Source organism: Paramisgurnus dabryanus, chromosome 2, assembly GCF_030506205.2.
Source record: "Paramisgurnus dabryanus chromosome 2, PD_genome_1.1, whole genome shotgun sequence".
NCBI classification, from domain to species: domain Eukaryota; kingdom Metazoa; phylum Chordata; class Actinopteri; order Cypriniformes; family Cobitidae; genus Paramisgurnus; species Paramisgurnus dabryanus.
Window position 1 is genome coordinate 24,139,149 of NC_133338.1, and position 236,090 is coordinate 24,375,238.

At 38.5% G+C, this 236,090-nt stretch overlaps 11 protein-coding genes across 28 annotated transcripts in view; 5 read left to right on the top strand and 6 right to left on the bottom strand.

Annotated features, from left to right (window-relative positions):
* The window catches only part of calb2b (calbindin 2b), a 13,954-nt gene extending 3,427 nt beyond the window's left edge, over nucleotides 1-10,527 (bottom strand). Inside the window, exons 1-8 of the mRNA XM_065248552.1 lie at nucleotides 10,276-10,527; nucleotides 8,764-8,840; nucleotides 8,429-8,518; nucleotides 1,788-1,868; nucleotides 538-594; nucleotides 379-456; nucleotides 231-286; nucleotides 73-112 (exon numbers count right to left, since the gene is read on the bottom strand). Of these exons, the coding sequence (XP_065104624.1) occupies nucleotides 73-112; nucleotides 231-286; nucleotides 379-456; nucleotides 538-594; nucleotides 1,788-1,868; nucleotides 8,429-8,518; nucleotides 8,764-8,840; nucleotides 10,276-10,369 (573 nt within the window). The 5' untranslated portion in view covers nucleotides 10,370-10,527. The remainder of the gene's footprint in view (nucleotides 1-72; nucleotides 113-230; nucleotides 287-378; nucleotides 457-537; nucleotides 595-1,787; nucleotides 1,869-8,428; nucleotides 8,519-8,763; nucleotides 8,841-10,275) is intronic.
* Nucleotides 10,528-14,699: 4,172 nt separating this feature from the next.
* Nucleotides 14,700-20,494, bottom strand: cmtr2 (cap methyltransferase 2). 2 transcript variants are annotated; one of them, XM_065248726.1, is made up of 2 exons: nucleotides 20,378-20,494; nucleotides 14,700-17,349 (listed from the first exon to the last, which is right to left on the bottom strand). In XM_065248726.1, the coding sequence occupies exon 2, from the start codon at nucleotides 17,311-17,313 to the stop codon at nucleotides 15,082-15,084; it is 2,232 nt and encodes a 743-aa protein (XP_065104798.1). In that variant the 5' UTR covers nucleotides 17,314-17,349; nucleotides 20,378-20,494; the 3' UTR covers nucleotides 14,700-15,081. The 2 variants fall into 2 exon arrangements, with proteins under 2 accessions (XP_065104798.1, XP_065104799.1); XM_065248727.1 differs by having other exon boundaries at nucleotides 20,374-20,484.
* A 4,916-nt stretch (nucleotides 20,495-25,410) lies between these two features.
* shroom4 (shroom family member 4) lies at nucleotides 25,411-81,485 on the top strand. Of its 7 annotated transcripts, none has more exons than XM_065248729.2 (10): nucleotides 25,411-25,756; nucleotides 53,388-53,539; nucleotides 67,385-67,543; nucleotides 69,625-72,283; nucleotides 73,222-73,283; nucleotides 73,453-74,082; nucleotides 74,188-74,814; nucleotides 78,399-78,534; nucleotides 79,493-79,765; nucleotides 79,882-81,485. In XM_065248729.2, the coding sequence occupies exons 1-10, from the start codon at nucleotides 25,604-25,606 to the stop codon at nucleotides 80,143-80,145; spliced, it is 5,115 nt and encodes a 1,704-aa protein (XP_065104801.1). In that variant the 5' UTR covers nucleotides 25,411-25,603; the 3' UTR covers nucleotides 80,146-81,485. The 7 variants fall into 7 exon arrangements, with proteins under 7 accessions (XP_065104801.1, XP_065104800.1, XP_065104802.1 ...); XM_065248728.2 differs by having other exon boundaries at nucleotides 25,466-25,756; nucleotides 79,876-81,485; XM_065248730.2 differs by having other exon boundaries at nucleotides 25,469-25,756; nucleotides 74,188-74,796; nucleotides 79,876-81,485.
* Nucleotides 81,486-84,295: 2,810 nt separating this feature from the next.
* Nucleotides 84,296-85,162, top strand: LOC141280927 (uncharacterized). Its single transcript, XM_073812280.1, has 3 exons — nucleotides 84,296-84,372; nucleotides 84,585-84,720; nucleotides 84,800-85,162. The coding sequence occupies exons 2-3, from the start codon at nucleotides 84,610-84,612 to the stop codon at nucleotides 84,896-84,898; spliced, it is 210 nt and encodes a 69-aa protein (XP_073668381.1). The 5' UTR covers nucleotides 84,296-84,372; nucleotides 84,585-84,609; the 3' UTR covers nucleotides 84,899-85,162.
* A 61-nt stretch (nucleotides 85,163-85,223) lies between these two features.
* otub1b (OTU deubiquitinase, ubiquitin aldehyde binding 1b) lies at nucleotides 85,224-91,904 on the bottom strand. The gene is made up of 7 exons (XM_065248738.2): nucleotides 91,792-91,904; nucleotides 91,174-91,235; nucleotides 89,367-89,465; nucleotides 89,076-89,194; nucleotides 88,811-88,895; nucleotides 88,472-88,666; nucleotides 85,224-85,740 (listed from the first exon to the last, which is right to left on the bottom strand). The coding sequence occupies exons 1-7, from the start codon at nucleotides 91,832-91,834 to the stop codon at nucleotides 85,543-85,545; spliced, it is 801 nt and encodes a 266-aa protein (XP_065104810.1). The 5' UTR covers nucleotides 91,835-91,904; the 3' UTR covers nucleotides 85,224-85,542.
* On the top strand, nucleotides 91,888-93,265 carry cskmt (citrate synthase lysine methyltransferase). The gene is made up of 2 exons (XM_065248739.1): nucleotides 91,888-92,015; nucleotides 92,471-93,265. Exons 1-2 carry the CDS (start codon nucleotides 91,892-91,894, stop codon nucleotides 93,139-93,141), a joined length of 795 nt encoding a protein of 264 aa, XP_065104811.1. The 5' UTR covers nucleotides 91,888-91,891; the 3' UTR covers nucleotides 93,142-93,265.
* Nucleotides 93,266-93,311: 46 nt separating this feature from the next.
* Nucleotides 93,312-102,448, bottom strand: fam113 (family with sequence similarity 113). 3 transcript variants are annotated; one of them, XM_065248735.2, is made up of 10 exons: nucleotides 101,397-102,448; nucleotides 101,160-101,244; nucleotides 100,988-101,067; nucleotides 99,033-99,265; nucleotides 98,785-98,935; nucleotides 98,447-98,681; nucleotides 97,224-97,304; nucleotides 96,290-96,352; nucleotides 93,862-94,017; nucleotides 93,312-93,755 (listed from the first exon to the last, which is right to left on the bottom strand). In XM_065248735.2, the coding sequence occupies exons 2-10, from the start codon at nucleotides 101,233-101,235 to the stop codon at nucleotides 93,643-93,645; spliced, it is 1,188 nt and encodes a 395-aa protein (XP_065104807.1). In that variant the 5' UTR covers nucleotides 101,236-101,244; nucleotides 101,397-102,448; the 3' UTR covers nucleotides 93,312-93,642. The 3 variants fall into 3 exon arrangements, with proteins under 3 accessions (XP_065104807.1, XP_065104808.1, XP_065104809.1); XM_065248736.2 differs by having other exon boundaries at nucleotides 101,160-101,248; XM_065248737.2 differs by having other exon boundaries at nucleotides 93,313-93,755; nucleotides 93,898-94,017.
* A 1,070-nt stretch (nucleotides 102,449-103,518) lies between these two features.
* LOC135730809 (uncharacterized) lies at nucleotides 103,519-142,103 on the bottom strand. 2 transcript variants are annotated; one of them, XM_065248740.1, is made up of 21 exons: nucleotides 141,897-142,103; nucleotides 130,807-131,189; nucleotides 126,596-128,261; nucleotides 126,246-126,512; nucleotides 125,762-126,148; nucleotides 125,249-125,674; nucleotides 124,898-125,164; nucleotides 120,539-120,796; nucleotides 118,505-118,750; nucleotides 118,153-118,410; nucleotides 117,747-118,031; nucleotides 109,086-109,355; nucleotides 108,877-108,960; nucleotides 108,629-108,791; nucleotides 108,103-108,167; nucleotides 107,771-107,982; nucleotides 106,073-106,326; nucleotides 105,878-105,991; nucleotides 105,402-105,573; nucleotides 105,278-105,322; nucleotides 103,519-105,180 (listed from the first exon to the last, which is right to left on the bottom strand). In XM_065248740.1, the coding sequence occupies exons 2-21, from the start codon at nucleotides 131,150-131,152 to the stop codon at nucleotides 104,867-104,869; spliced, it is 6,099 nt and encodes a 2,032-aa protein (XP_065104812.1). In that variant the 5' UTR covers nucleotides 131,153-131,189; nucleotides 141,897-142,103; the 3' UTR covers nucleotides 103,519-104,866. The 2 variants fall into 2 exon arrangements, with proteins under 2 accessions (XP_065104812.1, XP_065104813.1); XM_065248741.1 differs by having other exon boundaries at nucleotides 141,892-142,103.
* Nucleotides 142,104-144,510: 2,407 nt separating this feature from the next.
* Nucleotides 144,511-154,844, bottom strand: adad2 (adenosine deaminase domain containing 2). Its single transcript, XM_065248553.1, has 9 exons — nucleotides 154,709-154,844; nucleotides 154,012-154,448; nucleotides 153,771-153,887; nucleotides 153,540-153,690; nucleotides 146,692-146,859; nucleotides 146,337-146,551; nucleotides 145,968-146,202; nucleotides 145,564-145,696; nucleotides 144,511-144,863 (listed from the first exon to the last, which is right to left on the bottom strand). The coding sequence occupies exons 2-9, from the start codon at nucleotides 154,409-154,411 to the stop codon at nucleotides 144,753-144,755; spliced, it is 1,530 nt and encodes a 509-aa protein (XP_065104625.1). The 5' UTR covers nucleotides 154,412-154,448; nucleotides 154,709-154,844; the 3' UTR covers nucleotides 144,511-144,752.
* A 709-nt stretch (nucleotides 154,845-155,553) lies between these two features.
* krcp (kelch repeat-containing protein) lies at nucleotides 155,554-168,722 on the top strand. The gene is made up of 13 exons (XM_065248751.2): nucleotides 155,554-155,785; nucleotides 156,129-156,290; nucleotides 156,589-156,661; nucleotides 156,862-156,921; nucleotides 157,008-157,278; nucleotides 158,576-158,707; nucleotides 158,785-158,972; nucleotides 159,838-160,034; nucleotides 160,177-160,268; nucleotides 160,501-160,555; nucleotides 160,664-160,761; nucleotides 167,959-168,053; nucleotides 168,144-168,722. Exons 1-13 carry the CDS (start codon nucleotides 155,724-155,726, stop codon nucleotides 168,276-168,278), a joined length of 1,620 nt encoding a protein of 539 aa, XP_065104823.1. The 5' UTR covers nucleotides 155,554-155,723; the 3' UTR covers nucleotides 168,279-168,722.
* A 2,823-nt stretch (nucleotides 168,723-171,545) lies between these two features.
* mark2b (MAP/microtubule affinity-regulating kinase 2b) lies at nucleotides 171,546-234,990 on the top strand. Of its 8 annotated transcripts, none has more exons than XM_065248742.1 (19): nucleotides 171,546-172,393; nucleotides 199,131-199,304; nucleotides 199,508-199,561; nucleotides 203,059-203,107; nucleotides 204,419-204,484; nucleotides 204,715-204,785; nucleotides 205,414-205,470; nucleotides 209,342-209,578; nucleotides 209,711-209,830; nucleotides 211,290-211,392; nucleotides 211,780-211,892; nucleotides 211,978-212,116; nucleotides 212,215-212,354; nucleotides 214,849-214,937; nucleotides 218,792-218,938; nucleotides 224,664-224,927; nucleotides 228,525-228,551; nucleotides 230,248-230,283; nucleotides 232,855-234,990. In XM_065248742.1, exons 1-19 carry the CDS (start codon nucleotides 172,343-172,345, stop codon nucleotides 233,288-233,290), a joined length of 2,373 nt encoding a protein of 790 aa, XP_065104814.1. In that variant the 5' UTR covers nucleotides 171,546-172,342; the 3' UTR covers nucleotides 233,291-234,990. The 8 variants fall into 8 exon arrangements, with proteins under 8 accessions (XP_065104814.1, XP_065104815.1, XP_065104818.1 ...); XM_065248743.1 differs by having other exon boundaries at nucleotides 211,293-211,392; XM_065248749.2 differs by lacking the exon at nucleotides 171,546-172,393 and adding an exon at nucleotides 191,534-192,149.
* Nucleotides 234,991-236,090: the final 1,100 nt, after the last annotated feature.

Here is a 236,090-nt window from a genome sequence, read left to right on the forward strand (position 1 = left end):
CATTTGTACCTCATTTACTAAAGTTGAATCAAATCTAATCTCAAATAACATACGAAGGCTTATTGATCGTACCTGAAACTTAAGCAGAAAGTTCTCCTTCACAGGCAGGAGCCTGGCGACACAAAAAGTAACATTTAATACAATATTGCATTTATACTCTTCTCTCTCTCTCTCTCTCTTTCTCTCTCTCTCTCTCTCTCTCTCTCTCTCTCTCTCTCTCTCTCTCTCACCTTGCCATCTCAGACAGTCCCAACTTCCCATCACCATTCAAGTCAAACATTTTAAGCTGCAAAAAAACACACAGATGAATGGATTACAGCTATGATTATCTGTACTTGTATGTGAAAGAATAAAAGTTGCGTGTGTACATTTACTCACTATGGTCTGGGTATACTCGCTCAGTTTCTTGTCATCGTAATGTCTGTTGGCTTTCTTCAGCAGATCAGAAAGAAATCCCTGATGGAAAGAAATGTTTCAATTCTATTTGCTTATGAATGTATCACTGCTTTTATAAGGTTTAAATCTATCCAGTTATACCTTCAGTTCGTTCGATTCAATGTATCCACTGCGATCAGTATCATATTTTCTCCATGCCTGAAAAAAACATCAGCATTAGCACAGACACATTCACAGTTAATGTTTATTAGGCCACTTCTCATGTCCCTACGATATAGGTGATTTCCATGTATAGACATTTGTGTTCCCACGGTGGTACACAGCACAAAAAAATGGTAAAATGGACAGGGTTTAATCTTTAATGTTCACATTTGTATGTGATTGTTATGGTCTTCTTGTGTTTTGTCCAGCAGATTTAATATTTCGGATTTAAACTGGGATTAATGGCAAGCTGATCTAATGTGGAAGAATTCCAGCCTGCCCTCTTTTACTTCTGTGCATGCGTGCTATGAGCATTATTGTAAGTGTGGTGTATTATCTGCTTTATTTCATGGCTATCTATAATACTCGATTCTGATTGGTCATGACATACTGAGGTCTGTTTTTAGTGATACTGCCAGTCCTCTTTACCAGCTCTACTTATCACTCAGCTATCTCTTCTCATGCCAACATAAACACAGTGCTTCAAATATTCAAAAAATATTTCATATCAATATTTTGTGTCTAGTTGTGTCCTGATCACCCTGTCTGGTTTATTTTGCCATAGCTAAACTAGCTGGAAGTGCACAGTTCCCTACTTGTAAAACAAAACATTAGTCATGTCCACACACCCTCAAAAGTCTTTTATCTTCTACTACTCAGAACGGACATGTTTTGTATTATTTACAAAATCACCATGTTGTACAAATGATCTCCATTAACCCAGTTACTCACACATACACATTTTGTGGTCCTCTATGTGCTGCAGGCTATTCATAATAGATAACCTACAGTACTCCAAATAGAACTTTCATGCTTTCTCTTTCTCTCTCGTTCACTCCTTTTAAATACATCACGCAAAACACCTCAGCTACTAAACGTGTTTCATGTTCAGAAAAGATATTGATTAAATGACTGGACTAATGGAGACATTAACACACTCTCAGAAAAAAAGGTACAAAAGTTTTACCTTTTGTCATTTGGACAGTAAGGTCCTAATATGTATCTTTTAGGTACAAAAGTGTACTTTTTGAAGAAAAAAAAATTACAGCCCCTTTTGTACCTTCATCTTCCTTTTTTTCTGAAAGTGCAGTCATGTCTTTCAGGGCACTGGAGACCATTTCTATTCTACATATATGAAATCCATAACATATGACAACAGAACCATCAATGTGTTTTAATGCTTTACATACTGCCATAAACTCTGCACTGGAGCCCACAAACTGTCTGAAGAACAGCAGAAAGTTCTCTTCTGTTGGCAGGATCTGAGCAAGCTGGAAAAGAAACAGAGAGATAAACAGTTTACAATCATTATCATGTGTTTAAAGTAATAAAATCACATTACTTTCAAAGCGTAATAATCTCCAAATATTAGAAATAATTCAGAATAATTTATATTGGAATGAAACTGAGAAACCGTGAGTTTTGTGTTATTTTTATTAATATTTGTAGTTTTTAATCTTCATGTAAAAGTTTAATTTTGGTAATTTTGCTAGGAACATTTGTCATTTTATGAGGTTTTGTCACATTAATGACTGGAGATGGATGAGGAGTGAATCAAAATGAGAATAAACTTTAATTATATACAAACAATAAAAGGGCATGAAAAATACACATAACATTAACAAGAACCGACCAAGAACTGAGCAAAGGCAGGGGTATAAATACACAAAACTACTGATGAATTACTAAACAAGACACAGGTGATGATGATTAAAACAGATGTGGAACTAACTAGATAATGAACTACAGCAAACTTACAGACAAAACAAGCAAACAGAGGCATCACTATGACAGGTTTTCTATTTTTAGGGTTAAACTATCGGGGTGGTTTCCCGGACAGAGCTTAAGCCAGGGGCGGTTCAAGTTCAAAACAGTTCGCAACGTTTTGCTACGGTTTCCGGGTTGAACGACATGTCTCCTGGAAACGATGTGCAACAGGGTTAGAGATACGTTTTCTCTTGTTTGGTGGGTGTGTCAGAACTGCAGTCCAATCAGCAGCAACATGTAAATAAAGACTTAGTCTAGGACTCGTCTAGTCCCTGGAAACCGCCCCACTTTGTATCTTTGTTTAAGAATGTTGCATTTTCTCTGAATATTTGATTACTGTACTGTATTTTTCTATTAAATTTACATGTGCACAATAAATCGTCTTATAGCTACAGACATGGTTGGTCTCTGACTAAAGGCTGATGATAGTAGTGATAGCAATAGCGAAATTTATAGGTCTTCGTTATTAAATTAAAGACAAAGATTTTAGGTAGCTAGGTTGGCTTGTATTTGTGTTTAAGGTAAAAAATTCCGTTTTATTTTTTGGTTAATTTACAGGAGGTGCCTCAGTATTATCTTTTTTCAGTTTATTGCTAAGGAAACAATTCTAATTTTCGATTACTTCAATTTTTTCTACTAAATACATACGCGATAAAGGTCATCTGACCGAAACGTTGTAGTGACTACACTGAAAAAAATTATATGCTGGATTTACTTTTATATTTTAAATTAATATATGCCTAGTGCATCATTTTTGCATCCACTTTTTTAAGTAAGTTTTACATGAAAATTTAAGCTGTTTAAGCTTATTTTTTTAACAATTGCTTAAAATTCAATGTAAATCGAGATAATTGTTTAAATAATAAACTTTTTTATATTCTTTTACAAGATTTATATTGTGCGGGATCTTTTTGTCGTTTTATTTTTATTTTAACCACAATTGACTTTACTTGCTTGCAAGTGTGCGAGGGTTATTGCTGATTGTTTCACGAAATACATATAAACATAGCCAAAGTGGAGGTCTGTGTCAGGATCCTGCCGGAACTTTGTCTTGTTTTATTATTTAGTCCAGTATGGCAGGGTTCTGACAGTACAATGTTTTGTGTGGGGAATGCATGGTCTGTATATTGTGGAAGCTAACCACGTATTTCCCGTGTCTCGTCACTTTTTACACGCTCCCTTACCTGTTATGATTTTCACCTGTTTCCCTCATTAGTTCTCCTTATTTATAGTCTTTGCTGCATCCGAAACCGCCTACTTCATACTATATAGTACGCAAAAAGCAGTAGGCAAGGCGAGTAGTATGTCTAAATACATAGTATTCGAAAAACAGTATGCGAAAAGTACCCGGATGACCTACTACTTCCAGTTAGATTTTGCAGTGTGCATACGATGGACACTTCACTATCCCATGATGCCCGGGAAAGGAGTTATCCAACGAAGAAGAAGAGGCATGTGGCTTTTTTCGCGCTGAAATGACATGACGTGATGATGACGTATGTCACGTGATGTAGCAACGTGGCGGATGTAGTATGTCCGAATCTCATTCATACTACCAGGATTCATACTATACAGTACCTACTGTTTTAACGGCAAGTAAGTAGGTACTTCATCTAATTCAGTACCTACTATACAGTATGCGGTTTCAGACGCAGCCCTTGTGTTTGGTGTCCTGTACTGGTTTGTTTGTGTTGCTATGTGTGACTGTGCCACATATTTATCAAGTCTGACTTAGACTTGATAAATATGTGGCACAGTCACACATAGCAAGTTTGCGTTGTTTAGTGTTAAAGGGGACAGAGAATGAAAAAACATTTTTAGCTTGTCTTTGTTGAATAATGGTAGTCTACCCACATTCACAAACATACAAAAAGTGCTAGACATGCTAAACATCTCAGTCTTATAGAAATTCCTCTTTTAGAAAAGTCAGCCAGGAAACGGCCCAAGGCATCTAACTGCATCTCACTGCCCCTCCACTTTAAAATAATTGGCTACATTTTTTGAGTGGCAGCAAAGTCCGCCAATCAGTAATGAGATTGCAAGTTAAGCCAGTAGGGGGAGCCAAATAGGCGCAAAACCACTTGTTTAAAATCCCCCACCCTAATAGAGCTATCTGAGAGAGGTTTTTAGGAAGCTTCTAAGGCATTACAGACCCAAACAAAAAATTTTTTGTCTACATGTCACATCACAGAACAAGCCTAATTACTCCGTTTGCCCCATCGTGGGTTTTTGTTTCCCTGTTTTTGTCAATAAATGTCTCATTGATCACATCCACGTCTGCGCATGGGTTCATCTGCTAATTCATGACAGTCTGTAAGTGCCCAAAACTTGTAATTTTTGTTCATATCTTTGTAGTTTTTCATATAATTTCTTCTGCTAAGAAGTTGTTTAAATAATCGTGGCTTGAAAATCGTGACTTGAACCGCCATGTTTTGCCTCTCTTTGGAGAGTCCAATGTAAACTGACACTTTCTTGCCCGCTAACCCTTCTGCTGGTTCACGTGACTAAAGACTATCACTAGTACTGTTAGGGGATTTCAGCACCATGGACAGCCACACACTGAAGCAGAAAACTCTACCAAACAACAGCCTTTTCCTTCATGATCAACCAAGTGCTGCTGTTTGAGCTGTATTTAAAGCTATCTCTCTGGCTTAAAAAGAGAGTGCCTGCAAGAACTGGACAGGGATAAGAGACCATTTAATACCCTCGGTTATCTCTTCTGGCCTAAACAATGAAGCTCATCACTGGTGAACTGCTGAAGGGATGCTGAACCATATCAAACCCAAGAGCACAGAGCCAGCATAGTCTAAATGCTTTGAGAAACAGACATGGTCCTAGAGAGGCAGCCTTTATTTTTGTGTTGTTTCTATAAAGTACTTTTTGTATTCTTACAATCAGAATGAGTTCCAGCTAATATAATAATTGCTGTAGCATTTCCACATAGACTGAAAGTAAGATCAACTTAAAAATTACTTTAATTGGTAACACATAAAAATGTAATTTTTTTGAGTTTAAAATTTTACTTTAGTTTCACTTAAGGTGAACATTTTCAGTTGAGAATTTTTTTTAGGTGTTACCAGCTTATATGCTCCTACATTGCTGTAAGATTAAAGGGACACTCAACTTTTTTTTAAATGGGATCATTTTTCAGCTCCCCTAGACGTTTGATTTTTGTACCAAAATTTTTTTTGCTCAAAAATAACCAAAGAGTTTTGATATTTTTCCTATTTTAAAACTTGACTCTTTGGCGATGCAACGACACCATGCAACTACAGAAGAGTCAAATTTTAAATAGGAAAAATATCGAACCTCTATGCTAATGGTCTAATCAGATTCAATGGATTATGCTAAGCTATGCTAAAAGTGGTACCGCCAGACCCAGAGATCAGCTGAATGGATTCCAAAATGGTAAAAATTAAATGTTTAACTCTAGTAGAGCTGGAAAATGAGCATATTTTCAAAAAAGGTGGAGTGTCCCTTTAAATCCCGCTTTAGTGTATGCATGGGATGTCTTGTAAAGTCCCAATCTGAAACGTAAAATATTTGGATTTAATCCTTGGTGAGTTTGACCTTCATAGTTGGGGGCTGTCCATGTACAGTATGTACACCAATGAAAATTATTCTGGGTCACTAGTGGAACTGATTTGCTGCCTGTAGAAAGTAAAGAAACCTGTTCTCATTGTTGAAAGACGAAACATTATAATTAATCCTTATTGTTCTGTTTATGCTTTCAACTTTAAAAAGGGTAAAAGACAAAGATAACCACCAAACTAGTAAGTCAATCAGAAAAACTCAGTAGCGCCTCACTGCAGAACGCGACATCCAGGGGGCAGGGTTGGATTTAGATCCAGGGGTGTAGCTGGATCCCGATCCAGAGATCCCATTCGGCAGTTTTACCACAAGACACGTCATACACGTGTTGAGGCGTTACCAGTTCCGCATTAAGTCGTAACTAAATTAAGTTATTATTTTGACATAAAAACTAACTTTACTTATGACTACAATAAAAGTAGTGCCTTTAGGGTGAAATTTAAGTTTTTTGCTATAATGTTTTGGAGTAAAACATTTCGGGTAAGCCTACTATGAGTAATCTTACCACATGCAGTTTAAGACATATTAATGGATACAGTATAAATATTAATAATTATTAAAATATATAGGCTATGGCATGTTATTTAGAAATTAATAAATTTAATGTTTATCTTGTATGGACTTTGAACTTGTTTTAACACGTCTTTGCTTACAGCCATTAGGAAACAGGTTTCCCTCGTAGATGGTTTACTTTTTGTATTTGCTAATAAAAGATATCAAATAAATTTATTTTTATATTTACTCTTATAGGAATAGCTGTGTAATAAGTGGGATAATGTACAAATAAATCCCTTCAGTGATATCAAACTGTCGGGAACGTGTCCGTACCTCTCCTTACACCTAACTGTGATACTTTCTAAATTATGAATCTTTCTCAACTATATTATTAATCAAATGTACACTTAAATTGATAAGAGCAAACGTTGGCCACCACAGGTTGCAACTAATTGCGGGCTCCAACAACGCAAATATACTGGTTCATTTGGCGGAACAAAGTATATAAAGTGGGAGGAGCTGGATCTAGATCCAACCCCGCCCCCTGGATGTTGTGTTCCGCAGTGAGGACCATCTCGAAAAACTGGGGAAGCAGTTGCTGGCTGATACACAGATACCAACATGGCTAATCTGAGTTTTTAGCTTAGTTTCAAATACTGCACACTGAAGAAGAGATCAGTGACTCATACAAGCCTTGAGACCGAGTCTGAATGAGCTGTCCAGCTGCTGCCAGCTGTGAGGATTTGTACCAGACTGAAACTGTCCAGGGAAAGTGTAAAAATTAAGGGACGTCAAAACTCTGGAGAGTTATGCTGTAATTCATGGACAAGAAACTAGAAGCGATATTGGTCATAGTTACTTACAATTTGTAATACAGGGGGATCATCTGTCAACTGAACACCGTCAGAAAAATGGGTCAAGAAATGGTCCCAAGCTGACAGTAGGGCGGTACCCTTAGTGTTCCAATGTACCGTGGGAAGAACACTGAATTATTTAAAAGAAACTTCATGACATAAAACAACTCAGAAACAAAAAGCTAAACATTTCATATATCTTTGAAAAGCTGAGATTTTGGCGATTCAAATTATGTAAGATAGAAACAACACAGCAGGTACAGTAAATGTCATTTTTAGGCATTTTTTGTGTGCCTTTTTTCAGGAATGCTAAAGGGTTTTAAAAGGTCCTAATATGTACCGTTTAGTCCAATATGTCCCTATGATGTACTAATATGCCTTCTTTTGTACCAATATGTAGACCTGATCTACTAATATGAACTCTTTATAGGCGCAAAGGTGTACTTTTTGCCCCAGTGACAGATATGGACCATTTTATAGCATTTTTTCAGACAGTGTACAGAACCACTACCCATTGGTTTCATTTATAATTTAACCTACACTTATCTGATATATTAGACTAACAAATAAGGCAAGGGAAAGAAACAATGCTGCCATTTTCAACCAAGCACTGAGTCAAAACAACCCAGCATTTTGGGTTAATACAACTCTGCATAGGTTTAATTACAACCCAGGGGTTGGCTGTGTCTCTTTTTGACCCAACACTGGGTTGAAAAGAACTATTAAGCATTTTTTAGGGTGTATATACTGAAAAGCTTCATTCCTAAATCATTACTTGTAGAAACGCAAGAGAGGGGTTCTTTAGTATTATTTAATATGAGGTCTTTCTTTCTGGATCATTCAGGTTTCTTATCTAAAATAAATCATTTTTATCCACTCAGTCATGCTATCATTCTGTGAACGTCGTCCCCATCCTCCCCCTCACCTCATTCTTTCCCTCATCCATCTCTCTCTCCTTTCATCCCGCTCATTCTGTCATCCCTTTGACTGATGTCACCCAAGCCCCTAATCTCCCCTCACTGCCCTCTCTGTATGTCTTCCCTGTGCTCCATTAATCTCAGATGGTGGCTCTCAAGAACGGTCTGCCTCCACTGTGACCACACTGAACTCCAGCGCTACCTTACCTCTGACATCTCGATCTTTCCATCACCGTTCTCATCGAATTTCAGCATAAACTCCTTCATTCTATCTCTGAAGGAAGCATTTGAAGTTTCCTGAAACCAAATGTATGTTTAAAAAAAAAAAAAAAATTACAATATGCCATCCAGAAACTGCACGGGGATCAGAAAATGTCAGACAGATGGTATCTGCTCAGATGGCAAGAGCATTAGACAAGATTAATCTGGGGATGTCATTCTGTAGTTCCTAATAACTGTATGTGACATTCAGATCATCACTTATCAAGTCAAACTGCTCTGCCGCTGTTGTTTTCTAACAGAATTAATCATGAGTGACTCACCGCACTTGCACCTTTCCGTGCTACCTCAAGCTCAAGAATGAAATGTTCCAGTTCCTTTCCTTCAATGCAGCCATTCCCTAAAAAAGAACAACGTATTTATTTAATCATGCGATTTATGGTCAAACATCCATGACACAGACACATTTTAAGATGTAAGTTGACGATAAGTCTGTCTTATAAGTCCAATACTTAGCATTTGTCTCATTATGCAGGTATATAGATCATACATTCCTTTGAATTTATAGCATTAGGACTTATGGACATATTCATTCTCTCTATAGATTAGGTTTGTTCTTTAACTCATTCCATGCTGTACACTTTAAAAAGTCATAAATTAATAAGTCATAAATAAATAATTTAAACTTTAACTTTTTATCTTGACTAGTGATCACTGTAACTTATAAAATAAAGTTGAATTACCTTCAGTTATACAATTATATTATACAAATAAAAATAATTTTTACACTGTAGGGTACAGAGATCCTTCGTGTATACTTTTAGTAAAAACCTGAACTTTAAATATTGTGCACGAAAATACCAGAGGCTAATGAAAAGCTATTAAACCGAGTTTTAGTATCTAAATCATAGCAATTTCCTGTCCTGATGTAAAAAGTCTTAATGAATCTTCCACCCAACAATTTATGACCCTACTGTAAAAGCCATAGGCTAAAGTCTCATAATCTAATTATGAGGGACTTCAAAGTTTAATTTCACTCATTGATTTCACTTTGCCTTATATAGTCAGTATTAAATATATAAAGGTTATATTTTCACAGAATGGTCTTTACATTATGTAGCATAACTTTATGTAGAATCACAATAAATTTAAGATTTTATGGTTTGTGCAGGCATGGTCACATTTGTGTGAAGGGCAGGTACTTTAACACTTCACAGTCGCAGTCTCGTGATAATACAATGCGTTAATTTAACACTTTTCATCATCATAGGGCCGACGGAGACTACCAGTCAATGATTTCATTCAACGCAAAATCAATAATGCCAACAATGCCTGTGGGACATCATTTACTGAGCTGTGAATAAACGCATGAATAGCGCTGAAAAGACGTTAACGGGACGTCAGGCAATCATACGAGGAGGCTTTTTTAATTTCCCCTGAATTACTTAAGAAATGAGAAAATGCTGATTTACAGCCTCGATCACCACATACTTGCATATTTCCCCAACTTATTCTCAATAGCTTTTCTTGGCAAACAACATATAAACTAAAATTGCTTGTGGTATTTTTCACCACTTTGAAGTGCATAAGTGCAGCATCTTTCTCTGAAAAGTATATTTTTAATTTTTATACAAACTAGTGCTATCATATTTTATATTGTTGTAATTATTTTATCACAGTTTTGTGCTATAATTTACATCAATATAAACAATATAGTAGCCTATGATGAATATAAATCACATAAAATGTACATGAATCAATATTATAAAATATACGACTTCTCACATCTGTCGTTTTTGTTTTCAGTGGGGTCTGCCCCGGGACCTTACACTTACCGTCAGCGTCAAATTTATTCCAGATGTCGAGAAACTGGGTCGCAGTGAGTTCCGCCAAGTGCAGGGGAAGCAACTCTTGTGCCTTATTCGCCATCTCCGTCGTTTCTCTCTTTCTGATTTTTGAAGAAAATAAAAGTCCTGCACTGTTTCTTTGCAGCACTCCTGCACACCTCTGCAAATGACTGTAAGTAGCGGGACATAGACAGCGGTTTTAACCCCACCACTGGTAATAAGATCTGCCGTTCATGTTCCCATCGATAGGCGGCAGCATTGCGCGATGAATTACACTGCATCTGTAATTGACCCTCAAATGCAAATGCTTGGCAAATCCTATGTGCTCGCGCGCTTCAATGAGCAGAAAATAGATTCCTAAAGCACACACTGACTGACAAAAACTGGCAGGAGTCGCTCTAAGTATGTATGGAAATGGATGCAAAAGCTTAATTTAATCAGTTTTCATGTGAAGTGTAATATTTATGCTTCCATACACGTTTTTACCCTTTAGCATAACATATTCTCCCCTCATAGAACAAAGTTAATTTATTAAATGTTCACACACTTGCTTACAACCTATATTGTTTGGACACAAGAATGATTACTAACCACTGCTAGTCCAGATGTGATAAATGGTCTCCTGCACCTTTACTTTAAAAATGCCTTTTGTAATCCTGTACTGCAGGATTCAGGAACACCTGAAGGACAAACTAGTGAGACACAATCATACTCCTCCCAAAGAGGAAGAATGAGAAAAGATAAACATAATGAGATTAAAAAGTAGACAGTAAAGAATGTGGGACAAAGAGTTTATTAAACAATAGTTATCACGCTGTCCGCTTTGTATGTCTAGATTTGATTTATAGTAGTTAAGCTCAAGAACATTTTAAAGGGGATAGAGAATGAAAAACCATTTGAATAATGGTAGTCTACCCGCATTCACAAACATACAAAAAGTGCTAAACATGCTAAACATCTCAGTCTCATAGAAATTCCTCTTTTAGAAATGTCGGCCAAAAACGGCCCAATCTGAAAAACTGATGCTTATGACATCACAGGCATCTCACTGCCCCTCCACTTTAAAATAATTGGCTACATTTTTTGAGTGGCAGCAAAATCAGCCAATCAGTAATGAGATTGCAAGTTAAGCCAGTAGGGGGGAGCCAAATAGGTGCAAAACCACTTGTTTAAAATCATCCACCCTAATAGAGCTATCTGAGAGAGGTTTTTAGGAAGCTTCTAAGGCATTACAGACCCAAACAAAAAATTTTTTGTCTACATGTCACATCACAGAACAAGGATAAATACCCCGTTCAATCATTCTATGTCACCTTTAAAGGTATTGCCTACTGGACTACATGGTTCAGTACACTATGTTTGAAATTGTTTTTACAATAAAATGACTTGCAAGTCTCACATTAAAATATCTGTGTGCCATTGAATCAAATACAATATACTGTATCAAATGTGTCATTTGCAAACAATCTATTCTAGACCTTTATTTTTCGAAGAACTTTAGTTTTCTTTAGCCTTCAATTACCGGTATAATTTGAAACATTGGTGCATCTCCTCCTGCTAAATGTATGACCTTAAAATATTTAGATAAGTGCTACCTTTCATCAAAATCATCTTATTAAATTTGATGCAACTTTGTACTTCTCATATAGCACAGACAGGGCTTATAGTCTCAGACTAAAATTCATGTTTGAGCTACATACATTTTTTAAAACATATTGCCCTGACATATCTTAACATAAACCCCATATATGCCATTTGTTTTGTCTCAAGATGCACACCAGTATTGTATTTTGTAAGGTATGTTTGTAAAAACCACTTAAATGACCTAAACCCTGTCTGGGAAACCGCTCTAGTCTCTTTAAATAAAAGTGCTCAGCTCAATGCCGTGACTAAATGTAAATGATACAGATTAAATCTTACTATTGCTAGACATGTTCTGTGCATGTTGGTTTACAGAAGTAGATAAGCTGATGAATGCCTATATAGGAGGGCAAAAGAGAAACGTTTATGGGAATCCCTACAACAGTGAATCTGTCCATGGTCCTGACAGATTGGAAACCACTGAAGGTCTGTGTGGCAGATGGTTGCATGCAGCTCTGTGCAGTTTGCACAACAACCAAAACATGTTTGCGTTCATCATTCACATTTATTTTACTGTATGTACAGTATTCAAACGCATAGTTTTAGTTTGCATAGCTCATGCTACACATTTTATTGAGAGTTTTAATAGTCCCCACAAAACATCATTTAGCAGGCCTGCTGTTAATAGAAAATTAATGAGAAAATAGTTTTACATCGTTTTGCGGATTTCAGACTAGTTTAGCTGCCAGTCAAAGTATTGGCTTTTTAAAACATATTAACTTCATAATAGTTCATTTATTAGAAAATCCCATCACCGTGCAATATTTCCACAGATTAATAATGGATGATCACATGCATATTTTAGAGCAGTGGCATTGAGTTAGCTTGCAGAGATTAATGATCAAAATTAGTTGATATACATTAAGCCTGTCATTTGTAAAATTACTCCATGAAAAATATCCTTTCTTACCTGACATTATAATGGAGCACTGTGGCTTTGTTTAGTGCTCAATGATGTAATATGGCCTTAACACGGAGCTGCAGTCTCATGGTAGCCTAGTAATTTCCCTTTGAATAAATGTCACAACATTTGCGTTCAGTTCTAATTGAATTTAGAAATCCAAATGTACCTATACAAAGGATGTGTATTTTACAGCCAGTTTACAACTTATTAAAAAGTATTAAACATTAAGGGGCGGTTTCCCAGACAGGGCTTATCCTAGTGCTAGACTAAAATGCATGTTTGAGCTGCTTTAATTTAAAAACACCTTCTGACTTGTTTTAACATTTATCAGTGACATTGTTTTGTCTCATCTGTAGTGTTTTTTTGTAAGGAATGTTTGTAAAAACTACTTAAATGACCTTATATAAATAAGGCCTAGTCCTGGTTTAACCTAAACCCTGTCCAGGAAACCGCCCCTATGTGATTTGATGGGTATTAGAATAAAAAGTGCAACATTTTGACTTTTCATAGTTTTTGTCAGTCACTTTGGAGCATTTATCAGATCACAAATTACATTTTCGAAACATCTTGTTCAACCTCCACACAACATAAAAGCAAATTCTCATGCAGTTGATTATAAACAATTATACCACGGGTCTGTTGATTGCTGTATTCTGATTGGCTCAGAAATGTTCTGTGTGTATGCATTCATTATCTGATAACCGCACACCTAACTTGCCAAATGTCTTAAAAATAGGCAGCAACGTTTGTGGTAACCATGCTATAAGAGGAATAATTTACTCCGTCGTGCCGCATTGCACCTTGGGTGTGCATTATTTTCTTATAATTCAATGACCTGTTGTCAATTATTCCTTACTTGTCTGCTGTTTCCAACATTTTAAATTGCTTGTCATTTTTATCAAAATACATTGTGCTGGGCTTCTGTTGAATAATCTTATACCTCAAAACATCTAGGAACTATAGTTAATTGCATAAGGCATTAAATGCAAAATAGTTGACATTTTTTGTTAATCTGTTGAGCATGTTTTCTATAGATTTCTTTTTGACATTTGTAAACGTGAACTGAATTGATAAGTTGCTCTCCAGTAAATCTTGTTTTTCTCTAATGAAGATGAATGTGTAAAGTTCAAATCAAAAGCACCATTTTCAACCATTATAAAGCCTTTGTTTATCTGAAACAAGCTAATAATAAACATCAAGGACGGCTTGAGGGCAAATAAATCAAGGGGTAATTTTCACTTCTGAACTATCCCAACTGGAAGACTGCAGAGACATCTGAATGAGGTCCAGATTTTTAATGTGATCCCAGATTTTTAGAAACCACTGTACTTAAACATGATGTGCATTTCGTTATTAAAAGATCAACCGTTTTTATATAATGTATTTCACCACATGAGCCCTGATGGCTCTCCTGATTTTGCCAAGTGGTTGATGTCCTCAGGGCAAGGGCACATTTCAATTAATCATATTTCATAAGTTTACAGTTTGTTTTATGTTTTAACCAGAATTGTCACATCATATCCCTCTGATTTTAGGATTCAGTTATGGTTATAGGGTGGGTTTAGGTTTCTATTTACATTTCATTTAAAATGTTTCCTTTAGGTCCACAAAATATGTTGCCCTGAGGACATCTCTCACTGTACAAAAAAAGGTTGAGCTAAACCTGACAATATCTGCATGCACACTATATGGCTAAAACACACCCCTTAAGACATTTTCTCACAAAAATAATTAGCCAAATCAACAAATTTTTGTTATGTAGTGTAGTCCAAAATGTTCTGAAGACCTCTGTAAAAAGTTGCTATTTAAGGCATTAACAAACTGCATATTAACTGGGAAAAAAAGTTTCACGAAAACACTCCAAAAGTTCATTAAAGAAAATGTTTTAATGATTCAGAAAGGACTAAAAGATGTTTAAAGCACTTCTAAGTGTTAAGAAAATATTTACAGAAACATAAATATTAAAAGAAATATTTCAGACACAACTGCACAAGCTGTGTTTCAAATAAATATAAGCAATATAATCTCTATAATCATGTTCGGCATATTCAAAGTCTAAGTAACCTCATCTCCCCAGTATGATTTACAAAAACAATATATCTTAAAGTAAGTCTGTTACAAACGTAAATATCCATTGTACCACTTGGACATTATTTTCAATCTGAGTAAATTAAGGCTTGACGATAACTTTATATGTCTAACTGAAAAAAATCCTCCATATATGCCACTGGAGGGAATAACTATGCGCACTAGTCAACCTGCATGAGCACATGCAGATGCTGCCGAATTATAGCGGTGTTAAAAGAGGACAGGAAGCGAGGTAATGAGCCTTTGAGAAGCTCCTCCAAAGGTACAAACTGCAGAACCTGTCTGCCCTCTTCAGGTTTAATATTCTTCATCTTCTCCATCAGATCCCCAAGAAAATCCAGAAGCTGGGGTACGGCCAATGGTGGACAAAATCCCACACACACAAGTGCAGCTGGAGGACAACCGGATGAGCAGTGGAATGTGATGTGACGGAAGCACAGGTGGAGTGTGAATATCAGACCAGCTGTGAATCGTGTTAAGGCCGTACATAATGGAATCACCAGGGCTGACCCCTGATGTTGCCCCTGGAGTGCAGAAAGCATGCCGTCCAGGAGTTTAAGTTGAAAGTCTGGTTGTCCATCGTGCAAAGTGGACTCTGTTGCTTCACAGCAGAAGGGTCCTTGCAAAAACTTTGGCTGAAACTTAACGCCCTCCAGTCTTCTGTCACACCACGACTGGCTTCCCAGCACCAAACAAGATGTGACATCAGGAAGGCTGCAAATCTCAGATAAGATGTCTACAGGGGAGTGAACGCTGCAGGAGCTGCATGTCGTCATTGCTTTGTCAACAGAATTTAATGCTTTTACCCTCAGGTTCTCCTCTAGGGCTTCATTCAGGAAGTCTAGCAATTCTTGATCACAGAAGGTGGAACTGCACACTTTTGGTAGAGCAGCTCCCTCAAGGACAAACCAGTCCCTCAAATCACATTCATCCAGTGGGCCATTTAACACAATCTCACATCCTTTTGTCCCCATGTCATGATCCATTATGAATGCCCCAAGATTTCCTTGAGCAAGGCGTAACTTCCATCCCTGGAGTTGCATCTCCTTGCGGTGATTGAAAGAGCCCATTTGCTTCTTCTCACTGGGCTTTACCCATTTGGCCACCCCACCACGGCAAACCCAGTTTTTCCTTGGGAGGTACAGAACATTAAAGCGCTTTGTATAAAAATCTGCCGCACATTCCCTGAGCCGGTCCAAACGCCTGCGCTGTTCTACACTCATGTGTGCAAAAAGCCGAATGTTTTCCTGAATTGTATTAACTTGCAATCCATGGAAAAAAGTGCAAATCTCCTCATGTTGACTGAGGAATGAATTTGGAATGCAGTGCTGGGGAAAGATTGCTGCTGTGGTGGCCAAATCAGGACCATAATTACGGATTAACTTTGACAGCAATGGCCTTATCGATTCTTTGGCCTGATAGTCCAAACATACTACATAAAGTTCGGAATTTCCAGATTTGCTGGTGCCCGGCTTGAAGACGTTCACGGAACGGAAGCAGCATGCCAGAAGGTAAAGCAGACAGACAGATGAGTGTTCAAACAGCGTGAACATCTTCAACACGAATGAGCCTCCAGTATCTAACAGCAGCAGAGCACAAACTGCTTCACAATATTGTAGAGGAGCAACTGAGCTCTCCTGCTCCCCTGGGTCCTCCTGACAGTCAAAGCTTCCATCTGCTGTAACCAAATCTACACTGCGCATGTTACTAACGAATTTTGACAGTTCTAGCAGATGCTTCTGAAGCATGATGTCCCCGGTGTTGTCAGAACCAAAGAACCACCAAGGCAGAGTGTGTGCAATAAGTCTGTCATCTGTGATAGTGCAACCACGTCCATTGGATTCGTAGTATGGATTTAGTGTATTGGCAACCCAGTTCCAATCGCAGTGCAGACGGTTTGTCTTTAGGAAGTGATTCAGAGCTGATATAAAGGCACCAGGAGCTTCACACAGGTGTATAGAGTTCAACTCCCCACTCTTTAATGCATTTTCAGGTAGAAGTTTAAAAGAGCCCAAGATCTCATAAAACTTGGCCCAAGCCTGGGTGCATAGCTCTGCATTGGCAGTGGATCGCAGGTGGGCTGTAATTGTGCCTGCTCGGTTGGTGGAACATGTATGCTGGTGCCATACCGAGAGGTCTTTATCACTGAGTTGATTCTTTACATTGTTTAGCGACCGTTTAAGGGCTTGCAAACGCGGGTGACTCCCATGGGGCTCACAGAGCACCACGTTTGGGTCAGGCAGGGCCCATTCTCCTCCAGCAGGGGGAATATATGTCCTGACCTTGCTGAAAAGTTGGTGCACCTCTGCAAGTATCTCCTCATTATAAGTTTCAGGGGCATCTGTCTTCTCTGATGCCGTTCTTTTTCTCACTCCCCCCCGGCCCCTGTTCATTCTGCAATTCTACGTCGAGGGACATAAATCACAAAACTGTAAAAGACAATAAAGAAGAATATTTATTTCAGGTGCTAATTTGGTAAATCGTACAACTTATATGTTTCAACTAAAATGTTTCTAGTGAATGTCTTCTATCAATTCGGTGACAATTTTGAAACTTCCCTGGTTACGGTAATAATTAAAAATTTTAAGCAAAAAAAATTTTCCATGGATGCTTTTTATACTGATTAATCGAACCCAGTCTCACGAAGTTGCGTATAAATATCGTGCAAAATCGTGCAATACATACGCCAAATTCCAATGCATATGATACACCAGTCTTTCCATTCACTTAAACGGTGCATCTTTTTTTGTTTTTTTATTTATTGGTTTCTCAATTTTTTGCTTTTTTACCATTTTCGGTTGGGTTTAGGGTTAGAACTACTTTTTGTTATATAAAAATGACATCCTAACTTACATTTGAAGCGGGGCTTCGGAGATTGTGTCGAGCAAAAGTGGGCGTGCCAGATGAAGCATCGATTCGAAGCTTGTGTTTTTAACATAGAAATCACGTGACCAATGACAAACGAAGCTTCACTTTCTGCTCAGTCACTTGCGCGCTTCGCTTTTCGTGCCATAACGTTCGAACCCCAGAGGTTTTCTAGCAGTTATTTACATTATTCACATTTTAGTCCCACATAATGCTGAATAGATAGTATTGTATGTACATATACTTGTGCATGTGAACATGATTCAATAAAATACAGTCTGGAATCATATGAATATGAACTCTTATTAATTCATACTGAAATTTTTGCCACATTTGAAGGAGTAAATACTAGGGGTGTAACGGTTCAAATTACTCAGGGTTCGGTGCGTATCACAGTTCTAGGGTCACGGTTTCGGTACGTTTCGGTGTGTGTACAGTATGTTTATGGGGACAAAAAGTTTTGTTTGTTAACATTTTGTTTGTTCACAGTTTGTTAACATTTAAACACAAAAGGCAATGTGTGCTGTTTTAGTCTCACCTGTGATCACATGCTATCAACAACACTCTGGTGATGACGGAGCAAGTGCCTCGTCATATTAAATGTATTGCCTTGAGCATAGCATACGGCACTCGCGAATTCTACAGTTTTGTCCACGTTTTCTTCAGCATCGCTGCTAGAGTAGACTTAAATGAAACTGGCAGTGCATCTATTAGCGGCTTTTCTCTTTCGCTTGCCACCCTACACAGTCCGCAACACACACACACACGCCAACACATGAGGAAGAACTGTGAGGTTGGCAAAAGATTTGCATTTTACGAGTTCGTTGGACAGGTACTCTCACATAAACACACGTATAGCTTATTCAGAAACATACATTAGCGGTTTTATGCTTTGTTTTTTCACCAAACTATATTAGAAATGCGTGGTCGAATCAAACACGGTGCACCGCGAAGCACATGCGTGCCGAACCGTGGGAGGATAACGGGACGATTCGATTCTTTACCGAGAACCATTACACCCCTAGTAAATACATTTATTATACATTTATTATATTGACCATTCACACACGTTGTCTAAGCTTTATTTGTACACATAATATTAATATTCATATGAATTTCATCAGCTTGTTGCTTCACTGACGGAGCTTCTTCCAGAAGCGACTGCTATATGTTTTATTAAGCAAAAGATGGCTGAGGCTTCGAATCATGGTTCGAAACAGTAAGGGAAGTATCGGTGCTTCATTCGATGTTTCATTTCCCCATCACTTATCCTAACCCAAACGCCAATTCTAACCCCAACTTCAAGCGACCATGGCTATATATGGACAAAAACATAGAGAAACCTGTATATTAAATAACCTCCTTCAGCAAATCTGAAATCTAACCCTAAACCCCAAGCGAAAATGGTTTAAAAAAACAGAAAAAAATTGAGAAACCAATAAATAAAACGACAAACAAAGATGCATCGTTTAAGTGAATGGCAAGGACTGGCATATCATATGCACACCAAATTGGAATTTGGCATATATGTAGTGCTATTTATACGAATCTACATGATACTGGGTAGGCTAATCCACTATTTTGTAGAGGGATGGCATATTTTGTGTCTCGGCATTTGGCCTAAGGTCATTGAGCTGTTTTGGGCTAGTTTTGATTGCGCCAGTTTTGTTAAGCAGACCTGGCAACCATGGATGGCAGCATTAAAATCCATTGACTTTAGCTAACTTTGTTGCATTACATACCATGGTGACAGTCCATGTCAAGCCCTGTAATATCCTCTTAGATTCTAGTACTTGTATTTTGGTACCTACATTTATCACTCCCAGTCTGTGGCCCCATGATACAAATTCTAGAAATGTATTCACTTTTAGTGGTCAAAAACAAATGTGAGTCACTTTGCATAGCTTTCTTTGGATGAGTTGAAATTGAATGACGCAATTGCATTAACATGACTGTCTGGCTCAGTTAGCATGCAGACCAGTGTCTTATTTAATTTATAAAATGCACGTGAAAATGCAACCCTGCAGGCAAATGGACAACGTATGTACACATTGTATGTTCTGTCCCAGTGACTTAAGATTCACTGAATATTAATGGTGTTCCTACCCTACTACACAAGGAATTACTTATATCTTGCAATCTAAAAACAACTAGCTCTTCGTGATATAGAAACATAGAGAAAAGAGGTGTAAAACTGTTAAAATTCGACTGTATGTTTACATTTTAAAGGGCACACTTTTTTCGTGCAGTTAGCGTAGCAAATAAGCTAACGTTAACGCGGTTACATAACGCTGAAAAACGCAGTAGAGAAGGTATGATTTTATATACTTCAGGCATAAATCAGGTTTATTATGTACATAATTTTCCACGTTTACCTGAATCACGGAATACAAGCGACTGAACGTGAGGACAGACGTTGCTTTACTAGAGTTGTTTTGGTAAGACTGGCGTTAGCAGGAAAATACGATGTGTCGTACCGGCCTGCTAAATTTACCCACAGTAGCAGAAAACGAACGGCTCAATAATATTTTTCAACTTCGCTTAAATGTTTTCAAGATAATAATACAATGTGATCTGTTTGTGCTTACCAACCTCAGGAAACTTTTCCTGGTCCCGCATGCATAGCTGTGTAGTGCAGCTAATGTTGTGCTGTGAAGGGAGGAGGTGTGACTAGCAGCAGCATTAACCCTTAAATGGACACGTGTTTCCCCTATCATTATTACATGTTCGAGTCTCTAGTGACTCGGGATGTCCATATAGTACCAAACAGATGTGAAAAACATACAGGCTTGAAGTTCCACACTAATTATTCAGTCATCATAAAAGTCAGAGTACTGAAACATTTGTATTAAATAATTTCAGTCCATACATCCATCCATTCATGAATTTTCCAAACCCACTGTTTTACAGGATCAGGGGGTTGGAGCCTATCCCAGGGGCTTCGGCCAAAGGCAGGGTGTATTCTCTATAGATAATCAGTCCATTGCAGGGTGAAGGGTGTTTACCGACATAAACACACACGCACACACAGTTTTGGCACTTAGCTCAGTTGTAGCCTAGTTAGAGAGTCGGGCTTGTAACCCAAGAGTTGCTGAATTTTTGAGTCTCACAGTTGGCGGGTTGTGACTGTAGTGCCCTTGTGCAAGGCACCTTACCCTAATTGCTCCCTGGGCACTGGGATAGCTGCCCACTGCTCTTGGTGTGTGTGTGTGTGTGTGTGTGTGTGTGTGTGTGTGTGTGTGTGTGTGTGTGTGTGTGTGTGTGTGTGTGTGTGTGTGTGTGTGTGTGTTACCTGGTAATTATCATGTTGTGGGGACCAATTGTCCCCACAAAGATAGGAATACCAGTGTTTTGTGACCTTGTGGGGACATTTTGATGTCCCCATGAGGAAACAAGCTTATAAATCAAACAAGATGATGTTTATTGAAAATCTAAGGTACAAGAAAGGTTTTTGTGATGGTTGGGGTTAGGGAATGGGGCAGGTAAGGGGAATAGAATATACAGTTTGTATGGTATAAAATGCATTACGTCTATGGAATGTCCCCACAAAACATGGAAACCAGAATAAAAAAAAGCTCATTAAGGAGTTTATTTATTTTCAACAACTTAGCGTTGTGGAATCAAGTCCAACTTTTTGAATGTGCTTAGGTAGCAAATAATCAAAGCATAAACGAACGCACTCCATCCGAGGTGCAAGCCAAGAAATATAATTCCAAACTTATAAGAAAGATATGACTGCACACTCACTTGCAAAAAGTTTTATTCACCAACATTTCGGCACAAGCCTTTATCAAGGTATTAAGGTATCAGGGTGTCAAGGTACCTTGACAAAGGCTTTGTGCCGAAACGGTGGTGAATAAAATCTTTGCAAGTGAGTGTGCAGTCATATATTTCTTATACGTTTGGATTTGTGAAAATAAAAACAATAATCTTGCCCACATTTGTCCCCAACATTAAGGGTTAAATGAATGTGCGTATGCTCTTCATCAGTTCATATTAGCTGCTGAAACGTGCCTTCTGCATGTATTCTCCCCAAGAGAATAAGAAATAGCATAACAATAACATAGATGAGTGATTTCATCTAGCTGTAGGCTGTATACTGATCTGCACATTTCAGCACTACTACACACACAAATCATAACCACAGTGACAGAGGTCTCAAGCCATGTGTAAGTGCATAAACAGTAGCAAAACCCAAGGAAGATATACCCCCCAACTTTAATGAAGTTTTCACTATTTTCTTTACTAATTCTCTTTTATGTTTTTTGCATTTTATTTGCAAAATCTGTTAAAATGTTTATTGTCTATTTATTTGTACATTTGTACTTTTCATTTTAGTTTTATTTTGTAAACCAAGTACTGTGTACAATAATAATAATATAAAGGATGCAACAAATTCTATACAAGCATACACATATCAAAATGATACATTTTCACTCCATCTCCTTACAAGTGACAGTGCCTGTACTCTGGTAAGAACTTAAAAGGGCAAAATGCTAATTTTTAAATCGCTTTGAATTAAACATCTGCTAGTAAATGACGAAATGTAAATGTAAGTACTTTCCCCATGCAAATGATCCATAATGCAGCAGCAACGTCTGGTCTTCAATACACCTAAAAAAGATCCCAAGTCACACCTCTTCTGATCTCACTTCACTGACTACCTGCAGCCAGTGTCAGAGATTTGAATATAATGCGCACGCACAGCATTATATTCAAATTTCTGACACTGGCATTCAGGACAATAACAGAAACTTATTGATATAAACACCTAGTTGCTATAAAAACACTCACACAAGCATTTACCTAAAGTTTACTGTTTCTCTCTGGTGGAATAAACTGCCAGTCTCCACCCAAGCTGGGGAGTCTGCCACAACCTTCAAGAAACAAATGAAAACACAACGTTAGCCATTCACCTCCTAAATGTTAATATAAAAAACTCATATGTTGTTCACCTTTCTAGCTACAACAAATATTCCTACTTGTAAACATGGCTTTGTATAAACTGCACTTAATGTTATCTCTATGACAAAATGCTAAATGCTCTCTCATTTGTAAGTTGTTGGTAAAAGCGTCTAAGTGCTAAATAAATAAATGTACATTTAAAATGAATACCAACAGTTACCAATAAAGACTCAGCACACTACTTTTGAATACTTTTTATTTTAATTGCATGTCTTTTAAAATCATCATGTGCATTGGACTTATGTTCTATACACTCAAAACATGCTGCAGTATTTTTGATATAATGTCTTAAAGCAAAATGCGTCTTAGCAAACAAAATGTATTGAATTCAAATAATGTCACACATGATGGAAAATGTGATAAAATAATTTGCTACTAAGCAATATGAGTGTGCGTGCGCATAAGAGCAATGCAGAGAAATTTACCCAGTTCAGCATATTAGAAGTGCCTGTGCAAGTGTGAATTAAGGCATGGTAATCTGTCAGGGTGTAATAATTATGGAGATGACAAGCTGTTCATATGCATCGAGCACAAAACAGAAAAAGGTCAAAGGAATAATTGTATTTTATGTAACAGTAAAAAAGAGAGAATGGAAGCACAAACAGGCAAAATAAAGAGGGTGCAACAAATATACACTATATTATATAGATATCAATATTATACATTAATCCTCCATCTCCTTACAGTGGGCAAGCCTGTTCACTGGTTAGAACTAAACAGTAAGTAGTAAGAATAACAAATTATCTTAGTGTGTATAAAAAGTGTGTGTTTTATAAATATTATGCCAACTGATTCTTTGGCATTATTGTAAGAATGAACAACATTTGGATGACTGGAATTGAGCTGATGTTTGGATGCTGCCATGCAAAAATATATAGTGTATCTTTGTCCTCAAGTGTATTCATCGAAGTGAGCAAGCTTGTGCTTGAATGTGCGTTCAGCTGGCTCAAATAAATGTGCATTCATGTGTATGAGAGCTGTGTTAAGGCAAGCACACTTAAACATGTTGAAGTAAGTGGATTTGAAAGTAGAATGATGTAACAAAAATAAATAAATAAAGGATAACGAGAATCTTCATAACAAAAAATCATGCAAACTCTCTTAATCTCAATGACTTCTTACTGCATTTTGTGTGTTCGGTTCTCTTACACAGAAATCTTCTATTTGCTATTCTCAATACTGAGTAATAGTGACACAAAAGAGAAAACTGTCACGGAAGGGAACAAGTGAACCATGAGTGTGGCTTTAAGCAAGCTTTAGGAGGTCCCCTGGGGTATTGTCCATCTAATAAATCTATTAATTAGTTGTCCATCTGATAGTCTGCAAAAGCATATATATATATATATATATATATATATATATATATATATATATATATATATATATATAATGATATACAGATAATAACAAAATCATGTTTTTTTGGGGGGGGGGGGGTAACCATGGTTTAACTATAGTAACCATGTTCTTTAGTTTTGTTTGTGGTAAAACCATGATTCATTTTCATACGGTTTGTAACACATTTTTTGTTACCATCTTCAATTACTCAAAATTTTGATTATAATTGAATTTTTGATCACATATATATGATATATTTTGGCATATACGTGCCACATTAGATTTGTACCCTGCAGTGAGGAATTGAGAAATAAGCTGCTATAAAAAAAAATAATGGGGAGCACCCTATAAAAATGTCTTTGCTGTAAACTGTAGCACCACCTAGTGCCAAAATCTGGGAGATGGCTTCTTACCACTTGGGAGTGAAATAACCTAAAAATTATATTTTTAAGTATTTAGATTTTTAAAATGTATATATGTTATTTAAATTTTAAAGCTGTCAAATATTCTTAAGAAATATGCTTTTTCTGGTCTCCTTAAATCCAAGGCAATATGAAAGGCTCCCCATTACTTCTCATTATAGTATTAAACAACAGCTCCTCCTTGTGGAATGATATTCTTATTGAGTAGACGATGGCCTGACCAGCTCTTTCTTTCGCAGTGTTATGATTTTCTAAGATCAGTTTAAATCGTATATTGTGTTTTTTTTTAGGGTGGTTTAGAGTACAGAGCTGAAAAACTTGCACTTCGGTTTAGATTTGAGTGAGGTTGACATATTTTTGTCTAGCTATGTGTTCCGTTACACTCACTTCAAGTTACAGTTGATGATTTACACACAGATTAGATTGAAAAGCTTTTAACAAATCATTTTATAATTATTTTATTTGCCCTCACTTTAGGTTTCATATTTATATTTGAGATGTATTCAATCTTATATATTTTGTTATATTGCGCAACAATTCCTAAAGATCTCTCTTTATGTCAGTCTTAACGATATGATTATTTTACATAACAGAGTTTAAATAAAAATGGAGTCTTAACATCATCATCACATTAGTTGTTTTACTGTTCATACAGACATACACGGTTGGGTAACATATTTCATTGCGCGAACTTTTGAAAAAAAATGTCTTTGTTTGAAAACTGTTTCGCGCTGCTCATGTTTTCACATGTCATATAAAGTAATGTTTCTGTTAAACGTTCTTTGAAGTTTAAAACTTCGAGAGTTAACAAATGGCCAACTTTTTCAGTTTTCCCAGACAGTCGGACAATGGACAATACAGCGGTGGCTAAAGATCCCGCCCATCGGATACTTCATTGGTCAGTTACAGCAAAGCACTGTCCTAAGTGGGCGTAACACCTGTCACTCAAACTAACTTTTTAGTCTCGAGCACTTCCTCCGTTAACAGTCCGTGAAGCCCATCACTGGCCAGCCCACCGCCTGTCTTCTCATGCTTGTGGATTCCTGTTGTCGGGAGTCGTAATGACTGAGGTTGAATTGGGATTGCGTGGCGAATGGACGGAATTGAAGCCACAGAAGTTTTAATGGAGACCGTGGAGCAGCTGGTGTCTTTCCAGCACATCCATGTGCAGCTGAACGGAGGCGCTCCGTGGGGATTCACTCTGAAAGGAGGACTGGAGCACGGCGAACCGCTCATCATTACTAAAGTAAGACTGGACTTTACAAAGAACGACAAACTCCTACTAACGTTAATCTTACATGCTTGTATGGGTGAAATAGTGTCCAAAACAGACTACGCCAAAAGTTCAAACTTAACCATGTAACGGTCCATTTTTAATCGTTGGATGGCATACAACATTGACATCCTTGAAGCTATTAAAAAAAACCTTACATTTTAGAAAAATCAGTAGTTTGTCCAATATTGACACAGCATACTGGACATAGCTGAGGCCTTTTTAAGGAAATTTGTTGTTATTATTCAATTCATGTTTTACCCTAGTTGTTTATTCATTCACCATCCTGAGTGGGAAAACACAGAGGTAAACAATGCCGTACATACTATTTGTGTAACAAGTTTTTGTTTGATTTGAATGGCAAAATATCGCATCAGACTTTGTGGTTACTGGATATGTGTGTATGAGTATTAAATCAGTGTGTAACAGTAGTGATGGGTTGTAGAGAAGTCCCAGGGTTTCCTGTGTGCACACCATGTGGACTGCTGCTGCTTGCTGCTGTGTGTCATCAGCTCGTTATTCCCCCATTCACATGTTTTCATGGGTGTGAAACCAACTGGGAATTGGTCTGTTGTAGAGTTGTTGAGAAAAAAACAATAATGAGACAGAAACTTAGTTACGTTCAAGTGGATCTTTAAGTGTGCTGAAAAGTTATAAATAAAAAATACTTCTCATAAAAATAACATCTTAAAACTTTATATCTTCAACCCATTGAAGATACTCCTTTTCTTCCTTCCACGCTCTATTTCCATCCTAACTGCATTTTACCAGACAGTGTTGATTTATTTTTCTTAAATTAAGATGTTTTGAGTGGACAGGACCCCCAGAGTTCACATTCCTAGACTCTGCCCCCTGAACCAGCATAGTGGGGGGTTGATAGAGTGAGGCTGGTGTTTTGAGTTGGTCTAAAAGAACTTAACTTAATGTGGTTTGTGCTTGTTTCAGTTGTTTACGCTGGTACTCAAAACGTTGTGCATACATGCAGTCTGTATATTTGATAAAATGTGCTGTTGTGATTCATTTCATGTACTTTTGCCAGTCAGAAATTTATTTTAGCAGTTCCAGGCCGTTGGCATTTCCATGTCAATCAGTGACTGTAATGCAGTCAGTATGAATATTCCGGATTCTGAGAAAAACTTGGGTTAAATTCCAAGCTCCTTGGATTTCTGAGGTTGCCATAAAATGTGGATTGGTAAGTTGTTTGAAATCGTTTTACCTGACTTCACAGGTTTGGTTCAAAGCTGTCAGTATTGTATTATAATATTGAACTGTTTCCTTTGATGCTAAAAGGGTGAGTTGGTGCTCAATAGGTGATTGGTTCAAGTGTCAACCCTGTGCTTTTTAGGCTGGATCACTGCCAATCTGATAACCTTGTGTTCACTGGCTAGTCTTGTAACTCCTAACCTAAAACACATGCTTTGTCTGACACAAAGTCTGTGTCCACTGTGTGTCAACTTGCTTGTAAGGACTTTATTTGGATTCCATCATAAATATAACATTCAGGGGTTCTCCAGTGTCGAATTTCATTGTTTATCTCATTTTGCATGAGCCTTCAGGGGCACATGGTTGCGGTGACACTGAGTCTTTCCATCTGATTTGGAGGCAAAGCACAACCAGCATGTTTGCCTGCAATCCTTTGTCTTGTACTCATATCTTTCATCATGAAACCCAGAAGGCATTTATTTCAAAACGCTTAAAGGTCCCAGTAGACGTTTATCTCAAACAGTAAATTTTAGGACTCGATGCCCAGGGCTAGACACACAATGGGTTCATCTCATGCTTATATTAAAATCCCACATTGGGTCACGCTGTCCTGCAGCTAGCAGGAGGGAGATGAAATAAGAATAAACATTTATCAACAACAGATAGTAGCTAACTGCACATTTTGTGGAACGTACACGTTCAGATCGTATATAAAATAAAGTAACCTTCTGCGTGACAAATTACATTTTGGCGAGAAATACAGTTAAAGGTTTGTTTACGAAAATGATGTTTCATTTTCCACATGTTTACCCCCAAACACTCCAAAACTTAAAAGACTTTAACATTGAAATTGATAGTTGTAATATTAAGAACATGTGAGGAGGAGGCTGATGTATGTATAAGAAACTCATTGTTAGATTTTATTTACTTTATTAGTCATCCCTCCCTCACAATCTCTCTAGTTTTTGTCTTCACTTTAGACTGGAAATGGAAACATTGTGCTTTTCCTTGCATTTCTCTCTTTCTGTAGTGAAGTTTATGTAGTCCACATGGCACTCCAGTCATCCCTCTCTCCCCACTTCTAATTGGTCAACGGAACTTATTTTCAGGACTTGGAGTCTTGAGGTGAAAGAAAGACAACTTTGGACAAAGAAATGGAAATGTTTTACTGGGGCAAAATGTTAATGTTTCGCATTTGCTTGAAACAGAGAACATTCATGCTTCTGCAAGATTTTTTCCCCAGACATTTTGGGGAAAAACATACTTTTGAATCTAAGTTCACTTAAAATCTTCTAAGTGTAATTGAACTACATTCAATATCCTATGAAACATCGTGAACGATCAAGTGAAAAAGAATGATTCAATATTGTCGTTGATATAAGTAGAGATGCACCAATAATTTGTATCGGTCGATAAAAGCAAATTTTTAAACTATTTGCGATAGTTTAAAAACAGCCGATATATCCTGTCAATCAAAAGAGAACATGAAAAGGCAATGAATTTGGGTTCTAGTATCTGTGCATAGAAACTATAAAGAAACATCACTATTTTAAACGTTCAGTATTAGTCGTTATAATATGAATTCATAAATGCTGATATACACTAATAATACGTGGACGATAACTATACTAAATCGTGCAGACGATATTATTCACAGCTATTTCATGCACTACGGCTTTTGATCAGTAAGTCCTTATCGATCTGAAATCACGGTTAGTTTGAGTCGTTTATGACATGCATTTGAAAAAGCAACAGTCGTCAAACATAATCATTATACATATTCTTTATTAACATGAAAATACCTGAAAAGGTTTAAAGAACAGCAGTATAAATATATCCTTAAGCCATTTATTGGAGCTGCATGTGTATGGTTTTTCGTCTACAGCGCATATTGAGTTTCTTCACGAGAGCGCCCTCTGGCTTTTGGATGTAGCAGCATTTCACTGTATTTCATTGAGAAGCATAGCAGACATCATCGGCCGATATATCGGTACACCCCTATTCATAACATTCAGAAAATCTAGTGTTTGCAATTGAGTTAATTCAGGTTTATATAGCCACCAAACAAACTATCGGCAGATATCAGTCTGAAAAATCAGGTATCGGTGGAAAAATGTATAATCTGTGCATCTCTAATTATAATCATAAAAACAAAAACATATACTTTTGATTACCAAATCTGATGCTTATATTAGGTATGTCTCTTTTAAAGTTTTTACATTATTACTTGAAATTAATTTCCCTGCAGAGTAAAATAAATATGATTTGTATTTCTTGAACCCAGCCCGTCTGTTATTCTTTGTACTTCCAGTTGTGTCCCATTCCAAATTTTTCTCCTTTGGTTAAATTAATCTCTTTGTTAAAGATGGGATTACTTCCCCATTTCTGTAATTCAGTAAACAACTTTGTATTTCTGGATAGATTCCCAAAATTGAAAATCTGCTGTACGGATCTCATCAGGTCTTATCGCTTCTTTTTTTACAACTGTTATTGCAATTGGCTTTAATAGAGTAAATATGTTGTTTCTTCGATTGTTTGATAAAAGACAATTTGTTTGAGTGATTTGTCGATGGTGATGAAGTCTGCAGCTGGTTAGGGGTGTGGGAAGGATCTGATATGTGACAGGAATGTGAGCTTGGCTCCCGTTGCTTTTGCCCTGGGCAGTGAAGCTTTGATGCTGGAAGAGATATTGGGGTCTTATTGCTTGAGCCCGTCCACCACTCGGTAGTTTTTCCACATGGTCCCTGAACAGAAACGGGAGTGACAGGACTTCTAATCAGCGAGGCGAGTGTGTGAGTGTTTAGTGCGGTTGTGTGAGTAAATGGTTAAACGGAATAGGACAATTGCGGTTAAGCATAAGATTTGAGATTAGGGCAGTGCAAAATTGTCACTGATTACATATACGGAGTCTTTTAGGTCGTAATGAGACATTTGCCGTTTACTCTACTGCAGCCTGATGAAAAAGTTTGCGGTTCTCTCAGGATCTTCGGTACAGACACAGGGTAAATGGTAATCAGGGAGTCAGTTTTCAAACTTTAACTGTGTTCTGCAGGGGACCCGACCACATCAAACGCTCAACCAAACTCCTTGCATCCAACATTTGGGCTCAACCAGCCGTCAAAACCACTCGAAAGTCCTTTTTGCTCTCAGGGAGGTGAGTCTGGGGAAGGGGGGTAGTCGAGGGGACAAGGTCACTTCACACACATTACAACCTCAAATGGCTCACTATAGTCCTATTCATAAGCGAGAGGAAACCAAGGCATGGCAGGTCCTAAAATGAGCCATCATAAGAAACCATCTATCCTCTGATGTCTGCTATGACAGTGATGGATCAATCCAAGTTAACTTCAGACCAAAGGTTGCTGACTCTGTGACATGCACTATTGTTCGTTTCAGAAACGAGGCCTGCTATATGTTCAATATTTGCAATTGTGGTGCTAATAGATATATAGGATGTCAGAGCAATAGGATGATGTCAGTTAGGAGAGGTGACGACAAATGACGTTTCAAAGAATTGTGATTTTTTTTTTATGATGTTGTAGGAATATTATCAAAAATTGACTGTCAGTTACATTGTCCCATTAATACTGTGTAATTGGAGATTGTTAAGAGCAGATCTATGAGTGCACACTTAATTACATTTATTTTGCCAAAATTTGATTGTGAAAAACCCTGAAGTGCAATGTGCAAAACACACATGTAAAATATTGCAATGTACAGTATAACTGTACACTAAACATTTGTGACCCAGATACTGACAATATCCTACTGCCAGATTTCCTCTCCAACTGAGCATGCCAGAATTTTAAGTCTGTGTACATTTGGATTATGAATCTTGCATGTGAACACTTTGATTGCTCTAATAACACCTCAGCTCACCAAAGCAATTTATTGCCAAGTGCACTAGGAAATGGTTTGATGTTCCTTTAATTTGCCTCTTGTTGAACTTTGTTACAACAAAGACAATATCTGCTCTTCGGGAGACGACTTTTTGGCTGGACTTCAAAAATGGTTTCTCACCTCTGGAGGAGAACGACGTTGTTTTGAGAGCACACGCACTGCTGTTTCTGGATCTTGATCAGACGATTGAGGTTCTCTCAGTGCACGTCAAAGACGTGATTGATCGCTTTGGGATGTTTGTGGAAATGTCCAATGGCGGTGATATGAGTTGTCCTCTAAAGAATGGATATTTAAGTGAGTTTAATGAGCAGTACTGATTTAAGAACGTGATCAAGTGACTGAGCGATACAGTCATGTTGTTGATCAGCTGTTATGAATGTGATTTTGTTTATACTTTGGGGTTTCCAGTGAGAATGGAAGTAATGGGATCTTATTAGCTTTTGATGCTCATGTGCCTGGTAATATAATCACAGTTTTCTGTGTTGGTGTTTTTGTTTTTAGAGATATCATCATGGCAATATATAGATAGCAGTCGCAACTGTAGTTAGTTTATGCAATCTGAGATTCTTCCTAAGGTTTCTGTACTGTGTGAAATTAAAGAGCATCTAATTTTGGTGTGTAAGTGTGTATTAGTACATGTTAACGTTATGCAAAAGGTACAAATCCCAAAGTAAACGATGATGCAAGTTATTGTTTCCAACATAAATCTCTTTACTTGGACTAAAACAAACACACGGATTGTAGGCAACAGTAGGGCTGTGACGGTTGTAATAAACAGTGCACAACTGCAGTGGTGAAGTGGGACACAAAAGGAGGATGTGCACACCACAAAAATTAAAAATCTAAATTACAATCTCGAACAGCAAGATGTCTTCAAGTTTGTGTGAAGACAAACGGCCGGCAGACTGAGTTAGTGTACTATTTCCAAGGGGAGGCAACTGATATCAGTGATGAGCCGCTGCTTGAGGGGGGAACAATGAGGCAAGATATTCTCTCTTAGTCACTCAAGGTTGCAGAAAAGTATTAATCTGCACTACCAGTACACCATCTGAATGCGTTTTTAGCGCAGCTGGAAACATTATAAGCCCAAAAAGATTTCTCACTTGAGCAAGGGTTGTTTTACAGATGGAAGTGCTACAGCACGCACATAGGCGCCAATCTCGCGAGTGCTCCAGGGCTGGGCAACAGCACCCACCGAAATGGCAAAGCACATATGCTCATTTGCTTAACATTTCGCATCTAAAACCACACTGAAAACGTGACCACGGCAATTGTTTTTGAGGAAAAAATTCCAGGATTTTTCTCATTTTAATGGACCCCAACACTTAACAGTTTTAATGCAGTTTAAAGGTGACATAGAATGATTGAACGGTGTATTTATCCTTGTTCTGTGATGTTGCATGTAGACAATTTTTTTTGTTTGGGTCTGTAATGCCTTAGAAGCTTCCTAAAAACCTCTCTCAGATAGCTCTGTTAGGGTGGGGGATTTTAAATAAGTGGTTTTTCACCTTTTTGGCTCCCCCTACTGGCTTAACTTGTAATCTCATTACTGATTGGCTGACTTTGCTGCCACTCAAAAAATGTAGCCAATTATTTTAAAGTGGAGGGGCAGGGAGATGCTGGTGATGTCATAAGCATCAGTTTTTCAGATTGGGCTGTTTTCTGGCTGACATTTCTAAAAGAGGAATTTCTATGAGACTGAGATGTCTAGCACTTTTTGAATGTTTGTGAATGCGGGTAGTAGGGCTGTTCCGAATACCATTTTTTGAGCTTCGAAGCTCTAGTAGAAATAAAATCGAATATTCGAAGCTTCGGAAGGAGGGGCTGAACATATTTTTCTCTTTAATAAAGGCAGGAATCTGTGTGTGTGTGTGTGTGTGTCTGTTTATCTACAGTTTTATTATGTGGCGGATGTGTTGCTGCGGACTCAAGGGAGTGTAGTGCCTTTTTTTCGTGCAATATGGACATGTGACACGTTTAGAATAAACTTTAAGAAATAAACTTTAAAAATACTACAGAACAGCGCAAGCTGGAAGCGGCGTGCCTGTCACGCGTCCTGCGAGAACAGCATTAGTGAAACAAAACACAAGAGCAATACTTTTAATAAGGTAGCCTAACATTTTTCTAACAAATAAACATTCCCGTATCAGAAATTAGCAGCACAGTAATTACTGACAACGTAGGGTAGGCTATTTAAATAAAACAACGAAAATAAATGAACGAAGTTCAACAAACTGTAATAAAACGGTAGCATACTTTCAAAATCAAGTTTATTTATAACACTTACACCATCAATATGTTTTTTTCATCAGCAGAACAATAAAGAAGATATTTTGCAGAAACCCCAGTGCTCCGTCATGCAAGTCAACCGATCCGCACACTTTAAGAGCTAAAGCATATATATCCAATACAACAGTAATCCCCCATAACTCTGTGTGACATATTGACGTCTTGTGAAGCAAATCAATCAGTTTTTGCAAGAAACTGAACGTTATTTACAACACTATTAGCGTGAATGCCAAAGCAGGAAGCGCGCTTTCCGTTCGAGGCGATCTCTTCCACTGGTGCTGTTTGATGGCTGTTGACTATGGATGTTGGTCTCTCTGCGCCACCTACAGAGCGGGAGCGTGAAGCGCACTTCCTGCTTGGCAAAAGCTCTGGATTAACGCTGAAAAATATTTATATATATATATTCGAATCTCAAAACTGAAAATCGAATGTCAACCCACGGAACGAATATTCGAATATTCGAATTTTCTGGTCCAGCCCTAGCGGGTAGACTACCATTATTCAACAAAGACAAGGTAAAAATGGTTTTTCATTCTCTGTCCCCTTTAATATTGCAGTTTCAATGCAACTTCAAAGGACTCTAAACAATCCCAAACAAGGCACAAGGGTCTTATCTAGCGAAACGATTGTCATTTTTGGCAAGAAAAATAAAAAATATACACTTTTAAACCACAACTTCTCATCTTCCTCCGATCGTGTGACGCGCCAGCGCGACCTCACGCAATTGCGTAATGACTTGGAAGGTCACGTGTTACATATATGAAGCACATTTGCGGACCATTTTAAACAATAAACTGACACAAAGACATTAATTAGTATAATTTCACATACAACAACGTCGGAACGGTCCTCTTTCTCCACACTTGTAAACACTGGGGCGTAGGTTCGCATACGTCATCCGTGACCTCTTGACGTGATGATGCATTACAAAAGGTCGCGCTGGCGCGTCACATGAATGGAGGAAGACTAGAAGTTGTGGTTAAAAAGTGCATTTTTTTTTGTCAAAAATGACAATCGCCTAGTTTGGGATCGTTTAGAGTGCTTTGAAACTGCAATTTTAAACTGCATTAAAACTGTTAAGTGTTGGGGTCCATTAAGTCCATTAAAATGAGAAAAATCCTGAAATGTTTTCCTAAAAACATAATTTCTTCTCGACTGAACAAAGAAAGACATCAACATTTTGGATGACATGGTGGTGAGTATATTATCTGGATTTTTTATAAGAACTTGACTAATCCTTTAAGAAACACATTTTTTGTAAGATTTGCTTTTGCCCCGTGATGTTGTGGTTAGGGATGAGGTTTCATTTTCACTTTGTACGAATTAGGCAACTCGTAAAATGCGTACAAATTCTTGTGAGATGAGGCTGGTCTCTCCCCATTCAAATAGGTAGGACTTTAGTCTTGCATGACTGAAATAACTGCCCAGGAGTGTTGCAAACATGGCTGTCTAGTGGTGTGACTTCCCTATGGGACTTTGGTTGAAGGCAAATTACATCACACTGGCTTTCCTGTAAAATCGAACCTGACAGCTTAATTTATAAATCATCTTTATAAATGTACTGTTGTGATTCGGGGTAATGTAAGGAGACAGATATTTTCATGTTCTTGCTCAATAACTGATTTTTGTTTATTCTTATCCCAAAAAGTTACATTTGCAACTATAAACATATTCAAATTGTCAAATCTTGCGAGGTAATGAAGTGAATTTTGATGAGCTTATGTGTTTTGGCATTTAGATTTCGTTTGAGTTATTTGGTGTCATTAAAGTGTAAGTTGGAAACATTTGGATCACGGATCAAGCCAGATCTTCACTCATGTTCAGCTGGTCGAAAGGTTTGAGAAGGAAGTCCATGCAAACAGCATTTGGCAGTTGAGTCTGTAGAAAGCAAACAAATTGTGGAATGTGATAAAATGTTTCTCCACAGAGACATTCCTTTCTCGCCAAGTGTCTCCTTAAAACAAAACATGCACTGTGAATCGTGCGTGTGTGTGTCTATGTGTGATGGACAAAATGACTCTTGTAATTTAGTTGTCCTTCCTAATCGTTGTTTGTTTTCCAGTGCATTTCTTTGTTTAATTTCTTGAGCATTTTTTAACGCATTCCCATGGCTGTGCGTTCCCATATGCCTCACATGTGAATATAGGTCAGTGGCTGTTGATTCAGTTGCAGTGGTGACCCGTGGCTCTGTGTCACACCTTTAAAAGTCTAAAAGCACAATGGAACTTTAGAGTCAGCCGGGCCACGGCCGTAGCTCGGCATACCGAGGTAGTGCTCTCTCATTTTCCCTTCAGTCTGAGCCTGAATGAAGCCTTTGTCACCCTATCGCTCACGATGTCTCTCCCACCTTTTCTCGTGCTCTCTCTCTCTCTTATTACCACCACCCCCACTCTTCTGTCTCTCCTCATAAAATGAAGGAGCCAGAAGCCAGCAGCATTATTCTCACCCACTCTGACCTTGAATACGTCCGAGTGTGTCACTTTCCAGGTTAGCCTACGTTCCAAGGTTTAAAAGCTCAGGAAGAATCGCCCTTCCTGTGATCTGGATGCTACACGCCTGTGTATGAGGTCAGAGCAGCTCAAGGACAGAATTGTCCCGGTCTGCATCAGTGACCTGAGATACGAAAGGAAAACGTTCTGATAAGCACTTTGTTCTTAGTGAGGGGTGAGGTGTTTTCTTAGCTGAAGATAAAAACTGTGTGTGTGTGGACGGATAAAGGAACTTCAGTGAGGATAATACATGTCAGTCGGTCAGTCGTGTTGTGTTGTTGAGTGGTGGCTCAAATCCTTGGCAAACAGTAGACAAAGAAATTGCTGTGGGGGGAGCATTCTGGGCTCATTCTTCAGTTCTTTATGAGCGGCAGATGATTGCGACTCAGCCCTTGGATGCTTGAATGCATTCAGTGACCAGCAGGGCTTCTGTTGATTTGTTGAAATGACTTTAATAAGAAGATGTCATGTGAGACAATTTATGTCTGCTTTCTAACCAAACTAAATGAGTAAATTTACTTTACGAATTAAAGGACAAGTTCGGTATTTTATACTTAAAGCCCTGTTTTCAGAATGTTTATGATGAAATAGAACGGTTTTGACTGAAATTTGGACATATGATGCTGAGAATTTCCGGGTGTTTGTTCTATCACCTCCCACCTCTACAATGGCTATATAGGTGCACTGGAACAATCCTTCCTAAAATGCATTAAACTTTCGTTTACAAAGACATGAAACTCACCGAGTGGTCAGGGGTGTTCACTGATATGCTTTGTTTGTATTCTTGCAATTGGAAAGGCGGATTATCGCCACCAACTGGGCTGGAGTGTCTATTATTCAAGCTCTCAGCGGAAGAATATACGGGTGTAAGGCGTTTGGAAAAATAGGTCCACAAGTTTACAACGAATGCTAAAACACCTGTTGGAAAGCATCTTTTGCAGCGATTTTTTTTGTGTGAGCATATCAGTGAACACCCCTGACCACTCGGTGAGTTTCACGTCTTTGTAAATGAAAGTTTAATGCATTTTAGGAAAGATTGTTCCAGTGCACCTATACACCCATTGTAGAGGTGGGAGGTGATCGAACAAACACCCGAAAATTCTCGGGGCAGCATCATATGTCCAAATTTCAGTCAAAATCGTTTTATTTCATCATAAACAATCTTCTTTTTAGGTCTTTTTTTCTGTAAAAATACATTTTTAGTGCAGAAATGTTTACCTTCTATTAAAAGTAACTTATTTTTGTTTAAAATCAGTAAATCTAAAGTATTTAGAAAATAAAAAAGTACATCATAAAATGTATTTCAAACGTTCCCCTTCCTTATCCCGCTTTACCACAGTAAGCAGATATAATGATTTATAAATTGAGCTGTTGGATACAGTTTTGTGGGTAATTTGACTAAATATTAGGCAAAATAATATCCATAGGTAACTTGCAATTTTATGTTTACCCTGAACTACAACAACTACAACTAACAAGGTGCTTTATACAGCAAATTATCTCAGAGTGAAGCAAACAAGGAAACGCACCAATAAGACGAGAAGTGGTTAAAGTTCCGGAAAGCTTCTTGAGGAAGATTTGGGTGGGAATGGCAGCTGTTAAGGCTCGTCTCATTGAGGCCAGTGGCGGTTTCTGAGCACCGTGGGGTTACCCATTGACTGCTTTTGATTGCTGTGGAATAAAATGGAAAGCAATGGGAATGGTCGCTTGCTTTCTCTCATTAAGGTGGAATTAAGCTAATGTACTGGGTGATGGATCAAGTACTACTGCAAATAAAGTCAAATAAAATAGATATTTACATTATAAAATAGACTTTGAAATATAAATTTGAAGTATACAAATTAACATTTACAGAGGCACATGAGAGGAAGAATAAAAGTACTGTAAAAGTTCAGGGCTGTAGATTATTTCTGAGGGTGTGTAGCTGATAAATGAATTTAGCAGCAGCTGATTGGTGTCTGTCTTCCCCCAGTATGTATATATGTGTGTGTTTTTGATTGGATGTTCTGCATCACATTCCCACTGGACTTTGGCAGTTGGTATTAATTTTCACATTGAATATGTATAAACACATGCAGCGGAACAAGTCGCTATGGCCTGTGGGAAACATTATGTTTCAGGAAAGAAAAGATGCCTATAATGATAACTACATGGCGATGGCGTGTTTTTGATTTGATTGCAGTCTTAACTTTTACTCTGTTTTATAAAGGCTCAAGATTAGTGTTTGTCATTGTTTGAGTCTTAGTTTTTACTCTAAACTTGAATGTATTTTCATTCAACTTAAAAATATTAGTTGACTCAAAAAAAGTTGTCAAAATTAACCCTAATGGGTTGTTGAGGCCAATTTTGGCCATTTTTGGCTTTTTTATGTCTTAATTTGGCCACAACTTTCTCTGTGTTTCAGCAAATGGAATGATTTTTGGTGACAAATCTTATATTAACACATATGTTGAGAAAATGCTTTGACATTTTTCAAAAACTCAACAATATACCGTGGGCAAATTTACTACCCTTTCGGGTTGTTAGTGTACAAAAAAGCCACTAAATTAAATACACATGGTGAATTTAAAATGGACAGTAAAAATTACTCTTAGCAAAAGGAAAAACAGCCAACAATCAAAAACGCATGATTTATAGTGTCATGGTTTTGCAATCAAAAAAGTCGTTATAATTGAAGTCAATGGGGCAAAAACAGTAAATGAAGGAGAAACAAATTAAAACTCATGCTGCACAAAAACTAAAAATGCATCAAAGCCAGTGTTTTTACCAATCTTGGTATGCCCAAGACCAGTCCACAGTCACTTTTTTTATATTGAAAATCGGTCAATTTGTGTTTTTTTTTGTCCCCCAAATCAGTGACAGCACTTATTAAATTGGCATTAAAAGGGTTACAATTATAAAAATTTTGTAAACATTTGGTAGTTTTTATTAGTACTGAGCTTAATTAAAAGATTAAGGAAAAATTTAGGAAAAAAATTAATCTGATCAATTTTACAGCCATTTAATTTAGTGGCCTTTTTTGTAAACGAACAACCCAAAAGGGTAGCGAATTTGAACAACCCACAAGGGTTAAAAAAGTAAAAATAAAAACTTTTGTCAACTAATATTTTTAAGTTGAATTAACTTTTTATAGTGTTGCAGTAATGCTTGCATGTAGTCATTTGTTTTTGTTTTTTATTTGGAGCACATATTACATTCCCACACAAATGTGTGACTTACTTTCTATTCCCGTACTTCTCCAGTTGCTGTGATGCCTGTTGTTTTTACTTCAAGAGCAGACGTGAGCCAAAACCCACGTTATCTAGATCCCCCTATAATCTCCCACAGTTTCCTATTTTTCCACACCTTTCTTTTTTTACATTCATTCCCATAGGGACCCCGAGATTCCTTATTGCTTCCAAGGACTGGTTGAGCGGTGGATGGTTGTCAGGGTTATAATCAATGATAGTTTTCTTAAGTGGCGGTTGTTGACTTCTCTTCCGAGGGGCACAAATTTAAAATATGTGTCCGGAGTGTCGTGTGTGGTTTGTCATTTCAAAATATCTGTTCATTGTGTCATGTGAGCCATGTGCATCATGTGTCTTGTCAAAATAAGTGCCTGCTGCACACGCGTTGAAAGGGTTAATGATAAAGAGACGCTCATGTTCACAAAATACTCGCAAGACACTAACTTAACACTAAACTCTGATTTGACATGAAATTAAAAGAGTATCTGGCAAACGTGAGCGTCTCTTTTATCATAACCCCCTTCGAAGCATCTGCAGCAGGCACTTATTTTGACATCACGCATGATGCACATAAGTTTACATGACGCGCCGAACACATATTTTGAAATGATGGGCCACACACAATGGGCTACATACATGTTGTGATGAACTTCGACTCAAAAGAAGGCACTGGGCGCTACTGGTTTTCTTAAAACAAATTTGTGACCCAAATTTGATGTGAAAATTTAGTTAAATGCATTTTTTTTGTGATTCACTGGACTCTTTATAAGATCATCTATTTTACATAAAGTAAAGAGCATTCTTTGCAGATATAACTTTGATATCTTTATATATTGACTGAGTAAGGCCATGTCATTCATTGAAATTTATTTGACTTTTGACTGATTATGAGACTTTAGCCTCGATTTCACAAACAGGGTCGCATATTTTTAGTTAATTTTGTAAATGTGGTTCTAGGAATGTCCTAAAAAGGTGGGAGGGACACATTATAAACCTCATAAATCAGCCTGAGTCATGAGTTTGTGATGTGTTCATGCCTTAGTTTATAAGTGATGTTCGGAAAAGTCTGTAAATTGGTCTAAAGGTGTTGTTTTTTGTGTCTCGCAACACTTTTTTGGTGGAATGTGGCTAACTAAAACACTTTTAAAATATAGTGATTATCATATAAAGTGAACATGGAGGAGGACGTGTATTGCTCCACCCCTGTCAGGAGTATTTATCTGCATTCCTATAAAAGAAGAAAAGAGAGACTGGAAGACTCGGTTAAGGAACAGATGTTGGATGTGTTAATCATTGTCACTACACATAGTCTGAGCAAGAGATAAAGGGACATTTCTTCTAGAAATGTTCAGAGAACACTTAACACAGTTAGACCTTGTACAGTATATATAGTGTGCTGTCAGATAATATAAAGTTAACTGAATGAAAACTTTCTCTGACACACTAAAATGCAGGTCACCCATACACTCCTGGGCTGAATTTGTACAACATACTCTTGGCTGCTTTGTGTTAATGGTTTTCTGACTGGAGAAACCATTAGAGGCATTGATAAAGCCGCGCTTGTTTTAGAGAAGTGTTCTTGGACAAACCTCCTCTCAGGCATTTCTTCACGAAAGGTCCCATTGGAAAAACACGTGAATTACCGCTGAAAAATGAGGGTTTATATTGTAAGTCTTGTGAAAAATGTTATGACAGGTTCCCTTACAAATTGAGTTTATTCAACGACTGAACCCTCATAGATTAATGTCCGTCAATATGAAATACGTATTCCACTTTTATGCTTAATGTCATCACATACAGCTTGGTTTGTCTCTCTCTTTCTCTCTCTGTCTTTCTTTCAAATGTTTCCTATAAAATGGCAATTGTGTTTCCCATGTTCTTTTGCTCTTTGTGCATTTGGCAATGCTTGGTAGGGCCCTTCAGGTTACTTAGCAGCTCAGGCAAACCTTTTTCTTCTAGCCAGCTGTGGCACAATGGCAGGCAGAAAGCCAGGCTGGCAACAGCGGCACACCCCGTTATTTATAGCGCAATAGAGTGGGTGACCTCATGCCGCCGGGGCGAAGACCAGGGCTGAGACACAGGGAGCCCATTCTTTCATGCTGCAGGGCCCGAGGGCCATACAGACCTTCTACTGAATACAGATTGGCTTTTACACTCGTCTCTTAACATGATGAATTCGGGAACTGATCTGATTTCTGATGTTGTGGCACAGGTAACTGTTTTTGGTATTTTATCCTAAACCACAGATCTAGGATAAGACTTTTGTACTGACATGACACGACTGTGGTGTAGCACTGGGTGCATGACATCAAAATGTTTTGTATGTTGGGTTTTTATCTGCAACAGTTAATGGAAACTGAAATGTTTTTACTGAAATGTTACCGTTGTAAGACTCACACTTGTGACATATTTCCAATTTTAAATACCACTGCTCGCTTTTTATAGTATGTGTGTGTGTTTACAGTTTACTTTAGTTGCTTGGTTTCTCACAATGCAGACGTTTTGTGAACATTTGCATCTTCAGTTATTAAAACTACAGCAAACTAATTCATTATATCTAATACAATATAAACAAATAAATCACTTTTATATTTTATTCAGGGTTCACTTTTTTATCATTTAGATCAATGATTTATAGTACGGGTGCACAGGGCAAAAACTTACGAGGGGGTTAATTGTAACACGGACTGTTTACATTGTTGCACAAGGGGGAGCGTTTTGTTTTTCGTTTTGTTTGCGATATTTTTTCATGCTGCCAAAAGACGATCTCCCGCAAATTATTGGAAATGTATAATGTTTTTCCAGAGTGTTATTGATGAACGAGTGTTTTGGTGGCATGTAAGTAAATTTTTTCCTCATGGTTTTTTATTTTGGTTTCTAAGTTGGGTGTGTAAGATACCAAATCCAGTACTATGCCATATTAATCAGTGTCTTGTTGACTAAAACATAGCATTGTTATGAAATATGTCTGCAGCTCTTAGCAACTTTGTTGGTGGGCTTGAAAATATTTTGACCAAGCGGGGTTAATTGTAACGCTGTGTTACAACTAACCCCTCAACCCTTACAAAATGAAAACTGTTAACGTAAGCATAGTTCTTGCCGTTGTTTTAAATAGGCTAAATTAATGATTTTTGGCTGCCAACAAAATAAATGTGCCTGTCTTATAAAAAGTTGTCTGTCAAATTTATTTTGTTTATATTTTTAATATTGATTGTATAAGGCCACGTCAAAGATTGATATCATAATGAAATGAATGACTAAAATCAGACTTTCATGCTCATTATATCAGAATTTGATTATGAAACTGTAGTATGGTTATTACATACAGACTGAGTCACATATAAAAAAAGTTTTGTCATAATTTTGCTGCTTTTTCTCACATATATAGACATTTGTATCCATTTATAATTAAACTATTGTTAGAACAGGGCTGGATGAATGAATACAGTGTGGATACCTGTGTAGTATAGACAGATATAAACAATATCCACTTCAAGTCTATAGACACAATAGTATTGAAATATTTGCCTGCAAACTTAATTTTTATCATCAAGTGTAACAACTAACCCCCTGCCTGTTACAATTAAGCCCACCTATGGGGTAAGTTGTAACGTTTGCACTTCTGTCACGTTTGGTGTAATTGTCCAAGACTGGTAAGTACTAGAAACAAACTTCAAATGTTCATTTGTAGCAGAGATGTGTGTGTTGTTTGTGTAAAAATATAATTAATCAAACTAAAATATTTTTTGAATGATTGAGCCAAAACCAAAAAGGTGCCCGCTCTCTCCTATTTGACAAGTGTTTCACTTTAAATTCAAGTTAGAATATCAATTTATTGATCTTTTAGCATCTGCATCCACTGTTTACTTTGTGCTGAATATAGCAAACTCATTGTAGTGGGTGAGGTTTGGACTGACTTTCATCACACTGTCCGACCCAGACAGACGCTCTCCCTCCCTCATGTGATCCCACAGCCTGGGAGTGATCTTGCATTTTTTGGTACATTGACAGCATAACTATGAATAGCCTCTCAAAGCAATTATTGTATTAAAGCTATTCCCATCATGGGACTTTTCATTTTTAGGTGCTTTTTCTTGTAATCCGAGGCATTTCTCGCCTCCTGTAGCTCAAATCAGGTCACGGTTTATTTCGAAAAGAATTTACAGGAAAGGAGTTCGAGCGGTGCCGTTTGTTCGCTGTACTCCCTTCCCTCCCTGCTCATCTCGGTTGTTTTTATAATCGCAAGGGTTCGGATGGCTTACTAGCAGAAATTTCCCCCTAACGTTCAAGATCTCTTGAGTATTTTCCACCAGGTCCTGTTTGAAGAATGGGTACGGAAATTCTTATTCTCGTGGCATGTAAGGAGTGGTCGTTCCTGTGGGAGATTAAAGAAATAACGGAGACCGAGAGAAAGAAGGGATTTGTCACGTAGAACCGTTCAACTCCCTATAAAGGTCTCTTTGTAAACCTTTATTCACGAGCAACATGCAGCAGGTTGGGCCCAAACTAAACAAGCGCTCGCGTACAAACACACAGGCGTATATAAATACAGAATAAGGCCTGATGGAACATAGGTGTGGTTGCAGTTATTTTTATCAAACCTACTACAAGAAGAACATGCGCTCAAGGAAAAAAAGAAGAGAGTGGGAATGAAACTACTGGGTGGGCATAGACGAAAAAGAGAGAGGTGTTATTGTCTAGGGTGGAGGACGTATAGATGTTCGCTTAGGTCCATGTGTTGTGCACCAGCAGCTCCTAGAAGTTGTTCACTAAGTTAACCAATAATGAGATCCAAGAGTCCGTGACATCATGGCCCGGGGTACACGCTACGTAAGGTTTCCCTGAAGAATGAGGTCTGGTTTAGCAAAGGAAAACAGGTGAAACGCTTTGACTGCTTTTTCTTCCTTTTCCCCCTACGTTTAATTCGATTTCACAGGGAGTTTTGGAAGTTCTGAGCACTTTGGCAGCATATGAGGTAAGACTGCGTGTGAGAGTTCATTTTATTGGCACAGGGGCTCACGGGGCACACGGGTATGCCCGCCAACTGAGCATGTGTAGTGAATTTGTTCTCTTTTTTCTGCCATAAAATGTACCTGTTCTGAGCGCCACTAGACTTTTTCCAAAGAAGTATGTTCAGCAGATTGGATATTCGGGTGGAAACAAGCTGTGTTTGTTTTGGGTTTATGAACTAATGGAAGGTTAGGCTACATCACTTCTCTCCCAGCCTTAGAAAGCACAGATGCACCTGGAGAACACACATGGGTTTTCTTTAGGAGGTTTATAAGGTTTACTGCACAATTTTGACCCACTGAGTCTTTGATATGATACACATATCAAGTCAGATGAAAAGATTTCTTCAACAAGTGGCACTTATGTGTGGCAGGTACAAACAAACGCATGCAACTTTACAGAAATGAGATGAAGCCATTGTGATCTGGCTTTTGAAGGATTTTGTGTGACTGTTGACTATGGTTTCCCAGAGAAACTTATTTGTTTGTAGCAGATGGGAAGGAGGAACTGAAAGAGAGCAATGTCCTCAGTAAGGCTATAATTGTGACCATACATCTGAATAATGTTTCCATTGCATGCAACAGCTTTTGTGCATCTTGTACCAGCCGAATACATGAGAGAACTATAAGCCTCGTTTCACTGGAGAAGAAACTAAAAATCTATACGATCTGTCATACATAGCTCAGGTTTATATTCCTAGGTTGACCCAAAGATATATGATGCTTTAAAGGTGCTCTGTGTAACTTTTAGAAGGATTTTTCGACAGAAATGCAATATAATATACATAGCTATATTATCAGTGGTGTATAAAGACCTTACATAATGAACTGTGTTGTTTTTATTACCTTGTTTTTGTCTACAGAAATCGTGGGTCGCCATTTTGCAACGCCATGTTTCTACACTAGCCCTAAACAAAAAGCTACCGTAGTTTAACTATGCGTTTCGAAAGAAAGGGGTGAGTTGTGGACTTAGCCGTTGGTTGCAATTCACAGCTGCTAGCTGGATTCTACACACTGCACCTTTAACCTTGATATCTTATTCTATTTATTTGTCCTTAAAAAACTAATTTGTTTCATTGAGGTTCTTGCTTTCAGGTAACACCAATTAATGAGTAATCATGCAAATAGGTAAGGAATCAGATGTCAGCTCATGTGTATAGCAGGGTTTTCCGCAGAAAATTTGTTAGTTAAGGTGGTAGGGTTGGGCAAGTGGGCGGGGCAGAGGGCGTGGAAATCAAAGGGTCGCTATTTTCCGAGATGCACTTGATGGCCTTTTTCTGCAGCGAATTACTAATATATATTTTTTGGACAACTTAGTTCAGGCGGTAGGGTTTCCAAGCTTAGGCGGGCCGCCTGAACTGAAATGTGCTGCGGGAAACCCTGTGTATTGACCCATCTGCAACAGTATATTTTTGGAGAAATGTAACACCTGGCATTCATACACCCCTGCACATTTCCTTCCCATTGTATCTTCTTTTCACAATGTTAAAATACATTACACGCAAACAATTCAGTAGATTTTTTTCACAAGATGAGCACATAAACACCTCTGCTTGTGGTCCTGCTTGTGAGATAAAATCTTTTCACAAGTTCTGCCCACATCCTGACACTCTCTGTCCCCCCACCAAGCATTTTATTCAGTCAGCATGAATATTCCCATTATGGCCCTCTGGACACGTTCTGGCTTTGATCTCTCCGAAAACCACATTCAAATATTCCTGCAATGCTCACCACATTCACATATTCAAATACAACACATGTGTATCTGTTTACGCTACAGTGCAGACCGACAGTTGGCATCGGATGAGTCTACAAATGGTAAAAGTGATGTGTGTTAACATCTTTCAAGAAAGATTTGGTTTCAGTGTTGAAACACTGAGGTTCTCTTGTTACAAAATGGTCACACGTGTATCACTTTCTTCTTTAGGTAGTTATTTTACTTTGAAATAAAAAAAAAACACTGAACTTTCTGTTGATCTATTGTTTGACTAATCGTTTGTAATATTGGCTTTTATAAAACATGAAAAGTTGGTGTAAACTACTTGCCAAATTTATTAATAAATGCATCCATCCGCATCACTAGTCAAAAGCTTAAAGGTATACCGGAATAATTTATTTTTCCGGGTGGATCATCAAGACTATTGGTCATCCCAGTTGTCAATCATTCTTGTGATATGTTTATCTAAGGCTGTCGTACGTGCTCGTCCCTAGGTTCGCTTTCTGCGCATGTGCACATGTGGTGGGCTGCAGTTTCAGCCATTTATTGAAGCTCGCATTCTCACCGTATTTTTTCAAAATGTCTGAGGGTAGCAAGAGAAAAAGTGTTTACGAATTGTATGACAAGAAGAGAAAGGTCTTTGAAGAAAGAAACAAGACCAGAGTGTTTTGGGGAGAATATTTCACACAGGTTGGACTTCCCACTGATGCCTCAGTCACAAAGTTTCTACTAGACAGGTAAAATTTGGCATGCTATTTGGAGAAATCCATCAAAAATCACTGCTAGTAAAAGTTGATGTTAGCTATGATTAGTGATGCTAGCCCTGGTACAAGTCACGAACAGCGCAGAGTGAGGCAAAGTTCATCATCAGAATAATATGCGCACACTGCATGTGCAATTTTTGTAAACATTTATACTTGTTATATGTGTAGGTCGCGTACGCGTGTACAAAATAATCTAGTCTGTAGCTTAGAAGATGCATTGCATTTTGTCGTAAAGTGAATGTGTCGACTGTCTGCGTACACACATCAAATAAACTATGCTTTGCACGTACGTTTGCATACACGTAATAACATAACTATAATCCGGGCTTTACAGTTACTTCTTAATTAATTTTTACGGGATTTAGAATAACAATAAGCTTTATGCCCAGCTGCACTCATTCCTGAACTTCAGCCAGCTCCTTGTTTCCTGTCTGCCATTATTGGACAAACTGATTAATCCAGGTGTGCCTGACCTCAGTAGTCACAAACAAACTGATTAATCCAGGTGTCCCTGACCTCAGTAGTCACAACAACAATAATCAGACACACATGGATTAATCAGTTTGTCCAATAATGGCAGACAGGAAACAAGGAGCTGGCTGAAGTTCAGGATTAGTGCAGCTGGGCATAAAGCCTATTTACTCATCAAAGCTTTTAAACAAAAGAAATGTAACAATGCAAATTAGTTTGTGATTTAAAAAATCAACTTAAAAACTTTTAGGATCTTTAGTGTAATCACCCTAGAATTAGCAAATATACGTTCTCTTGGCATTTTTTCAACATTCTTGAGTTCCTGTCTGCTCTGGAATCTAATTTGCTACTTTTTCTTCATTATTCGGTCATCCATTTCAAAAACATAAATAAAATTGTTTTGTAATGCAATAAATATGTCGGCACACTCATATTTTTCTCTCTCTATATATAAAAAGTGTATAACTACGCCTTTTAGATCAAAAGGGTTTTACGAAACATTCCAGTTAGGTCATCCTAAACTTTGACAGATAGTGTACTGTATGTACAGTTTGGATGAAGATGCAATCCTCCCACATATATAAATAAGATTTCATGACAGTCAACTTTATAGTTCAGATTCTAAACAGCCCTTAAGGGAAATACCCTTTGCGGTAACCACAGAATATTAAGAGAAACCCACACATCAGAAACCCTTTCAGCGTAAAAGCTTAACAACTGCCTGCTGTTGCAGTTTAGCTGCTACCACATTCGCATGCTGCAGATACAGCCGTGTGAAGCAGCCTGCCGAGGGCCGATCTTAGATTCATCCCAGCAGCGCACACGTATGTGTTTAGAGTTTGCATGTGTTGACACATTCTCGATCATTCACAAGCCATAGTTGCGCAAACAATATGTTTCTGGTCTCCAAGTTCTATTTGTTCAAGTTTACATTAAGCTGCCTGCCAATCTCTGGTTTATGTCCACCATTCCTCAAACTCCTTATGGTCTATCATGTGACTTCACTTTAAAAGCTTTGTAGCATTAGCTTTGCATATTGATGGATTTGTGTAAAGAGAAATGGGCTCCAATGTAAGTCAGAAAAATGAATGTGATACTCTGCTGTAACGTACGCGTCCGCCAAGTGAGAAAGGTGCGTGTTTATGTTGGAGGTTGAGATTTACATGTGCGTGACTGAGAGAAAGTGTGAGTGTGTATGTTTTGACTGGACTGATGTTTTGTGCATGGGAATTATGTGGCTTTGGAGTTGATCTTTGAACCTTTGTTCTATGTTATGTAGGAGGCTTGCTAATGGAATAACTCAGTATTGTGTGTCTGTAAGCGTGTTTGATGAATGGCCGTGATCTCTTGCATTTACAGCATGGTATGTATTTTTGACCTCTGACAGCACTTTTTTAAGAGGATGTGAAGAAATGTGAAATGGAGAACATACAGAAAGGCCGAGTGTGTAAACGTGCTTATCTTAAAGTATGTGTGGTTGAATGTGTGTGTCTATGTGGAAATGGCTTCCATTATTTAACCGCAATGTCCTTCTAAGGAAAGCAGATTGCCTGTATAGAATGGATGATAGAGTATGTATAGTATTGTTTCTCTGTGATGCTTATAGACTTCATTGTATTTGTATTATATCTCTCATCTGCTGTAATTACATTTGTGTTATATTGACCTTATATTGGCCAGTCAGCCTAGAGATGGGGACTCGAGGTTGAGACTCAGACTCGAGTGCGACTTAAGTCGCACACACAGTGACTTCAGACTTGACTTGAGACTCATCCTCAAAGACTTCAGACTCGACTCAGACTCGAGCCACGCGACTCGTGAACCATGTTTATTTTTAGGAAATGTCTGAAGGGCTCGCTGTTATTCCCCTCCCTCCTTTACCTACAACATGCCCACGACGTAACACTTCTGCTCTGCGCGTGCGGCCGCGAACATACATGTGGACTGCACCGGCCGCTGCTGTGCCATTCATCTGAAGCTTTGGGTAGTGCTGTGACGGATCCGCGGTTCGGCTCGCATGCGATTCGCGGATTAATATGCAATTTAAATAGGGTAAGTTTATCATTAACGTGTTTCTAAGGCTTGCAATTGTTTAAATGGTTAAACAATTTAACCGCAAAAAGGCGCTCAAGTGAGCAGATTTATGTACGCACATGCGGTTAAATGTGTCCGTTCCAGCTCCAGTCAGGTCCAGAGTTGCGCTACTTTGTGTCATATGTAGTCCATTAACCTACATTTGCTTAATAGAGCAATAAAAAACAATGTAACGTTTTTATGTGAAGCGACTGCTGCATCTTCTTCCTGAAGCGCTGTTTGGAATTCGTCCTCTGCCTGTGTGTGAGCACGCGTTTAAGTGCCCTCAGTAGACTACTGACAGTAGTGCACAAACAGAGAGAAGTGTTTCAAAAGTTAAGCCAACATAAAATCTTTCTTTTCTTGACAGGGCACATTAGGGCTGTCACTTTTTATTCGATATTCGAATATGCATTCGAACATGACGTGAAATATCCGTATTCGAACTATAAATAAACCATCCGGTTTTTTAAATGCCATGTGTAGCGCATTTTTTACAGTAACACCTCGTAATAGGAAGGAGGCTGAGAGTGAGACAGACGACGCCAACTGTGCGCAAGAGAGGGAATCAAATGGGACCAAAATGAACCTCATGTGCATGTCAAGATAGAATTATAGTTTGTATATGAAATGACATATTGTTTATAGTGTTAAATATTATAGCAGAATAAAAAGCTTGTGTTAATACGTTCGCATTATGAAATTAGCATGTATGAAGATAATTTCATCATTTTTTACAACGCAATGTAAACTTTATATTAAACAGCAACAGCATTTGTCTTGTAAACGGATTTGAAATGATCATGTGCTGACTATTGCGCGTCACATTGAGGACAAGTGAGATCTGATTAACTCATCTATAAGTTTAATTTCATCTCAAGTATCAAAGGGTTTGTGCTCTCTATCATTGAAAACGGGCAAGCAAAAAGCACGCGCAGGGTTAATGTACTTGTGAATGACGGCTCACAAACGCGCGGGATAGGCTTTGTATGTGTGCTTGTTGTCAATGACAGTTCTGGTCACAAACACGCTCAAGCACGGGATATGTGTGCTTGTCAATGACGGGCATTAAATCCGCGGAGTTTTCTGCCGAAATCTGCGGGCGCGAATTCCGTTTGCGTCTGCCTATATACTCCTGCTGCTATTTAAGTTGCTATTTAAGTTGTCACGTTATTGTTTGTAACTGTTCTGAATCATGTTTTATATATATATATATATATATATATATATATATATATATATATATAAGTTTGTAATTCATAATAACAATAAATTGATAACCTGCTGTTTCAAACATTAAGTAAAAAAGTAATCCAGACAACCCTGTTTATGACTGTCACTGTTAATAATTTTGTGATTGAATCTCCATTACGGTGGGTTTTAGATGCGCATGGGGGGGGCGCTTAGATATTCGAATATATTCGGATATATTGCATGATATTCGAAATCCGTTCGAATTTGATTTTTCTCAAAAGTGACAGCCCTAGGGCACATACACACAAAATGATCTCACAGTATTCTTTTTCTAATAAAAACATTTTTGTTTATGTCTTAAGAAACCAGTCAGAAACCAGTCTGGGCTTATTTGTTTTTAAAGAGACAGTAACCTCAATTAACCTACTTAAGTCTGTGTCATTAATGTTAATCAAACAACCCAAGACAAACAGAAAATCACTTCTATTGCTCTAAAAATAATAATAATAATATTTAATTTGTACAATAAAGACAGTGTTATGATCCATTTAATTTCTGTACCTAATGCTAATTTTAGAACTTTGTTCTTTTTTTAAATGTTTGTAATTTCTTTATTTGTTATTAGAGTTTTATTTGTTACAACGAGACTTGAGACTTGACTTGGACTCGAGCCCAGAGACTTCAGACTTGACTTGGACTCAAGCTCAAAGACTTCAGACTTGACTTGGACTCGAGCTCAGAGACTTGTGAACATCTCTGACTCAGCCACAGTCTTAATATTAGGCATGGGCCTAATTTCAATGTACCATTTTCAAGGTATACCGAGGTTTTAAAGAGCACCTATTGTCCAATTCACGATTATAGATTTTCTTTGGTGTGTAAGTGTATGTTAGTACATTGTTAACGATATGCAAAAGGTACAAACCCCAAAGTAAACGATGACTCAAGTTATCATCTCCAACGTAAATCTCTTTTCTTGGACTATAACAAACACACAGATTTTAGGCAACAGTTTACTTATTGCTATTTATGATGTAGTAAAGACATTATCATAATTCCTACCCTTGGACTTACTGCCTGTAAGTTAACTCCTGTTAGCAACCAAATGTTTCAAACATGGTAAGGAGCGTCACTTTTCGTTCTGACGTCAGAGGTATTCAGGCCAATCACAACGTACAGATTAGCTGGCAAATCAAGAACACATAGCTTTTCAAATCCATGCGTTTCAGGGAGAGAGTGAAATTGGGGGCTACAAAAATTTACAGTATGTGGAAAATTATGTTTTTTTAACCATAAACCACGCAAACACATTGTATTATACCAAATACACAAAATAACATTGTTTTAAGCAATGAAATAGGTGCTCTTTAAAGCTTTAAGGTTTCAAAACCTCAAAATTTTCTGTAGTACCATTTCCAAGGTATGAACTGTGTTTACTGTTTTACATTATATTAATTAAATCATTAAGTCCTGTAATTGATTTGATGTTTACATTTAATAAACTACAAATGTTTTGTTTTTGTTTGAAGGAATATTATATTTTAAATGCTTAATTTTTTATATAACAATAAAATGTATTGTGTCCAGTTGAAAAGTCGTTGTTTTATATGCAGACTTTTAATAACACATTTTAGCGTTGCAATGGCAGAACCACAACACCGTGAAACTGTGGTATTTTTGCTTACGTTTATCATACTGCCATATCGACCCAATGTCTATTCAATATCGGTATCTGCATCAGCAAAACCCGTATCGGCCGACCACTACACTCTAAAAAAACAAACGGTGCTATATAGCACCAAAACAATTGCTTTGGATCGTAACGATAGAAGAACCATTTTAGTGCCATATAGCACCGGTGAAGAACCGGTGAAGCACCAGTGAAGCACCAGTGAAGCACCAGTGTAGAACCATATAGGGGCCATATAGCACCACATATAGGGGTGTGACGGTCATTATATAACCGTGAGACCGACGGTTATAGTTGAACACCGTCATTAGAACTCTATAACCGCCAAAACCGTGTTATTAAAGTATTTTATAATATTTTATATATAAAAAAAATGTATCATAAATAATTTTTAAATACTAATTAAAAACAATTGTAAACAGTCCCCTCACGTTCTCACGCAGTGAAAAATACAAAGCGGAGCAGACACTGACAACGCGCTGACATACAGGACAAACCAGGTTACTTTTGAGATTAAACATATTAAACAAAGTCTCACCTTTCAAATCATCTCTTCCTTTTATTTAATTTATAGCATCAAATAAACATGAATGACCATGAGAAGGAATGTTGTTTTAACCGCGGAAAGGCGTCAGTACACTCCGCTTTTCAAGTTCAAATCCTCCCATGCTAATCTACTAACTCTCTTGAACGCACATTCACTGCTAGTTGTCTTGCTGTACTGTAAAAGAAACGTAGAGCTCAGTGTCTAGTTTATTCAAACGCCGGGTGAGCACTGTGCAGCGCGTCTGCGGAGAGCGTTTGCTGCCGTGGCCATTGTGCTTTTACACCGGCTGCGTTTGCAGCGCATAGTGTGCAGTTTAATAATAATCTCAAGTTCACATTACTTTCTTTTACCTGCGTTTATGAGCAAAACCTCTTCAATACGCTTTTAATCCACATTGTTTTCGTGCTGTTCTGGTCCGTGTAATGACAGATATAGACACAATTACAGACATAAAAAGCCCAACGCACAAATCTGTTTCTCTGAAGATTATTAAAATAGATGATAGATGAGAGAGTGACAGCGCAGCCTTCTGGCAACAGTGTGTTTTTTAAATATTTCATTGCTTTCTGTTAAATTGTTCAAAGTTATTACTGTTAAAACACACTTGGCATCACATTCATGATTTTGTAGTAAAATGACAGTTTCCCGTCAATCCACGAGCATTTAAACGAGCAAAACGCCCCCCACCGACGGTTATGTTATGAACCGTCACATTTGACTCACGTCATAACCGTCATCACCAATTCTGAAACCGGCACACCCCTAACCACATATGGTTCTACATAGCACTATATGGTTCTACACAGGTGCTTCACTGGTGCTTCACTGGTGCTTCACTGGTTCTTCACCGGTGCTATATGGCACTAAAAATGGTTCTTCTATCGTTACGATCCAAAGCAACTGTTTTGGTGCTATATAGCACCGTTTGTTTTTTAGAGTGTAGTTTAAATGGTTCAAATGTTAACTCTCTCTGTATTTATTATAATCTTTTTCTCTGTCTTTCTTTCTCTTCCTCTTTCTCTCTTTCACAGATAGAAGAAGGAGGAAAAGCAGCCCAGTGTAAGAAGCTGAGAGTTGGAGATGAACTGGTGAACATTAACGGTTCTGCTCTCTATGGCTCGCGTCAAGAAGCTCTTATTCTCATCAAAGGTTCTTACAGGATTCTCAAGATCGTTGTCCGAAGGTTCGTAGACAAATACTTTGACCTTCAACTGATATTACCACCATACTGCCTAGCCCTGCACGGTTTATCGTTTATAAACTGAAATCTTGTTTTGAAGGGATGCAATTATCAAACCGCATTATTTCGATTAGGGAATATCAAATATGTGCTAACAAGCATCCACGTAGTCCTTGACGTCTTGCTTCCTGCGCATTTTTCATTTGACGCAAAGTGTAACCAATAGGGGCATTTTAACACTGCATGTGATGATCAAATGTGCAAAGAGTTTTCTTAAATTTTAAATAAACAGTACCACATTGTTAGAATAGTTTTTTATTATGCTCGTTCTTTCTTTAGTACCATTCGGACGGGATTCATTTTACATAGGAAGGTGGGGTAAAGCAATTTTTATCAGGGCTTCTCAGAGATTTTAGTCCCATCCCAATGCTACATGTCAGTAAGGATTACGGTGACTTTTACCTTCTGTAAAAAGGTCCGGAGAAATTACCTCAGGTAATACTAGTCCAGTGCGAATAGACCAACTGTAAATATACACGTAAATGTAATAATTTTCTGTTATTTTGTGGGTTTCTTTCAAATTTTAAAGCACTTAAAGAAGCATTTACCTGCGTTCTAGACGGAAAAACAAGTCAGTGGCAAGTCAGTACCTGAATACTGCATAATCGAGTTACCCCTCCCACTTCTGAATGTTTTAATGAGATTTCTAATCTCGTGTGAATTGACCATCAATATTACAGATGTCCTGTGGTAAAATGACATTACCCCATCTACCCCTGTAAAACTTAGCATGTCCGAATAGGGCTTTTGATGCTGTTAAAGCATGCTGTTTTAAATAGCAAATCGCTATTTTCATTCTAAAAAATGCTATTTGTTTTTTTTTCTCCAAATTGCGCAGCCCCAATACTGCCACCGTCTGAAAACCACATGCTTTCTATATCGAAATTGCTATTTTGCCTTAAGAAATGTCACACCTCATAGGATGTGATCTGGATATAAACTTTCTCACTGTTGGAATATGTCTGCATGGTGGCTGAATCCACCAGTAGCGTCTGATTATGTGTCTGTTGTTTATTTAAGCTGGCGTGATCTGAGCTGACGTCAGTAGAGTTTGGCAGCATGCAGAGTTTTGTCACCCATGACAGAGAAAATTGACTCACACACCCTTTTTAACTCACTCTTTGTAGTCTGATCTTAGATCAGATGTTTTGATTCCAATAACACTTCTAGCTACAGTAAATGTTTTAGCTGCATCCAGGACCGTATTGGTCTGGTTTGTCCCTTTCCAGGCATGTAGACGCTCATTAAAGTGTCATGTGGTGCTGCCTCATTGTGGCTGTGAGAAGAAATGCAGACAAGGAGGCATCTAATCAACACACATTATGCACATTTTATTCATGCAAAAACATATGATAAAGGTTTACCGTTTATGTGATAAAAGTTTAGCTGTATGTGAACCGGGTGCGTGCTGTGTATGTGTCTGGACATTCAGTCGATGGGAGATTCCCTGCACTTGTTTAAGTCAGCTTAGTCCAGCACATTCCAGTGTGTTGAGGCCTCGCTACATCAGACAGCTGAGTCTACGTCCCTCTGTCCTCCCGCTCTCAAATATGCAGCCTGTCCTCCCTTCCTCTTACTCTAATCTACTATGTCCTCTCTTTATTCTCTTTGCAACATAGTCACAACATTATGTTCCTCTATAGCAGTGGTTCTTAAACTTTTTCAGCGTGCGGCCCCCTTGTGTACCATGCATTCCTTCACGCCACCGCAAAGAAAATTTATGACACAAAATACTTCTAAAACGTAACATTTAATTAAACAAAACATTAAATTATACAAAGTAGTGCTGTTGGTTAGTAGCTTTATTTTTTTTAATCAAATTTCATCAAACTGGGGCCCTCTGGCACCATCTCACGGGCCCCAGTTTGAGAACCACTGCTCTATAGTTTCTAACTCCTCAACATGCTATAACATTAAAAGTTTCATTTTGTTTTCTCTCCTTGTTCTTTAAAGGAATACTCCACTTTCACATGTCTTTTCTAGGGAAACCATTATCATTTTCGCCAAGAAAAAAAAAACTTTAAACCACAACTTCTCATTGTCTTCTGTTGCCTGTGACCTTGTGTATTACGTAATCATGTCGAAAGGTCACGCATGACGTTTGTGAAACTACTGCACCAGTGTTTACAAGTGTGGAGAAAGAGGACCAATCCGACATTGTGTGTGAAATGATACTAATTAATGTCTTTGTGTCCGTTTATTGTTTAAAATGGTCCGTAAGTGTGCGTTCATCATCTCTCTGATGAACTCTCGACTCGCCACTAGAGGCTGGCTCCAAAAGGGAGTCAATTCCCATAGACCCCCATGTTAAAATGCCAAACTTTACAGTAGAATATAATAGGTTTACAGCCTGGTACAAAAATAGTTTTGGGTCTGTATAGCTAATTTTGCCCTTCATGACAACTGTGAGAGGGGTGCATTTTTTTGTAACTCATTCGTTTAAATTATATTAAGCCTTAAAGTTCTGCATAATTAAGGGCGTGGCCTTTTGAGTGGCAGTTGAACTGTTGTCACTAGAGTCGAGCTAGGGGGGCGTGGTTTTAGCAACCAGATACCTCAGCTTCACCCACGTCCTGCCTCTTTATCCATTTTTGGATATCCACGAGTGATGCGCGGCCAAGATGGCGACGACAGACACCGCCTACTGTAAGCTTAAAAACGATTTTCAGAAACCTATGGGTGACGTCATGGACACTATGTCCATCTTTTTTACAATCTATGGTTTTACATTTGTGACGCATGACCTTTCGACGTTATTACACAACGTAAGGTCGCGCTGGTGTGTCATATGGCGAGTGCAAGATAGTTGTAGTTTAAAAGTGGATGTTTTTATTTTTCATGTTGAAAATGGCGATCGTTTCGTTAATTAAGACCCTTATGACTCTTTTGGGATCATTTTGAGCCCTTTGAAGCTGCATTGAAACTGTAAACTGTTGAGGTCCAATAAAGTCTTAAAAATCTTGGAATGTTTTCTTCAAAAACTTTCTTTCTTATCCACTGAACAAAGAAGGACATTAACATCTATAATGATGGGGTGAGTAAATTATTAGGATTTTTTTGAAAGTGGAATATTCCTTTAACCTCTTCACATTATTCCTACTATATCCTTTATCCTGTTGACACTGTGTGTAGGTGTCTTATCTGTAGCAACATGTAAATAAATGGTTTCAATGGCCAGTTTATTTTTGTACAAACCCAAACACGCACACCAACCACTAGATTTGTTGATAGAAGAGCTTATTTGAGTCTGTTTAAAGTTGTCCCTAAAAGTATAGAGTGTAAAAGTAAACATGCAGGCTCATGATAAGCATCCGAACTCCAGCACTGCAGAAAGAGAGAGAGAGAGAGAGAGAGAAAGAGAGAGAGAGAGAGAGAGAAAGAGAGAGAGAGAGAGAGAGAGAGAGAGAGAGAGATAGTAGGATGCTGTAGAGATGGAAAAACCCTTTATATCCATTTTTTGGCATCAGGTCAGAAATGCTGCAGTCTCCGTGTTATTTCCCTGCCTGTGGTTTCTCTTTCGCTTGTTTTTTTTTTTAGGCAAAGCATGTGTGTGTTTTGTGTTCTTCTGTTTGTGGATTTAAACTTTTGTATCACTAGCAGGACTCTGCTGGAGGCTCTTGAATGGGTCTGATTTGTCAGTGTGGCTTGTTTGGTAAAGCTACCAGCGTATACAATGACTTTTTGTGTGCAGCTTGAATTTGAGTGTTGTATAGTGATAATGGCTTGGTTAGAAAGCATGTTTATTTTCGTATGTGCCAACCATTCTGTGGTCTGTGAAACTGATTGCATTTTTCCAGCTTTACTAATGTACTCGTTGTCACTGTTCTGCAACATTTGCAGCAGCTTTGTGCGTTCGTGTGTGTGTGTGTGTGTGTGTGTGTACGTTTGTGTGTTTGCACTAGAGAGAAAGAGATGATTTTGGCTGGAATGACTTCAGCATGACTGTGTGCACGGGTTTTCATTACATGTGAAAATATGTATGAGTTTGTGTCTTTGGATGCTAGTTAAGGTCACATGCATCACGTTGAGCTCAATTCCACATCCAGTTAAAGGCAGAGGAATGTAACTGTTCAGTATGATAAATATGTTTGTATGATTATGTGTTCATCAGGAGATTGTGTCGCTGTTGTTTGTTTGTGTGTACCAAGTGTCTCTCTCACTGTCTTTCTCTCTCTCTCTCTCTCCCCCTCTCTCCCTCTCTCTCTCTCTCTCTCTCTCTCTCTCTCTCTCTCTCTCTCTCTCTCTCTCTCTCTCTCTCTCTCTCTCTCTCTCTCTCTCTCTCTCTCTCTCTCTCTCTCTCTCTCTCTCTCTCTTCCTTCTCTTCTTCAGTTTATGAATGAGGAGACGTTGTGTCCTCAAGCTGCTCTTTGTGGATGGTAACATGAGGTGTACAGTTCAAAGGATGTTTGTGGTCTGCAGTGTTCAAAATTGCACTATTGTTTTTTGCACACACGTCATGTACACATCCTATTGTTCAGCAGCAGCTGTCTGGAAGGTATATATAATATAATTTGTTCATTGAACCCAAGTTTGTATTTACAATATTACAGTTGATGGTTGTCTGTGAACTTGTAAAAACAAAACATTTAATTTGAACGTGCAAACAGCAGCGACAGATCAACAACAGAACCAGGATTCATACATTATCATACATATCACGCAATATTACCTTATTAAAAAGCACGCGATCGGTCCAGAGGATTAATATCCAAAGGGCAGATTGTCTCTGTTTCATCTACCACAGTGGTCATTTCTAAAGCAGGACGCTTTTCAGAAAGTTTTGGTTTTGCATCGTCTTTCTCCGTTTGTGCAAAAAGAGAGATGTTTGGTCAGGGTCAGAGACGGACCACGTCATCTTGCACGGACACGCGCGCGTCTCCGTTCAGCTTCCAAACACGCATACAAATGATTTCTCATACAAATGATTACTTTATCAGGCCGTCAGGGCAGCAATCATTTGTGTCATTTACAGGACATTCACAAATAAAAGATAGAAAAGTGGCAAAATTTCTGTCGGCTCATGACAACACGCACCATGTATTAAGAAATATTTTTTATTTTAACTGATAATGTTAATCGGTCATAAATTCTTACCTTCAGTTAATGGTTAAACTGTCAATGTGAACATCCCTAACAAATATTGACAGCATTGTGTCTTCTTGCCGATTGAGTTTTGTGGTTGTGTTTCTAAAACTAGGGGTGTAACAATACATTGAGATACATACATTTTATTTCTAACGATCCAATGCATCGATGCCACGCGTAAATAATCGATTTGAGGTAGAAGGCCTTTGATACGGGTGACTTTTTATTATTCTGTCAGGGGGCTACAGATGAAAAATAGCCCTTTGGGCTAATTCTGGCACATTTACAATTATGTTCATTAATGTGCATTGTCCCTGTTAAACAAATAAACTAAACTAAACTTTATTTACTCTCCACGTCCTCATTTCTAGACTTAAAGTCCATCTACGCATTTCGGCCAAAGCGCACTTTTTCATCTTCTTTAATCTTTAAAGAAAAATCTCTCAAAAGAACAGCTTTATTTTTTATATCAATTTATTTTTCAGTTTAATACAATTTTTTCCTAAAACTACCTCAGTAATTGTCACTATTGGACATTTTGCCACAAAAAACTTTGAGCTTGATTTTATGTAACATTTTGCCCCTCATTATTCGTTTTTCTTTATTTAAAAAAAGTTAATTTTTATTAGTTTGTTGTTGTAAATGCTCCAATTGGGACAGAGATTGTGCCATTTTGAAAGAGTTTAATAAATTGTTCATGTTATACTGTATATTTTGGTTGCATCTGTAATAGGGATGGGCATTCGATTAAATTTTTTTAGTCGATCGTCGGGAGAATTAACGATCGACTATCGATTAATCATTAATATTTTTATCATAAAAATAATTATTTAACTTTTATAATTCAAAAATGTTGAATACAAAAATACAGCGCGTTTTCCTCCATGAGACCTTTATTACAAGATCAACTTGTGGCAAACAGTTAAACTACATTTAGTTAGACAAATGGAACATATATGCGCTTGAATATGCGGTGCTCTAAAGCAGCGGAACCTGCAGCTGCGAGCCGCATTCTTAAACAGAGACTTCATTTGTTCCAAAAAATCATGACCTCTTCATGATTATTTTTTTTAAATAAAAACGGAAGGTCACAGATAACGGAGTATGGTGTCAAATATTGCACCTTGGTGGTAAAATGTTGAATTGCTGCCACACAGTGAAATTCATTTAATTGCTTCAAGACACACGCTATGCTAGGCAACGCAACCTGCATTAGATAAAAAAAGTATTCGATTAATCAATAACAAATTAAAGTCATCGACTAAATTCTTAACGATCAATTATCAATCGTCGATTAATCATGCCCATCCCTAATCTGTAAGTAAAAGTGTAACTGCTTAACTAGGCACGTAACATAAAAATATCGATAAATCAATCAAATTGGATCGAATTGTAATCACATCAAAGAACCGTTTGATGTATCGGGGAAAAAAAGAAAAAAAAATTGCAATAAACTGTCCGATTTACAACCAAATGTGACCCTGTCTCATCTAATTTTAGGATTAAATATCCTAATTTTCTCCTCTAGATTAGGAGCATCAAAGTTTTATTTTAATCACTGATTTCACTTTTTTTTAAATAATTGGTATGACCTTACTTAGTCAATATTACGGATATCAAGGTTATATTTTCTCAGTGTTCTTTGCATTATGTTTAATGATATTATGTAGAAAACATAATACAATTCACACGCATTTTCCAAAAAAATAAATTTTTTGTCGGTTTGCAAATTTTTAACACATGTTTAAAGGGAGTGCATTTGTTTTATTGATGTTATCTGAACTTGTACCATGTACTGTATTGTATCTGGAGGTGTGGTGCCCATCTTGCCACAGAGAACAGTTAGCTCTGACATTTCTGGATGTCTGGTTCCTCCTAGTTCCTATTCCCGCTTCCTGTTACACATACAGACTGTAATAGCGGATTTAGGAGCTGAGCTGGGAACCATGGGACAGAACTGTTTATTTACAGCAAAAACCATTGTCAGGCGTGGAACGTCAAAAATATGTCGTTTGTCCCTGACTCAATGCAAGTCTGAGACATCGAGTCATTTTTGGTCTATGAAATACTCATACGCAGATGGGTAAAAGTGCACTCGCATACAAAGGAAGGGCTGGTCTTTACAGGAAAGCCACGTGAAGGTGTGCCTACTTGCTTTGGCATATCCTTCTGCATTTACACGGGGGACTGGCACAACTAAAATATCTACTATAGATTATTCAAACTTAGATTTTACTGTAGGGTATCAATTCAGAGACATTAGTGTCACCAAAAAACAAAAAAGTTAAAATATGAACCAGTTTGCAAACTGGTTTCTCGTTCTCAGAAGCTGGCATGTCCGCTCAAACAAACAGCAAGTTTTAAAGGAATCCCAACGCCACAGTGTTTAGGCTATTAGAAGTCAAACTATAAATGGCTTATTTATAGTTGTCTCAGCACATTAAACCGGGATAGTAGAAAGCTTAAAAATTACATTACCTTTAACCATTACAGTTTTTCCACTTCCCAACACTTCCCATTAAATTAAAAGAGAAGACGTAGCCATGTGCTATTCACATTACAGAAACCAATGACTGTAATACTGTAAGAATCCAACTGGCCAAACGTTGGTCTTAAAGCAGTACACACCACTGCTTTCACAGGGGAATAAAGAGTGTGGAAAGCCATTTCAATGATCATCTATCAAAAGCTGCTTGGTCCCTCTGGGAGAAACCTCAGTTGCACTTCAAGAGTTTATGAGCTGACAAGCGAGCGGTTTGGTCGAGGCTGCGGGGGAGAGTTATGAAGGACAGAGCAACATCAGGAAGCTTCTAGAAAAAGCACTCTCATGTTAAGACCCTGCCTGCCGCAATAAGGAGCGTGAAGAACAAAGGAGACTCAATGCCAAAACAATGGACATTCCTCACATTCCCAAGACCACCACCACCCCCCTTCTGTTTTTCCACATGTAAGGGGCAAAAATCTAAACCTTTGAGCCTCCAAAATGACTACTTCTTGTGCTGAGCTCTTCCAGTTGTGCAGTTTGTTTAATCTTGTATGTTAAATGTACAGTTTCTCTTTTGTGTTTGTGTAAATACTGAGTTCATTGTGAGTGGAAGTAGACAACCAGGCATTCAACCTTTCCAGGGATATTTCAAATCATCAAACCAGACGGTCCTGTCATGTGTAAGGCCATTTGGGTTTACATAACTGTCAGAATGCACATAATCAAATGACAGATGCACAGTGCCATATTCAGCTCACTTCTTACTATAGTAAAAACATTTTGATTCTGAAATACTGTACTGGAATCACATGCTGACAAGATGTTAGATGAACTTATTTGTTGTTGCCAAAAAGCGAAGAAACCGTTGAGTGTGCTATCATGGTCCAATGGTGAAGGCCACGAAGCCCTGTGAACTGTTGCGCATGTGTCTCAACATCTGTTGTTGAAGTTTTTGTTAAGGTTTTGTTTGTTTTAGTCAGCAGTCTCCCACACTTTTATTCATTCATTTTAATGAAAAGAAGGCCACTAAGTACATCTTTCTGTTCGTTTTTGCTTAGGTAGGAAGGGTTTGATAAGCAGTTTTAAAGGGACTTGAAAAATGAGAAGGAAATTTGAGTGAAGGCAATCCAAAACGACAAACAAGCTATTGTGCTTGGAGAGGCCTGCTCATGACTGCTCCCTTCCTGGACTGTGGTCATATTGGTTAAGGTCTGGGTGATTACGTGGAATGCAGCCTGCGTGTCTCGTTTGTTTTTGGGAAGCGGGGACCGGTGAACAAATGATGCTGATTGCAGAGAGTGAAGAGGTAGAGGAGTGTATACGTTTATATGCATACGCGTGTGTTTGCACAAAGATCCTTTGGGCCATCTGACCACAAATAATATGATTTAGACATTATGCTTAGCTTTCATTTAGGAAGGATTTGCTTTAACCTGCATTTAATAATGACATAGCCAGCTGGATCTGAGCAGAAACAGAATTCCCAGATCTACAATCTCTACTAAATGGCCATAGAAATGCTGGATTCTGGCTATAGTCCCTTTGTTATTCTCCATCATTTCTCACAACCTCACAACAAACAGTGACATTACATCTTAGGATATCATGCTTGTTATTAAACACAACCTATAAATTGTCCCTAATAAGTAAATTTCACAGTCTAGCCAGCCACTTTTTAAAACGGCTACACAACCAGATAAGATTTTAACTATGCTTAATGCTGTTTAAAGGTCTTAGTTAAAGCCTGAATAAAGCCTGATTTTCACGCACAACCATTTCTAGGGTTTACAAAGAATGGTGTGAAAAGGGAAAAACAGCCAGTATGCTGCAGTCCTGTATGCGAAATTGTCTTGTTGATGCTAGAGGTCCGAGGAGAATTGGCCAACTGATTCAAGCTAATAGAAGAGCAACTTTGACTGAAATAACCACTCGTTACAACCGAGGTATGCAGCAAACCATTTGTGAAGCCACAACACGCACAACCTTGAGGCGGATGGGCTACAACAGCAGAAGACCCCACCGGTACTCCTCTCCACTACAAATAGGAAAAAGAGGCTACAATTTGCAAGAGCTCACCAAAATTGGACAGTTGAAGACTGGAAAAGTGTTGCCTGGTCTGATGAGTCTCGATTTCTGTTGAGACATTCAGATGGTAGAGTCAGAATTTGGCGTAAACAGAATGAGAACATGGATCCATCATGCCTTGTTACCACTGTGCAGGTGGTGGTGTAATGGTGTGAGTGATGTTTTCTTGGCACACTTTAGGCCCCTTAGTGCCACTTGGGCATTGTTTGAATGCTACGGCCTACCTGAGCATTGTTTCTGACCATGTTCATCCCTTTATGACCACCATGTACCCATCCTCTGATGGCTACTTCCAGCAGGATAATGCACCATGTCACAAAGCTCAAATCATTTCAAATTAGTTTCTAAAACATGAGAATGAGTTCACTGTACTAAAATGGCCCCCACAGTCACCAGATCTCAACCCAATAGAGCATCTTTGGGATGTGGTGGAATGGGAGCTTCGTGCCCTGGATGAGCATCCCACAAATCTCCATCAACATCAAGATGCTATCCTATCAATATGGACCAACATTTCTAAAGAATGCTTTCAGCACCTTGTTAAATCAATTCCACATAGAAGTAATGCAGTTCTGAAGGCAAAAGGGGGTCCAACACATTGTTAGTATGGTGTTCCTAATAATCCTTTAAGTGAGTGTATATACACAAGCAATAAGGCAGTGGTTCCCAAATCTGCAGTAGTTCAATATACAACCCACTTATTACATTAACCTTAATCATATTAATAAGTTGTATGGGGGGCTAGAACAATATAAGACTTTCACAAACACAGAATAAAAAAAATGTCTGTAGTTGATGCGACAAATGATCCAGGTGTGAATTTTTGCCAGTATCGCACACATAAATGCGCTAAAGGTACGCTGTTATAAGAGCGCGTCCTCACTACAGCACGTGCGTCATTGTTTATGCGTCTCATATATCATTTCCTGATAACTGCTTCAATCTAGTTTGCAACATTTCTCGTGGTGAATGTTTATATGCATGTTATCTGTCGTTGTAAGGAGCTGAACCATAACTTGTGTTGTGATGATGACGCGCGCGTCCTCACTTCGACACGCCCTTTACGGCATTCTTGTTCACACAGAGGGTTACCCGCGTATCTTACTAGGTCCTCTTTACGGCAACGATCCCAGAAGATTAACGGAACGAGTTTTTGTTCACACAGACGCTTGTCTGGCAATTTTACGGGTATTTTCTGGGACCAGAGGTCTGTGTGAATGGGGTTTTATGTTTACATTGCTAGGGGTGGTTGCTATGAGTGCTGGGCAGTGTTACACAGATTCGCTGGGTGCAGTGGTCCTGTGTTTTATTGTAAAAAACTAAGCACTTTATAATGTGTAAAACTTGCCCCATTGTTTAGCAACTTACAACTGTCATTTGGCAAAAATTGCTTGCCTAATTATTAAATATTTGTTTGTTTTGTTAAAATCATGCTGTCCAGTGTCTAACAGAAACTGTGAATAACGTATGCTCTAATAACATCAGGAGACGCAAGACAACAACTTTATATTATGACATTTCCAGCGTTTTTTTTTTATTATTATCTTAACCCCTTCAGACCCTGCGTCCACTGGAATGGACATCACATGTTTTGTGATTCAAACCAATAAAAATGCTGATCAACCAATCAAAACCAGGCGCACTGATTAAACACCTGAAAAATCAGGTCTGAAGGGGTTAAATTAATAACCACATACATTTGCAAATAAAAACATTATTCATAATATGTACAGCGTAACATCTCTTAATTACTATTTCTAAACTAGTTGTCGACTTGGGTTGACAATTTAAAGTGTGAAAAGTCTAATTAATGGGTGGCTTATGAGCTATTGTGATTTGTTTGTGTACACGATTAAAAACATTCACGTGATTTTCTTTTATGATGTTAATCTTTCATTTTCACTGTTTATCATATCATACTGACCCCATTCAGACTTTCATCAGTCCGTTTGATTAGAACAGGAAAAGCTGTTTATTAGATACAGCTGATATGAGTTAAACTTTATTTTATTCATTTTATCTCACTCGCACGCTTTTTTCTCTCTATGTCTTTTTTTTGCAAGCAAAAATCAATTACCTGGCTGCATGCCACACCAAAAATGCATCATTTTAATCATTCTGTCTCATTCCACTGCTTCCCTTCCCTGTTTTTTTTCTTACCAGATTGTGTTTTTCCACATATGTCCTCTCTCACTCGCTCGCTCGCGCGCTCTCTCCACCCCCTCACTCGCTCAACACTGCTGACCGAAATTGACTGCTCTCCCAGGGAGACAGGAAGCGGCCCTCACATTTTTCCCCCCATTCAAACAATAATAGGAGAGAATGCTAGGTATTATTTTAACGGTGGCTTGCCACTTTATCTCCCTAAACATAGTTTCCTCTCCGTCTAAGCACCGCTTCCTCTCCTCCTAATGTCATTAGAGAGAGAGAGAGTGAGTGGAACGTGAGTGAGTGAGAGAGGGAGAGAGAGAATGTGCCCTATAAGGGAGTTTAGTGGACTTAATGTTTGGTCTTCAGTTGTGACTTAAAATATTGGGAAAGCAAATGAGCTGGTGTTTAAGAGGGGAAGTGGGGGGAGGATTTGTCTGTTAATTTTTTCCTGGACCAGGAATCTGGTCAAAGCCTCAGGCGGCCTCATCACAGCTAAATGATTGCCAACCTTCACTCATATGACGGCTGTTGGGGTCCTGATAAGAACTGACCACTCAAAGCAGACACAGATCTCCGTTTGCTTTCGCCCTTAAGGGTAAAATGCTGATGGATTACACTTGAACTTCACCTTGAACCTGAAGGTGTCTCCATTGGATTTATTTGAGAATTTTTTGTCTCATTAAGAACATCTGGAGTGTGTGAGTATCTTTAGGAATTATGAATTGTGCAGAGAACCTTAAAATGAAGATCAAAGTTTTGGCACCGTCACAGTTTCAACTTGGTTTAATAGTTTTAGATACAGGTACTGTAGTAATCTTTTACCTACGTAGCAGCAGGTGAACTTAACCTTGGGTCAACCGAGTCTATTGAGGCTGGGATTTTGGTGAATATTTGAATTTCCTTAGCTTTTACAAGTTTTTTTTTTTTTTCAAAAGTGATGTTTGAAATTAAATTGTATTTTTTATTTATACTTACAGAGTTTTTAATATTTATCTCTGTTTTACTGTTCACTTTATGTTGTGTTTGTGTTTCATTTTATTCAGTGTTGATTTACAGTAAATATTCCTTTCCCTGCTCACAAAAAATACTCTGGAAAACTGACAGATGTAACAGATTTTTTTTAAAGTATGTTTAAGTTTATCTTTACTATAAATTAAATGATTCTCGGAAGGCCTGAGAGATATTCGGGGGAAACTGACATTGCGATGTTTTGTTTTTCTGCTGTGTAAATTGCGATAGGAGAAATACTGGACGACATGAAAAACTCTGTTTGCAAGAATTTTACTTCTTTCCGGCATTTCTTGTATAGGTTTACAGAGATTTTTGTGATTTCTTTGGCATTTGAAACCGTTCTCATGTAGTCTAACACTGACAAAGCCATCCGAAATAGTTTTCCTTTTGAAATAAATGTAAACGATATATTGTGCAACCCTAATTCTCACCTACCAGATTGTAAATCTGAATAATGCTTGATCTTGCCTGCTTTGGTATTCATTTTAGCCTCCCATTGGGAATGTTAAAATGATTATTAGTTGAATAACAACCCCTTCAAAACCATTGTTCTCTTGGGGACCAAATTGCCATCCGGAATGTTTGGGATTGCTGCACTCCGTCAATAAAAATAATGAGATGTACCTGGAATTTAGGCACTGTTCTATGAATGGTGCTGTTTTATTAATTAATTGGCATTTTTTGCTCCACATTTCTCAGAAAGAAGCTTAAGCTCCCATTTTTGTAAACTAGTGAATGACATATATGAGATTGTATCCAGATGGCAACTTCAAACAGAGATTTCCCTTGATTCCTTTCTGTGTTTATCAAGACTGATTCTGCATGGGAATACAGTGCTTTTTCCACACTGTGGTTTCCAGATTGTAGTTTCTTCTTGTCAGTAATTGATGCTTGGGAATGTTTGGGTGATGTTACGCATCCCGCATCGTTTGGTGTTTCTGACATCATGTTCATTATGTGTCTTTGAGCAGACGCAGTGTGCCGCTGATTCGTCCCCACTCTTGGCACCTGGCGAAGCTGTCAGAGGCACCCTGCACCACTGGCACCGCTGAAAACTCTGATGGCCCCTCGGCTATGCAGCTCCACCTCACACCTTTCAGTGTACCTTGGCACTCTGGAAGTGAAAACAGGTTAGTAGTGTAAAACCAGTTTTACAAGTGAAAATGTGTTGTTTTATAGTAATACTTCGGTGTTTAACATTTATGTAGAAAAGTTCACATTATACTAATGGCTTAAACAGATCTTTTTGCGTGTGAGAGAGGGAGAGAGAGAGATCCTATTGTTAAACTAGGGAATTTTGCTTCCAGCATATTTCACAGGGAAAACAATCAGCAGGAAGCTGGTGATCTCACATCTTATGTCAACAAATGCCTCACCGGATGCCACCACTATTTTCAGACATATGATTCAAACATTCTTCACCGATCACCAATAGAGTGACCAGAACGCATAAATCTTTAATGTTTAACGTTTAACTTAAGCTGTATTTGCTCTTAAGCGGACCTGAGCAGAAGACATGCAATCAAAGGGTCCACATTGTTGAAATCTATGCTACCTATTTAGTTAGATTTAACATTTTTTAAAATGTTTATTTACAACTCTTATGTGTTTATTTTTTACAACTAAAACTAACAATGTGCAAGGAGTGGAGTTTCCCAAAGTAACATGACTATAAAATGCAGTGCGCATCATGTTATTGAGTAAAATTACACTCCTGTGCAGTAAAGGATCTGTCCATGTTGAGTTGACTGATGTCAATATCTTACAGTGACTTTCCATTACTTCCAAAATGTTGTTGTTGCATTGTTTTTTGCAAAGATTTATCTGTAATTTTACACATGAGTGAGGTAACAGCTTTTCAAGCTACTTTGTGCTTGTAGTCAGATTCCTGTAAATCATCTGTACGAATTCTGTTGTCTAGTCAAGTGCATTGTATAGACATGATGTTCAAGTTGGAATGTTCTCATCAAGTGGATGGGCGGTTGATGGGATCGGGAAGGGAATAGAAGTTATTTCCCTGTGGAAGTGTAAATTCTTCTCTTTTTGCACTCTTCCTCTCCTTAATGCCTTCTCTCAATCAATAACAAGATTTTACAACCCAGATTTCCTTCCGTAATACAAATGTTTAAAAACATAGCATTGTGTGCACTTTCCATGAATTAATATTAAAATTCCAAGCTGACAATAGATTGTAAATAGCTTATTTTCAGTCTTTAATTCTTTCCCCGTCCACGTTTTTTTTTAAAGTTGCCATCCAGCGCCAGCTTATTTCATGCTTTTCACAAAAGTTTAAAGGAACAGTATGTAAGAAATTTATATAAATTAATCATTAAATGGCCCTGAAATGTCACTAGACATTAAGAAATCATTTTAATTTAAAATACTTATATCACTCACAACAGCGGTCCAGCTAGGATATTGTCATTTAAAAAGTGGAGTTGCAGCCCTCAACTGATGTTTATGTTGTCGTTTGGTATATTGGCCACCAGTTGTGTGATTGCAGTACCAGTTTTACCCCCCCTTTTTTTATTGCAATACCAGTTTTGGCCACAATCCTACATACTGTTCCTTTAATGATTTCTAGAAAATGTTCTTTAAAAATATAAACATACGACCAGACCCAAAAAAAAAATATTTTATCCTACTGGCATTGGTTCTCTTATAACCCCTCAAATATGGGTAGGTTTCTTAAAAAAAACAAAAACAAATTTCCAGCAAAAAGCTGAAATAATTGCTTTTTTGTGAAGGACTTTTGATAGAGATCAGATTCAGAGCAATCCTCAAAACATATACGGAGTTCTTAGTCTTTTACGTGAGGCATTGCTTCCGAGTTGTATAAGTTGCAGAAGAGCGCCATCTGGTGGATAATAGCTGTATTGCGGATTTCCGGAAATACTCGTCATTGGCAGGGAAGCGTTTTCTCTTATTTGACTAGTTACTCGTCAATGGCGGGGAAAGAGTTAATATCATGCTTTGCAGTCTAATTAAATGTTTTTCATAATTGTGCATGCCTGAATTTAAAAGAGTCATCTTCCCACATACTTTGGTGTAAATTTATAAAAATTGTCTAATAAAAAAAAAAAAAATTAAATATAATGTTAACGTTGCAGTTTTGGACACGCCGGCAGGTCCGCAGAGTTTAAGGAGTTAATTTATTCATGAAATGTGTGCCACCATATCTTAACTTCTGTTTTTTTGTTTTGTTGTGCAGTGAGCTGTCCATGCAGTGGGGTCATATCTCCAGGCACTACAGCACAGATCGCAGTAGCTCAATAGGGAGTATGGAGAGTCTGGAGAATCCTCCCAACCAGGGCTACTATGACAGTCAGCTCTCTCCCATCGATCCGGTCATCTTCAACAACAAACGTGACTCCGCCTACAGCTCCTTCTCTGCCAGCTCAAACACGTCTGATTATACGGTCTCTGTCAAACCTGAGGAGACCAACTCAATGGACAGCCTCTTACAGGGCTCTTCTAGCAGGTATCCAGACGGAGTCCAACATTCCGTTGGAATTTTACAGGAAGAGTGTGAAAGCCTAAAATCAAAGGTACTGTCCCACAGAACTGAGGCTAAAGTTCGGCCATCCTCCTATAATTGCGAGGAGGAACGATGTGCACCGCCTCAGCCACCCATGAGGAAAGACAGTTTTAGGGCTACCAGAGGCCAATCAGGAGTTGGGGATAAACGATGCGTGTCTGCTCCAGTTGGCATCCCAAGTCTAGCCAGCTGCATAGTTGATGATCAACCTCCAATTCAGGAAGTGCTGACTGGTAATGTTTATGTGAATGGAAAGCAAGACGATGAACAAGGGAGCAGTGTCGAACCTTATTATACCTTCAACTCTCAGAGAAAAACAGGTAGAGACGGCAAATCAAGAGAGAGTGAGATAAAACAATCAGAGGACAAGTCTGCAGAGATATCTCCACTTCCTCTGAGTCCCTCTTTAGAAAGAACAATAGATGGACATTTTGAAACCCAACTCCAACCAGAATGTAATCTCCAGCCAGCCATGCACAGGCACAGTGCCCCGGAGAAACTTTTAACCTCTCATATGATGAATTTCTCCAGGGACAAAAATGATTACTCAGTATCTCCCACATGCCAGTGGTCACAGTCTCCTCTGTATCTCAATGAGATTAGCCCAGATCAACCCAATAAATGGGGAGCAAGCAGGTGTTCTACACCCGGTTCATTGACGACTTCAGAAGTTGAGGAGCCTAGGTTAGATGAAGATACACTTGATTGGGGCCCGTCTACAAATCGTATGGGGAGTAGAGTTTCTGACCAGGGCTCCATTAACCATACAGTTTGTGTGGACCCTTACACGAATGACAACTGTGAAGGAGAAGTGAGGGCAGGTGATGGCGAGGTCCCAAAGCAGTCACATAAGCGGCACTTCCGCAACTCTAAATCACGCCGTAGAAATGAACGTTTTGCCACCAACTTAAGAAATGAGATCCAAAGAAAGAAGGCCCAGCTTCACAAAAGCACAAACTCTGGTGGTCTGCCTCGGGGTGAGGAGACCGTGGAGGAAGAGGCTGCAGATCATAACACAGAGGAAGTAGGACTTCCAGAGAACAATCAAAGCTTCACATGTCCTATTGCTGACCCTCCGACAGCCTCCATGCACTCGTCCAAACAGAAACCTCAACAAGTTCAAGTATATGATACCACACATGCCGAAGAACAATCCAGAACAGGGGTTGCGAGTTGTCAGACTTCTCCGACACAAACCCTGGATAGTGGGCAAGCTTGTGTACATGTAGTGGAAGAGTTGGCACCTGCAGGCAAGCCACGTCGATGGCGCTGGACACCAGAAAACAAGCTTCAACCGGAAACCCCACCAGTGCCCAACCAGATGCCAACTGAGTCTAAGAATAATGAGGCTACAGGACAGATGTGGTCTGGAAAAACGGGGGTAACAAGAGGGAGAACGAGTTCTTCTAGTGGTCGTAAAGGTCGATCAGACGAGTCTGACATCCCCCCCTTCGCAGACCGCCGGAGATTTTTTGAGGAAACTAGCAGGAAGTTGAGCCAGTCTGTAACAAATTTAGCAGCCTTGACAAGCCGAAACCAGAGACCAGACAGGTTGAGTAGACATAACCATCCATCCTCACCTGAACCACTTGAGTCAAGACCCACTAATTTGGGCCGGAGGAGGTTCTCTTATCAGGGTGTGGTCCATGATGGACCTTACATCAACTCATTGGACACTGGGAGACAATTTATGCAGGCTCAGAATGACCAGGAAATAATGAGGCAGATGCTGATACAGAGAGAGAAGGAGAAAGTGAGAGAGATGGAGTGGGAAAGAGAGCAAGAGAGAATTCAAGAGCAAGAGAGAATTAGAGAACAAGAGAGAATTAGAGAACAAGAGAGAATTAAAGAGCAAGAGAGAATTGAAGAGCAAGAGAGAATTGAAGAGCAAGAGAGAATTAAAGAGCAAGAGAGAATTGAAGAGCAAGAGAGAATTAAAGAGCAAGAATGGTTACAAGAACAAGCCATGGAGAAGGAACGATTAAAGAGGGAAAGGGAGAAAGCGCAACAAAGCCTTAAAGAATGGGAAGAGAGGCAGAAACTGCTACAGAGAGAAAAAAAATGGGAGTCAGAGAAAGATACTATACAATCAGATCACAGCATTAGCACTGACACAGTTCATCACTTATCATCTCATGATGTCTATCGAAAGCAGTCACCCAATCCTCAGGTTCCTTCCTCTCATCAGCTACCTGAGCATTACTATAACAACAATGCCACCAATGTCCGAGAGCACTGCTCTGCCTTTCAACCTGTGACTAGTAGGCGTAATCCTTATGATGGCTACCGGGCAAATCTACACTACGAGGCCAGGAGTTACACTCCAACAGAGGTAAGACTGTCTGCTATCTTAAACATCTTTTTCAAACCAGAGCTCATTTTCTAAATCAGTGACACCTTAATGTAAAAATGCCAGATTTTAAACATTGTGCTAAACTGCTGTTAATCTGAGGGATATAGGATGAATTTAACGTGGCTAAATGCACTATTGATCTCCGGTAAGTCACCCATTATCTTGTGTTTTTAGTCCTTCAATATTTATAGTTTATTTTTCCCTGTTGTGAAATTAAAGCCTTGTCCTCTAAAGGCGTGTATATGGAAACTTTGGTTATTTTTGGAACTACCAATTATTTGCATGTACTTCAAAACCCCTTAGCATTCCCGAAAAACTCCTAAAACGGATACTTATTGTACCTGCTGTGTTGATTGTATCTTAAAAGGGTTTACATCACTCGAATCACAAGAATCTCAGCTTTCCAAAGATATATTTTCTGTCAAATAATGCTGTGTTCCTCCCATTGGCACTTTAAGGGCTTAAGATAAGATCTAAACAGAGTGGTGTTAGCATTTCAATATCATCAATATCATAGCATTTCAAAATGAGCTGTCATTCAGATGGTTGGCACAACATTTTGTTTGAATCCCATTTAATGGCTACTTACGGACAAAAAAAAACATCTTTGAATTTGGTTGTTGAATTGGTTGTTGAATTTCCCAGCAATTAAAGTATATGCTAAATGAGTATTGTGAGAGTTTTATTAATATTAAATATGTCATAAATGTATGTAATTATGATAAATTACTTAAAGGCCCATTGTTCAATTTTAATTATATACAAGCCTGTTGCTTCAGGTTCCTTGTCTTTGCAATAAGAATAATAATGTAAGCTGCTTTGGACCTAAAGCCTATATAACACAACATATATCAAGTAATTAAATGTGAAGCATTTTAAAATACAAAACACATCCATCTGTTACATTTATCTTACAGGCTTATCCTGCACGGGAACAGGAACAAACAAAACTAAACCGGAAGCTCAGTCTGACAGAGAGGTAAGAAGTTTTTTACAGATTTTCCCTTTATTATTGTCTCTATTTCTAAACTTTTCTTTAATTAAGGAAAATTACACAATAACAGCTATTATCATAAAATAATCCTGCAGATCAAAAATATGTCATTCTTTAAATTAATAACAGCCATGTTTTATTTCCTGTCCTACAGAGACTATAGGTGCAGGACAGACTTTAGGACAGCAGAGGGCGTTGTTGTTCCTGCCTTTGTTGGTCAAAGCACCCACACAGAGGAGCATCTTACGTTTTCACCCCTCAAAAATCGTGCCATGTCCGAGAATGACATTCGAGTGGAGACACATAATCAGAATCACGCTTCAAACGCAAGTGTCAGCAGAATGCGTGCGTCCACTTTGGGAGATGTGGATGAGAATAGAGTGGGTATAGGTGAGGTAAAAAAGAAAAAAGGCCCTCCTCGTCCGCCACCTCCCAAATGGGAGCAGTTCCACAAGAGGCGGACCTCCCACCACAACCTCTTCTCCCACCCTCCACAATTTTCGTCGCCCGTTTCCTCTCCACCTCGGCCACAGCAGTGCACCTCCCGCCCCACCAGTGAGCCTGAAATGACCCGACCGCGGTCCTACAGTCTGCCGCCTAGGGACGTCTCCGAGAACCATCACTGCTGCTGCCGAGACTACTCGATAACTCCACCCAGCCCTGCCTGTACACGCCGCACTTTTAAACCTGTAGCCGTGTCTCCGAGAGAGAGAGACTTGACCCCTCCGAATTATGACATGAGAAGAGAGTTCACCCAACCTTTACATCCAGAACCATGCACACGGTAAACCAAAACACAACATGATAAAAATAATGCAGTGAATTGTTTGGTTTGTTAACTTAATACAATATGCGGTGATGTCCTTCAAATATTTTGTTTACATTTTAGGATACCTGTTCATACTGCTGAAGTGTCCAAACATGAGACTAGACCTACATTGGTAAAGCCCATCTTTCATGAGCACCAAGCAGACTGGGATAGATCTGCTCCACAAACCACTATCAGATGTCTGGAAGTACCAGAGAACCGCCTGTCAGCCGTACCCGTGTCTCCAGAATCTTACTTCTCCATGAACAAACACCACATGCAGCAGGCAGGCTACCCTGATGCAGCTCACAAAATCCCAAATATTTCTTCTCACAATCCAGCTGAAGATGCAAACTTGCCTATAGAGACGGACATAGATGAGATCTCTGAGATTGAGCGAATAGGAGAGGTGGACACGAGGGTAACGGAGGGGAAGACGGAAATACAGGGTTTTGCCCGACCGGTTATTGTGCTGGAAACAGACATCGACAACATGCCAGAGGAAGAGCCTTCATCGACAAGAATCGCAAGAGGGGCGAGGGGTTCATTGGTGGATTCCATACTGGATGAGGATTATGGGGTCTCCAGGAAGGAGCTGATGGGAGATTTATTTCCTCAAAGCGCAGAGATGGAAATGGGTGGAGAGGGCTGGAGAGGAGGCTACCCGATCAGCGGAGGGACTCTCGAGAGGTATAACAGCTCAAACAGGTCTTGTTAACATTTTTTTATGACATTCGTTTAAATATTTGATTCATCCCTTACAAAAGCAAGCCTTCTTCGTTGTGGTCTTGAGCAAGGCACTTATCCCTTAATGAGTCTATGGCGCTGTAGGGAAAAGATGGATCCTTCATTTGGCCACACTGCTAAAAATAACTTTTCCAGCTCCCTTAGAGTTAAACATTTGATTTTACTCTTTTGGAATCCATTCAGCCGATCTCCGGGTCTGGCGCTACCAATTTTAGCATAGCTTAGCATAATCCATTGAATCTGATTAGACCATTAGCATCGCGCTAAAAAATGACCAAAGAGTTTTGATATTTTTCCTATTTAAAACTTGACTCTTCTGTAGTTACATTGTGTACTAAGACCGACAGAAAATTTTAAGTAGCGATTTTCTAGGCCAATATGGCTAGGAATAATCAAGGACTTTGCGCCTGCTGCAGGTATGGTACGGCAGCAATGATATTACACAGTGCCTGAAAATAGTCCCCTGATATTGAAAGTTACCCAGGGAACTACCAGACTTCTTTTCTTAGGTAATTTTGCTCATCAAGAAAATACATCTTGATTCAAGCATTTTGTACTGAAAACAAGACAAAAATACTAAGTAAGAGAGTCATTTTTTTGCAGTGCAAAATTCAAATCTCTGAGATTATAGACAGTTTAAATAAAGGGCTCATTATAGTTGTGCGTACGTCCTAAGGCAGTGTTTCTCAACCCTGGTCCTCAAGGACCCCCTTCCAGAAAGTTTTAGATGTCTCCCAATTTAAAACACCTGAACTAACTCATCAGCCTCCTTCCAGAATGTCTCCCTAACAAGCTAATAATTTAAATCAGGTGTGTTAATTAAGGAGACATCTAAAACATTCTGGAAGGGGGTCCTTGAGGACCAGGGTTGAGAAACACTGTCCTAAGGGATAGCCTCAATGCCGTAAGTCCAATTTATAGTCGTGCGTAAAGCCCGATTTATAGTCGTGCGTAGGTTCTACGCTGTAGCTATAGTTATAGTTACTTACTTAGGCTATCCGTAGCCAGTGCGAACCTCTGCGTAGCCTGACACGCACCTCGCAAAAATTTTAACAGCGCGTCAGATCTACACGGACCGCAAGCGCTGTGATTGGTCCACCAGAACCCCTCCCGTCAGGTAAAAAAAACTGCGTCATGGGTATTTGCGTTTGTGACTGTGAAAACAAAGATGGGCCAAGTTGAGGAGTGATTTAACTCAAACTGCGCTGTTTATTTACTTCCATCATTGCTGCTCTTCTCAAATCATACACAACAAGTTGCTGTTTTTTCTTAGTTTGTGGGTTAACTTGCCAAGCTTCTTCTTCTTTGACGTTCGCGCTGTTTCTGTGGTTACACTCGTGGTTACTGCCTACCAGCGGTCTGCGCGTGTGTTTGAACGTCAACGCGGACGACAACGCAAAAGTATAAATGAAAACCGACGTGGAACCTACGCCGTCGCAGCTACGCCGTAGGACCTACGCATAACTATAACAAGCCCAATGCCATAGGTTATCCGTAGCCTCTGCGTAGCCTTAAGGGCGATTTATAGTCGTGCGTAGGTCCTACGGCGTAGCAGCGACGGCGTAGGTTCCGTGTCGGTTTTCATTTATACTTGTGCGTCGCCGTCCGCGTCGACTTGCAAAGACACGCGAAACCGCTGGTTGGCAGTAATCACGCGTGTAACCACAGTAGCAGCAGAAGTTGTCACAGAAGAAGAAGCTAAGCAAGTAAACCCACAAACGAAGAAGAAATAGTAACTTGTTGTGTATAATTTGAGAAGACCAGCAATGATGGAAGTAAATAAACAGCGACTTATGTTTCAGTTTGAGTTAAATCACTCCTCAACTTGGCTAATCTTTGTTTTCATCGTCTCAAACGGAAATACCTATGACGCAGTTTTTTTACCTGACGGGAGGGGTTTTTGTGGACCAATCACAGCGCTTACGGTCCGCGTAGAGCCGACGCGCTGTTAGAAATTTTGTAAGGTGCGCGTCAGGCTACGCAGAGCTACGCACAGGCTACGGATAGCCTACGCCGTAGCTACGCCGTAGGACCTACGCACGACTATAAATCGCCCTTTACATGTACCTCGCCAAATTTTTAACAGCGCGTCAGTTCTATGTGCACTGCAAGTGCTGTGATTGGTCCACTAGATCTCCTACCGTCAGGTAAAAAACTGTGCCCAGTAAACCCACAAACAAAGAACAAGAAGCTTGTTGTGTATGTTGACAGTGACTTTTTTTGCAGTTTCAGTTAAATCATTTCTTAACTTGGCTCATCTTTGTTCTCACTGTCGCAAACTGATAGGCCTATGAAGAAATGCCACAGTTTTTTTTTTACCTGACGGGACGGCTTCTAGTTGACCAATCACAGCGCGCCCGATCTGCGTAGAATGGAAAAGCTTTTAAAGTTTTGGCGAGATGCGCGTCAGGCTACACACAGCCTACAGATAACCGGCATAGCTACAGCACTTTATGCACATGAGAACATAATTATTCTTCCAGATGCTGTACAAGTCAACCAGGCCGCTGCTCTGGTTCACTCACCTGACATTCACATAAATAAATTATATTACATAATTCACAAATAAATACAAACGTCCAGATTAGAATTGACAATTTTGAACTCGAAATGGTAAATGAAATAAAATTTTTAGGTGTCATTATTGATCATAAGATTAGTTGAAACCCCACAAAACTTATATAAAGTCAAAGATTTCTAAAACTCTGGCTATTCTGTCTAAAACAAAATATATTCTTGATTTAAAGGCTTTAAAAATACTTTACCAGTCTCTAATAGTGCCGTATATGACTTATTGCGTAGAGATTTGGGGAAATACATACAAAACAATAATAAAACCAATTGTTATTCTGCAAAAACGTGCAATACGGATTATAAATAAAACAGATTATCATCACCCAACAAACAAGTTATTTACAAATACCAACTTATTAAAATTTGATGACTTAGTGGAATTCAAAATAGTTAAAATAATGTTTTAAATAATAAACTTCCAGACTGTGTCCAGAACTTGTTTCAGATGAAATCAATCTCCTATGATCTCAGAGGAACTCTTATGTTAAGTAAACCCCAAATTAGAACTAATGTTAAACAAAGACGTCTGTCAGTTCAAGGAGTTAAACTGTGGAATAGCCTCCATGACAAGATGAAAATATGCAAATCCATTAGAATATTCAAGAAATTATTTTAAAAAATCAAAAAGATTACACTATATAAAGCAGAACAAATTTAGTTTCTTTTTCTTTTAGTTATTACATGCAAGATGAATTTGGGTCTTTGTGTTAAGATATGTAAAAATGATTGACGTAATAAGCATAAGCTTCAGCCAGTACCTTTTCGGTCAATCTTTACTTTTTAATACTGTTTACATTGTAATTGAATGTTTCTGTCTATGTTTGCTTGTAAATTGTCTTTTTTTCTCTTTTTTTATTGACCGAAATAAACTTTTAACTACTACTACATTGCATGTTTATTGCCATTTAGGGGTCTTTCACTCCAGTTTCAGTGATCTTATTAACACAAAAAAATCTATATCTCATTCCTAGGCCTTCTAGACTGGGAACATCCACAGTTCAAGTCCCACGGTCGACTTATGACTCCTTAGCTGACAACTCCCAACTTCTTAACAAGATAAGAGAGATCTCAGAAAAAAAAGATGAGGAAGAAGAGCTTAATTATAAGGTGATCATTTGGATATTTTTGACATTTAACATGCGAAGAGTTCAGATGCAAATCCGACACATTTTCTTGTAAAGAAGAATTTTTTATAAGGTCCTTATGTCTATTTTAACTTTGGTCATTTCGCATTAATGGCAATGAAAAGGTTATTAAATAAAATGCCTTTAAAAATTTTTAAATACACTACTTGCAAAATCACTAAAGATGCAACTGGAAACATTGCAAATGATGAAAGTTAGATTTCAAAATGTAAAAATTAAAGGAGATATTTCACAAGACACTTTTTAAGATGTAAAATAAATATTTGGTGTCCCCAGAGTAAATATGGAAAGTTTTATTCAAAATACCATATAGACAATTTATTATAGCATGTTAAAAAAAGCACTTTGTAGGTGTGGCATCATAAGGGAGCAAAATTTGAATTGCCTATTTTTTCACATGCTTGCAGAGAACTTAGTTACTGGGTTGATTTTTTTTGTCATTTTTCTAGGTTGATAGAAGCACTGGGGACCCAATTATAGCACTTAAACATGGATAAAGTCAGATTTTCATGATATGTCCCCTTTAAGATATTGAACCACTACTTCAGGGGAGCTGTGATGCATGTGGCTGCCACATTTGGGTTGTATTCCAGTCCAAGTACTCACAAGAGGACTTTGCTAAAAAAAAAGAGAAGAGCCATTTAATGGATTCTGCCGTCAAGCCAGTATTTTGGAATAGCTTGAGGCGAGGATTAAGCGGATTTTAAGCTAACGCATTTGATAACCATATAATACGTGCCAAGAGCATTCGGTCAATATCATTATCTCATTATTAACGAAGGTGGCATTTAGCAGCTTTTGCATCTGAGCTCTTTGTGTATCTTTTGTTGTGGAGGGTGTTTCCATTCATTATCAGTTTATACAGTTTATCGTCCAACTCAAAATAAAGTTGTCCTTACCGTGACTGAACATGTTTGCAGAAGCAGCTGATGGAGAGCCTTCGTAAAAAGCTAGGTGTTCTCCGTGAAGCACAGAGGGGTCTGCAGGAGGACATTCGGGCCAATGCCCAGCTAGGAGAAGAGGTGGAAAGCCTGGTTCTCGCTATCTGCAAGCCCAATGAGGTGGACAAGTATCGAATGTTCATTGGCGACCTGGACAAAGTGACCAGCCTGCTGCTGTCCCTTTCTGGAAGGCTCCTCCGGGTTGAAAGCGCCCTGGACTGTGTGGACCCAGAGACTGGTCACCATGAAAGGGTAAGCAGAGAAATTGTATTTTTTTATTAATAAAGGACATCCTTATTGATGATGACATCCTAATGATATGTTTTCATTGAAAAGTCATGTCTGATTGTCTATGTTTTTAGCTACAGCTGCTGGAAAAGAAAAAGCAGCTGTTGGTGCAGATGGCAGAGGCTCAGGAGCTTAAGGAACATGTGGACCGACGCGAGCAGGCTGTCGGCAGTGTGCTGGGTCGCTGCCTGACCCCAGAACAGATGCGTGATTACGGTCACTTCGTGAAGATGAAAGCAGCACTACTGGTAGAACAGAGACAACTGGATGACAAGATCAGGCTTGGAGAGGAACAGCTCAGGGGACTTCGAGAAAGCCTCGGCCTGTGGTATGGCCATTACTGAGACTGACTGTGTGTGTATAGTAGGGAGTAATGGACTTGAAAATAAGTATGGCAGTATGTTTAAAAAAAATGGACAATGACCTTGAAGTCAAACACAGCAGATTGTTGGACGACCGAGTGATTTCAGTTCAACTTATAAACTCTGCACTACATCTACTTGAAGTTGTCTTTTAGGACTTTGCTGCAGATGCACTAATAATTGAATCCGAGAAGTTATTATGCGCTTACACAAGTTAACCTCAGACACTACTTAAACCGCCAAAGAACATACTGTATGTGTGTCTGTACACTTCTCTTCAGCAGGGAGAACATCCTTGCTCTGCTATTTATTTATTTATGTGTGTATATATTTACACACACAATTTCCAAGTAAAAAATATAAGGAAACCAAGGTGCAAGGCCACAATACATTAATACAATAACACTATCAATAGCCTTGCATGACAAAAAATTCAACTTGCGGTCTAATGTAATTCCACGCTTTGGCAGATGTCAACTTCTTAATCTCTCTCAATTAAAACGTTTTGTTTGTTTTGTAAAGAATTCTTATGTTTATTTAGTAAGTGTACATAATGCTAAAGTGTTTCATTCTGTCATAACTGGAACTTTTGTGACTTCTTATTACAGTTTGTTCAAGATTTTTTTATATTTTTATTTTATATTCAGTATGCGTTATTGTGCTTGCTAAACAAATGTTGGTTACCAAAGATTGATTTTGAGGAATGTCTTAAAAACCAGCCTTGCCTTACCAAAACCATTTATTGCATTACAGTAGAATGTTGAAGCCTATAAATAGACATTGCAGTCAATTGAGGTATGGTTAATGTTTTTTTTTACTGTTACTGTTGAATGAGATGCACTGTGTATAACTTTGTATAACAAGCTGACATGGCAACTTTTGGGATAAAAACTACTAAATTTTCTTATTTTACTTGTAAGAAATTGGACATTAGTCTGGATTGAAAGAGAATGTTGTTTCAGTTACCATTACCTGCCGTGAAAGTCTTACTTTGTTTTGCAAGTGAGATAATTTGTGTTTGAAGGGCGTTCCTATTTTTGTAGGCATACAGTTGAAAAAGAAACAAATGTTTGTATTGGCAAAACAACTGCAAGGCAAATGTGCTTGTTTTTGTTGATTCACTTGTTTGCTTTGTGTAAAAACTATAGTTTGTTTACTATAAACTACTTGTGATCATTTTGATGTATCATACAAGGTAAATAGCTCAGAGATGATGAAGAGACATTGTGGTTTATTGATATTTTTTGACAACAACTATTGATATTTTTGTGATATAAAACATAAATTGTAAAACTTCAACCATTAAAAGTATTTTTTCTCCAGTTGTATTTAATGTCCTGCAGTCTAACAAACTGTATACTCCATCTAAAACTATGTAAAAAGCAATTGCATGCTGAAATGAGTATTCTTAAGGACCTGGATGGTGTACGGTTTTTATTTAGGCCATTATGTATACACTATAAATAATATTGAAACAGCCCTTATAAATGCACAAATAACATTTGGAAATAAAAATGAAAGTGAAAAGGGACACTAAAATTAAATAAAGACAAAAATTGAAAAGAATAAGGAGGTTATACAATAAAATCCATTACAATCCTACAATTCAAAACAAGAGGAATTTAAAGCATTGTAGTAGTCCTGATAGCCTTACGATTTTAAAGTCCTTTCAGTGTTTTAAAATAAATCTTCATTTGAATCTTAAATAGGGCAATATTAGGCTTAATCCCACTTGCATTTATTAATGTAAAAATTACCATATAAAAAAACGATTTAAAAGAAAATATGACCTTTAAAGAATTTGTTTTCCCAGTAAAGTATTCAGATTTCTCCCCATTAAAATAATTCAAATAATAATGCAATAGCAATCATGAAGACATTACCATCATATTAGTATTTAAATATTTTTTTATTTGCTTCACGAAATGTTTAACAATATTTTTAATAAGTACATGCATTTATTTTACACCATTTTGATTAAGTTTCAACATGAAATAGACAAATGTAATGCTATTAAAAAAAATTAAATGATGAATCACATGATTTTTATTTTACTCAAAGGCTGTTTGTAAGGAAAAGACTTAAGTTTGCCAACACTTAGATAAAAATATTTTGATGATCAAGCTCGAACAAGATAATCCAGTTAAGTTGGATTTCTCCATTTAAACACCACTGTAATTTTTACCATCTTTGTCACTGTCGCCTTTGGGTTGCTCTACTATACATTTTATTTACATTTTATGGTATTTTATTTACCTATAATAAACTGTCAAACGTAAAAGCAGCTCTACTTACTTCAATTGGTAACACCTAATATTTAAACATTTTTAACTTAAATTATTTCACTTAAACTGAGAAAATTTAAGTTGAAAAACATCACATTTTTAGGCATTACCAATATTTTTTTTAAGTTGATCCAACTTTTAACTTATTACAGTGTATATTATGCTTAATGTATATACCATTAAGTAGCCTGTCTTGATACATTGTGTGCCTATAAAAAGTCTTTGTACTGTTCAAGCATTTGAATAAGTTTCACTTATATACAGTGGCGGTTCTAGACAAATTTCACTAGGGGGGCCAAGGAGGGACCAGTATTTTACCAGAGGGGCACATAAAAAAAATGGCAAGAAATTATATTTAAAGATTATAGGGGTGGTTACAGGAATTAGTTTAAGATAGGACTAGGCCTTAGTTTAATTAGGAAATATAACTAGTTTTAACATACAGTATACATTACTTGTGTGCATTTTGAAGCAAAACAAAGCTGTATTTTAAGATATGGCATTGCAAGTTGTTTTCAGTTTGGACAGCTCTTACATTTATTTTAGTCTAGGACTAGTCCCTTTCTGGGAAACTACCCCGTAAACTTTATTTTACTTTACAATCATATACTTTTTTATTTAATACAAGAGTGAGTGCAGGTGCAAAAGGGGAGCTGGGCTCTTTTCTAAAGCCCCCCAACCGAAAAGCATGCAAGCCTACTCAATAAACTTTATGAAATGCAAACTTTTATAAAGACAAACGTTTGTTTTAGTTTACATATAAATACACATTGCTAGACAGTTAGGGACCACAATCTAATCAACATTTAAAATAATATTTATTTTTAAATTGTAAACATTTTTATATGTAACATTTAATTATATTGCTCCAATTTATATGCGCGTATATGTAAGAGCATAATTACAGCGCTTTTTACAATGTGTAAACTTTAAAAAGTTAGCGAGATGTTGGTTTTGCCGGTTGTTGATGAGTAACAGCTGTAAATGATCACAAAACACGCAGCCACGTCACAGGAGAACAAGTGAACGGTGTCCCAATGTGAAGCGAGCAAGAGTCCAGTGCCCAAACCTGCATACACATTCTCAACATCGGGAGGTTGGGAACGGATTGAGACACTCGCCGAGCAGCACCCACAGGCGGCTAGTGGTTGGGTGCGCCACTCTAATTTGCCCGTGTAGAACGTTGCGTCGCATTAGTTCCGCCTTTGGCGCTCGCGTGTAAAATCAAAATAATAAATGTATACTTTTTTATTTGGTCAGCACGGGGTGGCCACAGGGGTGGCCAGGGACATGTCTACAGAGGCACGGGCCACCCTTGGCCTCCGTGTAGAACCGCCACTGCTTATATACATCTTATCCATTTTATACTGTATATTATAATGTGTAATTATAATATACATTGTATAAAAACCCTATACTCTTTATATTTCATGATGTTATATTAATTCCTATCTACTTTCTATATAACATGTATTTACTGTAAATTTGCTGCTTGCAACAATGCAACAAGAAATTTGTTAAAAGTGCTATAGAAATACATTTGAATTAAAATAATTCCAGTCTTAACAGGAAGCTTTATAAATCACAATTATTCTTACGTCTAGGAATAAGAGTAAAATGACGTCAAATGACTTCTGACAAACTAAAATTTTACTCCGTCTGAGCGGATACATAACGTGGATACATACGGCCCCAGAAGTCTCCATGAATCAAGTGACGGCTGAGCTTTTTGGACTTCCACTGTCAAAAACTACACACCTCATTGAAAGAGGGGGGAGTTTAATGAAACAACACCGAATTATTAAATAATTTATATAATTCGATAGGGAGGAGTCTGATTTCATATCGCTCTCGCGGTACTGTGATGTAATCCGGCCTGCAGGTGTTCTGGCGGCGGAGTATGTCGAACTTCCGTAACGCTAAGGTATAGTAATACTCTTAAAGGCTGCGCATTTAAATGTACAACTTGTTGAAGTAGTCAAATTGGGACGCAACATACGTCTTAAACATTAATTAAAGTGCAATCAATGATGACAAATGATTTCCACCTGTCATGCCTATCAGCGAATTGTTTGGCGGGAAACGTAACAAATAAATCACGCGCGTCCCGGTTTGATGTTCTAATCTTTTCCGTAGCAACAGAGCTTGATTGCTGTGCATCATGTTTGGTTTTCTGCAGCTACTAAAAAGCACGAAACTTCGACCTAAACGTGTTTTTATCCAGACTTTAAACATCACCTCAAAAGCTACTAAACGGAGTAGTGGCGTTACGGTAGGTTTAACGCAAATGTGCGCAGAAAGCTTTGTCAAATAATTTTATTTATACATCAATTTCTCATTTAACTGCTTAGGAAAGTGTGTTTGTCATGGGCTTTCTCTTTGTTGCCGTCCTCGGTCCGGCCGGATGGATCCTGTCCAGTTCGTCTGACACAAACAGAAAACGCCAATGATGGACGACGGAAAGATTCGACTGATCTTTGTTGTTTTTTTGTTACTCGTGTTCCCTAGTAGACTATATTGCAAAATAATGTTAGTTAAACAGTGTTTTGTTGTTAGACCACTAGTTTATAAACTCACCTGAACCAATATAAACCCAGTAATCTTTGTAAAGCATGGTATGGAGGCATTGTTTGGTAAATCCATATAAACTGACTTAACTCATTCTACTCAAGATAAAAATAAAATGACAAAGTTAACTGTTTATCTTTGTCTGACATGCACTCAAGTTTCACACTTTAAGACCGATCATTAAACAAATTCACTCCAGACTTTAAGTGAGGTTTAAATCCCTTTAATAAAACTCATGAAAGGCAGTGTAACAAAGAAAAAAACAACACAAAAAGCAAGTTGATAACATTTACAACCACAAAAAAACTACTGTACAACCCTAATGCTTTCATTTTTATTCAGTGTCAATTTATACTGCAATCAAGAGCTTTAAATTTTGGACTGAAAAAAATCATTTTGAAAACTGGAGTGGAAACGTTTTTTTTGTTTAAACATAGCATAAGCCTTGCATACAGACGTATGACTCAACTTTGCTGAAATGGGATGATTTCTTTACAATGTAACCATAGAGAATACAGTATCAGTATCACTTGTACAGGATATCATAATGGCCAGGGCGGTATAGCAGGAAGATGCGTGGTTCACTTCCTTCAGGGAAGATATGATGGTTTACCGTTCCACCCTCTCCTCTGTCCATGTATTCCACTAATATGGGCACATTGAGTGCCTGTGCCAAGGCAATGATATGGATGTGATCGCTTTCTTTTGACATGGGCTCCACCTCCTAAAAGGTAAACAGGGAATATGATGTGACAAGTTTATTTAAAAAAAATATTTGTTTAAATGTCAACTACACCATCTATTCCAGTATGCAGAGATGCACTATTATCTAAACGGGGTTTTTTTATGTATTTTTCAAAACAGGGTTTCCAGTCTGTCACATCTGTATGCATATGAGTGCAGGTCAATGAATAAAAGTGTAGTGTGACACTTATTCATACATAAATGAAGCCAAGCTAATATAAAAATATGTAATAAATAAATATTAAAATTGAGGTTATTAATAGAATGTGCTTTGGCAGACAACTCACAGACTGCGTGCGGGCAACCTGGTGCTCACGAGCACCGTATTGGAGACCATAGTGTTTTTTTTTTATGTGTACATTTGACTCGTGTGTTTACACCAATGTTCGATGCAATTTGTGACAAAATGCAATGCATCCTCTGGGCTGCATACTACATTCTCCTGTTTGTGCAATCTACAAGAACAATGCACAAAGGGGTTTAAAAAATCTGGGGGTGTACGATGATGAAAATTGTGTCATCCACACTTTACGTGGACCCTTGCATATGCGTAAAAAGTGGACCATACTTCGGCTTACATAGGCTTTGCAAAATAAAGTTTGCAAAACTACTAGTATAGTTATCTCATGAAAAGTTAAAATGTTGCTATATACTGTAGTAAAACATCTATAATTGTAGTATTGTCTGTGTGTGTGTGAAACATCCCCTTTATAATGGAACTTAAAAATAAATAAAAATATAAACAAAAATAGCCATTTTTAAAGGTACAGTGAAAATGAAAGTTTTGTTATCATTTACTTACCCACAAGTTGTTCCAAATTTGTATAAATATATTTATTCTGCTGAACACAATTGAAGATATTTAAAAAGAAATTGGTAACCAAGCAGATCTGGACTTCTATATAAGAAAAAAATATGGCAGTCAATGGTGCCCCAGATCTGTTTGGTGACAAAGACTTTTCAAATCTATTAAAGGATTAGTCAATTTTCTTAAAAAAAATCTAGATAATTTACTCAACACCATGTCATCCAAAATATTGATGTCTTTCTTTGTTCAGTCATCTCAAACGAGGCATAAGGGTCTTATCTAGCGAAACGATTGTCATTTTTGGCAAGAAAAATAAAAAATATGCACTTTTAAACCACAACTTCTTGTCTTCCCCCGGTCCTGTGACGGTTCAATTAAAGTTCATTAAAATGAGAAAAATCCTGGAATGTTTTCCTTAAAAACCACAATTTCTTCTCGACTGAACAAAGAAAGACATCAATATTTTGGATGACATGGTGTTGAGTAAATTATCTAGATTTTTTTTAAGAAAATGGACTAATCCTTTAATTTCTGTTCGGCATAAAAAATAAATGTATACAGTTGTGAAACAACTTAAGTTTGAGTAAATGATGACAGAATTAAAATTTTTGGGTGAACTATCCCTTTAACTCTTTCACCGCCAGCGTTTTTAAAAAAAGTTGCCAGCCAGCGCCAGCGTTTTTCATGATTTTCACCAAAGTTTAATGCCTTCCAGAAAATGTTCTTCTTTAAATATATAAACATACAATATACCAAATGAAAGAACAGACCCTCTGCTTTCAAACAAAAAAAAACTGTTTCATCCTACCTTTAGTGGTTCTTTTGCAATCAGCTTTTGAATATGGGTAGGTTTTTGCAAAAACACCATATTTTGAGCAAAAAGCAGAGATAATTCAATTTTTGTGACGGACTTTTCATAGAGATCCCATTCAGAGCGATCTTTAAAACAGACACGGACATACAGCAGCTTGCCATAGGGCAATACTTCCGGGTTTAAAAAGTTGCGGAAGGGCGGCACCTGGTGGATAATAAGCGGTATTGCGGAAAGACGGAAAATCTAGTCATTGGCGGGGAAAGAGATAAAGGACAAGTTCGGTATTTTACACTTAAAGCCCTGTTTTCAGATTGTTTATGATGAAATAGAACGGTTTTGACTGAAATTTCGACATATGCGGCTGCCCCGAGAATTTTCGGGTGTTTGCTGTTTCACCTCCCACCTTTACAATGGGTTTAATGGTGCACAGGAACAATCCTTCCTAAAATGCATGAAACTTTCGTTTACAAAGACATGAAACTCACCGAGTGGTCAGGGGTGTTCACTGATATGCTCACACAAAAATCGCTGCAAAATACGCATTCAAACAGGTTTTATCGTAGTTTTTGCCAACTCCAATGACTTGTATTAGATGTGCTGTGAAGTACGGTATTACTCCGCGCCGGGAACTTTTGTTTCTATTCTTGCAATTGGCAAAGGCGGATTATCGCCACCCACTGGGCTGGAGTGTCTATTATTCAAACTCTCAACGGAAGAATATACGGGTGTGAGGCGTTTGGAAAAATAGGTCCACAAGTTTACAATGAATGCTAAAACAGCTGTTGGAAAGCATCTTTTGCAGCGATTTTTGTGTGAGCATACCAGTGAACACCCCTGACCACTCGGTGAGTTTCACGTCTTTGTAAACGAAAGTTTAATGCATTTTAGGAAGGATTGTTCCAGTGCACCTATACACCCATTATAAAGGTGGGAGGTGAAACAGCAAACACCCGAAAATTCTCGGGGCAGCCGCATATGTCGAAATTTCAGTCAAAACCGTTCTATTTCATCATAAACAATCTGAAAACAGGGCTTTAAGTCTAAAATACCGAACTTGTCCTTTAAGCATCACAACCCTAACTCTCTTACCTGCTGGCAAAACTCTTTGACAGATCGACCTCCCTCTATGAAGTGCTGAAAGAACACATGCTCTCGCTGCAGGTATCCAGAGGTGAGAAGCCTCAGGTAAACCACTATGTAGTCTGATACGCTCTGGTCATTAAAGGACCTCAACAGTTCTCCAAGTGTTTGCTGCTTTTCACACTGATCAATCAAGTCCATAAACTGAGAAAGAAATCACAGGAAGCAAAAATGTAATTTATGCAAATGTATGATTAGTAAAATAATAGGACTGTAGCTCTATATTACAAATAAGAATTCATGCAATTTGTACATAGGTTTAAATGACATTGCTATTTTTCAACTCACAGTGTTGTGAAAGTCTTCAATGGTGAACTCAGTGAAACCCTGGTTCACAAGGTCCAGCTTGCTTTTAGCTGCTACAGCTTTAAACCTAAAGTGTTAAAATAGATTTAAAACAACATAGTGACGGAGCAAAAGAATATATTTTAATAGAAACAAAGTTGCTTAGAAGGCAGGTAAGAAGCAAGCGCAGAGGTCTGCAACTTTTCATGCCAGCATCATCATTTATTTGGGATACACTATGGGATGACTGTGACAAACAGTACATTACCTTTGCAGCTCTTTGCTGTCTTCCAGTAGTGACTCCAAATGTGCAAACCCAAAGGCTCTGTAGAAACAATTCCCATCCGGCCGCGTCTTCCGAATGTGCGAATATTTTTTGTGAAGGTCCTATGGATGACAATGGAGGTCATTTTCAAAAACATGAAATCAGATGTTTACATAAAGTATAAAATAGATGAGATTTTATAACTTGGAAAATGAGTGCGAACAGTCAGCCTTAAAGATTGGAATTGTGTGCAGTGTGAACTAAGCCCAAGTAAGCTGATAAAACTGCAGTCACCTTTATTTTGAGTTGGTAGATGGTGTCCTCTGCAGCATATTCTCCTTTAAGCACAGAGAGATCTTGTCTGTCCGACACTAAAGGGTTAGTGGTCGCTATCTATTAAAACAAAACACATGCAATTTAAGTAATACATTTCAATTCTGTTATCATTTACAACACCCTCATGATTTTGTGGAACCTGAATGATGATCTTCATGAAACACACAAGGACATGTTTACACTCCTTTATTCCATCTGGAACCATGGTGTTGCTTCACATGAGGAATGGACTGGAATTCAATTCTCTGACACTACCCGCTGTAAATCATAGAGCTGTATCCTACATCCGGCGCATTGCGCGACGCAAGTGTCTTTCGCTAGTTTCAACAAGCCACAATTATCAATTTCACATTTAGCGCCATGTTGTTTAAATAGAAAATGCATTTGCGCCCAATTTTGTGCCCATGGGCATTCTGGTCTGAAAACAAGGTGTGTTTAGGAGCATTGTTGGCGCGTTGCTATTATTATTATTAGACCATGGGATGGATCAAGGATTGGTAGCAACATTGATTTTGATGCATTGTTAATTTTTGAACAGGGTCAGTTGTATAAAAAACTTGTGATCCTAAAGCCACAAAATGACACCTTCCCAAAATGGCTCTTAAAATATCATACGTCAATATTTTTGTCCCACTTTAAACGAGTCAATATTTTAAAACTACTTCTGCCTGAAACATACATATCAAATATTCATTAAATTTGTAAAAATTTGAACCCTTTGTATGCCCGTTTGTTTACATTAACAAAAAACTATATTTTCCAAAAAAAAATTCCAAAAAGAACATTGGAACTACCATGTGATTTTATTATTATTATTAGACCCTGGTATGGGTCAAAGATTGGTAGCAACATTGATTTTTGTGCATTGTTATTTTTTGAACAGGGTCAAATTGTATAAAAAAAATCTAACACTTGTGATCCTAAGGCCAAAATTACACCTTCCCAAAAACTGCTCTAAAAATATAATACATTCATATTTTTTCCACTTTAAGAGTCAATCTTTTAAAACTTCTTCTGCCTGAAACATACAGAATATTTATTACATTTTATTAAAAACTGCTCTAAAAATATCATAGGTCAATATTTTTTTCCATGTTAAACGAGACAAACTTTTAAACTACTTCTGCCTGAAACATACATATCAAATATGAATTACATTTGTGAAATATTTAACCCTTTATATACCAATATGTTTACATTGATCAAACCACAGTTTTTAAATGATAGTCAAAAGGTTTTTACTATGAAGATGCTATGAAATATAATAACAGTTAAAAAAACAATCAATTAAAAAAATTCATTTCATACTGATTTTTCTTTTTACCGTTTTGTGTTACCATCCCAACATTGTTCAATGACATAAGTGTAATCTATCTTACAAATGGAGGACAGGGGGATTGTGTTACTTTCTTCTTTTAAACACAAAATAAGATATTTTGATAAATAATGGTAAGCACACAGCTGACGGCACCCGTTGACTTCCATAGTGGGAAAAACAAAGTAAAAAAACTATGTACTCACCATCATATTTTAAAACATCTTCTTTTGTGCTCAACAGATGAAAGACACTCATATAGGTTTTAGAATTAGGGTGAGTAAATGATAACAGAATTTTTTTTTTTGGGTGAACTTATCCTGTAACAACCTTTGTGTTACAAAGAAGAGGATTGTGTCCAGTGTCCACTAACAATTTGACCAAACAAAATCATCAGTAGTTTTTCACATTAAGAATGCTTATTAAAAAGTCATTAATCTGTTCACTCACCTCTTGCTGAATGCGGTCCTGTTGTGCCATTATGGCCTCGTCATATGCGAGGCAGTTCACTCCTGATGAAACAGACCAAACATCATAATGAACATCAAATTTTAAACAACAGCCTCTCCAGTAGGGGTTAAATTTTCAGCTGGCAGGCAGGAGCTGCCACAGAGAGAGACGTGATGTAAACAAACCGTATGCGAAAAAAAAACATCTATGTTTTCAGTGACTGTTACCATATCGCTAAATTAAACCACATTTCTGTGAAAATATGTGCCCGTTTATGCAGTGAACGATCATATTACTGTCTTGCACTAAATGTGCTTAACGTTTCTAACGCACGTCAATTGACAACATCATTTTAAACAACAGGGAAAATAGGACAGTGTGCAAAAACGTTGAGACTCTAAAACAAATGCCACTTGTTTGTAAAATGAGCCTAGTGTTAATGTTACTCTCTTCTGCACAGTTAATACGCTTTGTTCTGCATCGTCTCCTGCTAGTGCAATGCAGACTTTATCCCTAACGCAAGCTTTCTCGCGTGGGACCCTGCTCGTGGTTTTGTTTAAGCGTGCAAACTGATGATTATGACAGCCTTAAATAAAATTTTTATTTTTTTCAACTTACCCTCCATCTCCCCCTTTGATGATTCCTGCTGCTCATCCGCCATCTTGATTCAATTATTTTTTTTCCGCCGCCCCCCTCATTCTATGTACACTTCCGGGTCATGTCATTGCTCGCACATGCAAGCAGGATATTTAAAATGTTTATTTTAAACCGATTTGTTGTCCCGCTAAGGACTTGTCAGAAGCTTACGAAGGCACACCGATGGCACCATACAAGTTTGACAAGTAAGTGTAACGTTACTTCTTTTTTTAAACAGATTTGGTTAGTTAATAGTTTTTTATTAGCCAAGAAGAAGGGTCAAATCAACACATTTCATTAACGTAGCGGTGCGTTGTTAAGCACTAGATAAATTCACTGTAAAGCACATTATTTGCTGGTACAAAACGGTTATTGCATATAGCCAGCACAGTATTACAATATAAACACACAATAATAAAAATGTTATAAGATTATTGATTAAAAAGATATATTTTTACGCCAAGCGACGTAGTTATTCAGAAACGATTCAACAAAGTTGTTGCCAAGCAACAGATGCAGCTGCGCAGTAATACTGATGTAATGGGGTCATAATCAAAAAACCCAATCTTTCTGTTTTATAAAGCTTCTTGTTTAATTGAAAGCCATAACGTTATTTATACTTTAAATTTGTATTACAATTATGTATAACTTGTGTTCACAGATGAGTTGATTCAAAACATGGACAAAAAAGCAACATGGGACAGATTCTACACAGAAAATGGAAGCAAAAGCAAATTTAAACATTTTGAGTGGTTCTTTGGATTTCCCGCAGTCCAGGACTTCATTCTTCCTGTAATACAAACCATGTCACAATCCCACAGTGGCCCATTACACATTCTGGACATGGGATGTGGCACCTCCGCCCTAGGACCTTGTATTTACAGAAACTCCCCATGTGCTGTAAAGGTCACCTGTGTTGACATCTCCCCAGTGGCCGTACGACTTCTGGAGGAACACACCGATACCAAATCATCACAGCCACAGAACCCATTGTCTGCTCTTTCCTTTCAAGAGATGGACTGCACGCAGTTAACTGGACAGTTTGAGGCCAGAAGCTTGGATTTGATTTTGGACAAGGGAACAACAGATGCTTTGGTCAGATCTAATGAAGGGCAAGTTAAGGCTGGTCAGATAATAAGGCAATGTTTAAAGGTGCTGAGGCCATCGGGAAGTCTCTTACAGTTCTCAGATGAGGATCCTGATGCCAGGCTTGTATGGCTGGAGAAAGAGGTTAGAGGAACGGATATGGCAGCAGATGTGGGCGTTCAAGAAGTAGGGGAATTGAGAGGAGTAACTTATTTTTGCTATCAGATTATAATGCCACCCATTTGAAAATATAACATATGCAAGTTACAATTAATGATGAAGTACTTAACAATATCAAGGCATTGATAATCAAAAGCTTGTGTACATCATTTGCATCAGCTGAACAAAATTGAAATCACAAAATGTTTTTGTTTTTTTAAATAAATGTTTATTGGAGAATAAACAAACAAGTGTTTTGTCAAAAATGTTTTGTGCTTAACTTTTCCAAGTGGCAAACCATCACTGTTACGGTTACATTTATTTGGGTATGACTTTATTGAAGAACTTAACACTTATCCAGATTAAGTTATTTCAAACAAAATTATATTTCAAACAAACGATAAAATCTAGAAACATCTGTATGTTTGCTTTACAATATACACAGCTCTCATAACAAGATAAACTAGCAAACAACCAATATGGCCAACATTTTTATGCAGACTGAGTGCAGTACCTTAAAATACTCAAGTTTAAAGAACGGCTATTTTTATTACACCCAGCTACACAGTTTCAACTGAATCCATTTATCTAGAGGTGACGTGGCTTCTGTCGTGGATACGGATTATATGGTCTTCTGTTTCGTTGCTTTATGACAAAGTTATTCACTGGCCAATAGGGGGCAGCATTGAAGTTGGGACCACCTTTAAAAACAAAAAGCTTTTAGCACTATTTTTACCTTACACAATATTACATTTACATTCTTATTATATAAAGGTGATTTAATAAAGTAATAAAATAGGTCTAAACCTCCGACAAAGGCATTTGTTTCAAAGCTGTGGTAACCTGGAGTGAAGGGGGGAGGTAAATCATCCCTGTAGAAAATTGGTGCCAAGCCATTATATTGTCCCATTAGTTGTCCTTGTCTGAAGGCTGGACCGGGGGGATGACGGTAAACAATGCCACCTTAAAATAACCAAATATGAATATTAGCTACAATATCACCCAGTACTTAGTGAATTGTGTTTAAAATGCATCTTAAATGGACATTACTATGGTTGGTAAAGGGAATATAAAAATCTATCTTAAAGACATGGTAGGCGATTCTGTCCAGAAACATGTTTTGTTATGCTGGTTAAAGGAACAGTGAGGCTGTTTACACTTGGCATTAACATGCGTTTTCATCAATCAGATCACAAGTGGACGACATTAATGCCAGGTGTAAACGGTGTTCAAAACGTTTTGAGCTCGTCCACTTTCGACCACATTCAGAGGTAGTCAAAACCCTTTTCGATCGGATTGCTCTTGTAGTGTAAACGCACATGTGGTTGAATGTGTTCGAACAGCCACACGCGACCGCCTTCTCTCCGCCCATTTATCTAATCTGAGGTATTAAACACAATGTTTTACGTCTTTTCTGACTTCTAGCACGAACAATCGGTGAACAGCGCTATTTTTAGCCTTTCATTGACAAAACTAAAGCGGCTTATCTCTGCAGTTTCATTTTGAAAGCGTGTGAAAGTTGTGCGATCCTATTTCATCAATAGTGCTGAAAATTCAGAGAAAGCTCTTACATATGCATGTACAAAACACTGCGAAGCATGTTTACTTACAACAAAAGCATTGGACTCTGACATTTTATAAGTTCACGTCCATATAAACCCGTCATTACTCCCGCTCGTGTTTTAATGACAGCAGGCCCACCGTCTCACAGACCACCCCCTCACAGTATTCAGGACAGAAGCGGTCGAAAGTGGACAAAAGAGACGCATTTAAATACCAGGTGTGAACGTGATGTATGGAGGACCACAAGAGTCATGCAAAATGTAATAAAGAACTTCAAAATTTAATAACTACCTGGACAATAAAAATAGCAATTAATAGATTTGTTTAAAAATTCATTAATTAATCTATAAATAAATAGACAAAGTTACAAAAAAATCATTATGTAACATTTTATTAGGCAATAAAAAGTTAGATTATAAAAATAACATAGAAATGAAATATTAATCCATTAATAAATAGTTCAAATTAATATAACCATTTATAAAAACAACATAAAATACTCAATAAGTTCATAATTTTAAATTGCATTTATAAATTCTTAAATAATGGAATTTCAAAATGTATTTCAAAAAGCAATTTAAAAAGAGAAATAAATAACTGGATTTATAAATTGAATTACAAATAAAGGTTTAAATTAGGCATTTAAAAGGGCATTTCCGTTTAACTTTTCTGTTTTCATTTTCCCGATGGTTCTCCTTATTCTTTTCGCTATTCTATTTGCTTTTCGTTTTAGCCTCTCTATTTAGCTTTTCCGTGACTCTTTGGGTCCTTGCAAATGGTCAAATGAGAAATGCAAATTAGCTATGGCCAGGTGGATGTAACAAGCTTGCTGATTGGCTCTAATTGTACGTCATGCGCAGATTTATAGATCTCGGATGAGGACCCAAAGACCTCTTCACACCCTGATAGCAATCACTAAATACACTAGTCAACATTTGAAGTGGATTAAAATCTTTTATAAAAGTTGTCTTTGTGTTTTGAACAATACCTTAAGACAACTTTGATGAACTTTTTAATCCACTTCAAATGTTGACTAGTGTATATTCATATAAATATACATGCACTATATTTCCAAAAGTTTTGGGACTTATTATGCACATGAACCTGAATGCCATTCCATTCTTAATCCATAGGGTTTAATATGGAGTTGGCCCACCCTTTGCAGCTATAACAGCTTCAACTCTTCTTGGAAGACTTTCTACAAGGTTTAGGAGTGTGTTTATGGGAATTTTTGATCATTCTTCTAAAAGCACATTTGTCAGGTCAGACACTGATGTTGGCCTGGCTCGTAGTGTCCGCTCTAATTAATCCCAAAGATGTTTTATTGGGTTGAGGTCAGGACTCTGTGCAGGCCAGTTAACTTACAAACTCACCATCTATGTCTTTATGGATCTTGCTTTGTTGGAACAGGAAGGGGCCATCCCCAAACTGATCCGACAAAGTATCTTGGTATGATAAAGCATTATTAGCACTGGTGAGTGGAACACCTGAATTCAGTGATTTGAGGGGTGTCCCAAAACATTTGGCAATATAGTGCATCTACTGGCGCATGACCATAAAATGTTTGCCCATAAAGTGTTCAAGTTAAGAAAGTCATACATTACAAGAGATTTTTTACTTTCTCAATAAACTATTCCTTTAAATACATTTATAGGGGTTCTTTCATTCTTACCATTGTTGTAGTGGTTCACAGGCTGCATGGGTACTTTAAAGCGTCTCTGGTCACTGTGAGAACCTGTTGAAAACAGGACTGATTTGAATCACAAATGCATGATTTACAATTAATGCAATTAAGGGAATTGTGCTTTATGTAAGGGATAATGTAGAGGCAGCCGGTAGTTATCGGGAAATAAGCCCCGACAGTGTGATCAGGTCTTGTATCACACTGAAGGGGCTTATTTCTCGATAACTACCGGCTGCCTCTACATTATCCCGCTTATTACACGGCTACTTGCCACATAAGAAAAAAAACTGGACATGAATATGAATTTGAAACATTTTATTGGCATATTTGTTTTAAATTAACATTTTTATCCTTCCGCGAAACTTTGCATAGATGCATAAAAATAATCGTAATACCTTATTAAGATCCTCTGCTTCATACTTCTCTGTCTCCATTTTTTTCTCTTTTAGCCAGTCTTTGAGAAGTTTTAATGCCCATTCTGTTTTTTATTGTGTGTTGGCTTCGTAGCTGTCATGCTCTATTTTGTCAAGTTCAGTCTCAGTAAGCTCTCTGTGTCTTGGCGTTGTTCGTTCTTCTATCCACTGTTTAAATGTTTTGTTTTTTCCGTACATGTTAAAATTTATGTCAAAATGCTGTGGTTGTCCAGTGTTTGTCACAAGATGGCGCCAAACAAACAGTAATCTTTATTGGCGCGGAGCGATTTAAATCATACAAGTAGTACCGGCTATGCGTTTACTTTGGAGCGGTTATTATTTGAAAAGAACGAACCTGCAAATGTCTCAACTGACCAATCAGAATCAAGCATTCCAGAGAGCCGTGTAATAAGAAGAAATATTTTACTGCCAAGTACTGCAGTTGACCAATTAGAATCATGTACTCCAGAAAGGTGAGTGATAAGGAATTACAGAGGTCATGACTGTACCTTCTTTGTTCCCTACAAGTCTGCTTGCAGAAGTTTGCTGGAAATTACTCTGAGGCACAGCGTGATCTGTTTTGAGCTCAACTGTACAGAAAGAACAAAAACAGAAAACCAGCCATATATGGAAGACCATAAGTAATTATTGTAGACCATAAGCATAAATGTAATTTCACAATGTCCCCCTGTAGTTCATAATTTTACCCCTTAAAACTCATCTTTGAGCATAAAAACAGAATATGTAAAAGTTTCTTCCTGTGATTTCTTGGTGCCATGTAACTCTACACCTTTGCCTCATTTAGTATACACGGATCGAGTTGGCTCGGACTGCCTGATCCACTTGATGTGATTGGTTGCACATTTGTGACGTAGAAAACGGAGGCAATTTTTAACTGAAGCAGGGCTCAACATAAAGGACTACCTAATGGCCTGGTGATGATAAACCTGATGGCGTGATGGTAAACAGTATTGTTACTGGCACGATTGGGCCAGTGCTTCGCCCCTCAGTCACTAAAATATATTTCCTGCCTGTGGCCGTTTGACTGTATGTATTCTTATGCAATGTTACCATCAAGATACATTTTAAGCGTCGCAAATGTTAACTTCTCAGCAATGACCTGAGGTTTCTCATACCTTATTGGTTGTTGTGGACACCGTTGCGTGTGATGTCAGCTGGTAGAGCAAAGAGATATTAAAATTGCGCCGGAACCCTCTCTATATGAGGCCAAATGAAAACTTTAAATATTTAACATCTTGGAAGCAGACATTGACTTGGGTAAAACAGTAAGCGAAATAAACGATGCAATGTTTTGCACAGTTTGCCATCAGTTTCCAGGTAAAGCAGACAAATCGGGAGCCTTTTTCGTTGCAATTACTGTAAACAAAACCTTGTTATGAGAAAAGCCGACAGCACACAGTGTGCATGGTGTTGCCGATAACCAAAGTGAAAACCTGAACCTGGTATTATAAAAAATTATTTGCGTTGAGCCCTGCATGGTTTTGAGACTTTCTTTGGGAAACTTTAAAAAAAAAACTCTTAATAATGAGTTTGAAATATGGTTTATCTTAAAGCATATTAAAAACACCACATAAGACAGATAAAGACCAATATAAACTTGATTTTCATCACAGGGGGACTTTAAATGACAGATACTTAAAAATAAGTTCAAATGTTATCACAAACAAAGCAAAGATGCATTTATGCTAACAAATGTCTTCGTATTTCTTACCAGGGCTTGATAGTTCCACTCCCCATGCCTGTGCAGCATGCTCAAGCAGCAAGCATGTTATCTTCCGGTGGGCAACTGCGTTCCAGTGAATACCGTCGTTGGTACGGAGATGCAGGCTGAAGCGAAACTGGAAATGCATGTCCAGTACATCAAATCCGAAGTCATCAGCTAACGTGGCTCCGTAGAAATTTGCCTCAATCACATCAAATCTTAATGATGGACCCATGTCCTGTATCTGAGTATGTGGACAAGATAAAAAAAACCTGCATTACTGTCTGTCATTAACATTGTTGGTTAGTGTCATTGTTAATGGCAGTTCCACACTCTTTGAAACCCACCTCCGGGACCAGGAAACCTCCCACTATCCTTTTGCCGAGGGGCATGGCCATGTTCCAAACAATGAGGCTTTCCTCTGGCAAAACAGCCTTAAGCTGCCTGAAGAATTTGTTCAAGTTAGCCCTGTATTCTGAATCCCAATTACGGCCGTACCTGTTCAGAAATACAATTTATTGCATTTTCAGCATTGTATTTTTAGTAAATTACATTAAATGTCCACTACAAGCTTCAGTAAAGTGAACGTGCTCACCTGGACACATCCCACACACACGAATTGACTATTACCAAGTCTGGTTTTATGCCACGCTCAAAGTCCGCCAGGATGCTTTCCATGTAGTGCGAAAAGATCCGAGTCACAAAATAAAACCGGACCAAATGATGGTCGCTACGATATTGACGCACTTCTCGGTACGCCGTCCCGTTGTTCATCGACCCAAGTCGTCCACCCTCAATTAAAGTGTCCTTTTCAAAAGAAATCTCACCCTGGGAAATATAAATAAGACTGTATCAGACTTTTCTTAATCATGAAACTCTGTGTACTTAAAAGTGATCTGCATAGTGATGTATAGTTTGTACTATGTACTGATTTTGCTGGTATTTTAACCGTTTCATTCTAGCTTTCTAGGTCAAATACGCTACATTATCTCATGCACCTGTCTAAACAATTCCACAAAAGCTAAATGGGGGTTGATATCCATAATGTGTGGCATTATGTGGTTAGCAATGTTGCCTCACAGCAAAAAGGGCCCCAGTTCGAGCCCTTAGGTGGCTTTTCTCTCAGGTGTACTCCCACAGCCTTAAAATATTCAGATTAGTTGAATTGGATATGTCAAATTCCAATCTGTAAAGATTAACTTGTATGGATTAACCGATTCTCTTCATGAATATAGACATAATTTCTGGAATAGTAAATAAATCCCCATACAGCCCTTTTACAACTATTTGTTGCCAATTTAAAACTAGTCCTCTCTTTACTATTGGTCACTTAATGCCTTAATCTTCTCTTTACAGTTGTACATGAAACTGTGGTTAATCAGGTAAAATTTAATCTCTGCTTAGTTTAGGGCTTTTTCTCAAACTAAATATGTATTTAGTTTTTGTTTAATTCATCTGGACCAGTCGTTCTTTGCATTTGAAGACTGCAGTGTACATCCAAGTATAAATTAGGTTTTGGTGATACAACGACTGTATAGTCTTTATTCTTTAAAGCATTAATCGACCTTTGAATTTCTTGAGACAGATGTTTATTTTTTGCCATTTTTGACCTAACACAGACATTAAAAAGGGATAGCTCACCCAAAATGAATATTCTGTCATAATTTACGGCCCCTCATGTTGTTCTGAACCTGTATGGGTTTCTTTATTCAGTTGAACACAGTTGATGGTACCCATTGACTTCCAAAGTATTTGTTTATCTTACTATGGAAGTCAATGGGTACCGTCAACTGTGTGCTTACCATCATCAAAATATCTTCTTACGTATTAAACAGAAGAAATAAAATCATACCGGTTTAAAAACGTTAGGGCGAGTAAGGGAGGTGTCTAAGTCATGCCTGTTCAAATGGGCCCTGTCTAAAACAGGGGTTCGGGGTCTGTGAAATAATTTGTTATAAATTATATAATTGTGTTGTATTATAAAGAAGGGTATATTTACATATGGGACCATCTAAGAACCATGTCAGTCTTGTGACTGTTTATTTTATAAAAGTTTTAGGATAACTTAAGAAGTATAACTGTCCAAATGTAATTTACCCTCTTAAAATACATAAGTTAAATTGAGGAGATAGTGTTTTGCTTATCACTGTAATGTAAGAGTAAAAATATAAGAATGTGCTTAGGAAGAATTTTATTAAGTCATTCGAAATTTTGCTCCCATGTAAAAGTTTTTGCTCCCCAAAATGTTTGAGAACCCTTGGCCTAGATTTTATTAAAAACGACACAAACAACATAGTTTTTGGTTAGTGATGATAGTGTATTTTTATCTCGTTACTCATATGTAACGTAAATCTAAATGCCAGTTTGGTGAACTAAAATACTAATCCTTCCAAAACAGCAAAATATGTACATTATGTAAAGTAACGACATGATATAGCAAGAGGAGCAACCTGATAAACTTGTGACTTTACGAACACGCGAGCCTACGTTTATTTATTATTTTTGTCTAGTTAAGGAGACTGATCAAAATGGGCAAATAACGTTACTAACCTTGCTTCTCAGCTGTGAAGAGCTTAAATATGCGTCTCTCTGCAAGATTAAAACCAAGTCCTTGTAAACCGACCTCTGAACTGGAGGAAAAGCAGCATTATTTGAATATAGTGCAGTTTATAGAGACTATCAGGCCAATACGAGAACAATATTAAACTCTGTCATTACTCACTCGAGTCGCCCAAAACCACAACAAATTTGTTGTGCAGAAGTTGGTTTGCTTGGCGTTTAAGCACAGTGCTCGCCATTAAGGTTACCTGCCTTGCATTAACATGAGAGTAATTATTATACACAAACGCAGCGTGTTTAACTTTACGTTAAAACAAGATTATCATACACGTGTAACTTGTCTAAATCTTCACTTTCCGCTTAATTTTAGAGTAAAACGGCACATACCACCAAAACTTACGTGTCTGAAAATCCGTTAAGAAGAAACTGATCGTAATGAGGCTAAGGTTGCCAGGTAAAGTAAATGCGCCCCTTGTGGCTAATTTGGATGCCAAATTGTCTTCATATGGTTTTATTGTGATCTTATTTAAATTTCTCATAGAATGACAACGACAACCATGTGTTTTTTTGAATTCCTAGTATTATGTGGGTAAATACACAAACACAAAATTAATAACTGTTGGTGACTTTGATTTCATTTTTTATATTTCATTTCAATTTATTTCTTAACAAAGTTAAAGTCGCCATGAAAATAAAATATAAAGTTGTAATTTCTTAAAAAATATTGTAGTATTTTTTTACAAATGATTATATGTGAGCTTCGTTATTTAAAAAAAAAATTAATGTGCACTTATAATTTTAATCAAAAACACAAATCTCCCATCCAAAACGATTTCTCTTTAATTCCGGTATTCCATATGGGCTGCGTCTGAAAATTGAAAAAACGGCTTTCACATAGGATGCAGTGTGCGCTTGTTGCCTCATGAGGCAAAAGGCATCAAGCCAGCTCAGAAAAACGCATTTGGACACACTTCATAGGCAACGTGTTTGAAATATAAACAGTGCCTTTATGATAACTTATCACATATTTGAAAACTACGTACTAATTTCTCGCTAGAAGTGCATTTAAAAGGTTTAAAAAGTGAAAATATAAATGCATTTACACTAAATTAGTGCTCCAGCCGCTTTCTTGGCCGCCATTTTATTTTTTCGAACTCGACCAGGCTTGACCAATTACATTCTGAGTCAGGAAGTAAACCTAACATTGGATTCGGACATGCCTTGGTGCCTTCTTGCCTTGAAATGCTGCCTCAGAAGGCAGCCATGGAATTGCAGGTGGGCGTAGTCCAGTAGAAGATCATTGTGATTAGCAATTAGCAACACAACCCCACTTCAAATGGTCCAATCAGATCTCGATGGACAAATTCAAACCCAGTCCTGCCTTATTTAATTTCAGAAGCCAGTTTCACTTGGATATACGCAGTGTTGTGGAAAGTTACTTTTAAAAGTAATGCATTATTTATTTAGGTTTTTTTAATAGGGACAGATACAAAAAACATAGATTATTACATCAAGAACAATCCGATGCCTGTATCACAGTGTTCATAGCCATGGCTAATTCGCAACACCTGTCCCTAGAAGGGCTTTTCAACAGTTAAGATAGTAAGAGAATAAAACATAAGAATAAAAAACAGCAAATACAATAGAATATCCAAAAACCAGTTAAAACCAGTAAAAATAAATGTAATAATTTAACAAAGTCACTCTAACTCTAACAGATGCACACCTCACACTATACATCTCATAAGACATGATCACACTGCTGCTGCTGTATGAGCCAGGCTTTTGTTATTTTTTTAAAGGTGGACAATTTAGTTAGAGTCTTTATATTTGTAGGAAGCCAGTTCCACAGACTGGCTCCTTTCACAGAGAAAACATTTTGAGCAAAAGATGTTTTAAAGAATGGAACTTTACAGTTTCCACATTTAACTGCTCTTGTTGATCTGGATGGGTCCAGCCTGTTAACAAATTTACGAAGTGGCTCCGGTGCAAGTCCAATCAAACATTTAAAAAACAACATTATATATCTGAGATTAACAAAATTAGCAAAGTTTAAAATTTTATATTCATTTAAAATATAACAATGATGAAATCGAATAGGCTTTTTGACTAAAATTTTTAGAGCACGGTTATAAAGCCTCTCAATAGGCTTTAGGGTAGTTTGGCTAGTCTGGGTCCAAACAGTGGTGCAGTACGACAGGTGAGACAGGATCATAGTGTTCAAAAAAACATGAGCACATTCTAATGTTAGACAGCTCCTAATCATTCTAAAACAGTTCATACTGGCTTTCATTTTTCTTGAGATGTTTTTAATATGACTTTTAAAATTTAACTGAGAATCTAAAATCACTCCTAAGTATTTTTCTTGTTCTACCTGATCAATGAGTTCACCATTCATTTTAATATTAAGGTCATTTATTGTACGCGTTCTTGTTATAGAGAAACACATAGATTTAGTTTTCCTCAGATTAAGTGTTAAGCAGGACTTATTCAGCCAATTAGACACTTTCTCAAGACTTCTAGTTAGTGTACTACCGATAACAACAGGGTTTTTGCCAGACACATAAACCACAGTGTCATCGGCATACATTTGAAGGCCAATTTCAGGACACACTTCAGGCAGCTCGTTCACGTACAGACTGAAGAGAACAGTTACATTACAACATAGACTGTAAAAAAAAATGGACGACGCCCATTCGCTCTCTTCCATTGATGAAAAGTGAAGCCGCCAATGTCCCGATACAACGCTGAAATCTTGGGTCTTGAGTCTGCGCAGAAGCATTTTCGGGACCAGTTCTGCGCAGTAGTTAGCAGGAAGTAAAGCAGCGAAATCAAGGCCTCGCCCTTGCAGAATGCGCATATCACAGCTGTCAATCATGACGTGACACCACTGTTTTTCTAGCATTAAATAACTAACTAAAAACAAACATATTTTAAAAACAAACACTTGTATTTACATGAACGTGATAAAAACTACAGTATATGACAGAAACCAACTTCGGAAAAAAGATAATTGAAGTGTAAATAAATTGTTTAGTTGGTCTTAAGTACCATTGAATAACATGGGGGACGCGGGGTTTATGACCTATACTGGGACCAGTACTGGGGGGGGGGGGTGATCGAGACATTTTAGGCTTCACTTTTCAGGGCTTGTGCGGCACGCTTGCATTACAATAATAAGTTACTCCCAAAAAAAGTAACTAATTGCACTACTTTGTTACTTGGAAAGTAATGCTTACGGTTCTTTTTTGTTACTTTTGCTGTATTTTTCCTGGCTGGGGCTTGATCTCTTTCAGGCCTTGTAGGTGTTTTTTATTAGTGAAAAGTTTTGCATTCAGAAATTGCATATTTCATCACAAAAATATCGAGCTCTGGCCTGCTATCTCAGTTTCTGACTCAAAATGTTCCCACACAGGCATGTACACATGTGCAAAAAACGCATAGAGTGCATAATTTGACTATGTTTAGTGGAAAATAAGGCAATTGCTACTTCAGTTTCATGGCAACTTTAAGGTCCTCTGTGAGGGCCTAGGGGCCCTGACGGTTCGCTTACACAACATGAACACAACAGCATATAAAAACACAATATTAGAGGTAGGGTTGTATCAAAAGAGTTGTTCTGCACAATAAATAAATATTTTCAAATAAAATAAATATCTGTTCACTATCACCAAACACGAATTTATACATACATTAGTATCATGAACCTAAATATATGCAATAAAAAATATACAATTATATATATACATGTACATTTACAATTAAGGTACAAACAAATATATACATATACAGTATAATTAACATACATAACCTGCCATTGAATGCTCATGTAAAATGGTTTCAAAATGCGGTTGCAGGGTTTATATTCCACTAATCAGGAAGGCCAAACTGTTTCAGATGTGGCTCCAGCAGTCCTTTCACTAAATCATCTCTGCGAGGGAGCTTATTCATAAACTCATTTGTAGCTTTCACAGATTCTTTAAATCCCCATGACTGAACAATCAAATTTACCAGCTTATATCTGTCTTTCTTGGTTTTTTCAAGTTTAGACACAGGAATGGAGTCTCTGTTCTCACTGTTTCGCATTAAATGCTTTAGTTTTTTGAGTTCCTCTTTGGAGAGATCCTCTAAGATGTCACGAAGATCAGATTTCCATTTTTGTAAACTATTACAATCCGTGTTTCCTTAAATACACAAATAAACAAATAATGATCATGTGAGTCTACTCATTTACTGTATATGTAATTCAAAATAAAATAAAGCTAAATACATATTGTTTACCATGATTGATTACAAGTTCTTCAGAGGTGATTTGTTTGCAATTATCTACAGTTAAAAGAGAGAGAGCAAGGATCAGATGCTTGTTTATTACAATGCACAAAAATGCAACAAAAAGTTGAATTACCTTTTTTTGCTTTGAGAATTATCCAACGCTTCCAAGCATTTTTAAATAAAATACTGTCATTTTTCTTTAATTTATGAATAATTTTAATTCGCAGTTCAGTCACACATTTGTCTAAAAAGACCTCAAATGTAGGATGGTGATTGCCAGCATGTAAAGATTCAAATAAACATTCCTAAAAGACACAAAAGAAACTTTTGTAACCATACAACAAAAAGCATTACAGCATTAAGTATTTATTAGTTTACATCAGCGGGGTCAAACTCTGCTTCTGAAGACTTCATTCTATTCCAGATGTTCATTCCAAAGTTTGAGGTGGGGAAATTCCAAAATCTGAGTTGTTGCAGATTGCATTATTAGGCACCCCATTAGGCTTGACAACCCTTGATTTTTCATATATTTTTGGTGAATATTTTTACACCCCAGTTTAGCTTCTAGGGGTTATGTATGTCTATATTTACCTCATTTGGTATAATTACCTTTGGTTGGACTCTTTCAGCTTGTTTTGATATCAGCGTGTACTTTTCATTTAACCACAGTTTGCAGTTAGAGCTGGTCTGGATAAACTCATAATCTTGTTGCTGTTCTTTTATCTGCCAACCATACAAAAAATGTGTGTGATATTTATTAAAAGAAGTTTTTGTACAAAAAGTTTAGATGAAAGGTTGTCATACCTCTAAGAGTGGAACATTGCTTGGCAATAGGAAAACCCATATTCTTTGCTGTCTGTCAGACACATCTGGCTCCAGAAACAGCAGCACTTGCCCACTGATCATTTTGCGGTCACGATCTTTCTCATCCACAATTCCATACCGAGATAACCTACAGATATTTACAGCTATATGCGTTTTAGTTATTCTGACTGGTGTCATGAATTCCGGTTTGTCTTCATGTGTATGGACAACAGAGAGTTTCCCAATTTCATCAACTGTATGTAAAAATAAATGGTAAAAAAGAGAAAAACAATGATTCGGATAAATAATGACATTATGGTAAGATTATTGACAAGAGTCATGAATGATACTCCTATAATCTAAAACCCAATAACCTGCCCACCAGGATTTTAGGTATCCACAATATTCCCTTATAACTAAACTGTGATTTGTAAACATACCTCATTAGGACATAATCTAAGGTAATATGTCTTGCTGTATATATTAGTGTATAATATAATTCTGGAATTGACTGTGACAAACATATTGAAAAAGCAAGATTAGCCAAGTGTTGATTATATTTGAATCAGCATTGAAAGGTTAACTCTTAAAGGGTCACTCCACTTATTTTTGAAAATATGCTAATTAGAGTTAAATATTTGATTTTTACAATTTTGGAATTCATTTAGCTGATCTCCGGGTCTGGCTGTACCACTTTTAGCATAGCTTAGCACAATCCATTAAATCTGATTAGTCCATTGGCGTCAGGCCTAAAAAATTACCAAAGAGTTTCAATATTTTCCCTATTTTAAACTTGACCCTTCTGTAGTTACATCGTGTACTAAGACCGACAGAAAATTTAAAGTTGCGATTTTCTAGTCAGATATTGTTATGGTTTTGGAGGTAAAACCCAAGTGCAGACAATATGGGGTTAACAAAGAACACTTTATTAAATAACAAAACTGGAAAACAAAACCCACGAGGGAGGAAACAACATTAAACAAGCTAATATAACTACAGACAGATTAAACACTAAACGTAATAATAAACTTGACTAGACTAAAAACTAAACAGTGAACATGACAATAAACATACAAAGAACTTTTACGCAGCAGCCAAAAATAGTCCCCTTAGTAACTTTCAATAGCAGGAGGGGACTATTTTTGGGCACTGCGTAATATCATTGCGCCTCCTGCAGCCATGTTACGGCAGCAAAGTCCTTGATTATTACACTAGAATGAGAATATAGTTCCTAGCCATATCTGCCTAGAAAATCGCAGCTTTTAATTTTCCGTCAGTCCAAGTACACAATGTAACTACAGAAGAGTCAAGTTTTAAACAGGAAAAATATTAAAACTCTTTAGTTATTTTTGAGCGCAATGCTAATGGTCTAATCAGATTCAATGGATTATGCTAAGCTATGCTAAAAGTGGTAGCATCAGACCCAGAGATCAGCTGAATGGATTCCAAAACAGTAAAAAATCAATGTTTAACTCTAGGGGAGCTGGAAAATGAGCATATTTTCAAAAAAGTGTAGTGTCCCTTTAAGAGCTGAATGTGGAGATCTATTTATATGGCATGGATAAGTAACTATTAACATACCTTTTGTCCATAAAGAGCTTTTGAAACTACATTTAATACTCTAGTCCTTGATGCTGATTGATCAACAGACTTAAAGACTAAAACAACACACTAGAGTGACTAGCAATGTTTTTTTACCTTTTGTCTCACAGTGTGGAAGATGAAGTTCATACATTTGTCCTGCAGGCGTTTTGATATCAAACAAAGGCCCAGCAGGCTCATAATGTGTTCCCATGAGGATACGCTTATCCCAGTGAGCCACGCTGTACTCTACACATCCACTCCCTTTCATTCCAAACACAAGTCCTGTTGCCTTGCACATGAAAAGGCCTCCTGTGTTGCACTGAAACCTGTAACACAAAAACAAAATGATTTTATAAAGCACAAATCATGTTCAAATTTTTGCATCTGATATGACAGTGTATAGAAAGCTTATAAAAATACATGAAAGACTAACAATATTTGCTCACCTATAGAAAATCTTGCCTTTATTCACTTCTAGTTCAGGCTCAAACTCCATCACATGATCTTCTCTCTGTGATATGAAAAGATAAGTTGTTATGCATTAACATAAATGCTTGATGCTTCATAACATCCTCAGCTTTCTGCAAGTGTGTCTACTGATTACAGAAGGTACTGTGAAATCCTATGACAGCATATTTGTCTCGAACCAGCTTTTGGCACAGTTATCTTTAAAATGCCAATCACCAATCACCAAAGTTACATGGATCTGCACTTTTGATTTATTCAACTATCAGCTTAACTTCTAGTGATCCACAGAGAAACTTTACTCTAAAAATGCTTGGCTTTTCATTATCTCTATTTAAACCCATTAGTTCATATTTTATATATCTCTATACGATGCCCTTGTTGACGTGCCCTGTTGTATGTTGTATTGATGTACATGATCTTGTATAACTGGTCTATTAAAATTACATTTACTATGCTAAAGAAACTTTCTCTTTAGTTGTACAAACACAACTAATGTTTCCATACCTTAAAACAGGTCTTGTGTGTTTTTTCCATCTTGCTTTTTAATGTCAAATCTTTTGTCATATAACTCTGGTGTTGGGCACATGTTTTTGTACCAGCATGTAGGGTTACAAAACGTACTTCTTCCACCAAAAGCCCAGTCTCAGTTATTTGGTTGTCACAAAGGCTTTGGAAAAATGTAATGAAAGATTTATTAAGTGTTTTATTGTGTACATTTTTTTTTTCAATAAAAAGTTTTACACTATAATCACCATATGGTCTTTGTGAAACTGTTTCCTTCTAAGGTGCTGCACAGTCTCTGTAGTCCTTTGTCAGTAATCTCATTGCCACTTACACTACAAAATACAGTGTGGAGAACACAATATTAATCAGGCTGTTCCAATAAATAAAAAAATGCAGGTGGTTTCTGAGCCTACTAAAATTCATTCTTTTAATCCAGATAAGCTCAATGAATACTCACTCTAGAGTCATAATTTTGTGAAGGTAAGGGGTTAAAAGATCCAAGCAGGCATCTGTGATTTGACAGTGACTTAGCTTAAGATGTGTTAGCTCCTCTACGTAGTCCAAAACCAATTGCAGAGACTCACAAGTACGGTAGTTAACTGGGGTGTCACTGAGGTCCAGCTGTTTTCCAAGTGCTTTGGACAGTGATGATGCCCATTTCAAAGACATAGCCATTGGAGCATTTAAAATCAAGGTCAGAAACTGGCAAAGGAGGTCTTTGCCCAAGCTGTTGAGGCACACATTTCAGCAAACAAATCTTTAAATCATCTACAGATGGTTAATTAAGGTAAATTAAGTATTGAACACTTCACCATTTTTTTTGGTAAATTTATTTCTAAAGGTGCTATTAACATTATGTCAGGACCCCGATGTGATCGACTGCACTTTTTGTTTGTTTACCTTTTGTATCTCATGTGTGCATTCTCTCTCTCCTCCCTTCTCGTTATCCCTGATTGTTTTCTACAGCTGTTTCATGTTTGATCCCCTCTATTTAAGGTCCGTATGTCCAGTGTTCCGTGCTTCAGGACTCGGTAAAGACTTGTGTGAAGCCCTCGGTTCGCGTCTCCTCTCTCTCATTCATTTGAATTTATTGTGACTCTCTATTTCCTGTGGTTTACTCTTCCATGGAATCTCTCCCACCCACAGTCGGTGTGTCTCATCTTTAGACCGTTGCTGACTACATCACTCTCTCCCGGTACTGTGTAATCCTGTGAACTTTTTGTCATTTTCTGTGCTCTGCTCATCGGTGTGTCTTGCCCTCAGACTAGATCCGGTGGAGCATTCACTGGTTCGGAGAGCTGCCATCTGCATGATCTGCTGGTTTCCGTGACCCGAGGAGAACATTCTCTACAGTTTACCCCTGAGACCCATGGTGGATGTTTCTACGCCTGAGATCTGAGGAGAACTTTCTCTACAGTTTACCCTTGAAACCCCTTGTGGGAATTTGTTGCTGTCTCTCTGTCCGCTCTCCCCTTTTCTAAATAAATCTTCAATTTGCATCAGATTCCTCTGTGTCGTTCCTATCAGAACGAATGCGCCACAAAATGGAGTCTGCAGATGAAGAATCTGTCCAAGCGGTATTGGTCCAGCAGGAGGCGAGATTGGATCATCACTCCTCATTACTCACAGAAGCATCTCAGGACTTTCGACTGCTGTCTGATCAACTCACTGACGTTCACAACAAGTTAGAACAGATAGCACAACTTATCCGAGAGAGAGGATCAGCTACACTGTCACCTGAGGGACTGAGCAGCCTCGAACGAGAACCTCAAGTTGTTAATCCTGACAATTTTGATGGCAACTCCAAGACCTGCAGAGCTTTCTTGTCTCAGTGCTTCCTGGTATTCGCACTCCAGCCGTGGAGATTTGCTGTTAAATCGACCAAGGTGGCATATCTTCTCTCGCTTCTGTTGTGACGAGATGCTTTTGAGTTTTCGTTGACGAGACGAGACGGAACAAAAATGATTATAAGTTTGACATTCACAATGCATGTCATTTCTGCCAATTTTGCGTGAAATCGGTCTGTTTTTAGCTAAAAAGTATCAGCAATGCTGGCGCTTCCTATCCTTGTTTTGGGTCAACACAGTCTCACTCAAGCCCGCCACCCGTCTGCCGCCATGCCGCGCACCAGCAACATTTCACACAACAACAACACACCTGCGGCTGTGGCGAGTTTGAAGGACCGTGGCGGGGACGCCAATAAATGGAAACAACGAGATGATTTATGGACATCAGAAAGAAAAACGGAATGCATATTGGGAGACGATGGTAAATGTGACCACAAACTAGGTGGGAAGAACACCACCAACCTCAAGCGGCACCTAAAGGCTCATCACGCTAATATGTTTTAAAGGTTACTAGTCACGCTGTTAACATATCATAAACATTCAATTTTACTCGACATTCGGCTTGTGACACATTTCATTGTAAGCTTAAGGTTTTACATGTATCTACTTGTCAAACCTAAGCCCATTTCCAATACTTTTTGTGGTGTATTTAAATAACAAGGCAAGGCACACGTTTCTCAACTTTATAACCGAGGTCTCAGTGTAACACACAAACTCAACATGAGGGTGTGTCAGGCTCAACTCTTTTGTTATGACATGTGCAGAAGGCGCCCTGACTAAAACAATGGCAATCCCTCAGGGACAACCATAATGCCCATTTGAATAGTATTAAATACACCACACTTTTTAACCTAAATTAATTTGCTAAAGAACACTTTTTTACTAAAATTTACTTAAACTTGACTAAAACCTTTTTGCGTTTTCATCGACTAAAACTTGACTAAAACCTTTTTGTGTTTTCGTCGACTAAAACTTGACTAAAACTATCAAGTTTATAAGTGACTAAAATGTGACTAAAACTAAAAAGCATTTTCGTCCAAAAGACTAAGACTAAAACTTAAAGGGCTGCCAAAAACAACACTGATGCCCAGAGATGATTAAAGGGGACAGAGAATGAAAAACCATTTTTACCTTGTCTTTGTTGAATAATGGTAGTCTACCCACATTCACAAACATACAAACAGTGCTAAACATGCTAAACATCTCAGTCTCATACAAATTCCTCTTTTAGAAATGTCAGCCAGAAAACGGCCCAATCTGAAAAACTGATGCTTATGACATCACAGGCATCTCACTGCCCCTCCACTTTAAAATAATTGGCTTAATTTTTTGAGTGGCAGCAAAGTCAGCCAATCAGTAATGAGATTGCAAGTTAAGCCAGTAGGGGGAGCAAAATAGGTGCAAAACCACTTGTTTAAAATCCTCCACCCTAATAGAGCTATCTGAGAGAGGTTTTTAGGAAGCTTCTAAGGCATTACAGACCCAAACAAAGAAAGTTTTGTCTACATGTCGCATCACAGAACAAGGATAAATACTCTGTTCAATCATTCTATATCACCTTAAACTCTTCGACCAGACGGTACTGGGAGATCTTGCAGCGGCTGAATTGACTCATCTCACCCAGGGAAGTGCATCTGTTACAGATTATGCTATCGAGTTTCGGACGTTCGGATGGAACGACGCAGCCCAGAAAGCCCAGTTCTTGAGAGGTCTCAATGAGAAATTACAAGATGAGATCGCGTCGCACGATCTTCCTGTCTCCCTGGAAGCTGCTATCGACCTGGCTCTCCGAGTTGAGGCTCGCCACCGACATCGGAGGGTTTGTCACTTTTTCTACACCTTTCGTCCGATCCTCCGCTGCACAACGATGACAATACCCCCGTACCATCTTCCTCCTCGGCAGAGCCAATGCAGCTGGGTCGGCTCCGGCTTACCGCTGAAGTTAAACAACATCGACTGGTCAGCGGCTTATGTCTGTACTGCGGGAAGCCGGGGCACAAGGCTCTCACCTGCCCAGTAAAAGGATCCGCCCGCCTGTAGTTCCGGAAGTATCGGTGGGCGTTTCTCAAGCTGACTCTCTCGGATCTCGTAGCTTGCTGGCTGTTTCCATCCACTTCAATAACAATGTGTTTCACTCACAGGCTCTGTTGGAACCTGGTGCTGAGGCAAGTTTCATGGACGCGTCTTGCGGCATTCCTGGTGTTTTTCTTTCTGAGAGATTTTCTGTCTTTACGTTAAAGGGACAACACATCGCAGAGATCACCCATTGCACCCCCCCTAGTAAGTCTTTCTGTTTCTGGCAATCATTGTGAGGATTATAAGTTTTATTTGTTACATTCTTTACAGTCTCCCATCATCTTAGGGAATAACTGGTTAAGCAAACATAATCCTCACTTGGATTGGCTGAATATTCTTGTCCTGTCCTGGTCTCCATCTTGTCATGTGTCATGTCTTGGTCCTGCACTTTCTGGTCCTGTTTTTCAGATTCCTGCGGTCGACATCTCAGGGGTCCTGGCTGAGTACTCTGATCTTCACTGAGTGTTTAGTAAGGCTCGAGTTACGTCCCTGCCTCCTCACCGGTCGTATGATTGTGAAATCAAACTCCTCTCAGGTACTTCTCTGCCTAAAGGTCACGTTTTTTCCCTTTCTGGTCCTGAACGAGAGGCCATGGATAAGTACATTAACCCTCTGGGGTCTAAGGGGTTTTTAGGGCCCTGGGGAAGTTTTGACCTGCACTGACATTTGTGCTTTTTTCAGTTGCTTGAAAACATATTAATGGCAAAAGTCTCATAACACTGTGTTCATCACAAACTGGGCTACAATATCATATAATCAACATGTATGTACATGTTTGTATTTTTGAGAGAAAAATGTTTATGCGTGGTTTTTGAAAAAGCAAAATTTTTAAGTCACTGATATAACTCCACAAAACTCATTCTAAACATGTTTTCCCAAGACTTTCCAAACAGGATCTAGTAGTCTAGAGTTTATTCTTCAAAATGATGTGAAAATCATATGGCCTACTCAATCACATAAAGCAATGCATTGATTTACAATTTCTAAGACACTTTTGCTTGGTAAAGGCTGTATGCGTGGAGGCGGGAAAGCTCCTGAATAATCAGTGATTGACAGCTGAGAGACAAAAGAGTTGAATAATGAGCCACTAATGAGCCTTGTGGGGATGTTCAACAGGAATGTAACCCTCAGTAAAACCATGATAAGGTTTACTTTTCAATACAATGTAAACACACACACACACACACACACACAATATATATATATATATATATATATATATATATATATATATATATATATATATATATATATATATATATATATATATATATATATATATATATTTCTATTGAAATATTTTCTATTAATATCACAATTATAAGTTACCTTTTAAAAACCATAGTAGCCTAATCATGGTAAAGGTACTGTTTGGCCATCATAAAGTGAACACAGGGTTTGTGTTTGGTTGGCCAGCGAGAGGTTTACTTTTGTGCAGTAAAAAGCTCAAAAGAACAACTGCCTATCGTTGTCTGGACTCCTATTTGTGTTTTTGTAATCATTATAGTAGAAACACAACCAGGGACACGCGTGATAAACTTATCAATGTTTGTTTACAGCCGCCGCCATTACCTCACGTGTTGATCATGAAAGCAGTGAATGTGTGCACATGCGAGTGATCCTGTGTTTAATAAACTTGCTGTGCGGAGATATGCGCTTAGACGCAACTAAATAAGGATTGTACTGTTTGCAATCGCGTATTTTATAAGAATACCAAAAAGCGCGTCGAGTTTCCTGACTCGCGTGTTTGTGTATGTGCGTTCCCGTCGCCTCAGCTGTTTGACGGAAGACAAAGAAAACACTCGCGTCTGGAGATACTGACACACATCCGCAAGTAAATAAGGATTTATATGTCGGACATCGATCCCGTCACACTGACGAAGCACACACACTCGCGTCTGTCTGGAGATTTAGGCGCGAGTAAACAAGTATGTGATGTGTGTAATCGCATCTTTTATAATGATACCACAAAGCGCTTCAAATATGAGGCATTGTGTGTTTGTGTGTGCGTTTGGACGTCGATCGAGTCACACTCGCGTCTGGAGATAACTTTAGTTACAGTCACGAGTAAACAAGTAGATGTCATGTTTCCAGCACTCGGATTAAAACTCATTCACAGCAGTAAATGGCTGCAGAGACGGAATGGAATGTCCATTGACTGTGGGGTTGCCTAATGAATATGGATGATCTCTGCTCTTTTCTTCAATGGAGCGGGGCGTGGCTCATTATAGATAATGAAGCAACAGAAGAAAGACGGTACATCTCCCTCTTCTAATACAGTTAACAACGAATTACAATATTTGTTTTCGATTTCACTTACATCTTCCAAAAGCAGACATTCCAAGCATTATGTAGACATTTATCTTTTGTTTATATGACAAATATTCGTTAAGTTAGAGTTAATTTTTCTGACGTGTTTCTGAAAGGACTTCACTGAGGGAGAGAGAACAAAACGCGCATCATGATTATTTTCTTAATTTTGCGAAAAGCACAACATGCTGTTTTTATTGGGAGTGGACAGAAAAAAACTAGACAATTTAACGTTTTAAATGATGTATAAATCATATCTGTATGTCAAAAATCAGCAGAGTTATCTAAGTCTCTTTGGGGAGTGATCGAAAAATATAGAGTTTGCGGCGCCCGCGCCGCAGCCGACCCCAGAGTGTTAACGAAGTTCTTGCCTGCCGGTCTCATGTTAAAAAGAAAGATGGCTCCCTCCGTCCTTGTATTGATTACAGAGGGTTAAACAACAGGGTTAAGAACAAATACCCTTTACCTTTAATGTCAACTGCCTTCGAGTAATTACAGGGAGCTCGCGTCTTCACTAAATTAGATCTGCGCAACACTTATCACTTAGTTCGCATTTAGGAGGGCGATGAGTGGAAGACAGCATTTAATACCCCCTCTGGACACTGGGAATACTCGGTTTTACCGTTCGGGCTTGCGAACGCTCCAGCTGTCTTCCAGACTATGGTTAATGAAGTGTTGGAGACATGATTAGCAAGTTTGTCTTTGTGTATCTAGATGACATCCTCATCTTCTCCTCTTCTATGCAGATACACACCCAACATGTTCGCCTAGTCTTACAACGGCTTTTAGAGAATCAGTTATTTGTCAAGGCGGAGAAGTGCGAATTCAACAAAGAGTCGGTTACATTCTTGGGTTTTGTTATAGCCGCTGGTGAGATTCGTCCCAATCCTGCCAAGATCAAATCGGTCGCTGATTGGCCAGTACCCAACACACTTAAGGAGTTACAGTGATTTCTGGGATTTGCCAATTTTTACCGCCGTTTCATCAGAGACTTTGATCAGATCGCTAAACCTCTTACTTCTCTTACCTTCACTAAAGTAGGTTTTCATTGGAATAACGAAGCTCAGAAAGCCTTAGATGATTTAAAATCCCGGTTCATCTCTGCACCTGTTCTTTCTATTCCTGATCCGGCTCACCAGTTTATAGTGGAACTAGATGCTTCGGATGTCAGGGTAGGCGCGGTTTTGTCGCGCCTACCGCGGATGTCAGGGTAATCCAGGTTTGTCAGCTATCCTGGTCAGGGTAATCCAGGTTTGTCAGCTATCCTGGAGTTCGGAGAACGTTGGCTGCCGTCCTTCAACACTTTTGGTGTCTGACGTCAGACAATTTGTATTATCCTGTCAGGTTTGTGCTTGTAGTAAAGCCTCTCATAAACCGCCCGTTGGTCTGCTTAAACCTTTGCCTGTGCCCTCCCACCCCTGGTCTCACATAGCCCTTGATTTTGTCACTGGCTTACCATTGTGACTCTCTATTCCTGTGGTTTACTCCTCCGTGAAATCTCTCCCACCCGCAGTCGGTGTGTCTCGTCTTTAGACCGTTACTGACTATTTGGGAGAGATTTCCTGGAGTTCGGAGAACGTTGGCTGCCGTCCTTCAACACTTTTGGTGTCTGACGTCAGACAATTTGTATTAGCCTGTCAGGTTTGTGCTTGTAGTAAAGCCTCTCATAAACCGCCCGTTGGTCTGCTTAAACCTTTGCCTGTGCCCTCCCACCCCTGGTCTCACATAGCCCTTGATTTTGTCACTGGCTCACCATTGTGACTCTCTATTTCCTGTGGTTTACTCCTCCGTGAAATCTCTCCCACCCGCAGTCGGTGTGTCTCGTCTTTAGACCGTTGCTGACTATTTCATGCCCTCCCACTACTGTGTAATACTGTGAACTTTTTGTCCTTTTCTCTGCTCTGCTCATCGGTGTGTCTTGCCCTCAGACTAGATCCGGTGTATCATTCACTGGTTTGGAGAGCTGCCATCTGCATGATCTGCTTGTTTCCGTGATCCAAGGAGAAAATTCTCTACAGATTACCCCTGAGACCCGTGGTGGATATTTTTACGCCTGAGATCCCAGAAGAACTTTCTCTACAATTTACTCCTGAGACCTCTTGTGGGAATTTGCTGCTGTCTCTTTGTCCACTCTCCCCTTTTCTAAATAAATCTTCTATTTGCATCAGATTCCTCTGTGTTGTTCCTAACACGTTAACTTTTTACCAGATGTTGGTAACAGCCCATGCAATCCACACATGCAAAGAAATAAATCCATAAATGTCCATCAATTAGGTTATGTGTAATCATGTAAAATGCTAAAGTATTGGATCCCTGAAAAAACAAGGTGCAAAAAGCTGTAATAACAGCTTGTTCAGTACCAACTGATGGCCTATAAAATAGTGTCCCTTTACCAAGGTGTTATGCAAGAAACATCCTATGATGGGTGAAAACTAACTTACAGACAAAGCCAAGGAAACTCTCAATTGGTTTCAAAGAATAAAATCAAGCTGCTAGAATGGCCCAGCCAATCACCTAACTGCAATCTAATCTGTAGAAAGAACTGAAGAGGATCCTTAAGATTAAAAGGCTGTTTTGTGTGGAAAAATTGTTCAAAATTACACCTGAGCAATGCATGCAACTAGTTTCTACATACAGGAGGCATCTTGAAGCTTTCATTACCAACAAAGGCTTTTTTATTAAATACATTTCAGCAAGCGTGTTCAATAATTTTTCCCTTTGCCTTTTTACATTATTACACACAACTTAATTTATCGACATCTATAGTTTGATTTCCTTGAATGTGTGAATTGCATGGGTTGTTAACTGAGAAAAATGGTGACGTGTTTAATACTTATTTTACCCGCTGTAAATGTTTTATTTATGTAAAATATATAAAAACTTACCGAAGATGCACTTTGTGTAAAATAGGAAAAAGAATTTCTAGTGCAGAATCATCCGCTTTGCAGTCATCTAAAATTAATTCTGTGTCACACTCTGATGTTTCAATGGCACAGGAAATGGCCATACAATCCATAACACTTAAAGTAAAACGACCACTGCTGATGGATGAATGGCATGAGAAGTCTAGTTTGTGGTTCAGTGTGGTTAAGAGTGGAGATGTAGGATATCCTTGCTTTTCCATGTCCTTAGAGACACGAAGAAAGTTCAACATCAGCTTTCTATCAATCCTGGTTGAATGAAGTAACAAATTAGCATTAATAAAACAGTAAATGTAAGTATAAGTAGTAACAAAACAAAAACAGACAAGTAGACAGACGGTAGATAAAAAAAATATAAGCACATGAGCACCTGAGATCAGAAACTCTGTGTAGAAGCTTGACAATGCTCTCAGTCTCATTACTTGGTATGACAGAGTTCAACAGATTGAGCTTAACCCCATCACTGTAGTGCAGAGCAAAGCAGAGAGCTTTGCAATCGGTGGAGTCCAACTCTCTCATGCAAAGGTTAATCAGGTCAGCTGAAGATTGCAATAATTTCACAATAAGATGACCTGCCCGTTTTTGATATATCTCTCTCAATGCAGCCCTGACAAAACGTGGGCTTATCCTGCATTAAAAAAAGTTATTTTAATCCTTTAAAGTAAACAGTAATAATTGTAGAGGTGCTTATACAGGTTTATATTCAAATCTACAGGTCTTACCTTTTAAAGCGAACTGTATCGAGTACAGTGAGAAGGCTTGGAATGTTAGATACATTAAACCTTCCCTCGGGAAGGTCTAGTGTCACTTTTTTCTTTGAGCCTTTGATTAAATAATATAAAACATCCCAGGAGAGATTACAAGTTGACAAGTCTCTATCAATTTTTTCCAGGAACAACTGTGTCAGGTTTTCATCTTGAGCATCATACACAATATCTGCTAGTTGTTGCAGAGTGTCTTCATGAAATCTGTTTTAGAAAATGGTATTCATGAGTGAGGGAAATAAACACTTCAGTGCACATTGTTATGAAAGATCACAAAAATATTAGTGTTAGGGCGATATACTGGCCAATATTTGATTTTTTTATTTATTTTATTAAATAAATCAACCAATCAATATTCACTTTTTCATTTGACCCTAAATTATGTCACACACAGAAACCATCTTATTCAAACAGTACCATATGTCATATGTACCATATGTATGTTTCAAGTGCTTAACTCTTTCCCCCCCATTGACAAGTTGTTCTTTCACTTGATATATTGTATGTTTATATACACTCACCTAAAGGATTATTGGGAACACCATACTAATACTCTGTTTGACCCCCTTTCGCCTTCAGAACTGCCTTAATTCTATGTGGCATTGATTTAACAAGGTGCTGAAAGCATTCTTTAAAATGTTGGCCCATATTGATAGGATAGCATCTTGCAGTTGATGGAGATTTGTGGGATGCACATCCAGGGCACGAAGCACCCATTCCACCTCATCCCAAAGATGCTCTATTGGGTTGAGATCTGGTGACTGTGGGGGCCATTTTAGTACAGTGAACTCATTGTCATGTTCAAGAAACCAATTTGAAATGATTCGAGCTTTGTAACATGGTGCCCTTTCCTGCCGGAAGTAGCCATCAGAGGATGGGTACATGGTGGTCATAAAGAGATGGACATGGTCAGAAAAAATGCTCAGATAGGCCATGGCATTTAAACGATGCCCAATTGGCACTAAGGGGCCTAAAGTGTGCCAAGAAAACATCCCCCACACCATTACACCACCACCACCAGCCTGCACAGTGGTAACAAGGCATGATGGACCCATGTTCTAATTCTGTTTACGCCAGAATTCGAGACTCATCAGACCAGGCAACATTTTTTCAGTCTTCAACTGTCCAATTTTGGTGAGCTTGTGCAAATTGTAGCCTCTTTTTCCTATTTGTAGTGGAGATGAGTTGTACCCGGTGGGGTCTTCTGCTGTTGTAGCTCATCCGTATCAAGGTTGTGCATGCTGTGGCTTCACAAATGCTTTGCTGCATACCTCGCTTGTAACGAGTGGTTATTTCAGTCAAAGTTACTCTTCTATCAGCTTGAATCAGTCGTCCCATTCTCCTCTGATCTCTAGCATCAACAAGGCATTTTCGCCCACAGGACTGACGCATACTGGATGTTTTTCCCTTTTCACACCATTGTTTGTATACCCTAGAATGGTTGTGGGTGAAAATCCCAGTAACTGAGCAGATTGTGAAATACTCAGACCGGCCCGTCTGGCACCAACAACCATGCCACGCTCAAAATTGCTTAAATTACCTTTCTTTCCCATTCTGACATTCAGTTTGAAGTTCAGGGGATTGTCTTGACCAGGACCACACCCCTAAATGCATTGAAGCAATTGCCATGTGATTTGTTGATTAGATAATTGCATTAATGAGAAATTGAACAGGTGTTCCTAATAATCTTTTAGGTGAGTGTATTTATAGAAGATAACTTTCTGGAAGGCATTTTGTGAAACTTTTGTGAAAATCACAAAAAAATGCTGTCAGGCAACGCTGGTGGGGGAATGGGTTAAAATGATATGTTCATAAATATTATGCACAACATATGTTTATTAAGTTTCAACAATTTTCTGTCTGTCACTCATTTACTGTAATTACATTTGTGTTATATCGGCCTCATATTGCCCAATCAGCCACATTGCTTTCTCAGTATTGGCCATTAAAACAAACCATATCAATCGACCACTAATAAATATGCACACTTACCTAATAGACAGGGGACTCTGCAGACTCAAGAGGGATATGAATAAGTAAGCCTCTATTTTAAATTCTGAAACATCCAAGTTGTGAACTGTCCAGACACTAAGAAGAACATTCAGGCTACTTAACAGCTGACAAAGTGCTTTCTCTGGTAGAGAAGAGCTAGACAAAACCAAAGACAGCTTTTCCACAGTTATGGGTTTTGTTCCCGACTTAGCTGACTTCACCAGCCTTGCTAGCTTTGATGTTGCAATTTCATTTACTCTGGAAAAAAGAAAGTTGAAGTCAAAACTAAAACTAAATATATAACCCTGCCTGTGAAAACCCAGCCAATTTTTTTTTTATTTACTGTTTGCTACATTAAATAATACTTGATAATGTAAAGAACATTCTGTGAATAAATAATCTTAATATCTTTAATATTGACTTTAATATTGAATTTTGGGAGAGGTCATGTGAAAAATTTATATCAATGTGAAATCAATGAGTGAAATCAAACTTTGATGCTTGTTATCTCAGATTTGAATTTGAGTCTTTAACCTGGTTCCCTTTCGGTCGCTGTCTTTGACATCACATTAATGACAGACGAATTGGGAACTCCCTTAGACAGACCAATCTTCAAATGTATCCAGAAAAATCTGTGCTGAAGTGCTGTGAAGGTATTGCATCATTGGTCTCCATTCCTGTGTGGTGATCTACCCCTGCATGCTTCAACAACTTGCAAAAAAAGCTGAATGGGTGTATCTGCGTCTTTTTAAAGATGCAAACAGTTTTTTGGTCCATGGGATAGTCACGATCGCTGTCTCTTGTGCCTGGGCCTGGCGCCCATGTTCTCATTGCAGATCTATGGTCACAACTTTAATATTTGATGAAGGGGGAGTACCAATCCCGCTGCCCCTTACCATTCTGCCCATAGGACAGTCAGCTTCAAGCAGTGGATTATGTGTCCTGAGGGTTTAAGGAAGTCTCCCCCACAGGGAACCAACCTTCCGAGACCTCTCACTACTGGGATCCACAGCCAGCTGAGATGTCGGAGGGAAGAGTTGGACCAGGTATATCCTCCAATACTATAGCTCTCCCCATGACGACCACATGCCGATTGGTGCATCAGAGTGGAGCCTACCCTCTCTGAGGACTGGTTGGATGCGCTGCCGCCCTCCGGACAGGTGTTGCAGTCCACCCCCAGATCCGGAGATGATGGCTATGCTCGCTCGGTCAGCCCAGGCAGTCAAGCTAGAGTGGGCATCACCACGAGTACCTGAACCGTCCCACCTACATGACGTATGAATCTGGCACAGTTACTGCATTTACTCAGTGGTAGTCCGTGCATAACCAACATGTGCCATCTGGTTTCGGAACTAAAATACAAGGGGAGCTCCGAGCACTATGACTACGTTTTTGCCATGTCATGTTTTAACAAGTAAATGTTGGGGGGTCAAGTATAACTGGCAGTACCGTCCTACACTCTATGCCAAAGCTGCAGGTCCATCGGGCTAAGGTGCACAAAGGTGGTCGCAATCGAATAGTTTTTTAAGAACTGTGTGCAGCTACGAACCTGGTGTTTTGAGTGTCCAAGGTCACCGCACAATTATGGGGTCGTGCAATGTCCACGCTTGTGTTCCAGAAACACAATCTCTGGCTGTGCCTCATTGACAAGAGGGATGCAAAGAAAACCCACTTTCTGAACTACCGCATGTTGCAGGCCGGCCTTTTTCGTGATGCAGGTTGTGATCTTCGCCCAGCAGTTCTTGGCTGACAAAAAAGCAGACTGAGGCAATTAAAGGCACTCTAAGCGAATCTGTGAGACGTCACTTTCTGTTGATGTCTGAACTGTTTTCAAACAAACGGAGCGTAGCTAACTCCTCCTCCTCCCTCTCCCTTCCGTGCTTTCATGAACGCGCCCAACCCCCACCCCAAATCCTTCTTGTCGTTTATTGGCTGGAACACTTTGTTTTGTTTCGTGGTGCTAGGTTTGGCCACTGTGTGTTTATTGCAGTTTGTGGAGCCTGGGCTGTCTACAGAGATCGCGTTTTTTTACAGTTTGATCAGCGGACAGGCAGCAAGCAAATAGTGAGGAGATGTTTGCTGTATGTAACAAAAAATGTTTTATGGTCTAAAACGCGTGAATTCGCTTAGAGCACCTTTAAAAACATCTTGCCCAGTATAAAATTTAAGGGCAAGCAGCCCTGAGACAGGCAACTTGGGGTTGACAGGGAGTGCAGGGAGAGGTGGTGACCGCCACCAGAAGAGGGCCGGTGGAGAATCTTTTTTCTTGCTCTTCTGCCACTGGCTTTTCAGCTGGCGGTAACCAAATTTTCATCTAAAGAACACTTTCTAAAGAGGATTTCGGGAGCAGAGCTGTTCCATCCGCCCTACATATCCTCTCTCATGCCATTCATTTTCTAAGCATGTTCAATCATGTGGCCGACGAGCTCTCGCAAACAGTGCGTCTAGGCGAGTGGTGAATCCTTAGACAGGACGCGGCATTCTAAGTTGCTTACCCCAGCAGGTAGTGCACACAATCACTTAGGCAAGATCTGTCACAGTAGGAAATCCACTGTTTCCTCCGTGTCATGTGTGTGTGTGTGTGTTTGTTTGTCACTCACCCTCTGCCATGTGCTCGTTAGAGCGATTCCCTCCACCTGTGTGTTGATTGTCTCGCTCCAGCTGTTCATCATTACATCACCTCCATAAATACTCACCTGACTTTCTGTTCCCTGCCAGATTCTTTCATTGTGTTTCGGCTCTGTGTTGGTTGGTTGTCTCGTGTTGTTTGGATTACAGTTTCAGTTGGATGTGTATTGTCGTCGTCTTCGTGTGGATGTTCCCGTGTTCAGCCTGGATTTCACCACTGCTCACCACTCCACCAACGTCGCACTCAATACCTTCATCACCAACTTCCACCGTAGTCTTCGCCACCATTGCCAACAACAACAACACCGGACTGTGTTTACTTCCGCATTGACTCTCATACTCTCTCTGTGTTTATTTTTAATAAACATTGTTCAATTATTCCCCTGCAGTTGTTTCCACTCCTTACGTGTCATTACAAGATCACCCTCTATGAGATTGTTGTGTCCTGTCTGCGCTCTATGACTACACGTGGACTGAACTTGAAGCTTCAGGACATCAGAACAGCACTTTGTCTGTTACAGAGGAAAGCATAAGGGAAAAGCTGTTTTCAAACAGAGGATGTCCCCATGGATAGTGAATAGCATTGCCCTGACTTATCAGGTTCAGGGCACACCGTGCCCACTCAGGTTGCGAGCACACTCCACCAGGAGTATCTCATTCTCCATGGAACTGGCACGTGTTGCCTTGCTGACAGACATTTATAGAGCTCCAGGCTGGGCAACACCTAATACGTTTGCTAGATTTAATTATAGCTTTAGATTAGTGCCAGAAGATCCATATTGACAAGCTCTGCCACTTCCTTCATTGCCCTCAGCAGCCAGATGTGGCGGAGCATCTGATGCCAGCCTTCATTAGTTCAATTCCTGAAAACCAATGTTAGGCTTGACTTTCATATTTAGCGACCCCTAGGGGATCCCATATGTGTATTTTCCACAGTGTAGCTTAAGACCACGTTTTTCCCTTAGTAGAGTCACCTCTCCATTCTCTGTATCAGTGTGGTCTCATTAAAGCCACCACAGAGACCTCAACATGCAGTAAAACCTTCTGTGGTTATTCCATACTGTAACCACCATCTAGAACCTCCTGTGAGGATGTGGCTTCCATAGAATTTTCCACTACCACCGAAACAGGTACGCTTTGCAATGTTATCTAAGAGTTCCTTAGTGGGTTGTGCAGGAACCGCAGTGACTGGCCTTCTCTGCATAAAGCCCTGCCCAATCTCCTCAAATAGTAAGAGGCTAATGGTAGGCACTGAAAGGGGCAGCACCAATGGTGCTTTGGTAGGCATTCCCAATTCGTCTGTCATTGACGCTCCTTATGTCTCGGCCAAGGATGTAACCCTTTTCCCTTAAGGAAGGGAATGTAAATGTCACATCCCAGTACCATGGTTTCTGTAGGACTGCTGAACGTCCAGGTCCTCCTGGCTCGGCTCCTCAGCAAAAAAGATGATGATGTGGTGATATGGCAAATGTGGCAAATACCTCATACCGATGTTTATTGGCTCTTTCTAGATGCATTGTAAGCAGACTGATCTCTAAGTGAGTTCCAATTTGTCGGTCATCACAAAACGTCTACTTTCCCTTCCTTTAGGAAATTAGGGTTACAATTGTAACCAAGACGTTTTCACAGACAGAGTCACATATAGTATACATTTTTGTAGTCAGTAAAAAATTTTTTTTTTTTAACAAAGTCAAATATATTATATGACATTTTATTTCTTAGAAATTTTACCTTAATGTCTGAAGCCTTTTTACGTTTGAAAAGAGAAAAGCAGAACCGTGACAAGAGATGCTCTTAGGGAGAAGGCTTAAAGAAACATTCTCATCATCCAGAAGATCAAACACGCTCTCAACAGCCTTACATAGGCGTCTTGGAAGCATCTCTGTCAATGAAATGTTAAAACCAAGCAGTCTTAACAGCTCAGTGACTTGTTTTGGGTTCCATTCCCTGTCAACCGAGACAATTTCACACACTGCCTGGAAAAACTCCTCAGCACAACTGGAGAAATATACATGCAATACGTAACTACACAAAAAAACATAAAGTAGATCATCTGTATGGATTTTAGAAAAATCAACTCACCTAAGATATGAAATATAGTGTAAACAATTTAGGAAACTCTTAAGTTGGTCTTTGTCAAATGACCAGCTCCTGAGCTCCACAGTTTTTTGGATAGACCCAAGCTTTAATAGATCATTTAAAGGAAATGTCTTCTGTAGTTTTGATAGATCCAATTTCCATATAGCTGGGGCAACCTTAAAAATGGGCTCCAATGCAGGCAGTACCATCTCCCATGCTGAACTTTTCCTCAACTGGGCGAAGAGATCTAAAAAGAAAAAGCTCTGCACATCTTTAGTGTCTTGAACAAATGGGAAGGTTTGGTAACTGCATGCTGCAGAAAGGCTACTTAGTGTCTCCTCTCCGCTTTCAGATGCGAAAATGAAAAGGTCGGCAACAATCTTCACAATCTTGAGGATGTCCTCAGGCTGTCTGAGAGCACTACTGAACCTGAAATATTTGTAGTGAGGCTTAACAACAAGAACTTGATCCAGTTATTTTAAAACAATACTGTTTCTATACATGCATTTTACTTACCTAATCTCTGTAATATAGGGCATGCATTGAAGAAATCGTTTAAGTTCACCCTGCTCATAAGTGACATCTAAATCAGCTGGCTTCTTTAAATTCAGAGCCTTCATGATCTGGAGGAGCAGTGACATTGATGTGTTTGAAAACTTTACAACCCATACAGGCGGCAATGCATGGAACACAGGTTGTAAAGCCGCACAAGCATCCATGTTCTTAGCATGTGCATGCAGTTTCAGTAAAAAATCACGCTGATCCTCAAAGTTTTCTCTTTCATTACTGCTGAGCACAGACAGTAGATTCCTTATACAACGTTGACTTGTCTTTATCTCATACATAGCTCCTTGAAGGAACAGCTCTGATTCTATAGCCAATTTCATGTAACTGGGAAAAATCCTATAAGAATTACGACAAAAAGATCATGTATGACATTAGTAGAAAATTAAATATCATTATTTGTGAAATCTGTGTTGCAAACATTAACTAGATTTACCTAATTGTTCCAATATTGGGTAGGCTCTCAAAAATGGTCTGCTGCAAAGACCTTGTTATTTTGTCTTCATTTACATGCAGATAAAGATGAACAGTCTCTGACCTCTTCTGCTTGAGGAGTTCTCTCATTTTTTGAAAAACTTTCTGATCTTGTTTTTCATGCACATTAAAGTGCATTTCAAATTTAAATAGTCTAAACAGACTATCAAAATCTGAAAACTGTTCCGTTTCAAAAGCCACTCTCCACATCTGAGACTTGCATGATGGCCTAGAATGAAAAAAAATACATTACTTTCGTCACTGCTAAATGCAAATCAAGAAAAAAGCACAAGCAGACAATTAAACTCATACCTGAGAGATTTGAGTTTATTTAGTGAGCCCAGGATAAGTTTTAACCCGTGGTCAGGAATGTTACAATTCGTGAGGTCCAGATGAACAGTGTGATTCTTAGAATGACTGACAACATAGGATACCACACAGCACTGGTAAGGATCAAGATCTTGGTCTTGTAAATCAAGCTCACAGTGAACCTTATTGAGGAAGTGTTGGCATGCTTCAGGAGACTGATACTCATAAAGGCATCGACACACAAAAAGGATGTTGTCAGCTTCAACAAATTGCTCACCAACTCCTTCTTGATTCAGTTCCTTAGTGTAAAGAAAAGTGTCTATAATCTGTGGAAAGTACTCGGTACGTGTGGGTTGTATCTGTTCTACCGGAACCAAACATTTTATATATTCGACCAGTGGATCGGACAGAAGACCAGACAAAAAAGGAATGATATATTTGAGGTATTTTCCTTCTTCATCGCTCTGACATTGAGTCAACACTTGAGGAATATTCTCAGGATATAAAATGAGAAAGAGAGCTACCCAAAACTCTTGCATTGTATTGTGAAGGAATGCAGACACTTTGAGAGAGGGTGCAGATGGATTTCTGCTCAGGAAAGCATTTTGCACAGATCTGTGCGTATGGTCCAAATGTGTCAGGTTCACGGTCTTTGCTAGCATTGCGTGATATGAGGCTTGAGCTAAGAATACAATGTCTTTCTTGTTGTCTGTAATGTACTCATCCAACTGCTCCACGTCTTTGTTCCCGTGCTGTTTCATGCAAAAGCGAAAAATTCTGACATACATCTCTGTAATTGTAAATGACTTATTTCTGGTTTCAGTGGGACTTATTAAAATACAGGCAGTTACTATGAAGGCATACAGTGGCACAGAGCACAAACTGAATAGCTCTAGGTTGTCTAAAGCACAGACACCCGAATCAGCCTCTGTTCCCAACATCCATTTAAAGTATTCATGAATGGATTCATGATTAAAGCCCAGAACCTCTACTCTGTAAGATGACCAAACCGATAGGTAGCCTTCATCCTCAGCTTCTGGTCGGCATGTGGTCAAGACCTTTGCATCCATTAAAAGTTCTTTATCCATGAGGTGTTTAATCACGGAGTTGTCAATCACATCAATGATGCCATCAAAAATTAGGACAACATTCTCAGAATTTCTCTCAATATTTTCCAGCACTTCATTTGATGCTTCATTTGGGCATATATAGTGGTTGAAAAGAAGATCATTCAAGGTCTGAGGTAATGGAGACTGGGAGACGTTTCTCATCAGTGCCTCGTCAAAATAAAACATATAACTCACTTGAATGCTTTTCTCTTCTATCCAAAGTCGAAGAATCTCCAATGCAACGGTTGTCTTTCCCACTCCAGGTTTCCCCACAAGTAGGATGGTTTTCTCATCATTCATTAGTAAGTGTTTAGGTGACAACATTTTTCTATCGGTTGGAATGCAGATCTTAAGATTTTTCCAGCGACTTTTATGTTCCTTGGTTTTTTTAAGCTTTGTAACTGTGCTGGAATCTGTGTCCAGAACAAGAGGTATGTATTTAAAAGGTTTTCTTTTTGGCTCATTTTTCAAGAAGTTCATGCTTTGGTTCCATTTATCATCCAGTATTTGCCTTGCTTTTAGCCGCAAAAGACCTTGGTAGGCGGTACATGGATCTGTGTCTGAAAAAAAATACACGTTTGTTATAGTTGTTTTAAAATGTTCTACATATCTAAAACACTTCGAAATGTCAACAAGTCTCCGATGAAATGTGATTATTGGTATTAATAGACTATGACAGTCACATTGGAAAGTATTGTCAGTTGTAACCTGCATACCAAGCCTTGCCATTGTTTGTATTATTGTTTCATGTTGCCTTGCTTTTGTTATGACCAGTTTGCCTGTTCTTTGGATTACGTTAATGAATTACCCTTTTGTCTGGCTTGTCTGGCTTGCACTTGGATTCTACCTCTAGTCTCAGCACGTTACAGATGCTATATGTCGGTGCACTAACCACGAGCCTATCGGCGCCGACAATTATAGTGAAAATTAAATGTTAAATCATCAATTGCATTTAATTTGACAGGGAAGATGCATTTTTTACATTACATTTTTTTTATGAAATAATGTCATTTAATTTTCTATTTTGGCACATATTTTGCATATTGTTTTCTATAATGAAATGGTAAATATGGTTTTGATTTAAATTTTCATAATTGAATTAATTTATTTAAAAAAGCAGAAAACATCTGACGTAATATGTTATGCAATTTATAATATTAATAACATGTATAATATATGATTTATAATGTAAATTAATAATTATATATAATATAATAATAATAATAATACAATTATTTTAAAATTAAATAATGTATAAATATACAAAATACAGTACAATATAGAAAAAAATGCTGTAAAATAAAGTAAATACTGTTTTTAGTTATAAATTCCTAATTCCATTTTAGGATAGCCATTTTATATTATGATTATAAATTATATAAATTATAAAATATAATAACAAATTTGTGCATATGCATGCTTAGTGAATGAGACCTAGGGCCCTATCTTGCACCCAGCGCAATTGACGGCGGTTCAGCGCAAAAAAAGGAGGCATGTTCCGGCGCAAACCATCCCTGATGCTATTTTGCAGTTTCAAAAAACAATTGCGCCACTGACCAGAAAAAAACTAGTCTAAAGTCAGTGGCGCGTTGTTTATTATGCTATTTTAAGGGCGCATGCTTGACCATAATGTATAGCACAACGCGCACACACTTTGCTTATCTAATCTACACAGATGCAACAGTTATTTTTGCAAATCATAAATTGTTACAATAAAAAATATTAACACATGAGATAAGGGAAATCATTGTGGTGAACATTGTGGTGATAGTTTTTATTTATTTTGTGTGGCTGCGTTAAAAAATTGTCATGCAAATAACGATTAAAATATTTTCATAAGTTTGTTGTGTGGCTGTATTACGTTTATTTTATGTAAATAATAATTAAAATGTTTTCATAAGAAACCTTAATGTATGTGAACTTGATTTGTAAGTGTACTTTGGGGTTGGACTGCTTGTGTTTCTTGGCTTTTAGCGGTGAGGGTGGACGCAGCGATGTCCTCTGCTGGCGTCTGTGTAGAGGCAGATCCACCTCCCGTTACACGGCGTGGCCGATTTATGCTGGCAAGCTTGGGATTCCCCCGTCTCCTGACATCATTGTAGCTCTTGCGGCGCAACGTCCTGGGGATGCTAGCTGATGAGACAATTGCGGCTATTTCCTCCCACGCCTGTTTAACCGACGCTGATTTGGGGGGGTTTCTCCCATCCCCATACAAAACAACTTCTCTGTCTTTGACTGCTCTTACAAGAACGTGTCTCCTCGGCTGTGAACCGCTCCTGGTGTGCACCTGGTAAATCCGTCATAATAATAGCAACCCGCCATGGAACTTGCGCCCTTGCGTTTAAAGGGAATGTTGGATGACGTTCTGATTGGTTTATTTGAAGTTACGCCCAAACCACACTTATGAATAATGAACCTACTCCAGACCAACCCCTTATTAATTTGCGCCTGGCGCAAGAGTTATTTCTCACGCCGGGAAAATAGCAACAGCACCCAAGATCTACCCACAAAGTTTGCGCTTTGCGCTTCGCACTTGCGTTTCAGATCGTTAAAATAGGGCCCCTATTGTTTGACATATTTTAGTTGGTTTCGGATTTGCATTTACCTGACAATTACACTGTTTCAGTTATTTATATTACACACCTACACTGTTTTTATATAGAACACCTTTTTGTCACTGCACAGCTGTGCTTTAAAATTTAACCTCTTTGTTCACTATAGTACACACGTACATTAAATAAATATTGCACTATTTTTTTTTGCATTTTACAAATTAATCTATCACTAGTATTAATCTATTCCTACATATCCATCAAAATAGGACATATGCTCTGTTATATAAATAACAAAATGAAAAGAAAGTTGAAATGCCTGTTATTATTTAGCGGATAATAAATAAGAACTATATTGTATGGCGGAAGAACAATTAGTTTGCAGAACTTTGACCTCAGGCGCAATAACCTCATCACTCCTGAGAACCCCCTCTCGCTCAAACTTCCGAAGTCAGGAGTGATGATGTTTGAAAAACGGTTGTGTTTTCCTTTAAACTAGTTTTGAACGCATTAACAACAAAATCATAACAACATGCATGTGCTTGTTACCCACCTGGTTTGCTTGAACTTTGTGGTTGTGGTTCATCCTGGAAAGAGAAGCAGCTAATCCAGTGATGTAAATCTGGATACTGTAAACCAGGTCTTGGAAATACTTCAAATCTAGTCTTGTCAAGAATTTTTAAGAAAGTATAACATGCTTCTTCTCCTTTAGAAATAACTATGTCAAGCAAACTTTCCCATCTATCTGCTGCAGAGTTCACTAAATCAAGTTCATAATTCATGAAGAATTTGCATTCATTTAAGCCTTCAAATACAGGATCACGATTCAGGATGCTGGTAGTTAGCAGAGTTCGACCTTTTTTTAGGAATTCTTGTGCAGACTGCAGGGTGCTCGCCATCCTGAAGATTCTGCTCTGCTCCTGCTGCACTCAAATTCTAAAAACAAATTGTAAGGAAAGAAAAGAAAACAAGGTCAGTTAGTAAAGCCTATCTTGATTCTGTGAAACCGCAAAACCAATGTTACTACCATCTCCATTGCGGAAGTAAGTGATGTTTCCTTTTTTTGTGCCAAACTTCAAAAGCCGGCAAATAGAAAACCGTATTGTGAGAGCATGCACAAGATTGACCATGATGAAAACAATTATGATAAATATTTACTACACCTGCCATGTATAACCTAGTGGGAAAATTAAGAAGAGGAATTAAATACTGTTTTGTCATTAATTATACGTGTTATCTTAATCTATAAGCAGTAATTATTTAAACTCATAAAATTTTTTACCTCATTACAATTTTTTTAAATTAAGAGAATATTGCATAAATATGTTAAATCAATGTTTATTTACTTGTATTAATTTTTTGTATGTTTCTTAGTTACTATAATGAGTTACCTTACATAGCCCATATTGCTTTCTTTATATTGGCATCGGTCGACCAGTATTATAAACATGAACTAATAAGCATAAGCAGTTTATGTCATATTCTGTCCTGTAATCACAATTTTGTAATAATATATAGTAGCAGAATAAATAAATCGGCATATTTTTATCAGCATAATTGAACAATTACTGTTTTTATGGTTCCTGGCAGTTTCTATAATAGGTTTACTGGATGGATGTGTGGATACTGAAGGTACCTTAGATCCTCACGTGCAGACTATTTTTATTATTGTGTTTTTTAGTTTATTTTTAAAATTTATTTACATAATCATCATAATCTTTACAGAATCATTTTATAATCATTAGTTATCCATATAATTGTTTATTTGATTATTTAATATTATTATCAATTTCATTATTATAATTTTTATAATTATTATGTTTCTATACTTTATTATATTATTCATTCATTCATTATCTCTATGTTTCATATGTCTTTATATCATTGGTATTGAGTCTTATAGTGGTCTCACATTTGTGAAGTTTCATGAGCTGTCCTGTCTGTGTAAACAGAGATAGATAAAGAGAATGTTTATGGAAACCTCAACGTTTGTAGGATGTTGCTATTAAAAATTTTTTGTTATAACAGTGCATGCTGAATTTATTCGGGTTGGACGAGGTTTTAACATTGAGACAAATGCAACTGAAGCTGTCCATCAATAAAACTCTGTTCTATTTTATCATCAAAACCTTTGTCTCATGTCCATGTAAAGATTATGTTCCATGAAGATATTTTGTAAATGTCCTACCGTAAATATATCAAAATTGGCCAGAAACTCATCTACAAACTCTCGTTGCTACCCGCTCTTTGGGGCTTTTTCATTCAAGTTTTTTTTTTTTTGCAAAAAGCATTAGTATTATACATTGGTAGGGGCTTCATTTGGACTTTGACCTTTAAATGCAATTTTATCAGTATTTTAAATTTATTCACCCTCAGATTCCAGCTTTTCATATCGTTGTATCTCATCCAAATATTGCCCTATCCTAACAAACCATACATCAATGCAAGCTTTGTTCTTGGTCAAAATATTGTTTTGGTTTGTAACGTGCTGTATCATAAAGATAAAAACACTGGATCTAAATGCAGAACAAATGTATTTAATTAATCCTAACATGAATAGGGCTGGGAAATGTATGGCATGGGATTATCATGCGCATCTCTTTGGTAAAGCCGGTTTCATGATCGGTAGTAAATCACCATCACCTGCTTTCAGATGGAGTGAAATTTACACAAGAACCTTAGTTTACTGACAAGCCAGGCAATATCGCATTCATTATCGCAGGTGATTCATCCGTGATTATGAATGCGATATTGATTAGCTTGTTCACGGTTTACTGTTGATCCGTGAAACAAGAACATAAACACAACAGGCAACATCTACAATAAACACATTTAAAGGTGCAATTTGTAAGATATTTGCAGTAAAATATCCAAAAAACACTTTTTAGCAAAATGGCCAATGTTATATATTTTGTCCAACTGACTCCAATACTATCAATATCTGTAATGTTTTCAACTACTTGTAAATCGTGAGAAAATTGGCATTCTAAACAGTGACACGGGGCAGTGCAGTCGCCTGTCAATGACGTTAATATCCACGTGACCCTTTGTTACCGCCTTTACTGACGTAAAAACCACATGACAACAGTGTCGTGGACAAATGCGGAAGTATGCGTTAGCGCCTGTCGGGCTACGCGCGTGTTTATGGACTAAGATTACTCTTTACGTCTGCCACTGGTTGTGTCAGCAAAGACAGTTCCCGTAAGCGTACGGGCCAACCAAACGACCCAAGAAGAGTTTGGAACAAGATGAGAGAATCCATTATGATGATTTTTTTTTACTAATTTTAATTTACAAAAATTATCCCACGGGGCTGTTTAATGCCTCATTAAGATTGGCTGATAAACGTTTTGTGTGTGCATTTATTTTCAGTAAACGCACACCTATGAAGTAGTTCCAGGTAGTGATGGGAAGTCTGTATCTTTTTGGTGAACCAGTTCTTTCAGACAGTTAGTTTCAAAAACCGCTTTAGAGAAATTCTGTGTTTGTGTTCTTTTTGAAATGCGCGACTCCATGCGTGCGCCTGTGAGTGTGCGTCCATTTGAGTATGTGTGTGCGTTTGCGCCACTGTCTGTGGCCACAGAAACAGCTCACTTTAACATCTTGTGCTCAAATTGTTTCAAATAACTAAAATTTTACATTTGCAAGGTTTAGAATGCAAATTATAAACTTTCTATATAAATAGTTATTTATTTCTGAATGATGCGTATTTAAGCAGGTTATTATAATTCATGCATGATTTCTTTTGCTTTCATTTTGTGTCTTTTCTGACTGGGTGGGCCAGCCAATTAAAGTCATGTATGGTTTGTGGTGGATTTGGTTTGACACACTCTGTGTTTGATTAATTTCACGTGTGTGTGTTGATTGTTTGGATTGATTGCTTATGCCTGACAGAGTGAGAGTTAGTAAAGAAGCTTACAGCACAGAAGCTCGGTCTCTTGCTGTTTTATTAAATACATACAGTGTTCAGTTACATTGAAATATCACCGCTCGCCATGCCTGCAAGAACACAACACCACAACATGGTGTCAGAAGTAAAGGTGGAGTTAATACAACCAACTGTTATTATCGAAGCGAACTGTTTTGCACGCCAGCTAATACTTTGCATGTTAACCATGTAATGAGCATGAAGCAATTCAAGCCGCCCTCGCCATTAATGTTAACGGGCAATTTAGCAGAAAACTGGCGAAGATGGGAGCAGTGTTTTCGCTTGTTTTTGATCGCTACGGTGTCACGACAGGAATAAGGGAGAACCCAAACGCAGATGATGTAAAACATAAAACTGAGGATTTATTAAATAAACACAAAAACCCACGAGGGGGAAAAACAGAGGATAAAGAAACCGTAGTGATGGAACACAGAACTGGGGAATAAACACTGGATACAAAAATAACAAAACAGACTCAGAGATATAATTCAGGTGCTCCGGAAGACGGGACAACACACACACTGAATTAAGACGAACGAACGCGCACACGACAGAGAACGAGAGGGCATTATAAAGACACGACATCAATGGGGAACAGGTGAACATAATTAATTACGTAAGACACGAGTACATAAGGGAGTAGGGTGAAAGTGACAAGACACTGGGAACACGTGACACAAATACATAATGTGAACCATGTGTTCCCACACAGAACACAATGCTGCCATAATCTTGCCCTCTGAAATAAGACCTGAATCTACACAAAGGTCTGGCAAGACCATGACAGCGACAAGACACTGGGAACATGTGGAAGCCACACACACAATATGACTCCACATGTCCCCACACAGAACATAGTACTGTCATGGTCTTGCCAGATACACACAGACCTGAGTCTAGTACAAAAGGTCTGGCAAGCCCATGACAGTACCCCCTTCTTTAAAGGTGGATTCAAGACACCAACAAACACAACATTAAACACGACGAACGAGGGACTGCACGACAGAGAACACCCAAGAAACAATGACAATAAACAAAAGCGGAAGACAAACATATTTTACTAAAGGGTTAGGATGATTCAACAAAAATAACAAATCAGGGAGGGGGGGTGGGGCCACAACAGGGTGTGCAAAATGTCCAGGATAACAAAAATGAGTCCCAAAAACAGATGGCCGAGATGCTGAGGGGTAACGTGTCCGTGACTGCGCAGGCGGCTGCGCCGGCGGGTGACGTGTCTCCGGCTGCGCCGGCGGGTGACGTGTCTCCGGCTGCGCCGGCGGGTGACGTGTCTCCGGCTGCGCCGGCGGGTGACGTGTCTCCGGCTGCGCCAAAGATAACCAAGCAAAAATAGCAATTTTGCTACACACAATTGGTGACGAGGTGTTGGAAGTGTATAACACACTTAACATCAATCTCGTTGATGAGGAGAACGAGACGATGGAAGACGTGCTCAAAGCATTCCGAGACTACTGCAGCCCACCAAAAAACTTTTTGTTTGACAGCCATCAATTCTGGTCTCATCCCATGGCAGAAGGCATTACAGTGGACAAATTCATTGCAGAGTTGAGAAAAAAAGCAAAGACCAAGGTCCAAGCGAGAATGACATGCTTAGAGATAAGCTTGTGTTTAGCATAACAAAGCCTTCTCTCAAAGAAAGGGTGCTCTTGGGAAAAAGATTTATTATTACACAGAGCTATTTGAAATATGCAGGGCAACAGAGTTAGCCAAAACACAGATACAGGAAATGCTAAATGCCCCTGCTGTTCAAGACTCTCAAATAAATGGCATTCCATAGGAAAAGCAACAGAACAGAGAAAATCAGGTGTAAGAAATAAAAGCAGTAATAAACCAGCAACACGGAACTGTTGCAGATGTGGAAAGAACCATGAGCCACACCAATGCCCAGCCTTTGGACCAGTATGTCATAAGAAAAAATAACCACTTTTCAAAAGTATGCCGCTCTGTCAATCACAATTATAGCAGAGCAAAGACAGTACATAGCACAATGAATGACACAGATTCAATGTACATTTGTGCATTTTAAGACACGCTCAAGGTCATGATGTGGAACAAATAAAGGACAGTTTGTGGTACACAACAGCCATTTTCCGAGGCATCAGTCTTTACTGGGTTAGTTGAGTTTCCGAGACAAGCTGAAAGAAACTCTTCAAGATCTTATAGGGTATATTTGGATCCTCATGACCTGAACAAACGATAAAATGCCAGCACTATTCCATTCCCACTCCTGAAGATGTGTGCAGTAACCTGGCTGGAAAGTCCATCTTCACTATTCTCCGCAAAATTCCGCATAGATTTTGCAAAAGAAATCCGCAGAAAAAACAAAAATAACTCCTTACACAGATTCCTAACAGCTGTATGACTATTGCAGAAATTAAAGCAGTTCAGTTTTAACTGTCAAACTGATAAAATATCTTTTATTTATTTTAGAGCCTTTTTTGTTTGTTAAATTAAGGTTTTTGATAATGACCAAGCGGATAGCGGCCGACAGCTAACGTCGACGACTTGTTTGATCAAATGAGCCTCTCAAATCAACAATTCACTTGACTACAATAACGTCTATATAATATATATATTTTCAGCATATAACAATGTTAGTTTAAATGTTTATTATCAACACACTATTTTTTAAAAAGCGGAAGGGGGCTGCTCTGTTGCTCGCAGTCGCGGCGGGGTGCAGAAAAATAATAAATCAAAACAAAACGAAATAAACATGCAGGTTGCCTTACCTTACACATTCGCTATGCATCAATTAAAATTCAAGGCTTTACACCGCATTTTTTACATGACTAAAGAAGTCTTTTATAGATTATGCACAGTATTTAAGGTTTTTATTCAGTTCTCCATATTCCCCGATGCGCTGGTCCTGCTGCTGGCGGAGACGCTAAACACCGTTGCAACAGGTGCATTGTAAATGTGCGTGGTGGACTCGTGCGATAGGTTAAACGTCTTTCTTTTATAATTTATCAATGTTTCAACGTTTCTTTTAATTAAATTATTATATATAAAGGTGGAGAAGCCTAAAAAATCCAGAGACCTGGCCGCATATCAACTGTGATGTTAAAATTGGTCCGAAACCATTTATTTACCGAAACTATTTATTTATTTATTTACAGATTTACCACTGACAGTGATAAGCACCTGTTGCAAAAAGAGTCAAGACCAACATCCAGGCAAGCAGCAGCAGGTCCATTCTGTCATGGAAAACAGAGGCTGATATTGATGTGGTTCCACACACTTTGCGTTTCTTTCCTGCACGGGAACCTGGACATCAGCTGAGTCATGCAGACGCACACACACCCGAGTCTCTTCAATATGTTTTTTCCGGAGGATGCAGTTTCAAATCTAAGCCATAACACCAACGCTCAGGCTGCCAGGGTAACACCAAATGGTTGCAAGTATAAATGGAAAGATGTCAGAGTCACTGAGAGGTAACGCTACATTGGACTACAATTTTATATGGCCATGGTAAAGATGATCTCCATCAGGCACTACTGGAGACAGGACGATGTTTTCTCCGTGCCTTTTCCTGCCAGAGTAATGTCAAGAGAGAGATACTGCACTATTTCATGGAATGTGCACATGAGTCACCCAGAAGACGACAAACATGTAATGTTCCATTGTGTGTTCAGTTAAATAACTGTTTTGAACAATGGCACGACAACATTTAACTCCATTCTCAAAGAGTTACAGTGTGTGATGGTTTACAAATGTATACCTTATTTTTTATATTGTGAAGTATTTTTAGATGCACACCAAACTGTACATTCATAGCTGACATTTAGAATAATTTTCTTTTAATTAGAGCCATATTGTACTGGTCATATAGAATATTGTTACATGTATTGTTACTTTATTATTTATAATTACAATGATGCTTCTTTATTGATAATTACAATAAAGCTTTTTAACTCTATTGTATTGTTCATGTTTTTAGCATTTTTTGCAACCGTATAAGACTTTTATTTTACTAATTTCAGATAAAAATAAAGTCTTAAGTCTTTTGTACTTTATTGTAACCTATTTTTTTTAAACTACAAGCAAAATATTCTCTCTTTAAGTCTCCCCGCATTCATTCTTTTGTCCCAACATTCCTCACTGAGCCATTAGGGGGTTGGGTCTCTGGTGTGAAACACATCAATATTCATGACCATTGACCCGCCCTTGCATATTGCCTTTACACAGCAAAAGGTGTCTTACAAAAGTTAAATCAATGTATTGTTTCATGTGAGTGAGTGGGTTAAGGGAAACTTTGAGACTGAAAAGTTTTAACAAGCTAACCTGAATAGAAAATGAAATGAATGCTTATATAACTGTATTTTAAATTCTCATGTATCTTTGTTTTTATTGTGATTTTATCGTGTATCTCTTATTTTTACATTTTCTTTTTTTATATATTGTTTTCTCATTTCTGTGTAAAGCACTTTGAATGACCTTGTATGAAATGTGGTATACAAATAAACTTGCCTTGCCTTGCCTAATGGTAATGAAATAACCACCCTGGGACGTAACAGTTACGTTGCCAGTAAGTTATGAAATTACCAAAATAGCACAAACATTATGTAACTGGAACATACTTGGTTATCTCGCGACATTAAGAGACCGCACTGGCGACGTAGTGATTTGGTACTGTGGTAAAGAAATTACCTCCCTGGGATGTAACAGTTATGTTGCCAGCTGGTAAGTAATGAAATTACCATAAATTATTAATAAATTATGTAACTGGTATGTAACTGTGTGTTAGCTGGGCAGACACTTCAACAATTGAAAGAGGCCACTGCTGCAGACCAATTGTTGCCATTGAAGAAGCTCACAGCACAAATGTTCGGTATCTTGGGCCTAGTCCACACGAACACGGGTATTTTTATAACCAGAGCTTATAAATTCCCCTCCACACATGCTCGGTTTAAAAGAAATCTCTGCCTACATGAACACGCAAAAACACGTGATCACGCCAAGACCATGACGGTGATATAACTCAAATCGTAAAGCCACCTTTGCCAATCATAAGCCCAAAAAAGTGATGTCGCAAGGCAAAACCCCGGGGTTTACCTGTCAACATGACAACACAGCAACAGGCGTTTCTTAAAATACTCACCCTGGCAAGGGTTTTCAAAACTGTTCGGTTTCAGTGACGTTATACTGTGTTTCCGTGTGGACGAATCAAAGAAAGTCACTTTTATAAAAATAACCGTGTCCATGTGGACAAGGCCTTGGTGTTTGATCAAATACATACAGACAGGGCCGGTTCTAGATTTTTGGAGGCCCTAGGCAACATTTATTTTGGAGGCCCCTCACACCCCTCTAACTTTCAGAATAATGTGACAAACTGTTCTTTTCTACCCTGTAATCATTTAAGCACTACAGTAATTAAACATGTTTTCCCTATTATGTTTCTGTTTTATCAAGTTAACAAATTGATTAAATTAATGTTAAAATTTAATTAGAAATTATGCAAATCCACATGTGTTAACCATTTTAAGGCAGGTCAAATTTGTTGTTGTTTTGGATGCAGTCATTTATTTAAAACACCACCTTTTTGGGGATAACACAGGATAACAGTTTTGCTTTCTCCAAAGAGTAAAATTAAAAAGATAACACTATTGCACTACAGATGAAAACCTCCTAGAAAACTTTTGTTTTTTATTTGAGGAATTCCTCTCTTACTGAACCAATATAAAGTTATGTTTATATTCATATGTATTTGAATACCTTTTTATACCTTAAATATCCAGCTGCCACTGGAAGTTGAACAGACAAACTAAAAAGCAGAGTTGTTGTTGTTTTTTTAATAAATATGGATTATGTTTTCATGATTTGAAAACTAAAATAAAGTGTAGAGGTCTTACAAGATATACATACAGTTTACTTTAGGTAACGCCAGTTTTGTTTGCTGTTTGACTGTAAATACAAACTTTTTTAACTTTACTATTTTAATAGTCAGTTCCCCACACGATGCTATCCTGCATACGCATTCAAAGTGTCTAAACAGAGTCAGCAGCGCTCAAGTTTGATCTGTCCTGAAATGACGTTGATACACAGAAGAACAATGCTAAGTTTATTTTCAAAATACCTGCGTCATGTGCTGAACTGTCTTTGCATGCTGCTTTTGCACGAAACAAAGGATGTGATAGCTCTGTTAATCTAGGCTTCTTTAACTTCATGCGGCACTGCAAAAACTGGCATGTGGATGATATCAAAACACTGCGAGAGAGAATTGAGAAATCATACAGAGGAATTCTTGTGTTACGTTGATGCCATCCGCCTGCGGTTCTTGAGGCAGCGGCGCCTCATAAAGTCAAACCCGCATTAAAACTTTATCTATTGCTTGCTGTCAGTAGTGATTGTCGGACTAGCGCACATGGATTTAGCAGTTATGTAGGCCCCCTTCCAAGCTTGAGGCCCGAGGCATTTGCCTACTCTGCCTATAGGTAGCGCGGCCCTGCATACAGAGTACAATTACATTGAAATATCACCGCTCACCATGCCTGTAAGAACACAACAACACAATAAGGTTGATTTATGTGATATTCTATAAAATCATCAATCATCGTTTAGTTGTCCGACTGCCGCTATGGCATTTCTGCGCAGTGTCAGAGATTTTAGTATGTCTCTAATAAGATCAGTCATTAACAAACATTATCCCTATTCCCTGCACGATTTAATCCCCTTACAGAAATTAACCATGGTTTTTTTTACAGTAAAATGTAGTAACCATAGGTTTTTGGTGTATTGATTACTATTAGCAAAACTATGGTTTTACTACAGTAACCATTAACTTTATTATTTTGGTTTTAGTTTTGTAGTGTGACTCACTGCCATGCAATGTGAGCAACATTTCCTCTCTCTCTTCGTGTTTTGTCTCCTTTCTCTCTGTTAAAGAAACCTCTTAAAAGTCATCGTACTCTTAACAATTTGAACCTTGATTACTTTTTTCTTTATTTTCTTTCATTTTAAGAGGAAAAATTCTACAAATTTTCTTTACACTAGATTTTTCAGGAATGTATACCGCCCACGGACCTTTAGCATTTTATGCTGCAATCCAGGCAGGTTTTTGAGCCCGTGAATTACGACTTCAAAACCACGACTTACGACTCTGAATTGGGAGTATGCGTTCCAGGCAGCCTGTAACCCGTGTTTTTAAAACCTTTTACCTGTGAAAGTGCACTGGAACGGCAGTCAACTCGTGACTTCCCACCCGTGAACTAATAGATCGTACTAGATCGATGAACTCCCAGAGTCGTGGTTTTGAAGTCGTGATTGATTCACGGGTTACAGATTGCCTGAAACGCAGCATAATGCTGGGGCCACACCTAACAACTGAAGTTCTAAGATTGGACTCGACACACATGAAGAGTTTTTCTTGCATAAATCATTTTTGAATTGTCTGCGATTCATGTCAACAAAGACTGAGAACAACTGGAAAAGAGGCATGATCAGTCGTTATGATCAAATAACGTTCAAAATCTGTGCAAAAATCATTAGGTATGTCCCCATGTGCTTTACAGACTTGTGCATACCGCTAATACATAATGTAACGGGATAAAAATAGGACATATCACAACTCGATTGTAAATTACATGAATTAATAATATAGACACTGCTGACAAAATAAGAACAGTCAAAAACTTCGCGTTTTTTCTTAGTAGCTAGAATCAATAATAATTAAATAATAATAATTAATTCCAACACCTTACTTGTAAGCCTCCTTTTGGTCGTGCAGGTTATCACTTGACATTTCACCTTGTATCGAAGCGCTTGAGTGGTTTCCTTCTCGAGACATGAACAGATTAGTTTTCGGTTAAACTTCTCAAGAACTGTCTTGGAGTGCGGCCATTTTCGCTGCTGAACTACCAGAGAACAAACGTCGACGCCAAAGTTTGACTTTTAACAACTTTGCTTGAAACCCAGAACAAGTTTGTTCAAATATGTGATGCCGAGTGAATGACGTCACACACTGACTGGGAATTGGGAATCCCCAGATGTGTGCATTACTGTATTGAGCAGGGCACAAACTACCGACGGGTTAATGTAACACAGACAGCTACCTTACATATTTATACAGAGCCGAGCAATTTGTGCTTTTGGTCTTTTTCTACTGTCAGAAGATGATCTCCTGTGAATCTGTGAAAAGTTTTAATGTATTTTTTTAAGATATTGAAGAGCGTTTTGGAGGCATGGAAGTTGGGTGTGTATAGTCACCAAATCCATCCTTAATTAATTTACTGTCTTGTTATCTAAAACATAACACCATTTTGAAACATGTTAGCAACTCCTAGTAACTGATAGCTGGGATTGAAAACATTTTACACAGCGGGGTTGGCACACAGTGTTACAATGAAACATCAGGTATACAATGATAATGAAATAAAACAATGTAAATACTATTAATCAAAATGAAAACTGTTTATACAATATCAGGGTATATAACTCACAATTATCATTTTTTGTCTTAATTGTGCAGCCCTTTCAAAAAATCTATTCATATATACTCTCCTAAAGGATTATTAGGAACACCATACTAATACTGTGTTTGACCCCCTTTCGCCTTCAGAACTGCCTTAATTCTACGTGGCATTGATTCAACAAGGTGCTGAAAGCATTCTTTATAAATGTTGACCCAAATGGTTGGGTTGCATCTTGCAGTTGATTTGTGGGATGCGCATCCAGGGCACAAAGCTCCCGTTCCACCACATCCCAAAGATGCTCTATTGGGTTGATGCTCTACTGTGGTCACAGTACAGTGAACTCATTTTCATTTTCAAGAAACCAATTTGAAATGATTCGAGCTTTGTGGCATGGTGCATTATCCTGCTGGAAGTAGCCATCAAGGGATGGACATGGTCAGAAACAATGCTCAGGTAGAGCATGGCATTTAAACGATGCCCAATTGGCACTAAGAGGCCTAAAGTGTGCCAAGAAAACATCCCCCAAACCATTACACCACCACCGCCAGCCTGCACAGTGGTAACAAGGCATGATGGATCCATGTTCTCATTCTGTTTACGCCAAACTCTGACTCTTCAATCTGAATGTCTCAACAGAAATCGAGACTCATCAGACCAGGCAAAATTTTCCCAGTTTTCAACTGTCCAATTTTGGTGAGCTTGTGCAAATTGTAGCCTCTTTTTCCTATTTGTAGTGGAGATGAGTGGTACACGGTGGGGTCTTCTGCTGTTGTAGCCAATCCGCCTCAAGGTTGTGCATGTTGTCGCTTCACAAATGCTTTGCTGCATACATCGGTTGTAACGAGTGGTTATTTCAGTCAAAGTTGCTCTTCAGCTTGAATCAGTCGGCCCATTCTCCTCTGACCTCTAGCATCAACAAGGCATTTTCACCCACATGACTGCCGCATACTGGATGTTTTTCCCTTTTCACATCATTCTTTGTAAACCCTCGAAATGGTTGTGGGTGAAATTCCAAGTAACTGAGCAGATTGTGAAATACTCAGACTGGCCCGTCTGCCACCAACAACCATGCCACGCTCAAAATTGCTTAAATCACCTTTCTTAACCATTCTGACCAGGATCACACCCCTAAATGCATTGAAGCAACTGCCATGTGATTGGTAGATTAGATTAGCATTAATGAGAAATTGAACATGTGTTCCTAATAATCCTTTAGGTGAGTGTACATTGATGCATAATACAAGGATGGTTAGATGAAGGATAATGGATGAATGAATGTGTGGATATTTATCTATTATAGGCAGATATATAAACAATATCCACCACAATATCCACCTTTTACTTAATTATTTGTGTTTAAAAAAAAAATTCTAGCAGGTGTTAAAACAAACCCTCTACTCCGCTTTGGATTGTGCTGCATTGCACCTTGGGTGTGCATTATTTTCCTATAATTCAATGGCCCGTCGTCAATTATTCCTTACGTATACATTTACATTAAAAAGGTAGCTTTTTTAATGCCAAGCTAAGTTTAGATAAACTAAGTTTATGTTCAGCTTAACTTTTAATCACTTTCTAAGAATAAAGGTTATGTGCAATAACAGGAATAGCCACGGGCCAATTTGTAAATGTATACATTTAATTACTGTATACATATATCATTTATTTCTGAAAATTAATTAAAGATCATTTTGAATTGTCAGTGATATTAACCTATTAAAGCATTTTTCAGTTATTAAAAGCTAATCATAATTTCTTATATTTGCGGTATTTTAGTAATCTGATATCAGGATCAATGCTACCAATTGTTTTTGACCAGTGATATACCTAATGAACAGACACATACTGTTCAGACCAACACTCGAATACAATGAGCTATCTTCACAATGTTTTTATTGTTCTTATTTCTACACAAGTTATGAATAAGTGTGAACATGTGTTAACCTTAAGCACCTACTGTGTGTTCCTAACACCTAGCAAAATCACTGTTATATTTATGTATTCTTTAACTCCACATAAACAATAAAACATCAAATCTACACATTGCAAATGTAAAACAAGCACACAACAATTAAATACTGAAGAAAAAAAAAACTTAAACTAGCAGGTGGTACTCCTTAAAGTAACATCAGGTTTCTGTTTGACCAGTTAGCGACTGAAGCAATCTACCAAGTGTTTGGAGTTCCAAGGTCCAGCATTGTTGGCCAAGAACTGTAGATTGACCACAGTTTTGGTTTCCTGATAAAGACACGCAGCCATCTAGAATAAACATAAGCAATTTAAGCTACAAGCAGATTACACAGTGCAACAATATACACTACCCATCCAAAAAAATTGTCACAAACAGGATTTATCTAAACCAGTGGTTCTCAAACTTTTTCAGCGTGCGGCCCCCCTTGTGTAAGGCACATTGCTTCGCAGCCCCCCCAAATAAAATTATGACAAAAAAACAGTTATAAAACAAAACATATTAAATTATACAAAGTAGTGCTGTTGGTTAGAAGCCTTTTTTAAATTTTAATTACACAGAATTCATGATAAATGAATGTATTTTATAAAATGTCATAATACTGGGGCCCCCCTGGGACCCCAGTTTGAGAACCACTGATCTAAACAATTAGGAAAGAGCATCGGCTGCTGTTGGTCAGGTCTAGGTTCAGCAACATTATGCGCCCAAAGAATGAGGTCAGCTACTTGAATATACTGAATGAATTAACGCAAATCTGGAAGGGAATTATTGTCATGACATTGCAGATGCTGACTGAAATGATACTATAAAGAATACGTGCCGTAAACAAATCTAAAGGCGGTACAACGCAATATCAGTGTGTGTGACTTTTTTGGGCAGGCAGTGTATAACATTCATAATACCGTTTCATTTTACCAAATAAGCCACATATTTAGCATAAACAACTTTCAAATTGGTGTGAATATTATTATTCAATCTTAATAAACATACTTTAGCATTGCGGTATGTGGTGAATGACAGAAGGTCATGATGTCCGGACAGTGCTGAGACTTTTCTGAAGCAGTAGTAAAGTGCTCGCTTACAAAGTCTGCTGGTGGATCCCGGACCACTTACAAATGGAGAACTGAAACAAAGAAGGCACATAAATATAGAAATAACATAGAAATGATCAATGATGAGATTTAAAGGAACAGCACTATTAAATGGGAATCTTTCAATGGTTATCTTCATTATGCCACATTCCAGCTAATAGGAGACAGAAGTGCAAAACAATACCATATGTAAAGTGCAGAATTATAAATATTATGCAACAATTTAAGCCATATGGTATATCTGTAATGCACCCTATTGTTATAACCCTAGTCATCTCAACCAAATTAAATAACATGACTGACTTGTTGATTGCATATCCAGTGGTGCTGTCCAAAACCTCAATACTTGAGTCTCCCAAACACCAGTTGACGCTGAGGTTTTTGCAGTAGTCTGAACTCGAGAGCGGCCCAAAGTTCTCTCCACTCAGGAAGAACACAGTGCTTTGTTTGAACTGAGGCGGAAGCGCATCCGTCCAGCCGGTGCCCAGGCGCTTGTTGATAATTTCAGACACTTTCTCTGAGCAGTGCCTGGAATCACCTAAGAAAAAGTGGTTGGAACAAAGCTATTAAATGTAACCATTCTCTCTGTTGCTTAGATTATGAGGATGAGTAATTAATTACACTGAAAAGACATCTGGAACATTCGGCACTCATCCAATGCGCAAATCTTACCGAGAACCATGCTGGTAATGTAGACCGGATTAATAAAATGACTCAGCAGTGCCCCCTGTACTCCAGTGACAGTCCAGCGGGTGAGTTTGCCGCTGTCGGACATACAGCAGATGCGAGCGCCCCAGATGCTGGGAAGCAGGAAGGCAGCAGGTATGAGAGAGCCTCTGGCATGGCACTGTAGTTTTAAAGTGGTGTAAGCATTACTATCAGACTTCCTGTGAAAGAAAACAAACACATATTATAATTATAGTTTTGTAGTGTGTTCTAGTAAGTATGTAGTGTATACAATGCATATAAATCTTTATAAGCTGACAGATTGTAATATAAACAATTTACAGTTAAATAATATACTTACAGAAGTATGCAGCGAGCTGCTCCTTTGGGCGTTTGGTTAGTGTACAGATGAAGGTAAATACCCGGTTTAAGCTGAAGCAGCGGTTCAGATGAAACACTTTCAAATATAGAGCGCTCCTTAAGCTCTGGATCAGAACTGTAGAACAGCAGGAGCTGCTTGTAAAAATACCTAAGAGACCAAACATTAAATAGACAGTTTTACTTTCAAATAAGTTAGTAAAAATTAAAAATTGATTAGTCTATTCTGAGTTTATGACTTGTGTAAACATATTTGCTCCAGAAACCAATAACTGAAATACATATAACAACAACAAATATAAATAAAGCTGCAAGCAGCAACTGCAGGGTCAAGCCTACAAGGAAAAAAAAAAGAGAATAAATCTGAGTTTGGGTAAACAGTTTAACCCCTTCAGACCTGATTATCTAAGTGTTTAATCAGTATGCCTTATTTTGATTGGTTGATCAGCATTTTTATATGTTAGAACCACAAAACATGTGATGTCCAATCCAGTGGACGCAGGGCCTGAACGGGTTAAAGAACATATGTAAAAGAGCCCACCCCCATGTCTCTATGATGTTCTGATGCAGAGATATGAGAGTTGCTAAATGATTACTAGTGTACGGTTGCTAGGGAGTTAATTGGTTTCCAACAAAGAGTGCGTTTACATGCACAGACTAAGCGGATAACTATCAAAAATCTGCTTATTATAGAAAACTGTTTTCATGCGTTTACATGCAGATCTACCCAGCCCCTAAGGTGACATTGGAGCAAAAAAATCTAAAGTTTAGTTTCATGTGCTCACGCGAAACTTGCATGTGCTCACGCGAAACTTGCATGTGCTCAACGCGAAACTTGCATGTGCTCACGCGAAACTTGCATGTCCCCACGCGAAACTTGCATGTCCCCACGCGAAACTTGCATGTGCCCACGCGAAACCTTCATGTGCCCACGCGAAACCTTCATGTGCCCACGCGAAACCTTCATGTGCCCACGCGAAACCTTCATGTGCCCACGCGAAACCTTCATGTGCTCACGCGAAACCTTCATGTGCTCACGCGAAACCTTCATGTGCTCACGCGAAACCTTCATGTGCTCACGCGAAACCTTCATGTGCTCACGCGAAACCTTCATGTGCTCACGCGAAACCTTCATGTGCTCACGCGAAACCTTCATGTGCTCACGCGAAACCTTCATGTGCTCACGTATGGCGTTTAAACAGACCCAAAAGTCGCGCGCACAAAAACCACGCGCGAGCGCAAGATACGAGCGCGCAGAACACTATTCGCGCGCGGACAAGCGTCCTCGCGAGCGCGCAGAACACTATCCGCGCGCGGAAAAGCGTCCCCGCGAGCGCGCAGAATACAGTTCGCGCGCGGAAAATCGTCCTCGCGAGAGGGCACCTCCGCTTAGCACGCACAAATGTAGTCACGCGAGCAAAGGCTTGGATGAGCGCTCGCTCGACTCTCTCTATGCTCTCACAGCTGCACCACACGCGCTCGCTCGATCAAGATGACTTTTGGGACTTTGGGGGCGGGACATTGACTGATGTCTCCGCTTCTGTGATTGGTTGTTTGATTTGATTAGTGACACGCATGATCTCTTGTTCCACTATCCGTATCCAGTCAATCTAGGTAGAGAAAACATGTTTTAATATGACCATTATGTCGGAGTAGGTAATTTATGTTAAAACATTAGTCTTGTTTAAACCATGCAATAAGCTCCCCTAACAAAAATGAACCATGGTTTTACTACAGTTAAAACCAAAAAAACATGGTTACTATAGTAAAACCATGGTAACCACAAAATAACCATGGTTTTGATAACCATGGTTTTTAAAAACCATAGTTAAACCATGGTAAGTGTAGTAAAACCATGGGGTTGTTGATAGTAATCAATACACCAAAAAACATGGTTACTACACTTTTACTACAATAAAACCATGGTTAATTTTATTAAGGGTCCAAACATAACCAAACAATAATGCTCATTTTAAGGTATTAATTTTGTTTGTTGTTTAATATGTAGATAATTTAACAACCATATTATGGCAAATGAAACTCATTGGGAAACTCAAATACAACAACAAAGTAAAATTAAATGCTATTTTGACCCTGAAAAGATACAGAATAAAACTAATATATTAAACAAAACTAGTATCTAGTTTTTAAGTTTTTTTATATAAACATATACACATACACATTTATACACACCAACACACCAGTCCATAATTTCTTTATAGTGAGTTGGTGTTTGTATGTATCATTTCTGGTAATCTTTGTTTACATATTCTTTACACTATACTATTTTGTTTTGTATATTTAAAAAAAATCTTACTGTTCCATTTGACATTTTTAACTATTTCACATTTACTTCTTTTATTTGTACACAGCCCAACTGAAAATGCTATACATGTACAGTCTTTGTCATGCTGATAAGGTACACTAAAATTACAATTGTTAGATAATATCACCTTTTTTTATAAAGTTTTGTACAGGACTATACTAAAGTTTGCTAATGCTAAGTCCGAACCAACTATGTGACCTGACAATGTCAGTAGCCTACAGTATATATGCAAGATGATAAACAGTAAACATAATAAAATTGGCAATGTTGTTTGGTTTTGCAATCATTAAAATTACGTGCTCCGACATAATGGTCATATAAACGTGTCTTATCTACCTAGATTGACTGGATACGGATAGTGGAACAAGAGATCATGCGTGTCACTAATCAAATCAAACAACCAATCACAGAAGCGGAGACATCAGTCAATGTCCCGCCCCCAAAGTCCCAAAAGTCATCTTGATCGAGCGAGCGCGTGTGGTGCAGCTGTGAGAGCCTAGAGAGAGTCGAGCGAGCGCTTATCCAAGCCTTTGCTCGCGTGACTACATTTGTGCGTGCTGAGCGGAAGTGCCCTCTCGCGAGGACGCTTTTCCGCGCGCGAACTGTATTCTGCGCGCTCGCGGGGACGCTTTTCCGCGCGCAGATAGTGTTCTGCGCGCTCGCGAGGACGCTTGTCCGCGCGCGAATAGTGTTCTGTGCGCTCGTATCTTGCGCTCGCGCGTGGTTTTTGTGCGCGCGACTTTTGGGTCTGTTTAAACGCCATACTCACGCGAAACCTTCATGTGCTCACGCGAAACCTTCATGTGCTCACGCGAAACCTTCATGTGCTCACGCGAAACCTTCATGTGCTCACGCGAAACCTTCATGTGCTCACGCGAAACCTTCATGTGCTCACGCGAAACCTTCATGTGCTCACGCGAAACCTTCATGTGCTCACGCGAAACCTTCAGTGCAGAATTTTTGTGTATAGTTTAGTTTCTATAAGTTTAGTTTCGCGTGCTCACGTGAAACTTTCGCGTGTGCACATGAAAGTTTCGCGTGAGCACATGAAGGTTTCGCGTGAGCACATGAAGGTTTCGCGTGTGCACATGAAGGTTTCGCGTGTGCACATGAAGGTTTCGCGTGTGCACATGAAGGTTTCGCGTGTGCACATGAAGGTTTCGCGTGTGCACATGAAGGTTTCGCGTGTGCACATGAAGGTTTTGCGTGAGCACATGAAGGTTTTGCGTGAGCACATGAAGGTTTCGCATGAAGGTTTCTAAATGAAACTTTATTCAATTTTTGCTCCATGTCCCCTTAGGGGCTCCGTACAAATCAATAAACCGGCTATGTAGTCAACTGCTTTTACATGGGACTCCGAGATTTGTCAGGTTTCTCGCAGGTAGTGACATCACCGCCTATAGTACATAATAGTAGTTCCAAAAGCCAACGGCATATCTGTCTTAAGCTATACTGTTGTATCTCTTCTCGTGTCTGCAGTATAGGAACACAGACAGAGAAAGTTATTTCAAAAATGTAATTTTATCAACTTTTTTAAACGTTAACAGATGGCCAAAAATAAAGTTGCCAGATACATACATACGTATGTTTGTATTAGTGATAGACCGATGTATTGGCCGGCCGATATGTCGGGTCGATATTTGCTAGTTTTATGTGTATCTGCATCGGCCGATACGTGGCTGCCGTGTTCTCCGATTTTTTCCGACATTAGTAACAGACAGAGTGCTGGAAGCCGCAAGCGATTGCAGGTCATGTGACTAAAAACAACCAACCTTTCCATGACAACATCGAAAGCTCGGCCTAACAGCTGATCATAGCTGGCAAAGCAGGTTTCTATTTCTTATCTCTATGGGGCGTTTCCCGAAAAGGGATTAGATAAGTCCTAGACTAAAATAAATGTAAGAACTGTCCAAACTTATAACATCTCTTTTAAAACATATCTTAAAATACATCAGTGCCCTGTCTTTTGCTCAAAATGGACACAAGTAATGTTTTTAGTAAGGCATGTTTGTTAAAACTAGTTATATTTCCTAATTAATATAAGCTCTAGTCCTAGCTAAGATAATTCCTGTCTGGGAAACCACCCCTATATACATTTGTAGTATTAAGTGCTAGAAATCAATATTCTTTGCTGATAGTTCCTCATCATTGTGGAGAGTGCAGTTCATGGTTCCATAGCATCCTCACCTATTTTTATTTGTTAAATATAGTTTTTTTTAAGTTCAATAAATGTTACTTTTTTTTAAATTGAGACTTGTAACATTTGGCATCATAATTGTGTCATTTTTATCATGTAAATTGAGTGAGCAAAAGCAGTATCGGCTCCAAATATCGGCTCAAGAAAATCGGCTGCCTGTATCGGTCATCGGCTAAGGCTGATGAAACAAAAATCGGTATCAGCACTGAAAAATCCATATCGGTCGATCTCTAGTTTGTATATTGTATAAGTGCAACCAAACGCAACAACCAGACATTTTGATGCTGGGAAACCATTTTAATAAACTTTTTGAGTTGCTAACATGTTAGAACCAATGGGGAATAACACCACTTCTATTGCCTAAATGTGCGTGCAGGCTATTTGATTACGTGAGTTGTAAAAGGGTATATAAAATCAGCTTTTATTTTCGCAGTTTCTCTGCCAACTGCTTAAGTCGAGCAGAGACTTTAAAGCATTACATTGCACTTATTTAACATGCGCACATGAACAAAACTGCAAGAAAGCCGGTTAATGTGTTTACATGCCACGAGAAATCGGGGTGCTTACGCCGTTTATGGGCCTTCCCTGTTAAAAGAAAAACATTTTATGCATTTACATGACCCCACGTTATGTATTTAAGCGTAATCGTCGTAAGCCACTGATTATACTCCAAGCTACGAAAGGAATATCCATGTTACTTTGGTTTTTTTGCAATTGTCTGGCATTTCGTCAGTAACTTATTGTCCAGAAGCTATATGTATATGTGAAAAAAGTGGTTTCGAGTTAATTGAAAGAACACTCGCGGAGATATTCGCAATAGTTTTTTAAAGGGCTATTTCGCAGCAATGGACTAAGCGTAAGACTTGGTATATTTGGTATTGTTGGACTCAGCAATGATTCAGGACTCCAACGAAACAAGTCCCATTAAAATTAGTAATAAAAAAGTCAACATTTGCCTGACCACTGGGTGATGCTACAACGAAACTGTCCATGCACCCTCAGTTCCTGACCGTAATTCCTCGCAAAGTTTGGCAAAGATACAGTGAATTCCATAACTTTAGCCTGGAGTGTCTCTAGATCAGAGTATGTGAGCAGTGCGGAGTGGGAGCGGAGCGAGGAGTGGCGTGATTTTGCCAGGAGCAAAGAGCGGATTTTTTGAATGTCGGAGCGTCGTGATTTTCTCTCGCTCCGAAAAAGCTCCACTATCGCTCAGTCACGAGCAAGAACCAAAAACACTGTGAGACAAGGGAGGGATGCTGAAAATGTTTCTAAACATATATTTTGGCCCCAATTGCATTTGTTTTGTATTGTTGAACTACACAAACATTAATATAATATCATGTTATTTATTATGTTTTTAATTATATTTTACCGACCCCCTCGCGATTTCTGACTTTGCATTATATGATGGACGAATTCATAAGTTATTAATAAGCACAGTTAAAGAATTACAGAAATAAAGAGTTTCTAAAATACTACCGTGCAAGGGGGGAAAATACAAATGTATTTTAAAAGGTTATGATGACAAAGAAGAACGCGAGTGCGGGGAGGTGATGACAACATCAAAAGATTCCTTGTGTAATCTTAAAAGGCACGTGTCAAGAAAACAAAAGTTTTCTGCTAACACTTGGAAAGAAAATCTAAAGGTTGGTATTAATACAGCTTTAACAACCTAAACCACCAACACAGAAAAAAAGAAAAAGCCATTTAAATTTGTAAATAATTTGCGGCATTTACCTTGCAACAGTGCGGTCCGTGACAAACTTATGCCATATGCTTTATTAGAGTTGGACAATAAAATGCGCATTCTGCTACAGAACTGAAATGGACTCTGATATTTTAACGAGCCAATGAGGTTGGTGTTTCGAAAGAGAATTAAAATTTACAATGGAGCGAACGTGGAGCGAGGCGTTAATAAGGAGGGCGTGGGGAGGGAGCGAGAAGCGGAATATTGTACACCTTGAGCGGAGTTATTATGAAATGCTTTGAGCGCGGGGCGCAAATTCTTTCCACTCCACTCCGCTCACATACTCTGCTCTAGATGCTACATACCGATTTTCGTGGCAGAAACTCTAGGATAACTTCTAAAAAGTAGGTTTTGTGAATAATTCAAAATTTTCATGATGGAAAATGATGTTTTAGGGCCATCAAATTGTCACGAGCCAAGGATTCAGATGAAAATGTTTTGTTTCTTCAACTTAATGATCAGAAGTTAAGCAAAAACATAAGTGAAATTTTGGACTGTTGGTGGTGTTAGGGGGTTTGTGATAAAGAGGAACTCCAAATTTGGTGTGGTATCAGAATGCACCTTTTGAGGGCCCTGCGTGCGATGACAATGGCGTGGCAATCGTGAACCACAGAGCCTGTGTAAGAAAGCCAACCACTGCAGCAGCTTTGTCCTGATCCAAGAGCCACCACTTCATACACTTCACAGCGCTGCCCATCGGGATCACAAACCTCTGACAAACACACACAAAAAGAGCTTTTCATAATACGAAAATTGAGCAGTTGTAGTGTTTGAATTTGGACAGATGCATACCTCTCTCCAGTACAAAAGCAGCAAAGCAGCTCTTTGTGCTGTGGTACTCTGGACATTCCCTGAGCAGTCTATCAAAACATTCAGAACTCACTGCTGTTACCCGATTTTTGTGCCAGTCTGTGAACAGAGTTTTTAATCAAACAAAGTAGTTAACAAAAAGTGTGTCTGAAGTGTAGTTGTAATATTTAGATTAGAAAGTAACATAGTGGACCATCTATGTATCTTTTTCAGTCAATATTACCTTCTGTCTGCTGGTCCCTCCTGAGATGCTCATCCACGTCATCCTCCAGTATCTGGGTGCTTTCCCCTTCTGTTATTTCACCCAAACTCAATAAAGAATGAGACTCACTGTCAGATCTCAGGTCCTCCATTTGAGGTAGAGGCTCCAGTGTGAGGATTTCAGAGGTCTCGGGGTCTACAGAAGTAGTTTCTTCATTATCAGCAGTATTACTGATGTCTGTGCTGGAGGAATGACTCTCTTCTCCAGTACATGGAGAATCTACAGATTCACTGTCAGGGGCACGAGGCTTAAAGCTGCCCCTGTGGATGCCAAAGGAGGGTTCACGCTCAGGGGTGAAGCGCATCATAAAAGTGGCAGCCATTCGTGGAAGACGCTTCCCTTCTGCACTGTGATCCGCCATTATCTTCTCTTTGAAGCACAATGCCGACCTGGTTATCCTTATGTTAATACATAAACATATTGAAATAGAAACATTTTTGTTATTAGTGAACTTGCAAAGACGGGCATCGCTAATTGTCAGAACCGTTTGATTTTTGTTGGCTCTTAATTTTACTCATTCTTGTGTAACTTAATTAACGTAGTTAGCGTTGGCTCATTGCCTGCACATAAAAGCACCTCAAACTTGCATTTATTTGAAATGATGTCGTTTTAATACTTTTAAAAACAAATTAGCTTTTTGCAAACTGTTTAACTGTACCTGACTTGGTAAAAGTTGTTTAATGTCACATCCAATAATTGGTAGCACTCCTGGTCCACGTCTAATTATGAAGCATGCAGGTCAGAGAGGCGGAGCCATCACGACACATCCGTCACGTGACAGCGCGTTCACATTAGGATGTACTGCACATAACGTTTTGCAACATAAAAATATTATTTTTGACAATATTAGTAAAAACACTTATCCATTTATTATTTTTATTCTTTATATAATTATTGAAGTATAGTTATGTGCACTAGCGTCAAGAGAAATTGTTTGAATTTATAACCAATAATTCTTTATTTATTTTTTAATCTAAGAATCATTTAAAGATAGTTGGATATAAAAGCCAAAACATTCTCCATACCCACATTTTCTTTGAAGCTCACTTATGTACCATAGTATGTATACCATATTTGACCAGCAGATGTCGCCAGCGAACAGTGCTTAACCAACGTATTTCATAAAGCAACAACTGCCGAGCCGAATTAAAGCACAAAGCAGTCTTCAATATGTTAAAATACCTGCAGAGACAAACATTACTGGCATCACATATAACAATAAGAAATATTAAATAAAATTGTGACTTCGGTACATTTCAGCTGTTAAATTAGTTGGATTGAATGTATATAAAATGAATATCAGTATTTTTAGTATTAAGTATTTATAGTTCTTAATAAAATGTATTTAGAATTTATTAGAGTTTAGAGTTAGAGTTTTTGATGAAGCATATGTAAATCATTCATTGGCGTCCTTACTTGTCAATCAACAATTTTAACAACAGGAAGCTCCTTCTACTTCTATCGGATTGGTCAATGGCAATTTGTTCCCTCCCACTCATCCAATCACTGAGCTCCATGATTCTAGTGTGGTGGAGATGGCGCGAGTTTTATATTTATTGCGGGACGAGCTAGGTTGGCGGGAGTGATACCTCTGGATTTTGTAGTTGACTACTTTATTTAGTCATTTTTCTTTGAACGTGCTTTAAAAAGTATTTACATTTAGAAGCACCGAAATGGACGGCTTTGATGTTTATGCAATATTTGGAGTAGATGAGCCACCACGGCTTATCTTGAGGTAATGTTTACTGAATTAAACGCGCTTGGGAGGCTGTCTGCATAATATAATATAATTTTTCGTTTAATTTAAAGCTATGCCGCTCGAATGTGGTTCGAGATATGGTTACAGCAACTCACATAGCTTAGTTTTTGGTATATTTTCAAACAGATTCATACATGCTATTAAATTCATTCAAACGGCAACGTTGTTTTTAGATCGCCTGTCTCCCGCTCCTTGAAGTTCTTTCATCGCTTGATAAGCACCAGAAACCTGTACAATGCTGCAGCCACTTGACTTTATGTATCTACTTTTTTTTTTAACATGCACGAATGTTCTCATTCTTTTCTGTATTGTTTTACAGCTCTCCTGATGGGTGGCAGGACTCAGTTGAGATCCAGCCGTGTGTCCAGCAGATCGTTGTCTTCACCAGAGGAGACTGGGGAAAGAGAGATTCTGTTACAGTGGAACTTACAGATGAAGAAAACATGCCCATTAATATGGGAAAACTGACTCCTTTTAGCAAGTAACTATAGTTCAAACCCAAAATACCGTACTAATTTTTTTTTTTGAATGTGTATTCTACATTGTGTGCTTTTGTAAAGCAGCTTTGCAACAGTGTAAACTGTCAAAAGCTGTATACAAATAAATGTGAATTGAATAGAAATTGTTTGGCAGATGCTTTTATTCAAAGCTGCTTACAGGACATTCAAGCTATACGTTTTATCAGTATGTGTGTTCCCTAGGAATCAAACCCACAGCCTTTGTGCTGCTAACTACAGTGGTGACCTTTATATCTCTTACTAATCGTTCTCTTTTCTCAGGTGTCTGTCATGGGAGACCTCTGAGGATTGTGTCTGGTCCAGAGGAGCGACCTTAACTGTCAAAGTCAACCAGGTAAGTGATAGGATTAAAGTGAAACTGTCTCATTGTCGGTAACATAACAAGGTCCAGTTGGATTTCCTGTGCTGTTTTTTTTTAGGGGAGGTGGTCATGATCATTTTCCACACATTATGTAATAAAAGATTATTCAAGCATCAGGGTTTATGTGTATAAATCATTAAAACCAGAGACTTGTCATGATCATGTTTCCTAAGGTTACAAGTGATTTGCTGGATCCAGTGCTGACTTTATCACAGATGGAGTGTACACCAGAGGTGAGATGTGCTTTACATTTATTTTGGCTTCACTACAACAAAGATGTCTGTTTTCCAGTACTTTATGGCAGTGTTTTTTTTTCTAGTGCAACCCCACAGTCTCGGTATTAAAGGAGTGTAAAGGCAAAAGGAAGCGGTCACAGGGAGAGGAGGAAGATGAAGTGGAAGAAGGTAGAGAAAAGGAGAATATTTGTCCCAATGGCTCAGGAAAAGTAACGCCTCACAGAAGGGGCAAGACCAATCCTCGGGCAGGGCAAACACGTCTGTTTCCTCAAAAAGATGAACAGTCTGCCGCCGCCGCCACTTCTCAGAGCCACAAAGCTAAAGGCAAGCAGGCCAAAAATCCCTTGCAGAGTGGTGAGTGAGCTTTGTTATTTCTAACATATTGAGATTAGGTCAGGACAATGGGTGTTTCTCAAATGTGAGGATCCGTCCTAGGTAGGCTGCATATCGCTGCTGCTATGTCATCATGCACAATCGAAGGACATTTAAATCCGAAGGATGCTCCGTTTCGTGCAGTTCATTCGGCCACTTTTGAAGGATGCGTGAATTGTGGCTGCGTCCAAATAAAGGTCTTGCACTTGAGTACTTGCATGACGTATTTCCTATATTTGGCCAAAGTGTTCTAGTGGGAGTCAAGATCCCAAGTGTGCATGTAGAATAAGGACGCACTAAGCAATTGTACAATTGTTAAACCAGGTAGGTGCAGAAATTTGAGTTTTAAAGAATTACAGTTTATTGTTTATTTAGTAGTCCCTGAATAAACGACACAATTAATGTTGTTTCTAATTATGTGATGAAAGCAGTTGCAGATGTTTTACAAAATACACCTGGCACCAATGAAATGTCGTTTTACTACCAACATAATATGTAATACCCATTTATTTACTTACAATTAAAAGTGTCTGCGACATCTCGTGAGGTGTGGGCAAAAGTCTCATGATTTACATTTAGAACATGATGCATGATGGGATACGCATAGCCTTCAATACAGCTTCGAAGTGGTATTCGAGATAGTGTGGGTTAAAGGCGCTGCGCTTTGCCAGTTTTAAAACATGGGACAGTCTTGTTCACTTACTTCCTGTGGCGTGCATGTGCTCTCGAGTGGCCATGACCACAAGTGTGGGTATATGGATGCAGCCTGTATCTTTCGTGCCCTCAAATCACCCACAATTCTTTCCACACATTCAAAAAAATACCATTGTGAGAATAAAATAACTTTGGTCACCCAATTTCATTCTAAAATATAAACCAAACATTGGTAAGAAACGAGCACACACAATTTCAGTATGAAATGTATGACAAAACATGTTCAAATTAATCACAATGTTAAACAGCAAATTGCGTATAGAAATGGGAGACCCCAAATGGTTGATGCATGATTCTTAATCGCAGTACTGAATTAATGGAAAGCTGTAATAGCTTTTGGTCGTGGTGATAGATTGCATTATCTTCAACTTTTCATTTTCATGACAAGACGACGGGGACAGAAATCGGTATGACGTTGCCATGGACACTTATTTTACCAACTCATTCCAGTTATGGAGGACTCTAACCTTGAACTGTCTCTAACCTTGAACTGTCTCTAACCTTGAACTGTGTGTTTTAAAAGCAGTCATTTTAACCTTTTCTGTGTTGTTTTTGTGTTTTGTAGCTATATTGGATAAACCATCAGGGCGCTGGGGTCAGACACTATGTCCTATTGATCCACAGACAGCCATTTTGATTGGAGGACAAGGTGCTAGAATGCAATTCTGCAAAGATCCAATTTGGAAACTGTGCACAGGTAAATGCCTTTCAAATTCTCTTTCTTTTATTATCATTACTCTTATCATTATTATAACTCTTACTGATGTTCTTCAGAGGATCTGTCCTGGGTACCTGCCGAAACACTGGCTGAAGGACCCACCCCGGAGGCTCGTATTGGACATACAGCAACCTATGACCCAGAATCAAAACGTATCTTTGTGTTTGGCGGCTCAAAGCATAAGAAATGGTTCAATGACGTTCACATCCTAGACACACAAAGCTGGCGCTGGACTTTGGTGGAGGTTAGTTTTCAGTTTATCTCAAGGTTTCTATTGGGGCTTTTCCATTGCATAGTACCCCACGGTTTGGTTTGGTTTAGCTTACTTTTGGGAGCTTTTCCAATGGGTGGAGTACGTAGAACACACTACTTTTTTTAGTACCACATCAGTTGGGGTTCCAAGCGGTCCGAGCTGATACCAAACGTGACGCGAAAACACCATAGATCACTGATTGGTCTGAGAGAATCGTCACTACTAGCGACATAGCTAAAATGTAAAGATTAGCTTTACCTTAGTGCTAGCTTGCGCTGTCTCGAGCAAACATGTTGTCATCTGTGCTTTTAGCAATGAAAAACTTCCACAGGTTGAGAACCAGGAACACTATACCAGTTTTTTTCCAGACTTGCAGTTTGTAGCGGCACATTCACAACGCATGTGCGCATTATATGTGTATATGCAACTTAAATGAGTCTCAGCGGAGCGCATCGACTGACGACACCACTGGTGTTTGTAAAGAAACTGTAATGTGATACAGAGGTAGTGATAAACACGATGTGCAAACATCTTTGTGGTGGTCAATTTTAATTTTGTGGCGGACTGAGAAATAAATGAATGTATGGGGATGTTTAGCATTACAACAACGCTCTCATGTGTATGATACAGCAGCAGGCAGTGCAAATATTACAACATGCCTATAATCCCTCCCACTGTGAAGTGTTACTAAACTCGATGGAAAAGCTAACCAAGCCAAAGTAAGGTGAGCTGACCCGACCTGACCCAAACTGTGGGGTACTATAAAATGGAAAAGCGCCATATGTAGTCCAAAGAATTTGCCACTTAATTTAGGTAATGTTAAAAAATCCATCTCAAACCTTGTTTACCATTTTAGGCACAGGGTAAAGTGCCCCCTCTGGCGTATCACAGCTGCAGTATGTTCCGTGGAGAGCTCTTTGTGTTTGGAGGAGTGTTTCCTCGCCCCCATCCAGAGCCAGATGGCTGCAGTGACTCCATCTACATCTTTAACCCTGAAATGGCAATTTGGTATCAACCTATAGTCAATGGAGAGAAGCCTGCTCCTCGTTCTGGGTAAGGGATATTTTGAAACGGCAATGCTAGTACAAAGTTAACATTTCAGATGTGTAATTGATTGATTGTACATTTATTATGGGCTATATGTGTGGCAGAAAAGTATATTTTTTGGGCTCATGGATATTGATCATTTGTCCAGGCACTCGGCATGTGTGATGCAAGGAAGAATCTTTGTGTTTGGAGGATGGGACACCCCTGTCTGCTTCAATGACATGTTCATGCTAGACCTTGGTAAACCATTTGAATATTCTTTACAAATCGTACTGAATTGCGAGTAAATAGTTCAGTGACATTTTATAAATGTGCATTCAGGAATAACAAAAAAGTGCAAACATTTTACATTTAAATAATAATTAAATTGAAAAGTTTGTCTAATTTAAGTAATTTTGCTACTGATGGATGAGCAAAAGTCTAACAAACATATATGGTAGATAAATGTGATTTTATGCACATTTTTTTTCAGGTTTAATGGAATTTTCTGCTGTTAAGGCAAGTGGAGCTGCCCCTTCTCCCAGAAGGTATTTAAAAGAGATGTTAACTTCTTACTATTCACTGGAAAGTTTACTAATACATTTTTTAGTGTGCATTTTTCCCTACTGAGTGTTTGACCATTTTCTGAATCACAGTTGGCATGGCTGTGCTGTTGTCTCAGACTGCAGTTTTCTGGTCCAGGGGGGCTACAATGGGAACAGTGCTCTGAGTGACACCTTCATCTTCAACACGGGTAGGTGATTCTCACGAAAACTTGGTTGTAAAAATGTCAAGCATGAAAATGTAAAAATTGCTTAAATTTACTTTTTTTTCCACCAGACATTAGAAACAAAGTCTGAAGTATATGGGAACATTAATTTAAAAACTTTTACTTATCATTTAACACTTTTTGTAACATAATTTCAAAAATAAGTCTTAAAAAAATCTCATTACCGCAACAGTCAGAAAACATCAACACTGTTAGAAAAGCTAATATATTTTCACATTTTTAAAAATTTATTATTAATAGTCATGCACAGTAAATTGAAATTCTGAAATAATATTTATTTTAAATTTAACGTTTTTTTTATTTTGTTTTATTTAGGTCATATACCGCAACACCTTCCACAATTTACAACAATTTTTTTTTTATATTTCGAAGAAACCTGACACATTTTCAAAATGACATGACAAACCTGAAAGAACATAATTTGGAGATTCTGCACATGCATTTAAAATCAAAGTATTATGCTTCTATTAATGAAATTAACATTTAATAAGCATCTGTTGCGGTAATGATACATAGGTTTCGTAAATGAGGTTAATTATTTCGGTAATGAGAATACATATACTAGCCTGAGATTGTGTTAAAAACAAATTTTAAAGTAGAAAGTCTGATAATATTTACAGCATCATGCGTTCAAGTTCAAAACTGTTTTATTGTGTAGTCTTTGAAAAAAATATTAAAGAAAAAACATGAGAACAGGAAGGCTTATATTAATATTCCTTTGTGTCATATTTAAGTCCCCATTTATGCATTTAACATACTGAAATAAGATGGTCTTGATGACATATGCTGCCTACAAATGCGAGCTCTGAAGGCTGCAGCCATCGGATTGAGAAATGGCCAGCTAACGTCAACTGGATATCACAAAACATTTGTGTAAATAAGATGAAAAATATTTCCTTGCTGGATATGATTTGGTCTTCTGACCTTTTACCATTCTGTATCTGTTTCGATTAGAGAGAGAGAGAGAGAGAGAGAGGCTGTATCCGAAAGTTTAGACCGCTGACTTGTTCTCTCGCTGCCTTATGAGACAATGACTTTGGCTGCATAATGGCAGCTCCGAGAAATGCTTTAGGACAGACTTCATAGGCAGCAAAATTGAATTCAGGTTGAAATGTAAGCAGCCCTCTCTGTGTTCCGGGATGTCGCAAATCTGCTTGTGGTGCGGAGGTCTGATCGACCGGACCCACCCAATTCACACGAGCTCTGTGTGCTCCGCTTGGGGCTTCTCCACCCAAAGGCGGCAATTGTTGGCTCAGGGTGTCCCTTATTGTGAGGATCTCCCGATGAAGGTGCTCAGGACCCGGCTCAACATCGCCCTTGGAGGTTTCTTACTGCAGTGTCCCACTGCCGGCAAAGAGCCGCTGGTGGTCGTCCTCCCCTCGCTCAACCGGTTCAGTTTGTCGCCGAGAGCCTGTGTCCTGAACCGGGAGCCGCCAGGTCTGTTTCCTTTGGGTTTCCGGCGGAGGAAGATGAGATGTCTCTGACAGCGTTGGATGGAGACTGGGACCAGGCTCCACGTGGTGCATCAGACACACATCCATCCTTCTACAAGGAACTGGTGCGCATTCTCTTCAAAGCCGTGCAGGACTTGGAGATTGAGTGGAGCACCCCACAAGAACCCCAGAGAAGCAAGCTTGACTTTTGTTTTCTTCACTCAGGCCGCCCCGCTGATGCTCGGAGGAAAGTCACCAAAGCGTGGGCTACCCCTCCCCCCATTTTTTTTTCTTAGGTAGGCTACCTGTGTATTCCCCCCATCAAGGACGCTGTGGCTGCTCACCTCTGCCCCTTGTCCACTTCCTTGGATGGTGTGGCACAGCTTTGAGGGTAGTGAAGCCTCATGACAGCACACCTGTCCGAAAAAGCATACCCGCGCCGAGAGAGGCATTGCACACTATGGGGGTCCTACAGATCTTTTAGGCGCAGGTGCTTAAGGCTCTAGATGAGGGCAGCACGGATCTAAATACCTTCAGGGATCTGAGAATGGCTACGGATTTCACGCTAAGGGCCACGAAGACCACTCATGGTGGTCATGCACAGTCACGCCTGTTTCTCCATCCGGTCTGTTTGGTGACACGGTGGGCACAATCACGGAGCATTTCTCGGAAGCGGTGAAGAGCTCTAAGGCTATGAGCCATTTCCTACCTCACTACCCTGTGTCTCATGGACCAGAACCGGTGGTGCATCACAAGAGTCCCTGGCACAAATCCTCCAGTATATGATGCAAGAAACTGGGTCCTGGGGGACTGCCGTCCCGAACGAAACCGCTCAAAAAAAGAGTATTTTTCTCCTCAGTTGGTTTTGTGTTGCTCGCCCCAGGGCCCGTCCTCACATAAGCGTCTACAACACCCCCCCCCCACACTCTCGAACACGACCCACATGCTGCGAAGACAGCAGAGGCGGAAAGGGTTAACGCACAGTCCTAATGAATTGCGCAGCAACTCCCTTTCTGTCACAGCGCCGGGCGCTTTTAGGCCATCCTCTCTGGTGTCTGTGACTCACGCACTGCGCAGAAAGGAGGTGCCGCCTTTAGTCTCCCTTTGTCCCTCGCCCCCAGGCAGCAATCTGACACTGCAGACAGCGCGCGTTGTGCGGTCGCAGGTAGCTGAGATGCTGGCACGCATGGGATCCAACTTTGTGGATCTTGTGATCCAACTGATGTTGCAGCGCCTAGATGCGTGGCGTGCCATCGCTAGGTTGTTTTTGATACCTGAAAGTGGAAAGAAAGTATAACATTAAATTAGCATGTCTCACAACATGGGAGAAAAAAATGTATGTACACATCATCATAAAGTATAGACTTGTTGCATTGTGTTGTGTGTGTGTCATGTACATTTCCTAACACTGTAGTGTGTTTTTTGCTAATTACACCTGCTAGTAACATCTCCAAACCTAACCTCTCTCTCTCCTTCCTTCTGTACTCCTCAAGCCATTCTGGGTTGCTGTTAAGTTTCTCCCTGAACTTTGTCAACCTGGCCTTTGCTAAAGCTTTTTTCTCACTTGTTGACTGTCTACAATGAAGCATCATAAAGCAAACTATCAACAGTTATTACATGTTAAATTTATATAAAATTCATAAGAGATATTTAAATGTAATAAACAATATGCTTAAATTCTCATTACCGAAACAGAAGTTCTCTTTACCGCAACTGCTATTAAATGGTTGCGGTATATGAGAATGGTGTTGCGGAGGATGAGGTACCCCAGTATGTTTTGCTAAAAATAGAGAAGCCATTTTTTATTCAGTGCATATAATTAGACTTTAATAAAGAACATTTTCATAAAAAATTGTAAATCAAACAATTTTCGAAATGTAGAAAACTACCTGTTTCGGTAATGATAATCAAAATGTCGTGTAAGCATTCTGACAAGAGAATATTTCAAATTTAACTGGAAAGATATAAAGAGATGATCTTACCTGGTAGCCATCTTGAAGTAACTGGTCCATGTGCTTGGTCACTCAAAATCAAGCTTTATTAAAATTCTGTATGTGTGCTTAAACTGTTCTCAAAAAGTGTTGCGGAGGATGAGAACATCAGGCATGGACACATCAATTTCCTAATTTTTCTTCATTATTATTATACATGAATATTCAGTAAATTATTTTTCTGTCATCTAAAGTAGTCTAGCAAAACATACATTTATTTTTTTTCTAAATATTTTTGTTTTAATATGTTTGAATTACAGCATAACGCATGTTCAAACACAGCCGGACGCATCGCGGTAATGAGAATTTTAGCAGAAAATGAGATAAAATTGACAAATTATAAATTCTTATGTTGAAATCACACATTGTGCAAGTATTGTGTTAAAGCAACACCAAAGAGTTTTTTTAACCTTAAAATAACGCTTCCAAAACAGTTTCAGTCATTCATCCACTCTAAACATGGTGAACAGCACTTTCACATTCGCTTTGCAGCCCTCTATCGGCCAAAACCGCACTAAAGAAGTTTCCAAACGTCGGGTAGTGGTCCTGTAGTCCGAGTGAATACTACAAAAACTTGCTTTACGGCAGACCTACAATCCAATCAGAGCCAGCTATGCCTCAGTATTTATGACAGTGGGTAATGGACAATTACGCTTCTAACCTGTAGGGGGAGCAAAGAGCCAAAACTCTTTGGTGTTGCTTTAATTCTGAGGCTTTTTAATATTACTATATTACACATTTTATATCTAAAATCATTAGTGCCATGGTGTTTCAATGGTTTCGTGAGAATTACCCGGGTAAGACTAAGGCTGGATTTACAGTGCAGATCTTGACTATATCTGTTTTTTTTTCGACGACCTGTTTACATCATCTTTTAAAAGGGACTCTGATATCAGCATTTACACTAAACACTTGGCAAAACAATTCGAGGTAGGCATACTTACTCGGAACTGCTTAAACCACAAAGGAAGTAAAACATCGCTATATGCAATGGACACAGACAAATTGATTATACAAGATTATAGAGCTTTATTTCTGTAACAAGACATAAAACTTTAACATTACTCCACTAATGCCTGGCTCACACTACAGGATTTTTTAAATCCTGGCAGATTATGAAATCTGGTTGCAGCACACACATAAGGAGAATCTTGTCAGATATTCTTCTCTCAAATCTTAAACATGCTCACACTACAGGAATTTAAAATCCTAGTGCATCACACACTAAAGGATATTATTAGGATTATCTTGCCAGAGCAAGCACTTCACGTCACCTCAGGAGAAGAGTATATAAAGAAATGAAGATTATGATACATTTATTATGATTTCTTTTTAAATATTTACAAAGTAGCAGCTTTCATTTTGAAACCTAGGCGATTTCTCCTCCTCAGCTCTTGTTTATGGCAATGATCATGATATGTTTTAAGGATGTGTTATGCAGGCAGTGTTTGAATGCATACTGTAGATGTATGCACAATCTAGCACCAACTCAGGTCTAATCCTTATGCAAGATTTATTTAAATTTAAACATATATTTAAAAACATATTTTAAATATAATTGGCTAGCCTATATATCAATTTTTTTTTTTGCACATTTAGGAGTTACTATTAAGTGATGTATGCTATTTCTATCAATGCTCTGTTTTCCTGTTTCTTCCTACATTATTGTAGGTTTATAAGCATTGCTGCTAAATGACTTATGCTTGGTTAAACTCTATTTTGCACTGTTGTTTGCATTATTTAATTCCACTGTATATATACTGCTCTGCAGTGATATTATTTTTAGCTATATATATGTAAATTCTATTTTTCTTGTTTATTCTTCTGAGGCTACTGGTCTTTGAGAGCTTCTAAACAAATTTCATTATAGTTTTATTATGACAGTAAAGTTTCTATTTTAATCTATTCTATCTTGCAGTGTAGTGTCTAGTGTTAAATTCAGTATTTACATTACCAATGGTTCTGGACAAATATGTAATTTAATGTGAAACGTTGTAAGTCTGGATATGAGGCGCATCAGATTCACAAGTGTGCGGTGTTTCAGCAATCAGTTTCTGTGCGTTTGTGGAGCACGTCACAAAAAAAGAACTGAAAATCGTCATATCAATTTAAATTCGTTTTGTTAATATGCTAATTATTTAAGTGCAACATATTTCGTGTATGCCTATTTATTTTATTAAATTTCCTCTATACACAGAATAGCTGCAGGTGCGTGATGTGACTGACCATCATCATGTTCTGTTGTTTTTAAGATATTTTAGATAATGTTTATAAAAGAGTGAACAACGTGAATCAAGCGAGGAATTCATTTCGATATTTTAAATCGCCTGTCTGCCCCAAATAGCTGCAGTTGTGGCGGAATGAAAGTAGAATGAAACATTAACTTCCACAAACTATTTCTCCGGCTGCGCTGTCTACCCGTACTGCAGCTTGTTTCGCGGTCCCGAAAGCTGTCAATCATCTCCGTCTCTCATTGATTATTGTGAAAGTACTGACGTAATTATGCGGATTTAAAATCCTAAATATCAAACATGTTTGATAAGATCGGGGCGGCCCCGATTTGCTTGAGAGCATATCGCAAGGTGTAAGTTTAGACTTTTAAACGTCTCACATTACAGGATAATCTGGGCCGAACTTCGGAGCCGATCAAGGTCCATTGCCCGATTTTCCCTCGGATTCTCAGGAGGGGAAAATCGGGGTAAATTCGGCCCGATTATCCTGTGGTGTGAGCCAGGCATAAGTGGAGCTGTCGAACCAAAAATGCGCGGCTAAGAAGTGTCATATGATTGCAGGTTGTGTCCACCTGAGTTGAGATCATGTTCCAGTGTCGTAGTTTCAATGACACACAACTGTCTTGACATTGGAATATTCAATATGTCAGCTTACATTTCGGACGCAAATGCATGTATCTGATTAATATCCGATTTATTTCCACATATGAATGAGGCTTGAAACTGATCGGAGAATATCTAAATCTGTGTGCTTTTTCCTGCTTAAAATATCGGAATTGAGTCACTTCAAACAGGCAGTGTAAATGTGGCCTAAGATGGCTCATGATTGCTTAAGGTTTTATGGATTGAATTTGTATTTGGGTTTTTTCACATACAACAGATGCTCCTTACAGAGGTTTTATTTAGGTTAAAAGATTATTTGAAAAGTTTGATTCCAAAACGCAATAAATCTATTATTAATTTAGGTAAAAACTTGTTTTCTATACCAAGAAAGTGATAAGATGAAAACCACTATTTTCTGTTACAAACTTTCACATGGCATCTTTAGGTTATAATAACATTAAAAATTCAAATCCTTATTTGATTTTTTTTATTGAATCAATATATAAATGTGCATTCATCTTTGCCATGTTATAGTCATTTAGTTGACGTGTGCTAACACTGATAAAAACACCGATTAAAAAAACATTAATGGCATTAATCAAAACACTTACTTATATATACACGTTTTGGGGGGAAAAAAGGAGAAGAGATGACAATTAAACAGGGCAGATATTGGATTTTGCATATAATTAATAATTTACTTTTTAATACTGACCTGATACAATACTGATTTTGGCGGTAACTCATTTAAAAAAAACTGTTTATCGCGTTTTGGAACCAAACGCTTCATTTTAGGGTTACTGAACCAATCAGAAAGGATAATATTAAATCTTGGCTTTAAGAGTTTTGAATGTGTTTATACCTTTTCCTGTTGTTTTAAATGCATGTGTGTTTGTGTTTTAGTCACCAGTTCCTGGTCTTCCCTGACTCTGCCCCAGCTGAATTCTGTACCAAGAGCTGGGCATTCCATCATAACCATGCCATTCACATGCAAAACGGTACTTTATATAAAACGTTAAACTTTACTTGATAAAAATCTTAAGTGGTTTCAAAACTTTTTAATGTTTGTGTTTTTTTTTATCTCAAAGGAGTCTATGGATGAGCAGGAGGAAGTTCCAGAGCCAGCCCCAGAAACACTGTTGATTTTTGGTGGAGGTGACAATGAAGGGAGCTTCTTTTCGGATCTTATCACTGTGCCAGTAAAGGAGATAAGACAAGACTAAATGTTTGTGTCAAGATTCAGTTTATTAAATGAGACACTGAGATGACTCATTTTTATATTACTTTTATGCTGTGGTGCTTCGACATGTTTGTATGTGTGGATACTTATCTATTTAAATGGTTCATATCTTTCTATAAATACTTCAAATGTGTTATAGCACATCACTCAGGATTTTGCTCCATGTCACTTGTTTTTTTTTTTGTGCAAACTGTGGGAAGTAGTTCTTTACTTTGCCATATTTGTGTTAAGGGATATTTTACTCTAAAGTGAAAATTCTGTCATCATTTACTCACTCAAATTGTTACAAACCTGTATAAATTACTGTGTTCCGATGAACACAAAGGAAGATATTTTAAGAAATGTTTGTAACCAAACCATTCTGAAGCACCATTCACTTCCATAGTAGGAAAAAGACAACTATTGAAGTGAATGGTGCTTCTAATTGGTTTGGTTACAAGCATTCCTTAAAATATCTTCCTTTGTGTTCATCAGAACAAAGAAATGTAGACAGGTTTGTAACAACGTGAGATTGAGTAAATGATTACAGAATTTTCATTTTTGGGTTAACTATTCCTTTAAAGCCTGTTAAAATAAGTCTGATAATATGAACTATTGTGGAAGTATTGTCTACTACAACAAGGCAACTTGTTAGGAATAATTAACCCTAAAACTCCTTAATGTGGTTTCAATGTTTTTTTATTCCCAGTTTTCTGTAGTTTTACATCACATATGAACCCTTTGGACATCAATGGCATCTGTAGATGTTATTTGTTTCGGCATTTCTAAAGCAATTGACATTAATATCAAACCTGGTACTGTAGGCTAACTGATTGAAAAGCTTTAATGATAGAGGAAGATCTTGGGTGTAAAACTAACATGTAGGTCTGTTATTTGCATAAATTCCTATTGCATGGCTTTAGACGACTGGGAATACCACACTTTTAGTATGGAATTCTTTTATAAATATTAAGCTTGACAGGCATGATCACTGTGACATTAACAACTTAATGATCATATGAATGTTTTTGCATATATTTTAGAAGTAGCATGATTTTTTGTAAACTATTTTAACTTCCAGACATGGGTTTTCTGAATCACAGCTGTAAGAACTGAAATTAGGTTTATCAGAAGACTTTGTGTGCGTCTGTCCTTTGGGATGTTTTATATAAAATATTTTATGTGTGAATTGTAGCTGTAAATATTCTTGAAAACCTGTTGAAATTAAAGTGATTTATATTTCACTGCCTCTTAATTAAGTGGTACTTTTCATACAGTAAGAAAGCAGGTCAGTCTTTGATTATTTCCTGGGTCGAAGTACCTCGATCTTGAAAATCTTCACGGCAACAACGACCACATGATGTCACCCGACGTCTGCAGTCGCCGTTACGGCAGCGAATACCGCAGTAGCACTGATTAAAACGCCTGGAGGATCCGCGCACGGATCCGCCGCCCCTCCCTGTTCAGCGCGCTCCGGAGATCGGCCATGTTGCTTCTCGAGCTTGTTCCGGTATCAGGCACGAGCGTTTGAGCAGCTCGGCCGCAGTACGACACCGATCCTAGGGCTGTTCGATTCCGGATTTTTTGGAATCGATTCCGATTCCGATTCCTGTTTCTGGAATCGAAAGAATCGATTCCAAGAATCGATTCCTCACTGCTATTTTCGATTCTTTTTCTATACGAACAGTGTCTAACATTGGCCCGTCTTACCGTGCCACACAACGAGAAACACTCTATACCGGGCGTGTCAAAGCGACTGTTGCAAATCCATTTACAATGGATTACAATGGACAAGAACACGCCCATTTTTAACCCCTGCAGTGCGCGAGCTATGGATAGAAGGTTATTTTGAAAATTTAATGATGCTGAATTTGTAAACCTACCTAAAAGTATTTTTGTACATATAATCACCCAACATAATGTAAACTATTTTGTGAAAATATAATCTTGATATCTTTAATATTCATGTCAAGATTAAGATCAATGCTTGTAATCAAACTTTGATGCTCCTAAAGTAGGCCTACTTTAAGTCTCTTTTAAAAACAGTTAAATGCCTGTTTATAACAGCAACCAAAAAAAAGCAGAATAAATAACAGGTGGTGGTCCTGCATCTTCATGTGATGTCTCTCTCATCTCTTGAGGAAGTTGCTCTTTCTTAAACCCACAGCCAATGCAACACTTTAATAGCTGATAAATTAAATTTGAATTGTAGTTTATTATAAGATGGTGTTTTCCCCTCTTTTGTGCAGTTGAAAATAATACACCAATACTTTCAGCAGTTTCCAAGAATGTGGTAAATGAAATATGATGTGCAATTAGTGAAAGTAAATGTTATTCTACACCAAAAGATTATAAAGTGCAACTCTTTAAATAACAATTTATCTTCAATGCACTAAATAAGTTTACTTCAATTGCAATGTTCTCATATAACTGATTTCTGACTGCAACAATATTAACAGGAGTCCATATTAACTGCTAAGTCTGTACAGAAAGGTGCAGTAAAGAAGATACCCATGTAAAAATGTGTAAAATAAAAAAAATTGTTTATTGGCATTTTTTTGTCACATGAAAGGGACAGGGTAACATCTTTGTAAAAAGAATTTTAAAGAATAGATAGCATACAAATTACTAAATAAATTATTAAATGACTTTATTAAATCAATTTTCAATAATATGGTCATACGTTTTTCTTGTCATTTGTTTAAGAATAATAATCAAAACGTCTGCTTTACAAAAACAAGTTCCACAAGTACAGCTTTTTTATATTATATATATTTTAAATAACATCGTTATATTCAATCTAACCTTTTTTATTACGTGTTGAATTTGAAAAGCTCTTCATATTAATCGTGCATCTTACGCAGATTGCGCTCGTATAATGGAGAATACATGAATGCGTCAGACTTTACGTATCACCTCTGATTAAAAAGGTGCGATCTAATCTTGTTTACATGAAGTAAACCTGCTCCCGAGCATCTTACGGACCGGTTGCTATGACAGCAACTTGAGGATGAGCTTCGAAGAACCAAATAATCCAAGATCAAGCCAAATCACCATTAAAATCCAGCTAACGGAGTAATCCACGTACGAAGAACGGAACCATGGCCGCGATTTGTATTAAAAATCAATCTTAAAGAGGAGTCGATTCTCCTTAATGGAATCGATTCCCCTTATGGAATCGATTCCAACCTTTGGAATCGACTCTCGATTCTCAATGCCTCGGAATCGAAGAATCGATTCTTTTTGGAATCGATTCCCAGCCCTAACCGATCCGCCTCCACCGAAGCCCGATTCACCACAGCCCTGAGCCAATCATGGATTTTACTACCTGGTCGTGGATTTTTGTCTTTGGACGTTAGTCCCAACGCAAAACCCGAAACGTTTCTTCTAATAAGAGAACCATTTCTCACCTTTGAGTGACAGAAGATGGGTTTGAGGATTTTGCGGGATTGATTATTGTTGAAATCCAGCTAACCTTCACTATAAACACTCACGTTTTCTTCCCGTCTGTCGTCACCGCAGCGCATTTTGTTTCGTTTTGTCTGTAACCGGCTGTTGAGGTTTTTCACCTTTTTGTTGACATTTATTGTTTTTTTTGAAGGTCGGTAAAACTGTAACTGGTTTTTGGTCGGCCTATCACTTCATATCTTCGTGTAGAGCAAATCTAAAAAGTAAACCGCTTTATTTACGTATTTACAATATATAGCTGATTGTTTTTTTTTTTTAGACGTGCAAGTATCCAAGTCGTTAAGGGAGCAAATATACATTGACGCCAGTTCCATGTTAACCTTTTCAGGAAAACCTCAAAAATCTTTTTTAAGGACCTCCTGTTTATCGTTAATGGATCCATAGACTTTAATACAAGTTTTCCCTCTGCATATGGACGAATGCTGGGCTTCAACTTGTTGATATCTGTCTGCGTGGCTAGTTCGGGCTAGCTAGCAACGTTGATCTTCTTAATCTGAAACTGGACGAAAACGCAGCTTTTAAATGCTTGTCCACCACTAAAAAGGGTTTTCAATCTTTATTTCCCCTATTGGCCCTAATTTTGAGAAACCCTGGGAGAAAATGTCAACCCGGCCTCAAGGAGTAGGTGTTATAGAGAATTCATCAGGCCAGGTGAGAGACATCTTCACATTGCTTATAAACGAATGTATCAGTTGTGTATGTTTTAGTTGAAAATGACTCTGTGTTTGTATTACATTTTGTTTACCTTAAGTAAAGAGCTTTTAAAGTGACGTGACAGGTGACTGTTAAAATGATAGGACAGGAGTTAGTTCAGGAAGAGTTTAACTGACTCAACATGACTTCCCTTAGCTGTTAAAGGGTTGTCTTTTAAACCTTTTCATCTTCCTTATTGTGGATGACATCAGTTTTGTATGAATTTTGTCTTGTTTCTACTTTTAGCCACTACAGTAATTCTCTTTATCAAAAAGTGGCACCTGTTCTCACCCACCTCATGCTTAATAAAGTTATCCAGAAGTTTAGACCTGAACAGCTAGTGCATGTGTCTTGGGAACCATGAAGAACGTAGCCTTGCCCCAAATGTGATAAGGCACAGATTGCATTGTGAGTACCAAAGGATGGAAAAGTGAGCCATTCGGAATGAGGAGGAAGAAGCGATTCAAAGGTCATTAATAACTAATGCTAGTGTGACTAATGCTGAGTCTGCTTCATGCAGTACAGAAGCCGGGCAGCGCTAACATGTGTGTTTCAGTGAGTGTTTTAATGAAGAGAGAGAGAGAGAGTTTATCTCCTTGTCCAGTTCTGTGGATGCCCTCTCGTGAATCAAGACCTCTTTTTTTAAGGGTGTCTGTTTTAGCAGAGGAAACGTGTGAAAAGTGAATCAGCTTTGTTAATCATAATAGTGAAGTTGTGGGTGAGTTTCAGCCTGCTATGTAGGAGGAGAGTTATGAAAATGTGTTGTTATTTTGCATTATCCTCCGTGGCTTTGATCAGGAGCTGGGAAGGATGCTTTGCATAAAAATTGGACTTGGAACAGAGATGGCATGTATGTTTATGTTTATGACTCAAGTCGGAACATGATTTGCATTTGTGGAAATGTGCCATTTTGTCACTATTTAACACAGGCAAAGTAATTTGACAGCAGTGTTTGTTAAAAAAAAACTCAAGTGCAATGCTCAACATGGATTGAGGGCCCATTTGGCATGTCACTCTATTCACCAGCATGACATCCGTGTCTAAAACACACACCATTTGAATAAGTGTGAACATGAGGTTTCCTTGTCCGTAGTGTGTCATCTTACTGGTGCTGTGACTTGACACCACAGGCTTGTGTTACAGATCACTGGAATCCCAGCACCCACAAACACAGATTTAGAGAAGGAGAGAAAACCCTACACCTGCTTACCCTCTAACCCAGGGCTATTCAATTAGTTTGTCGTGGGGGCCAGTTCATGAAAAGCATCTCAAATGAGGGGCCGGAGATATAACAGTGATGATGACTACATTTTCCTACATTTAAACATACTGATGTTATATTTTGAAACAGCATAAAAACAAAATCAGTGCATTGTACAATTGGCTTTTTCTACAAACATGTATTTTGAAACTGCATTCAACAACATCAGTGCATTGTTAAATGTCCAAGTACGCTTTTCCTACATCCAGACATGTAATTTTAAAATTGCATAACAACACAAGTGCATTGTAAGATGCCCAAGTAAGCTTTTTTCTACATTTAAAGGGGTAAATAAGAGCCATATCACACTCATTGAGAAATTAACTCATTTACTCACTTCAGTGCACATAACAAAAAAGTTTATAATATGGAACATAACATTGTTTTATGCAGTTTTTTGTCAAAGCTAATTATTACAGTAGCATTATTTAAACTACAACAGCCATCTTAATAATTGGCAAACATTAGGCTAGCTTCTAATAGACGGTTTCATCGGACGCAAGTGCGCTGACGCGATACACGTCTGGATCCGAACGTTACTTCCGGTTTCGTTTTTTTAATGGTCTGAATATTTGCTAAACTGATCTCTTGAACAAATGCCTCGTCGAAAATAACAAATGTTTTGGTTTCCTAGGTAATCTATGTGTTGTTTTTTTTGCTTGTTATATAAATAAACTACGTTTTAAGAACTTTGTTGTTATTTATTTTTAGCGGAGTTTACCGGAAGTTACGTGCGGACCATGACAGCCGCTTGTTTGTGTTGTTACTGCTGAAACCGTCTATAAGACAGAATATGTTTTTAGATTTCGCAAGAGCAGTAAAATCAGGTGTATGTTTGTCAGCGCGATACGCATACAGTGGTGCAGGTGCTGGGCTGTGAGCGATGGACGATTAACTGTTACTCGTTTAAATTGCATTCTTGTGTGAGAACGATGACTCGCATAATATTTGAGCCTTTGTCTGCTTTGTATTTTGGAGAAACGGCAGGATCTTTTTGTCTAGTTCACAAAATCGTCTCAATGAGTTTAAGCAAGTCATAATTGAGCTGACATATCAAAAAGGCAGTGTTTTTAAGCTGGAAATACAACAAATAAAGTTAAAAACACCCATAGAGTCCAGGCTCTTAACTCACCACTGTCAGCTATCGCGGCTCGAGACGCAGGGGAGGCGATCGCGTTGAAGTTGTGGACCAAAGCTCGAATATAAACACGTGACACAGCTGCTCGCACCAGTCACGTGACTCCCGCTCTGCAGCTCATGGTGTATGAAACAGACGCACGCGCATCAACTCGTTACTGTAGGGCCCGTTGTCTAACTTATTAAATTTATTAGGGTCTTATCTAGCAAAACAATTGTCATTTTTGACAATAAAAATAACAAATATACACTTTTAAAGCACATCTTCTCATCTAGATCCGGTCCAGCGCGACCTAACATAAATGCGTAGTGACGTAGGGAGGTCACGTGTTACATATATAAAACGCACATTTGCGGACCATTGTAAACAATAAACTGACACAAAGACATTAATTAGTATCAGTTGACATACAACAACGTAGGAACGGTCCTCTTTCAACACACTTGTAAACACTGGGGCGGAGTTTCGCGTTCGTCCTCCGTGACCTCTTGACGGCATGACGTATTGTGTGGGGTCACGTTGGCGCATCACGACCGGATCTTAACAAGAAGTTGTGCTTTAAAAGTGTATATTTGTTATTTTTATTGTCAAAAATGACAATCGTTTTGCTAGATAAGACCCTTTATGGCTCGTTTGGGATCGTTTATAGTCCTTTGAAACTCCGTTGAAAAAACTGTTAAGTGTTGAGTTAAGCGTTAAATGTTGGGCTCTATTAAATTCCATTAAAATGAGAAAAATCCTGGAATGTTTTCCTTTAAAAAACATAATTTCTTCTTGACCGAACAAAGAAAGACATCAACATTTTGGATGACAATGTGGTGAGTAAATTATCTGGATTTTTCTTTTAAGAAAATGGAATATTCCTTTAAGCCTTGTGTGTGAAAACTGGGGGGAAATATAGTAAAGGTAATAGAACATAAAGGTTTGCAAAATAAGTTTTACCAATAATGTCTCATGGGGTGAACCCTAACTCGACCTTCAGCTTCTTGGTCAAAAAGCAAGATACAAAGCACAGTTTGTGACGCAGTTGCTCGCCGGGTGCTGCAGTGATAGCTGCCCACTGCTCTGGGTATGTTTGTGCTTGTCTTCAAAATTCACTGGGATGGGTCAGGTCACATGCAGAGGTCACATTTAGGGTATGGGTTACCATAATTTTATTCCCAATAGAGAAAAAATTAAGTCCTGCTCTTAATTTTCTCATTAAAATTTTTATTTTAACTTAAAAATATGTGATGTGACATAAGTTAAATTTCTTTTTGAGTGCCATTATAGCCAGACTTTAAAGTTCAGTCATAGCAGCTATTTATGACTAGATGTTTTGCTGGCTTTTGTAACTATTGTATATAGCTATTAGGGATGGGCATTTGATAAAAAATTTTTAGTCGATTGTCGGGAGAATTAACGATCGACTATCGATTAATCATTAATATTTTTATAATAACAAATAATTATTTAACTTTTATAATTCAAAAATGTTGAATACAAAAATACAGCGTGTTTTTCTCCATGAGACCTTTATTATAAGATCAACTTGTGGCAAACAGTTGAACTACATTTAGTTAGACAAACGGAACATATATGCGCTTGAATATGCGGTGCTCTAAAGCAGCGGAACCTGCAGCTGTGAGCCGCATTCTTAAACAGAGACCTCATTTGTTCCAAAAAATCATGACCTCTTCATGATTATTTTTTTGAAATCAAAACGGAAGGTCACAGATAACGGAGTATGGCGTCAAATATATTGCACCCTGTTGGTAAAATGTTGAATTGCTGCCACACAGTGAAATTCATTTAAATGCTTCAAGACACACACTATGCTAGGCAACGCAACCTGCATTAGATAAAAAAAGTATTCAATTAATCAATAACAAATTAACGTCATCGACTAAATTCTTAACAATCAATTATCGATCGTCGATTAATCATGCCCATCCCTAATAGCTATATTCAAGTGAAATGGTCTCTAAATAATGAAGAATTATAATGGATAATGTGGAGTGTCTTGCATCTTTTTGCCAATTCTGTCTGGCTCTCACAATTTGTGCTGCTGCTTAAGCTTTTGTGGACTGTCAGAAATGTCAATGCACCTGTTTTTATAGATATTCTATTGTTTATGAGATCAAATGAGAAAAAAGCCCTCAAAATATGTTCTGTGCTGCTGTGGTTAGGGCAGTATTTTACCACCACAGTGGTAATGCACCAATTTATGGTTATAGAATGTGTGTGGGCGCGCATGGGTGCATGTGCACATTGATGCATATAGGCTTATATATAATGCATACATATATTTTAAATGTAAACAAGGATCAGATATACGTTTCTTTACAACATGCGTGTTTACAAGCGCCGGTTTCTTTTTCCGCCGGTGGGTGCTCGTCACAACATCAAGCAATGCTTACGTTACTTGGCAACGACAGACGCTCTGGAGCGCCCACGTGCTTTGAAAAGGAGGAAAGCGGCACGGTCATGTGGTTTTAGACGTGAAATGTGAAGCAAATGAGCATATTGGCGCCTATGTGCATGCTGTAGAACTTTCATCCATAAAACAACACTTGGTTCAAGTGAGAAATCTTTTTGGGGTTATAATGTTTCCAGCCATGCTGAAAATGCGTTCTGGTATACAGGTAGTGCAGATTGATATTTTTCGCAACCTTAAGTGACCAAAAAGAGAATATCTTGCCTCATTCTTCCACCCGCAAGCAGCAAGTTATCACTGATTAGTTGCCTCCCCTTGCAAATAGCGGACAATCTCTGAGCCTGCTGGCCGTTTGCGTTTACACGAACTTGAAGACATCTTGCTGTGCGTGATTGTAATTTATATTTTTACATTTTGGCGATATGCGTATCACGTGCGGTGTGGTAATAACATTGTGCTGTGTTTATTGCAACAGTCACAGCCCTACTGTGGTGTACTTTTATATTAACCAGCGGTCTTAAACTTAAACTGGTTTAGGTCCATTTCTGAGATTGACATTTCATTGGAGGGGTGCAGAGCTATTTTAACGTTCAAAAAAGCATGTAAATGTACTGTTTAAAGTTTATTATTTAAATATAAAATACTTGTAAATATATAAGCAGTGGTTTCTATATTTTTAATATACATTATTTTATAAAAATAAGTAAATATTTTCTTAACCGTACATTATATAACTTATAGGCCTATTAAAACCTTGCACTAAACCAATAAATAAAATTTCTGAATACATTTCTGAATTATTATACTGTTGTTACATTTTTACCTGATTTTTTTTTCAGTCACAGTATTGGCTTCATTATGTTCCATCTCTGTTATTCCACAGATTAAAGGAATTTGCTATTATATTAATATGTGGAAACATATTAATAAGTGAAAGTGATCCTAAAACCTTTGAATGGGTAGCTAGCTGGACAGAAATAAATAATATTACTCCTCTATGTGTAATATGCGTTGCATTACATCTACCGCTCTGCCTTCCTATGCATGTTTACATTAGAAGCTGTGACTTGTTGGTGAACTACTAACCCCGCAGCAGCTCTTCTTTGAGTAACAGCTTATATCCACCCGGAAGTAACAAATCTTTTCTGGACAAACACTACAAAGTCCCGACCAGATTAACTGATCGCATGGTAACAATGATATGATTGATGCGAGGTGCAGATGAGGAATTAAAATCTAATCACGCATTCCGTTATCCTCGCCATCACGGAGAGCTTAAAGCTAATAAACTTTAAGTTAGTGACTCCATAAGTTAACCTTTTCAATAAAAGTCCAATATAGCACTATTCTCTCCACTTAAAACTGCCATATTGTTCTGTTTGTGGTGTAATGTTATTTATAGTAAGTGAAGTTTACTGTTTATTGCACTGATTTTGGATAATAAAGTTTATTGTTAAACACGCCATTAAGTGTTTGATCAGCACATTTGAGTGATCATTGCAAAATTGTATTTATTTTAATACAGTATATTCCAGTGTTTCCCATATATTCATTTATCTATCAACACTGGCCGCCACAAATAGATTTTTCATGATTCCCATTTACATTTTAATTTTACTATTTAAAACGGCTTAATTCATTGCAGCGAGCGCTCAGCGCGCCTCCATCCTCCCTCTCTCGTTGTGTGCAGCGCAACAGCGCGCGCCCCCGGTCCCCTCCCCTCTCTTTGCTGATCCTGCACGCCTCTCTCACATAACAGTGAAAAGTATTTAACTCCGTGTTTGTCCGTGTACTTTCTCTTTTTCGCGTAAACGTCAACAGTCACGGACAGAGAAGTCGGTGGCTGATTAAGTTCATCATGAGAGTGACTTAACAAAAGGTTAGCATAGTGTTTCCCACATATACCCGTTCTGATGTGAGTCTGTGTCCGAGCTCTCTCCCTACCTATTATGCGGCATGCCCATGCACGTGTTCTGTAGTAACAGCAACTGTGTATTCTCTCATATTTCTGAATTAGCAACAAATTGTCTGCGCTATACAATAAAATACCACTCGTATTTCTAATAAAAAAGCGCTCATAACACAACAACACTGATGAGAAGAGCAACACCAGTACAGCCTCAATGTAAACGTATGATGATTTTTTTCAGATAAGGTCGCGTTTTTAGCAGCAGTTTAAGAAAGAGCTGATTGGATTAAACAAGGAGTTACCGAGTTGTGGGTCGTTACTGGGTCCTGTTTAGTCACTATTTTATAGACAACAGAACAGAAACTATATAAAAATAGCATCCTAGTTGTTTAAAAATGCAATATAATGTGACGGATCAAAGAGTAAAACACGACGCAATGACGTCACATATATGCTAATCAGCGTGTGACGTCATCGCCGCCACAGTATCTCAAAATCCTGTGGGAAACACTGTAGAACTTCTATAGTGTATTGTATAGTGTTTGTGTCAAACAGTTGGACACAGTTGTTACCATTTGTGTGCCCAAACTTTTGGCTGGTACTGTATATAGAAAAGTGTGATGTACTGTAGTATATGTGTACTGTACTATATTATACACATAAAGAATATAACAATATATTGGCCTTTCAGACTTTTTTTTTACTCCTTAAAGGTCTCGTTCTTTGTGTGTTTTTGAAGCTTTGATTGTGTTAACAGTGCGCAATATAATGTTTGTTCATGTTTCACGTGTAAAAAAACTCGCTATTTTTCACACAATTTACTTTTCTGTATAACGCTGTTTTCACCGTTCTCAAAACTGGCTGATGTCTTCCTTGTTTTACGAATTGCTGTAGTTTGTTTAGTGTGTTGTGATTCGACAGCAGCTTAGCTTAGCAGAGCCGTTTGAGTCAAAGCTGGCGACTGACGTATTCCTGTGGACAAAGTTTTGTCAAACACTCTTATATTGAGGTCATTCAATCAGGAAGTAGAGGGCTGTAGTACAAACTGGCCGTTCGCTGTAGGCTTTAAAAGGGGAATTCTGTTAAAGAAAATATATCGCCTGGCAGTGAACATTGAGCTTAATAATTTTGCCGGTATTATTTATGCTCTAACAGCAACATTACACGCCAACTAAAGTTTAAAAATTGGATCAAGAAGAACATTACCTTTTAATATCTGTATCGATATGCCCCCTCATATTGGTCAGGCTCTAGGTCAGGGGTGTCAAACTCATTTTAGGCTGAGGGCCGGATGGTAAATAACGCCATGAAGTGCGGGCCGGATAATTTTTTTAAACCTTAGTGTGCTGATAATTGTGTTAAAATTAACTAAACAAACCAATTAATTAGTTTGTTTAGCAAGAAAACCAGAGAAACACACAGCTCTGTGAAAACTACATTTCATAAGGTCACACTCATACGGTATATTATACACACAAATTTACATCTGAACAAAACCCACTGGCCTTATAGGTTGAAAAGCTTTAATTTAACTTCTTTTGCCTTAATGCCAAAATTATTTATAAACCATTCACTTTTCTTTGGAATATATTTGTAATGAGAACAGTCATTTAGAAAATGCTAGATGGGGCAGTGGCCCAATCCAGGCAGAGAGTGGACACAGAGATGCTGCGGAGCGGGCGAGAAAACAGGAAGTGGATTACCAGAATCGGTGGATCTTTAGCGGAGCGGTAACAATAAAACGGCAAGATTTTTGGGCACCGTGTTTACTCTATGTTCCGCGTTTTGCTGCTTTCCGCAAGTCTCTCATATTAAAAACGAACTAGACACCCGCCTAAAAGGGTTTTTAAAATATCTATTTAATATTTAGTAAAACTGTATACATCATCATGCGGGCCGGATTGGACACCTTTGCGGGCCGTATCCGGCCCGCGGGCCGCATGTTTGACACCCCTGCTCTAGGTAGTACCATGCAACATATAAAAACACACTGTATTATAGTTGATTGTGATACTGTTGGGCATTCTCCATAAGTACCACTTATCTCTTTCAGGTCCCTTTGCCCTGATCAGTGACAAGTGATCGACTCCATTAGAAATCCTTGCTCCACTAGGCAGATCATTTCACAGGAATTAAAACTTTGTTTTTAATGCCAGTAGTTTGCTGGGTGTGTGACAACCTAAGCTGATCTGCAGAAACGTAACTGCATGTCATTTTCAGTAATCATTTCAGATGCTTAGATCTAAAACAAACTAGTGTCATGTAATCTGTAGGGATTTACAGATTACAGTATACACAGATTGTAGTAAATCCTGATTTGAGATACGCTGCAACTTCAGGAAATCTTAGTCATTGAGTTGTTTTAGCAGATCAGTTACATCCAGTCTTTTAATCTTGGGAGGATGTAACCTAACTATAAAGGCTTCAGTTCATAAAAGTTGTTTGTTATCTCCTTTTACTTTGTGGGGTGGTTTCCTGAACAGGGATTAGACCTAGACTAAAATAAATGAAAGGGCTGTCCAAACTGAACACAACTTGCACTGACATATCTTAAAATACATCAGTGCCCTTTGTTTAGCCTCAAAATGCATTTAATGTTTTTAGTAAGGCATGTTTGTTAAAACTAATTATATTTCCTAATTAAATCATGGCCTAGTCCTGGTTTAAGATAATCCATGTCTGGGAAACAACCCCCATGTTTTTCTCATGGTTTGTTAGTCTCATTGCAATTTCCAAAAAGTCCTCACATTTTAAGGCATATGTTCTCATAATCTGTCATTGGGTTAGGCGTGGTGAAATCTGAAGGGGTGGGGTGAAGGATAAATTACATCAGATTCACTGTCATTACTGATAAAAAAAATTACTAGATAGATCATCACCATATAATCAGCTCTGTGGTAATCTGCTCTCAGTGAGGTCCTGTAGCCTTATATGGCTACAGGGAAGACCCATGATATAATGGTCTGACCATGTTACCATGTTTTGCTGTAATTCAGCTGTATAACCAACGTGAAAGGAGCAGTGCAGTGGGCTTAAATCTTAATCGATTTAGCATCTAAAGCCCAGAATACACTGCACGATTTTTGCACTCCTATAAGATCATCACCTTATCACACTGTGCGACATGTATCGTTTAAACTCGGGTACGACAAGCATGTAGACTGTACAATGATGACACGGAAGCTTCGGCGGCAGCATCACACGTTGCGCAACGTCACCAGCATGCACTCGTGGTAAACAAATACCGGCGCGCAGGTCGTAGCAGCAAACACACTGTGCGGTGATCATGCCGAATTTTTGACACTGTCAGAAAACTATCGTAGACTATCTTTGGATGCAAGACCGGGAAAACGCAGTCTTTGAACCTCTCTCATTGTACGACATAGGACCACAGATGAAGAGCCACGGTCACAGAAATCGCGACGATTGTTTCACGATGGCAGTCTTTCATCTGGGACAGCCAATAATTGTGCAGTGTATCCCGGGCTTTACACCAAAGACACATTTTTGGACTTAGAACAGAAAGTCAGGTGTTTTCTTGTTTGTATTGTTTTGGGCTTTTTTAAATGTTTAAATAGTTTCAAAAGTTCTTATGTTAGTAAAAAGCAAATGTATTACACTGTTTTATTACCGTAACCAGCCAACGAAGCTTGAAAGCACCTGAGCACAGAGAACAATGTGCACTTCACCTTTTTTAATGGGTTTGGGTTTCACTGCCAAATGTACTCTAGTCACTGTAGTAGTTTTTGTTAGTTTAAGTTATATGCAAATAAAATCACATAGCACATAAAATAACACATTAACACAATTCACAGTAAAAATGCAAATTTGACTTTATATGTAAAAGCTTTACATTAGAGCGGACAAATTAATATTTAAACAGATTTGTTTTACTAATGATAATTCTATATCGAATACCAGAGGGGAGACCGTCAAACTCATTATACATTGGGTGGGAATCATCTGATAATGCTGATATGCTCTGAGCTTTTTCAAAACCTGTCTGCGATATAACTGGGCCATAAACGGCTGCGTCCTGCCCGTTATTTTACTACTCTGGTTTACAACGCACTTTTTTGTGATGAATGTGGAGGCTGATACTCTCTCCTGAGTGCAGAGAAGTCTACCGGAAGCTAGTTATTTTTGTTTGTATAGTTTTAAATATGGATATTCCTCTCAGAAGGCCTTTATTTATCCCCTGGAGCCGTGTGGATTACTTTTGCGAAGGATGGATGCACATTTGGACTTGAAGGAGCTGGACCCCCGGGGATAGAGCTAAAATGTTTATCAATGATATTACATGTTATATCATTCGGTAGCGATTAGGGGTGTCCATGGTTAACCGATTAACCGTTAAAAATTGTTTAACCGAGTGAAACATTTTGCTCGGTTAAGTGACATCAGGTGACAGAATTTTTCCACCTGTTAATGCATGCAGACGTGCGCATTTTACTTTCACTTTTGAATTACGCAACTGTTTAAATGCAGCGCTTGCGTAAGCTGCGTTAAATAGCGTATGAATTTGCGTGCAATGCGAGTGCAACAGCTGGTTTAATTAAGTGCTTGACTCAATGTGGGCAGGTAATTCTCGCAGAACTCGCCAGTTCCAAGCAGTGCAACCGGCTACTCCTCCATAAAGCGCTGCTTGAATGATGGGTTTATTATTTTTCTTGATAAAAAATACAACAAAACGATCTTGCTTATATTAAACATCATGTACATTATAACAAAAACGAGTTAGCACGCGGCTTCTGCTATCGTCTGGTCATTCAGCTCACCTCGCAAACTCTGACAGAAATAAATGAAATCTGACACCTGCGGCTGCTCTGTGACGTGACGCGCGTTCAATTCCGCTTCAGGCATCAGACACATTCAGTTGTAAGTGTTTGCTCTCTCTAACAAATGATTTAATATCAAGAAAATATTAAAACGACGGTGAAAGAAGGTGTCGGGGTGGGCAAGTCTTCTAACCGGTGAGAGGCTGAACCACTGGTAATCACCGTTTCACCGACTATCGCCACGGAGCCTGCGAGTACCTTCGCCCAGCCTACCATCCCCGCGAACGCAAAAGTCAGTGACATACTTAAACTGCTCTGTCCTTACCACTGCGTTTTATTTCTATAAATTAATTTAGTTTTAAATGTGGTCCAACCAGTTATTAAAGGTGTTAAAAATTAACTACCGCTTTCTTGTGTGTCTATATCTCTGGGTTGCGGCACGCATAATATGGTTAACCGAGTATTAACCGCTAAGGGTGTCGGTTAACGGTTAATTAAAAACTTGAAAACGTGCAGCCCTAGTAGCGATAATTATTGATACATTTTATTAAGCCTGTAAAAGTAGAAAAAAACGCTTACACACAACATTTATTCTGATGCTGGTCAGATGCAAAAAAAAACTAAGAACTGCCACACTAGCGAGCTAACATTTCCTTTTATTATTGACAATCTCCTCGGCCACAGCTCTCATTTTTACACATTTTTGTGCTTTTACTGTTACATGATGATGGCACAACCGAACCCCACATCAACACTTGTTATTGGCTGTTTGCTTGTCACTCGTGGCTAGGGATATTCATATCAGTTAATTTTTCCGACCGACAACCGCAGCTTATTAACCGAACATTAACCCTTAACTTATACGATTTAATATTAAATTGTCCTTGAGGAAAAAATACATTTGACGGTTGTCTGTGACCTGGTAAAAACAATAGGGCTGTGTATCGCCAACAATTTCCTGATATATAAAAGGCTGTTTAAGGGTCTAGTCACACCAACCGCGCTTTAAACGCTTCGAAACGCAAGGCGCGACGCACTGCCTTTTTTAAAAAAGAGCAGTGCGACGCGGCTTTTTATATTGCTAAGCAACCACCGAGTCAGCTGTCTTGGCAATCAAATATTGAAGCGTGAGCGCTCTTTTGCTGTTAACTGTCATATTAGCAGAAACTTTAAAAAGAGGGCGCTTGCTCTGACCTTGTTTGAGGATGAGAGGTGCACAAACACGCAGGAGAGAGTGAGCGAGTGTAGTCCGGTTCTTCAATGGAACTGTAAACTTCCCTCACCACAACGTAAGACAATGGAAAGACGCGAATGAAGTCGGGCGCTTCTCCGCTCTCAGCGTTCCTTCAAAGGCGCGTGCTGCGGCCAGCGGCAAAAACCGCAAGGCGCTCAGCGCACATAAACAGCGCGCGAACGCTCCCTGCCCATAGAATATCATTCAAAAAAGGCGCCTGCAACTGCCATAAACGCTTTTGGTGTGACTGGCCCCTAAGATGGTATATCGGTACATATTGATATCGTTTTATCACCCTACTGGACCCTATATTCAACCATTTTCAAGATTGGAAGAGCTAGAACAATTTCATAAATATCTGAATATGCATTCTTATAAAAAACAATGGACATATGTAGGGCTGGACCAGAAAATTCGAATATTCGAATATTCGTTCCGTGGGTTGACATTCGATTTTCAGTTTTGAGATTCGAATATATATATATAAATATTTTTCAGCGTTAATGCAGAGCTTTTGCCAAGCAGGAAGTGCGCTTCACGCTCCCGCTCTGTAGGTGGCGCAGAGAGACCAACATCCATAGTCAACAGCCATCAAACAGCACCAGTGGAAGAGATCGCCTCGAACGGAAAGCGCGCTTCCTGCTTTGGCATTCACGCTAATAGTGTTATAAATAACGTTCAGTTTCTTGCAAAAACTGATTGATTTGCTTCACAAGACGTCAATATGTCACACAGAGTTATGGGGGATTACTTTTGTATTGGATAAATATGCTTTAGCTCTTAAAGTGTGCGGATCGGTTGACTTGCATGACGGAGCACTGGGGTTTCTGCAAAATATCTTCTTTATTGTTCTGCTGATGAAAAAAACATATTGATGGTGTAAGTGTTATAAATAAACTTGATTTTGAAAGTATGCTACCGTTTTATTACAGTTTGTTGAACTTCGTTCATTTATTTTCGTTGTTTTATTTAAATAGCCTACCCTACGTTGTCAGTAATTACTGTGCTGCTAATTTCTGATACGGGAATGTTTATTTGTTAGAAAAATGTTAGGCTACCTTATTAAAAGTATTGCTCTTGTGTTTTGTTTCACTAATGCTGTTCTCGCAGGACGCGTGACAGGCACGCCGCTTCCAGCTTGCGCTGTTCTGTAGTATTTTTATAGTTTATTTCTTAAAGTTTATTCTAAACGTGTCACATGTCCATATTGCACGAAAAAAGGCACTACACTCCCTTGAATCCGCAGCAACACATCCGCCACATAATAAAACTGTAGATAAACAGACACACACACACACACACACAGATTCCTGCCTTTATTAAAGAGAAAAATATGTTCAGCCCCTCCTTCCGAAGCTTCGAATATTCGATTTTATTTCTACTAGAGCTTCGAAGCTCAAAAAATGGTATTCGGAACAGCCCTAGACATATGTAATTCGGATGTTTTGAGAATGAGTAAATCATGGGGTAATCTTCATTTTTATCCCTTTAATGGCTTCTTCAGTGTAGATTTTAGTTCCAGTCAGGGATTTATCCGGATGAGGAATAAATCTGTAAAGTGGATATTAACAGCATATATTGTTGTTAAGGGAATGTTTAAGTCATAAATGTAAAAATAAAATCATTTTTACTCTACATTGTCTTTCAAATAATGATATTGATTTTATTGCTTTTGCTAATTCAAGTTTACCTTCCAGTAAATAACTGAAAGAAACTTTGAAATGCCTCTTTTATATTCTAGGTATTATTATGCATGGTTGGCCTCTGGAAATGTATCTGGACAATCTAATATCGGATACTGTCTGTACTCAGTTGTTATTACAGCAACACAGCCTGACGTCTACAATTAAACCAACCAGTTTAATGATCAATACCGTATTATACGTCATTTAACATAAGTTCTGTGGTTACTATTTCCATTGACATGTCTGTGAAAGTACCACACCCAAACAAATGAAAGTATCCTAAAAAAACTCAGAAGAGTCAGGCCAGATTCACCTTTGTGACAGGAAGAATTTGAATACAGTGAGAAAGCAGTGCAGGGCGTTGACACAGAGTTTGATGTGCAAGCTTAATGTGAGACTGTGAACACTGCACTATAAACCCTCTTTAGCTCCCTGACTGACCTTCCTACAGGGCTCACATTTACACACGGCTTTGCATTTTGTAAAGCACTTTGGACTTGATCTCAACATGGTTACTCCACGCTCAGAGTCTTTACCTCTGTGTGTGTGTGTGTGTGTGTATGTGTGAACAACAGGCCTTTCCAGTTAAGTTGGGTGTGAAGCCGACTGAAGGGAGTGCCAAGGCCTTCTCTCTGTTTTCAGGAGCTTGACGTCATGAAGGTGTGTGTGCGTGGAAAAGACAGACGAATTAATGCTGGTTTTATCCAAACTGATGTGTTTAATCTAGTTTTGCTTTAAGTTACATAGGTGTATATTTTAGTCTGCAGATTTTCAAAGTGTCCAGATCTCTTCAGACTTTGTCACATTCAGTGTTTTTATATGATAATTTCACTCCACATGGACAAAAAGTATGCACCACACCCTGCCGCTCCAGAAAGCGCCGGCCACCCGACTGATCTTTATTCCCAGAGGATTTACTACTCAATGAGACAGAGCATATTCATTTCAGGATTTTTTTATATTCACTGTTGATGTTTTTTTGACATAGGATTGGCTGCAGAAGTAAGGAGAAAGAGCAGATGGATCTCTCTGTCAAACTTCTGTTTGCGCCCTTTGCTGGTGCTAGACTTGGTTTTAAATAGAGATAGTGTGGGATTTACGGTCTCATGCATTACCTTAATGTCCTGTGCTTCCTGCATTCACTGTGTTGCATTAGTTCATCCTTTCTTTTCTTCCTTTGTATGTTTCGTCTGACTGGTTTGATTTGGGACATCCAGTGCAACTGAAGTTTGATACTCGGAAACAGAACAATCCCACCCCGTCTCTCATACACACACACTTACACACACGCTCTCTCTCTCTCGCTCACTCAGTACATCTCTCTCTCTCTCTCTCTCTCTCTCTCTCTATTTCTCTCTCTTTCTCTCTAACCTTTGTGTTATAGTCAGGCCAGCACACTTACATGTGGTGTTTTTCTGTGTACAACAGTACACTGTGATTTCTTTTGAAGTAAGAGTATGTGTGCAGTGCACTGTTGTGTGTGTGTGTATGCACTCTGCTTTTTCATTTGATGCTGCCATAACATATTAGACATGTACACACTGTAGATATATTTACCAAAATAACTCACGCAAAATGGAGGTAGTGAAGACCGCATGAATGGAAATAAACTAGTTAAAAAAATTCAAATGGTTATCATTTACTCAATATTTTTATCAATTTTTTATCATTTATCAATATTCTAATATTTACACCGTATATAAAAAAAGGTTTGACAGTACCCATTAGGAGGTCGCTCGCGTCAAGCCATGTTAAATGTTAAAGGACAAGTTCGGTATTTTAGACTTAAAGCCCTGTTTTCAGATTGTTTATGGTGAAATAGAATGGTTTTGACTGAAATTTCGACATTTGCGGCTGCCCTGAGAATTTTCGCTTGTTTGTGTTTCAGCTCAGACCTCTACAATGGGTTTAATGGTGCACTGGAACAATCCTTCCTAAAATGCATTAAACTTTCTTTTACAAAGACGTGAAACTCACCGAGTGGTCAGGGGTGTTCACTGATATGCTCACTCAAAAATCGCTGCAAAATATGCTTTCCGACAGCTGTTTTAGCATTCGTTGTTAACTTGTGGACCTATTTTTCCAAACGCCTCACACCCGTATATTCTTCCGCTGAGAGCTTGAATAATAGACACTCCAGCCCAGGTGGTGGCGCTAATCCGCCATTGCCAATTGCAAGAATAAAAACAAAGTTCCCGGCGCGGAGTAATACCGTACCTCACAGGACATCTAATACTAGTCAATGGAGTTGGTAAAAACTACGATAAAACCTGTTGGAATGCGTCTTTTGGAGCGATTTTTGTGTGAGCATACCAGTGAACACCCCTGACCACTCGGTGAGTTTCACGACTTTGTAAACGAAAGTTTAATGCATTTTAGGAAGGATTGTTCCAGTGCACCATTAAACCCATTGTAGAGGTCTGAGCTGAAACACAAACACGCGAAAATTCTCTGGGCAGCCGCAAATGTTGAAATTTCAGTCAAAACCGTTCTATTGCATCATAAACAATCTGAAAACAGGGCTTTAAGTCTAAAATACCGAACTTGTCCTTTAAACACCGTATTTTCTATGAATGTACACACACCGACGACGGCTAGACGCTGCTCAAATCCTTGTTGTGCCACAAATTAGTACTTTATATTTATCGGTGCACCCCTAAATATAAACAATCCTTTAACCGCTGAACAGCATGCAAAGGCAAGTTGCATACATAATATTTAAACAAATAAACAGAAAAGGTATGGAACTTGCATTAAATAATACTAATCCTTCAAGCTCAAACCCAGGTAAGCTACACAGTAAAACATATTAGCAAAATATAGATGTCTAAAATTAGTAAAATTAGACATAGAGATTCCCTGAGATGATCTTAGGTTAGCAGCTAGCAAATAATTTACCCAATTGCAGGTAACATACACGAATTTATTAAACTGCATGTACAGTAAGTTATATGTTGTCATGTTAGCATGTTGTATTGAGATGAGTGGTTTTACGTCTTTTATTCAGTGTTCCTGACCTGGGCACCTGATATCTTAGACCAGTGTTCTTCACATCCAATCCTGGAGAGCCGGTGCCCTGGACAGTTTAGCTCCAACCTTAATCAAACACACCTGAGCAAGCTAATCAATTTCTTCATGATCACTAGAAAATCACAGGTATGTGTGTTTGATTAAGGTTGGAGCTAAACTTTGCAGGACACATGTTTTTTTTGTGTTAATGTATAAGTTCTCCCGCTCTCTCCATCTCTGCAATGTCTAATTATTGCCCCGCACCTTTTTGTGTTTGACTTCACGTGGGGCTGCGTAACATTTATCGGTAGATTAACTTAGGGCATGGTGACATAAAACAATTGACAAGTCGTGCAGTGCAAGTGAGCGGTAAAAACTCGGTGGGGCATTGTGTTTAAAAATGGTCAACTGGTTACAGTCTGGAGTGCTAAGTTACGAGCACATACAGTTTTACACTCAGCACAGTGCAACAGCACTTTGCGTCATGCCACAATACCACCATGGGTGTGCATTAAAAAAAAAAAAATTCAACGGTCTGTCGTCATTTATTCCGTACATATTTGATATAATGAGAAAAAAATGTAAATTTAATTAATGTTTATATCAATAAAATATCTAAGAAAAATCTTTAGTATAAAGAAGCATACAGTAGGTTTTACTGTTTAGAAATGATCTGCATGTACTAACTAGAATACCATAAAGATGGTAAAGAAGTTTTTCTATAAACAAGACATTTTATTAATTTGTAATAAATAAATGTATGCAGTAAACACATTTGGATGCAGTTTCAGTGTTTCTTTCTTTCTTGCCTCAACTAGTGCTACCAAATTAACGGGATAGTTCACCCAAAAATTTACTCTCTCTCATGTTGTTACAAACCTTCGATGAACACAAAGGAAGATATTTTGTGTAATGTTCGTAACCAAACCGATTAGAGGCCCTATTGATTTCCATAGTAGGACAAAAGAATACCGTTCATGAAAGTGAATGGGGCTCATGATTGGTTGGTTACAAACATTCCTCGAAATATCTTCCTTTGTGTTCATCAAAACAAAGAAATGTATACGATAAATGTCCCATTGCCACCAACTGTAAAAATTGTTGACACCAGTGCCACCCCTCTCAAATTTTAGTCAAGAGCCCTGCCTCTGTTAGGTTAATCTGAAAAACATGATCCTTTAATGTTACTTTAAACGCTAGACAACAAAACCTTGCTATGGTTACCTCTGTGTCAATCATCATAGTTCAGGAATGAGTGTTGTTCTGTACACACATGGAACGATCATTTGAGGAATTCCCTTCTGTATTAAAATGCTGTTGTCACTCCCAAAAACTTTTTTTCCATTGTTTAACCCGAACTGTGAGTTTGCAGTTTGAAATGAATCTGATGAGATAAGAGAAATCTTATGTTGTCTTTGTTGTATTGGCAGACTGTACATTTACAAAAACATCTGCTACACCTATAGTACATTCATGAACAATTTAAGTTAATGAGCTTTCTTCAAGAATAACTGTGGGTTCACACCAGACGCGAGTTCAACGATTTGCACAAGGAGATTGCATACAAAGTCAATGCAAAGACGCGATCAGACGTGTCCTCGCGTGGGCCGATAGGAATGACGTGATTTGGACAGCGCGTTTGCCGAAATAAGCGCTATTCGCCTCAAAAGCGTCTATATTCAAATATTCAACTCGAGCGAAAAATTAGCATGACACGAAGTTAAATCCTGCGAGTAATCTAGAGCGAGTAACGCAACGCCCCGCGTTTGGTGTGCACGTAGCATAATAAATGCCCAAGTTAACTTTAAAACAAATTAACAACCATTGAAACTGGAGAACTGATTGACTGGATGTTTATATGACTATACGCAGTTAAAGATATTCGCTCACAAGATCACTAAAGTATGTTAATAAAACTCGTATGGTTTGTTTTAGTACCTTGTTTGTATCAATTTTGGGAGGGAGGTTTGCAGAAGCGGAATTTTAAAGGAAACTCATGGTGTGTGTTTGTCTATGCAAAAGAGAAGCAGCAAGATGTGGTGTATGTGTAGGTGGTGATGTATTTATAGTTCTTTTTCATCGTGACTGTCGCTCTCTGGGCGTGTATGACCGCATCTGTGTGTGTGAGTTTTCTCTTTCTTAGCAGAGATGGCCTGCACTCAGTGTTTGGTATATTATGCCGAATTTCCCTTTCACCACAACCTGTGAGAAAGACAGATGAAGAAGAGGAGAAAGTAATGGGGGGGCAGAGGGCACAGGAAGATGGAAGCTGTCCTTTGGAAAGGTAAAGAAAAGATAGCAGGAGGACGAATAACAGATCTCCATGGCAACGCTGCAATCACGACCCAGCAACTGACTGCTTCTTTAAAGATGCTCTGGATTGTGTGCAGTACAAGAGTGCATGCTTTAGCTTTAAAGCTGCTTGTATAGTAAGTGTTTATCAAATTCCAGTGCTGCTGGCTGGTTCAATCCGTCTTTCTTACAAACAAGAGAAAAGTTGAGTGAAAAGCTCTGATGACACTAATAACCAATAAGTCATAAAGTTCTGTAGGTACATCAAGCATTTAGACGAGTTTCTGGGTCTGATCAGCTAAACACCAGATCTCAAGAGAGGGTGGTATTTAAGGTTCGATGTTGAAGTGAGCAGGAGTCCCAGTAAACCTAAAAAAGATTGTGCGACAGACAGCGCATGTTGTCAGGGAGAACATTATCCTATCCTCACTGCTGTCTCTGTGTGTTGGAGGGTATAATTACAAAGAGAGATAGATGATGACAAGACCCAGTAAAAGAAGGAGAGAGGGAAAAAGTGAAACCAGACAAACCTTCATCCTAGATGCTTCTTTAATAGTAAGGTAGATTCCAAAGAACATAGTTCAAGATAGTAAAAATTAGCCCTATGCTGACTCTGGCTCTGTTACCTAACCCTGCAAGCTGCCATGCTGTCTACTTTCTATGTAAGCTGCCTACTAAAGGGACATTCATGCTGACAGTGCTTTGATGAGCAAAAGCGACCGGAAGTTATTTATTTTCAGACTTTTCAGTTTTTAAAAGCTAATTGGGTTAAATTAAGTTCAAATTGTGAATTTGCAGTGATGTGATCTGCCATTTACTAGTTGATGTTGTGAAGTTTATGTAATCTATAACCTGATGCAGTTCTGATTGTATCGTTATTTTGTTTATACTATTATATAGATTTTATAAAATAAACAGTTTTCTGTGAATATTTTTGTATTAAATAGTTTATGCGTAGTGAGTGTTCGTTGCCATGTGTACGTTGCGCAGTGACTTGTGAGTCCAAGATGGCGTCGTTACAGACAGCTAGTTATTATAGTTTATAAAGTTCAAAATATGGCAATTTTTCTTACAAAATCACATCACTTACCCGCAAAAGACCTTTATTAACCCATTGGAGCTGTGTGGATTACTTCTGTGAAGGATGAATGCACTTTTTTAGGGTTTAAACTAAAGTCAGAAGTTGTTTTCTGATCCCTGTTTTCTACCACTATAAATCTTGGAAGAGCAAGGACCTTTAATAAAATATCTCCAAATATGTTCGTCTGAAAGATGATGTTCGGATTGCTTGAGTGTGAGTAAATCATGGGGTAATTTGGATATTTGGCTGAAGTATCTATCGCTGTAAAGGAAAACCGTTTTTCAATATTTTACTATGTTCTTATCGCGACGAATTAATACATCCCTATCTTTTTTCAATGCGTGCACTTAATCTTTGTACGGCGCGTCGTGAATGTGTTAGCATTTAGCCTAGCCCCATTGATTCCTTAAGATCCAAACAGGGATGAATTTAGAAGCCACCAAACACTTCCATGTTTTCCCCATTTAAAGACTGTTACATGAGGAGTTACACGAGGAAGTATGGTGGCACAAAATAAAACGGATGATTTTTTGAAGAGGATAAAAAACGAGAACTATAGATGAAAATCAGTCATGTGACCTTTTACGTCATGCCGCCATCTTGAGGACCTACCGAGTACCAGTAGGCTACTGGCAAGCATTGGCTAGCTTGCTACGATTTATGGATTTCTTATCTTTTACTGTCTATGATTCTTACAAATACAGTAAAGGGCTACGAAAGACAACATTTCGCACCTCGACTGTCATAAAAAGAAACGTTACTTTAAAAAATCTCTTGGTTAGGGTGTGATGCCTACTCGATCCCTGATGCGTTCTTCCAGCCGCTGTCTGCTGCCACCGAACTACCACTATTTTACAACATAAGAAGGCACGACACAACATGAAACTTTGCTCGAAGTATCACCTGGATCTCTACACGTGAATGTTTACTAAAAAGAAAGGTTTTGTACAACTGACTTTGGCTGTTATGTTGTCCGCTCGTCATCTCTACCAGACGTAAATAATCGATTTCCGAATGCAAATGAATGAATATCATATGAGGCTCCTTTTTCAACAAGAAGGTCAATATTGTTTTTCACTTGCGACAAAACAACGAATTATCCGTGCATTTATATGGAACTTGCTTTAGGAGCTTTCCATCTTTACTCTCCTCCCTCCTTACGTTGCATTCGTAGATCAATACATCTTGACGGGGAGATGGCGATGAGTGGAAGCCAAATCAACCAAAGTCAGTTGTTCAAAACCTTCTTTTTAGTTAACTCTGTGTACACAAACAATGTTCTCAATGCTTGAGTTCACGTGTAGAGGCACAGGTGATACTTCGAGCAAAGAATCATGTTGTTGTGTCAAACCTTCGTAGTGTTGTAAAAAACATATTGAAGGCATAGCTTCTAGTTCTTTTGCGACCACTTGAGGTACTCAAAATGGCGGAAGACAAGTGAGTGACGTCAGCTGATATTCATGTATACTGTATGGTGGAAGAGCACCAAAATACATTGTGACACGATCAGGTTCGTGTTCACATATGTTGTTTTTACCGTACTCGAAACGCTGCACGGTACACCATGTGACAACGGTCAGCGTTGTCATTGGTCTCTGACAGCGCTTACCCCCATGACCACCCCCACGTTTCTACGACAACCTGACAGGAAGAGCGAATCGAGCAAGATATGGAGATAAACAATGCACGTCTTCGCGTTTCTTTGCTTTAACGCGAAATTGCGCAACTACTCTACTCTTCTCACGTCACGACGGAAGCCTAGTGGCTCAAACATGTGGAGAACTTCCTGTATTTGGTTCGGCCCGAGGTCGAGCAGTGTTCACACCACAGATGGACCGCACCAGAGTTCGGTGACAGCTGCTCCGAGACCACCTGTTTAGAGCGGTCTCTGAGCGGCCGTTTAGTGCACACCAAAGTGCAGGCTGTTGTGTTCACTTTGACCCAAACGAACCGTACTCAGACCGACACCTCATTTGGGCCCACCTTAACGATGTATGTGTGAAAGCACCCTTACTTTGCAGCTATTCAACCTCGGCCTATGTATTAATTCGTCTTGAGGTAAGAACATAGTAAAATATTGAAAAACGGGGGTGTTTCCCTTTAAGGATCTGTGATTTTGAATCTACGATGCCTAAAATGTCGCTTAGGCAGCTCACACAGATTTTGGTACAGTGCTACTGTTGCTAGTTTATACCTTAATCATGAACCACATCTCATGCATTTCCATGTGCAATGAGTCATCACGTGTACTACTGGTGCATAAGGAAGAAACGCTATCTGAGAAGGAGTGGACGCTTGTAAAAGTACATTGTGTCATTGCAGTGCAGTTTCATTGTCGTTTATGAGTGATGTACTGATATCGGTTCTGCTTCATGTATGTATCAGCGCTCCTGTGACATGGACGCAAACTGTGCCAAAGTCTAAACCTCAGTGCCCAGGCATATCTGCCATCTAATACCTTAAGTCCTTGCCCCTGTGTTCCTGTCAGCACACTGTCAATCTTTCTGCTTTTATGCTCTGACCTTTGCCTCTTCTCTTGGCTCACTTTACATATAAACACACACGATGTGAGGGTGCTGTATTGTTTTGGCCAGCTTTTCTCATGCCTTTCTTGTGAGCTGACTCTCTTTTAAATTGGTATCATGTGAAATGGATAAATAAATAAAGTGGTTTTTATTTAGAAACAAAACTCAAAGCGTTCGTTGGATGACCTCAAGCAAAAATTTATAGCTTTGAACTTTGCTCGAGTTGGTCTTTGAAGACAGAGCTGTCGTGAATTACAGTGGATTTACACACAAAGCTCATAGACTTGGTTTTTGATAAGTGAACTTTATGAGGTTATTGTCCACTTTAGCTAGAGTATGAAATGGAGAAACTCCTGTAAATTTTGAGAAAAAAATATGAACCCTTTATGATGCACACTGTTTATTCATGCATGTCTACATTTTAGGATTTGTGTGTGTTTCAGCAGATGGAGCCATCCGCTTTAATCTAATCTAATCCACTTTAACCTAATCCAATCTAATCTGATCTATATGTTTCTCCTGTGTAATAGGGTAAAGTGGGAAATTGGGCTTTAATCCTAATTTGAAATTGGTGAGATTAGGGGTACTGCTGGTGTGACCTCAATACAATCAGGGATGTGATTTTTCATTCACTGGAATGGTAATGCTTTCTCTCTTGACCAATAATTGTCTTGCCCTGGTCAGCATTATTCAGAATCCTTTCTGCTTGGTTAGTGCACAACTGATTTATTCGGTTATGGCACTTGTGCAGGTGATCCAGGTGTCACATTGTGTCATTTGCCCATTAATTACCACCCTCCTAATCACTTCTTGTTCTCTCTGGTGCTTCTGTTCAAATGCTGAAAAGTAGGGATGCTCCGATTGATCGGCCGCAGATCGGTATTTGCCAATAACGCCATTAAAGAACTCTATCGGTACTTGCTAAATGTGCCGATCTCATGAACCAATCTTTCTGTTTTCTGTTTAGGGATCCTGAATGCGGCTGATATTAGAGATAATTTTTACTCTGTGCGAGCATTTGTATAACCCGTTGCTCATGTGCAACATGCAGATTTAAATTTCTCTCTCTGACTTTACAGAGATGTGTGTATTTCTATGAGGACACGCTCTGGTCCTAACAGCGCGACGCATAGTCACATCTCCATCAAACAGCGTACACAACACACAACTGTTGCGGACATTTGCATCCTCATGCCAAAAGTTTATTATTTGCATGCGTTATAAAGTTTTAACAGTTTAAACTTTCAATTTCCTCACAGCCGCTCTCATCCGTGTACACCATAGACTGTAAAAAAAGATGGACGACGCGACGTCGCCTCCCTCCATTGTAATGAATTGAAGCCAAAAATGTCCGACCATGGTTGCCGCCATGTTACGTAAAAACGTCAGTTTGGAGCCAAGGCATGCGCAGAAGGAATCGTCCGTTGAAGCCAGAGGCGGAGCCCAAACGCTCGCGTGCCCAATTCAACCACCCCAATCATAACGACACACCCCGTTTCTATAGCATCAAATTACTAGCTAAAGTAAAACGTATCACAAAAAAGAACAATTGAACATATATCACCGTGATATCGGCTACCTAAAAGGACCAAAAACATCTTTCGGAAACTTTTATTGGAAGTGTAAATAATGTTTTTATTTAGAGCAGAGTCACATTCAGTTGAATGCAGAGGGGCGGGGTTTATGACTTGTACTGTAGCCAGCAACCAGGGGGCGATCAAAGAGTCTTAAAGCTACAGTAACCAAATTCATCTCTCAATAAAATCACTCTCTGCTCTTGACTAAATAACTGTTGTACTTCATATGAATGTGTGTATATTTATTCATACAGTTAAGACTGTTAAGTGTTTTATTCTCATCACTTTTAACAGACATACGCCTTTTTAAACGTATAAAAAATTTCTCTTTGCAGAAGAAATATTTGTTGTGCTAATTTATTTGATTCTCTATTAAAACAATAATATATACCTAGTTAGTTGCAAGTAATATAACAAAGGCAACATCTGTGGTATTACTTTATATAGAAACATTTTTAACAGTTAGTTATAGTCATCAAAGACCTTGCATATCAGCTTAAAGAATCGGTATTGGCATTGGTATCGGCCGATCACAAAGGCAACAAATCGGTACTCGCTGTCAGCTTCAAAATTCTTGTTCAGAGCATCCCTACTGAAAAAGCCAAATATAAGATTTAACTGCAATTATTTTTATATTTTATAAAGAAAATGTAGGTGGTGCTGCATCCAAAATCCAGTACGTTGTTGCTGGGGTTTTGTTGGTGGTTGCCATGGTCTTGCTATGTAGCTGTTAAAATGTAAGTGCATAGCAATACAGCTTCTAGATTACAAAAAGCCCACCAGATACTCTCAAATGGTACCTAGACATGTTTTGAGACCCTTTTTTGAAACCTTTAAAAAGTAATAACATACATTTCCCTGATGTTACACAATTTACAGTATCACAAATTTTGGCAGAGCCATTTAAGCACCAAGTTTAATACTTAGTTGGATATGAGCAATAGTAATAGCTTGCTTCAATGAAAAAGATTAATAAGTGTGTGTTGTGTTTTTGTGCTGTGTCAGAGTTTGAGAATAAAGGAGGATCATTGAGAAAGTTCAAGCAGCACAACATTGTATCATTTCTAAGCTGTAAACTGTAGACTGTAGAAAGCTACAGTTGTCTGCCTTTAATTCAGTCAACTGCTATTCATAGGCTACATTTACATAGCCTGTGTTTAAGATTGACAGGCATATTTACTAAAGAGAGGGCTTCTCAAATTGTGTTGTGTATATTACAGCAAACAGAAGCAGAATGAATACTGTCTTTATGTCTACAAGTATACTGACAGACAGTGACTACAGAAAATATGACAACAATATAACAACAGGAAGTCTTCATACCAACAACTGAAAATGGGCGTTTGTCCTTAACATCATGCTTGCATCAGCCCTGTACATAAACTGTAGATTTGAATGCAAATTGTATAGGACCGATTACTAGTTTTCAGTTATGCTTTATTTTAGGTAGTTGCTTGGGTTTGAGAATTCGGTTGCCCATTTTGTGTTTTTTGTAACTGGACTGTGTGTGAACATAACTGTATTTAACACTCCATATATTCTGCTGTTGTGTGAATATAGCCATATTTTCCTGAAGAACTCTTGTGAAGCATTTATGGGTATGTGAGGGGGTGTGTATGTGTGAGAGTGTGGGTGATGTGGTTGAATAAAAGTGTCTTTTGATGTTGTTTGTCAGATCCTGTTGCTCAAAAGTCTTCCCCCCCCTTTTCAGACCAACGATTAATTTAAGATTGTCATGTCATCATACCATATGTTTGTATATCTGACTTCTGGATCCCCTCTTTTTACAGACCCATTCTGATGCCAAAGGAGGGGGGCGTTCTAGCGTCCCGCGCAATCGGAGTTCGGTTCCGACAACGACTGATGAGCAGCCCCACATAGGCAATTACAGACTGCTGAAGACTATTGGCAAGGGTAACTTTGCCAAGGTTAAACTAGCCCGACATGTCCTCACTGGTAAAGAGGTAACTAGACCTAGTTTTTTGGCTTTCAATATGAGTATATTAGCCATAAGGTAATTTATAAGATTATAGGAACCACTGCAGCAACAAATGCACATTTTGCATTTGTAGCCCAGTCTTCATTTATAGTTGGATAAATCAGAATAATTTATAAAATTGTGAACTTTGTGCCATGTGAAAAATTTATTTGTGTTGTTTGTTCGTAGGTAGCGGTGAAAATCATAGACAAGACACAGCTCAACTCCTCTAGTCTTCAAAAAGTGAGTCTGCAGATCTTTTTTCTTTATCTTTATATTTGTCTGGGGAGCAGGATAATTACAGGAAGAGAGGCTAAAGGATTTCCTCTGACTGAAATGAATGGGTTCTCCTTTACCCAAACCCCCACACATGCACGCACACACACACACACACACACACACACACACACACACACACACACACACACACACACACACACACACACACACACACACACACCCCATTACTGAAAGTCACCATGTAACTTTAAATACATCGGCAGATTTTTGTGCTCTTGCAGAATCACAGAGGACATTACAAAAACGTAGCTACTGCATCACTGCTATTGCTTTTGGCAAAATGTTAATGTGATGTACAGTATGTCCTGTAATGTTAATATGTAATCACAGGTTGTTGCGGTGCATGAGCTTTTGTGAGGGAACAGTGAAGCGTGACGTATTATGAAAGCACAAAATAATAAAATGCTTAGATATTGATTTCCCATAATTTATTGCACCGGTTTTAGTTAGGGTGTCAGTTTACAATATTGAATTGATGATTATTTATGTGTTCATGTTGATGCATTCATTTCATTTTTAAAGTAAGAACATAAAGGGGCGGTTTCCCGGACAGTATTTAGATTAATCCAGGACAAGGCCTTAGTTATACTAGGACATTTTAAGCCGTTTTTCCAAACAAACCTTACAAAGAGACAAAACAATGGCACTGATATATGTTGAGATACATCAGTGCAAGGTGGTTTTTTTTTTATTAAGACAGCTTAAACATGCAATTTATTCCCTGTCTGGGAAACCACCCCATAATGTGTTACTGTTAAAGTAAGAACATAAAATGTGTTACTGTAAAGGCGCACTCTCACTCCAAACCAAATCATGCCCCAGTGCGATTGTTTCTCCCCTCCCTACTCCCCCATAAGCATGCACTCACACTGTACTTTTATCGTTTATAGCCCAGGCTATGTCATTAGGATCCAATTGTTTTGAACGAAGCAGGAATTAAAGCGCTCTCTTAACACTGGAGCCCATTATAATGTTAAGTCTGTATTTTTTATTGAGAGTCGTTTATTGACATCTCTCCTATTGCCCAAGTAAACCGCGCTCGAGCCCACCACTGCAACCCGGCCAGGGCGATTAACCAATTAACCAGGGTGCTGTACAGAGCGATCACACTAATCAAACAAACCAGGTTTTGGGGGTCAAACGCATCCTTGCGCGAATTGGTTTGGATAGTGTGAGTGCGCCCTTAGTTTTAGCAATTGAGATGGATGATGGTACACAAAACACAATGGAAATGCAGACTTAAAAATGCAAATCTGCAGTATTTCGTTAATTCAATAAAGGCACTCAACTAGAGCCCGACCGATATATCGGCAGGCCGATATCGGGCATTTTCCAAACTATCGGTATCGGCATTCATAATGGACGATAAATGAATATAAAAAAAAAAAAACGGACAAAACAGCCTTCATTAGATTTCCTCACTGTTGGTGTTTTTTACAGAGCGCTCTGAACCAGTAGCTGCTGGTGGGGTCCAGATTTAAGTGTCTAGCCACTGCCTGAGTCAAGTGATCAGCAATTTATATTTTGCTGTTGTTGTTATTTATCAGAACTTAACAGAATTAGTTTCCAGTCCTATTCAAAGTTATATTAATAAACCAAGTCTTTTAAAACTGGTAACTTTGATTTGGTTGTTGTTGTTTTTGTGTTTTTGTTCAAAGGCCTTTACGTGTCATATCTTAAGTTTGTATTTTTATACATTTTATTTATCAGAACTTTAATATATTTTGATGTTCCTCTGTTCTGACAATAAAAAAATCATCATATTATTTTAGTTAAAACTCATAAATAACTAAAAATAACTAATGTTAGGGAAATCTGTTAATGTTTTGTTGCGCGTTTCTGAAATAAAAACATCGGCCGATATATCGGAATATTGGATTTAAAAACCAACAAACATTTATATCGGTATCCGCTAGGGCTGAACAATACATCGACTTTTCATTGTCATCGCGATATCATCTCACGCGATGAACACATCGCAACAGACAACCTTGACGCGATGAATGAAGGGAAAACTGTAAGCGCATGTAATAACGTTTGACCTATCACGTTTACTCCTGAAGACATGGTTTGCGCGTTCATGCTATTAGGCCAATCAGGGGAACCCCCAAGTCAGCTACGGTCAGATTGATTTGTGAGGTGTCAGTTGCGACGCTGTGCCTGCTAGCAAAAACGATGGCGGAGGAAGGAGAGAAGAGTGAGGAAAATGTGTTGTCAGACCTTGTGGTGAAAAGGAACAGCACTTCAGCTATATCATGAAATTATTTTGGAATTAGGAGAGATGACGCCACAAACACAGGTACTGTGGAAGCGGTGATTCACATATTGCGTCTATTGCGCGCTCAAGTTCATTATTTCAAATGTAGGCGCGCAGTATGTGCGCTCTGGAAGCGCCGCAGTCGCGACTCGCACACGGTGCGACGCGCTCGTTTTTTCCAGGCTGTTCAAAAACATTTTAACTTTTCAGAATGACACAAGCGCAGCGTGCAGGTCATGTGACAATAACCTACGTGTCTAGCGTTTTCCACGCGTTTTTAGGCGCGACATGTGAATGGCCCCTAAAACATGAAAAAATATAAAATATTTATCCCAACTCACATCGTCATCGCAACATTAAACAATGTCACCGCACATCGCAACTTTTCCTCACATCGTGCAGCCCTAGTATCGGCCTTCAAAATCCTTTATCGGTCAGGCTCTACACCCAACATTAATATATGAATAATTAATGCTAAATAAATAACGACTATTTCACTTTTGATGAACTCTTCAATTTATCAACAAATGCACTCGTCTCTGATCCACTCGGTACTTTTGCATTTGCAATCAAGCCTATTTTTTCTATTGATACATTTGAAAAATATTTTACCAAGTCAATGCAAATTAAGTTTTACAGTTTTTAGAAAAAATTCATCTCAAACAACTTTTTTAAACACAACTCTCGCCATAGCCATAGAAGCTGGCATGGCGTTAAAATAAAGAAAAGAACAAGCAAGTGTGAACAAGGATGCTGGTGCTTTAAGACAGCCTGCTCAGAAGTTATGGTCAGTTTTAAAAATCACAAAAGTGATCTGAGCCGATGGTTTAGTGGGCAGTGCTCTGACATATGGCGCAACCCAAGTTCGAATCCTGTCTTGAGGTCCTTTGTGATCCTGTACTCCTCCCTCCACCCTGTACTTGACTGTTCTCTCCTTGCATTATCAAATTAAGGCAAACATTTCCCAAAGCAGTAATAATAAGAAATTAAATCTATATGTTAACATATTTTATTTTTGTACGTTCATTTAGAATTATTAGTCACATTATCTCATTTGAAATGGGGCTTGATTTCAGTTATGAATAACTGCCTTAATTATGTTGTACCTACACGGAAATCAGATTAATGGGCTCTTTTCCATGTATTATGATCTTCTCAAATTTTCTTCATTTTATTTTCACAGCTTTTCAGAGAAGTGAGAATCATGAAACTTCTGAATCACCCAAACATCGGTGAGTGCCGCCCGCAAGCCAAACCGGCTGCTTCCTGGTATAATCTGTTGTATTATGTCAGTATTTTGGCTCAGCGGTCTGGTATTGGTATTGTCAAATTAAAGATTACATCAGCCTGTCGAAATCGCAGACGTCAGCATTTCTGAAGGTTGAAACGTTTGATGTGTGCTAATATGCCATCACTCACAGGAGACAACCTACACATGAGTAAAATAATGCTGATGAACTAAATGTGTGTGTGCTCGCTCGTGCTGTGTCGGCGGTCTTGATGGAAGCGCAAGCTCATTAACGCTCAGCTTGTGCTCATAAATATCAAAGTACAGAGCTGAAATATAAAAGGAGAGACCTGCCCCCTTTGAGGATAAAGCGATGGATAAAGGAATCAGTCGTGATTCAGAGCCTTTGCTCTCTTTGTTTAACAGTCGAGTGTAGCTATGCTGGTGTCACACACACACACACAGAGCTGATTGATCTTAAACACTCCTTGATCTTTCAATGATGACACGCATGAGATTATGTATTTTATTCACTGCATTAATGTCAAAGCAGCAGTGGCCTGTTTTGAATAAATGCACTGTGTTTAATGAAATCAAGTTCATTTCTTTAATTGTTTTTTATTATGGCCATATGTTAGTTTGGATTAGAAGCATATACGGTATGTCATATTCTTCCTTTAGGACTGTTGTGTGCATTTATAGGTTTGTTTTTGTAAAACATAAATTTCGGAATCAGTTTGTACATTTTGTTATATTTAGGAATAAATTCTGGTTAAGATCTGCTCGGCTGCAAGAGACAGATATTATGTTTTATAGCATTTAGAGCAAAGCCTGTAGCGCTTTGAGATGTACATTATTTATCACTGTTGCTTTCATTCATAATGTTTAGTTTTTTCCTATGGAGTAATAATGCTGTTTTTTATGGAAGGTCCAAGAACAGATCTTATTTAGTTTTTGTCACTTTAGTTTTGGATTTGTTTTACCACTACAGACGTCTTTCTTTATTTTTCAAATGTGATGAATAATTCAGGCAGTCTATTTAAGTGAATGTGACGTGAACTATTATCCTAGGCCTATCCTTAAATAATTTATTGCATTACAATCGTTTTGATTATGTGATATATTTTAAGATAAGTTAAACAAATAAACGTGTTAACATTTCACACAGTTTTAGTGAATTTCCATACTTTTTTAAAACACTGAGGCACCTAAATTGGTATATGTGTGCGCGTGTGCGTGTGTGTGTGCTGAAAATGTAGACTTCATGTTCACATTCAGGTGTCTATAGATCTGATTTGTCTCTTTCTCTCTTTAGTGAAGTTATTTGAGGTGATCGAGACGGAGAAGACCCTGTATTTAGTTATGGAATACGCCAGCGGAGGTGAGTGGCCGACGAGAATGTGAACTGTCAGCTGTCAATCAAATCAAGAATTGACAAGTGTTCTCTTCACAACCGGTTTGAATTAATGTAATGTCCTTTCTTCCTTTTTCTCTTTTGTTCTTTGTCCTCTTATCTTTCTGTTCCCCTTTTCTTAACGCATCACCTTCACCTGTAACTTCCTCTTTAACATGTTCTGCTCTTTTGCTGGGTTCCCCTCTTCCATTTTTAAGGTGAGGTGTTCGATTACCTCGTTGCTCACGGGAGGATGAAAGAAAAGGAAGCGCGTGCCAAATTTAGACAGGTAAGGGTGGGCGCACGTGTCAAAGCTCACATGTACTACAGTAAAGGAACAAAAATATAAGACGTTGCATCGTATATTGTATATATGTGAGTTAAAAGTCTAATGGAGAAGATGGCATAAATTGTTTTCCACTAGTTGCATATTTGTGATGTGCAAAGTGATGATCTATGTTCTGTAAAGACATCTTTTTAAGAGCATATTGCATGTTACTAAGGAAATAAAGATATCTGACATTTTGTAAAATGTCACTAAGCATGGTCAACATGTTTATTGCCTATTTGTAGTGACCTGGAAGTAGTGAAGAACTACTATTTTTGTTTGGATAACTTTTTGTTTTAAAATCTGCATAAGCCTAAAACTTAATTTCCAGGTTTAAAATACATTTCTTACATTTTTATGTGGTCTTCAACTTGTGAAATTATTTTATGACCGCACATTTCCATATCTCTGTTGTGTATATATACTGTGTGTAACATACATATATAGTGGTGCTATGGTTCACTGTGCTAGTAGGAAAGTGTGTGTGTCATTACTTACTGTATATAGGGCAACTCTATCAATGAGTGCCAGCTCCCATGAGCGATCAGTATTACCTTACTCACCACACCTTCTGTTTTTATCTCTCTAGATTGTGTCAGCTGTGCAGTATTGCCATCAGAAGTGCATTGTGCATAGAGATCTCAAGGTGAGTGTATATAGGGGCTCTATACAGGCACACAGTTGTTATGGTAGATCTGTCGATTGCTGTAATTCTCCTCCACCCCTCTCAGGACATTCAGCCTCCTTAAAAAACATGCATTGTCCGATCGTGTGTATTTCTCTTTTTTACACATGCCTATTTGTCTATTCTAAGTAATGGCACCTACAGTGCTGAAGATGGCAATGTTTGATATAATGACTTTGATAGGAGAACCGCAAATAATGAAGCACTTATCGAATATTCACAGATTAAACTATGATTTACCCTGGTATTTGGATACCGTGTTTGTTGTTTAATATGTGGATCCAAATAAAAGAAGAGTGTGTGTGTGTGTGTGTTTTTAGACCACACCTTTATAGTATAACTGCAGAGGTTTCTGCAGTTTAAGGGTTGGATTGCTGGCTTAATATTGTATTTCTCTTGAAAAGTTTCAGTTTGGTTGATTTTTCACACCAGCACCACAGGCAAAATATATTTTCTAGCTGAGCAAAGATGATAGATATAACTAGAATAGGCACTTCTATTAATATGAATGGGGGAAATGCAACGTTCAATGTGGCTATGCTAGCGATTGAAGTCCCGCCTTCTAGTAAATAGAACCTTTTATCAACAGATAAAGACTGTGTGCAGAGTGTTGCGAGATGCTTGCCAACCTGTAGACATGCACACTAGCTGAGGTGACCTTGAAAAAGTTGTTTTAACACAATTTGAGCTTATGAATCTGTTGATGTCCAGGGTAATTGTTGCCGGTGCATGTTGTGTAATTGGGTTTATTTTGCACATTCATGCATCTTTAGATTGCATTGTTCTTGTTGTTTGTGTGCCATAAGAGTGTGAGGACACTTCCAGTTGCAAACTGATACCCTCTATTAGCTGGTTCCTTTAAATGAAACAACCAAGAAGACTCATGAATCAGTCTGAAACACTGATGTTCCTTTTTAACATGTTCGAAAATGAACAGAGAACTGTTACTTTGTTTTGTCTGTCTGATTCAACATGTAGTTAAGCATACATTTTCTTGAGGGGTTTTCTGTAAAAAAACCTTGCTTACTATATATTTTATAAAGTATTCAGTAAAGGGCCGTTCACATTATAACAATAAATGTAACTATAAAAATATAGTTTTCAAAATCGTTTCATATTAAAGAGAATAGAGGAGTTCACACCACAACTACAATGATAAAGATACAAGGAACGATATTGTTGTGATAACTTTCTGGGCGAATTGTTTTTTCCACCTGGTGAACGATAAATTGACACCAGCGTTTTTCAATATTTTACTATGTTCTTACCTCAACTTAGATTAATTAATACATATCGTTTTTCAATCCGTGCACTTAATCTTACTATTAACTCTTTCACCGCCAGCATTTTTCATGATTTTCACAAAAGTTTAATGCCTTCCAGAAAATGCTCCTTTTTAAATATATAAACATATAATATATGAAATAAAAGAACAGACCCTCTGCTTTCAAACAAAAAAATCTGTTTCATCCTACCTTCATGTGTTCTCTTGTAATCACCTCTCAAATATGTGTAGGTTTCATCAAAAACACCAAATTTTGAGCAAAAAGCTGAGATAATTCCATTTTTGTGAAGGACTTTTGATAGAGATCAGATGCAGAGCGATCTTTAAAACATACACGGACATACAGCTGTTTGCCCTAGGGTTTTTATAAGTTGTAATTGCGGTATTGCAGATTGACGAGATATCTTGTCAATGGCGGGGAAAGAGTTAAACTACTCCCCCTCTCGCTCAAATTTCTGTATTAGGATTGATGATGTTACTGCAGGCAGAGGTCGAAGTGCTGCAAACAAAGGCTGTTTCTCAATTCCAAAAACGCAAAGAACGGACTTGCGTTCTCGTGAAGATTGGTCTAGCCAGGCAGCCTCGGAAGAACGAACTCAGAAGGTCGCGAGAACACAGAACGCACTTGTGAGAATTGAGATGTGTGTGATCTTCCTGTTGGTCACCTGACCTCTCCAGATTTCAGCGCGCAAGTCTGCGCTCGATGCATCCTCGATATCAAGAACACATCCGGGTATTTTTATGCGTCCTTTGTACTTGCCTTCTTGAGAATTGGAATAGAACTTCGCCGGTTAATGATGACGTGGAGCGAGGACACAAGGAGGCAAGATTGCTGAAGAACACATTTTGAGAAGCAGCCTAAGTCCTCGTCCACCATACAATATAGTTCTAATTTTTATCCACTTAATAAATCGCCACTTTTTATTTTGTGCCACCATACTTACTCGTGTAACTACTCAAGTAACAGTCTTTAAATATGGAAACCATGGAAGTGTTTGATGGCTAAATTCATCTCTGTTTGGATCCTAAGGAATGAATGGGGTAGGCTAAATGCTAACACATTCACAGTGCGCTGTACAAAGATTAAGTGCACACATTGAATAAAGATAGGTATGTATTAATTTGTCTAAGTTGGGGTAAGAACATAGTAAAATATTGAAAAATGGTGGTGTTTTCCTTTAATGACGTTAACTACAAGCGTTTTTTATTACAAGAAATATGCAATATTAGTTAATGCCATTAAAGGCAAGTGATTCCCGCAAAAGCGAATTAGTATTAAAGGAACAGTATGTAGGATTGTGGCCAAAACTGGTACTGCAATCACACAACTGGTGGCCAATACACAACATGACAACATAAACATCAGTTGAGGGCTGCAACTCCACTTTTTAAATGACAATATCCTGGCCGGACCACTGTTGTCAGTGATATAATTTGAAATAAAAATGATTTCTTAATATCAGGGCCATTTTATGATTAATTGATATACATTTCTTACATACTGTTCCTTTAAGTTATCATCTTATGATGTGGACGGTATATTAGTTATTATAGTTAACTTATTATGTGAACGACCCTTTAGGATCAAATTTGCCGGTCAGTGTTGCATGTCTACAAACAACAAAGTATTTCAAAAGGTCTGTGATATGATTTGGAAAACCTCTGACATGACATTTTGAACAGACAGATGTATAATATATTCATCAAAGACAGGCACAGCTAAATGAATTTCAGGGAGGACCTAAACTTTATTTAAAATAACATTTCAAAACGTTTAAATGTTATTTTTAATAAATTACGGCCAGTTCCACTATTACGGTCGCATTGCAGACCGATTGGCACATACAGTGCGGTCTAATCTCATGTTATTAGCATTCATACGCCCGCTGATTTGTCTGTGCAGTGTCACATTAATTCTGATTAGAATTTGATCACTCTGATAATTTACCAACTCAGTGGTCATCATGCACATTTGCTGTAATCACGATATGAGCATTGTCTTTTGGTCTACCGCAACATCCCTCTGGGGAGGTGTTGGGGTAGAGAGCCTTGGTGTAAGAGTGCGATTATATGCTCTGCTCATGCCTCATCTGTTTCTTTGTTGCTCTGTATGTGTGTATGTGCTTGTAAAAGTTTGGCTCTGTTGGCTGAGTAATATTTAACTCTGCAAACTGAGCCCATTTAGCACCCCGAATCTGTTGCTAGGCAACACGGCCTTCCTGTGTGGCTAAAGTTGGTGTGTAGATGTTGAGTGGCAGCACAGAGGGCGAGACTTGACACAAACACACACAGGCATAAGAAAACTCATTAGGAAAGTTGGATAGACACACATGAAGAAGAGAAAGAGGCAATTCTGATAGTCAGTGTTTGAAGATAAAAGCCAGATGTGGGTCATGTGGGTGTTGCTGATTGTGTGTGAATGTGAAAGATGATTCTGTATGTTTCTCATACTTTATATCAAGTGTCTGCTCTTATTCAAAGCTTTGCTGGACTTTTAAATGCAGTTTTTATCATAATCACTCCATTCCCTTATTCTGTCTTCCTCAGGCTGAGAACCTTTTGCTCGATGCGGACATGAACATTAAGATTGCTGACTTTGGCTTCAGTAACGAGTTCACGATGGGCAACAAGTTGGACACGTTCTGCGGGAGTCCGCCATATGCCGCCCCCGAACTCTTCCAGGGCAAAAAGTATGACGGACCGGAAGTGGACGTGTGGAGTCTCGGAGTAATACTGTACACGCTAGTCAGTGGCTCGCTCCCTTTCGATGGACAGAACTTAAAGGTGAGGTGGAGTAAAAAGGATGTGGCTGTTTTTGGTGTGTTTCTACAGTCATTTTGCTTTCATTTGTTTGATTTTGTTTCGCTTTGCATCAGCATTATTGTCGTCACTCATTGTTTTCTTTCTCTGAGGCAGGAGTTGCGGGAACGCGTGTTGAGAGGAAAGTACAGAATTCCCTTCTACATGTCCACAGATTGTGAGAACCTGCTGAAGAAGTTCCTCATTCTCAACCCCACCAAGAGGGGAAGTTTGGAGGTGAGCTTAATTTAGATGTGTGTACGGTCCCCTAAGAGCAGCCTTTTGTTAGGTGTCTTGCTCATAGGTATTGGGTTATTCAAACCTGCATCTTTGCAAGTACCAGCCCAGTGTTTAACCCCCGGCCACATAAAATTTCCAATATGATGATGTGGTGACTAACGATGACCACGTTTACATGCACCTTCATAATGGGATTTTATTTATTTTTTCAACATTGCGATTATACTTTACCTCATGTTAACACAATACTTTGATAAAAAATAATGCGATTTAAAGGGATAGTTCACCCAAAAATGAAAATAATGTCATTATTGACTCACCCTCATGTCGTTCCAAACTCCAACACAGTTTAAGATGTTTTATATTTAGTCCGAGAGCTTGCTGACCCTTCATTGAAAATTTACGTACGGTTACGGTATACTGTCCATGTCCAGAAAGGTAATAAAAACATCATCAAAGTAGTCGGTGTGACATCAGTGGGTCAGTTAGAATGTGTTGAAGCATCGAAAATACATTTTCAGATGATGTACGATGTGGCTGACGTGTTATCTGGTGCGCCCCATCTGTTTTTCTGCTTTTTTGTGCGCCCAGGCTTCGTTTACAGTCTGAGGGAGATGCACGCTGTAAGTTTGAATAAAACAAACTTCGCAAACATGTCTGAGGATAACATGTCGTCCGCGTCACTGCAGTCACGTGACTTTAGTCTTGCGCATGTATTTTCGATGCTTCAACACATTCTTACTGACCCACTGATGTCACATGGACTACTTTGATATGTTTTTATTACTTTTCTGGACATGGACAGTATACCGTACGTAGATTTTTAATGAAGGGTCAACAAGCTCTCAGACTAAATATAACATATCTTAAACTGTGTTCCGAAGATGAAAGGAGGTCTTAAGAGTTTGGAACGACATGAGGGTGAGTCAATAATGACATTATATAACTATCCCTTTAAGCTCAAAATTGTATTAAAACAGGTGGGTACGCCGCTTTTAATCACACTATTCGCCCCTGTAAACACTTCAATCGCATCGATAAACTTGACTTTAGGAAGTTTTCCCTGAATTTTGTCAATACGACTTCCTATCAGCAGTCTGCCTTCATCTAGAAACAGCTTAAATAATAGCAGCGTGTCAAACTATTACAGACACTGTAATAATAATATGTCTGTCTTCATCACGGCATCAAATAACGAAATGCGTCCATAAGAACGCATTTGTCATTAAACGTAAGTAAATTAAACCAGTGGACAAATATATGTGAGTTCATCATTGTGTTATGTGTGAATAATAACCACAATCATTAGCGAATAATCCGAAAATAAAAGCTGTATTTAAACAGGAGTGAAGAGGTCAGCTCCAGTCATGTAAACATCTTACCACAATTTAGTCCTTACACTGATTATTGAAAATAATCACATTTTGTCTGGTTTTTCTTTGTGTGTTTGGCTCAGCAGCAGATCATGAGGGATCGCTGGATGAATGTAGGTCACGAGGAAGACGAGCTGAAGCCCTTTATTGAACCCCAACCTGACTACAAAGACCCCAGGAGAACAGGTGTGTGTATGCCACTTATCGCTCTAAACATTCAGTTTATGTTCATGATGTTAAATCTTTCCACGTTATCTTGTCAATTAAGAGAACGCTTTCCTGCCAAAGACGAGTTTTTATGGCAATCTATATTTCCGTTATTATGCACTAGGTGGTGCTCTTACCCAACTTATAAAATACTAAAGCACATACTGATTCAAAAGCAGTAAAAACTCTTTAGATGTTTTCATCATCATTTTGAATCGGATCTCCAATGCAAAACATATTCTGGAAAGCATAAAACTTTTGTAAAAATCATAAAAAATGCTGGCGCTGGCTGGCCACACTTTTTAAATGCTGGCGGGGAAAGAGTTAACTAAGCATTAGTATAACTTGCGTGTGTTTCCCCCACAGATATAATGCTTCAAATGGGTTTCTTACAAGAGGAAATACAAGACTCCCTCGTCAACCAAAAATACGATGAAGTCATGGCAACCTTTCTGCTTCTTGACTATAGGAATTCAGAGGTATACACATGTGTAAATGTACACGCGTACCCCAAACTGTGATTATATATCCTGTCATGCTATAAACTCCTTTGTGCTTATGCAGCTTGACGAGGGTGTCACCTTGTCACTAAAGCCCCGTCCAGGAAATGACCTCACAAACAGTAACGCCCCATCTCCACCTAATAAGGTACAGCGCAGCGTGTCGTCCACTCAGAAGCCGGTCAGAAGATCGACAGATCAGGGTGCGTTGATTAGCTGCGTAGATAAAGATGCCTCAAAAGACCTTTTATAATTTTCACACCCGCTCTCGTTCTTATTCTTCTGCTGTTGTTCTTCTCAGGCTCACACTCGAAACGGTTTCAGGGAGAAAACAAGCATGGAGTTGAGGATTCTGGGAGGAAAGGTTCAAATAGCTCCACCAAAGTTCCACCCAGTCCCGTCATCTCCAGCGAACGCAAAAAGAGCTCCACACCCTCCACTGTAAGTGTGTTGTGTTGTGTTGTGTATGAATGAGATTATTGTTTTATGTGTGACTAATGCTTAATTATTTCCTCCCTTTATTGTTTTTTACTTTAGGTGCACATAAACTATTAAATTATCAAGGAATGCCAAAATGTAATGTTGTCTTTTGAGTACAGTTAGCGCTCTTATGGTTCGAATCCAGCTCGTCTCTTTTCCTAATTCTATGTAATTAGAGTAGAGTACTAACTAAACAGAGCGGTTGTTGATCTTCAACAAACTGAAATTAAACAATGTACAGTACAGCACGGTAGTGCGCTCAGGCTTGTCAACAGAGCGAATGAAGTACCAAATTTACATTGTGTGCTGCAGGAGTTTCCCTATGTTTGAGGAATATGTCATTACATTATGAACTATGGAAGCTTTTCAACTTTAATAGCAGGGTTTGTGTTCCACATTGATATTTCTCAAGCAGCAGATGGCAAGGAGGGCTTGCCCACTGTTGAAGTGATCTCTGTCTGAACGAGGGACGTTTGGCATGCCCAGTGTTCTTGGCCTCTCTGGTTATTTCTGTGAAAATGCGACAGAGATTTCCGTCTTGGAGTAGTTTACATAAACCAAAGTGGACTTGGAGTTTCTGTTCTTGCAAAAAGGCAAATATTTGTCTATAGATAGCCTTAACACTTTCTTTTGTTCTCCATACAAAATGCAAATACTGTGTTTCGAAATATAGATTTACATGCCTTTAGTTAATAAGATTATTATTAACTTTTTAAAAAAAAAACATTTTTAGATATACTAAATGCAAATGGAAAAGAAATTGGGGAGGTTTCCCAGACAGGGTTTAGATTAATCAAGGACTAGGCCTTAGTTATATTAGGAAATTTAAGTCATTTTATTTTTCATTGCTGTGTACATTATTCAAGACTCATGGCAGTTGTTTCGTTTAAAAAATTAACATCCGACCATTCATTCTTCTTATCTCTGAACTTAAAGGGGACAGAGAATGAAAACCCATTTTTACCTTGTCTTTGTTGAATAATGGTAGTCTACCCACAATCACGAACATACAAAAAATGCTAAACATCTCAGTCTTATAGAAATTCCTCTTTTTGAAATGTCAAGCCAGAAAACGGCCCAATCTGAAAAACTGATGCTTATAACATCACAGGCATCTCACTGCCCCTCCACTTTAAAATAATTGGCTACATTTTTTGAGTGGCAGCAAAGTCAGCCAATCAGTAATGAGATTGCAAGTTAAGCCAGTAGGGGGAGCCAAATAGGTGCAAAACCACTTGTTTAAAATCCCCCACCCTAATAGAGCTATCTGAGAGAGGTTTTTAGGAAGCTTCTAAGGCATTACAGACCCAAACAAAACTTTTTTTGTCTACATGTCACTTCACAGAAGGATAAATACTCCGTTCAATCATTCTATGTCACCTTTAAACATTGACAGGAAGTACTAGCATAGGGGCACGTAACACATTTTTTTGCTACGGTTTGCATATGGTGGTGTGTTCTCAATTGGCATTTTCCATTGCTTTGTACTCCATTATTTGGTTTGGGTCAGGTCGGGTCAGCTCACCTCATTTTGGCTCGATTAGCTTTTCCATTGAGTTTAGTAACACTTTGCGTGTCGTTATATTTGCGCTGCCTATTGCTGTATCATACAAGTGAGAGCGTTGTTGAAATGCTAAACATCCCCATACATTCATTTATTTCTCATTCCGCCACAAAATTAAAATCGACCACCACAAAGATGTTTGCACATCGTGTTTATCACTACCTCTGTATCATATGACAGTTTCTTTACAAACACCGGTGATGTTGTCAGTCGACACGCTCCGCTGAGCCTCATTGAAGTCCATACTCAAATATAATATGCACGTGCGTTGTGAATGTGCCGTTACAAACTGCAAGTCTGGAAAAAAACTGTATGGTATTCCTGGTTCTCAACCGGTGGATGTTTTTTTCGCTAAAAGGGAGTTTGGGAACTAATAGCAGAGCACAGAAGACAACATGTTTGATTGAGACAGCGCAAGCTAGCACTGAGGTAAAGCTAATCTTTACATTATAGCGATGACGCTAGCAGTGACGATTCTTTCAGACAAATCAGTGATCCACGGTGTTTTCGCCTCACGTTTGGTATCAGCTCGGATCGCTTGGAACCCCAACCGAGGTGGTACTAAAAAAGGTATCGGGTACTACATACTGCACCCAATGGAAAAGCTCCCAAAAGTAAGCTGACCCAAACTAAACCAAACTGTGGGGTACTACACAATGGAAAAGCGCCAAATGACAGCTTACCTAATGTTATATCCTATTATATAAAAAATAGCAAAAAGCCCAACATACTGCCAAGCTTCACAATAGCATATTGCATCGTAACATATTCTAACGCAACCCATGTATCGTATCATTCTTGCCTATACACAGAAAATTCTCCTTTTTTAATATCCAGATATTTTTGGTTGATTGTAATATTGTTGGCTTGTGTGTATATTTGTGATTTCAGAATAGTATCCTGTCCACGACCACAAACCGCAGCAGAAACTCTCCTATTTCTGAGCGGGCAACTTTGGGAGTGCAGAACGGGAAGGACAGGTACATTTAAACGCACACTCACACATTTTTTTTACGGATTATACATCTCAGAAATGCAAAGAACAGAAAAACCCTTTCCTCTGAGAAAAAAGGTTTTTCTTGTATGTTTTAAATTGTAGAAAACCCTTTTGTGTGTCTTACACACACACACACACACACACTCACACACACACACACTCAAACACACACAGTTTGTTCTTCCAGATTAGATCACTAACAAAATCAGTCATAAATTTGCTCTAATATACACTGTTATGCAACCACAAACACACACACTCACACAGTCAGTCTGCCTCTATTTTGGTTTCTATGCCGTTGGCTGTTACCTGCATGCCCAGCCTGGCAAGCTTTTGATCCCCAGAAAGACAGAATCGTGCCAGGTTAACATACGTCATCCTGGATTTCAGTCGGATTAGTGACGCCTCTTTGATTTGGTTTTAAGAGAACCATTTCATTCAAACCCACACAATCCAAAGTCCATCACTTAATAATGTGTTACCTTTCCTTAAACCCATTTAGATGCCTTAAATGGGTAACACACAGACAGATACACCTAAGGTGCTGTTCTTGCCAACATAACGCTGTGTAATAGCATCGTATAAACCTCCACATCATCTTAACAAACCCACCCCTTTACCAACACAAACCCTATCAGTCAGTCGATCTCTTACTTCCTCCACTGCACCTCCACACTAACCATATAACTCCTTGCTGCCTAACATTTACATGCTGAGGATACATGCATATATGCTCACAGTGAACTGTGTAATGACTGTATCCATAATGCATAAGCATATGCATGACATGTTGTTTTATTAAATGGTGATAGAGCTTTCTGCCTAGTGGAGTCATGTTGCACAGAGATGATTTCCTCTCATTTCTAAAACAGGAAACAAACTAGGCACACATCAAACAAAAGATGTTGCACTTATATATACATTTAAATATTTCTTGTCATTATAGTAGCATGTAAGTAGAATTACTTTTTTCCACAAAAACAAAAAATGACCTCCATGAATTCAAACTCATTAATTGTGCAGATTCCAGTGTAGAAAGCCATTTGCCAAAATAAAGGCTTGTTCACACTACATCTTTAAAAAAGGTAGTTTTATATATTTAGAGCTGGAAGAGATTGTAGAAGAATTGATATACTTTTTTGTCATTCAGACTTAGTGTGAACAAGTGTTAAATGTGCTCATCAAACAGAGCTGTGTTATGTCTCTATGGGTTTGTGTAAATGATTTTGCGTTTAAGACCCCATGAAATTCAAACAGTTTTGTGTATTTAATGCATGTCTGTTTCTCCGTTAATGCACTTCTGCAAAAAAGATAAAGCAAAAATTTTGATGACGTGATTTGATTAAAATTTGTTTATAAAATTCCCTTTCAATTATCGATATCTCTTTCTGACTTGTAATAGCAAGTGGCAAATCATAGGCAATGGCTGAACTGTAAGCTAAATACTGTTGGTTTATATAATAATGGTATAATAAGTCCTCGACTATGTCCCAGTCCAACTTCCTGTTTATAAGAAATATGTTAATACAGTAAAAAAAAGAGAGCAGTGATTTCATGGGGTCTTGAAGAGTTAAAACCTTTTGTTCACTTAATGATTTGCCTCTGTGTTTTCTCATGAGCTTATCTGAAAGCATTCAGCAGTGTGTCGGGTTAAATGTTCCCCACACATCTCTCTTTCTTTTCTTTTTCTCACTCTCCGTTTTTCCCTGTCTGTGTCATACGTGAGTGTGTGCCTTTATGTTTTGTGAGTGTATGTATAGCTTTAAGTGGATTAAGGTGGCTTGTGATGGAAAAAAGCACTATTAACTCTGTTGTAAGATTCCTGTAGTCGTCTGTAATTGGCTTAGCTTCTGTCTGCCACACGTACTGTAGCAAAGTGACGGCATGTTATTTCTCCAGCACAAGCTCAGCTGATCCCTGTGTGCATTGTGTGTTTCTTTTGTGTTTTTTTCTGTGAAATCAGCATGACCTTGCGTTCGCTCTCTCTTTCTCTCTCTCTCTCTCTCTCTCTCTCTCTCTCTCTCTCTCTCTCTCTCATCTATTCATCCATCCCATCTATTCTTTAATCCCATCTATCCATCAGTCCAGCCCATCAATCCATCCCATTTATCTATCCATCCCATCCATCTATCCCATCCATCTATCCGTCCATCCCATCAGTCCATCCAATCCGTCCATCCCATCCATCCATCCCATCAGTCCATCCCATCCATCCATCAGTCCATCCCATCCATCAGTTCAGTCCCATCCCATCCATCCATCAGTTCAGTCCCATCCCATCCATCAGTTCAGTCCCATCCCATCCATCAGTTCAGTCCAGTCCAGTCCATCCCATCCATCAGTTCAGTCCATCCCATCCATCAGTTCAGTCCATCCTATCCTATCCCATCCATCAGTTCAGTCCATCCTATCCTATCCCATCCCATCCATCAGTTTATCCCATCCATCAGTCCATCCCACCCATCCGTCCATCCCATCCATCAGTTCAGTCCATCCCATCCCGTCCATCTCATCCATCATCACTTCAGTCCATCCCATCCATCCATCCATCAGTTCAGTCCATCCCATCCATCAGTTCAGTCTATCCTATCCCATCCCATCCATCAGTTTATCCCATCCATCAGTCCATCCCACCCATCCGTCCATCCCATCCATCAGTTCAGTCCATCCCATCCATCCATCAGTTCAGTCCATCCCATCCATCAGTTCAGTCCATACCATCCATCAGTTCAGTCCATACCATCCATCAGTTCAGTCCATACCATCCATCAGTTCAGTCCATACCATCCATCAGTTCAGTCCATACCATCCATCAGTTCAGTCCATCCCATCCATCAGTTCAGTCCATCCCATCCATCAGTTCAGTCCATCCCATCCATCAGTTCAGACCATCCCATCCATCAGTTCAGTCAATCCCATCCATCAGTTCAGTCCATCCCATCCATCAGTCCAGTCCATCCCATCCATCAGTCCAGTCCAGTCCATCCCATCCGTCCATCCATCCATCAGTTCAGTCAAGTCCAGTCCAGTCCATCCCATCCATCAGTTCAGTCCATACCATGCATCCATCAGTCCAGTCCATCCCATCCCATCAGTCCATCCATCAGTTCAGTCCAGTCCATCCCATCCCATCCATCCATCAGTTCAGTCCATCCTATCCCATCAGTCCATCCCATCAATCCATAAGTCCATCCCATCTATCTGTTCCATTTATCTATTCTTCCATCCATCCCATCTTTTCATCCATCCACATACCTACCTACCTACGTATCTATCTACCTACCTATCTAATAGGGATGCACAATAATTTGCATGTGATTGTCATTGCGCATCTTATCAGTGAAGCCTGTTCTGTGATTAGAAGTAAATCGGCATCACCTGCTTTCAGATGGAGCGGCATTTACTACACAAAGCCGTAGTTCATTGACAATCGGGCAATTTCGCATTAATTTTTGCGGTCGAATCACCTGCGTATGGCCCAGCTTGCCAGTGAACTCCGGTAGTAAATGCTGCTCCATCTGAATAGCAGGTGATGGCGATGTACAACTAATCAAGGAACCGCCTTTACTGATGAGATGTGCATGATATCGCATGCAAATTATCGCGCATCCCTACTATCTACCTACCTTTCTACCTATCTATCTTTCTACCTACCCACCTGCCTATCTATCTACCTATGAATCCATCTATCTAATGTGTGCCTAGTGTGGTTTTTCTAATGGAATGATTCTCCCTTCCTCCCTGCTCCACACATTTGCACGCACTCGTGTCTACGCGTGTGTCGGTTTGTACGTGTGTGCGCATGGGGGGAACGCTGTCCGTTCTCTCTTCCATCAGCCTGAGCACTCCGGGGTCCCGCGCCTCCACGGCCTCGGCCGGCGCCGTGCTCTCTTCATCCTCCTCTTACTCACGCCCCCGCCATCACAAGTCCCTCTCCACCTCTGCCCATCCTTGCCCCGCAGACCTGCACTCACACCGGCCCAGGCAAGTCCACACGCCACCACAAAGAGAGCCTGACTGGAAACAGTCGGCAAGTCATGTCAGATACTTTACAATGTCATGTAAAACAATGACTTTATTCTGGAAAGTTATTAACTATAGCAATTAGAAGCGACAGGGGATTCGGCATACTTAAAAGTCAGTGTTTGGAAGAAAAGGAGGTTGTGAAATTGTTTCTGGAGTTTACAGAGAGTCAACAACGAGATGTATAAGTAGAACAAAGCAAGGCAAATATTTGATATCCCTGCTCAAAAGACCAACATGTCTGGCCAACATCATATATTGCGTTTAGGACATTGGTCCACAGCCTAGGATGTCTTGACTAGCTAAATTAGCTGGGTTTCTTGGTCAGCAAAACTTCTATGGTCATTATAAACCAGCCTGGACTGGGATGGAAATATGTTGCTGGTCTCCACTGGTATTTTCAGCAGGGTTTTCAGGGACAAAGATAAGAAATAATAACATTTGCTATTACACAGTATAGTTATGTGTTTATTTTACTTGTTAAGAAAGGAAATTGATGGTGATAGCTAACCCTTGACAATAGGGACTGTGATGCGATTTGTTTACTTTGTACCTTTTTACCACACACACATGCACTGTGGAGCAGTTGTGCCGCATTCCTGTATCACCCCAGTCAAAGATAACATCCCTCTGCTGACAATAAACAGACCCCACTTCAATCTGTGGCCAAATGACACTTTCAAGAGCCGTTTTTTAGCAAAGCACATGCGTCCGAGCCACGACCTGTTGGTCACCACCACCACCACACGTTGACACAGCACATTAAGCCTTGCAGTTATAGTGGGTGGTACGAGTCGCACTTGCAACATGGCATCAGATTCATCTTCCCCATCAATTAAAATATAAGCAAACACCATATTTACCCAGCCTTGATTATAGCGTGGAGTGGGAATGATTGGTGTCAGTGCTGTTGTAAGTGAATGGCTGGTCTGTTGCATGCAGTGAGCTGAGGCTCTTCCGAGCGTGGTTGGGGACCATTGAGAGAAGGTACTGCTGCTTTGATACATCACTTCTCTCATTCCCCTGTGTACCGTTTCCTCTTTTAAGTGAAACTGTACCTTTGTGCAAGGGCCATATATACAGATCTGTGCATTGTATATATGAGTGAGTGAAGAGCCATGTATAAAACATAGTGTGACTCCTTCTGTCTTTTCAAGGCCTTTCACATGATTTGAGTCACATGACAAGTGTCGTGCCCCATTTAACTTCCATGTTAAAAGCAGCTAGAAAAAAGTGCAAGCAAAAAGTGACGTATTGAACTATTTTGAACGTGATGGAATAGCTCGCCCAATATTGTGTCATCACTTACACACTCCTGTTGTTAAAGCAACACTAAAGAGTTTTTTTTACCTTTAAAATAACGTTTCCAAAAAGGTTTCAGCCGTTCATCCACTCGAAACCGGGTGAACGGCACTTTCACATTCGCTTTGCAGTCCTCTATCGGCCAAAACCACACTAAAGAAGTTTTCAACCGTCGGGTAGCGGTCCTGTAGTTAGAGTGAAACCTACAAAAACTTGCTTTACAGCAGACCTACAATCCAATCAGAGCCAGCTATGCTGCAGTAGGCAATTTCTGGTTTTATTTCATCTTGAAAGAATATTTGGGGGATAATTGCAAAAATGTCAATGTGGTGTAACCGGTCCGTCAACTGGTGTAACTATTTTTTTTTAAATGAAAATATAAATATATTCATAAAAAAAATGTGGAATAAAATATAACCATCTAGTTTAGTGTAATATGATTTTTTTACATAATTTTTCAAAGATTATTTGTAAAACAGAGCTGTTTTCAGCATATGTCAGGACAAATTTTACAAAAACGCATTCAAATTTACATTTAGAAATAACTAATCAAATGATATTTTAAAATGATTTTTTGATGATTACACTTATATGCCATCAAGGTGGATAAAATATTTAATATTTCTCATTCTTTGGCACAATTGGCTGTTACACCATTTGACCTTTTTTCAGGGCCATTCATTCTTAACTTTCATAAAAATTGTTCAAATGTAATTTTTTATTGGATAAAATTAACATAATTACACTATGTGCATTGAAATTAACCTGATGCAAGCTTTTAAACAAGTGTTTTTTAAGATTTTAGAATTTTACATTTTTCACTGGCCCTGTTACAAACCTGTATACATTTTTTGTTCTGATGAACACGAAGGAATGTTTGTAACCAAACTGATCAGGCCTCATTGAATTCCATAGTAGGAAAATACTATGGAGGACCACAAGAGTCATGCAAAATGTAATAAAGAACTTCAATATTTAATAACTACCTGGACAATAAAAATAGCAATTAATACATTTGTTTAAAAATTCATTAATTAATATATAAATAAATAGACAAAGTTACAAAAAAATCATTATGTAACATTTTATGAGGGAATAAAAAGTGAGATTATAAAAATAATGTAGAAATGAAATATTAATCCATTAATAAATAGTTCAAATTAATATAACAATTTACAAAAACAACATAAAACACTTAATAAGTTCATCATTTTAAATTGCATTTACAAATTCTTAATTAAATAATGGAATTTCAAAATGTATTTCAAAAAGCGATTTAAAAAGAGAAATAAATAACTGGATTTATAAATTGAACTACAAATACAGGTTTAATTTGGGCATTTAAAAGGGCATTTCCGTTTAACATTTATGTTTTCATTTTCCTGATGGTTCTCCTTATTCTTTTCGCTATTCAATTTGCTTTTCATTTTGCCTCTCTATTTAGCTTTTCCGTGACTCTTTGGGTCCTCATCCGAGATCTATAAATCTGTGCATGACGTACAATCAGAGCCAATCAGCGAGCTTGCTACATCCACCTGGCCATAGCTAATTTGCATTTCTCATTTGACCATTTGCAAGGACCCAAAGAATCACGGAAAAGCTAAATAGAGAGGCTAAAACGAAAAGCAAATCGAATAAATGCAATTTAAAATTATGAACTTATTGAGTGTTGTATGTTGTTTTTGTAAATTGTTATATTACTTTGAACTATTTATTAATGGATAAATATTTCATGTCTACATTATTTTTATAATCTCACTTTTTATTGCCTTATAAAATGTTACATAATGATTTTTTTGTAACTTTGTCTATTTATTTATATATGAATTAATGAATTTTTAAACAAATCTATTAATTGCTATTTTTATTGTCCAGGTAGTTACTAAATATTGAAGTTCTTTATTACATTTTGCATGAATCTTGTGGTCCTCCATAAAATACATCTAAAATACTATGGAAGTAAAACGTTTGTAGCAACATGAGATAAAGATAGAGTAAATTATGACATTTTCATTTTTGGGTTAACTATCCCTTTATGTCAGATAATCAAGGCAAATACGTGAAGTAAAAGGACTTGGTTTACAAATCAATTTTCTTGGATTGCTTTACAAGTCGAAGTACAGTAGTGGTCAAAAGTGAACTCCGAGGAAGAAAAACTATATTTTTTCAAACTGTCAAATTATGATGTATTATACAAAATGGACAAAAGACTAAAATTAAGATAAGTTAATAAAATAATTTGGCAAAAAGGCAAACCATCTGGGTTTTAATTGAATATACATAAAGCATGCATAGAAAACAAAATGCTACAAGCAAACAATGATTATAATTTTATCTGTTGTTAATGTTGCGATTTGATCCTTTTTCTTGGTTGTTTTGGGCTATATTTTTATGTACCAATGCTTACAAAATGTTTCATGATCTTTAAATAAATATTTGAATAAAGAACCAAGATGCCAATTGGTTTTATAATTGGACATCACTTTTAGCCACTACTGTATTTGTGTACAAACTTGATAAGTTGAGAATTTTTAATTTTCAGAAATTATTAGGTGCACTTTGAGACATAAGCCACAAACTCAATGTAAATTTTCACATTACTATGTAGTTCCTGGTGACGGTGTTGCTCAACAAAGTTCAGCGCATTGAAGAACAATGATATGAGTCATGTGACACGGCCTTCACTTTAACACCCCAGAAATGTGTGATTTATCACTGTGAAATCTCAGCTGCAAGCATCAATCGTAACACGTGTTAAAGCTACTGTAATGTTACACTGATGTTACTTTGACCCATGCATTTCCTGACATATAGGCAGATGTGTTTTCACAGTGACATGGGTTTTGTCCTTAAGCTCCTGTCAGTATTTGCTGGTGTGTGATTTTAACTTTTCCAACATACTATTGTGTTACCATAGGTCCCTTAACCTGTGTTTGTGCGTATTAGTATGCCTAGGTTTATCCCCAAATTGATCCCTGATTATTCTTTGCTCCATGTTACAATGCTGTCCCAGTGATGTGTGAAGTGATTCAGGTCTTATCTGCACACAGTTGAATGTTTTGAAATGCTGTGAATTTTCCTGTTCAACTTGGGATCATATTAAGTCCATGTATTAGGGCTTATGTTTAGATTTGTAAGCAAGTGATTGTGAATTACAAAATAGAAAAAGACGTTTGAGATGTAACCGAGGAAAAGAATAGACGTTTGTTTAAAGTGAGTCAGTCGCATGGTGACCAAAAATTATGCTTTGCTGTTACTTTGAAGTCAAATTGAACATGTACTGCTTTAAAACAGAATATTTGCAAGAGAAAAACTGAAGCGCAGGACTATTTCTATCTATCGACAACAACTTAATCATACATTTTGGTGTTTTATACTAGAATGAGTATACAACATAAATGCCGTCAATCAGGCAATATTTATTTAAATGGTAGTGAAATGGTGACCAGGACTTAGAGACAGAAGGTCAAATTCATGTTTGAGAGCATCTCAACATGTTTATTACAATTATTACATAACCATCATTAAATAACTGCATTAACTTTTGGCAAGATTTTATTACTGTAGCCTATAAATATTTGCAGTCATTAAGGCAGTCGTTTCAGAGACAGGATTTAGTACTGAAGTTTTGTACAAAAGTTTTCACTTCTTCGACGCAAACCAGTGTGTGAAACCTTGTCAAATCAGGAGCTTAAAAAGGTCATTATAGGACACAGCCATGTCTGAGAGATCTTCACACTTCACCTTCTTGCTGAAGTGACTGTACAGTGTTTTGTAATCTAGCTATTTGGCAAGTTAATGCACCCAGAGTCATGTGACTTCCCTGGCCTGTGCCAATTGGCGCCTGGTTTTGGCAAGATTTAACTACACTGGTTGTCTCTTAAACAGATGTTGGCATGGACATGACATGGTTGTGTGAGATTTTCACAGACAGTTTTCAGTGCGCGCACACATGCAGTGAAAAAGTTTTACAATATGTGTGTGTGGGAATGAGAGATTAAGCCGATTAAAGAACTATGGGTTGGGTCAGATATGTGATGTCAGCTATATTGTATTATTTTGACATTGCATAACATGTAGCACAGAGGACATAACGCAAACATATCTCAAAATATATAGCATTTGTATATAAGATAAAAAATTAAACAGAATTACATTCATGGTGAATCTTTTAAAAAATAAAAAAATGAAGATTTCATACCATCTGTTGCTGTTCTTTCTGCAGATTTAGATGATAAAAATGAACCTTACATGTCCCTGCTATCATTTCATTATTTATTTAGGGTTTAATTTTGAAAGTTCATGTAAAAAAAAAAGTTTTATATATAATATACTAATTTTTATTTGTTTCCTTTTGTTTGTAACAAACATCGTTTTGTCACAGTGATCCCCCTCAGAGAGCACCTGGTGCCTCCCCGTCAGCCCACAATATCAGCAGTGCAGCTGGGACGGATCGTACCAACTTCCCAAGAGGGGTGCCAACCCGCAACACCTTTCACCTGGGGCAACAAAGGGGCGCACGAGACCAACAGGGTTCTCCGTACCACGGAGGCCCCGCCTCCCCTTCACTCTCCCATGGCAACAGCCAACAACGACGACCTGCGGCTTCGGGCATCTTCAGCAAGTTCACCTCAAAGTTTGTGCGCAGGTGAGAGAGAAAGAGTTGTGGCGAGCTGTGATGGGTGAATGACAGGGAGAGACTGAGCAGGTTTCGGGAGGCGTTAACACAAAAAGCCAGAGTCTGGCTGAGAGATGTGGTGTGAAGATGAGTGCGAATGCCGGGTATTTTTGGCGTTTAAAGGATGGTGGTGAAAAACCAGAGAACGAGAGTTGTTAAAAAAAGATTAAACAGAAGGCGGCCGCATTGACACATCACATTATCACAGCTCTGCTTCCTACTTGAGCTGTGTGTGTGATGCCCATTTCGTAGGTTTCTGTTATTACGATAATTTTTTTTTTTTTTTACTTTTCACAAGTAGACTTTTTCCTCACGAACCACATTTCACCCACAGGGTCGGGCCTTTATTTGACAATGAGTGCGCTGTTATCTCAACACGAATCTCAGCTTATTTATACGCTTGCATATTTCTCGTCAGTTTCATCATCTCTGTCTCTAACTTTCAGCAACACATTTCTACCTTTCCCACACCTCCGTGGCGACAGTATCCTTGGTAACAGCTGAGGTATTGCATTCCCCTGCTCTATAAATACTTATGAAGGGGACACCTCGGTACGCTTTCACTACTGCCACCCCATAGCAGTTGACATAAATCTTACGCTGCATAATAACACGGTTCCTTCAGACAGTATACGTTGGGTTTAAATGGTGTAATTTTTAACAGCACAGCACAAAACTTTTTGTTCTTAAACTCAAACACAAAAACTTTCTCAGCGTGTACAATAGGAGGCTTTTATCTCATGTCCAGTTTCAGATTTCAAAAAGAAAGGGTGAAATGGCAGTTGCCGTTCTCCAAACAATTGTTTTGTGTACGAGTGTGTGTTTGTCTGTTTGTTTTTATGTCCTTTTGTGTGCAAGTTCAAGCCACTGTGGGAATGAAAGAGTAGTGTTTAAACAGAAAGTCACACAAAAAAAAACAATATCCAATGTGAATATAATATTAAGTATTGATTTTATTCTTATGAATCTGGTTTGATCTTGAGAGCAGGCATTCTGTACAAAAAATTGTCCCTGTAATTGAGTCAATTTAGAGATAGCAAGTTAGCAACCTGGAGGTCCATCTCAACATATCCCAATGCCATTTGTGTTTACTGTGACTGCTATAACCTTTATTAACTCATTCCCCGCCAGTTTCCCACCAGCTTTTTTGTGATTAACTAAAGTTTTACAAAATGCCTTCTAGGAAAAATGTCTTCTAAAAATATATAAACATACATATATATCAAATGAAAGAACAGACCCTCTGCTTTCAAACAAACAAACAAAACAGAAAAAAAAAATTTTCATCCTATCTTTTTCTCTGTTTATAAATTCTTAAATATAGGTATTTTTCTTCAAAAATACAAAAAGCTGAAATAATTGCATTTTTGTAAAGTATTTTTTTAGAGATCAGAATTAGAATGATTATCAAAACATACACGGAGTGTACAATTCATAAATAATTGCTTACATTTTTATTGGGTGAGAGCGGCATCCAATGGTTAATCGCAGTACTACAGATTACCATAAAACTCAGCAGGAACACATTTTTTCATGCAAATCTTTTCTTTTAATTGATGAGGTCATTTGTCAATGGCGGGGAATGAGTTAAGTGTAACCGGCTTAAAAAAATAGTTCACCCCAAAATAAAAACTAGCCCATATTTTACTTATCCTCAAACTTTTACTTTCTTCTTTCAGCCAAAATTGTTGAGTTATATTAAAGGGGCATTGTGGCCTGGCTAACACCAGAGCAGTCTCATAGAGAATGAGACGTGGTCTGGAAACCACATGCTCATTTTCTCGTATTTGAGGCGTGGTTAACGAATGCCCAGAGCCGTTTATTGGGCGCTACGAATGTCTATCAAATGCATCTGTACGTAGCTCATTAGCCAATCATTTCAATTTTAACAGATGAGGTATGTAGAGCGACATCAATTCAAACGTAAACAACTTTTATCGGGTACGTGTGCACATAGCTAAAATCTATGCAACTAAACCGGTAGCTGTATATTGATATTGAAAAGCAACACTACTTAATGGCACTGTGACAACCACAGTACAGGCATAATGACAATATGATATTAATAATACCACTTACCATTTATAAGTTAAATGGACTGCGTTGATGACTAGCAGGTTGGTCCTATAAAACTCTGTTGCTATCATGTCTTGCCATATCCAAACATCCTTCTTGGATATGAAATTGTTTAACGCCAAAAGTTGCTCTTTTTTAAATAAACTTTGCCTTGAAAACTACTACTACTAGAACACTATCTAAGCCTGCATCGAAAATTAACTTCGCGTCTGCTCCCGCATTGCTTCGGTGTGTCGCATAGACTTCGTCATCTCTTGTTGCCCCCTCCCCGTTCTGTGATTGGTTCCCTATTTGAAAAATTGGTACATGGTTTCCATGCTAGACTTGCAGCGTGAATAAATTTGCGCGCTAGGCAGCACGGGGAAACCAAGGCTAGGTGCATTGTTTAACTTTTAGAAGGATCTCTTGACAGAAATGCAATTTACATAACTATATTATTAGTGGTGTATAAAGATCTTACTAAATAAACTGTTGTGTTTTTATTACCTTAGAATGAGCCATTTTTATCTACATACACCGCAGGTCTCCTTAATTGGAAGTCGCTGTCATGTTTCTACAGTAGCCGGGGTTGTGCCGATAGACGGTAGTATTGTGTATCGACGATCGTCAGACATATCGCCAAAACCAGGCTTTCATGACGATATTGGCCGATGGTTATTATTATTATCATCATAGTATCACATTAACATGCACATTGCGTGCTTTTCCTCCCATGAGAGGGTTTGTGGGTTTCACTTTGCGCGAGAGAATTTGTAACCTGAGCTTTTCTGTGCTCGGATTAATGGCATCAGTTTTAAGAAGGTTGCGGTCATGAAAGTGTTGCCCTTGCTGCTTTTTTGTCCACCAATCGTGTATCGCGATTTCATAGGCTGACGATAGGACGATCTCAAAATGGGGCACTAGTATGAATGCTCTTTTTCAAGCTTTAAAAATGGGGCACTATCCAATAATATTATAAAGGTAAAAAAAATATTTAATATAACTTAATCTGTGTTTGGCTGAAAAAGAATGTTATATACACCTAGGATGGTTTGATGGTAATTAAAATATACGCAAATTTTCATCTCGGGGTTAACTATTGCTTTAAAATGACTGACTGCAAGATTTTACTGTATTACTTGCAACAGCTCTTCAACTTTGTTTGCTTTAATGTGCTTCCCAGTGACATTAGTTGAAAAACAAATTTATTACACCGTTAGTAAAGATCCTGTTCAATATATGTAATAAAGTAAATAGGGTCATTTTTGATGTCATGTTGACTAACATTAATTTAAGGCAGTTTGTGTTTTGAACCCTAACAAGGGGTGTTACCAATTGACTTCATTGTTTAATTGCATGAAGTGACCCATATGACTAATGTTACCTGCTCAACAGTTTAAGAAACCCGACCACTAAGACATTTTTGCTTGTTTTTTTTTTCTTTTTGGTCTTAAATTTACAAATGTACATTTCTTTGCTTTTTTCTTTTTTTTCTTTTCCTCTGTTTTGTAGAAATCTGTCATTCAGATTCCCCAGAAGGTAGGCAACAAAGCCCCCCCCCCCCTTCTATTTAAGTCCTGATTTGACCTTTTATTTCTCTTTCCTTGTTCCTTGTCTACACCCCTCAGGGTTTTCTGTGATTTGCTCTTTTGCATTTGGTTTCTTTTATATTGTTTTTATTTGTGTGCCGTGTCCTGATCACCACTAACCACCAATTTCAGCCCCTAAAACCCCACCGCCCTAAACTTCTCGCAGTAACACCCAAAGCCTCTCCCTCTCTCCCTGTCAGTTACCTGTGTGTCCCAGATACCTTGTTATGTGTGTGTTTGACTGGTGTCTTGGCCTGCTCAAATAACACAGGGCTTTGATAATAACACCTGATGATGTCATCATTAACACGACTAATAGGATATGATGTCATGGAAAAAGAAATCCACAGCTGTGGTGAAGGCATGCAAACTCAACTACTTTGCATTGATTTGCATCTGTCCCTGTATTGTTCAAAAATCTTTCTAGCATGTCATCTCGAGAACGCAGGGGAAAACGACTAAACTTGGCTTGCAATCAAACAACATAGGAATACTATTAGGAATTTCATTAAAGGAATATCTCTAATAATTTAAATGTTTTACTTGCCCCTCGTGCCATCCCAGATATATGACTTCCATCTGTCTGAAATCACTAACACTAACAAATAAGACCTGTTCTTCATCTGACATAATTGCATTGTTATAATAACATGTTTGTTATCTTAAAGTGACTGACTGAAAATGATGTGAGCTGCTTGTAAAGTTTTTCATTCCAACAGAGGGCGCAAGTGAGCGGTTTGCTCAGACGCTGATGACTTTGCGCCCCCTGGTGGTCAAAAGCTGTATTTTGTTATGTATATGAATCATTGACTAATTATTATTTGCAGGAATTGAATGTATTGTGTGTCATTCGGTGGTTTTAATGACACAGATGCAGCTTTGCACGTGTTTTAACCCTCTTTGAATTATCCAGACAGATTTGGGTTGTCAAAGCTTGTTTTTCTTACTGTGTGTTGTGTTATTTCTGTCTTGTTGTGTGGACTTTAGCAGTAGGGCTTTGGTAATAATTTCAGTTGGTCTGTTTGTTTGTTTGTTTGTCTGTCTGTATGTTTGTCTGTGTCTGGTGATGTATTTGGTATGCTTGTGTGTTGGGTTATGAAGCAGACGGACTGTAGGGGCAGGTGACTGTAGTTACCATGGTGACGGGGCTGTGTAGAATCCTTTAGAGCATCTTGGACAGGCCTACATCATTCCACTCCACTTCATGTTACTGAAACTCCCATTCATCTGTTTATTGTCTACACTTGCATACATACACTGTTAATAACAAAATGGTTCCTAGCTGTCACTGGGGTGGTACCGTTGCATCTATAGGTCTTGTTAGTAGCTCAGAAATGCATATTGGTTACTCAGAGGTCCATTTTGGTTCCATATATATTTACACATTTGTACCTAAAGGGTAGTGCCCCATTGACAGCTTGGGACCATTTTATTCTGATAGTGTATCGCAAATGTTAAACTTTTAAAAGAAATTAAGTGGACATGTGAATTGGTGGACTCTGTGGTTATGGGATGGAGTGAATGTGGAAGGGTAAATGTTTTCATAGCCTTATGTGGTGTTAGACTGCCCTTTATCTTTCCGCTCACTGTATTAGATGAGATAAACTAGAACTCAGACTAAGACCTGTTACGTTTTTTCCGAGGAGCCCCTATGAGGGAGAGGGTCGAGAGGAGGGGAGCAGGTGAGAACAAAACGCAAAGATTTCCTAAAAAAAAGTTCTAATCAGTAGAAACTAAGAGGTGTATGTGGGAATTTAAGAGGTGTTTATATTAGTTGATTATTGTACAAATCAAATATTAGTAAATGGATTTGATTGGAGGAATAATTGCTGTGTGTGTGTGTGTGTGTGTGTGTGTGTGTGTGTGTGTGTGTGTGTGTGTGTGTGTGTGTGTGTGTGTGTGTGTGAGATGTGTCATGACTTTTAATAGATTTATTTTGGTGTAAGTTTGTGAATGAGCTTCAGATTACCACCTGTCTTTCTGATGTGCAAACACATGCGCAGTTGAATGTTTTTTGCTTGTGTCATCTGGCCAGGCCAAATAATATTACAAGTATAACTTAATACATGTGTATACATGTACATACTGCCTCAATTTACATATTACAGTCTCGGTAGTCTTAGATATTTTGGGCAGCGTCATGAATTGGATTGGAAAGAAATACAGCATTAGTACTGTAATAAATGTTACAAATCATCATTTTGAGTTGAAATGTGGTGAACATGAGTGCCAACACAGTGTTGAATTTGCCCATGCCGAAAAGTGGAAGACGCACCAAAAATATGATTTTTGGATTTGAAATATACTGTAAAAATTGATTTGTTTGTTCAACTTAAAGTAAGTTACATGGTTGCCTTGTAATCTTAGTTGACACAATTTTTACACAAAAACTAATACTTTTGTTAATTAATATTTTTAAGTTGATTGAACTCAAAAATTTTAAGGAAAACACCACCGTTTTTCAGTATTTTACTATGTGCTTACCTCAACTTAGACAAATTAATATATACCTATCTTTTTTCAATGCGTGCACTTCATCTTTGTACAGCGCGTTGTGAATGTGTTAGCATTTAGCCTAGCCCCATTCATTCCTTAGGATCCAAACAGGAATGAATTTAGAAGCCACCAAACACTTCCATGTTTTCAATGTACATTTTAGCGATTACCTGTCGTCTTCAAACTAATGGAGCAGCTCGCCAAATTGGTTGCGAGGCCAGCGGGGTTTCTTTCTGTCTGACTGCTGCGTGTGTGGCTGCAGACTGCACACCCGACGGTGCCGTTTACATTCAGGTCCAGTTGGGTTAAAAAAGGCCACTGCTTCAGGTCGGACTCGGGTCTAATTTTCTCGTTTCTTTCTTTAAAAAAAAAAATTATGCATGTTCGGGTATAAAGTGACTTGGGTCATTTAGGGTCGGGTACATTTCTTTGGACCTAAGAAGACCTCTACTCCTGACTACTCCCCCTCTCGCTCAAACTTGCCTTAATATTACTGCGCCTGAGGTTGAAGTGCTACAAACTAAGTGCTCTTCCGCCATTGCCATGTTTTATTTTGTGCCACCGTACTTACTCGTGTAACTACTCATGTAACAGTCTTTAAACAGGGAAAACATGGAAGTGTTTGGTGGCTTCTAAATTCATCCTTGTTTGGATCCTAAAGAATGAATGGGGCTAGGCTAAATGCTAACACATTCACAACACGCTGTGCAAAGATTTAGTGCACGCATTGAAAAAAAGATAGGTATGTATTCATTCGTCTAAGTTGGGGTAAGAACAAGGTTAAATAGTGAAAACTGTGGTGTTTTCCTTTAAGGCAACCGGATTAACTTACTTTTTAAAGTTAAATCAACTTTTTTTACAGTGTAAGGCACAACCATCTTTATTGTGAATTGCATGAATTCAGTTTACTCAAGATACGCAGCTAAACCTCGTGGTTACATTAAAGTGATAGTTCACCCAAAAATGAAAATTCTGTCATCATTTACTTACCCTCATGTTGTTCTAAACCTGTATGAGTTTCTTGATGAACACAAAAGATGATATTGTAACAAATGATGGTAAGCACACAGCTGCCGTAACCATTGACTTCCATAGTAGGAAAACAAATATGATGGCATTATTGTGATAAATGATGAAGAAAATATTTTGATAAACGATGGTAAGTATTGAATTCCATTATATGTGTTTTCCTACTATGGAAGTCAATGGTTGAGCCAGCTGTGTGCTTACCATCATTTGTTACAATATTTTCTTTTGTGCTCATCAAAATAAATAAACTCATACAGGTTTAGAACAACATGAGGATGAGAAAAAGATGACAGAATTTTCATTTCTGGGTGAACTATCCCTTTAGGATAAAACACATCAATGCAAGAGTTTTAGTTTGTGAGGTGCGCTTTCACATCCTGAGCAGCAGCAGGCACGAGAGCGAAAGACTTTCCTCCGTCTCATGTGTTTGCACCACATAAATTTGCACGCTCACATGTGCACGCATGCTTATTTCTAGTTGTTTAAAGCCGTATGTTTCTCTCCAACCATTACCACTGCCTCATCCTCTCTCTCTCTCTTCTTCTTCAACACCCTCAATTCCCCTCTATTTTCTGTCTCTCGACGATTTCTCGCTTTTCTCCCACGCACCTTCCTACATCCTCTTTGTTCTCTTGTTTCTGTCTTTCTCTTTCTGTTCACCCCCTACCGACATCATTTTTTCAACCTCCCCCACCACCATCCCTCTCTGTCCATCTCTTTCTCTCCAGATCCATGCTCAGCAGCGCAGAGAAGTCGGAGAAGACCAGCGTCGGGCCCGAGGACGACAACAAGGACTCCTCGTCCTCCCCAGGGGGCGGGACTTCTCCGTCCGCACCCCTTTCCTCGCTCAAAGAACAAGCCAAGCCTCGCTCTCTCCGTTTCACCTGGAGCATGAAGACCACCTCTTCAATGGAGCCCGGGGAGATGATGAAGGAGATCCGGAAGGTCCTGGACGCCAACAGCTGCGAGTACGAGCTGCGAGACCACTACATGCTGCTGTGCATGGCCGGCAACCCGGCACGCGACGACTTCGTTCAGTGGGAGATGGAGGTTTGCAAGCTGCCCCGCCTGTCGCTCAACGGCGTGCGCTTTAAGAGGATATCCGGAACGTCCATCGCCTTCAAGAACATCGCTTCCAAAATCGCCAACGAGCTGAAACTCTGAGATTTCCGAGTGAAAATAAATGCAGGAATCGCAACGTAGCATTTTAAATGATGTGGTGTCTCGGAACGGGTGCGAGTGGAGGAAATTGCCACTACTCAAACACAGTCTATACTGCTGGTGTGGTTAGGTACAGACAGGTCTAAGATCAGATACATACAAATGCTAAATATAGCATTGGCCCTTCAATACTGGATACTGAGATTATAATTCGGAGGTTTGGGAACGTAAGAAGTACAAACTATAGGCAGGTTATTTGTTTCTCATACGCCCACAAACAAACCAATCGCCTATTAAAGAGGGGTGTACACCCAAGTAGGGTGACACTTCAGGACAGAGGATCAATATTCCCGCCCCCTTTACACACACACAATGTCCCGGCATGTCTTATAGTGTCAAACAGGGTCGCACCTCGGCATTAAACACACACACACACACAGTGATGGGCCAACACATGTGATCAGTACTGAGAAGAGACTAAATTATGTTTAGAGTGATTTTATTTCTTAATCGGCTGGGTTTAGATTTGCTGCACTGGAACGGGTGTATTTTTGTTGCCTTTTTATTTTCTTATAGAAATTGATCGTTTCATTGTTGTATTTACAGATGATTATGTTTTAATATTCTTAGGAAAAACTAATTCTTTTCTCGTGGTCTCGTGTACTTGATCGTACTATGCCTTTGTATAAAGAATGTCCGAAAAAGCACCCACGGCGAAGCTTTCACACTCAAAGGATTGTGTTAAAAAAAATATCACTGGAAAATACACAAGGACTTTATCCATGCAACTAATCATTCCCATGCCATCGTCGTGACTAAGGAACTGATGTTAAGCTATTTTTACAACATCCACCACCACCCTTCATCCCAACACCTGCCTGGTATGACATGGTTCAAGCCAAGAACTTCCCATCTCCATATTGTTTGGAGGTGGTGGTTTGGCATTATGCCTTTGATGGTACACTTTTTATGAAAATGTGAGTGAGTGTGTGTATGCGTGAGAGAGAGATGATGATGATGATGATGGAGTGTCGCATCTGAATAACCAAAAGGCTTGCTTAGTTTCCTATTTAATGCAGAGACTGTATTAACAGAGCCTTGAGACCACAGTCAAATATTGGCAATATTTTGTCGGCATTATTATCATTTGTGCAAAAGCAGATCAGTACTACAAAAAGAAAGGAACCAGTTAATGCTTTTGTGAGGTAAAGGGTACACCGATGTTGTGTTACAGTCAAACGTACTGTATAGCCATCCATCCATCCATCCATCTCTGCTGAACTGTACATGATTGCATGCATCCTCCAGTTGACATTGGGTGCAGTGTCACCTTTGTTGTTATTTAAAGATGAGGAGATGACGTCTCCTTATAAAGTCTGTCACCGGTTTGGCGACGTGTGCACATGTGTGTTTTATATCTTCATAGAAAATAATGATTCTCTTCTTTTCGTCATGTAATTTGCTGTTCTCACAAATGATCATTTGTTTAAGGTGCTGGGGATCCAATTATCTTTAGTATTGTTTCTTTTTCTTCAGGGTTGATTATTTGTATTTACATAAGTTTTTCATTGCTGTAATTTTATGTTTCGTGTCAGACTCGTTGCTGTTGGGTTAAAGGGGGTTCGAGAAATACACCTTTTTTCTTTTTGTGCAAAGATGACTATGATTATGATCAATAATAGTAATAAAAACAATTCCATTCACACTGGCTGTTTTTAAACTCATACACTGCATACTATACCACACTATACTATATGGCTGTTTCTCAATGTCAAGGATACTTCCTTGGCAGGACTGGTCTTTCCAAGTCACTTCCTTCAGAGGCTAGGCGATTTGGAAAACACATAAATGGAACAGGCTAGCAAGTGCACGTCATTACATCATTAAAAAGGTTTGCTTTCGGCGCTGCGCGCATAGGATTGTGGGTGATTTGAGAGCGCGAAGGATGCACATATGCATCCTTTGCTTTATATGGGATATTTTTGCAATTCCGAGGATCCTCGACATTGGAACAGTCCTTTGACAGATGTCGATGACCTAGGATGCTGAAATTCTGGCTTCCGAGGATCCTTCCTTGACATTGAGAAACAGACCATATCTGACATGTTTTCTTGTAAATTAGACAATTTGATCAGATTCTTAATCGATTCTGCCAAAAAAAAAAACATGTTTTTTGGAAGACTTGAGCCTGAAATTAAGCGAATTTGAAGCGAAAGTATTTGATGAATGTATAAAACGTTAATATCATTATCTTATTTTTGATGGAGGTGGCGTTTAGCTGCTTATACATATATATATATATATATATATATATATATAAATAGACACCCATTTTAGGGCATCTGTAAAGAATAATCTTCTGAAACATGTCTTTTGTAATTGTTAATCAAATAAGTTCTTCATATACTTGCTTTTAAATACAATAATATGTTGCAAGGGAAAAAAGATTTACATGATTTAAGTTCCAGCTCTTTGATAAAACTTTGCTTTGTTGCTTCAAACATATTAAAATGCATATTCAATGTATACATTTGACAGACGGGTTTATCAAATGTGACAACATACAATCAAGGTACACTTTATATTTTTATTAGCAGTATGTTCGTTCCCTGGGATTCAAACCTGTGACCTTTGCACTTCTCTGTCAGCAAAATCACTGCTGTTAAATGTACACTTTTGTTGTTTATATGACAGAGTGCCCAAACTTTTTCCAGGGTTCCCACGGGTCTATGAAAGTTTGTGAATCTGAGGGAAAAAAATTCAAGGCCCTGGGAAGTTTTTGAAAAGATACATACATAGATAC

Bases quoted from the DNA above. Each gene is read 5' to 3' on its own strand.
- cskmt (XM_065248739.1), top strand. From the start codon at position 91,892: ATGTCATTGCTCGCACATGCAAGCAGGATATTTAAAATGTTTATTTTA. The intron at 92,016-92,470 runs GTAAGTGTAACG...TTGTGTTCACAG, and splicing joins GCACCATACAAGTTTGACAA to ATGAGTTGATTCAAAACATG.
- LOC135730809 (XM_065248740.1), bottom strand. From the start codon at position 131,152: ATGGCGAGCACCCTGCAGTCTGCACAAGAATTCCTAAAAAAAGGTCGA. The intron at 125,675-125,761 runs GTAAGTAAAATG...CAAATATTTCAG, and splicing joins CCCTATATTACAGAGATTAG to GTTCAGTAGTGCTCTCAGAC. The intron at 118,032-118,152 runs GTGCTCATGTGC...TCATTCAACCAG, and splicing joins CACAGAGTTTCTGATCTCAG to GATTGATAGAAAGCTGATGT.
- mark2b (XM_065248742.1), top strand. From the start codon at position 172,343: ATGTCAACCCGGCCTCAAGGAGTAGGTGTTATAGAGAATTCATCAGGC. The intron at 204,485-204,714 runs GTGAGTGGCCGA...TCCATTTTTAAG, and splicing joins TATGGAATACGCCAGCGGAG to GTGAGGTGTTCGATTACCTC. The intron at 214,938-218,791 runs GTACATTTAAAC...CTCTTCCATCAG, and splicing joins GTGCAGAACGGGAAGGACAG to CCTGAGCACTCCGGGGTCCC.
- krcp (XM_065248751.2), top strand. From the start codon at position 155,724: ATGGACGGCTTTGATGTTTATGCAATATTTGGAGTAGATGAGCCACCA. The intron at 156,662-156,861 runs GTAAGTGATAGG...ATGTTTCCTAAG, and splicing joins TAACTGTCAAAGTCAACCAG to GTTACAAGTGATTTGCTGGA. The intron at 160,035-160,176 runs GTAAGGGATATT...TCATTTGTCCAG, and splicing joins AAGCCTGCTCCTCGTTCTGG to GCACTCGGCATGTGTGATGC.
- cmtr2 (XM_065248726.1), bottom strand. From the start codon at position 17,313: ATGAACAGGGGCCGGGGGGGAGTGAGAAAAAGAACGGCATCAGAGAAG.
- fam113 (XM_065248735.2), bottom strand. From the start codon at position 101,235: ATGGCGAGCACTGTGCTTAAACGCCAAGCAAACCAACTTCTGCACAAC. The intron at 98,936-99,032 runs GTGAGCACGTTC...ATTTCTGAACAG, and splicing joins TGTGTGTGGGATGTGTCCAG to GTACGGCCGTAATTGGGATT. The intron at 93,756-93,861 runs GTTTAGACCTAT...TTGTTTTTAAAG, and splicing joins AACAAATGCCTTTGTCGGAG to GTGGTCCCAACTTCAATGCT.
- shroom4 (XM_065248728.2), top strand. From the start codon at position 25,604: ATGGACGGAATTGAAGCCACAGAAGTTTTAATGGAGACCGTGGAGCAG. The intron at 25,757-53,387 runs GTAAGACTGGAC...TCTCTTTCACAG, and splicing joins AACCGCTCATCATTACTAAA to ATAGAAGAAGGAGGAAAAGC. The intron at 73,284-73,452 runs GTAAGAAGTTTT...CCTGTCCTACAG, and splicing joins AAGCTCAGTCTGACAGAGAG to AGACTATAGGTGCAGGACAG.
- LOC141280927 (XM_073812280.1), top strand. From the start codon at position 84,610: ATGTTTGGTTTTCTGCAGCTACTAAAAAGCACGAAACTTCGACCTAAA. The intron at 84,721-84,799 runs GTAGGTTTAACG...TTAACTGCTTAG, and splicing joins AACGGAGTAGTGGCGTTACG to GAAAGTGTGTTTGTCATGGG.
- otub1b (XM_065248738.2), bottom strand. From the start codon at position 91,834: ATGGCGGATGAGCAGCAGGAATCATCAAAGGGGGAGATGGAGG. The intron at 89,195-89,366 runs GTGACTGCAGTT...TGTCATCCATAG, and splicing joins TCTACCAACTCAAAATAAAG to GACCTTCACAAAAAATATTC. The intron at 88,896-89,075 runs GTAATGTACTGT...TTAACACTTTAG, and splicing joins GACAGCAAAGAGCTGCAAAG to GTTTAAAGCTGTAGCAGCTA.
- adad2 (XM_065248553.1), bottom strand. From the start codon at position 154,411: ATGGCGGATCACAGTGCAGAAGGGAAGCGTCTTCCACGAATGGCTGCC. The intron at 146,860-153,539 runs GTGCATTCTGAT...TTGGTCTCTTAG, and splicing joins GCACGCAGGGCCCTCAAAAG to GTATTTTTACAAGCAGCTCC. The intron at 146,552-146,691 runs GTAAGTATATTA...TTTCTTTCACAG, and splicing joins GCAGCTCGCTGCATACTTCT to GAAGTCTGATAGTAATGCTT.